We start from the raw sequence: 233805 nt of genomic DNA, 5'->3' as shown, positions 1-233805 counted from the left end.
ATGTAGAGTTAATTTTAATTTTTTAAATACGATAACAGTGATTCCTTTTATATAACGAATATTCTTTTGAAATGTGAACTTTCAAATGATGCATTCAATTCCGAGTTGACTGTAAAAATATCCTCATAACCAAAAATCCAAAATTAAATGATATTAATGTAATTTAATTAGGAAACAACGAAAGATACTTCGTTTTTTATTATTAAGTAATTATATTTAGTACATTTATTATTATTTTTTTTAAATTATAAATGAATTTGATGTTTCGTGTCTAGGAAATTTAATACCAAAATACTGACTAGCACTCAAATCCCAGAACTATCATGGTCTAATAGACTTTTTCTTTAAACAAGACTATCTATTCAGCTAGTTTCGATATTTGGTTTGTAGTGGTTCTGTGAAGATTAAACAGTCAATCAGAATGATTGTTTGCGTTTTTATTGCGCGCAACGTGCGAGAGTATATTGCAATACGGTGACATCCCTTAAATAAAAATGATAACTGTATTTTTATACGCTAACCTCGATCAAGCAGCTAGTATTCCAATTTAGATAATTATACAGATAATAAAAAAACATATATAGATTTTTTTTTATAAAAACACTGGATTGTCAACCCAGTGTTTTGTGTGTAGCGCAGGTTTTATAGTTAATACTATTGTTTGTTTTTTTATAAGCAAAAGTGATTGGTGACTCGGCACCGCTTGCCACTAAGATTTCAGTCGTTACGCCTGATTATTTATCAAAAAAAAAATAACTTTAAGTAATTACCGAACAAACAGTACATATAATAATTCATCCATGTATATAAAAGTAATAATAATATCTCAGTAAACGCGTAAAAGTTAGTTATTAGTCAGCTTTTACCATTGTACGAGTAGAAATCATGATTTACGTGAGAGAATTATGAAAAGTCGTTAATTCTTTGTTTACGTTTTACGATCTTCAATCACTTTCTGTTTTATGAATATAAGGGAGTGTTTCCACTAGAATAGTTTAAAATTTCACGATTTTGCAAACAAGTGTACGCAATTCTTTAAAAACTCACCAAATATTACACGTTATCGGTGGTAGGTTTTTGTGCAAACGACCCAACATTCAGTCTACCAACAAATAGCAATACGTAATTTGTTGTGAGTAGCTTTGAGGGGTGAGGGAACTTGTTTAATTACAAGAGATATCATTTTTTATGGCATTGGTTGACGGAGAAGCTTATGAGCCACCACCACCACCCGCAAACCGCTACAGACAATGGCGCTGTAAGAAATATTAAGCATTCCTTGGGAACTAAGATATTATGTCCCTTGTGCCTGTAGTTACACTACCTCACTCACCCTTCAAACCGGAACACAACAATACTGAGTACTGTTATTTGGCGGTAGAATACCTGATGAGTGGGTGGTACCTACCCAAAGGGGATTGCACAAAGCGCTACCACCAAGTTATATATACATCAGATGGTTGGTAGTTTGACACAGAAGTGGTTTTTATATCTATATATAACTCACTGGCACGATTGCCAGAATGAAGAGAAACATTTAAATGATTCATGGTTAGTCCTCCATAATAAATTATATTAAAAAATGACATTGACGAATAAATAGGGTTGAAGACGTATCGTGTAAATCTGACCTATTATTAAATAGTGTGGAAACAACAGCAGCATCCTACGAATGACAGTAAGAAATTCATACAGAATAATATTACGCAGTAATTTTTGTTTAATACCAGTTAATGGACCACGTGGTCAATTTTTTAAATTAAATAAAAAAGTTAACTTGATTATAATTTTTTTGTTTGCAGTGGAAACACAGATGTAATAAAATTTTCCTTTTGTGGAGACACAACTTTATACATGAGATATTGTTATAGATGACATTACGTAAACACACAAAGAAAAGTTCAGTTAGCACACATACGCAAATAAGTAATGTTTGTCTCTATATCACAAGTAAACTCGATACCAAATCGTTTTAAAAAGAAATGACTATATATATCGAATTACATAAAATGTCATAAATAAAGACTTCGGCTATATTCAATCCACAAGTCTGTAACTATTTTGTTGTAAGAACTTACTCGAAACTCACCACAGAAACCGATCATGAAAAGTCATAAGTGATGAGATCTATAACATTAAAAAGAGACACGTATCAAAATACCGTACCAATATAAATTACTTTTGAACATTTCCCAAGTGATATATAAAGTGAGTTCTTACATAATTGAACTGTTAATTCAAACAAAAATTAAAAATCCAATATAGTTTACGAAGTCTTGAAGTACACACTTGTCACGTGAATGGTCTTAATTAAAGCGGAGTCTTATATAACAATATTATATAATAAAACCTTCTTCGACACGCATATATTGGTTTAATTCTATTGTCAGCATTTTATTTACAATAAAATTTAACATAATTTTATTCGTGTAAATATATTGTTCATATGTTATCAGAGTATAAGATATTGATAACATTATCAAATTATATTAAGTTACATATATTATGGATAAGATATATATTATCTTTTTCTATCTATTTTATCTTTTGTTGTTCTATTATTAGAACTTACTCGAGGTGGTACACGTGCTCGTTAATTGTATTTTTTTTATTTAATGTGTGTGTACACATGTTTTTAAACAGAAAACATTAATTTTAAACCTCGCGGTAATAATAAATTTAATTTAATTTAACAATTATGTCGCTTCTAACCGTACGAAATGCATCAGATCTCATCAAATTAAACAAAAACAGACCGAAGAATAACGTTAAACAAAGTATATTTGCGAATAGTTATTTCTGAGAACGCCACAAGGTGTTCAAAGCGCCTACAGGTTATTATGAAGCTTTCAGTAACGCGGAAACGAGGCGCCGGTGAACATATGTGGACCACTACCATTGGAATAACATCTATCGAGTTCACTTCGAGATGTAAACGATATTAAAAACGAACCTCCTACAATTATCTGAAAATTATCTGAAGTTGGAACTTTATTTGACTCAGTACCGCTTGCTGCGCATTAAATAATCACAGTGACGTAATGTATGTCTTCATCTAACAGGATTATTTAATAATAAGTCCTGACAAACATTTTTGAATCTTCGTTATACGATATCAAATAAATGTAAAATGAAAATTGAATCGAAAATGACTTGCACGAAACTTCTACTGATTTAATATTTTCCGCCAATTAAATTACAAAGATATATTAATTAAATACAATGAGATCATTTAATATCTAGCATTAAAATCCACGAATCCTCCTCCGCGCTTTTTATCTTCCATATAACGTTTTATTGACATAAACCATATCATTATGTTTTTAAAATAAACATAAAAAAGTACAAATACTCACAATCGCTTAGTAACTATACCAAAAGATTTCTTAAAAATATTTATAATGGACCAACTGAGTTACAAGAGATAACCTAACTCACACACACACACACACACACCCACAAAGAAATCACTTACAGTCGCCATTTACAATCTAATAAAATAAGAAGAGACTTATTTTGTAATACAAAACTGAAAATACTAATAAATTCTTCGTGAAACTTAAAAGAATATGCAGCGCAATTCGGAGAAGGTGTTAGTGTATAATATTATAATATATTATATATCTATAATATAATAAGTAGCTGCGCTTCGCAATTTCATCCGCTTTTAAATTAGACTATTCAAGTGTGAATATTATGTACATAATCATAATACATAATCAGCCTGTAAATTTTCCACTGCTGGGCTAAGGCCTCCTCTCCCGTTGAGGAGAAGGTATGGAGCATATTCCACCACGCTGCTCCAATGCGGGTTGGTGGAATACCCATGTGGCAGAATTTCGTTGAAATTAGACACACGCAGGTTTCCTCACGATGTTTTCCTTCATCGCCGAGCACGAGATGAATTATAAACAAATTAAGCACATGTAAATTCAGTGGTGCCTGCCTGGGTTTGAACCCGAAATCATCGGTGAAGATGCACGCGTTCTAACCACTGGGCCATCTCGGCGGAATATTATGTACTCGTAATAAATAGTATTTCCAATAGTAGGGGCGAAATCGCATGAATGTCTGACATAGTGTGTCATGTGAGCGCTACTCATCGGTTATTACATTTAGCTCGGTGAAAATTTTCACCGGCATGCCGTTGTGAAACGTTGCAATATATAGCGCAGTAGTCGTCGGTTTGATTTCCGCTAGAGAAAAATATTTGTGCATTCGATTTGTCTCTGTCTGTTAATGGCTCCTGTATTTTGGGAAAAGGCTTAAATAATATCAATAATAATATGAAGTTTGAACTGTTTATGTGATGCAGTTAATTATTTTTTTAAATCTCAAGCTGTATAAATCTTCCAATTATACTTAAGCAACACCCTGTTTGCTAATCATTTCCGGTGTAGCTCATTCCCCTATTTAAATTAGCTATATTTGGCAAAGATCCAGCTAACATAGTTTACGCTTGCGCCGGCGCCGCTCAGGACGCAATGAAAGGTCAATGCCCTGAAGTTATGTAATTAAAACCACATTTAGAATAAGGGATCAAATTTCTGGCGCTAGTTCCTTCAAGCTTACTTTGTATACATGAAACGAAATATTTATTGATTTATTTTTGTTAAGTCGATAACTAATTTAATTTATGGTAGTAAATATTAGAATATGAGCTTGTAAATGTCCCATAGCTAGATTAAGGTCCCTTTCCTTTCGTTTTTGATAGGAAGGGTTTAGAGCTTACTCCACCACTCTAAACTAATGTGTATGAAAACTTATGTCATAGATTTTTCTATGACAAATTTCCTAGAGATGATTTCTTCGACGCCAAGAATTTTAAACACATGAAAATTCAGTCGAAATGTTTGTTAATCAGTTTAAATGCGCGTCTTCGGCTCTCACATTTTCACACCACTGTCTAATATACAAATACTTAAAAACATGGTATTTACTTAACTTTTAGTTGGGATACGTTAATTTTTTTTTCTAATGGGTTGTTTAGTTTAGCTGTGAAATCACTTCGCATTTTTATTTTTGTGGTTTAAGTCTACACCGCACCGCGTCAAATTTGTATCAAACCACACACGTTTTTACGGCGAGTGCTTGTAAATTCATACGATGACAAGTATTACAGAAATGACAAAATTAAATCACGCTATTTTTATTGGCTGTGTGGGTTATCCCTTACAGATGAAAATATAATGGCACATTTGTCAGTCTGTCTACCTAAAATACACGTATATTAAATAAGAACAGCATTATTTATTTCGTTAAAATATAATTAACGAACAATTATATCTAGAGAAATAATAATTACTTTATTTATGCATTTATTACACAGATATAATTACGTAATGTTTATTAAAACAAATCGTAATGATAAGTCATATCTTAGGTCAAGTTACAACTTGTAACTTAAAATAGTGAAAAGTCAATATCAAAGTTCAAAATCCAGAACGTTAAAAATATATAATAGAAGTTGTTGGTTAGATTCCGTCCTAAAACTGATAATAGATCGTAAAAAGTATCGCCGTGTGGGTCTTGAACTTGCGACCCATTTCCGAACTGACTGCCAAGAAACAATTCAATCGTAAAATAATTTAATTTTGTCTTTTTTGGATGAACAGCATGGATTCTTTAAACAAGAAATTTGAAGCGTTGTGTATTTAAAAAAAAAAACTTAATTATATTCATTGACATAAAACCCAACTGAAGGAAAATTTTGTTGAACACATCGATTAAAACTCATAAGTGCTTATGTGTTTTAAATGTTTTAAGTGCCCCAGTCATAGTCCTATCCTTAAGTTATTTTCTAAAAAAAGGTAGACTAACGCACTTAAAGTGTCCCACTGCTTGATTCAAACCTCTATTCCTCTTGAAGAAAGTCCAATGCGAGTTTATGGATACAAAATGAGGTACACTTTTATCAAAAAAATGCAGGTTTTCTCGCAATGTTGTCTTTCACCGCCCAGAACGAGCTGAATTATTAACACAAACTAAGCTTTTTTAGGTCATTTAGATAGGTGGTCTGGCTAATGAACCACCTGCACTGTACTGCAAGATATATTAATCATTCCTCATAAAGCCAACGCGCCACCAACTTTGGGAACCAAGACAATATAATATCTCGGTTCCCAAAGTTTTGTTTGTAGTTGCAATGTATGGTGATCAATACCAAGGTAAGAACCCTCAAATTTCGGATACGATTTAGGAGTACTAACCACTCGACTTATTAAATTTATTTAATACTAGCTGTGCCCGCGACTTCGTGCGCGTTGTTTGAATTTAAGTTATTTGGATATTGTGACGTGACTTTATTTTTATTCTATATATAATTCTAAAATAAAAGTAGCCTAAGCTACTCCTCATTACATCCGCTATCTGCCAGTGAAAGTCCCGTCGAAATCGGTTAAGCAGTTCCAGAGATTAGCCAGAACAAACAGACAGACAGACAAAAATTGTAAAAAATATTATTTTGGTATATGTACCGTGTGTACATACATATGCATTTAGTAAAAATGGGTTATTTTAATATTACAAACAGATATTCCAATTTTATTATATGAATAGATAAGTTCATTTTTAGAGAAACATTTCTGACACATACGTTTATTTCTCAGCCATTTCGCCTGTAGATATTTTCATATCTGTAAACCATGTCGGACGATTTATCTGTCCACAAGTCGATTTGTTTGTCAACAGTTTGTATATTACATGGATTATCTAGACTCATTCATTGATAACACGCGGACAACTCGGGCAACACGCTGTGACATCATGCTCGTGTGATATCTATAAAATGTCATCATCATAATTTGTTGCAGTCGTTATTTTATAGCAAGTGTATAGCTACTGTAATTGCATGTGACAATACTTCAACACCAGCTTATTCAACGATGGAAGAATTGTTAAATGGCTCAATAAAATTGCTATTCGATAATATTTGCTTGCCCGTCTGGGTAGGTACCACCCACTCATCATATATTCTACCGCCAAACATTAACACTTATTGTTGTGTTCCGGTTTGAAGGGTGAGTGAGCCAGTGTAACTACAGGCACAAGGGATATGACATCTTAGCTCCCAAGGTTGGTGGCGCATTAGTGTAATATAGGGAATGGTTATTATTTCTTATAGCGTCAATGTGTATGGACAGTGGTGACCACTTACCATCAGGTGGCCCATTTGCCCGCCTGCCTACATATTACATTAAAAAAAACAATTAATATTTGTCGTTCGCGGCTTTGCTTCTGTTAGGGGTTAGTCGTCAGATGTTATGTATAAAAAATAGTCAAATTTGGTTCAGAAGTTTGACTGTAAAAGCGTAACAGAGAGACAGACAGAATAAATTTCGTATTCATAGTATTAATATAGATAAACATTAAACACACCATATACATGACTTACACATCGTCGTAATTGGTAACACACAGTTACACAGAGTCATGATATTTTTACAGCAACAAGTTCCGCAGGCAGCTTAACCGCATGTGAGTGGGGTTTTTAGTTAGTCTTTGTCAACTTTGGAACCCTGACAAAGTTTATGCAAATTTCATAATGATGAATGATGATGATGATGATAGGATTATTTGTACATTTTGTTACTATTCAATACGTATAAAACACTAATTGTTTCTCTCACGTTTTAAGAGTTAGTCGTAAAAAGTAAAAATGTATTAAAAGTAAACTTTGTCCCCTTCCTTGAGGTTTAAACTTGCTTCGTCGATTATTTCATAATAGTACAGATTCTGATTTTTTTGTAACTCATTTATTTGAATGAAATATGCACGTGTAATACACTGTAGGTAAAAGCACGAACACGGCTACTTTTAATATAATTAAAAAATAATTTTTATTATTTATGAACTAATATTATATTTAAAATGTACCCTATACAATACCCCAGTAAAGTGGGACTCACCGGAGCCCAGGACTGCGCTAAGTAGGTAGTAAGATCTCAACAAGAATCTGAGCCCTCTAGTAACATAAACATTATCGATGAATCCGTTCCCAATGTACCTGATCAAGACGAAATAAATGAGAATAATGCTATAAGTGAAGCTGATTTAAACCAAAGTACGACAAGTCAAACAAGTCAATGTTCATCAGTACCGCTTAGTGATATAATAAAGGTCCCAACTCTACAAATTCACCATAGCAAACGGTCAGTAAACAAAAAGCATTCCATCATTTTTACCAGCACACCAGAAAAAAAGAATCTAGAAGAAAAGGAACAAAAGAAATTAGACAAGAAAAGAAAAGCTCAAGAAAAAGAAAATAAAACTACATCTAATAAGCTAAAAAAGTCAAAACTTTCTACAGGAAAAGGATCAAAGGGCTTAAAAAATCTAAATAATTTTGAAAGTGAAGGAAATGTTGATTACTTTTGCATTTATTGTCAGGAAAAGTACAGAGATCCACCCGCCGAAGACTGGATTATGTGTTCAAAGTGTAACAAGTGGGCTCATGAGAACTGTACTGCAGGAAGTTCTTCTAAAGGCTTTACTTGTGATTTTTGTGTATGATTTGGACCTAGTCCGTAAATACCCCATGCTGTCCGTAATTAACCCAGGGTCAGTCCGAATTTACCCCGAGCGTTACGGGTAATTACGGACAGACAAGGTTTTGTTTTTGCTAAAAATATTCTATTTGTTGATTGATCTCGTTTAATAAGTATAATTGTTTTTGTAGATGTATAACTAAAGATTAATAATTAATAAAGACAGACTGATTATTACTAATAGTACGAATGTTGTGCGTTATTTCCCTTCAGCGTCCGCAATTCCCCCATCCTCCCCTACACCGGAATACCCACTAAAAAACCAGCGGTACCTTCTCATTCTTCAGCGGGCGCCACAGGATCGCTTTCGGATGCTACTGTGACGATACAAATAATCGTAGTTTTTGAGGTCGATTTATTTTTATTTTATAGATATTAATTTTATCGTTACAACTCGAATAAACTTTCCGTTAAGTATCAAGATTCAAATTTCTCACCTCTAACTGACTGTCAATAAATGTAGTATTTACATATAATTAAACTGGGTCACTTCTACAAATTCTATAACCCTTACCAAATATAGGGAGTGAGTACGTTCACATTCATCCATTGAACTACATTTCGCTTAAAAAACACAAAAAAATATCCTACACATGGCATAGTAATTCAATAACACGACCACATGTCCAGTAAACAAACGACGATAACCAAACGGTGGTACCACTTGACCCAATAAATCCGGGATCGACAATAAAAAATAGAACTTCCTTATAAACGTTCCTTTGTATACATGGCCCGTTATCCGGCGCGATTCACACTACCTGATTTTAAATGTCATTTTTCGACTGGATTTTAAATTAAGGATAGAACACTCACTATTTAGTGTAAAATATTATAACTGTTATACATGGTAAGTGTTTATTATCATTACTAAAAAAATATCAGGCATGCAATGAAGCCAGGTAGACAAAGTTACATATCTACCTAGGCAGATACCATCTACAGTTATTAACTATTCACTATGCGGCTTCGTGTAGACGAATAAATTCTTTTTCTAAAATAAAACCAAATAACTCTGAGTATAACGTAAGGTGAGTTGTAAAACATATAGTGTGGACCGAGGCTAAGACGGTAATTTGAAGCCACATCCGGGACAAGCCTAATACATTTAAACCGTTCTGTACAATGAAAGACAAACGATCAAATTACTTTAATTGAACATTTTATAGCAATATCGGGAGACAATTTTGCATGAAAATTCAAACTTCATTTATCTTGACCAAAATATTGATGAGCTCGTTCACTATTCGAAGACGAGGCGACGATATTTTATTTACTAAATATAATAGGATTTATTTTTAAATTAATTAACAAATATTATATTTCTACATTACAGCAGAACAATGGCAATCATTCTAGAAACAATGAATTATAAATACATTGTATTTTGCACTTAAAAAGTACTTAGTTATTAAAAAAAAAAAAAACGCATATTTTTTTTTTATTTTGTACATCATATTCAACCTATGTTACAGTCAAAGACTAGCGAGCCAAAAGCATGAAATAATTTAATCCTGACCAAAGTTGCGAGTAGTACGAGTAGAGAGATCAGACGCAGTACCGAAGGTTTACTCCTCGTGGCTGTATAGCATCACCAACTTCCTAAATCCTGGGACCCAAAAACTCCTCGTTTATTTTGAATTCACATTAAATGTACTTACATATTATGATCATGCAATGTTAGTCTACTTTATCGGGGGCCACGGAAGTGGGTCACGACTCGCACCATTATCTGATTACTGAAGAGGTGTCAACGACCCCGGTATATTAACAAACATGATTTCAGGGACTATTTATGTTACATAATTTATATAATAATTTATCTTATATAGTTATATTATAATACGTAAGAATACAATGCAGTATATAGTGCCGGATTCAACCATAGCGCCACTCCTGGGCACTGAAAAAAAATGATTTGCACATCACCTATGTTTTTGTGGGAATTCTTGTACTAGCACTAAGAAAGGATTTTTTTCACAATTCATCTACTAAGGGTGTCAAATGGAAGGTGATAATTGGTATATTAGAAATGTGGAAATTGCTGTTTAGTTTTCTATTTGAGAATAAAAGACAACTTATACAAGACTTAGAAAATTCATCACCAAGAGGACGAAATTGGGGAAGATAATTTGTAATAAAGTTTACCTTTTATGACTGTTTAAAATTGGAAGTCGGTTTATGAGCAAAAGACTGTTCTTACAGCGTTTTGATTTTTTTTGAATTCATCACCTGAGATAAACCGAGTATTGTTGAGTATTGAGAGTCTCATGGGATATTCCATCAGCTACTTGGATAGTTTCTAGAAAAAAAAACCACGGGAATACAGCTGTTTACGATATTTCATTCTTTTAACCAAAATCTTTATAATTATAGTAGAAATATTATTTTCGTACGTATTGTACGTTCACGATGCACCCTGTATTAATGTATTATTCTTATATTTATATTCCAGTTTTTAGCCAAGGTCATGACCGCGACAGGTGGCGTCTCGGTCGAAACGCCGAGCAAAATAAATAAGATACGATCGCGAATAAAGCTCGAACATTATATCATATAATATTAAAATATTGTTATTTTCATGTTTAAGAGAGATGTAAAAAGTACTAAGACGTAACTAAATTTCATATCGACTTTGATGAACTGATTGTCACTAACACATCGGTGTCTTGCTTCGATATTTCTTTTAAAGCTGCTAGTAGATTCGTTTCCGTGACCTAATCGCTTGTCCGAACGCCGACGCCATAAAAACATAATCAGCCTGTAAATTTCCCACTGCTGGGCTAAGGCCTCCTCTCCCGTTGAGGAGAAGGTATGGAGCATATTCCACCACGCTGCTCCAATGCGGGTTGGTGGAATACACATGTGGCAGAATTTCGTTGAAATTAGACACATGTAGGTTTCCTCACGATGTTTTCCTTCACCGCCGAGCGCGAGATGAATTATAAACACAAATTAAGCACATGAAAACTCAGTGGTGGCTGCCTGGGTTTGAACCCGAAATCATCGGTTAAGGTGTACGCGTTCTAACCACTGGGCCATCTCGCCGACGCCATATTAAATCCTTTTAAATGAAACATAATATAAGATATATCTGAAATGTGAGTTATATTATAAATGCGGAAATGAGTTTATTTATTTGTTTGTTTGTTAAGCTTTCGCGACTCAACTACTCAACTGATCAACATAAAATGATTCTTCCACTTTGACTAATTCTACCTACTAACCTAACCTAACCAAACACAAGCCACGGGCAAATATACTATATATATATATATATATCTGAAAACACTGCTTTTCGAATCTGTAATAATCCTTGACGATTCAAAAGTACTTTAAAAAGACTTTTTTATTTGGTATGATTTTAGTAGTCTTAATTAGTATATATTTATTAACAAACAAATCACTCAAAACTACTTAACATTATTATGACATATACTTTAATTTGCCTTCGTATTGTGTACAAGAAACTCATATACAGTCAATACTAATCCAAAACACCCGTAATCGTATCAACATTTGATTTTATTTCATTCATAAGGAAGTACAGATTAATGTTAAACGCTCTCAAAAGCATGAATACATTACACGACTTTCTTTAAAGAACAATAAAACTTTAACTGCCTTAAATAAGAAAACGGCCGACTTTCTTATTTGAACCCTATTACATGTAAATAGAGTGTATATTTAAATAAAATAACATATTCCTGAACAAGTACACGTGCACACATGTTCGAGCTCCCCCAGCTTGCTCTATTTAGGGCTACCAACTTGTCATCCAGAAAGTCTTAAGCAACATTTTTCAAGAGGTCATCACCCCTACTTACTTGCCAAAATACCTCTTAATTCACTCGTTTAACACTCAATACAAGAAATAGTCGAATTCTGGAAACTGGAGTATCATTTTTGGCCGAGTTCGTATAGAACAAGATTATATAATGATACGTTAATGTTTATTTTTGTACTGAATTTCATATATTAAGAAGTAAGACTCTAGAATAGGTTATATTTGAGTTCGAACGAATACTTAAAGAACTTGACAAATTACGTTTAACTTAGTAAATAAAAAAATTACCCAATGGATGAAAAAACAGAGACACAGAGAAATAACAAAAAGTCGACGAGTCCAAGCCGCGGGTAGAAGCTAGTTGATTAAAAATGATATGTGCAAATATCAGGGCTGGCTCGTCCTTATATGCATATTAGGCGACGGTCTAGCGCGCTTGAATTTAGAAGAGATATTCAAAAATTTTACCAATATAAAATTTTAGTACATGAATCTTGTAAAGAACAATCATATATGAAATGTGAAAATGATGCGATACTATAAACCTCAAGAAAACTGACGCAAGCGCGCCAAGCTCCGTCGCCAAACTCAGTATCTACTGAGTTTCTTGCCGGGTCTTCTCGGTAGAATCTACTTTCCGAAGCAATGGAAGCTTTAAATTTATTTCAACACTGTGATATGACGATTCAAAAGATGCTTTCGAGTCTACTTGAATAAAGAATATTTCGATTTAGAATTTGCCAATTGTAAATGTCATTATGTCTTCACGGTAAAATAATATTTCCAATGCATGTAAAGTGCATGAAAATCCTAGTTTGATTAAACTTTTTGTTAATTATATGTTGAGAGATATAAATATTACTCATACATGTACCTGAGTAGCAACCCTTGGAGGATGTGTCACCAATCGTGTCAGTTTAGTGACCGTCTGTGTCTGCGATCCTCGTTAAACTTAAACCTATTAAAACTAAGAGAACGTGTGAAATGGATATTAACAATTACTGTGTTTACATTTGAACAAACAATCATTCGCATAGAGCTGAAAATCTAATAAATATAAATAAATAAATAAATAAATATTGAACAACATCACATACATTACTCTGATCCCAATGTGAGTAGCTAAAGCACTTGTGTTATGGAAAATCAGAAGTAATGACGTTACCACAAACACCCAGACCCAAGACAACATAGAAAACCAATGAACTTTTTCTACATCGACTCGGCCAGGGAATCGAATCCGGGATCTCGGAGTGGCGTACCCATAAAAACCAGTGTACACACTACTCGACCACGGAGGTCGTCATAATGCTCTAAACTCCACTGACAAATCTGCTAAAAACATTTTCGAAATCAAAGGTCAAAATTAACGATTTGTTGCGATATCATAAAAATCGGTAACAACAATCGTAGATTGTGTCATTAAAAAAATACCATCAAAACATAAATGTGAAATGAGAGCCAAGTTCAATAATATGATATAGGCCTTGGTTGTTGACTTCAACGACAAAAGAATATATTGTAGCCTAATGGTCTGACTTCTAGATTATCTACCATTATTCCTAAGAACTATCATCCGATGATGTGTATGGGTGGCCCTATATACAGGCCGAACCATAGATAATGAGTAGTCTTGGACGACCTTGCAGGGAGGAGCTGCAAGTATCTCGTGTTAGTAAAAGGAATCTCCAACAAAAATCGCCCACCTGTATATCCATCAAGTTGCATTGGAGCAGCGCTGTGGAATAATCTCATTTATTAATGATCAAAACAACATAGTTTCTCATCGTATGCTGTTACGATTATCTCTTTAAGCACAGAGCTTATTAAAGTTAAAATTCTAATGTAATAGTCCTATGTATATATATCATAAAGCCTTGTGTACAAATAAAATAATCTTTAGCAGAATATTGTTTATTAGTAAAATATCATAATGGATATGAGCATATAGAGGTAGGGGACGACCAAAGAAACGATGGATGGATTGTGTGAAAGACGATATGGCTAGAAAGAATGTTACTAGTGAGATGACGTCATCAGAGAAGTATGGAAGAAGACATGCTGCGCCGACCTCTAAATAAAATTGGAATAAGGGCAGGAGGAGGTCGCCCATCGGTAGAAACTGATTGCTAAAAAAAATATAAAATACATTAATTCGAAAGATAAAAACGTGTTATCCATTTTTAAGTTTGTTATGACGTGACGTGACTATTAATGGTTTATTTTATTTTATTTAATATAATATATTGTAAAACATATTGCAAATATTTCGAAGATAATTTCTTATATTATTTTGGTCAGGAACATCGCTGGATTACGTAGAACACGTTATCAAAATTTAATCACGATCGGTTTATTCATTATTCACCCCATTAGTTTAGGAACGAATAGAGATCAAACATACAAACATTAATTTTATATATTAAGAATAACAATTATATTGAACTCGATGCAATCCATTGTGTAGAACACTTTTATCCTTGGAAATAAAAGGGTGTAAGTACTTGAAAATCTTGTGATACTGTATAAAATTAGATATTTTCTTCATTTTTTTTTTACTGTGGTGAAAAAACATCTAACAATATATCATCTCAAAATTATATACCTCGTGTGTATAAATAACATAAACAATATTTAAAAAAATATCTATGTACTCGTACATATAAATAATCAACCATGTGTGGGCGATATTAAAACGTTTGTTTGTGTGTGTTTGAAACACCATAAACGGAGCATTGTTATTGCAACAATTGCTTGGGGATAAAGTTTATAAATAGGTTCGTAGCTTTACAATGTTTACATGGTGGACGTTTTAGGGTTGGACCACTGCAACATATGAACAAACATATTACCCTCCTGTCTTGAGATTGTTATTTTATGAAAATCTGTATTAATTTACGGAGCGAAACCGAAGATTGTAGAATCAAATCTAGGTAACCAGTACTGAATTTCGAAGTGTTTAATTTGTGTGCACCGGTTTTCATGGGTACACCACTACGAGGGCCCGGGTTCGATTCCAGGCCAAGTCGATTTAGAAAAAGTTCATTAGTTTTCTATGTCGTCTTGGGTCTGGGTGTTTGTGGTACCGTCGTTACTTCTTATTTCCATAACACAAGTGCTTTAGCTACTTACATTGGGATCAGAGTAATGTATGTTATGTACTCCAATATTTATTTATTATTTATTATAGCCTTCTGACAACGTTCGTTTGGAGCTCTACTAATATTAATATATAAAGTTGTATAAAAATATTTAAGGTATCGTAAAAACGTCTATCTACCTACACGATGTAATGTTACCAGCGTGTGTCTAGTATTTAACTAAATAAGACTTAGTGTCATCAACAGTTGTAGGTTATGTTTTATTTAATTAGACTTAATTCAATTTAAGGAGTTAGTCATATATTATTAAAGCTTGCTTTGTTCAAATTATATCGCTCTATAATTATTTCTTCTAGTCTATAAATATAATTATCTTTCACAAAATGGCGTCGGTGACTGCGCGCGAATTTAAATACGAATAATTTCATCTGTGTGGGATAATCTAATAAAAACTTAACAGAGTCTTGTCCAAATATATAAAATAATTGTGTCAAATTGCAATTTGACATGTCCTAAGCGTATATACAAAGTGATAAACTTTTATTCCGTCACATCAGAGGCCTTACTGAAAATGAGTAAAAATCATCGCGTCGAAACTGTGTGATTTATTGAGTGATTTACTTGGTGGTCATCACATATTCTTCTGATGACAGACTAATAAACACGGTTTTTCCGATTTTCTGAAAACTACACATGCCTCATAACTTGAATCATCGAAATCAATCTAGTTTTTGTCTGTCAAACATATTCATAATATATATAAATCATTTAATAAAAGAGGTCACATTTAAATAGTTTTTATATATAATAAATTATTTGCACATAATCGTCTGTTTGTTAGCGACGAAGTAAATTGCGGAAATCGTGTGAATAATTTAATACAATAATAATATTAAGCATGTATTAAGTTTACATGCCATTTAATTATGTAATAAAGTATGATTCATTCTTTTAGATCCTGGTATTTTAATGTCACAAAATTATAGATTATTTTAAAGAAACAACTCTTTTTAATAGTTGGCAGCTCTGCTAATGTCAAATAATACTGTGTTCTAGTTGAAGGGTGCCAATGTAGCTAGAGGCAATCCAAATCCAGTCTCGCAGTTAACAACGCGTTTGCAATATTATGGACTACTTACAGTATACAACAATAATATGTATATTCACAGTAGCATTGATCACTTTGATAAAATCAGTGATAATCATTGTATGTGCACAAGAAGTAAGGATAAGCTTATAACGCCACTTTTCCGAATCCGCAAAGTCAATAAATCATTCTTGAGGCAAGTTATCCATTTCTATAATAAAATTCCGCAGATGTTTTAAACTTTGCCGTTTCATAAATTCAAATAATTTGTAAAAAATACATTGGGAAAGAAGTCATATTACTTGATACAAGATTATACAGATGATAAAAAACCGTGGAGTTAATGCTGGTTGACTTCCAGGCAGGAGACATAACATACATATATAATTGTATTTAACTAACATGGCTGTATTTTTAGATGTTGAAAAGGACTAACTATTGATTTTCTTGCCGGTTTTTCTCGGTAGAATCTACATTCCGAACCGGTGGTACCTTTACTTAAAATAGTTTGTTAAATGACGATTCAATAGTGCTTGTAAATGCCTACTTGAATAAAGAATATTTTGATTTGAATTGATGTAACTACATACACAAGAGACATAACATCTTAGTTCCAAGGTTGGTGGGGCATTGGTAATACGAGGAACGATTAATATTTCTTTCAGCGTATATGTCTACGGACAGTGGTGATCACCAAGTGACCCATTTGTCAGTCCTACCTACCTATGTAACATTAAAAAGAAACTAAAATACAAAGGTCATTATTTAGAAGCATTTTCCCACAATTTTTTAACTTTAAAGAAACGGGCTCTAAAATGTTGCCAGAAATTCAATTAAAAGATTTAAAAAAAAAATTTATTAAGCTTCTCTAAGTATTTACTTTATCTATACAGAAAATTGAATTGCATATATAATTATGATAATTTACATGTAAATAGAACTGACTAACTACTGAGTTTCTTGTCGATCCTCTAGAATCTACATAGAACAAGCAGCTTTTAATTTATCTCGTAACATAATGATTCATAAGTATTAATAAGAGACTATTAGAATAAAGTACATATGTATATTCTTATATAGTATATACCGTCTTCAATCACACACAAGTATAGGGTAGAATTGTTTTACTATTATTCAAAACATGAAAACTAGTAATGACGTATATATGTTCCTAATCACTGTCAGTCATTGTTAACTCATAAAGAAAAAGAAAAAATAATAAAAATCGTTAGAAATCTATTAGCGGATTCACTGTCCTTGCTCCTGTATTGTATTGCTACCGGTTTGAACTACTCTAGGTTACCTAAACCTAGCGTAGAGCTAAGTTCATCAGCTCCGGTCAAGGTTTGACCTTAGTGTTAGACCTTAGAGAACGAGTCGCATTCCGGGATTGCGATAATGATAAATAATTACTTTATAATTACACTTATTAAAAACTGAATATGGAATCTTGAATGTATAACATTTTTTTTATTAGAATTAATCGCTGCGTATGTTATAAAATATACATAAGAGACTTAACAGCACAGTACGCAGGTCTAGTTCCAAATAGATATATTTGATATAATGGGCATAATAATGATGATCTTGAAACTGCAGGACAGATTTTAAACCTTTAAATAAAGAAAAACTGACAGCAACTGCAGCAGACAGAGACAAAGAATAAACTTACAACAAATCCCTTTTTAAATCGGTGGTTCAAAAGAAAATAGTAACATTACAAATCTGTATCATGAAAACTGTTTTAAAAGTCAACAAAAACTAAGGTTAATTCCTGCGTTATCTGTAGAAAGAAAGCCGAGCAAATTACGATCGGATACACGAACAAACTGCGCGGGAGCCGCATGATACGCACGACGAGGTACCTTTATGCAGTACTGAAAAAACCAATATCCAATGAAACGTCTCAGATATGATAATCGATTAAACTTCTTCATACAAAATAAAATTTGTATCTTTAGATGAAAGTTAGAAAAAGGTTCGTGTTATAATCAAGCGAGCGAGCGATGCAAATTTGAGGCCGCCTGTGCAATACTGATAATGCGTTGACACTCTTTACATAAGAATGTCGGTACAAGAGAGTTGTTTCTGGGTCGAAATACGAGGCGACCCATCCGACAGTAAGTTCTTATCAGTTATGAATAAACGGATAGCAACCTATGGAAAAATATGGTAAAATGATTAATGAGCCTACTTCCATCTACTGGTGGTTTGGACTTCTGGAAACCTAATAAAAATTACAATCAGTTCTTGTAACTCCACACATAAATACTTTGCGTAATAACAGTGAGCCAGTATAATGAAACAAATAAATAAATTAGACATTAAATTCCGTGGCAACATTAAGCCCTAAGAACACAGTGGTGCTATTAGGGTTATAGCGTAGCAACTGTTGCTATTAAATATTTGTTGCGGATTGTTAAATGTTGCAGTCGATAAATTATGTATTATGGAGTATTGTGCTACTGCATAGGTCCATAATAATGATTTATATTTTCTTGATTTGATATCAATCCGCAACAAATATTTGACAGCAACAGTTGCTATGCTATAACCGTAATTTCCCTGCTGGTATAAAATAAACTAAGTAAATTGCATTGCTGCCCATCGGGGTCTTAAGTAAAAAATCCGTGTTAACAATAATATATTTCAATGCAAATTTATAAAGGCAAAACCTGCAGACTATTGTTAAAGTTTCGTCCTGAGACTGTTTCTTGAATGAATGAAAATGAATGGGTATTTGAAATATCAATGAAATGGCAAAAACATGCACAAGAACAAACCATTGTCTCAACTTTAACAAGCTATCATTTCGCAAGCCATTCACAAAGAAAATTCCTTTTGTCCTTCTTTGACAAAGCACAAATTATTGAAAAAAAACATACGTATCATAATCATGCTAAATTGTTCCCAAATTCTTAGGCCATAGATCGCATTATTGCTTGTACTATTTTCAATTAATCTACAAAGCTGACCTTTGGGAACTTCTCAGATAGTGCAGGGTAATGCTTGACATGCAGCTAAGCGATAAAATAGAAAGCGAGTCGATCATTTTTTCTTTCAAACGATTAATACATTTAATGAATATATAATAATATTATAAATTCAAAAATAATTCTGCCTGTCTGTCTGTTACGCTTTCACGGTCAAGCCACTGAACCGAATTTGATGGAATTTGGCATGAAGCAAGCATGAATCCGTTACCGAATAGGTTACAATTATTAAGCTTGCTTCATACTATCATAGACTATTTTATACCTAACGTAGATGCGAACGAAGAACGAACGACTTTGAATAAACAAATAATGTTTCTTTTGGCTGATTGATTGACACGCTGTGGTTAGTTGTACCGCTAATAAAGAGCGTTAACTTCTTCATAAGTTTACGCTCAGAATATTTCTTTTATGTATAAATTACTCAATACTATTATATAGATGATCAAAAAGCGTGGATTTAGTATTCGTTGTCTTTCTGCTTGATACGAGTGTATACCGTATTTGATTGAAATACATTTGTAATTGAAATAGTAGAAAAGCATTTGTATTTTAGATCAATCAAAATAAAAATCATTATAATATGCATAAGGATCGAAAATTATACAACCTTCAATACTTTTATACAAATACTTATTCTTGAGGTTCTTGAGGTGAGGAATTTACGAAATATGTTCAATAAACAGTAGTATCATAGTCCCGTTAAGATAGTTTAGAAACTTGCAACTAATTTTTAAATTAGTTTTACACAACCAATTCAATCTTAAATTATGCCTTAACTTTTAACAAAAAACAATCTACAAACTTTAAAAATTTTAACAAATTGAGATATTTATACGAAATGAATTGTAACAAAAATACTATAAAATTGATAGATGTTTGTTTACATGTATTATATATAAAAGGTTCCAAAATGAGTAAGGGTTGCGGTTTAACATTTTAAGGAATTTAGATCTTGAAGAGGGTTATTTGACACGTTCTTTTGTTCATCCCTCTTAGTTTGCCCTCGAGGAAAGAAGGGGTTCATATATAAATTCTTAGCCCCTGGGATTACAGCTTAAATCTGAATGTTGACAGCTTAGTTGTTAATCTTTTTGATATCTGACTAGAAATGTACTTAAATATATTCGACGTATAGAATAACTGCGGTATTTTATTTTAGAAACGAATACCTCGCCCTCGCGATGAAAAATGAGTCGAAATATTTTTGTTACAAGTTAATCTCTAATTCTCATTTTAAATAATGGTAACACCACAGCTCTCGAGAATAGAATAAATATAAAATAGTACGTTACGTACCTTTTTTAAATATAAAATAGTATGATAACCCCCCACCTATAATAAAAACTATTTGATACAAAAAGAATCATTAAAATCCTTTCACATTAATTGAAATTATCGATGAACAAAAAACAAACAAAAACAATCTGTTACATTGATAAGTTCCCTTTTTTTAAGTCGGCTAAAAGTGATAAATTTCCACCAAATTAGTAATAATATTAGTTTGTTTTAATTATTTCAAAATTTAAATTATTTCTTTCTTGTTTAATAAAGTTTAAATTTAAGTATCAATATAGCTCGCAATCAGACACCACCCTAACCTCGACTCATAAAACTACCGTAGTTTTAGATATAGATAACGTTTTTGGACACGCACGTACAAACATACAGACGGCCACACCTGTATAACTAACGTATTTGGCGTCTCTCAATTACAGACTTGAATACAATTTCTTAACAACAAATTAGTATTATGACCGTCAGAACTTATCTTATCATCGCGATTTCGCAAAAATGGTACCACGACCATATTTCATACACCTGTCTATATGGTTTTGTTGCAAAATTTGGCTATTACCTCTGGGCTATTTCACACATTTTATAGAAGCAAAACACCCACTATTAAGAAGAAACGTATAATTTAAATGATTTGTTATATCTTCTATGTAATTAGTTGTTATATTTAAAGTTGAAAAAAAAATTACGTCCAGATATACATATTCATGCAAATTGTATGACCATATAAGGCGAGGCTATCACGCACCCGTCATAAGAGGCAGCTGTTGAGATAAGAGGCACTTAAAAAAAGGCCCTCAATCTGTTTCCTAGTTTTTTTTTTGGAACAATAAACGAGTAACTTCTATATAATCATTGTGAGGTTTTGGTAGAATAGAACCTTATATTGGTTATAAGAGGAAATTCAGGTAAAATAATATGCACATCTATCCATTGAGTGGATTTGTAAGCAACGCTACAATTCACAAAGTAGCAAGACATACAAATCCTGGGCATCCTTGGGTACCTTAAGAATGACGTAAATATCAGACAATTTTTTTCGCTTGAAACTGTATTCAACATACACATTCCGTCGACCCTAAATTGTTGGGATAAGCGCATGCGCGATATGATTAGCGATAAACATAGCTCATATAAATATATAGAATTATATATTGAAAGCTGTAGTGCGATGTGTGTGGCAGTTTAATAATATCTTAGATCTAATGGTTGGTGGCACTAGGTCAGTATAAGGAGTGGCTTATACTTGAATTACCAGTGTCTACGAGCGAAGGCCTATCGAGTGACCATCTTCACCGAATTGCTGGGCTGCCGTCATATACGTCGTATAGGTAAATATATATATATTTACCTAAATGTAAGGTTTGTTAAGCTTTTTTCCAACTACCATTGGAATAGGCTATAAATGTTTTCAGGAATTTAAAAGTATTCGTGGAATTAACTCACATACATAATCCTGAAAACATCACACTCCTTTTTTGGGCAGTCGTGTAAAAATAGTGGCGTAGACTTCAAATTCTTATAATTTATTTAGAACAAGGTCTATAGTAATTCATAATAATAGGCAATGAAATAATTCTACCCACAAGTAAAGTTTTAAGAATTGTGTGAAATTCTTGTTACGCTTACATTACTAATACGCTTAAAATATAATATTAATAAAATATGTATGGAAACGTATGCAGACATGCTCCAGAAAATTACGAGAGAAGTGGCATGAAAGAGCCAAGTTTTGAAAGAGCTACTTGCATTATTTTAGTAGTTTATCAACGGATATGGTTGGTGATTTAATTTTTAAGTGACAATACTGATTTCCCGTCACCCACAAACATTTCAAAGTCCGCCGAAACCAACGAACGGCAGCATATCGAGTCAAAGTTTTTAGTACTAAAAAGTAAGTATCTTACTTACTTCATTTAACTTATTTTTTGGTATTTAATTGTAAACAATGATAGGAAAATGGATTAAAGATTGAGTTTGTGCATATATTTGGCCTTGCACCTGCGTAAAAACTAAGCCTCAAATGTTTTGATATTGTTGTTATTTTAAGGGTTATTTTTTTTTAAAGCATAAGTTATGAAAGAGCCGGGTGATTCGGCCTTGAAAGAGCTGGCTGTGGCTGACACTCCCAAAAAGAAAAAAATAGAAGAAAAAGATGCTAATGGAAAGAAACAAAATTATAATTAAAAAAATGACCACAAGACAGTAAAAAAATTACAAATCAAGTCATATGAAAACAGTGATAACATTGGTTCCTATACAGAAAAAATCTGATTTTGCTCGTGAAATCCTGTGGCTTAAAAAAATTTTTGTTTATTGCTAGACATGTTTCTTATATTAAAAAAAATACATTATGTATTCCTAAGTTCCTTACATTTATGATATGACTAAATAATGTATTGAAATTAAAGCGTTAGCTAGAATTTAATTAAAAATATCTGGTAGAATTAAAAAAACTTTAAAAAATAATTTAGTTAAAAATGAGTTTTTAAAAAATATGTTTCTGAGTTTTATTTGTAATAGTGTACTTATTATTAATTTGCATTATTATCACAATTATACTTTATAAAACAGACTGGCTCTTTCATAACTTCTAGTGGCTCTTTCTATACCGATATGTTATGAAAGAGCCAGAAGACATATTTTTTTAAAATTAATATTTCAGTGATTTTTCAATAGTAGTTAAGGTTTTTTCGTATTAAATTATCTTCTTTAATAAATGAATAATAATAATTTAAGAAAAAAATATCATCACTTTCTTTATGTATTATGTCTTTATATATGTCTTTATGTATTACTACTGTATTTATAGAAAATATTTAATTTTAGTCTATTTAATCTCTTGTATTATATGTTTATATTTTTTATGATATAATTTAATACCTGTCATATTGGGTTTACGAATATTTACAAAAATCTTACATAACATAACATAATCAGCCTGTAAATTTCCCACTGCTGGGCTAAGGCCTCCTCTCCCGTTGAGGAGAAGGTATGGAGCATATTCCACCACGCTGCTCCAAGGCGGGTTGGTGGAATACACATGTGGCAGAATTTCGTTGAAATTAGACACATGCAGGTTTCCTCACGATGTTTTCCTTCACCGCCGAGCACGAGATGAATTATAAACACAAATTAAGCACATGAAAATTCAGTGGTGCCTGCCTGGGTTTGAACCCGAAATCATCGGTTAAGATGCACGCGTTCTAACCACTGGGCCATCTCGGCTCTTAAAAATCTTGATTCTTTTTTTTTTTTTTCTTAGAATATCCCTCCCTCATTACTCAACTCCAAATAAGGAGAAACGTACTCCATGACATCACTCACAGGAAAAATATATAAACAATTACCTAATAACTTTTGCGAATTGTGACCTTAAAGTACTAAGGTCAAATAAAGGGCCGAACAAACAAGTAAATTATGTAATTTTATATACCATTATTATTGTCGAATATGGCGGTAGCGCCCACGCGCGCTTGAGACGCAAAAACTGTTTATTTAATACGATATAGTTGCTTGCTATAAAAACTAAACTTATTTAAGATTCCTCGTTTATTTTTATGATTATTTTTAGATTTGAATTTATTATTAAAGACGTTACAAATAAACACACATTTAGAGCGTTAACTTTTTTTCTATAAATGAGTTTAGTGAAACAGTTTTAAGTAAGTAATATTAATTACATAGTATAAAACAAAGCCGCTTACCGCTGTCTGTCTCTGTGTATGCTTAGATCTTTAAAATTACACAACGGATTTTGATGCGGTTTTTTTTAATAGATAGATTGATTCAAGAGGAAAGTTTATATGTATAATACATGCACAATATAGTAGAAAAACACTGATAATTTTAGAGGTTTCAAAGGTGATGTCGTAAATAATCACATTTTTTTGCACTTACATTGCAAACGCTGGCAGAACCCGACGTGATATATCAAAATAATATACTACAGTATTGTACACCTTATAAATTTCTTCAAAAAAGTACCGCGATGGTATGTCTATCTCATAGGGATAACTCACTATAGCAATATACCCATATAACTCATGTTTTATCCTTTACATTTTACGAGAAATAATGGCTTATTTTCGAAACGATTTTAAGCAATACAGCATTAATCCTTATCCAATTAAGTACCTTAAATACATTGTGCATTTAATATAGATCAATATGGCCCTGCTTTACAGCATGTAATTTAAATGAATATTTTCAAAGTAATAATTAATATTAAATGAGCATTCTTCAATAAGTTTGTATTTAGATAAGAAATTAATAGAAATTTTGCTTTTTACGTTTATCTATATTTGTTTGTCTAGTTTGAAAAATCTTAACAAGTCACAAAAAATTAAATAGCTAATAATTCATCTGAATAGTTTTATTTTAACGGACTAATCTCTGGATTTAGCTGTCGGATTTGAAAAATACTTTTCGCATTTAATATCCCAATTTGTGTGGAAACAGAGCAGGAAGGTTTAACTAGAGCTAAACCACGCAAACAACTATTGAATGGCATTTAAATTATAAATAACAATATCGTTTTCAGTTTTATAAATATTTACATTTAAATGTTGATTACTCAATTTGAAAACCACTAATTCTTTAAATACCCATAGACAACGATAACTAGATATCGTTTGTTGACGAATGTCAGCGTTCGGGTTATGCAATAAAATAATAATAAAATAAAAAATAAAAAACATATAAAGTCTATTCCAATCGAGGAAAGAGCACAGCTAAACAAATCTTATATTTACATATTGCATGCAATTTGCTTATAATTCTGCTATATTGCACTCTACAAATGGTTCTTGATTAAATATCTTTATTTACCTTACCTTACTTTTATTTACTAAAACTCCTATGACAACTTTATAATAATTGTGAGAAATTCGTTACATTACAGTATTAGATTATTATATTTATAATTAATACTGATATATGATTGTATTCAATGTCTCGACCAATGATATTGTGTCAATTTAATGTTGTTAAGAACAAACTTATTTATTTATTCCTCCTGTGATTGGTATAGGCTCTATGTAATGTCAGATACATCTAAAAACAAACTACGTATTAACGACACTTATCTGCGTGTTCTAGTTGGTCAACATTTGAGTTATTTCAATCAATTACTGTTTTGTGAAAACCGGGAACATCGTGGGTACGCAAGATTGTATGAAAAAGAAATTCGAATTCGTGTACATTCAAAAATTTCCGATGTCTAGGTAAATTGTAATTAATTAAAAAAATTATATGTTTGATTCTGCTTCATATATTATATATTGTAATATTTCATGGATTTGTATTTAAACCTTCGAGTAGTCTTGTACGGTAGGTACAGTGTGAGCATATTGGGTTACAATTAATAATTCACAGAATATATAGAATATAGATTAAACAATGGAATACGACCTTTTTTTTTTTAAATTATGAATAAAAGAATTCGACGCATACAGCCAGAAATATAGTCAGATCATAATGAGACACTATAAGCACAGGGCATTGACTTGTGGCTTTTTTAATTGGTAATTGAACGCAACTTTCTTTGTGCAACTGTTAATGTGTCACATACTTAAGTCACGTGGCAATTTAAAGGACTATTTAGTGTTATTTAGATTCTTAGGGTTCTCATACTTTATTAACCTACTAATAAAATACATACCATAATTTACAAACTACACTTTGACTTGACTTATCTTAGTTTTTTTTTTGGATTAGGTAGCCTGATTGTTAAATAGGCCACCCAATAAGTAGTGACCATAACCCAAAGACATTGGCACCGTAAAAAAAAAACCTTACATTGTCATTGCGCCAACAACCTTGGGAACTATAAAATCTACAACAATTTCTGAATATATAATATCGAGAAGAAACTGTGATATTCGAATAATTATATCACAATTGTAAGTATATCTTACAATTAAGAACAATTCCATATTTGGGCACACACAATCAAACCCACATATTGCATTATTTAGATGTAATGCACGAACTTCAAAAGTTATTCACTTGCGCAGTTTAATATTACGCACTACTTTATAGAGTAGTGACAGCCCTACGAAACTCCATCAAGTTGCAAAATGGTTGAGAATGCCGCATCGCCCACCGGCACCCGCCCGGCGAAATGTGACCAGTGTGGTGGGCGGACTCGTGACGACTTTGCGAGGCGACAGATCCTATTTCTTCGGTACCGGAAAGAATTATATTTTATTTAATCATAATATCACTACACATTTTTTTTTAGTAACTATTTAACAGTAACTTTATAGCATAAACATATCTTCATCCCCAATTTCATACCCTCGATGGTTAAATGCAAGTCTTCTTGAGGTTTCATCGAAGTGTAACACACGTCAAGTTAGAGTATGTACGTATTTATAATAATATGAGTATTGATAACTCTAACATTCCTAAAATGTTTAAATATTTTATAATGTGGTGGATTATATAGGTCACTTACTGTATATCTTGTTAATTTCATGTATTGGTGGCATTTTAAAGACAACATTTCGTTTTGGCTGTTTCTGATATGCTCATTTAAAGCTGTACAGCTATCACGCACACCAGCTGCAAAATTATTATTGATTGACTTTTATAAAAAAAATAAAATAACAAAACTCTTACGATCTTTCTTAATAACTAAAATTACTACGAATTATAATATTTCCTTACATTTTAAGAAGTGTGGCTGTTGTAAATATCTTCTTAAAAAAAATGTAAATAATGCTAAATGTGCTATTAATCTAATATTATGTTGACATTTAATTTATAAACTATGATCAATAAATTAAAAAAAAAAACTTATACATAGGTATTCTTTAGTACTGTTGACGTGAATCACAGAATTAGATTCCATTACATGTACATACATGTACATGGAAGCCATTAATGTAATGTAATTGGCTCGTTTATAATCGAGCATAATTCATTATAATAGTTCGGTTTCTTTGTGTGTAAAATACAATTATGGCGGCGTGGTTGTTAAATAATGTCATGTAGGTATAAGACATATCTTGGCATATATAGAAATGACACGTCTCATAAACGAGGTAAAATATATGGGTCGATTTTTATTATTTTTTTATCTGTGTACATAATGTTGCTCCACACTTAGGGACATAAAATGGAACTAATTAAGACATATATAATTTTAGAATACAAAAATACAATCGGCGATTTAATTTAATTTAAAATATGTTAATCAAATCGAATTATTATTTATTCAAGTAAACACGTAAAAGCACTTTTAAATCATGTTACAGAACAGAATTTAATATAAAACTAGCATCAGCACCAGTTACGAATATCAACTCTACTGAGAAACGGCATATAAACTCAAAATCATCTTTTCGTAAATCATATACAATTACACATTTTCTTTGTATGAAAATCAACGAATACTTCAAGATCTTTTCGCAAATAGTAAGCATTATTTAATAAAATGTTCTTTGATAGGCCCGTAGTTCACATATGTCAGAATTAAAAGTGGCAACAATAACTAAATAAAATAAATTTACTATAATAAATATACCCACACGACATACTTCGATACAATGTGCTAGCATTAGTAGTACAAACAAACCTTAGATCCACATATTTCATACGATTTGCTAATAACTCAGCGACTCGTATATTGCGGATAGGAGTTACTGATTTATATATCTTTATTTATAATACAACACTATTACACTAAATACTTAACTACTTATTTCCACTTTAATTTTACTTCCAAAATTCCGATAACAGTTTTGTTGACGTTCAAAACGCCATTTTTTCGCAAATCTATGGTAAATCAAGCTCTCGACCAATGACATCGCGTCAATTATATAGAATAGATTATAGTAATTATAGTTTTAATTCCACAAATAATAAAATATACGTAAACGCATATCACTTCCATGTGCCTCTCTAGTCAAAGTATCGTCTAAATTAAAAATTGTAATGGTGACTAATCAAAACACTTAAGAATATTCGATATAATGAGTTGATTAAAGATTTAATGTAATGATTTTAATCTATATTCATATGTGAATATATCGTTAAATACAAAATCACTTAACGTTACTGACGTTTACGTTAGTGATATTTAATGAGTTCCAAAAATAGTTTTTTTTTTTTTAAAACGAGTTTAAGTCAGGTAAAAGTGCTAATATAAGCAGCCTATAATTATAACTAGTTGTTTCACGGGGTTTCACTTGTATTTAAAGTTACTAATCCACCCCCTCCCCTAGATAGTCTTTGGTCGGATAGTATTTATTTCTTCTCTATGAGACATCTAACGCAATTTCAATTTCTAAAATCTCATTATCAAATATTTATCATATTGGACTGCTTTTATATATACTATTTTCTAAATATTCCATACACTCCAAGTAACGAAATCGAAGCGACTGCATTTAATGTACTTACTACACAATTCAAACCAATCAAAACATAGATAATAATTTTTCAGAAGACCTTGCAATCAAAATTTAATTGATAGTTTGAAAGGTTATCTTTCTACATTGCATACAAAAATGAAAATCATTATCCACTTTGGACGTGTAGTCGGGCGCATGCATTCTTGCCTACTTGACCCCTAAGATGTGACGCGAGGTGCGCTTAACGAATGTTAAATGTAAATAAATGAATGCAACTGAATAAATCAATGTAACTCATTACGATCCTTAAAAGCTTATAAAGCAGTCAGTCAGTCAGTTCTCGATTACAGCGTAAGTGATTGCAGTGGGGGTCAATTACTTTGTAATGTTTATTGCGGACATCGTTTTACATACATATTTAAACGCAATCATTTTTCTTTGATTATTTATTTATTTGCATGTACCTACATTGTAGTATTATTTAAATTCTGTGACCATGTATTCTTTTCTGTTGAATTATTATAATTTGACTTGTTTCAATTAATTTCTTGCGTGATATATTAAACTAGCTTAACCTGCGGCTGTACCCGGGCGAAATTTATAAAACTTCACCTATACCAAACAAGCCGTCACCCCTATTAAAGCCCTCGAAGGATGAATTATAAAAAGTAGCCTAATATCCAACTCCGGGACTCGAAACTATCTCTATAACAAATGTTATCTATATCTGTTCAGCGGTTTAGACGTGAAGAGATCACAGACAGTTACATTAACATTTATAATTTAAGTATAGATTAACGGTCGCAATTGACAAATGTCATAAATTTACCAAACTACAGATTATCTGTCAATCCTTTTTGTCTCAAGCGTTCCTGTGACATCACAGAGGAAAGCGAAAATAAACGGCCCAGTGGTTAGAACGCGTGCATCTTAACCGATGATTTCGGGTTCAAACCCAGGCAAGCACCACTGAATTTTCATTTGCTTAATCTGTGTTTATAATTCATCTCGTGCTGGGCGGTGAAGGAAAACATCGTGAGGAAACCTGCATGTGTCTAATTTCAACGAAATTCTGCCACATGTGTATTCCACCAACCCGGGTTGGAGCAGCGTGGTGGAACATTCTCCTCAGAGGGAGAGGAGGCCAGGGATATAAGTGATATGTGAACGACCTGATGAAAAATAATATAAGAGAATGGAAAGAAAAGACATGTTGCATCGGACTGACACTAGGCCACCTGATGGTATGAAGTCACCACCGTCCATAGACATTGGTGCTGTAAATGCGCCACCAACCTTGCGAACTAAGGAGCTATATCATCTCTTAATTCTAACAATTTTAAATTAGATTGATTTTAATTATTTCATCCGAAAATTTACGAGATCTATTATATATATTTTTAAGTAAAGCGAACAGAACATTTAGTGTTGCTTCTCATTGCAAAGAGGTCGTATTTAAAAACTTAGTTCAAATTTAAAATTACAAATAAACATAGGCATGTTACAGAACCATTATGGAATTTTGTTTTTAATGTTACACACACTAAAACAAACAGGCCAACGTTATTATCTTGGTGTGCGTGATAGCTACGCTTGATACTCGCCAAACTAGTGTGCGTGAAATTAGTATCCAACTGTTGCCCACTATATTTCGACTTATCGACTTAACGACTTTCCTTCTTATGTACGTTCTCCGCTTTGATAGTCTATTTAGACATATCAATAATAGCATCATAAGGATATATTTTTATAAGCCAAGTACTTATTTTGGGACAATTTTTTATTATTTCACAACTAACGCTGTTTATTAAAGATATAAAAGGATTTAAGATTAAAGACGGAATATTTTCTTTAGTGTGACAAAAACGACGCTATGGACATAAAGTATTGATGTACACCATTACACTTACGACCTTATGTATCGACAGTAACGATATATCATAATTGTGCATTGACTCTGAGCGCTTAATGAACAGAAACTTTATACCTATTACTCATCATATAATACTAAATATATATACACATATACACGAGTTAAATAAAATTTATAGTATATTTCAATTCCATAACATAAACAACACGTACATACATATAGAGAGTTAATCAAAGAAGCGCATTTTCGTGTAATACAAAAAACATATTAACTGTCTCGGTCCCAGTGACAAAGAAAAATACTTTAAACGAGTCGAATGGATCTAGTTGAAGATTATTTGAAGAAGCTCAGCTCCACCTTTTAAATGTTACTTCATTATTTTCAATGCATCTGTCAACTGTAAAACAAAAGGTCTTATATTTGAGTTTCGTTTCCTTAACATTTAATTAAAGTTTAAATTGTACTCCGACCGTATTCAGCTAGTACATTTCTGTATGGACTATTTTTGCACTATGGATTTTCGGACTATGGATTGGATAAATGAAACAATTTACAATAATTTCAATAAATAAATTCTTGTAAGCATGCCGTTGATTCAGTCCATTCTAATTGATACAACGACGTGCGCACGCGCAAACATGATGATCTAGCGCATTCCATTGAGATGTATTGAGACAAACTTCTCGATGTTATGACAGGTATAATGTATCTTTATTAAAATGTTCTCCTTTTGATAAGATATATTGACTACGTGCAGTGTAATGGTGCGGCTACACGCAATTACAAAATATTTAACGAAACCTACTACACAAATAACGTCGGTCACATTTGTTGATCTAGTTAACTTGACATAGTAAAAAGTAACAGCTACTCAATATGTCACTGCTAGGCCAAGGCGTCCACCTCATGGATAATGGGGCACATTCCGTCACGCTGGTCCAAATAAAGGTTGGTGGTATACAAACAGGTGACATCCGAAAGAAATATCTTGAGGAACGGGACATTTTACGCCGCACAAAAATAATTATTCACAGAAGAAATTAGAATGGCCGGGTTTGACGAAAAAAATTGGCAATTTGCAATGACAAATTGCATTACATTAAATGCCCCGTGCATTATAATATAGTATACGTTGTACAATTTATACACTTATACAAAGCCCTGCAAAATTACTCGTCATGTCATATTACAGCATGTCAGAGCTTTGATTCCCCAAATTTACTTTCCGTCAGCTATACATTCGATAGCTACGGTTTGGTTGTCCAACCACTAAAAGCGCTTAAAGCGTACTATTTTTATTGATTTCAAAGAAGTAGATGTGGAAATGAACCACGTGCCGGTAAGTTATCTCTGCCCGTAAACAAATTTGAAGACCATTTACTATTTCGTAATTAAAAATTTAAATGCGGAATTTCAATTTTTTTTTGTATTTGTATCAATATTTGCTCATCCATAATTTACCCTAGAAGTCAACGCTAACAATAAAGTTCATTCTTCCATGGCATAATAACTAGTGACTGTAGCCCAACCATCAGAAAACAAATGAATAAACAAAGTAGTTCATAACCTATTGACATAAGTTAACCTAATCAAATTAATAATAATTTAAATTTGATGGATATAAAAAATTAAAGGAAAATTTAATTTAACGTTTAGTTCATACCAGCGTGACTGTTACAGCCACCCGCATAATAAAACAAATTTAATGCATCCCAATTCCCATAACAATACAAGCTCGTCCCCCGGTCGTGTCTAGCCCCAAAATATCCGCGCCATCTGCAGTCCATGACATTGCGTAATCCGATATATGTGCTAGGGTTGCCGCAACTTAATGTAAATTTAAAATTGGAACCGAGATATCTAATTGGATTTAACACGTAGACGTCCACTCAAGATGGCGATTGTAAATCCATATAAACCCCACACCGTTTGTTTTACGTCAACGCCTTTTTGAGTTTCCCCTTTTGTATTAGATATTTATCTTTATTCTCCGTTACATTTATTATTCGTGCAAATATTATTATTGTTGTTTAAATAATTAGTGTAAATGATATAATAATAATCAGTATTATAATTAACTTCACCTTAGCCCTTAGATGAAGAACCTTGCGTAACAATAATACATTATCGGGTTTTCAGTGTGGCCAGATAGAAATATAAAATGTTATTAATTTACTTGTATCAGTGTTTATATTAATATAAAACCTTCTTGACATAAAATATATTTATCAAATAGTAATCTATAATATTGAATTTCTTTACCAATCAAACTTTGGTCTTTATATTTTATAAATTTTAGTTTAAATGTAAGACCAACTGCTGTCAGCCCTATCACCCGCATGTGTTTGAAAAATAGATGAACGCACGTAAGATGCAGCTACGTACATCTACATGGACGTTATAATTCATTTGTCGCATCCGCTGTGCAAATGTTGACTTTAGAAGATAAAGATTTGCCTACTTGAATAAAGTACATTTATTTTTTAATTTTAATTGATCATACAAAAAAATCACTAATAATAAAGGAATACTTATTTCAAATATGACTCTTTTCAACGAAAAAAATATCCCTCTCTTTTTTTAACTACGTCTACACATATATAAATAGCTTACTCTAAAATATAAATAATCCGTATGCCATATTATTATTAATTCCCTAACGTTATTTATCAAATAAAAAAGACGTCGAAATGACTTCACCGGCGTAATATAATAAACATTAACGTAAATAAAACCAGCAGAGTGAGTGAGTGAGTGTTTGAGATGGTAGTTCGGATTGAACCCAAAAATAGATTGACTCAAAAATATATTTTTTTTACCCGTAAATTATCGAGTTAGTAATATTACGAACACAGCGCTTGTTTCGTAGTATTACCATACATATATGTATGTGGTATATAAGAATACAGACGTTCCAATCGCTTTACGGATTTTTTATATTGTTCTAAATTTAAACGCCTCTTACTTTCTGTCGTCACAGATATTAGAATTATGGACAATTTTAATGCATTCGCCTGAAGTGCTACATTAAAGAAGTTGAATGCACTTGCTTAAGCTGAAGTACTTGCATATATTTTTTAATTATAGTTACTACTACCATATCTATTCGTAGAATACTTTTCTTTAATGACGATTACTAAGTTTCATTGTTATAGAAATAGAATATTTATTTTTTTTGTCTTCGTTTGTAAGTACATTGAAACCATACATTTCAGCAATATCGATCTAATTAAACACTAAGCATAGAAATGCCTGTATACTCATCTACATTATACTATAACAAAAAAATAATTATTATTTTATATTCAACTAAAATAAATTAAAATATTTTTTTTAAATAATATCAGATACAAGAACGCTAAGAACAAAAAAAATGACCCAGGAACTATTCCAGGCGTACTCATAATAACTCAACAAATTTTAAACATAATCGGATTAATGGTTTAGGAACGCATAGAGAACTTATATAAGTAGAAACATTCATTTTTATTTATATAAGTTTAATTTCGTTTCCAAAACGATATTGAGAAAGACATAACTTCCAAAAAATATTATTTGGAACACTTTTATTTTTAAAAACGGCCACTACAAATATACCTAGAATATTTTATTATTTATTTAATATAGTGTATAGTTAACTCAATTAAAATCTTACGATAAATATAAATTTAAATTCCAACGTCGTGTCAATGAACTGTTAAGGATGTCTGCCTTTAAACGGATTTACGATGTTTTCAAGAAAGGGTTTTGTGTACGATAAAATTTAATGCAGGGCGTAAATTTTTTAATGCCATAAATAAACGTTACAAGGCAAATTTGGGTTGCCTATTACGAAATACATTTTCTAGCATAATAAAAAAAAGAATACGAACGTAATATTAACCGTTATTTTTTACACTTAATGAAATAGAATGAAATCAAGAATACTTCGTACGAGTTTTATTTTACAATATTATTATGAGGTAAAATAAAAAGTATACATCACTGAGAAAACCCCTAAAAACAGCAGTTCATCTCAATTTTACAGCATATAACAGTTTATATGTATTAAAAACTATACAAAATTAAACACAACAATCCTTATGTTTTTCTTTTATTGATTCGGATATTATACTATTCCGAATAGCTTTCTGATTAGATTAGATTTAGATTGGATCCATAAATTCCATATTACAACGCATATAGTGTTCGCTACGCTCTGGCATATAAAACTATTTGCTTCTAATCTAATCCGAGTTTAAAAACTTAGTAAAATCCCTCAATCGAAGATAACTGCAAGTTGCAAACAAACACACCCTCTAAGCTAATAAAGCGAGATGCACACATGACTCAGGACCGCCGCGACGACGCGACGCCGCGACGTGTAAACATAGATCACTAGTGATGCTCCATGCATTTTTATTATATCGACAAATTTAAATAAATCAAGATAGCCCTTAATTATCGGCTAAATTGATTTGACGTGCAATATCTTTTTTCATATAAACAAAAGTTAAAATCAAACGGTACTTTATCCTAATATATATTTAAATAGAATATGATTTATTCTACTCATTTAGAAATTTACAAGCAAGAAAAAATCACAAGTTACATAAAATTATACCGATACGAATAATCATTAAATCGTTACAAAATATCTCAGAATAAATTTCAGTCCAGTGTACACGGCAACATTACTTTGCAGTGAAATTCAAGTTTTATATAATAAATAATATATAGCAATAACCCTAATACAAATTTTTTTAACTATGAAACCCCACAAATTTCTTAACAAAGAACTCCAATATATTTTAAAATTCAGGAATTATCAAAGCGAGCACTTATGATTAACAGCCGCATAAGATAGCCACTAAACCAGCGAGTCAGTTATATGTCAAGATAAAAATGAATGTCCGTCGAATTAAAATTACTCACGTGCTTTATTAATATTAAACAATATTTTCTTTCTAGAATACAATAAAACACAAATGACAAGTTCAAGTAAATATTTGATCCGAACTCTTCATGAAGAAAACTTGTAGTCGATATCAGTAGGATTAAAGAACGTACAGTGTTTCCTTGTACATGTGTGCTCACTGCGTGTTGTAAATATAGACTTAAGTTACAAGTGATGTTGCATCTATCGATATCTATGTGCTAAATTATATTTATATTTATTTTGTATTGATGTACTTGAAATGTTTCTTACGAGATATTTCGATGTTCTGTAGGTGTTTTTCACTGCTATTATAATACAAAATCGTGGTGTTATAATCTTCTTCGGGGATCTAGTTAAGAACACATATTTCATAATTGGCAATACTTATACTAGAAACAATTTGATGAGATACAACACTTTTTCAAAATAAAATATTTTGATAGTAATGAGTTCTTCTACCGGCTGTTAAATAAGTATTTGTATAAACGTTTTTTTAAAACTATAATTTATTATATCGATGTAAGATTTAGATATTGTAGAACCGAGCATTTGCGGCTGAAACTAAAAACTATTCGAAATAAATTTACTACATATATCAGGCAAATTTACAATTTTTATTTTTAATATGAAAGAAAATAATAAATGATATATTGCTTAACACTTTTTATTTGCAAAATAATTTGAACAAAGACCTTAAAAATGCTACGAAAATTATAATTTAGACCAGCGGTACAATTACACGCCAAGATATTTGAATAAAAGTCATGGCGCCCGCGAAAAGATCAATGGAATAGTTTGCTTTACGCCTAATTATTACTGATATTTATATTTATAATTCACGCATCAATCAAGATTAAAAATAGCTCCTGTATAAACTTATATTACTGATTTTCGAAGAAAAAATGAAACCGGCCTCCTGCCACCTCGAAAGGTAATAATTGTTTTTAAAAAAAATACATTTTTACTCTCAGGTTTAACTATTACTATTAACCGAAGGTGCTTAAGACAAAGATAAAATAGTATATTGAAGTTAAACCCTAATTCTACCAGTTGAATAACGGGATGGATAGATAGATAGATAGATGTTATACTGATCAGCCCCGACGTCCGGGCTTAAAATATAAAACGTGACCCTGGGGCCGTGGACACATGATGAGGTCTCTAATTTTCTATTTCAGATAGCTCAGAGGATAATAGCATCCGGGATGGCCTCATAATGCTATATATATAATGGCCACACTAGCGAGGTATGCAGGGAGGCAAGATCATCGCTGCCCCCTAAAGAGAGCTCTGATGAGCCTCGAGCATGCACTGCACTGCCCGAAGCCTCTCCAATTCATGCCGAGGACGGCCATCACATTGGTTTTAGCAGGTAGGAATCAAACATCACCCATTTTCCATCCCCAGGTGTCCCGGTATCTTTTTAAAAGTATCCTCTGCTTGAAAAAAAAAGAAAAGGAATTATACCGATACTAGACCAAAGGGTAAAATTCTATCCTGTAATATTATACTAATCACATCGTGCACAGCACATCATACAAATGGCGCAATACATATTCTGGATATTTATGAGAAATATACAAGCGAGAAGCATTCGACAATTTGTGTAATAAGTAATAGATACTTGTAATAAAATAATTTAATTATAATATTAAAGATGTAAATTAGCAGAATAGAAAGGAACGAGACTAAAATCTAACACCTATTCACTTCAATAACATGAGTGCAAATTAATATTGATATTTAGTTTGGCAACCACAGGTGTGTCTAGGCTGTTATTTCCTAACAGCACTGGTGCACCTGTCATCATAGTCATTCAATCATTCGTTCAATTATCTCGATACGAATTTTAAATGACTGGAACGATACGAACGATGATCGATCGTTGCGAACTATAAGATTTCGGCAAAATTTTATAAAATGTTTACTTCAGTGTCCGCTGTGATCGACGAAAGAATGTTTCTTTGTAGCAATTTTTATCTTAAATTCTATTTTATATATATTTGCTGCCCATGACGAAATATTCATTTGCATAATGAATGTCTCTCCAGTCTCTGAATTTATTATTATACCTATAATTTAGTTTAATAATCAGAAATCAGTGATGTACAATTTTCTTTAGAGTTTATCCATCTATAAATTTGTCATGCAATACAAAAAAGAGTAAGTATAATTATACTTCACTAAACAGAATAATGATGATTACATTAGCAAACGCAAATATCATAGACAAAAAAGATCAACCAACCCGTCGTCCTTTTAATTTTTAATTTTAATTAAATAACAACTTCTTTTTGTTATATCTTTAATTTAAAAACTATATTACTAATATAAATGCGAAAGGAACTCTGTCTGACTGTTGCTATTTCACGTATAAACTGCCGAACCGAATTTAATGAAATTCGGTATAAAGCAAGTTGAAGCTCCAAGGAAGGACTCAGGGCATTATCCCTAATATCTAATGACCAATGAGATCGAAGACGCGGCGACAAGTAATTATTTATAAATTAATAACGCAACAGCAATTGACAACTCAACTTCAAAGCGGTAATTGACGTCTACATTCCGAAACCACCGCGCCGCGTCGAAACTTTCAATATGGTTTTTCAATTTCAATTCTGCATAACTTTTTGTTTTTTTTTTATGAATATTAATCAATCATGTAAAACTTCACACATTAAATATTTAAGCCGGACACTTTATGTAATGATGCAACCTTTTAAAGTCTCAATAAATAAACCAACAGCTCTATTTGTTTATCGATTGCGTGTCACGTTATCGATGGATTCTATCAAGTTATGGCAACACTTATTGCTTCATAATTTATCTCAACTTGTACTCTATTACCAAGGTAATAAAAGTCACGTGCACGTGTGAGGTCTACGCACTTGACCGGGCTCCCACACGGCTGTTTGCTAGACATTCGCGTGCCTCTCGTAATGTCAACCACGCCCCGAGTGGGCCTTTAAATACACATGTAAACATTTTGAATATGCCGTCATGGGAACTCGTACGGAAGGACTTTCTATATTTAAATTTTCTTTTGGTTGCCGAAAAAAAATACATTTCTGTATCGAGAAATTTATTTAATGGCCTTTGCTCTTAATTCTGGTAAGATTCTCTAGCAAAACTTACCAGTTACCATCAAATTACCCGTCAAACGATCTTCCACTTTTATAAAAAGTACCCAAAGATTATTGATTGCATAAAACGTGCAATTCAATAATATCAAACCTTGACTTTCACAATTACAACCAAAAGATCTTAACGTATTTAGGATCATTCGATAATGACCATGTCCTGCTGACAGATTTCAGCCACGGCATCCATTCCCAAAGAGAATAGTCTATTTCACATTAGATATTAAAGTGCTAAAGTGAATAGGCAAATACAGATGCACTATCTATTCTCTCAGACTTATAATTCGATAGGACAGCAATCCGACACGACTGGGGGGAGTTCGGTCGCATAACCAACGGCTTTACGAGATTTCCATGATACTACCAAATTCAAAACGTCAGGTAGCTACTGAGAATCTCATTAGAGGTTTAAACCAGGAACGCAGGATAATTATTAGATAGACATTATGTAAATAGCTAATCACACTTTACATCAACGAGGTAGTCATATAATAAAAAATAATATTTAGAATGATCGTAGAGGAAAACCACGTATACTGATAGAGAACCATTAATACATCATAGCTAACCTTGCTAATTACCTACGTCTAAAAAGTTACAAAGCGAAGTAAACAACAAAATTCTTGGTTAAAACTCGCTGAGTGTCAGTTTTTTTAACTATACCAATTGTACCATTAAAACAAACACAAGTAATCTCACGTATATATTAAACGACATAAACTCCTAATGGTATTCCCACGCTAATGTGGGAATTCTTTTATGAAAATGTAACACGTTTTTTCCATTTGTCTGTATCAGTTACTGTTTCTCTATTTAATCTATTAAAATTGAATTAATGTCAACTTTTGCTATAATTCTAGTGAGATATTAGATATATTGATAATAAAAGGGTAACTGTATGGTTATTCCGATGGCAGAAGGAGTAAATATAAACAAACCTTAGATTTACATATTCCAGACGATTTGTGATTAAATCTGCTAAATTCTAAATTGAGATATCTTTATGACGAGCTTTTAATAAACTTGCAATGTTTGTTTGTTGAAAGATAGTTGTATTAGGAACACTTCCTCTGGTCCCTCAGTGTTGGAATTTTACAGGTCGGTTCTGTTCCCAAGACAACGCACTTTTATGTTAAGCATGACTTAATTGTATACTCTGAATTGGCTCTAGATGAAGTAACTCATCAACACTCAACAATATTGTTACGAAACATTAAATACTATACAAGCCTTTTTTTACTTTTACAATTTTTCTTCCAAAGTTCTGATAGCAACTTCTTCAAAAATCAAAACACCATTAATACTAAAGTTTAAACATGTTTAAAACCACAATGATTAGAAACCAGAATGATTAGCGAGCATCAAGCTTAACTGTCATGCAAACCAAGATAATAAACTTGGTTCGTTTGTTTTAGTTTCTTTGGTATTGTATTGGTATTTCTCTACCTATTTAAGAGTAGATATCATCCAATGATGTCAATTCAAGGTCAAAGAGTTTCTTCACTTCTGCCTTTGGAATCAATTATAATAGTCTTCAGGACACGATCGTCATATGTCAGAAAATGATTTGACAAAAATGATTTATAAACATTAAAGGACACATTGAAATAGCATTTCAGTCGATTTTTAACATTTCACGAGTGAAATGTGAAATGAATTCTTATAGAATAGCTCTGCTTATTCAATGGTGATATATATGTAGACATGGAAAGAAGAATTATAATTCTTGGAACCATCCTATATTTCTGAACTTCTAATAAACATATATATACAGCAAATTATACTAAACGATATATTGTACGAGAAGAGCGTGGTATCACCTAAATGACTACGAAAAAACTCTCCATAAAAAACCCCAAAAAATCACACTAATAATATTTGTCACAACCATATATGTAAAAGTCTTTTATATAAAGCTATATATAATAACTAATATATAATAACTTAATCAACACTCTTGTCGGCTGTCAGTCAAATGGTGAATATAATTAACATTGATTGAACCATTTGTCAGTTATTTTCTTCCTGCACACGTTTCCGGATCCGGTTTTAATATAGCAAAGGACAGCAATGACATAATATTTTGTACTCTTACCATGCTAAGTGAAATGTAATTATTTTTTAAATGTATATTGGACAATTACAGTGTTTCTTTAGAATACGTTACAATTCTCGTAGCTGTAATGTATATAGTCAGGTGATCATTTTAGATATTAAACTTTCAGTAGTTTTCAGCGGATTTTTATGCGATTTTTGGACTGGATAAAGAGATCAAGAGAAAGGTTTATATGTATAATACATTCATAATATACTCTAGTTACTATATAAATTATTAGTGTTTCTCTAGAAACACTAATCATTTAAGAGGTTTCTAAAGTGATGGCGTAAATAAACACGTTTTTGCGCTTCCATTGCTAACACTGGCTAAACCCTACGAGATAGATCAAAATAATGTATTTACTACAGTATTGTACACCTACTAAGTAATAAAGCCATAAAATTTTCAATAAAATCTGATATACATAACTCATACCAAATTTATAATAAATTTAAACATGTTTAAAATAAGTTTTATTTATTTTATACAGAATATGATTTCATTCTGAGGATAAATTCATTTTTAAATTCATCTCCGAGCGTTCAGTGTCAATGTGCACATAAATAGAGTGATATTTGAGATAAAGACAATACAACATTTACAATAAGTGGTCCATGACAAACTAGTTTTACGTGACGCCTCCATTAAGTTTATCGATACAAAACTTCACTAGCGATATGAGCATCGGTAATGAACTTGCCATGTCTAACGAAATGACACACACGCATATTATTTCAAATACTATTTTTAATAAATATTTTTAATGATTAGATCATTTTTGCTATCAGTTGTAGTATAACAGCGATTAAAATAATAATGGATCATTATTTTGGGTTATCAAAAAAACGTATATTGAAAACAATATTGTTTACAACGAAATTAATAAGATAAATTATACCATCATTAACTAAAAAAAAATCAAAAACACTTAGTAATTCTGATACACTTACTTACGTTATTGTTGCCGCCTTAATGTCGACCTGAAAAAAGGGAAATTAAAAATTTTAATTTTATTTATTATATCCGACATACGTCGTTTGGTAAGTGACAAATTCTATTCCACTCATTGTGGTGTTTGTTTTAAAAAAAATAAAAAACAGAATCATGAGAAAGAATCTAATCCATAATGCCTTAATATTATTCTTAGAATAGAAAAATTACATTGCCCTTTACAAATCTATTTGTAATAAGGTATAATACCTTAACTAATACAAGTATGTATCATTAATAATAATTTGATATTAATACCTGTTTAAAAATAAATTAGGGTTGTACAGTACGTATACAAATTATTATCGATGCTGGAGATTCTAATACACATCTCTATCGTAATAAAAGCGATAATGAACTTGCTTTGAAAATAGATTTGGAGCGCACGCGTCGACAGGACGCTGTTTATAGTAATTATTCTTTTTTTGTTTAGACTTATATCCGTCTGCAGAAACAACCAATTAATGGAAAAACAATAATAAATATGTTAATTTAAAAACGCTTCGTAACTTCAATTTACTTAGCCTATATACTTAAGCTTTATAAAAAAAATAAGTAAACTAAGGATCCAAAACCTGCGGCTTAATCCCACTGTGTCTTTGATCTTTTTGAATTTAGAATTGGAATTACGTTATATTACATAGATGAAGATAAAAAATAAGAAAACTGTCTGTCTTTCTGAATGAATAATGAAATTGATGAATTGATATTACTAACGAATTAAGTCATCATTCGACGCGACTTTATTAATGATAGCCTCACTGCCATCTGCAGTGCGATTCTGTAACAATTCACTTCGTACCTCACTCGTGAAATGTAGGATACATTTCACGAGTGAGGTATTTTATAATAATTATAGTCAATGTCGCATATTACATTCTGTCAATTCAAGTCTATTTCGATTTTGTTCATAGAGAAAACCTCTACCTACACTTTGAAAACTCGATATTGTATTACATCACAATATTACTGTTGCTAGCTTATAGGTCTCCAGATTAAAAGTAGTAGCAAGAAGTTTGGATTATCAGAGTTGACACTCCTGTGCCTCAGAAACCAAGTATAGCTGTTGATCCCAAACCTGAACTCTACCCAGTCGTATCGAATTGCCGTCCTGTTCGTTTATGATATTGAGAAAATAGTGAGCACCTTGTAAAGCACAATGTCTCTTAATAAGCTGTTGAGTAGACCGAAATCGCCCAGACCATAATAGTTTTAGATCAGACATTAAAACGTATATAAATATAAGTTATTGTTAGTTTGACAGTAATTGTGGTAAGTGCACACTATTCCCATCGAAAAATAATTAACTTTTAATTATTAAAAAATATATATTTTAAAATAAGTAAATGTTTTATAAATACACGGCATATGACGCCACATATACTTAGATGCAACATATAAATAATTTCGTCACATTGATCGTCAGGAGGCGTGAGTTAATTGACACAGAACCTCGGGCGAAATGCTCGAGTAGCAATTTCAATACATAGACGTTTTATTTCATATGAGTTTCAAATTAAATGTTAATTGCATTTTATCGATAGCATTTTTCACATATGTATTTCAAAAGCACCAATAAAAGTCCAATCGTTTTTTTACTTTTGATCCAAGTAGTGTGTTATAGAGAATCTTGCGAAAACACTTCGAAAACATTTTCGTATGTTAGTATGGTACTGATTTGAAGAGTTAGTTAGCCAGTGTAACTACAGGCACAAGGGACAAAACATCGTAGTACCTAAGATTGATGACGCTTACGTAATATAATATGAGGAATGATTAATATTTCTTAAAGTACTATTTCGTCGTCAGATGGACCATTGGAATTCAACAAATCGATACGGTAAAAAGATCACCAAAATAAGATTTATGATTTTCTCTAAGATTATGATTATCTTTTTATGACTTGAAACTAAAAGCAGTAAATATTTGTGATTTAGCACCTTTTTCGTGTAGGAAACCTCATTCTAGTACCCAAATAAGACTGCAGATCTTTAGGACAAGGATTCAAACCTGGCAAAGCGATGGTAACACTCTCCTGTCTTAAAAAACACGTAAACGCTTTGGTGCGACGCCTGAATTCTGTCCAGTCGTATAATCCCATCGGATTATGAAAGTGAGGAAACCGAGAGTGCACTTGAACACTGAGAATGTGAGTAGTACCCAGACAGTCGCACCAAGACCTACCACCAAGTATATCACGGAATATCAGGTTATGTGGGTGGTACAGGTATCATTCCAGATAGCCACGGAGCCCGTATTAAGTAATTTAATTAATGTAGACTTACATATGGCTGTCGGTTCGTAGAATTGTATATAATCAACAGAACAGTTTATTGTACTTTTTATAAGGAAATATTTGTTTATTATTAACTAAGCCTTATTTGGTAAGTTCTGTCGACAAGATGGCCGACCTTGAGGATTCATTTATCTTTAATAAGCTTATTATATTACTTATTTATAGTAATAAAAAAAACATATATTTTGAATATGTAACGCTATAAAATATAAAATCTATATGTATAGTAGAATATTTTTGGGTTCTGGACTGTTTAAAAAGAACAATTGGTCTACTTTAATGAAAAAGGTAAAACCTCTTCAGTTTACAAAAGTCAAAATAACAAAGAATCTTCTAGCGATTGCAACAAGTTGAGCAAAACAAATCATAAATGAAATATTTTCATAAATTTTGACACGGAGGTGCATTTGTATTCGGTCAATATCTAACCGACAAACTTTAAAGTGCAGGTACACAGACCAAGTCAGGTCTCTATTTACAGCTGGAATCTCATTAAAATTGTCTTTAAAAACACAGACACCGACCTCCACAAAACCGATTCTATAAAACACAATTTATCTACTGCAAAAGTATTTTTTAATAACAATTCGAGTATTGAGCACTTAATAACATATATCGCTTTTCAGTTAATTGTGACATTAAAATAATCTAAATAATTTGTACGCAATTAAAAAAACTTGTATCGTAAATGGTAAGACAATATTTCCTGATCGTTCCAACGTGCTATCATTTTTTATTATTAAATGTATCTCTTTATTGCTTCTTTATAGATGTCATTTTTTTTTTTTATTTAATTGCATGTTTTTGTACATACAGAAAACGATTTCTTGTTTTCAATAACAATTATAATAATATGTCAATATTTTGTTAAAAGTTGAGTTATCACTGAGGTAAAAAAATGATATCGATAATTAAGAAATATCATATATTTTTTAAAATTTAATCTTAGCCTTTAATAGCATAACTTTATGTTACATACACAGAGATATACCAAAAAAATTATTTGTATTCGTATTCCGAAAAAAAACCTATTATATTAATGAAATATTTTTTTAATAAAAATAACAGATCTGTATGTAAATACTTTACAGCCACTAAAAATTAAAAAAAAAGTATTTATGTGTCGCCAGCATTCATATGTTTATGTCAAATCTTTTTCTGTGCACGGTTAATATAGCTATGTGATTAGAAGCACGTAGCCCATCGGAATATGAGAATAAAATAACCGATAACAGCAATCGTAAAAAATTATCCAATTCGACGATTACCAATTATCAAATGATAACATATTAGGTACATTAAATATTTCTTTTTAGCGTATAAAAAGGCGGGAAAAGAAAAGTTACCTACTATGTAGATTATATTTTTACAGTTCATATTTTTTTATCAATATCTATATTTTGGTATCGGTTAACCGTTTTTAGGAAGCTTCGACTTAATTATTATCAATTAAAAAATACATATTGTCATTTTAAACCAACAATTGATTCAAAGATCACTTGCCTTCTTAACTTGAAGCTAGTTACAACCATCATGGTAAAAAATAATTAAATTATCAGAAGGTGATATGCGCCATTGACTATAACATTTAAAGGGCACATGCAGAAATAAAAAAGCGTACGTCAGTTATTCGCGAGTGAAAAATGAAGTGTGGTTTTTATAGAATATGACTGCAGTACTTATTAAAGCTAATAATATCGAAGAAAATAAAGTTAACAGTTGATTATAAATTCTTTATTACTCTTACACATAAATGTAATTATGAATGAATGATAATACGCATAATATATAATATATACATTTTATTGCGTGATTATCGATAATATTTGGCATCATGAGACATCCCACATCTTATCCTATTAAGACAAGCTTAATAAGACTGTCATACAGTATTTACGACCATATTTTATAATAATAACAATAAATTAATAACCATTTTATATCACTTGTAATAAGCTTAAAAAACGAAAACCGTAAAGAAATATATTTGATAGCGTGTTAACTAAAAGTATATTTAATTTTAGCAAACCCAACCTTTTTTGTAAGTCAAAATTAAAAATCAAAATACTCTTTATTGTACAACAATAAACACATACATAAGTCACATTCAAGAAAAATTCTCAAAAGGCGACCTTATTGTTAACACGGCGATCTCTTCCAGGCAACTTTAAGGAAATAAACAAACCGATATTAATAAAATAATTCATTATTTACACTTAAACTATTTCGAGAGCTATATCAGACTGATAATGTTAATTAATAGGAACAATTAAAATTATTATTATCAACGTTATTAAGGTAAAATGGTATTAGAAAATCGCCATCGCAACTACTCAAACATATTTTAATTGCATTTTAAAAATAGTTTAAACATTTATCTGACATAGTAAAATATTCACTGGGATTCTTGAAATTTTGTATAAGCTTTTTGAAAGAAATCGATACACGATTCAAGAAAATTTGTACGATAAAAAATATTGCATACTTTTATGAAAACCATCAGATCTTCAGACTTTAACCACTCTAGAACTCATTCTTTATTGCTTTAGAACAGCACGACCATATATTTTTCAATGAATATTTTTATTTTATTTTTCTATTAAAAAAAATCTAATAATATGCGCTCAAATTAAGCTGTTCCGGAGATCCCATATTCCGGTCAGTTGGTCACGACGCCTTATCGACGACGGACCTCGCCTTAAGGCACGATAACATCAAAATTTACAGTTTATTTGATTAGGCCCGTATAACAAAAATGCTGAAAAAATAATTCACACATACCTCGTATGTACATAGGAACCTAGTCTATAATCAAACATAGTTTCAGGTAGCTACGGTAATTAATATTCAGGTCGTTGCCACGGTGACTGATGCAAACAACCTGAAACCCATAGCGTGTGTAACGCAAACCTTATTTTTTTATAGTATGTAGCCTTTTCTGAGTAAATATTTTTTAATATTACACAAACTTAATTGATCAAACGTATAAATTGTGCATTTTTCATATAACTCCTGTTACTTTCGACACACAAGTATAACATAAAATACAATACACAGAAAAAGAATTAAGTAAATGGAAAAAAAAACATTCCTTTTTCGAATTTATTTATAATTTATATGAAATAATTTTTAATTTACTATTAAAATAGCAAAATCTAATTGAATCATAATGTTGTTAACAAACGTAGTGCTAACGTGGTATTAACTAATAAAAGACTCTTTTACTGACATAAAAGTACCCTTCAATACATTGATTGTTCTCAATTGAACACACTCAAGTGTACTCTCCAACTCTATATTATTACGCTAATGACTAAAAATAGAGAGGGAAATGAGACAGAGACAAGTAAGGTCATACGGGTCACACTGGTCACACACATCATCGGTCAGTCAAAGTCATATTTACAATTTACTAGTAATAGACTCATCGCCAACCAACTCATCTCAATAATTTTATTATAATCCACTATAAGTTTTATCACTGCTTATTAAATAAATAAAAAGTAGTAATTGTCTATGGGATCATCCTAAATAAATTTTGAGAGGCACATATCTAGCATGTTTTTTTCTTACATTCGATCAAACCAACCATTAAGTCGCGGCTTTTTTAAATTTCTTACCACAGATTTAAAAAACGTTATACGAAGTGAATTCTTACAGAATTCTAGCTTGAAAGAAATCTAACTTGTCAGATATTGTCAACCGAATTTCGGTGATATACCATTTTGATACGTGTATCCTAAACATTTTATAATTTTTATGGTCAATTATCGCATATCATTGTAACGTTACACATTCGAGTTCCGCGGTGGTTCGGTGATTTCAAGTTTCTTCTTACAGAATACGACTACAGATCTATCTTTTTAAATTGCAAATCGTATAACAATAAAGAAATGCTAACATATAGTAACATTTGTAAAATTTTAGATTAGAAATTTATATAAAAAATGTATAACCTTACTTTATTTATATTGTAGTTTTTATTCTCTTTTCTAGTATATTAAACATAACATGTTGATTTCAAATCTTACAAACAGTTTTCACTCACATAAACAAGGAAATACAAGAGTGTAAGTGCTTCAATTGATATAAGTAAATCCACTACAAATTCTGAATGAGTTGTTTATTGAAAGGCGAGTGGTAATTGTCGATATTGTCGGTATAGAGACAATGTAGTGCACTCGCCCTATCTGACCCCAGCATCAGAGTCAATCGGCCGTTTCCTATAGAGATGGGATGTTGTAATTTCGATAATTTTTCATTTATAATTTTGTTTCAATTATTGAAATTAAAAAGGTACCTGGTTCAATTAAATATAAATTTATGAGTCAGATTTTTTTATGTTATTTTTCGTTAGAAGAGGTACACAGTTACTTAAAAGTTTTAAATGTCTTTTATAGCTCAGTTAAATACTTATATTAACTAAAATCATAAAAAATCACTTTGCTCTATAAACTATGATATATGACGAAAATCATATATCATTTATTATATAGATTTTAATCATATATCATTAAAAAATAGGTTACATATAAAATCATCGCTTAAAGACGCTCATATTACGTACAAAATCGTCATAGAAAAACCATTATCTGTAACAATTCAAAGTTAGACGTTTATTTGATTACATTCATTCTTGATAAAAAGAATATTTAGATTCGTTAATAAGTTGAACAGAACGATAATATAACACTAAAACTATTCTTGACCCTTGTATTATGAGTAAAATAGGGAGTATGATGACTTTTAGTCAACAGTTTCGACTTTGTATGACCTCTACGCATACTTCGATTTATCGATCTGTGTGTGACTTAAACGATCTTATTCTATTGAAACGGTTAGTGTTTTATTGAATTCCTATTAATAAACGCGAATGTTACTGATAAGTTTTTAATTATATATCTATTTTGAAAAACGAATTACATAGATTCTTGCCGGTTCTTCTTAAATTTAATTTTATTTTGTAAAATATGATCGGAATGTTCTCGTAAGCATCTACTTGAATAAAGTATAGTTATCATATTTTTATTTCGATTGATTTACTATAAATTTACAATTTAGTTTAACCGATAAACTGCTAAAACAATTTGAAAGTTTCCATTGTCCTGCAAATTCTGGTTATTATATCAACTACATGTAATGATATTGATTATAATAACAATGAACATGTTTAATTCCACTCAAGTGAAGCCCCATGAACAGTTCGCCGTAACATTATTCATGTGTCGGCGTTTCAATATAAGCTACTAATCTCATAATGCGATAATGACGTCATACCCGTGTCATTGTCAAGGTCTACGAGTCATTAAAAGTCTCAATCGATAAGTGTTTCTTAGTTGAATGTTTGTAGTATTTACAATTATCTGTGTTTATTGGCCATCTTTATAACAAAATTGAAATTTTACAGTTTGACTATCGAGATATAATATATAGTCTGTTAATAAAGTTTTGACGGCAAAACTTATAAACTAATTCGGTATACGAGTAGCTACTAGATACCACAAGTAACCTTGAACAGATAATTTCAAGTAAAAAGTTTACAATCTAAAACAAACTAAATGGCATACACCTTTAAATAAACCAGTACTATAAATCAAAATTAACATATAATTAAACAGCTGCATATAGCAAGCCACCTTCGTATGGGTAAAATGAATCCAATGTTGCCCCTTAATTTCCCCATTTTCCTTAAAGTTTAATTATTGTAATCATTTGATCAACTTTCTAAACTTAGTTGTTGTGGCTGTATGCTTAGAGTCGGACAAAATAAATAATTTTATAAGTTTTACGAATTAAAAAACCTAAATAATTAAATGCTAATATCCTAGTTCTATTAAACTTTGCTTTATGAGTCACCGTTTTATATGACACAAAAAGGTAAAATATTACCTACTTATGAAACAAGTAATTATCTTGTTTATCGTAAAACTAGGTGTGGTTGAATTGCATTGATAATGGCAGATTTGGGTGTAAAACATGTCTCATAATATTGAATAGATGTTTATAATTTGTTATTATTATTATAATATATAAATAACAAAACAACCGACAATCCCTTCCACCTCTCGTTCTCTATAGCCAACAGTGCTATACTCTGTTAACCTAAGAATTTATTATTTGTTATGTCCCTAAGTCTGTTAAAACTAACTCACAAACAATAAATAATAATCGGGCACTTAACAGGACACACTATTGTTAATAAAATAACTACCACTTACGTATACCCTTAGGCGCTTACAATCTAAAACCTATACATTATTCAAATGTAATCCTATTAGCTATTTTTCCTTTCTTCCTACTTTAATAAGAAGTCGAGATGAAAAGGGCTCGGTAATGAAAGTCACTGATTCTAACCGAAGAATATGACCTCTAAACTCAGCAAGCAACTCGTACTGGGCAGGGAAGAAAGACATCGTGAGATAACCTGCATGTCTCCGGTCAAATTCTGCCAGATGTATGTCCACGCGCATAGATGCATAGTAATGGAATAAGTTCTGACCCTACTCCTACTCCAGAGATTGAATGAGTTTTGTACTTCAATAAACATATATGCTAAGAGTGTCATATTTAATCTATTTTTTTAGAAAACAAAAGAAAGCCAGCACAAATGACTAAATTGGCAACAAATTCATGATTTATCGCTTATAATTAAGCTAATTATACCACCTAAAAATTATAGTATTTAATTATTGTACATTTTTATATTTGTATTTAAATGAAATTGAATATAAACTAATAAAAAATAACTACTATTATTTGAAAAATTAAAATCCAATTTAAAAAATTGATAATAACTTTATCGATATTTCGACTACGTCACTGGTCTCTGGGCGCGGCGGAAACGCGTTTATGAATGCAGTGTAGGGCTTACAGTCGCCGGGCGGATGTGTGGAACCAATTAAATGCCCTTTGAAGACGCTTAGATGGGGTTAGGTCTTAAAGCTTTTATAATTAATTGCTTTTTTCAAATAATTCTTATTTATGAAAACATAACATCATATTATTGATAAATTCTCGATACAAGCTTTCGAACATAATTTATCTTATAGTTTAAGTTACATTATGATTAATAATATTTTTTAAATATTTAGTAGGCCATTATATTAACCAGTTATTCCGTACAGTTCAATAAATCCTTGATTTATCGTCGTGTGTAACAATTAATTTACCTAGTCACTATTATAATAAATAAAGAGATTTTGACTAATCAGACAAAATCAATATATTACGTATTACATAACATTTTCTGCCTCGCACAACCACTCTGTGGAACTAGCTTTCGCCGGCGATTTTTCCGAACCGATACGACTTGGGAACCTTCAAGAAAAGAGCGTACTCTTTCCTGAAAGGCCGGCAACGCACCTGCAACCCCCCGGTGTTGCAGATGTCCATGGGCGGTGGTAGTCACTTTCCATCAGGTGAGCCTCCTGCTCGTTTGCCACCTCTAACATAAAAAAAAAAATGTATGTGTAACAGGAAGTCATTTCGTTAACAAATTTAAGTTTAATAAAAATATAAAGAGCCAGGATAAAAATGACAGATATATAGTATTATACAAATTTTATTCCCTTTTTTAATATAATGTCAAGAGTCATACAGAAAAAAAAATCAGAAGAATTATAAATAAAATAAAATTGTAAAGTGTTAATTAAAAATATTCCCGACCACGTTTAAATTGAAATAACTCCGTCATATTCGTATTGAATAAGCAGAAATCGTTACTGCCAGACAGACGGTCGCGTGACTGGGGTGACCAGGCTAGACTCGTACGAGTATACACGATAGAGCAGTTAGTTAATTAATGATTTGTCTGGTATCTTCGGGAAAAACCCTTGACTAATGCTAAGATATTGGGAAATTATATAATTTAAAATGAAACGGAAGCACTACAACTGGATCGCTCTTTCCTCTATAACTGTTCGTTTTATAGATATTATATTGACTATTATATTATAGATTAGCAATTTTCAGCCGTACGAGGCAGTTTATAAGCCAATCAAATTATTAATTATTTTATTTTATTTTTATTTCTGCATGTTAATTTATTCTTCGGTAAACAATAAAACATTATTGTTACTTGTAACTAGTATTTGTTGTCGAATATTATTATTTCTACATAATATTCTTATTCGATTTTTAAAAACTTTCTATATACCTGTATATAATACAGATATTATAGGTACATAACCAATTAATTGTGAGATTTATTTTTGTATTCCTTAACTGAAGAACTACTTTAATTAAATAGATTTGTAATTTATTTTTGGCAACAAAAGAGGTAAGTTGTAACGTATAGTGGAAGTCATTAATCCAACATATATTATTATTAATTATATTATATGATTACCATTTATTGCAGAATAACACGCAAATTGATGGTGCCCCTAAAGCTCCCTCGAGTCTCCCTTTGCAATTATTTCTTACTTTGCACGCATTATAAAATAGAAATAAAATTATACACCGTTATAAAAGAACTGTACGATATTATTACGAGTTTATTTCGCAAAAAAATATTCAAACTAATGTCAATTCAATAAGCAATTTTTTTTATAACGAATCACGCAATAACTACTGATTCTATTGATATGGAGAATTAGTACCAAACTATGAAGAGTAGACAATATATTCGTATGATATATTTATTGAGATAATTACGTCATTAAATGATATCAGATATAAACTGACAAATAATTTAATGAATTATTGAGTTTGTTAAAGTAAAATAAAAAATCCTTTCATTTTTCAAATATAAATTATCAATTTGTAATTAACACCTAGACCCCGAAATACACTTGACTTGGAACTCAGTATCTGTGTAATTGTACAATGAACATGTACAATATATAAAATACCTAATGATTATGTATCATACATCCTCTAAAGATAAAGCCCATTATATCAATATAATCGGAGAGAAAATTGTCGGTTCAATGATTTTCCAAACGAACGCTACCGAGACTAACAGATACGCGAAAATTATCAACGTTTTTGTACATATTCAGAACGTAATCATATAATTCAATTAACACAATTTATTTGTAAACGATACGTTATCGTAAGTCGTCGTGTCGTTAAGTGGTAAACATAACATATTATTTTTTGGAATACAGTAAAATGGAAAAATAATTGTTAAATTGTAAAACAATAATTATTACCCCCGAATAAATAAAAGATGGTTGTAAATAAAATTATTTTATTTTAGTACGACATTTCATATACTGGGCCGATTTTCCGCTTTGTGATGTATGAAATTAAAATATAAAAATAAAATTAAACCAAATGGTTCTAGAACTCTAGACTAATGTTGCCATATCTCAAAATAAATTATAATTAAGAAAAGTAGGCGAAACGCACCCCATGTCAATTTAATTTAGCGATAAAAATAGTATCAAAACACATAAAGAGATTTTAAGCTAATTTCAAAAGTTTGAAATTATTTTTTATTAAAGTCTTACGTAACACATATAGTAATAAAGTATTCTTAGAGGAATTCTAAAAATACTTTATTACTATTTTTATAACCTTCGGTCGACTCGATGTTTGAGATTATAATCTCTTTAACAAATTCACACGTTACATCATCGGCCCTGTGGCGCAACGGATAACGCGTCTGACTACGGATCAGAAGATTCCAGGTTCGAATCCTGGCAGGGTCGCGTTAATATTTTTTTCTTTTTATGTACATATATTTTTAATAAGGGTTATTTATTTTATTCGAAATCTTAATAACAATTAATTATAAACAAATTATTATTACTTATCTTATAAAAAAATATGACACACTTATTAAATCCCAATAGTTATAAGGAATTAATTGTTGCTTTTCTAAAAAAGAAACTTACTTTTTAACACTAACAACATGTTCTCATGTGTCATATAAATACTATAATATTATATTAATATGAAAATATTCGAAATCGTAAACACGTAAATGCCTGTAACATTTCTCATGAGTTTTAATTATAACAGTCGACAAAATTAAATTACTTAGTCGATTACTGAAATCTCAAATATAAAAAGCTAGTTTATAATATAACCTTACTAATGTCATTGCTTTTAATTGTCATTGTCAATAATACAACAATGTTAACAATTGTCAATGATCTGCGAATGAAGTGCGTATTAGGACAGGTCCTTTAATTATCTGTTGTCAAACTATCACCACAGATAAAATCTGTAAACATATACGACACAACTGCTTACGTTATTTGTCATTAATAAAATAAGGTCTACTCTTTGCTCACAAATACTTTATAATCGGGTTCACTTAACCAAATTCGAAACTTTTATTTTATATATACTATTTAAAAAACTGACCCTTATACTTTATATCATAAAGACCAGTTATCTCTTTAAACACTAAAATGACCCTTATCAAATCGCCCCTTATCTTAGAGTTGGGGAATATCTACAATTATTTCGCTTAGAATCATTAAAAGGGGACTTAGACTGTCCCCTACTGTTACCCACTTTTTATTTTCTTTAAATTAAGAACCTACGTATAAAAGTAAAAATATCCCACATGATACAATTTTGAATTTAATATTTTCAATATAATGTTCTAGAGCTCATATTTCCAAGTTAAAAAAATAAATAAACAGTGGCTAATATATAATTTAAATTATAAAAAATACGCGACAGTTTGGAGCATTTGTTTCTCACAGAATAACAATTGAATGAATCATCAATGACTCATGTAATTAAAAAAAGTCAGTCGTTGGCCAGCAGGCTAGCTTATAGCAGATTCGTAAAATCAGGATACTTCTGGTTTTTAAGTACAAATCGGCCAAGAATAAGTATAAATAACACTCAATAGCAGCAGCAACTTCTGTCTTGAATTACAGGTAAAAGCTTTAACTCTCTCTATCGTATGACATAAGATTGTCTATCTGATTATTAGAATAAGGGAAACAGGAGTGCACCTGTATTTGCAATAACTTGAGCACTATAATAATGACAAAAAATCAAATGAACAATTGAATAAATAGTTAATATTTTCATAGAGCTGAAAAAGCAAAAGTAATATAAAAGTCATTACTATATTTTGCTGTGTTTCGGTTCCGGTGTCGGTCAAACAGTTGTCTGTTTGGCTGTGTAAGGTACTACCTTGTGCCTACTTGAATAAAGTTTATTTTGATTTAGATTACGGTGCTATCTACCCAGACGAAATTGTAAAATAAATTCACTGCCCTCATAATATTGATATGACAAAGTTTATTTACTTCTATTTTTCGATACATTATCATGTACTACTTATCGCCCTTTTTTATGTCCATCTCTCGGCTTTAAAATTTCATAACAATCGTTTGAGAAGTGAAGACGTGAAAGAGTAACAAACAAATTCATAATAAGAAACACGCACTCATTATATTAAATACAATATTTTAAATTTCGATTTCTTTCGGTTTCATCGTATATTGCGTTTAGAGATAAGGTAATACAACACGTAAAGATTTTTGTTTTTTTTTTTTTGCCTTATTTACAAACGCAAAATTTAACCGAAAAAGACATTTATCACATTTTTGCCTTGAATTATCTCTTTTTAAATCAAGAACTAAAAGTCGTCGAATATCGTTCTTCGGTATTGCTATGCTGTTATCATGTTTACGGTATATAATTATATCAATCTATATTATTTATTTATTTGATTAACCAATTAATATTTCCCAAGAAATTGATTAATTTGTAAATATGAAATTTTATTTATGTGTAAACATTTTTAGTACATGGGCTGACTTACCTATTTTCAAAATCCAATTGTATCGTAGCGCCAATTCACATATAGATAAACAAAACACTATCTATATGTAATTGATACAAGATATAATATAAGCGCACCGTGGTCTGAATCAGTATTGATTGTATCTACACTTCATTAGTTACAAGTTACAACCCAAACATATATTGTGACATATTGCAATTTAATATAAAACCTTTCTGGGTTTATTGAGAAAAAAATAAAGATTGGAAATATTCACGCGTCAGACCACCCTCGACGTTTGACAGCTGACTGTTGAAAAAAAATGCAGAGGTTCCCGCGCATGCGCTCTGATACGTCGCGGTAGGTCTATCGCTGCTCGTAGGAATAGGGGCTGAAAATAAGATATACTCAAATTCTTCTAATGCGGGTAAGATTAATGACCGATTACGTTAAGTATTATGAAATTTAATGTGCTTAGATTAAAAGTTAAAAAATGTTTACTTGATATAATTTATAATAAATATGTATTTAAAAAGTGTTTTTTTTTAATAAAGAGTTCATTTCAAAATTGAAGTAATAGCCACAGTTGGACCAAGGTTTCCTCCCCTTTTGAGAAGAAGGTTAGCTTACTCCACCACACTTTATCAATATGGGTTGATGAAACATTATTGTTTATTTCTAATTTCCACAACATTTAAAAGTGGTTCTACGAGTACAATTACCTCAATGTCTTATATTGTATAACATATTGTTTCTGTATTATTTGTAATTTATTTTATATAACATATTAATTATTTTATTAATTTGTAAACTGTCAAGTACATGTGCATTTTAATCCGTTGTATGTATAAAATGTATGTGTTCATATCTATGTCACATGTATTATGTAATAGATTTATTAAACATATCGTTAATATAATAATAATGTTAGTCATCATTCGCATGCCTTAACCCATTTTCCTTTCTTCTTCTCTATCTCTACTCGCATCTACACTCCCTTCGTAAGCCTGTTATTCCTCAGACAGTCCATCCATATGTTCGTTTGTCATGTATCACCTTGAATCCCAAAAACTTAACGACTTTATTAGTCAAACAGAATAATTTGTTTTAGATCGGGGAAGTAAAATGTATATCGCCTCTTATCACAACACAAATTATTTTTGAGTTTTAATTTAGACTCTTGTATTAGATACTTAAGGCAGTCGTTGCCTGCCAGCCAACCAGGAAGGAACAATTGAATACTTGTATATTTATTTACTTCATTACTTTACATAATACAGTAAAACCTCTTTTCTGGTCAAAACTATTTTACTATTTGTAAGAGTGACAAAGAACTACGTACACACATTGATAACTGTTATATGTAAACTAATTCATTTTTTAACAAGGATACTATTAGGATAGCAATTTTCAGATATGGATACGGATATATGAATAATATTTTACCGATTACGGGTACGAAATTATTTCAGATTATCCGATTGTTTCGGATAGTTTCGGTTACGGATATTAGATTATTTAGAAATTAAAAAAGAAAAAGATATTCATATGACTTTATTTTTAGGCTATTATTTAGTATTAGGTATAATCACAGAAAAAACTAATAGTTTTAAAATACAATTAACTCTCTTTAAGTATGAAAAAACAAAATTATTCATCCTTACATAAAATCGAATATATTACCTTAGATATATTAACGTATTAGGTTATTACCATGTTATGTCAAACCTAAAACAACTTAAAACGTTAATAAAAACAAAAGCACTACATACAACTTCCGGCGCCACACACGATTACGCTATAATTTTCACCACACAACTTTATTCCTTATATGTGGGTCATAAAGATTAATTTAGGTTGATATGATAACCTCGTGACACTACCGTCACGACGGTAACATGTCAGCCGTTCAAGCATAGACAATAGTAGGTAGTTTTGTATTGTCTCTAGTCCTTTGTTTCGTGTCTATTTATAAAGCTGTTAAAAACAATCATATGACAATAGCAACTGTAAAAAAAACAATACATACAACCGCCTAATAAAACTCATGTTTTCTTAATACAGTTAAAACTTTTTATATCACTCACAAAGTAAAAATACAAAAATTAATAACCGTTGCTGAGCATTTCCGTCAAAGAAGCTTTTGATTTATTCCAACACGTTGCTCCTTTGCGAGTTGGTGAACATACAAGTGGCAGAATTTCATCCAACACGAGCACGGTTCGTAATATGCACATGATAAATTATTAACACAAATACCTGTCTGCCGCTAAAAGAACATTATGCTTTATCATACAAACAATCCATTATGTCTCAGAATAAAACACGTGGGTCTAAAACTAACAAGTATCCATTTTAATAAGAACCTTTTAATTCAAAAGAACAACAATAACAATAACAGTGTGAGCCCACTACTCATTAGTGATAATTGACGTACCACTAAATAGAGCTTTATAAATAAAAAATAAGTTACTATTACGATACATTTTAAACTATTGTGTTTGCTTGACATATTTTTTTATGATTAAATTATGTTAAATTTGGTGATAGGGAACTTTACACTCTACATATCAATACACCAATCCGCATAGTAGAGCTGTGCTTAAACCTTCAAGAGAAGAGATGGCATATGATCAACTGTGGGACACTTACAGGCTGTAACTTAAAATACTTAGGTACTTTATAATGTCAGTCAATTAGAATTCATTATTTAGATACTCGTATATCACCTAAATATCTAGCAGATCCGTGAATGCAACTTAAACTAGGACAATTATATATTATAATAATTAATAATGTGGGTAGATCATAATAAAAACTTAAAAGACGCGGTTGCGTTTGCGTCTTTAAAATATCATAATGTATTATTTTATACGTCCTTAATTGTCCTAGAATCAGGCAAAGGAATGTGAGAAACAGCTGGCATAAAAAAATATCTTTTGATTTTTTATTTAAGATTTTATATGTATGTACAAAACTTCCTATAAAATTTGCAATATAATATGGTATGTCTAACTATCGTCCGTTCGTACATTCTGGAATAGAAAAATGTCCTAAATCAGCTTTTTTCGTTACTAACCTTTATTAAAAAATTACATTACATACTACTTACTTCATATTTGAAGCTAGCCTAATTAAAGTATGGTTTTGATATATTTTTATAACAAAACTAAAATATATTCTAATATGTTAGTACTTTTACTACATTCTAGTAATTATTTAATAGGACTGCTGTCCTAGTCCTGTCCTGTCAACACTGGTGTCTTAAATGAGGTGCTATTCTAATTCTGATGATGAGAAATTAACAAACATAGTTTGTTTAAAAACATACATAATTCGATTATTAATTTAAGTAATTATCTTAAAGCATAAATAATATTTAATTCATCTTTAACAAAAAAAAGATAATTTAACAAAAATTAAAGTACAAAAATATTTTCGAAATTAAGTAAACTTTTGGTACTGACTTCTCAAATATAGGTTACGAGTCGAAACAAAAAATGTACATTACATAGTTCGCCGTGAGCGCGTCCAAGCAATACAGCCCGATCTAATTAAAAGTAACGATCGTTAATGAACAATTGTATGTAATTAATCTTTAAAAAGCCGCCTGCCTTCTCGCCTTATCGCCTGCATCTCGCGATTACATCTCCGATGGTAACATTACAACAGTTGACACACACTTCACTAGTTTTCCGGGACAAACATTTATATAACATATAAAAATAATTATTGACAAAAAGAATATATAATAAAAGTTTATATTATAAATGCGAAAGTAATTCTGTTGTCAGTCGGTCCGTAAATTTGGTATGAAACTCCAAAAAAGGACATACGCTTTATTATGCCTAACACCTAACGACCAACCCCAGAGCGAAGTCGGTAATAATTGTTTGTAAATTCGTCCAAAATTTGAATTTGAATGTGTATGGATCGAAATTGGCTAAGTATTATTTGAAACCGAAGTCATCATCATCATCCTCTTGCCCTTATCCTAATTTTATTTGGGGTCGGTGCAGCATGTCTTCATCCATACTTCTCTGTCTGACGTCATCTCACAAGTAACATTTTTTCCAGCCATATCGTCTTTCACACAATCCTTCCATCGTTTCTTTAGTAGTCCCCCACGTCGTCTTTAAAACCGAAGTATTTTTACAACAAACAAATGCAGGAAAGTAGACGAATACTGCACATTATCTTTATGTGGCGTGCCTTAATTTATAAAGGATATAAATATTCTTAATTCCAGATTTATCCTGTATTTTCCAAATTTCTAGTCACCTTAAAACCATCAATTAATATTATTTGAGTTCAGTAAGTTGCCGATGGCCGTTTGTTATAAGTGTAAGATATACACTTTTTGCTCGTTAAGTTTGATTGGATCATTGTTTAATTACGGCGATCGGTCGATTAATGAAGGTGACAGTCAACGTGACACGTGTACTCCGACCTTAAAGTATTTAATTATTTATTAACTTTGTAGCTCCTCATACTAAATACAAATATATTACTTATCTATGAACATGAATAAATGATTTTTGCAATTGTTAGAGTTGCGTATCCAAAGGTTAAAACGGGACGCCATTACTAAGACTGCTGCCCGTCCGTCTGTCAGCAGGGTGTATTTCATGAATTGTGAGTTAGGCTGTTAAAATTTTCATAGATGATGTATTTCTGTTGTCGATATAATAACAAATACTAAAAACAGAATAAAATACCTACATATTCAATGGGGCTCCCATATAACAGACATTTTTTGCCGTTTTTATATATAATGATACGGAACCCTTCTCAAAATTCGCACTTAGCCGGTTTTATATTTAAACATACACCATAAGCTTAATTGATTTATAATATTGTAGAATGATGTTAAATTGTAAGTAAAATGGGGAAATGAGAAAGACTTATTCATTTCAAATGTTTATTTATTAACAACTTACAAATTAATATACATATATATTTATAACGTTTCTTTTATTTATAGTTTATACAATAAATACTATTTATGTTATATTTTTTGTAACATTCAGATATCAAAAGAATATTTATAATGTATAATAAAGCTGAAGAGTGCTGTTTATTTTAACGTGCCAACGTCAGCTTCTATCAACACAAACTTTTCGCGTTATTGACCACATATTGAGCAATTATGTATATATATAACATTTAACTTATCATGGCGACGGTACAGTCACGTCGAACGGGTGATACTGCGACTAGTCAGTAAATTCATAATAGCGCAAAACCTTTACTACGTGTTGGACAAAAAAGTACGCGTTCAAGAAAAATTTATCATAAAAACTTTTTTTTTTTATTTCTCTCATAAATGGCACCAACTGCAGGCTATTCTACTTAAAACTTTGGTTTGTAACGCTTTTCTTTTATATTTTTAATTAAAAATAACAGTCAAATTTCTATTTAAAAAACTAATGATATAAAAAGCTGCTAAAGATACTTGAATTGCTTTTAGTTACTTGATTCATATAGAATATAACCTAACTGTCGGAATTTAACCTACGGCCTCCGAGCATTATACATCGCGTCCAAGGTGCTCTACCAATAACAGCCTGTGAGTCTTATTCACTACAGGCCTATCGTTAACTTTTAATAATTTTAATAGATTATAAATAATAAATAATTTCGCACTGAAAAAGAGTGAAAGAATAGACTCTAAGCCATTTCTGTAAGAAGACCTAGTACAATAGGTTTCTTTTAATTTTAAAAGATTAACTAGTAAATAGATCACCTTATCGTAAGTTGTCATAGGCGCCGTAAGAAATTTTAACCATTCCTTACATCGCCAATGCACCACCAACCATCGGAACTAAGATGTTATGTCCCTTATGCCTATTGTTACACTGGCTCACTCACCAAACTATTGCTGTTTGGCTGTAGGATATGTGATGAGTGGGGCCTACTCGGCCTTGCACAATGCCTAACATATAAACGAACTTTTTAATCTCAATCAATATCAATAATATATCACCTAATTTATTTACCTGGAATATTTTAGTTGCGTATTGCCTCCTCTATGCCAGAGACAATAAATTACTTATTCATAGATAGTAATAGCTGACGGATCGTTACTTTATGACATATTGTAGTCGAAGTAAAACGTATTGGATATTAAACGACAGCTCAACATATTCTTTGTAATGATTACATTTATCAGTCGAGACTGACCGGTTTGACAAAAAAGTTTACTCTGAATGTCGGACCAATAAGATTGAAAAGTGAATATTGAAAATCGCGATAGAGGTTAATAAATAAAAATTACAGAAGTCGAAAGTATCCAACAAAAAAAAAATTCGTGAAAAAAAAGTGACAAGTTACCACTAAAAGCTATACTAGTTATAATAATATAGCTTTACAAAAGCAGTTACATTTTTAAAAACGAGCTTATTTAATATCGAATTTACAATCGTAACGATCCATTTCTAACAGTCAAAAGATCTCGGTTCATATAATATATCATAAAACCAAATTAACAGTTTGGTGAGAATGGCTGGCAATTTGATCACACATAGCCACTGATATACATATACAAGAATTAACATACTCTAATAAGTTAGATCCGTTTTAAAACTTGGATGGGTGTTCAAGACTACCGCTGATGCGAGTCGAACAAGTATCGCTCGCAGCAGTGCAGCAGCTCGAAGCAGACCTCCGCCAGGATGAGAGCGATGACCATCCACTCGAGGCGCACGTGGTGTCGGTCCGCCGCCCACGACGACAGCAGCTCCAGCAGCTCCACGCAGTGCGACAGGCGCTCGTTCAGCACCTGGCGGGCGACAGAAACGCGATACATACACTGATCATGTAATTTCTTTATTATAAATTGTAAAATAAGTAACTGAACAAGACACAAAGGTAATCTCATCAACGCGCCGAATCAGTCAGTCAGTCCTTCAGTGTATTATATGGTAAAGGAAAGCGTCTACACAATATTTAGTTTGTATTTGAATATAGGAATACAGTCGGCTATGGCGCCACCGCTCTTTTACAAATATTTCATTTTCCACATTATAACCAATTCATTCTCCATTCGTTTAGTGAACATCCTTAGTGAGGCCTCCGCTTTAATTGTTCGTTCATCGAAAAATGAAGTTTAATAATTAATAAAATTTGAATAAAGTTTGAATGAAATTAAAGTGGATTTACGTAGTTAAGTGAAATATTGTTGTTTTAAAAATTAAGATATATTAATCAAGAACTGTTTGTAGTAAATCATATAGCGGACTTATCAATAAAACACTTGTGATATTGAAAAGTACGATTTGTTTTGGTTTCCTATTCTCATTGGAATAGATATTCGCGTTCCATGCAATTATGGACTTTAAAATTGTATAGACAGTTTAATTTCCGTTGAAGCGGGATTCGTACAGAAGAGTAAACCTATCTTACAATTTTAAAGAGGAAATTCTATTGGTTTTGGTATTTAGAATGAATTCCCTGAGGGTTCCATCACGGTTAAACGTAACACGACTAACCCTGGTGCGCCTCGGTATGGTGAAGTATGCCACCGTGTTGGAGTACAGTCGCTCCAGTCTCTCCTCCTCCCAGTAGAAGTCGGGTGTGTCGAGAAGATCGGACTCAACATTCAGTCGATGCCGGAGGGAGAACAGCTCACCCAGCTTGCGCACCACCTGGAATTAAATAACTATTCTAATAAATCATGCAAAAACTAACGTGTCTGGTTCTAATTTTTGAAACAATATAAAATATGTCAGTGAACGTAAGATAAAAGCATCATTTGAAAACCCTAAAATTAAAAGTTCAATCGTTTAAGTTCGAAGTCAACTGCGTTAAGTATCCGTTTTTTCTCCTTGTACTTTCCCAAAGAGTATTACATTACTAACGCATTCGATATGCCCATGCTTTTAAATTTCATAGTAGAGATAAACAAAATAGTACTCAAATAAAAAAGTAAAGTCAGCCTGTAAATGTCACTGCACTGCTGGGCTAAGGCCTCCTCTACCTTTTAAGGTGAAGGTTTGGAGCTTATTCCACGACGCTATTCCAATGCGGGTTAGTGGATATACATGTGGCAGAATTTCATTGAAATTAGACAAATACAGGTTTCCTCACGATGTTTACCTTCAACGCCGAGCACGAGATAAATTATAAACACAAATTAAGCACATGGAAATCGGTGAAGATGCACGCGCTCTAACCACTGGACCATCTCGGCTCTTATCCATATTCAAATCCGAAATTACATACCCTCTAACATCCCTGATAAAAACCACATCGTTTATTTATAAATAAAATGATTAAGTCTCTTATCGGACAGACGAAGAGCAAGAGAACCTAAATAAAATATTTAAAAAACATGTACATATAAAATATGACATAAATGCGGGTAGCGACCTCCTTTTTCTCGACGTGTGCGGCGCCGTCGCGCTGCATGACGGCGGCGTGCGCGCGCACGTCGGCCGCCAGCGCCGCCAGCCGCGCCTCCCACGCGCCCAGCCGCGCCGACTGCGCCATAGCGTGGCTGCGGACTCGCACAATGAGCAAACGGGGAACTGCTACTCGGATCGGAGGGTTCAGCAATTTTTTAAATATTTACACTCAATCAAACACATTGTTTTTTCCAGTAATAATTAACTTAAGCGAATACTCTTTGTTAATAAAACTTTAAAGTAAACAAAGACCATAATAAAGTAAGAAAAAGTAACTTAGGATATTGTTACAATAAAATATTTTTGAGAAAGTATTACCTGAAAGAATATCTCTCCAGCGAATTGTCATTATTTGGCACCAAAACGAAACATGATTCTTGAAGATAACATCTCTTTCTGTAAAATATATAAACAATTGAAATTAACTAGGCCTTAATAAATCAACAGCATATAGACCACTCAGTGAAGTCAACAACACCTGTTTTGATTAAATCCTTAAGACTTTTATCGCAAACAATCTACAGTAATATTTCTTACAAATTCGAATTTGGAGCTTAGTCAAAAAAGTAAAATATGTTGGTAGTAGTAATTACGTGCACTGTCTGAAAAGGTGCATGGCAACACTATCCTTTAAAAAAAAAAGTAATAATAACTTACGCTGTAGGCTGGTATTGATATGACATCACCTCTCTTTCCTTCTTAACCACATCAGTTGGATAGCTTTCTTCTTCATAACTACAATAAGAAGGGATATTGAGCATTTTTCATATTTATTATTATTTACTAAGTAGTACTAAATAATAGTAAAACTGAGGTAAGTAAATAATAAATCTATTTATTATTATGCTGAACTATTACAAAAATATCATTCATTTATTAACATCTGAAATGATTGGTTTGCTTATTTTGTATAATAAGTTAAAGCTAATATATGTTTCAGATTATCATCATTTATTATTTATATATCTATATTTATATTTAAATACAATATCATAAACACTTTTCCACTATTACAGTATAACGCACCTATAACAAAAAATAAAAAAATACCTACAAATTATCCCTATGGCACCCTCATTTTTAGCAGAGTATTATAACAAGGCACAAGAGCTATTTCCTCTTATACACCAATGGTGTGGCACTCCTTGAAAAGAATGAAGAAAGAATGGACAGGTAAAGATCCATTTTAATTTAACTATTTTTTTTTATTTTCAAATATAGAATACTTACGGTTTCACAAACTCCAGTACATTATTCGCTTCCAATTCTGTGCAATTCCAAAAAACGACTGCTCCTTCTCGGAAAAATATGATCTCACGTGGTTCATCACCAATTGCATAAACTGCATTAGCTACCACTACATCACCTATTTCTTGAGCTTTTAACCTTTAAGAAACAAATTGATAAATAAATAATTTGAATTTAACAACTGAAGTCTGTACTTGATTGAATACAAACATCGACTTCTTCTAATACCCTAAATTTGTACAAAAAATTATGTGAGTATGTATGCATTTTCATTGCTCGTCTCATTTATTACCCCACCAATTTTTTCTTAAATAATGGAGGTATTTCTCTATTAATGGATTTTATTTCAGTCTACAATAATTCCACCAAGGTCAATGTTAATGATGTTATAGATTGACATGTAGATAATATATGATATGTTTCATAAGGTTACATCATATTATACAAATGAAGTATTAAATATAAAGGCTCACGTTCCCGGCTCGTAGAGCTTCTGCTGCAACAAACCCTCCCTTAAGGCCTTAAGATCATACGAATATGCTGTGGCATAAGCTAAAGTTAAGAAATGGCCCTCTTTCTTAGTTAAATCATCGAGTTCGAGTTTTTTGTGAACTGTTTTCTTTTTTAATGGTAAGCATGTGTTGTCCATCGCCATTGTCGTTGGTATAATATTATCATTTGAGTATTTCCTAAAAAAGGGCTGTCCATTGCGAAATAAAACATTTTTTTTCTGAAATGAATAAGTTCTTGCCGGTAAACAATCTGATATACATGGTACAATTGTTTTAGACACTTGACGCAAAGACCTTGACACTATTTTTGATATAAATACAGTCATACTGGTTCCAATGATTTAATTCACTGTATTATTTAATATATTTTTGCAGAAAATAGTCACATTTAAGGTTACGCTTAGATAATATCAAATCAAATATTTTTATTTTGACTCCAAATGACAGTATTTTTTTTTAAATAATTTATCGGTCTTAGATTCGAGTCTTTTACAATCCAGCTGTTTGTATAATTATATAATTACAATAATTAGTCACACCACGGTATTCTAATATTATTTTAAGGCTGAATTATTATAACTGAAATAAAATAATTAAATGCATATAATAAAATATATGCGGTTTAATGTTCTGCATCTCATACAAATTATAAGTTTACTTCCTTGTGTGTTAGTACTAATCTAATTAATTTAAATTTAAAAAAAAAAGTTTTTTAATCCAATATGTCGAGCCAATTCTAATTAAAGAAGGAATTAAGATAAATAAACCTTAGATATACTTATATGTATGTACTTACCATCGGTTTTATAATACGATAATTGGATTCATTGTTTTTTGGTACGAGTAAAAGCGAAGTGTAATGTATTGTTAATGAAATGAAATAAAATGAATCATTAAACTCTTTTCATTCCATCCATTATTACGCATCCCATGATGAGACGGGAGATTGTGCCGATTTTAGTGCCCTTGTGAGGCACATGTAATCATGGGAATATTTCGGACAAAAAACAGGTGAATAACGTACATTTCGTGCCCTATTGTGATTTAGAGTCGACAAAGGAGATCAAACACTGAAGTTGCCTTTGAAAAGTGGCAGCAAAAAAGTTCATTACACCAGCGCTTCTGAACAAAATAAAATTGTAAATATTTACGAGGATATCTTCAAGATATCCAGTGTGTGGAACGTCAGTTTTGGTCAGTACTGATTGATGAAACAATAGATATTTCTAGAACTGAACATTTCAGATACATATATCCTGATAAAAAGTTTTTGCTTGAGGACTTTTTATAATTTTTTCGCTTTTTCTGATCTTACTGGACAAGACATCACATCATGCCGTATTAACCGGTTGGGAATCAATGGAATAGATCCTACAAGTTATTTTAGTCAAGGCTATGATGGTGCATCAGCGATGAGTGCAAAATTCAGCTGAAATAAGAAGAAAATTTCTTCCTTTCCTAATACTTAATTTGGAAATTGCAGACACTTGCCAAATTCGGAGCATATTTAATGGTTTAAGTACTATAAGTTGTATCGGGATTTATTTTTCACGCATTGGCACTACGTTCTACTGTACCGACAGAATCAATAAAAAGTCTTATTCCAGATTCTAGACACAAGGTAATTGCCCTGTGCGAAAGTCGATGGGTCCAAAGACACGACAGTATGATGCTATTTGATTAAATTATTTGGCGTGTAGCGCAAAAATCAGTCATAACTAATTGGTTTGGCCTTGATGACAATTCATCATGACGAACTCATCTACGTCAACGTATGTACCATTTTAATAAATTTATGCTTATTTTAAAATAAAATGATTACTTATTGTCTCTGGTCCAAAGCTCGAATCAAACAAAAACAAAAAATACATATATTAATATTAATTCTCAAATAATATTCGTTAATAAAATGCGGGAATTTTAATGAACATAAGTTTATTCGGTCATGTAACTAAAAATCAGTCTAACAAAATGTTTCCGTCTTCAGCAGTAAACAAAGTATGCAATTTTCGGGCAAACTCAGGACCGATACGTCGTGCCTTAGAACCAGGGACGGCTGCTCTTGAAACTCCAACATTGGCTAAATCTGTTACTCCAGTTGGTGTTTGGAGACTCTGAAAAACATTATTTTTTTTCAAACAGGAACAAAATAATACTGAGTATTGCTGTTTTGTGGTGGAATATAATACGATGAGTGGGAGTGGGTGGTACCTTTCTCTACTCTAAAAGGCTCGAATAAAGCTTGATAACCAAGTGAATAAATAAATACACTAAAACGATAGACTTAAACTTAAGAATTAGCTAATGACAAATGAATATAACAGAGTTGAACAAAGATAAAATGAATAGAGCACAAATATAAATAAATAATGTAGTACATAGTTGCCAGATTAAATAATACCTCATATAATTCTAATGGTGTTTTATACTGTGCACATAACGCTCTAGATGTTTCCAGGCTGGACAATGGTAAAATAGCAATCATCTGTTGCCATAATCTGCTGAGACCATTGCCTGAAATTTAAGAGTAGATGTGTAACTTTTATCAAGTTTTGTCATACATATATACAACAATAATAAGTCACCAAATAGGTAACAAACAAAGAGAATTATTTTCGTGTTTTTAATATTAGCATTGATTTGATTTATAATTAAAATTTTTAATCTTAGTAGGTCGAGGAATTTTCTAATTTGCTAAGCAACAGTCTCCTCCCGATGTTTTACTTCATTGCTGATATTGTTGTTTTTATTTAAAAATTACATATTTAACAACATATATACTTGTCATAGATAATAGTAGAGCTTCTACTTTTACTGTTATAATTTAGACATGACAAATACCAGTACTGATAAAAATAAAAATCATGAAAATATCTTGACATACTACACATAGCAACTATATTTACCATCTTTATCTACCGCCACACATTTCTTATTGTCACCTCTCATGTAAAAATCTGCCTGTTCGTCTAAGGCTCGTTTCGATTTTCTGAAAAACAAAAAACTTTATATAACGAAGTGTAGATATTATTTGCAGATTATAAATACGAAAACTGCTATGCTATTATAGCATAAATATATATTACAGATATACCAACATGCAAATAGACTTTCTCGTAAGCAAGTTTCAGGCAGACAGGGGATAATCTGGCTCTGTACCAAATTTAATTTAGATTCATTCACCCAATCTTTCGCATTTATAATATTAGGAAGATGGTACTCATTCCTTATATTTTAAAGGCACCGGTAATATAAAAATCATGATTATTATATTATACCTATAATTACACTCGCTCACTCAATCTTTTCAGCGAAACAAAGCAATATAGTTTATATTATTGTTATACAATATAAAAGAAAATGTAACATTGGCGCCTTATCAAGCAAGTCATTTATTCAGGCCTACCAATAACCACTAATAAACAAAATGCCATTCCAATTTTTTATAAAAGACCAAACAAAAAATATGAGATGGCCCAATGAGAGTGATTAGAGCAACTAAACTAAATAATATATTAATATATGAAATTTTATATCTCTAAGTTATGTTACTTTAAATGTTTATTAAAATTAATAAAACTGTTTCAAAAGTATATATTTACTTATAGGGTTCCTCAGCAATAGCCTTTGTGAACTGAACGATGGTAAGAGCCAGTTCATTTGGAGTGTTCACTATTATTGTGTCGCAATTCGCACTCACTAACAGATCTGAAATTGAATAATTATATTGTAAGTTTTTTGTCCGGTTATGCGTAGGCGGCTGGAGCAAGCACAATACACGCAGAGCCGTCTCAAGCTATGCTGGGTCCCTTGAGCACCCATGAATTTGAGGCCTTTTTAGTAGATATTTACTACCATGTACAAATAATTTGCTTATAGCCAGGCCTTAAGTATAATTTCAAATAAACGGCGCGGTAATTTTCTTAAATTCGTAGGAATCTGATTGGTTGTACAATATTATGGCTATAGTATAGCTATTTCTATCATGAAGAGCACGTCTATAGCTTTCTACTTTTAATATCGGCTATCGTCACTAGCCTTTTGATAAATATCTTAGTTATTTCTTACAAATATGACAGTTTCGAAAATATAATGTATAGCAGTCAACGCGAGCATAAACGTGTGAAACAAATTATTGGTTCTTCGGGGACCTCTAAGAATGGGGTCCCTGGCCACGTGCCCCGTGTGCCCTATGGTAAAGACGGTAATGAGTACACGAGCACATATATACCTTTAGTAAATCATATAAATCAAGATATTTATTAAATGAATACCATTCTTATTTTGATAATTCATACCAGAGATATTCATGACACTTATGCCATTATTATAACAAACGTTTCCACTTGTTTTAAGAAAGTTATAATTCGACAATGTACTACAATCGATTTAAAGTCTTTAAAATAGAATGTACTCATTTTCTGTCTTTTTAGTTACAGTACAAAGCAAAATAATCGTACCTGTTATTGCTTTCTCCAGATCAATTTCGGTTATAAGTTTTTGCCTGCTGTTAGTTGTCTTACGACCGGACGTTCTGCAAAAATGTTATCATTTTAACGAAATAACAATAACTCCGATAATAAAGTGTTTAATTTTGCAACAAAGTCGAATTGACTTATTTAAGTAAGCTTTTATAAGCTGATAAGATTCTTATACAAGTTTTTTGGTAATTATTATGAGAAAAATCGAAGCAAATTGAAGAAACACAGTTGTAATAAATGTGTAATCAGTGAAAGACATATCTAACTTCGTAAAATGAAGGTAGTCTTTAATTTATCATTCACACATTTGTGAAACACAGTTTTTCTTATTTTTAACTATAATGACGATGTCGATATATAAAATGAGAAAATGTTGACAGTCAAAATTCATATTTGAATAATTTTAATATATATTATATCAACAGAAAATTGATGATTGATGAACTTCAGATGGTTGTTAAGTGACTTAAGTTTTTCTATGCCCATAAGACATTAGTCAAGGTAGCAGTACTGATAATACTGTAATAGCAAGTGCGTTGTAAAGAGCTGGATATATGTCGTTGACTTAGCTCGATTAGGCATTATCGTTAAATACGCCATGCAAAAATCACACATGTGCCCTATGATTAAAGTAAAGTGTCACAGGTTCATTCAGCACGTCTCTTTTCGCACAAGCTGACAGCAGAGCTGCATTGCGATCGATTACATAAACAAATCGTTAAATAAAATATTTAAAAAAGATCATCATCATCCTCCTGCCCTTATCCCAATTTTACTTGGGGTCGGCGCAACATGTCTTCTTCTTCCATACTTCTCTGTCAGACGTCATCTCACAAGTAACATTCTTTCTAACCATATCGTCTTTCACACAATCCATCCATCGTTTTTTGGGTCGTCCCCTACCTCTATATCCATCCACATCCATTCTCAAAACCTTTCTCACAACATGGTCCTCATTCCTCCGCATAACATGCCCATACCAAGACAGCCGGTTTCCAGATAGCTTCTCGGTTACCGGTGCCACTTTCAAACTTCCTCTTATGTACTCATTCCTTACTCTATCCATTCGCGTAACACCACACATTCCTCTCAGCATTCTCATCTCCGCCACATGCAATTGTCTTTCAGTCATCCCTTTTATAGCCCAACACTCTGATCCATATAGAACAGCTGGTCTGACCATGATCTTATAGATCTTGCCCTTAAGTCTAAGGGGAATATGGGGGTCACAAATTGTTCCCGTAACCTGCCGCCATTTCATCTACCCTGCGTTAATCCTGTGCTTCACCGTTCGATCTATTTCGCCATCGCCTTGAATGAGTGAACCGAGATACCGGAAGTCGGAGCAGACTGGAAGGGCCACGCCATCAAGCGCTATGGCTTCAGGACCGGAGAGACCGCCGAAATCGCAGAACATGTATTCAGTCTTCGTTCTACTGATTTTCAAGCCAACATTCTCCAGTTTTTGTTGCCAATCTTCCAATCTGCTCTGGATCTCACGTCCATCTTCACCAACCAGTACAATGTCATCGGCAAAAAACATGCACCAGGGTGCCTCCTCCTGAATGTCCGCCGTTAGAGCGTCCATAATCAGCAGGAAGAGGTAAGGACTTAGAGCCGACCCTTGGTGCAACCCTACAGCCACACTGAACTGGTCGGTGTTGCCGGCAGACGATTGGACGTAGGTACAGGATACACAATACATAGCACGGACTAACACCACATTCTTCCCAGGCAAACCTTTCTCTTTCAATGCCCACCATAACACTTCACGAGGCACCCTATCATAGGCTTTAAAAAAGATATTTTACAAAAATAAGCAGAAGGTTCCCATAGTATTGTGGTACTTAATATTACATTGAAAATAAAAAAATCTTATAATAAATAGTTTAGGACAAAAGCTCATTATAACAAATTCAGAGGATACTTGCTGCTTATTTATATACATTAAATCTAATTGGTTTTAATTATTTTCAGGAAGAGGATCATACTATATATGATGTAGGTTAATATAAAATATTTTAAGTTTTCAAGCAACCATTACTGTAAAAAAAAACAAAATAACTCAAAGAAAACCATTTCAACATATATCCATACCATAACTATACAAATTAAATAACAGTATAGCCTTGTAACTGAACTACTAGTATAAAAATATCTGCACATAGTTGTAACATTTCGGAACTAATTACTTGAAATATTCCTTAACACCGAACAGTACTAGGGTTAGTTCGCAACCCGCCAACTCCTTTACTCTACGCACATTATCTGCGAGAGTGTGTGAAGCGACCAGGCTTTCCACATCCACTGCCGTTTGTATGTACAGACCGTGTGAACATCTCTGCTTAGAGGGTGTCAGTTGTACCTAGAAATACAAAAGAGAACATTGTTAAATGATAAATACAACTTGTGATATGAGTAGTACAGCTCTGGGCTAGGTGAGTGTCCATTTTTTTGTATCTATGTTATTACAATGAGATAAATCTATTAAATTTAGTCACTCCTAAATCATTTCACAAGGTTAAATAAAATTCGTTGCACATACACTATCAAGAAGGACCGGGAAAAAACGGCTACTCTTTTCCAATGATTAAATTACAAATCATAGAAATCTATTTTTGTAACCAGCTGATACAAACAATCTGGGTAAGTGATGCAAAACAAATACTTCGAACATATTCAAATCATTGTCAAGCATAGAACACCGAAATTTGCGTTTCCACTTAAGTAACCAGTATCTAAGTCCGAAACACACAGTCAAGAGAAAAGGTAAACTGTGTTGTATTGGAATTTTACAACTGGAACTTAGTTGTCATTGCCTTTGTACAATTGTACTTCATATCATAACTTACCAATCCATTGTTGCTCGTCAATGTTGGCAGTACTGTTCTGTTCCACAGCACAAGTGCAGTATCACATAGTGTAGAGGAAGTCTTCAGACGTGCTCCGCATGCACTCACTTCTCGCTGTATATCTGCACAAAACCATGTTTCCAGCAGTACTGGGTGAATTTCTACAGTCATGTGCTGTAAAGTTGAAGTTAATACTAGAATTAATTGTTATACTGCAATGAGACTAATTTTGTTTGTTTATTTGTTTTATTCCGTTTCATAGAAAAGTACTAATTGAAAAGTGTTTTTATATTACTTTAAACCATAGTTCTAGTTTAAGTTGTGTAATAAATAAATATAAATATGTTCATATGTTCCAGACTTTTTCAAATAGCAATAGAGAAAATTGACCGGTCAGAATATTCTGAACCCAATGCTAAACTATTACTGATTCACAAAAGCTATGTATCAAAGATTTGTAAATCACTAAAATATCTACAGGAATGTTTAAGATATTAATTATTAAATATTAAACAATAACATTGACAGATAATATCTGCCATGTATTATATGCTAAACCCTTTTCCAAAGTCATGACATCATCTGGTATAAGTTTTATGAATATTGGTTTAGTATTTTTTTTCCATTGAAGAAAACAATAAAATGTCTCCTCATATATAAATATACATTAACATTATCTGCTTAACAAGGAAAATTGCTCAATGTTACCCATTGATGAGATGCTATAAGATGAGTTCACTTTTTTATTTCATGGCCTTAAATCTCATTAAATGCTATAGTATAATTATTACTTTATATATAAAATGGATATAATACGTAACATATCAAAATGAATAATATTTAATTATCTAACCTTAATGCACTCTCCGGGTTTAAATATTTTGTTAGCATTTTGAGCTGCTTTTCTTTCTTCTGCCAACTGTTTCTTTAAAGCTTGTCGATCTTTAGCTGTTGTTTTCTTACCTTCGCTGTCAACACAGTCTGTAAAAATATAAAAAGAAAATATTCTTGCATCTTAATTAAATTTGGCACATAGATAGAAGTCTGGAATTATATAATTTTGGCACATAGGATAGTTTTTGTCCCAGAACAATATACCTAACAATTACAGCTACAATATTACAGCTACATGCCTACAGCCAAAGCCCATTAAGAGTTTGTTGTAGCACCAACTAGATATCAAAGCACAAAGGGTTGATGGTATTGACTGACATTTAACATGGTAAAGATCCTAAATCAGATCTTACAATAAATCTTACATTTAATAAATACACCAGTACACAGAATATTTATATATTATTTGTTTAATTTTATAAATATTATAGTCCTGAAGTTAAACAAATTATGAGTTTATTAAATATTTAATTATAATATAAACATAACTACATAAATAAATATTTCAAACACATTAAAATAGACGGCTCTGTATGACTGACCAGAAACCATGCAGATAAATAATAAAATGAATATATATTCTTATATCATTAGTATAGAATAAGTTCCAAAATATATTGCTTACCATTTTTTCTTCCTCTCTTTTTTTTAGATCCACAACTAACGCCACTTGATGATACAGATTGTTCAACTTCCACCCCTACAATAAGATTAAATAATAAATATTAGCAATAAGATATAATCATGAAATTGAGAGTATTATTTAAAAAAATAAAAATATCATCACAAAATATAAAAATATACTCATATCTTTTAATGTGATTTACTTATATTTTAACTTTTTTATTTTGTAACACAAACAGTAAAATAGATAATAAATTATCAATCGTAGGTTACAGTTCTTACCTGATTTTTTACTAATTTTCTCGGAGTCATCGCTAATTCCACTTGCAGAAAAATATGGTTCTACCTCCTCTGTAAAGTATTGGTAAAATTCATAAATAAAACCATATAATTAGGTCTTATGTATATTATTAGATTGGTTTTTTAAACAGGTTTCTAGTAATAGTATTAATAAACATTAATGTCTTAATTTTACCTTCTAAATCTATTACCGTTGAAGGCATTGTCGACAACCAATACGGCACTGAATCATTCTGATTACTGTCTTCACAAGATAAATCAATAGTATCTACATTCATTATATACTAAGTATAGACTTGTTGATTTTGTAATTATTATTATTTAGTGTTATAATTATAAACATTAAATATTAACGATATAAAACGGTTATTCATTTTATTTATGTTGACTTTTGAGTTTTGTTTTCAATTTTCCATGAATGACAGTGACAAATGACAAATGAAAAAAAGTGTGGCTATCTCCTGAAATAATTTACACAAATAAACAATATTTATAATATTTAATCGTATAGTATATTCCAAGCACAAAGGAGTTTAAACAAAATAAAAAAATGACATTGATTTGCCGCAATGAGTTTTATACTTTTCGAGATATTGAAAAATCGAAAAATATGGATTCGCGAAAAAATTGCGTCCTGAATGTCCCCAAAGTTGATTTAGGAACTTCGGAAATAAAATAATTGTGGATCTTAAAATATTATAAGCAAATTGCATGAATTCTAAGGTTTGTTTATCATTGGAATATAGTATATAATGTACATATATATTAATTGTCAATATATTATATTTTTTATTCAAACAAATTAACACAAAAGGTAATTGTGACATTGCAAAAGTTAACATTTACTTATACGCAAGAAATCAAATCATTATAGCGAAATATGTTTTGTATAAAAAGTTAAATAACAATTACATACATGATAAATTGATTATAGTCATAATGTAATATTTATTTTAAATAAATATCTAAATACACATTGATTAATACATTTGTGATTTTTTTAAATCTTTATTCTATAAAACAAATAGCTATGCAAAAAGATCAAACTTATTGGTACGGCCGCGGCCTGTATATTATTATATAAAACACCTTTTCGAAATATATAACAAAAATATTTCAACGTTCGTTTATGTCGTGTCAAGGTTATTAAAATCAATTAAATATGATATGAGAAAGGTTTGTTTTTGAAATAATAATAGCAAACAAAAAACATATTTTTTACGTGTTTAGTTTAAGAACTAAGAAGTCTAAATTAAAGGACGGATAAAAATAATTAAATTACTCAAAAATAGTTATAGCAATACCCGACGAAACAACTCCAAAAATATCATAAAAAGTTTTACTTAACAATTATTAATTTAACAGATTTAATTAAAATAAAGATATATATTAATAACACAAAGGATTGTGAACAGGCTACAAAACCCGCACGCTACTATTGATTTTACATAAATCCGTCACATAAATCATATCCACATTTCAGGCACGTCTCCAGTCTCCTTGGCAGAACAGTAACCGTTGACCTCTTACAAGTACTTTCGTTTCTAAAAGTAAAACATAGGTACATGTAAAAGAAAGCATATATTTTTTTTTAATTTATTGGTTCAGTCGAATCCTATGTTTATTATCCCTCTGTTAGTTATTTAATATCCATGCAAAATTTTAAATTTATTTTTGATAATACATTTTTATGTAAATACTATGTCATTAAAAGTAAATAAATAACAAAACATGTACGGGGTAGAACTTTAATTATGTACATTTAAAAACGTATCAATACGTTCGATTGGTTAGCATTTAAAATTAAAATTTAGTTTCTTATTATTATAATCAAAGTTATAGCAACATACCGGGCTATGAAAAAGAAACATAAGGCTTTTTGCCCTTGCATTGCCCTTAACCAGGGATTGTTTCAAACCTGGCTGAATTAATTCAAACCATTTGCAATCTGAACTCTACGTGAGATATGAGAGACGGTCAAAGAATAAACATATGTCTTTAATTAAGTTAATACCTACACGGGATAGAACGTACAGTGGTAGTAAAGAATCTAAACAAAAATAAAAACTTTTTAAAATTATATTAGAAAGAAAGTAAATTTATAATTTAATATTTACTTACAAGAGCTGATCACATAGTAAAAAGTTAGGTTAATAGAAATAGAATAACAGTGTTAATACTGAATTATATTTTTTATAAATAAATTAAAATGGTGCTTCTATTAATAATCACTCATATTAAATTAACAAAATATAATAATTATTTATTTCTTTCGCAAAGCAAAAGGTAAATACATGTCGTTATTCTATGACGGAGGGTTCCCTCATTTTCCCTCCACCTCCAGTTCGTCTTTGTTTACGAGGGCGTTCGGCCGTTGCTCCGCGTGCATGTGCCGGGCACGCTTCTCGAATTTTAAAAATAAAACTTATTTAACGCGTACACGTATCCTGTTCCTTTACATAACATTCCGTGATACTTAAAAAATCGATGATTCATAGTATTATTTCATCATTTTACGCTTGAGTTTTTACAAATTGTATTATTATTAGACATGTTTTAAATAAATACTTAGCATCGAAACCAGTCGCGTCGAGATATTCGAACGCATACCCAGAAAAATAAACAATCAGGAATCGTACGTTAAAAATGTGAGACGCGTTAGCAATTAAAAAAAAAATAATATAAAAAATTACAGAGATGGATTGGCGCGAAAAACTTTTTGGTCGCTTCCTCGTCAAATGCGATTCGCCGGGCACAAAAAACGGCAAATTTGAAAATGTGGCCACATTAGAAGCATTATCCGACTGTGTGGAGGATGGGGAAGGTGCTGTGTGCGGTATTTATTTTTCATTTGCAAACATTAGTGACACTAGTGACGATTTCGGGGTTCGCCTGGAAGAGGTGTACAAAAGAGTGTTTCCTAGATTGAAGGTCGTAGAAGTAGTGCTGTGGGCTCATGTCGGTACTCCCGAAGGTCCAGTTGAAAGAGAAGCGGGCTTTCGACGAAGCTTAACTGGGAAACCATGGTTCGCTGTGCCTTTTCATGATGTTGATACAAAGGTAAGAATTGGTTCAATGGAAGTCTGAATAATCATATTAAAATTTTACCATTTTTTAACTAAATATAGTTTTTGGGTTTGTCGTTTGAATATATTTAATTTTTAACAAAAAAACAAAGTTTGAAAATTATCGTTCTTAATATTTATTATATAGTAAATAGGGGATGAAACTTAGATCGTATGAAAATAAATATCTTTATCTTTACATAGTATAAAACAAAGTCGCTTTCTCTGTCCCTATGTCCCTTTGTATACTTAAATCTTTAAAACTACGCAACGGATTTTGATGCGGTTTTTTTAATAGATAGAGTGATTCGAGAGGAAGGTTTTAGTATATAATACATAGACAATGTAGTTAAGTAACACTGATAATTTTAAAAGTTTCTAATGTGATATCGTAAATTTATACATTTTTTGCGCTTACATTGTAAACGCTGGCTGAACCCTACTAGATAGATCAAAATAATGTACTACAGAATTGTACACCTCAAAAATGTCTACAAAAAGTCCGCGATGGTATATGTCTATCCCTTAAAGATAACCCACAATAAACATTTTTTTATCGGTCACTTTTTACGAGAAATAATGGCTTATTTTCGAAGCGATTTTAAGCAATACAGCATTAATCTTTATCCAATGAAATACCTTAAATACATTGTTGATTTAATATTGATCTATATGGCCCTTTACAGCATATGATTTAAATGAATGTTTTCGAATATATTACATGTTTAAAAATTGCGGAACGTAGCGTTTGCGGTGGTACCGGCCGGCCGGGGCGGCGGGAGCGTGCTATAGGGCGTCAGAGGCCGCGGTTCTCCCTGTAGCACTTTGAATTTAGCAGCGATCTGACGCGATTATTATCGGAGCTCTCTAGCGAGGCAAATAATGATCCATACTTGCATACTAATATTATAAATGCGAAAGTAACTCTGTCTGTCTGTCTCGCTTTCACGCCAAAACTAATGGACCGATTTAAATGAAATTTAGTACACATATAGTCTAGAGCCTGAGAAAGGACATCTTTGGGATACCGATTAAAAATGAGTTGATTCGCAGTTAAGCGTTTCTGGATATTCTACCCTAAGGGCTGAAATACACACCAATGTGGTATACAAAGAGGTATTACATTAACGTAACATTTTAAGTTAATTTGTAAATATATTCATATTCTACGCGGGCAAAGCCGCGGGTAACTGCTAGTATTATATATAATAGATGTGCATACTAGAAATTGCCCCTACGTAAGTACTTAAAAATCTAAATTACATATTCGTTTTGTTTATAAGTTTCTTAACATGGCCCTAACTTTTTAAAATTAGCTAATACTAATGTAAAAATCGTGAAAAGAAACTTTAAAAAAAAATTACTTAACACCTGGCTGGCTGCCTATAAAAGTAAATACCACTTAATCTAAGCATTAGATATAAAATTATATGAATACAATAAATCAATTAGATTAATAAGAAATTATATTACCATTATACGCTGTTTCTCCCCCTTACCGAGTCGCTACCCTTATACTATTCGTACCCTCGTATTTTGCATTAAACTAATTTTAGCCCACGCAACGCAAAGATTTGTAGCAAAACGTACACTACAAAAACTTGATTAATTTTATTAAATAATCTATATATAAAAGCGAAATACCACTCACTGTTTAATCACGAAATCTCACAAGCTTGAAATTTCGCAGGTTTTTTATAGGATGTCCGTTAAGAGCGGATTTTACGAAACTCCACACCTAAGCGGTTAAACGGGGGTTGGAAGTTTATGTTTTCTAAATTTCGCGCGGGCAAAGCCGCAGGTTCAGCTAGTATATATTATTATATACCTCAGATTATAAAATAAAAGGCAGATGGAACGCGCGAAACTTTATTTAATGAACATTCCCGGTGGCGTGTGTAGTAACAAATAATTTGTTCATACGCCTGTAATCATTATTAATTAAAGTTACAACACCTTTGACGTTTTAACAAAAAGACGTGTCGATTCGCATTACTGGGTCGTTCGTTTTTATTGTTCTGCCTATTTTTCTATAATCTGAGTTATACAGGTATCTATATTGTAAGTATATATATTTTTTGCAACTTTATTATAAATGGTTTGTATCAATTTCTATAATTTAAATCGTCTCATAGCATACACAAAAACATATTTACCAAATTTCGTCCAAAAAAGCAGAACAATAACCCATCGACGACCTCCGTGGTCGAGTAGTGTGTACACCTGTTTTCATGGGTACGCTACTTTGAGGTCCCGGGTTCGATTCCCGGCCGAGTCGATGTAGAAAAAGTTCATTAGTTTTCTATGTTGTCTTGGGTCTGGGTGTTTGTGGTACCGTCATTGCTTCTGATTTTCCATAACACAAGTGCTTTAGCTACTTACATTGGGATCAGAGTAATGTATGTGATGTTGTCGAATATTTATTTATTTATTTATTATCTTCTTTGAAGTCGGCTAAGAATGTGATCGCTCTTAACATACTTGAGAATGAGAGATGATAATCACCCGGTAATATAGAATACTTCATTACTTATGACTTTTATGTATAAACAAGTTCACAAAAGGCACATTGTATAATTTTATATTATGTATAATAAATAAAATAGTAAAACTAAAATTTATAAGTTTTAACCGTTACAGAAATCTAAGGTAAGGATATAGGCATTTTTAATTGATCTTTCTAGTGATAATATACAAATGGGAGTACCTATAGTCTACAAGAAAAAAAGACACATAATCCTATTATAAGTAGTAATAAGTAATGAAATATATTTGACCCCATATGATGTTACCGTATTTGTCAAAATAGAAAATTAAACACTAATATGGATGCTTTTCGGTAAAACTAACAAGCAGTAAGGGTCATTAAATAGGGAGGGGATGAAACTAGCTGAATTAAGTAATCTTAATTTTTAAAGTGCAAAATTAATTTATATAAGAAGGAATTTTGAAAACATTACGTCATTTTAAAGCTTTCTGTTGTCAGCTTTACCTCTGAAATAATTTAAATAATTAATAATAGAATAAAAATAATGGATGTAAGTTACTTGGTATGTTTTCCTTCTTTTTTATAGACAGAATGTATAAAGTATGATAAGTTTTTAAATTATTCACTATAACAAATTATAATATTTAAATATATCAATTAGCAAGGCTGGGCACGGACCTTCTTAGTATGTTACGGGCTTCTTAGAATTGGTAAAGTGAGGCCGTAGTCAGCCACGTTGGACAAGTGCTGGTTGGCAAAACAGTCTCTACACTAGATAAACGTTAAATACATTTTCATTTTTTAATATGCATCAATATTAGAAAAAAAAAATATATATATATATAGGTAGGCGGACGAGCAAATGGCCACCTGATAAGTGGTCACCACCGCCCATAGACAATAGCGCTGTAAGAAATATTAATCATTCCTTACATCGCCAATGTGTCACTAACCATGGGAACTAACATGTTATGTCCCCTGTGCCTGTGGTTACACTGACTCACCCATCCTTCGAACTGGAACACAGCAACACTAAGTACTGCTGTTTGACGGTATAATATCTGATGATAGGGTGGTACCTACCCAGACGGGCTTGCGTAAAGACCTACCACCAAGTAAACTAATCTAAACGTTAAAATATGACGATGGCAATAGATTTCTATGACAAGCTGAATTCTACGAGGTGAAGCCGCGGGTTCAGCTAGTGATTATAAAGCAAATCGTGACATTACATATTAAATCTTTAATATTCCATAATAAATGCACAAAGTCTTGCTGCCTTCGGTTTAATGAAGCACTTATGCAATAATTGCGTAAATAACGTCAACAAAACCATCAACCCCTCGGCCATAATTCAATTGAAAGCATTATGATATTCATTAGGGTATTTTGTATGACTTTTTTCACTTCTTTAACAACTTCATAACAATAATTTATTTTGTTACGTAACTATAGTCTACATATTTATTCAATTTAAGTTTTTGTTTTGGTGCAGATTCTGTACATAATAGCGTGTTGCATTCCTTATTAAGCCTGCATGTGTGATATGCTGATAGCGCTATAATTTATGTGACTCGTTGAACTACTTTGCAAGAAAATGTTTTAGAAATACTGCTTAAAATTGCTTAGGATTACTTTTTAGTTAGATTATGTATATTTTATGCTTTAATAAAATATTTAATTTAAAGTAAATATACAAGACTTATGAAAAAAATATATATTTAAAGGCAAGTGTTATTCTATGAATATAATTTGACAATACTTCGTTAATTATGTAAGAATGCATTTTGTATTATCATGTCTCGCTAACTTCGAGTTATTTTATTTGGTTCAACTTTTCAGCTGACCTCTCCTGTAATTACTAACGGGCTGTTCTTTGCTTGGACTGCCTCGGCCATTGAAACTTAACTAACGTTTTGACAATGCTTGGTTATTGAATTTTCTACATTTCCGATTCAGTATATACAGTCGTTAGTAAATCATTAATCCCTTTGTTAAAAAAACATGACTGCACGACCAAAAATATTAAAAAAAAGTCAAAAGTATATTTTTTTAATGTAAGGATTCTAACTATACATCCAAATCTGTTTAGGTATTTAAAAGTTATCGTGGAACTCACACACATATATAAACACTGAAAACATTAATCTTTTTTGTGCATAATTAATTAGGGATGCGCTTTTAAGGCACTTCTAGGCAATGTCAAATGTAAACAAATATGTATGTTATCTTCATATTAATTTTTTTATAATATATGTTTTTCCAATATAGAATTATGGGCAATGCATAACAACAATCTTCAATCGAATTAAACCACAAGTAAAAATGTACTTCGTCGCATTTTGTTAATTAAAAATACAATTTGCACGTGGTTAAGTTCCTTTGTTCTCTCTGCTCATTATGTATTGAAATTCTCATAAATTTTTTGCAATATTTGTTTTTATAATTATATAGAATCAACCGGTCATTGCTCTTAATACATATTACAAATAAATTTCGAAAGCGTGTCTGGGCAAAATATTAGTATTAGATTTATTTGGATATCTCCAACAGTTTTGTTTATACCTAATATTGGTAGGTGGGCGTGCAAATAGGCTACCTGATGTTAAGTGATCACCACCGCCCATAGACAAAATATTTAAAAAAAAACAAGTAAACACTAACCGTTATTAATTTTCTAAAGTAAGCACCTCATTACGATTTTTTACAAACGATGAACACATATATACATAGTTGTTATATAACCGTAATATACGTGATATTGAAGCATTCTGTCCAAGTTTCGTTTTATTAGATTGACAAAAAAAAAGACCCGCTGAGTTTCTTTCACCGGTTCTTCTCAGGTCAGGGTGTTTCCTTTTACGAACCTGTGGTAGTGTTTAATTCGACTAAGTAAGTATAATGCTTCTATATTAAATAAAGGAATTTGAGTTTGAGTTTGAGTTTCCTTTACAGGATATGAAAAGATTGTAGGGGTTAAAACCATAAGATTCATTTTGTACATACATACTGTAATAGGAATTATATGTGTGTAATATATTCTGGGTAGATACGACCCCCTCATCACCACCAAACAGCAATAGTTTAGTATTATTGTATTCCGGTTTGTAGGTTGAGTGAGCCAATATAACAGGCACAAGGGACATCTTAGTTCCCAGGGTAATGACGTATTGGCAATGTAAGAAATTGTGAATATTTTTACAGCGGCACTAACTCAGCATGCAAAATTGGTAGTCCGCTTAACTATTAAAACATATATATATACTTACGATATAAGTCAAAATCAAAATGTTTCTTTAAATTGTTGAAGACTCCGCGAAATTTCGCGGGTCTCTCTAAAAGAGTTTTTAGGATGTTTGGCGCCAAAATGATGAAACCTCTTTTAAATGAAATTTTTAATATTAGAACTCTACAAAATGAGACAATAACTGATTTTTTGTTTGCAGCCATCGTCCCATAATCACTGGGACAAAAATCGGCTTACGCTATTAATACATAAGATTTACATTTCTTTATTTAACTGGTTGAGCTTTAAAGCTTCAGCAAGTCTCGTCTATGTAGATACCATCCCCTACTCATCAGTTATTCTACCGCAAACAGTGATAGTTTGTATTGCTACGTTTCGGTTTCAAGGGTGACTAAGCCAGTGTAATTACAAGCTTATGGGATTTAACATTTAATTCATGGTTAGCGGCACAAGACGGTGTAACAAATCCTCGTAACTAAATATTATGTTTTTAGAAAAAAAAAATTATGTTCATATTGCATATACCAAAACAACCATTCTTTTTACTTTTGTCTCCCTGACTGATTGCCTGGAGTAACCCTAAGAACGGATAAAAAAAAATACGAATAACGTTATTTACTACTAATTGTCGAACGCAGCTTCGCTCACGTATTAGGGGTTGGCCGTCAGATGTTAGATATAAAAAGGTACCAAATTTGGTTCAATGGTTTAGCCATGTAAGTGTAGAGACAGATAATTTCGTATTTATAATATTAGTATCGATTTGGATTGTTATGGGAAATAATTCAAATAGTAAAAATAATCAAGGTACCGACGATTTTTTTTTATATCGGTCATGGTTTGTTAGTAATTAGATTTAATACTAAATAAATGGTTTTCTATTCTACCTTCGAAGGTTGTAATCAGATGAAACATTAAAAAAAACTATAAATAAAAGTAAACTTTTCATTCACTAATATCGCGATCGGCCTCATGAAAAGCGTGAACAAAATTAATTACATTACTTGCCAACGTAACGAATAATAATATTAATGCGGAGAGAGAGACGTCAGCTGCAAAATACGTGTTTTGGATTAATTAAATTGTTCTAGGTTACGCAACACTGAACTATAAAATCGCTATTTCGTTTAAAACCTCTATACATAACGCACGTGTACGACGTACGTTGCTAATGTGAGCTTAACACGAAAATTGGGTTAGGCTGAAGTATTTTTACCTAGTACTGAAAAGCTTACATTTTCGAAAATATATATCTATACGACGAATAGACAATTCGGAGGATATGTATTATGAATTATAAATCCTTAGTACCTATTCCAATCGAAGAAGAAACAAAGATATACAGACTTCAGATTTAGAGGCTATATTATGCACTACGAACAGTTCTAAAAATATGATTTACACTAACAATAATTACATTAAGGCCTTAATTATATACAAATAAAAACAGTTACTGTAGAAATTATGAGCCCGTGGAATGGTGGCGAGAATGCTAGCAGCATTTCCGCGTTGAGTCGCAATTTCGATCCTAAATAACAGTTCTTAGTTATTATAATATATCTTTTATAAATACTATACTATTCAACGTCTTTCTGAAAATTTTGCTCTATAAATTTTTCATTTTGGTCAATTTTACACGCTGTTACAGTCGACCAGGTTCATCAATGCTCATGATAACTTAGCCAAAACATCATGTTTACTTTACTTTTATGATCTCTAGTTTTCTCAAAAAATCATCTGAAGGTGGATAGTTATTCGTTTCATAGCGCCGTGAGCGTATATCTTCCAAAATAATAGCAACAGCATCTCAACAGATATACGAAAGACATGTTCTATAAATTTGTTCTGATCTAACTTTGTGCTAAAATGTACAGAGAAAAAGTTATTAAGCAAAAAAGAAAATTTTTGAGCAAATTTTCTCACTTTTTTGCTTATAACTTTTTAAATTTTAAGTTTATGCTAAAAAGTCACATAAACATAATTGTAGACTCGACGATTTGCTACAAATTATGTCTTCACAAATTTTCCGTACAATTAATAGTTTCGGAGATATAGTTAAAAATTTGTTTCCAACACTTTTTTTCAAGATGGCGGGCGGGGGACAAGGGCGGCCTCCCCACAAACTTGGGGTTAAGGTTGTATTGACACCCCCTACTTGTCCCACAAATAAAATTGCATCCTCTAGAAAATGTTCAGTCAATGTAACATTACAATGGACTATACATCTAACTCTGTGAAAGAAACCAGGAGTCTTCTTAAGATAACTTTAATAAATATAAAAACTGTCCTTTGTTATGTCTCTCCATTAATTTAAAATACTGAATAGGTCTCGGATTTTTTAAACATTTATGTTTGAAATAAAACATTATTTTTACTTTTAATTAAATCCTGTTACAGCAAAGACTTTGGACTAGAGAACGTTTTAAAATAATCCTTGATTTGAATTCATATGAAAGACGAGGCAAGCAATCCTTTGCAATTTTTATATATATAAAATTGTTCTGTACGTGTGTATGTCACTGAGTTTAGTGAGAATACTGGACCAATTTTGATGAATATCGTTTTCAATAAATAAATTATATAGGTAACATTCACTAATCGTAACGGGCAGAAAGTATGTAAAAATACTTAATCTCTTAAGTAATAATTTTTGAAGATATTAATTTTGATAAAAGATTATTCATATTTTATTTACAATTTACCTTGGCGTTGTTGCGTCCTTATATCAATATTTTTGGTAAAAAATAAATAATCATTTTAATTATAAATACAACGCATTATCTTAATCGCGCATGCCGCAAATGTGCCGAGCTTATGACATTTTTATGGCTGCGCTCTAAAGTAGCCGTAAAATACCACCCCTACGGGGAGGGAGTGATTTAGGACGATATGCTCCAACCCCACCTTAGACGGTATTATAGGGGGTACTTTGCAAAAGAAAACGTAGAAAAGTACATCTTACTGCTGCAGACTTGTCTTAGCATATTTTAATACTTTTTATACACATATTTATTTGTAAAAAATATGTATATACATACGTATATTGAACAATGTTTTTTTTGCAAAAGTAATACCCGAAGTAATAACTAAATTAATAACAACAATTCTTTAATTTTAAAATAGTAATAGTATTTAATATTTTATTATATAAGTACAATATGATTTTATCATATAAACCTTTTACTTACAGTTGTCCAACAAAATATTATATTTACTTTTTATTCATGAGAATGATTCAAATGAGAAAATAAATTCGGAATAAATATTCCGTGAACAAAGTAGATTACGATTTAAGTAGAGGTTTTGCATGAATTATAATAATGGCAACATTATTAATGTGCCTTATATATCATTATAAAAAGTATTATTAGGCAATGTGCATTGATTGGTTTCGTTGTAAACATTATTCAAAGTCTAAAACAATGTTATTCCCTTTTTTAATTATTTAACAAGATAAAGGCATAATAAATTAATTTCCTATAACACTGCCGCTGATTGTAGAGTCGAAAATAATTGGAATGAGACTAGTATTTTTTTATTTGAATGCATATAATTAAGAGTGAAGATATAATTCATACATTGGATAAACAAGACAAATAGAGTACTTTCAACAAAATAACCGAGAAACTATAATATATAAGATGTATTGACACAATTTTTAATATTTAATTTTAAACAAAACGTAAACAAACAAACCCTGAGTAAGTTTTACTACACGAATACCTTCCTTTAGACTTGATTTCCGGTTACTTAATTGAGTGACACTTGGCGCTTTGCTTGGAATCTAACGACACCTCTAGACTAGTCTAGACACAGGTTCTTGTTTAAGTGCGTTACCCTTCGCTGTGTCGTATTTTGTTGTCGCTAAGTTAGCTTTTATTAAATATGTGAAAAGTGCTTGCACAAATGTAAATGTTTTCAGTTAAACAAAAGAAAATGGAAATCTATTATAACACAAGTGATTTAATAAACGACGCAACATATTTAAAAAAAGTATTATTGTCTTCGAACCTATTCAAACGGTTGTATATTTAACGACATTTTATGAATTTAATGAATATTGAAAAGTGTAATCCTTATTAACAATATATTTAAATTGTCTTCAATTTGAATCCAAAAAGTAAAGGCTTCTCAAGTTTTAGGGCTTATCAACAAAACGGTACATTTATTTCTAATGTTTGTACCAAATGCTTAACGCAGGCTTTAGGCCAGATTCCCTACAGATAACCCATGTAGTGAAAATGATCTCATGCATTGTACTTCGCTACTGTAATTGTTTACGTTTATCACGATATCAAAGGACAGAAGTAACTACTCACTTCACCAATCAGCTGACCTATTTGCGCATTAGCTTAACTAACAATAATAAATAAAAACCAACGAGAGACGAACGAAACTGCTGTTGCTGCATTGAAGATAAATACCTCAAACAAAATAAAGAACCATGACTCTACTATAGATACATATAAAGTGGGGCTGACCAACGCACATGCCAATAACGATTAAAATTTTACACGCCGCTGGCTGGGGCGATGCCTCGCTGCGCGCGTGCAAAATATGCAACGATGGAAATAAGTCCGAAAAGACTTATTTAGCTAATAAAGCAAGTTGGTATCATGAATAATTTGCATGTACATTGAAACAAGAGTGCAAAGACAACAACAATATGCCAACATTAATTTTGATTCTTATAGGTTTAAGTGTGATGAGCTATTAATTACTTGATTTGTATTAAACATTACACAAATTAAATAATTAAGCTAAAATGACTTACATCTTAAATTCTGTAGTTGGTGTCGCGTTATATTTATAGTGTATATCAGCGAAGGTGATTAATGTAAAAACATACAAAAATAAGTCATTTGATAATACCTGAGGACGGCAGTAATATCTGCTTAAAACACCGCTACAGAATCAGGTACAAATTTATTGATAAAATTCTTTAAACGTCATCCGAAACACTGCAATTAAAAGACAACTGCCACAGAACATTCTCGCTCAATGATAAAAACATAAATATAAAAAAACCACAAGAACACATGCTTACATACACAAACAACAACAACAACAACAAACATGTTTAAGAGAATATCAATAGTCCATTTGAAATCAGTTAAATTAAAGAAAATTGTAATTCTAACTTTTATTAAATTGCTGCCTGAAAATAAAAACATTATGGCACATTGTAAATCGAAACAAAGTTACATCAAATGTACTTTAATTTATTATTTATGCTCCTGAGTAAAATTGATTATTATTATAAATGAAAAGTTCGTCACTCAGATGCATATTTACTTCAGACCGACTTATAAAATTCTTTATTTGAATTAATACGACCCAAAAAATCTTTCTCATAATTTATATATATAATAATTGTTTAGTACAAGTAAATTTTCTGAAAAAGTTGTGTTAAAATTTTGCAAGTTTAAATATTGATAAATATTACGAAGTTTCTCAGTGCGAGACGGGTGGGTTGTGTTTCATTTAAAAGCTATTTCAATGAATGTACGTTCAGTTTGTTTTCTCTTGTTAGTTAGCTGTATATTATGCATAGAATTTCAAATGTTAACCGCTATTAAACATAAGCAAATAGCTAAAATAAACAGACCGAGATAGCATGTTTGAAATACTAAAATAATTAAGTGGATACATTCGTTATATTTGATTAATGTCTAAAATTCATACAAACTGTTCCACCCTTTGTTTCTGTTATATTTGAAAAAACGTTTAAAATTTTACATAACTAAATTGTCAAACGCATTTTCGAAATACAAATGATCTTATATAATACTAGTGACCCGTCCCGACTTCGCACAGATGCAATTTATAAATAAAAAAATGATATGATATAAATATAACTTAACCTATAGCACTCAGGAATAACGTAGCTTTCTATCAGTGAAAAACCAAATAGAATTGGGTCAGTAGTTCCGGAGATTACCCCTGTACAGACAACAAACAAGTTTTACCTCTTCATAATATTATAGATAGCATAGTAGTAAGAAAAATATTGGATTAACATAGATTTAAAATAAACCCAACCGCAAAACGAGTTCCATAAAATTCCAGCCAATGCGTAACATAATTATAAAGAATTCAGACACAGAATTTAAAAAAAAATGTTACGTTCATGATTAATATTTTTATCAAATATTTTATCAAATGAACATTCTTCAATAGTAACCGTGCACAAAGATATTTAGGGAACATAAGTAAATTCAAGACTAAAGAGAAACGAGAATAAATCTTAAAAAATACCATATTGTTATCACACTATCGAAGTCCTTAATTACTTTATGTTTCATATTTTATTGTATTCTATGTCAAGTGAAATTAGCTCATATGATAACTTACATACAAACAACAAAGCAAGGATATCACGTATAAATAAATGTAATCTTGACGTAATAAAACTCTATCACCGACCCTTTGCGTCGTGTTCAGTGAACAGCGAAGTCATTTAAAATCACCCGACCGATAGCTTACCTTTACACAGTACAATATTTTCTGCTTCCGCTTGCATTGTACTTTAGCCATTGTTTCTGAACATCAACAGCTATCAATCTCAGTCTGATCCTCCACTGAAAATACCGTAAAGCAAGGTTGCGATTTTCGAAATAAAACCTCTTTGGGCGCAGTGGAAATATCGTTTCCAACGAAAAGTTAATTTTCTTTCTATTTTCGAGTGTTGTAGGCGGTATTTATTTTAGTTTAATGATTTGGTAGAAGGTTTTGAATGTGTAAATTATTTTGTAACTGCGGGCATATAACCTTTATACATAAACATATCCAATGTAATGCAAATTAATCTGCAAATAAAAGCTATTCAAGCAAGTCAACTTTGTTGCACCGTATGAGATGATAGGTATTTCCTAAAGGCCTTTACATATCATAATTCATCCCTCATTTATACTGATTAAGTCAAATTTTGTACGGACACTTCACACACATACACACGTACACACAGCGAAATCGGAAGCTACTAATAAAGACATGTGAATTTACATCTATGTAGATATACTACACTATTATATAAAGCTCAAGATCTCAAGATCTACGACTGCGATTTTAAATAATCTTTTAGCATTAGATACCCCATTTATTGAGAAATATCTTAAATACACAGAATCACGCTACCCAGGGGAAGGAGCAGTAATGTTTGAAGCGGGTGAATTCGCCGGGAGGAGCTAGTGTTTTTATATACATATATACTTTAAATTTACGCCATGCATACTTTTTGAGACATTACGTTTTCTTTGTAGTAAATAGACATCAATTCATAGTATTTAAACAGGGTATTTTATATAACACTAAAAGTTAACTTCTTACTTAATATATAATTAAAAATAACGCTTAAATTAAATCACACGTTTGCATTTGGATATTAATTCATATAAGACTTGAAAGTAATATAGAAATATTTAATTGCGGTAGTTCAGCATTAGCGCTTATTATCCATTGGACAGGCATCCTTATCCAGAGGCTACACTCGCAATACTGCCAGTTCATTCTTTTCCCACTCTTTGTTAGTGATCTCAGGTCATTCCCTTAATGCACTAGATGAATGAGAATGATGGCTCGCTAGGTATGAAACTAGAGCATTGTTAGTATGTTTGCTAACTGCGCATTTGAAATATCCGAGATCTTGCAGATCTGTGTATTATGCAAGGTCTGTAAGCCTGAGGCTTCGTATTATGATTTGAATGTCCTATCGACATTGTCGGCTTTTCATAACAAAACGCCATTCGTAAGAGGTTTGAGATTTCATTCATAGTGATTTGATTGTATTGTCATATCTTTTTGCATAGTTTGTACTTAACAAATTTTAAATAAGACCGATAAAGTAATATTTACTGGTATTTTCTGGTAATACATTTGAAACAATTGTAACATAACCTTGAATATACACTTAAATAGTTAATTTAAAGCTTCTTTCTGCCATTATTCGTTACGATCAGATGTATCTTTTTCTTAGCGGAAGACTTTAGACAATCAATAAGTGTAATGCATTAATAATGATTTGTCTTCAATTTTGATTTCGAGAAGCGATGAGTATTCACATATGCATGTAACTTGTCAATGTCTTACTTGTGGGCCTTCCCTTCGTTTGTGAAGAAGGTTTGGAGGTTATTCCATAACTGAAAGCCATAGCAAATAAAAATTCAGTGTAACGGTCTGGGTTTGAGCCCACAATCTTCAGTTAAGATTCACACACCGCTGAGCTACTCATGTGATATATTTCATCTATTATCATGTTATATCTACCAAAGAGGTACCTGATTCTTAAAAACTTATTCTTAAAAATATGATTTGATAATTTAATTCGTTTTAAAAAAGAATATTGTTAAAGCCATATATTAAAACGTAATTATTCAAGTTAAAATTTCACAGTCGTTTTAAAACAAGTACATTGTCCGTTAGTCAATAGAGTGCACTCGGTAGAACAATAACTTCCTGTGCGCGCCAGACATGAACCGATGACTGACGCATTTTTGACTACCCTCCAAAACGTTACATCGAAATAACTTTACGGAATTTTCAACCTTATAACTTACATATTGGAATCAATTTCGTATGCTAACAATTATCATGAACGGTCGAAATCACGATGGCTCCAGGATTAGGGTATGTTTTTACTAAAATATTCTAGGTATTCATAACAGCAGTGTGGGAAAATGCTGTTTGGAATTATTTGTGCTTACATGAAATCGTTGAAAAATTATAAAAATAAATATTGTTTATTCAGAATAGTCGTATTTTTATATATTATAATCTTTAATACAATTATTTGACACTTTTATTTTAATTATTATCTTGAAGTTTGGAATTTCAGTGATTATGTTTTTTTATAAATATTGCATAAACAAATACAAAATACACTAGTGATTCTATATGACTCATATAAGAATGTTTAAACAAATAATACTCAAATCATATAAATCTGAAATGAATATATTGTACGCTTACATAAAGAACATATTTTTATTACTCGTTGATATTTTTATGCTCGCATTTAGACCTAGCGTAAGAAATTAATAACAGCACTACCGGCTAGCAGTCAAGGATCCGTTCATTATTCTAAACGCTTTCATTAGAGGTCTTTGCCCTCCACTCGGTACATTTATCCTTGCATTAAATTTAAGGTGGAGAAAATTATTTTTACTTATTACTGAACTTAAAATAACTAACGAAAGGACGACGGTTCAGCTTGAGGATCACAGATGTTTGTATCTTTTTATTTTTTATATACGTCTGCCGTCGGAAGCAAAGTTGAATAATTTGTTCTGTAGCCAACTATTCGATTTATATGATTTTCTTTTTCAATTCAATTAATATCTACACATTCTACAGATCGAAAGAAATATAAACTTCTAATGTTGTTTTGTGAAGAGCAACTCGTGGAGTTACATACGAAGAAATGGAGATACCTGGCCGTGATTGTATTTGTGAAGTAATGTTCTAAATAGCAGTGCTCTTGGTTGTTATACTAAATTCTTATTTAGTTGGAAAATTACTATCAAGATCAATAATATTATGTTGAGACAACATAATCTGTCTTTGGTTGAACGCGCTAATCTTAGTAACTACAAATAGACCAAATAGTACTTTTTTTTTTTTTGTGACTATGAAAAATTATATATATAATATAGTTGTGTATATTTAGTATGTATACAGTTGTTACCATTATATATTGAGATATTTTTTTATATACACGGTCAACACCTTGTTACAGTTTCATTATAATGTGTGAATGTTAAAGTGAGTTTGTTTATTTATTCACGCCTCGACTCCGCAATCGATCTCAGTTTTACTGAACGTATGGTTTAAAACTAAGACCGGCGTAACATATACAAAGGATATCTTGATTAAAATAGGTAAGATAAAGTTCATGGTACTGTAAAAACCAGCACTATCAAAAAATAAGATACTATCCAACCGCTACTTGACCTCACGCGAATATAATAAAATTCTCAGACATTTATATTTAATAATTTTGCCTATAATGTTGGCGAGTTCCCATGGTAATTTAAGAAATAAACCGTTTTCTTTGGAGTCACTATATTGATTTAATTATATTTATTAATTTTCATACAATAAAATATGTATAATGCTGCGTAATATGAACATACTTTATAATATTACTATCAAAATTAAAATATTCTTTATTCAAGTAGGCTCATAATAGCACTTTTGAATCGTTATGTTACATTGTCGAATTAAATTTAAAGCTACAACCGGTTCGGAAAGTAGATTCTACCGATAAGAACCGGAAAGAAACTCAGTAGTTACTCTTTTTCAGTATAAATAATATACATATAATACTAACTATAAATGGTCTAAAAATATCCTAATTGATATCTATTATCATCATAATTATTCATTAATTATACACTAAATCTATAATATAAAAATGTTTGTTTCGTATCCTGATTCTCATCCTGACCCCCAGATTAATCTTCGCTTCCATGACAACAATAAACTCATCACAGGCTATTTACCGTACTCAATGATATAGAGCGAATTGTACCTGCTGTCGAGCTTCTGAAGTAAATACAGTACCTTAAGAAGAAATAAATACCTTTGAAAAATATTTATTAATTAGAAGTATTTTATATCAACATCTCATTTTACATTTACGTTTTGTCAGTTGATTTTTATTAAATCTTTTAAGTCACTTTATTTACTCTTTTATTTCAATTCTTATTAATACATAAGTTTGCATCGCAAAGGTTGCCTGGAAGAGATCGCCATAGCGATAAGATTGCCTTAGCTCGCTTATAAATTATTATTTATCCAGTACCATAACGATGTGTTTGTCTGTAATGAACATTATCAATATATATATATAATATCCATAGGCTATGTATACCCATCGTGTAATTATTGTAACTGCAAGGTATCATGCTGTGAAGCTTGAAACAAAAAAATAAGTAAAAGCAAGTATGACACTTCCATTGTACAATTTTATATATTTAAGTTGATAAGTATATTTCCTAAATAGAAATATTCCTTCCATTTATAAATTGCTAAATATGTTTTGGTGATTGTTCTACTAAATTATATAGATACTAAATGTCTCCCTCTTGGCTGAAACCCCAAATAAGTCGGGCCAATCGGCGTCCTTTCATCTCTTTTCGATCTAACAAAATTGTCTTTTTATAGAGCAATTACTTTAAGTAGATACTCCTTGTCTGCAAACGTTAAATCAGAACTAATTACAATTCTTTCGGTTTTATCTTTTAATTTAAAAGAAACTATATTAAATTATTTAACTAATAACTCGGCGACTCTGGAAGTAGTACATTACTTACATCCAATTTTATTCCGAAAGTACTCGAATAAATATGTAAATATTATATATAATATGTTATCGGAATCGAAAAAATCTTTAATCAAATAGGCTCATAAAATAACTTTTGAATCGTCTTGAAGATTTTTTAAGCAATTTCTTTTCTAAAACATCAATAAACATTATGAAAAATATAACCTATTTTATGTACTGAAATGGGTAGTATAGTAGTAGCAAAATGAGATGTTATATTCCCTTTGCCTGTAATTACACTGGCTCACTCACTCCTGAAACCGGAACAACAATACTAAGTAGATTACTGTTTGACGGTAGTCTATGTGATGTAGGTGGAACATACCTAGACGGCTTGCATTAAGCTTGTAAAATATAAGTTATAAATTTTCTGTTTCAGTCAATAACTGTAATATTGTAAATATTCCTAAAAGAAAAACAGAGACGATCGTTTCAAACGCGATATCATATTTTGCTTAATCTTATCCCATTTATTTTTCGTTATGTGTCTCTATTCATCCGAATCTCTAGTCGTATAAACTTATACCAGAGATAAAATCCAACAACATAACATAAACGAAGTATTCTTTGTTTAGAAACGACTTGACCCGTTGGATAGAACACGTAGACTTTAAACCGGACGTCGCGGGTTAACATTCGTATAAGTACCATTGAGTTTTTATGTTTTTAAAATTTATATTTAATTATTGGCCTGGTGATAAGGAAAAACAACGTGAGGAGACTTGCTTGTGTCAGGTGAAATCCACATCACATCTGCATTCACAAAGCCAAGCGCAGTATATTGAAGTAAACTTCAAAAATCCTCCTTAAGATGAGAGCAAGCATTTATGGTGTAGCTACCATCGGCTACCAACATTTACTATGGTAAATGGTGTTAGCTATGGCCTTCACTATCTTATTTTCAACACCACCTTACATTTGAAATGTATTATAAAGATGGGATATCTAAAATAAGAAAAACTACTATTTACAACAGTCTTTAACTTTGACAAAATACATATTAAGTACAGCGAATCAGGAACTTATTTCAGTATAGTAATGACAAGCATATTTTTTATAAAAAAAACTGTTAATTAAACTTATGACATTTTGTACATAAATGGGTTAATAAGCCTTATATGGTTGTCAAAGATTAATTTATCGAAAAAAAAAAACTTTCATTACGCATATGTTTTGATATTTACTTGTAACGTAGCTCGAGATTTTAAAAAATAGCCATATAATTTATATTATATGTTAAGGAACATGGTTAAGAAACGAATAAATTCTGACATAACATTAGTAACGAACTAAATATAGCTTTTAAAGAACCACTATTATGACTCAGAGCATCTTATCATAATATACGAGTCAGATCCGAGATGTTCACACAATGGGCTGACGTCACAGGAACAATGCAAGGAGGCTGCCTCGAACTCCGCAACGAAGAGATAAGTTATGATGAATGTTGCATATTAAAGCTTCTTTCACGAACACCAGATGAATATCGTGCTATAATCAAAGAAACTACTCCCTCGATTTATACATTTGATAGTTTAAAATATAATGTTTACGCATTGCAAAAACCTTGGCTTTATAACGTTGAATTCTTCAAAATGACGATTTAGTATACGCGAATAAATTATGTTTTAATTTTATTTACTTATAAAAGTACACAGCAGATACCAATAATTTAAATTATAAAAATGTGCCTAAAGTATTGTTTTTGACGATTATAATAAATAGTTTACTAATATCCCATAAGATTAAAGTATTCTCAATAGTGCTCATTATGTATGTATTAGTTTAGCTATATAGAGGTTGTGATTTAAATTGAACTGCAGCGCCATTTAGCGAGTTATAATATTGTATATACAGCTACTACCACTACTACTCCAACTCATTCATGAATGATAATTATATGTGCAAACGTTCATCGTCATCGGTCAAACATTAATATATTTTGTATAAATGAAAGAAACCAAAATAAAACATGAACAACTTCGGCTATTTTTTTTTCTATTTGCACTTTTTCCAAACCTATGGTAAACTTCTAACAATAGGAAAATCCAAGTTTTCGCTGTTCTTTTTAAAAATACTAAATTATAATTTTAGGAAGAATACTTCAAAATTACGTTTATTTCACACAAATGCTGACATAATATTCATAACTAAAATTCCAAATGTTTTAATCTCCTGTTTTCGATAGCAACTCCGTTTTAAATTAAAACGAACACTGTCGAAATATAAAAAAACCGATTTTTATTTATTAAAAATATACCGTTATTGAAAACGTAATACTAATTGCGAAAAGCTATCACACGCGTCGTAACATACACGTATAGCCATCCATGTGTGATGCCGATACATTCAGATTAATTGACACACACTCTCGTTGTCGCAGTGACGAGTAATTTTCAAGATACAACACTAACTACTACCTGTGATAGTGTGGTGCAATGACAAAATGTAAAGTATGTAACGTAGCTACGGTCCCCTGACACAGCAGTGCCGATATGTACACTATATAAATATTTTTAGTAGTAAGTTTCAGTAAGCTTTAATCATTAATTGTCAATACCACAATGGTTCAATGGCCGCCTAGCAATTTAAAAAGTTGCAGGTACGATCCTGATCCCTAATGCTATTGTCGTCACAAGTAACCACTAACTCACTACTAGCACAAGCCTTAAGCTTTATTGGAGGACATAGGAATATTAGTAATTCCTTAAAAAGAGGAATTGCTACTATTCGATATCAATATTACTATATTTGCTTTCAAAATAATATAAATAAAATAAATAAACAAATAAAACTATGTTCTTGAATACCTCGATCACAAACTTTAGGCTCAGAATCATTAATCGAATATAATATTTAAATATATTCTTGACTAGTCTTTACTATTAATAGTTAATAGGTACCTAAGCCCGAAGTGAAATACGTACAACGCATAATGCCTGCAAATGTTCTTATAAATAATTACAAATGGGATTACCTGGTTACTATTAACTCGACGTTAGTTTACGATGTGAGTAGTAATCATTGAGGTATAAAATATCTACGAATTATAAAGATTCATATAAATTCGTTATAAAACGGTTATTAAATCGAATATTATTCAAAATAAACGTAATAAACAGCACTTTTTGCAATCCCTCTGTTTTAAAAATTAATATTACAATTTTTACTTTACTACAAGCAGTGCACTGAACTTCAAGATCTGAAAGACGTGGAGGCATTCTACAAAAAAGATCGTCTATCTTGAAGACATTTAGTGAGTGATAATTTAGAGGGTGATCTGTTCCGAATGAATTAAGAATAATAATAAGGTATAACTAGTGAGTCTGATTTTTGTAACCTACCAGAGCAACATAGTCGCCCAAGTGACTCAGCTCTTAAAACTGAGAATAAAAAAAAAAAACTAGTGAGTCTCATGCGAAACATTGGGTTAATCCAAAAAAAAAATAGGAGCTTCGAAACATATGCGAAGTTTTGTTTTGATTGGTTTTTATTATAAACTGCAAGTCATTCATCTACATTTGGTGCCAAAATTATGAAACCTCTTTTAAATATTTTTTTTAATATCAAATAGTATACATTCGTTCAGTTAGAATTGGAGTTTGTCGAAAACAATTTACTTTAATTTGGTTTATGATTTTTTTTTTCTTATACAGCCTTAATACCGCTCTCTAACCGGCCAGTAACTTTTTTCCGCTCTCTAAAATTAATTATTTGTTAAATGGTAACAATTTTTAAATGGTATCAATTTTTTAAATTGCAATCAAGAATGCTTTTAATTTTTCGTTTTTATTGTTCGTTCGTTCGATAATTAGTATTTAGAGGTGCACACCTGTAAATACTAATTATCAAAATATGAAACATAAGAACAACGTGAATAAAACATTATTTCTTCTCTGGAGTAAATCTATGTAAGCTATTTTCATAAGAGGGTTAGGTAAAGCGGTTTACAAGCTTAAATGTAATCTAATATTAATGAAAATTAATAGCCATACAGAGATAGAACGATCCAAAATGACGCACTAAATGGATGAAGTTAGAAAACACAAATGCAACTACACGCAACCAACGGACCAACATAATGCATTAACTAATGTGAATAATGAAACTAAGTCTAAGATCCGCCAAAATGGCTACAAAACTACGAAAATTTTAAAATAAAATTTCACTCGTCAATGTTTTATGCAAAAATACTTAAAACCCGCTAGGTTGACGTCTTCACGAGCACCCTTCAACCTCGACCTCTCGAGGCAGCTCGTTTACACCGCTTTCATGCTAAACATGCTTTTTATACGCCATATAATTAAACCTCGAATGCAACCCGCTAAATGAGGTTCACCTCTTTAAAGGACGTATTTTCTGCAGTTAGTGCTTCTAAAAGTTATAAGACGTAAAGGAAACGGCCTAATAACCTCTCAAAATTTCTTTCTTTATATTTTGGTTTTAAATCTAGCGGTCCTGTAATTTTGATATTCTGCATTATATGGCTCATTATAAATATTTCATGGTTTGTTTTTTAAAATCCACATAACACCACAATCCACCACACCGCAGATTTGCAAATAAACGTAAATAACAAGATTGTCCGAAATATAATACGAAGTTTATATCGCTAAGGACTTGGGATGATTTACAGTAATCCAGTAAGCGGAGATAGGGTTGTTGCAATAGTAATTCAGTGGGGTGAGCAAGCAAGTGGAACGGGGACAATAAAAGGGAAACGGTCGCTTCCACTCCGATCGCCACTTAGCCTGGCTCTTAATCTTGATTGCTTGAAATACAACTAGTATTATTACACATTAATCATTTTATATACATATAATATATGGATATATTATGTCTGTGGAACTCTTAATATTTACTTATAAAATCAAAACAATAATTATTCCGATACCGGCCTCGGTGCCATTTTCAATGAAGACAAACCATCTTCTTAGAAGACTTAAAGCACAAGTATGTGCGCAAACGAATTTTTGGAGTTAATTCCTTTGGTCTAATATAAGATGGGTTGGCAATCTGACCAACGAAATCGCGTTTTCTGCGACTCGACAATCCACACATTGCGAAGTTCCATACTCCGAGCTTCTACAGATATTTATGAACCCGCATTATATTAAGTGAAGCTACCACCGGTTCGGAATGTAGATTCTACCGAGAAGAACCGGCAAGAAACTCAGTAGTTGCTCTTTTTCAACATTTAAAAATACAGTCATGTTAGTTAAATACAATTATACATGTATGTAGTATATCCTGCCTGGAAGTGTCAACAAGTATTAACTCCATGCTGTTTTATCATCTATATAAACTTGTATCGAATAATAAACCTTATTTACCAATGCATTTTTTACAAATGATTTGAATTTAGGAAACGGCAAAGTTAAAAATGTCTGCGGATTTTTTTTATAGAAAGTGATACCTTGCCCCAAGAAGGATTTATTGACTTTGCGGAAATCGGAAACTTGGCGTTATAAGCTTATCCTTACTTCTTATGCACATACAATGATTATCACTGATTTTATCAAAGTCATCAATGTTACTGTGAATATACATAATATTGTTGTATATATATTGTGACGCAACAGTGGGTATTCCTACTTTTTAAAAACATCCTGAAGAGAGTCTCTAGCTCCAAGATTATAAATAGAACGGATTGCTCTCTTACCCTAAAGTAAAATCCCATATAACATAATACGTAGTAAAATATGTAGCATTTTCTAATATAGGTAAATGGTAATCTATATGATTATCTCACATTGACGTTAAAATCCAACAAGTAACTTTTCCTGTTAAATAAATTTTCAATTTTACAACAAAGAAAAAAATGTTATGTATATTCCGTAATTAATTATCTCTAAAACAAAACAAAAGTATTATTTAAAATTAGTAACTGGTAAGAATTTGAAATAAAACACAGAATAAGGTAATTCTTGACAGAAAATTAATAGCTCAGCAAAAATAATTGGATTGTTTAAGTATCAAATACTTCCAATTTAGCAACGAAGTAAAGAAAGACTCTTAATTTGTGTTTAAAATTCGTCCTTGTTTGAATTAGCGGAGTGAATTTTTTATATCACCCCTCGAAGCGTCAGCGTCACCCCTTATGTGGGCCTTGTCTGGCGCCGCACTTTCTCTTCTCGGAAATGAGGTGGGTAATACAGCAAACCTTTGCAAGATACAAGCAATAAATTGAACGAATACAACTAAACAATATTAAAAATTTTAAAAAAGGTTTTTTATTTGTACAGACTTGCCTTGAGAGAAATATATGTACTTATGCATTTATTGTTATTGAATCGTGTGATTGAGACCGTAAATCTTGTTTTATTATTCTCTAAATAGAAGAGGGGTAACTTTAATTATGCTTCATAAGTAAATAGATGTAATAGACTCGAAAAAATGACGCTACAAGTTACTCTTATGACATTAAAAAATGCCATTCTCAGTCGTTTGCTACGAATATTGCAAAGATAAATGATAGTACATTAAATTAAGACAAGATTACTTCTCGAAGTAATAATTTTATGTAAAGGTCTCCAAAGTAGATTTTTCTAGCTAAACTGCTAGAAAAATCTCTTTCTAACCGTCGGTGGAAGGACTTTCAATGTTTCACACAAATAATTTGTCATTTCTTTTTTTAATGTCTGACAGGTTAGTCAAATTGACGATTGTATTATTTAAGTAAGCTCCATAAATATATTTCATTTAAAGCAATATAACACCGCAGATATCATAAATTGTTTTGAGAGTAATCAGTATCAGCGTGTTAGTTGCAAATACAAGTGCAATGCCTAAAACCGATCCGTTTGTTTCGTTTACACATAATCGCTTTGAATTTAATTTAGATATTTTCATATTAGTTTCAATGTTTTATTATTATTAATTTAACGAACATCCAGTTTAATACAAAAATAAATCATATAAGCACAAGTTAATTTCACTCGAAGTGCAAGATAAATTTGCTTGGAGTCGATATCATCTTTGGTTTACGAGATAATTGAAACAAAAGATACACCTACGACGTACTACTACACGTAAATCCATATATATATACATAAACAAGCACACGCCCCTAAATAACTCTTTCTTATCCTTTTTAAAATCACAGAATCTATTCAGAATTTTGCGGATCTTATATCATCTCATATATTTACTTCAAAATTAGGACTTTTTTAATGCAGTCTTTAATATTCGTAAGTAAGGGGTTTGGTATTACATATAAATATTATATTAACAATGTTACTCAAAAGATTCAATTTCGATATTAATATTAAAAATAAAGTATATGACGTAGCTTTTTAATTTTAGGAGCACTCTCGTTTGTGGGTCGCAGTAAAATACTGGAGTAATCAGCTAAAAGCCCGATGTCGCAACTCATCTTCAACACAGCAAGCGCGATTATGTGCAGATATTATAATGCAGATATTATATTTCACGTTGTAAAATGTTTTAGTTAAAATACTGCGTAACATTTCCCATTTTAAAAATAATATTGTAGATGTACTTAAGTGTTATGTGCTGTATTATGCTCTGGTAAATATGATTACAGTTTTATGGAGCTTCAGCTTCTGTTTCAATATGTTTTAGCATGTCTCATTTTAAAGTATTTTTTAGAAAACATTCGAGGATCGACATAACATAGGTTTATTGTTCATTTTAATATATTCAAGGTAATTTACATGAGAGACTAAAACAAAATAGATTCTAGGGCACCACCTTAAAACCGTAAAATATTACGTAACACGTTTTACGGTTTGACTGCGTTAAAATTATATCTCGTCTTGCTTACTTTTAGGTTATTAGGTATCTATCTAGAATAAAATTAAACTTAAAAATTAATTGTGTAGTTTATTTATAGTGAAGTATGTTACACATATGTATAGTATAGTAGCATTTACGAGAATACGCAATACCAATAACCTGAGTACGCGCAATCTTACACGAGTATATAAAAAATAATTATTTGCTTTTGTTGTTTTATAAACGCTGAAAAATTTCACAGTTAGCACATAAATAATAACTTCTGATAAAAAGTATTATCATGATGCAATTATTCGGGGTGCGTGAGTCGTATTGGATAAAATTTTATGCCAGCCATTTGTTTATTATATATATAATAATTTGTACATGGAATTCAGATATTAAAAACAAGTATGCACCATACAAACAATCGAACAATCTTGTGCGAACATGTTTGTGTTATGAAAATCCTTAGTGTTTTGAGTTGTAGTAGGGCAGTTTATGTTGACTGGTTGAGATCAAACGTTGGGACAATTCCAAATATATCTCTCGTTTCCGGTACCACCCGTGTACCAGGCGGTTATTTATGCCGGTAAATAATTATTAAGCTGTTAGTCATTTTGCTATCGGTAAAAATAATTTAAAATCGATACTTGATTTATCACTTTTAACTAGGGATAAAAAAGAAAATTAAATATTTTTTTGTTTCACATTTATTTGCATGACTTAATGAAATTATAGGTTTTATATATATGTATAATTCAATGAACGGATGGAGATTTAGATGAAAGTGCCAAAAAGAAAAATGATTTTGAATTTTCTATTAAAATGTCGATACCGTGTACCTATCTTAATTAAATTTACTTATATCTCTAAACTGGTAAAAAAATAACTACATATATTTTATACTGTTAACAATGTGTCACTGGATATAATATCCAGAAAATATTTTTATAGGTCCTATATATTTAAACATATAATTATTACTTTAAAATACTGTTAAACTTACGGTCAATTAACTCTTAAGACACAAAACAACTCAAATTGTCTACGAATACAAGGAAAGTTAAATAAATAGAATGCCATTGTTATTAATGCCCATTCCATTCTCATATTGCAAAAAACGAATCGAATTACAACTTAGTATACCGTATTGATTTAGCCATGTCTGCGACTGTAATAACGTGCAGTAGCCGGTACTCTTTCGGATTTGAGCAGGATCGTTTTACTTTGATCGTTGAACACGACTGTTGCGAGTGATACAATATTCCGAAATGAGTTTTATATTCTTTGGAAATATCAAGAAGGCAGACTGTGAAATGGGCCACCTAATGTTACTTGGTCACTTCTGGCTCGCTCACCAGATATTATACGTGACTAACATAGCTAATACTTTTTCAATTGTAAAAACTCTACTGGAGATCTGCCTTTGTTTGTATTTATTTCAAATATTTGTAACTTTTTTACAAATATACGTATATGGTTATAATTTTAGTATGTTATTGTTAATAAAGAATGTGCCTCCAAAATGATTTACTAAAATTATCTAATCTGACACTGTAATTCAGTTTTGTAACTCCTCACAAGTTCAATAACGTCTTGATTTAGTATAACCTTCATGAATAGTGTACATATTAAAGTTAACGAACAAAAAATGTCATATAGAAAATTCTAGACTTTATCTAATAAACAAAAAATTTGAATAATGGTTACGCATGACAAACTTAGCAAAACCGAACCGAAGATTATTGTAACAATAATTTATTTGACTACAATATCTAAACATAAGCATTAGTCATTAGCACATTGTATAGATTATGTAATGATTCGTAAACTGACCATCCAACCTAAAATCAACACTGTCTACTATATCCGTTTATTATGCGAGATTGAGTTATGTATGTAGCTGTATATCTGCAACGAGACAGTAACGTGCGGCAGATTTGTGGATGCTGCGGCATTGTACGTATTGTATGAAACATCATTATGTCAGCTACGATTTATGTCTTGTTTATCATTTCAGATAAGCTAACAGTAAGTGAAAAGGAATGATTAGGTTATCTATATCTACGCTTCTATACATATATTATAAAGAGGAAAGATTTGATTGTTTGTAACGGATAAACTCAAAAAAAACTTAACCGATTTTAATAATTCTTTCACCTATGGAAAGCTACATTATTTAGGTACATGAGGTATATTTTATTTATAATATTGCACAAAAAATTACTGATAAGAATTTTTAATAAATTATTTATTCTTTTTTTTCGGAAGTTGCGGTATTTTCATTTTTCACACTTAATTTAAGGGAAACGTTTTTGGATCGTTTCGTAGTTTTTGGATAGTTTTATCATAAAGCACTCCGATGCTTCGCATCCTGAGCCGTGCAATTGTCTTTTTTTGTCTTTTATTATTGTTTATTATTATTACATTCAAATGAATACTTTAGAAGATATCATCGTGTCCAAATTGTGTGCAACGAAAAGGATCGTACGATGCGAAACGAGAGGTTGGATTTTGAACTTTGCAGTTAAAATTATCCAATTTTTTAATCTTTAAGCCGTGGACAACTTTTGATCTATAACATTTTCTTTTTATTATTGACTCAAAACAATTTTTAAATTATTCATATTTCTCATTTACGAAAGTCTTATAAAGTAATAATTAAAATAAATAAACCATTAACTTGGTCTATTAATTTTATTGCATTTCTCATTTTCTTTATTCAGAATTTTCCCCGCGCGAAGCTGATTCGGGTAACTAGTGTATGATTACTTATAGAAAATATAATACTCGTGTCAATATTTCATTATTTAATTAATTGTTATCATTTTTATTGTTTTATTTTTATAGTTAATTCTCGAGAGACAATGAGTTCGTGCCGAGCCGCAGTTGACGTAATTGAGTTGAAAAATAAAAATATAAAAGTATACAAATTTACGTCCTACCAAATAATATATAATAACCAAAGCAAATAATTTTCTTATCATTAAAATAAAAAAGACAAAGCTATTAATAATACGTTTGCGCGTGCATATGTGTGTGTGAGTAATGATTATATCATCTGTAATATAATTTTGATATACCAAGTCTACGAGCCGAGAGTGCCTCACTAATGGATAAAACATATCAAGTCATGTCAAGTCACGGCTTTCAATTCCATAATTTGTGTTTATAATTTAATCTCGTGCTAAACCGTAGATGGAAACATCGCGTTCAAACTTACCTTAACTTAATACCTTTTACCTTTCTTCGTACGTAGAAAACGTAACGTAATGTTTTATTTTGATTTGATTGTTGCCTGTCTCGCTTGGATGACGATATCACCTATTATTAAAATACCACTTGGTTTTTTACTGGATGTGTATCAGATTGTATTTGTGAGTATTTTGTTGATGATCTAATAAATAAATCAAATAAAATAAAATACATGTCTCGGTTATATTTTTACTACATTTGTATCCAACAAACCGCAGTCCAGTAACGGTGACGTCATTAACCACACCTTCTCCCCTATGTAGCACACAGTGGGACAATTACAGACTGTCACTTTACTTTTTTATATCAATCCAGTATTTATCTTTTCAGCGACGTCTCACGCAAAAATACAGTATAGCAGTAGGCATCCCTACCCTCGTGATCAGAGGTCGCGCGGTCAGAGACGCTTTGCTCAGTGATCCTTCTGGGGAACGATTTCCGTGGCCTGCACCACCTCTAGATGAGGTCCTCAGAGGAGTAGAGCTGGATGGAGAAAATAAGAAACTCTACGAGCAGTTGCCCCTTGATGCTGTTAGGGTCTTCTACTTCGCTGCACACTGGGTAAGATACGTACGAATTAATTAATCATATTTGTTTAGTAAAGTGGTTGTTCATGTACGAAACGAGTAATGATATTACAAGAGTATAAATGACCGAAATAATGTGCTAAGTGCTATAGATATAAAAGCTAGCGTGACCCTGTAATATACCTATATAAAGCTGCTACCACGCATGTGCCATTAAGCGGCTGTCAATTTTGTTCGCAGTTTAAGTATATTACCTCACATCAGTCTAGACAAAGCTTTAGGGAAAATTCCGCAACATGCTTGCTATCGCTTCACAACATATTATGTTCAGAATATGTAATAATATAACAATAATTATATTATAAGAAAAATTCTTATAGTATTTCGCAGAGCTCTATTCAAGAAGTGGCATCGGCATGTCGAATTACATTACATGTTTTTATTTTAAATAAAATAACTTATGATAACAATGATGTCTTCAATTCGTAGGTACATAATATTATGTCAAAAGCGTAAAACACAAATACATAAGTATATTTCTTCCACCAGTGCCCACCGTGCCGGTCGTTTGCCCCGAGTCTTTGCGCAGCTCTATCAGCAGTGCGCAAGCGACGATCAAAATATGCCAACACGCAGCTCATACTGGTTTCCAGTGACAGGTTTGTTAATGAACACAATATTATTTATGAAATAATAAAATCACTCTTTTGTCTATATGTGAGGTGATAGTTTCTTTCAGGACTGGCATTATGAATATGTTTTCAAGTTAATTATGAGTTTTTAGGTTTCCATTTTCCGCTTCAATGTTACGTTGTAATGTTACCATTATTCTACCGTTAAACATATAGTGTTTTGTTTTTAGATTATTATTGTGTGCAAATGGCGATGTAAGGCATGGTTAAATAAATCTTAAACCGCTAATGTCTATGGGCGGTGGTGACCACTTACCATCACGTTATCAATTTCCAGTTACTAATTTCGAATAAAAATGCGAATATGTAAACTTTCTTAAAATATTTTAACGTGTTTCGTCAGCTGTTACTTAAACAATAAGCAATGAAAATTAAATTTGCCGAAACTTTATTCATCGAAAATTCAATTCGGCGGATAAAAGACGAAATAAATCGTTCATTTCTTTCGTTCACTTCGCTCCGCATTGTGATTTTATGCGAGTTGAATATGAATGAGTATTTTGAATAGTGTAATAATTTTTATAGAATCAGGACAAAAAATATTTTATCATTTTATGACAAAAGGTTTTGTTTTCAACAGAAAACGTTCCGGTTAAAATTATTCAACTTATTAGTTAAATAATCCCAAATTTAATTGTTATCACCGCTTCGTGCAGAAACGTATTTTGTTTAAATTCAACACAGCTCTGAGAATCTTTTACGTCGAATCTCACTTGTGAAATTTTGACAACCGACTTACGATTGATACGGCATTTTAATGCGTGTATTTTTTATGATAAAGATATGCGGACGAGCAAATAGTAAGAAATATTAACCATTATTTACATCGTCATTATGCAACCAACCTTGGGTACTAAGATGCTATGTGCCTTGTGCATGTAGTTACACTGGCTCACCCACCCTTTAAACCGGAACACAACAATACTCGGTACTGCTGTTTAGCTGTAGAATATCTAATGAGTGGATGGTACCAGACGAGCTAGCATAAAGCCCTACTACCAAGTGTTTATATTTATTCAAAGAATCCTTAGAATTATTATATCACAATTCTGACATTTCACGCTCGTGTTCTGCAGTGAGTTTCGAGTTTCTTCTCACAGAATACTTTTATCTCAGTGAAATATCAGGGCCCGGTGAGATAGTAACTTATCGTAATTGTATTATAAAATAAACGGGTAAATGTTTATGATAAAATTGAATATAAAGGAATCCTAATTTGCAGTACCACACAGTGTTATTTCTGTTATTTTTTTTCATTATTTTATAAATATATTTATTTAGGATATCTCTGTAATTCCTCTTTTACATTAAAACGACTGAACGGTTTGGGATTATATCTGTTGGAGGGCTTAACCAAATGTTAATCAAATTCCCTGTTTCAATTATGTAGCTTGTATATTTGAGCATATAGTTATATCTAGAGTTAGGTATGTAGAATAATATAAAATCATACGTGCTAAACATCGAGCTCCTTAACTGTTATACGATTTTAATAATATTCAGTATGATATAAATTGGTTTTAACATATATCAGAGGTGAAACTCATCCAATATCAAATCTCATTCCGATAAGACATGTTTCCATTGTACTTGAGCACTGATTATTATTTATTCTTACTTATTAGTAACTAACTTAACTAGCTTCGCAGGGTTTAAAAATAAAAAACTAAATAATTATTATCTTTGCGCTCTAGCAGTTAATTACTATAAAATGTATACGGTAATTTTTCTTATGAAGATATATTTTACCAACACTCAGCAAAGCGGATGAGCTAGCTAATATTATATAGAGATGTATATTTTTAACATTGTACCGAAATACCAAGATCTGATTACGTATGAATTTATTAATATTTAAACAAATTAAAAAAAAACATCAATAAATAAAGTTTATTGCACAACAAAAGATAGATGATCGTTGATTTTAACGCAGCACCATTGAATTTTCATGTACTGAATTTGTCTTTATAATTCATCTGGTTGTACTAAAACGTAAGTAAAGGAAAACATCGTGGTGGAATAAGTTCCTAACCTTCTCTTCAAATGGAGAGGAAGTCTTAGCCTAACTATTGGACATTTACTGATTGTTAATTTTTACATTAAATAACTTTTCTCCGCTCTCTAAAATTAATTCTATGTTAAATCGTAACAATTTAGTAAAGCGCAATAAAGAATCCTCTTTAATTTTCTGCCCATCTACGGCTGGAGCTCTTCAAAATAACCGATTTACTTATTATGTGCAGCTATCGTGCTCTAATCACTGGGACAAAAATCAGCTTACGCTATTAACATATAATGTAATATAAATTTTATTTACTTAAAAAAAAAAAATTAAAAGAAAAATAAAATTCCCATTCACTAACAATAAAATATACTTTTCTATTCTCTTGATGAACACATTGTTATATTAGCATTGTGCTATCACCATTGTTTCTAAGTTCTCGGAATTATTCACGTGAAAATATATAAAAGAGGTTTTCTATTGAAATACATTTTCACTATTATTCATATTATAATGATTTATTTCCTGGCCACTTTCGAACCATTCAAATAAATCATCAATTAATTTGTGTCTTATTATACACATTAAAATAAAGGCTTATTCGTTTGTGTGGTATTAATCCATTTCGATCCATAATTCATCGTAATCTAATCTCCGATTGAATGGAACAACAGTAATATCATCGTTCAATAGAAGTTCAATAAACAGCTGTTTACAAAAAAATACGTTACATACGCATCCGTCCCTAATCAAATAAATGTTTTGTATGCATTTTTTGTAACATCTATTACTATTATTTGCATAAACAAAATTTTATTATAAAGCTAAAAATATGTGATTAAAAAATAATAAAACCTCCATATCAATAAAACTGTGTAACAATGCTTTTATATGATTGTGCGAAGTTTATTGAGTATTACGTAACAGTTATTTAATGTTTATATAAATGTGCATATATGCTATGTGCTAGTTTTAATATGAAACATTTATTTTGATTTTTAAACATTTAGCTATATATATATATAGGCTTCAGTAGCTTCATACTTTAGGGCTGTCGCTATTGAATTCAATTTCGTGACAATATGTCGCCTTGAGAGAAATTACAAAGCAAACGCGACACGGAGCGAAAACGCCAGCTCATCATCATCCTTGCAAAAAAATCGGTTCTGTGTTTTTATCGCTGTATGAAGTAGATTTTTGCAGATTCGAATGACCTGCGACTTGCCTGCTGTGGTGGTTTTTTTTCTCGCTCTAAATTTTCAATGGATTTAATAGATGCGCTTGACAAAAATATCCCTGTCTCTCATGACACCGATTGTTACGAAGTGGTGTTATTATACTCCGACGAAATCACACACCAGACTCTATTTAACAAAATATTTGTCAGAAATGAAATATCTTACACCGTTTTCGTACCAAATCCATTTCTGTACCGTACGTTCCCTTCGAAAATAATTACAGGCTACCCTCGCAAAACACAATACTAGGGTTGAGAGGTAATCTGAAACGCTTGGGGATAAAGTGGTACGGATTGTACACACCTAGAAACTCGTAGCAAAGTAGCTTCTATACCTTTGGAATAAGTATTATAATGGGTTATCGGTCGTGGTTGTCATGCTTTCAAAGACTAGCGTCAAGTGTTGATACGAACCGACCGCGTGAAGTGCCGCCATGAAAGGAGAGACACTCTGAAAAATTTCGCTTTCCTGCTTTCTATTTAAAATACTTCTTATTTTAAATAGGAAAATAAGTAAATAAAAAACAGTTTTACGGTCTGAAAGATAACGGAGGAGATATACAATTTCAGTTTTAGAATATATATCTTTTTTAAGCCGAGTTTACAACAAAGATTATGAATTGTTTCTTAATTTTGAGTGGACTGCGTAAATATTACTTTACATTTCAACAAAGTCGCTGAATTTAACTTTCACGAGCTATATAGTTATTGTCCTTTCAATAATATATAGGTGACATAATAACACAACAATGTAATCATACAACAGGTATAATTCCCGATATAATTATTCTGCATAAATATATAATAACAGTCTTTTTATACTGGAGAATGAGAGAAATGTCAAGAGGCTGAAAATTTTATCCTAATGATAAGAATCTATGAATCCGTAATTGGAGACAGCTTGTGTATAAATGTCGTGTGATATAAGAGAATTATGTTCGATTTTCAAAAGTTAAGGACATCGTTATAGCAGGACTTTACGAGTACATATTAGGTTTATATATGTATGTATTATATTTAAATAATAGAGCGTTTTAATAATGATTAAGATGTAATACAGCTTACGTATTAGTATGATTGTATTGGGTTGTATTCAAAGACGACAACAGCCCCAGGGGTCAGGAGTGTCCTTGCAACTTTCGATATACCAGTATAGACGACGAAGGCTGACTGTTCAAAGTGTAAGATTACAATAAAGTAAACGAGTTCTTTTATTCAACATATCTTCATATTGTACATAAGTTTTGTTTATTAACATAAAAACGATTAAAGATATGTTCACTCACGAATGAGCGCCCTGCCACGTTCAATTAATGCATTAGTATGAGTAACGCTCGTACTTACAAGATGCCTTAGTGTGCGTGAGGTGACTTACATAAGAAAACAGATAGCAATAAAATAAAAATGTTATTATATAATTAATATTAATATTATAATTGAACGTGGAGGGCTCGTCCTGTGAGTGAACTATACTATAATCCAATTGTTATCCAATATTATGATAGTTAACAGTGTCAGAACGGATATAGGGTAAATACTATGATTGTATGTGACGTATGTGTTGCAAAATTTTGGGGTTATATTTTTGTTTTAATATGTTAGTCGTGATTCAAGATCTTGTAGAGATACCATGCGATGTCTTCGGAAAAGACATTTTTAGTCATTAAGCGATGATGATTAAACGCATGAGGAAAAAAAAACACATGAGAAATGAGACGAATGGGGGCGTAAGAGCAAGCAAAACAAAAAAAAAGAAATGTAATTTATTTAATCATTTTATCAATATTATACTAGAAAAATCAAAAATAAATTTACATATATTTATATCATATAAGTTTAAAAAAATGGTATTTTACTTTCTTAATTAAATTAAATTATAAATTACTTCTATTAGGCTTAAAAATTCAAAAGGGTTTAATTGTATTTCCGTTTGAGTGATAGTGAAAAGTGAAAAGTGCGCGGCGCGATGGCGGAAAATATCGCCGTAGCAGCAACACTACATAGTTTACCCCACGTCCTTACGCTTGTAATTTAGTTACACTCTCCACGAATTAAAGTCATTTCTAGATATTCTTTGTTTGTAACATTACTTGTAACTACAATTTTTTAAGTACACGCGTTTCGTTTAATGTATTATTATAAAATCAATATATTTTATTTTATAATATACTGATGCAAATTTCAAATACATTTTAATTAAAACACTTTCTCATTCCAAAATTATATTTAATTTAAATATTACCATTACCTTACTATTAAATTTTAAAAAATGCGAAGCAGACGAAATTTAACCTAGAACTAAGACGCCCGAGGGGCTTTTACGTTTCTATAACTCAGAATAATTTTATTTAAAAATTCAGATCTACTTGTAAATGTTTTTAGTAAAACACAGTTGTTTAACTAATCTTCCCTTAAACAAAGTTTATAGATAAAACCGTTTATTATTCATTTTAAAAGCTTAAATTATTAAAACAGTTAAAATTTTGCAAACGATTTAAATGAGGGGAGACAAATTTGAAAAATTCATTGTAATGCCGAGGACGTCGTTAAGAAATATTGTAACAGCTTGCTTTTCATTCGGAATTGAGCAGACGGTCGGAAAAATCGATATACCACAGCTATACGAGTTTACATAAAGTTTAGAAGTTTGTTTGTCCTTCTGCCTGTGACCAATATTTTCGTTAACGATGGAAATGGTTTCGAAGTGTATTTTTTTCATTTCCGACTCTCTATAGTCGGTATCTCCCTCGTACGTACTCCTATGCCCTATGTTGTGTATTTTGCGTGACAAAACAAATTCGGTAATTCCTTCCTATTCTTGTTATTTTTGGGACAAGTATATTTCAAAAATATTTCAAAATCTGACCTCCACATAAAACACTAGTATAAAAAGACAATAAAACGAATGAAACTAATAAACAGCTACTGACACAGGGACTAATTCCAAAATGATTGCAAGAGAAAATACATTATTAAAATTAAAATAAAATACTAAAATGCAAAACAAACCATTCATAGACTAAGCATTCTCCGCTAAATAGCAGATAAGGGAAGCCAACCAGAACAGTTTTTCCTGTACCGAAAACAAACAATACGTCTATGTCCATTGTTTCAGTTTCAAGCTCAGTGGAGCGTAAAACATCTAAAGTCTTACCTGAAACATTCAACAGCATTTCACTCGAGTTCATATTCTACATTGTTTAAACTAATTGCCACTTATATGGTGAAGACACAAACACATGACTGCAGTTTTTTTATGCTTATGTCTAGATTTTATATTTTATTACTCTTTTAATATTTTTATTATTATAAAGGCATCTGATATAGTATATACTCACAAATTAAGTACTGTGGGCGTGTTGGCGTACATAGCCAATTGATATGTCTATTAATTAATTGCGGTTTTCGTGTTCAAGTATAACATTTGTCTATAGAAATAAATATCTTTGTTCCAAATTGAACGTGATGATTACAATAGATTAGAAAATGAATTTTCTATTACCTTCAGTAGTGGAGGTGATTATAGAACCTAACGTTCTATTGCATGTTGATTGAACATTAAATCGAAACGTCCGAAGCATAAAGTCGTAAGCTTACATTTAGTTTAGTTTCTTTCAATTTCATTTACATTTGTAATTCTCCAGTGAAATAGAATGTAGCCGTAATATATGTATATGACGTCAGGTGTCGGAGTTACCGATAATTCTTAATTTTCTTTTTTTAATTACCACTTACGTGGTAATAAACAGACACATAACTGCAGTTTCTTCAAACTTATTTTTATTCTCAGATTTTTTTCTTGCTTAAAATATTTGTCTCTGTAAAATATATACCAAGGTATTTATTTAAAATAAAAAAATCTTGATTAAGATTAACAAGTATCGGACATGTTCAATCGACTTTACCATTAAAGTTTCAAGTAAAATCTAGGAACACAATACATTCCATTCCAATTAGTAAATGTATATCAAACCAAAACTAAACTAGACACAAACCATAAAGACAATTAAACATATTTCCAATCCAAAGTTCTGATATAAAAGGTTCATATCATCCCGCTGTATAATGCATTGGAATATTTATACTTGGTTGAGTTGATATGGGTTATTTACTTTGGATAGTGGTATGCACCCCTGCGAGTACCTGTCGCGACTGTCTACTGACGTCACGCGACTGCTGTATCGAGCACGACTATATAGTAGCTATCTATTTTGTTGACTATATTTAATTGAATAGCGACTCTCTATAGAACCTTTTGATTTCGAAGTTCAATATGTTTGAATCAGACTCACATTAACATTTTAATGGGAAAGTTTGTGTTTGTGAGTGTAATTTGCTATTCGGTCAAGTTCGAACGAATCGTAATAATAATTATATAATCACTTAGAAGTGGATTATATCACGGAATATGACATTGGGTACCTATTTTTAAATTACCCTTCAAAATGCTTATGAAATTTTATTGACGTCAATCGAAGGATATAATCGAGAACAATACAGCTGGTTCTTTTTTCTACTACAGAATTATTTATAGAATATATTAAATAAATCTGTTCGACAATCATATTGCTACATGTATAGGGACTTTCTTTCTTGTTCATCATCAAGACTCTTTCGTTCGCTAAGTCATATGTATGTATAGTGGTTTTTATATATTATAATTTTTCCGCAGATGTACTATCCGTACCGTTCTCATATCATATTATTGTGGTATGTGCCCGCACTTTATTGTCAGCAGCACGATCTGAATTTTTGTATTGCAATTGCATTTTTCTGTAAGAATAGTTAAAAGAAATTCGTAAAGAACAAAAACCATGTCACGTTTTGCCAATATACTCTAAAAAGCGTGGTATTCTAGGCGTTGCTTTTGATACGTTAAGTAATCACCTATTTCGACATAGGCTCACTTTTTTCGCACAAAGTTGGGCTGTAGCCGAAAAAAAAGAAATGCACAAAGCATAGGAGCAGAGAAAGGATCTCGTCTGCGGCGCCGCTCTGCCGTTTGGCAGTGAACTGTGAACGCGAAGCTTTGTAAACTTTCTCTCGGAATTAGAAGCGAGTTTGATATTGGAGCTACATATTATGTCTGTTTAACGTGAAATTTTACACAGAATGGGCTTGTAGTCTGGTTTATCGCAGAATTCACGTTTGTTACGAATATACCTACTACATCTAACATAACATTTTAATTGTTAATTAAATATTTTCCTTGTTATTTTTACGTAAAACGCGAAATTACGGTCAAGATATAATTCGCAATAATGTTTAAATAGTAATAAGTTATACGGCGTCCCGACTAATCCTATGTACCGTTGTTGCAATAATATAAATAATTAATTTATAGTTCTAGGAAATTGATTAATGATTCCGGCAAACTTGTCCTGCATCGTCCTGTGCATTTGTAGCAATCGTCATGTCGATCGATCAAACGGTATCGAAGGCCATTCATCTCAAACAGATAACATCCATTTTTATATGTATAAATAGTATGTATAAATATATATAAGTGTCACTTAATTTTCGTGTCATTGTATTTATTGAACAAAGCCAACTATAATAATTTACCAAACGCCTGTAATAAAAGTACAGTAAATCGTAAATCGTCACCCCTCAAGCCAAGTCTACAAGATGCCCATTGAAACTTGCAAATAAAGCCCCCCTACACGGGTTGCAATTAATAGACATCAAAGTCCAAAGCGTGTTGACGCCGTCGTCTGCAATCAGGATCATGAACCTTTCATTACAAAAAATATGCCAAGCTCGAGTCTAGTTGATATAAATAGCACAAAATCATATAGTCTCTTCGATGTCCGAGTTCTTCTTACATTTTTTGTCGAGTTCAAACAGAAAACAATTCCAACAGAGCCGGCTCAGTTAGATTATACGAAATTGAAATGAAATTTTATAACAACGAAAACCTTATTTGATACAATCAGTATAGATACAGATTCAATACAATTTATACATATCTTAGTAAAAGTACTTACTCTGAATAGTCTTATAATAAATTAACGACACAAAACTGGTCGATACTAATTTAAATGCATTTCAAGAAACATTGCCAGTCGCGATGAATCTTTTTCGTATTAAATAAAACGCGGGATCAATGGGACGGAATTTCTTCCGCTGGAACAATCCTTAGTTAAAATTGCAAAGGTAATTAAGTGCATACAATCCCTGTCTTAATTAACTGCTAATATTAGATAGTATACTTTGTTGGATTTTATAACAATCTTGTTCTCTCAAACATAATAAGTAAGTATAGTTGATATGGCTAGTGTTCGCATTGTGGTCGAAATTCGATTATAATCATTATAGAAAACTGGAGGAAAATCTTATTATATGTATTTGCATGTTTCAATAGCAAAATCCACTCTTTTATTCAAATACAAACACGAGAAACTGAATATAACAATAATAACATTAAGTGCTTAAATATATATACAAATATGAATTAAAAATAGTTACTGTATAAATCTTGACCGCGTGGAATGGTGGCAAGAATGCTAGCAGCATTTCCCCGTTGAATCGCAATTCCGATCCTCTGGGCTAAAAACGAACCAGCCCTCCTGTCACCAGTGGAGGTAATAAGCCGAGGTGTTATAGTTTTGATGAAGCTTTTTGCACCATTACTCCAAGGGCCAAGTATTTCGACAGCAAATGGGACAAAAAAGTAATTTGACATAAGACACGAATATTTAGATCTTTTTTTTGCTTTAGCTTTTTCCGCAGCAGCACCGGCTCTTAACATTGTTTCTTGGATATGAGACGGGGCCAACGTGTCAACGCATGTAGCGTCCCACACAAAGGCCCGTCGTCGTTCCCATGGAACCAATGTTAATCCATCAGGTCTCTTACCATCATCACGACTAATTCTACGAAGCTCTGTGAGAGCAGGAACGTCGATGGTGGCAAGAGCCCTTTTTATTGTATCATTAAGAGAACCGTGGCGGAAAAGCCTGCCTGAACTCCTTGGGCAAGAGAGACCATTTAAACCGAAAGAGTCCACCTCCTTTCCACACGGGCATTTGTGCTCAGTGCACTGCGGTGTTCCCAGTCGGAGACCAATTGTTATACAGAAACATTCATTATCTAAAAGTGTCCCAAGATTTTTAGAGGGTAATGAATTCAACCAGTGACTTGGCTCTTTAGTTGATAACGCTAGAAGCCTGGCACGGTTTTGGGCACTTGTTAAATTTTGTGTCAAACTGTGTAGTGTAACGTGGCCCAATGGCGAATCCCAAAGTTTTTGTTTTGTAACTTCCTTAGGGATATCATCATTAGGGCACTTTACCTTCCAGGTCTCTATCGCCTCAGTAACATTTGTGATTTTGTCTGATTTTAATTTTAAAATTTGTGAACAAAGGCCTGAAATGCTATGTACAGAAGAAAGAAAGGCCGGAAGGGCAACACTTGAAATTTTCCTCACGCCGATGCCACCAAATTGAATGGGAACTGTAGCTTGAGTCCAAGAATATTCATCAAGAGATATATTTAGAATTTTTTCGAAAGTTTTTTTAAGGATGGCGTCGATTTGATTGGTAAGACTAGGATATTTCCAGATTGGGCTCGCGCGTAGAATGTACATTAATTTTCGAACAAAAAGGCAATGTTTTAAGATGGTATAAGCTATATGAGAATTTAAAATGCCCAATCTGTCGACATTGTCCGAAAATATTTTAATTTTATCATTAAGAATAGGCTCTATGCCTTCATCAAATAGTGGTGCAACAAGGAGGCAAAGTGTATCTTTATGAAGAATTTTTATGTTAGGTGCAATTTTATTAAATATATCCGTTGCCGAACTAATATTTTTGGGACTTAAATTGTCTTAATTAATTAATTATTAATTAACTTAATATATAACTTCATTCTGTTTCGCTTTACCTCTTAGGTGTTTGTTTGCACGCTATTAAGTTTGTACACTTACTGTTTTATATTTTGTTAAAACATTCTAGCAAATTATATATAAGACCTCTTTGTTATATAGAACAAGTAAGGGTTCTCATTATTAACTGACCACAGACCATTACGCTACTCAGCAATGAATAAATCGATATCCGAATATAGGAACCGTCGTAAGGCTATAATATAATTTTCTGGCGCCTAACCCTACGGGATTTCCGTCTTCGAATATTGATATTTATCTCATATACTTGAATATAATAATGAATTGCAGAAGCTTATTATGTGTTTGTACTTAGTTTTAGATATTTAAAAGTATTTTTTTCTTATTCTAATAACGGTTCGTTTTATAATATCCTTTAACTGGTCAATTCATTAAACAAATACTTATTACCTAAGGATTTTAACGTGATAATTTCTATAAGTAGATACATAATAAAACACGCAATATATATATATAAGTAAATAACGCATACTTAATTTAAATAACAAACATCCTCAAAATCAACACAGCTTTAATCAAAATAAGCAAACAGCAGAATTCAAAAGATTTATCGTTTCAATAAACCGCCTACGTTCCGTTTATTATACAACCTTACCCGGATTACTGGGATGCCTATCACCCTTCCAGGTTTTATGACCTTATTTGCCCGGCGCCCTGCACCCGGGAGAGCTAAACTATGCGATAACATCATGGTATAAATTAAGTAACACTTGGCTTCGTTCGCTGTATTCTCTGTTTTCGTTTCTTTGGTAACAATATAACCATTATTTATTCACATACACACAGACATGTTACAACTTCGTTTATTTGTAGACAGTTTTTGAAAGTTAATTTTTTAACATATATTTTTTTCAAATTATTAAACATGATTATAAATAAAAAGTCTTTATACTACGATTGATGCAATAAAGAGTGAATAAATTTTATGTTTTCCTTAAAGATATTCTGTTTATATTTTATTGTCTCTTAATACAAGCAATTTAAGCAAATCTTAAGCAACATGCAGGCAAGCTCTAATATTTTTTCTAATTTGTTGTGTTCCTTGTAAATTGGACACTTTTAAATTTTATTTTTATAATTAACAAATCCTCCTAACAGACTCGAATATTTTTCGTTTTTGCCGAATTATGGATTACAAACGATACGAAACTCATAGTATATTCCAACCACAAGATTACAATAGTCAAATAAACAACATTTAACATCGAATTAACGTGATGACATCGTTTGAGAGCTTACGTAATTTATTATATACATCATGGAATTTTGGTAAAAATGGCGACCTGAACGTCAACAAAATAACAACTTAGGGAGTAAAATTAAAGTAGACAGAAGTATTTAAGTGGAATATTGCTGTATTATAAATAAAGGCATATTAATCAAGAACCGCTAGTAGCACGTTTTTTGCGTTGTTCTTCGACTGGATTAGTCTGCCTATGCCTGTTTCCTGGTATAGGAGCTAAATCGTACTATTGTACGATCACAGTGAAACCAATTTATACAGTGAAAGATTTAACGCCTAAATTTATATTTACATAATAAATATTCATTCCATATTGTGTTACGTCACAATAAATGTTTATGAATGTATGATTAATTTAACCTCCAACAACAGAAACATTTAATTAAATAACTTGATGAAATAGGAACAAAAAATTGTTATTTCGAATTTTTTTATTGCTCTTTACGATTTCAAGTCTTTAGGGTAAAATATTTTAAACAAAACAACCCTTATCATAAAAAGTTTTCGCTATAAGCCTATTTCAACAACTTCGCCCGCACTCCGTAAATAAACGGACTTTCGTTTTCCTTTTACGACGCTTACTTATTTACTTAACATTTGACTAATTTTAACAACCACTTAACTTCAAGTAAAAAAACTGACTACAAAAGGTTTTGTATCGGTATAATTATATTTTTATCTGTTTAGAGATCAAGCCAGTTTCAGCTTCAAATGATTAAAAAAAAAGATTAATTTTTTATCTAATAACGAACAAAATTGTAACTTCTAATGGTTACAAAATGCTTATATCTCATGATTAAACTACCCGCTAAACTATTGTCTAATGAGTAATTGGAAATGTAATCGTATTTTCCTACAACCTAATTTTTTAAACAGAAATTTATAAAATGAACTGTAATATACCTGTTATGATCAAATGATGCTTGCTCCACCTTAATTTTATAACTAATATAATCTTTAATTATAAATATCCTAATATTATAAGGATATTTATAATGCAAAGATGAAAGTTAAAAATGCCTCTCCTGAACAATTTCATCGGTACTCAAAAATAAATTATACTCTACAATAATTTTACTTGGATATAAGGAGAGTCATAAAATATAACCCTGGTATTATCGCCACGGAGCACACATTAATTGTCGATGTTAATATAATTTATCATTTGATTCTATGCAAGGATGGGCATCTATTTTAGATCAAAACGGAATACAGCAAAACGAAGTATTATAAAATAAGAAAGCGGAACCCACGCAGGCGGCCACTGTTCACTATATAAATCATTTATGCATCCTTTCCAACGCAGACAGAGGATATGAAATCTTCACCAAGTACGAGAAAACACACTATAAACCAACGTTATTGTCATCGTCATGGTGAGACATCACGGGATCGCTTGCTCATACTGCCATGACGAATAAGAGCATAAGCGAATTGACTTCTAATCCGCAAACATAATTACATACAGTCGATAATTAAAAGATAACGCTAATAAAAACTTGTGATGTAAGCCAAGTTAGCATCCGCACAAAAAGGATCATTGGAAAATTCAATTTAAGGAGGTAATGGAAGAGTTTAGATATTACCTCTACGATTTACGAAGTCGGCATTAGCAGCTAGTTTACCGGCATGGGCAGCTAGTTACTATTAAACAATTTTTCTTAAAATCAAACTATGAAAAAAACATGTAATATACATTATCTAAGTGGTGGTAGCGATTCATACATAACCTGGGTCAAAGGTCTGGGTAGGTACCATCTACTCATCAAATATTCTGCAGCAATACTTCGTATTGTTGTGTTCCGGTATGAAGGGCAAATGAGCCTGTGTAACTACAGGGACAAGGGACATGACATATTTGTTCCCAAAGTTAGTTGCTCATTGGCGATAGAATATGGCGATATTCTTACAGCGACAATGTCTACTGTAAAAAAATATATATACGTACGGCCCATTATGTTATTCTTAATGTTAATTCTTATGATACGCAATTTGGAGAGTCTTGTTGTTGGCTTCTCTGCTCTACTTATATAATTAATGCTAAAATATAGATTCTAAAAAATCTCTGTAACATTTTATATATGGTACTTAAACAGAAAATAATATAATAAATTTAAAAATTGTCTTTTTATTCATCAGATCCGAGCAGTCATACGCACGTACTCTGGCCTCTCTATCCTCCGGAAACGCGCTGGCTATACCATGGTCGGCCAGCGAAGCTCGACTTGCTCTGCCAGCGGCCCTCGGTGTAGCGGGCATCCCGGCACTAGTTATCACGGATGGCACTGGCAAAGTGCTTACATCAAATGGAAGGCAAAACCTAGCAGCTGATCCTATGGGATTGGTAAATTTCAAGTTATATTTTACACTGACTAAGACATTTATAGCATTTGTTCTGCCTTGTTGGTCTAGAGGGATAACTAAAATCAAATCCTGAAGGGTTCAATCCAATCAATTAATCAAGTGCAATCAATTGGGCTATTGATTTCTTTTTGTCAAGAAATTTTCAGTAGCAAACGGAAGGTGGAAAACACAAGTATGTCCCTTGGTAAGAACGTAAAGCCGTTGACTCTCCAACCAAATTTTCTCCGAATGTTTTGAATTGGCATTATTGCCATGGGACAGCCATAATTATAAAATTATTTTATATAGAAGTATGATAAATTATGACCTTATTTACAGAACTTCCCATGGGCTCCGCGCCCCGTGTCCGTGTTGACTGAACAGGCATTGCTAAAGATGGCGCGTCATCCCGCAGTCGTACTCTTTATAGGTATATTTTTAAATCTATATATATTCTATGAATTTGGATCTCTGATATCAAATTTAATTATTCTTGCTATCAAAATGACTCAGAAACAGGGATTGTTTACATTACTAATATTTTACTTTCTTGTTTTTTTTTTCATATATAATGAAAATAAGATGTCGTTTTATTATCAACAATATATTTATTACATATATTATTTTTTATTCAATGATAGTTCCAATTTTCAGTAGTGATAAACTATTTTTTTTTTGTCTTCCAGACGATGAAGATTCTGAAATAGAATTTTCGGAGTCGGTCCTAACACCATCCGCCGAATCCTACTACGAGGAATGCAGCATCCAGTACCCTGGATTTTGCCCCTATCAAAACTCATCGGACGATGAGACAATGGACTTCGACTACAGCACCACCAAATCATCCACCAGAAAGAAGAAATCATTCAAGCACGTCATGTTCTACATCGGCATTGATGGAACGGATAGCGCTGACATGATCAGAGAACACATAGGCCTGGATGACGCGGTACCTCTCCTCACTGCTATAGATTTCCCAAAACAACGTATGGTCACTATGAGAAATGGGGATGAAATTACAACAGATTCCGTACAGAATTTCGTCGACGCTTTTCTGAGTGGTAATGCCGATTTTAAACCTTTAAAGCCTTATAGTGAAAAGTGTTAAACGAACTCGTTTACATCCTATTGACATTTACAACCAGCAACAATCTTATTCAAATGAAATTTAAATTTAATCCACACTGCTTTCAAAATTCACAGCAGTATATAAAACAATGGTCTGGAAAAAATTATAATTATTAGACATGTTGAAACTGAATTCGAACCAGTAAGAGTCATGAGCAATTCACGAGTCGCTATAGCCTGTTCTATCAAAAAACAAACCTTAGATTTATGTATTCCATGCGATTTGCTAAACGCCCTGCTTTATTATGCACGGTTCTTGATTACGTATCTTTTTACATATAATTTTACTTCCAAAGTTCCCATAACAACTTCGTCGATATTAAAAATGGCACTTTTTTCGCGAATCCAAAATAAATACCAGAGATCATTCAAGATCTCGACCAATTATATCATGACAATATACTGTCAATATTGTTTCTTTAAAGAAAATCCTGCCCTGTGATATGTGATTGGAATAGGCGAAAGGTAACTTGACCACCTTAATAAGGTTGCATTACCAATTTGTTACAAATTAGTAATAGCAAAGATAGTTTACAAAATGTAACCAGTTTTGTAAAACATACAATTCTCAATTAATGACATTAAATTTCAGTTAATAATTGTAAAAAAATATATGACTGTAATGATTTCTTTATTGATCAAATACCTAATTTCAGTCTTATATGTACTTCCGGATGAAAAGGGGGACAGGAGAGTTAGGTCTTTTTCTGTTTTAGATTGTTCAATATTTCTTACAAGCAATGTAGGAACATTGACATCTTTTGAATCTAAAGAAAACAAAAATATAGGTTTTTTATTTTGAATTACACGATTTTCTACAAAAATCTTTATTATCTATTACTAGTTTGATTGAATTCGAAATTTAAACATTAATGTCAAAGTTAATGTAGTGAGGGCGATTATTTAATCAATAATGCGTTTTTATCAACATTACGCAACAATAAATTGAATATCTCAATTTCTTATTAATTTTTAAGACATTTAATTTTTTTAGAGGAATATTTTTTACCACTAGCTTTTTTCTTTCGATAATTTAATGAATTCCATACTATTTGATACTATTTATTAACAAAAAATTACCTATATTACCTAACTTAAAAAGAACAGAAAATTCATCGATACTGTTTTTTAATATATTTAATGTAGTGTTAAAAAATCGTAGATATAGAATTATTTATTAGATTACTTGATTGAAGTCAGAAACTCAGTAGTTATAGGACCTTAATGGCCTTAGGGAGTATTCTATAGTAAATCATTAAATGTCAGTCAATTCTTCACACAAAGCTTGTAACCCGTGTCAATAAAGAAAATTTATAAATGACAAAGAGTAATATTATTAACATAACAAACAAAAATAGTTTAATATTAATATTCTGTCGAATAAATCAATTAAACTACCTATGTGCCGTAACTATACTAATTTGTAATGTTTACTTCGTATAAATATTTAAATTCAAACCTGTTAATGTTCGTGATCGCGAACTTTGTTTCTAACTGTAAAGTGTGCAAGAGATATGCAAATAGAGTGCTACAGAGATGCGAACAGTATGCGATAATTGCACGAGATCCGCACAATTTATAAATATTCTATTGACACGGGTTATGTTAGTATTCAAATTACATATATTATTTAATTATTTTTAGAACTAGTACAACTATTTATAACCTGTACTCCAGTTAACATAATTATGTAATGCGACTGCCACATTTTTGCCTGAAAGGAAACGCTAAGTTCAATCATACATAAGTGTGGCTAAAGCATAGTATTATAATTATAACTTTATAGTCATTAGTGATTACGAGAGTACGATCGATTTTATTACAAGTTGTGCAAATAAAACTAATTACTTTCAAAATTAAATAAATTTATAGAAAAGATTTAGATTGTGTAATTATTATTTTTTATTATTTTGATATTTATACATTTTATTTAATTTTTCAACAAGTTGTAATGAAATTGATTTTAGCAAAGACGATCGATTATTATAATAGATCATGTATGAGGTTAGAGTTCTACATCGGTTAGCTAGTAGTTTTCTTACAAATGAGTAGACGTTTTACATTTTTACTTTTGTATCTGTGATCAGTTTGTTTAATAAAAAAAATACATTTGATGCATTTTAATAAAGTATTGTAATAAATTATTTGCGTATTATTTAATTTATCCATATCCTATTTACATTTATAAATAATCATTTACGAGATGGAGTGTGTGGTCTTGTACAAATACAATTCATCTGTGTTTACTAATATAGTTCATGGGCTTATTCTATGTTACAATATATTTTTGATAGAGCTGGCTAGCGAAAGTTAAACCTTCAACAGCGACTACGGACTGCAGTTACGGGCCGTATGCATATGTAACCTGAACACTTTGAATAACCTACTCTAAAAGAGTGTTTACGTACGGTCACGATAGGATTTTTGTATGAAATCTATCTTTATGCCGAAATAAAAAAAAAACAAATATTTTGAGACTCATCGATATCACAAACTAAAACATCAATAAATTGTGATTCTAAATCAAGTTCTTAATATCGCGCTGGTTATCACGCGAGTAACGTCTGATAAAAGAAGTAAATATGTAAAGTTGTAAGTATCTACCATAAACATTTTAATATTTGACCTTGTTGAAAATAACTTTTGGGGCCTATTTTAAATAGATACTAAAAATCATAAATATATGAAATAATAAACGCTGGTCTTATATTATATAACGTTCCGAACAATAACTCTGTTCGACTGTACTGAAGACTCACTTTCATGTTCACCTGACATTTATGTGGCTTACTCATTCATTCTGTATGGGCGCGTACGGAGCGACGCTTATTATTGGAAAACCTGAATCAAATTATGAACCTGGACCCAAATAACAATTCAGTATTCAAAGTACGCTAAACTACTTGTAGTTCAAGTGATTAAATACCTAGCTAATTTAATATTGTAATGCAACAATAGTCCATTGAAATGTTACATTTTTTATAACCCTATGTAAGAGAGTCAATAACTAATAATAAATAGTATAGGTATGTTGCAAACAATATGAAAAAGTATGTTTAAAAAATATATAAAAACCGCAAAAATTGATAAAATAAAAAAAAAAAGTTGAGGAAAATCTTCGTCAAGAGATCCTCCATGTTAATTTAATGTATTTTTTTGTAAAATTAAAAAAAAGAAGTTATAAGAAATTTTTGCACCTTATTGCTTCTCTATTTTTGATTTTACGGTGAAAAGTAATATAAACGTAATTGTGGACAAAGCAAATTGTTACAAAATATAAAGTGATAATTTGTAACAAATTGTTTGTAGGATCAGTAGTTACCGAGATATAGTAAAAAGGCGTTTGCACCTCTTTTTCTGAGATGGAGGCCGCGGGACAAGGGTTGCAACCCCACAAACTTAGTGTTCAGCTTCTACTGACCTTACATCCGTAAAATAAAATTGCGTCTTCTGAGAAATGCAAGGTATAACGATTTCAATGAACTACAAGAGATGAAGAGAATACGAAGCCATCTACAATCTGTCAAATCTATGAGGACGACATGACATATTGTTATTTGTTTCACTCTGTTGAACGAAAAGCATAATCGCCGAAATTTCCAACGTTTAGAACGGTCGCAAAAAAACTATTCTTTAGAAGCGCTGTATGTTTTAATAGTTCGATTATTTGACATAATGAAAACTTATTGCTCCATCGAACTTTACTTCTAAGTAAAGCTGTAGTAAGCCGTATGTATTCGTTACTGAGTAACGGGTACGCCATCTAGTACCGAGTAACGAAACGTTACTCACGAATACATTTCGTTACTCGCATGTTTCGTATGATACGAAACATGCCAGTGTTTGTTGAATACTTACTGAGTAACGAACGGGTGCGCCATCTAGTACCGAGTAACGAAACGTTTTACGTTACACACGAATGCGTTTCATTACTTGCATTTTTCGTATCTTTGGTACCTACACTGTTTAATAATCGATATAATAATCGATTGTGATGTTATTGAGATATAAAATAAGTTCACGGTGAAAAAAATCAAAATAGTAAATCCAATATCCATTGCAAATTTGGTAGATTCAACTAGATTCCATCAACAGTTCACTTGTAGTTCTACCCTTTACCTATTAAATCAAACTAAATTTAGATTAACTTAAACATAAGTATGTAATGTAAACAATAAACATCATATACAGTATTCGAATTGCATACGCAATACGAATCGATTCGTTGCTCTAACATAGCATGATATGAGAGATCAGAAGTAACGAGTAACGATACGATAGTAACGAGTACTGATTGCTATAGTAACGAATACATACGGGTACGTTTTTTTCCGTTACTTTTACACCTCTACTTCTAAGGCCTACTAGTACTTAAACAAATTGTTTAGTTTAACGTTTTGGTCCATGTAAAATATAATTATATTAATGCTAAAAATATAATTTTATATTCAATGGACGTCAAATTAATAATATTAATAGAATCAATGAAATAATACAAAAAAAATATTTTGACATATTGGTGCGCGAACATTTTAAAATTAACATAGCAAGACCTTTAATAATAATTTATATTTTTCTACGACTTCGACTTTAAATAAGTTAAATAATTATAAAAAAAAATTGCAACTGTACATGTATTAAATCTGTATCTTTATATATATTAAGTCTGTATTTAGAAAATCACAATCTGTGCTATTCATGCTTACCCATAAACAAACAACAATCAACATTTCTTATCTGTGGTAATTTTGTCGTTTAGGTTTTAAGCCAACCGACGCCATTATTGGGAAATATAATTTTAAAGAAATATTTCACGTGCTTAAACCTATTGTAACTATTTTCCAATAGATTTTAATATATCCAACTTACAAAACATGGCAGATAACGACGATCTTCTCGACTACGAAGATGAAGAGCAGGCGGATCAGCAGATCGCTGATGGAGCGACCGAAGCGGCGCCAAAAAAAGAGGTTAAGGGATCCTATGTATCGATTCACAGTTCAGGCTTCAGAGATTTTCTTCTCAAACCTGAAATTTTGAGAGCCATTGTTGATTGTGGTTTTGAGCATCCTTCGGAGGTACAACATGAGTGCATCCCGCAAGCTGTACTTGGTATGGACATATTATGTCAAGCCAAATCCGGTATGGGAAAAACCGCGGTCTTTGTATTAGCAACGCTGCAACAACTGGAGCCTTCCGATAATCATGTCTACGTACTCGTTATGTGCCACACAAGAGAATTGGCGTTCCAGATCAGCAAAGAATATGAGCGCTTCTCGAAGTATATGTCCGGTGTCAGAGTGTCAGTATTCTTCGGAGGGATGCCGATTCAGAAAGATGAAGATGTGTTAAAAACAGCATGTCCTCACATCGTCGTCGGAACTCCAGGTCGAATTTTAGCATTAGTTAACAGTAAGAAATTAAATCTGAAACACTTGAAGCATTTTATCCTGGATGAGTGTGACAAGATGCTGGAATCCCTTGACATGCGACGTGACGTCCAAGAGATATTCCGCAACACCCCTCACGGAAAACAAGTTATGATGTTTTCGGCCACATTAAGTAAGGAAATCAGGCCAGTTTGTAAGAAGTTTATGCAGGATCCTATGGAAGTATATGTTGACGATGAAGCAAAACTAACATTGCACGGTCTGCAACAACATTATGTTAAGCTTAAAGAAAATGAGAAAAACAAAAAGCTGTTTGAGCTCTTGGATGTATTAGAATTTAATCAAGTGGTTATATTTGTTAAGTCTGTTCAAAGATGCATAGCACTCGCTCAACTTCTGACTGACCAGAATTTCCCGGCTATTGGAATTCACCGAAACATGACACAAGATGAACGTCTTTCCCGTTATCAGCAATTTAAGGACTTCCAAAAGAGGATATTAGTCGCCACAAATTTGTTTGGAAGAGGAATGGACATTGAAAGAGTTAACATCGTCTTCAACTATGATATGCCTGAAGATTCTGATACATACCTGCACAGAGTTGCCAGAGCTGGTAGATTCGGTACCAAAGGATTAGCCATAACCATGGTGTCAGATGAAAATGATGCAAAGATACTTAACGAAGTTCAAGATCGTTTTGATGTCAACATAACAGAGCTACCCGAGGAAATTGAACTGTCCACTTACATTGAAGGACGATAAAATAATAAAGAATATTTTTCATTCCTAATTTTACTAACTTGTATTGGTTATCATAAAATAAGCACTTAGTTTGATATAATTGATGTTTGAATTGTCACCATTTGAAGTTCATATTTGAATTATTCTACAACCTCTTGTAGATTTTTTGTTTGTAACTAAGTGAAAGTAAAGATGTAAAACTGTGGCAAAAAAAATTAATTACTAGAGTTAAGATGTGATTAAAGTGACATTTGATATTGTGAATATACTGTTTTCTTTGCCCATCCCATAAATTTAATGTAGTTATAAAGATAATACGATGAAATGAAAGAAATATTTATTCACATTTTATTTATTTAAACATAATAATGAATCAAACTTTTACATATTTAACATTGATAAGTAAAAATGTTCCCAAAATTAAAACATAAATCCCTCTGAGCATAATTCGAAATTTATTCTTGAGTGAAAGTTTTTTCATGGGTTAGTCTTGTGATCATATCTAGAGCCCACTTTGGCTGATCTCCTGGAACCATATGTCCAGCATTCCTTACCATAATTTCTACTAACTTCCCACCCTGCTTCACATATCCTGCCAATTCTTCATCCACATACCATTGATATCTCTTAGCAGATTTATATTCATCTGACCCAGTGAAATTTAGGTTTCTCAAGTAATTTAGAGTTAACGGGTATGCAACAATTATGTCTAGTTGACCGCTGTAAACAACAATATAGTAATGGTCTAACAATTCACTTATCCATGGGGCTACAGATTTCATTACATCCTGTTTAAGGTGTTGCTCTACATCTTTCCCATCATTGAAAGTCAAATTTCCAACATGGATAGATTTTCTTACAAAGCTACTCTGTAGCATGGGACCAAAGTCTTCAAATTTCTTGTAGTCTTTTGTATGCAAATAATTAAAATAAAATTCAAAGCCTGTCATGTTATAAAATGTACTCTTTCCATTTATTAAATCACCATTCAATAAGCTATCGAAAGCTTCAAAAGCCTTGTCCCACTCTTTTTCTTTGATCAATTCAACAGCTTTACTCTCAGCATCAGCAAAATCAGTGGCTTGATTCCAGTCAATTAAACCAATTTGATACAAATACTTGCTATAAATTAATTGATGTTCAGGATCACTGAGACCATTACCAATAGCCAATGCCTTCAGATTGATTTTTATTTTTGCTGTAGGGTTATTCTTGTAAATTGTATAAGCCAATGCAGGTACATATTTACCAGCATAAGATTCTCCAGTGATAAAGAATTTATTTTCCTGCAATTCAGGGAACAATTGGAAGAATTGTATAAGGGTAGAATACAATTGTTCTCCTACTTGTGTTTGATTGACGCAGTAACCTTTTGGATCTTTAGTAAAGCTGAAGCCAGTTCCAACAGGGTTATCAATATAAATAATATGATGGCTTAAAGCCCAGTTATACTTGCGTCTTTCAAATCTCTTATTACGAACTCTGAGAGGCCCATTTTCAGTAAATAGTCCGTAAAGCGATGTGGCACCCGGTCCACCTTGCAACCATACGATCACAGGAGCATCTTTCTTGTTGCTAATCATAGCCGGAAAGTACCAAAAGAATTGGTTGGAGTCATATTGTTTGTTAACAGTAAAAAACCCGGAGTAACTTTTGATTCGTAGACTTTCAGTAAATGGAACTCGAGCTAGACGCCTACCTTCCGTTATATTCCCACTCTCGATAAACGGTGTGAGGAAGAGAGCAGTTCCTGGATCGCCATCGTCACGTTCTCCGAGATTTATTTTCGGGTACCGGTGAAAAAAGCAGTTGACTGATAATATTTGAAATATTATTAAACTCCATACCAGTAATACAGACATGTTTTCCTATCGAAATTCTAATAAAAGTAAATTAGGAATGCGTTAACTATACAGTTAAATTCGTTATCAATAAATAATTTGCGTACGTAGGTATACAAAGCAGTGAGCACATTGTTATCGTTTTACATTTGACCCCGTAAGTAAAGGTCAAGTCAACTTTATTTACCTATAATATACAGATAAATTGATAATTTAATCATCTGTTGTCGTAGTCAGTTATTAAGCCAATTTATCTTTTATAATTTTTAAATTTAAACAGAACATCATGAGAAAAGATTTAAAATTACTACTAAGTACTTATTTAACTATACATTAATAATAACTTAGGATATTATTTTGTTGTTTCTAAATGGAAAATGAAACGAAATCATATATTTTAACAAAAAATCTCCGTTATTGTAATTAGTACCAAAATCCAGACCAATTGTGTAAAGAGTAAATTTAGAACGTCCCACTACCCAAATACTCAGTGAAGTGTACTACAAACATTCGCGAAAAATCGACATTTCAAATTTCGGCATTACATAGTTAAGTTACCTGCCTAGGCGCAAGTTCTATGGTCTTGGCAACAATAGGTATATCGATAGTAATATTACACCTGGTGATTTGAATAAACGATCATCTTTACAAAATTCGATATTTGAACTATCGTCAGCTAACGTGACAACTCTCACTACTTTTTAGACATAAATAATAATTAACAATTAAATATTCTTTAGCGTTCGAATCGTTCAATTGGTCAGCGGCCCGTAGGATAAAGAAACGGAATCCTCTAAAACTAAATTAGTCAACGTCAATAAAATCAACTATAATGATAATTAAGTTTTATGAGTTTTAATCTACAAAGGTTGAAAAATGAAAGCTACAACGGAATGAGAGCACAAAATAAATAATGTTATTCAACCAAAACTAAATTTAACAATATTACAAAAACGGTAACACTGGCTGTCAGATATTTTAATTTTCTATGCATAACGAAATTTTATGCGCAAAGACTCAAAAGTTTTTATTTAAGCCATTAGTTTTTATACTACACAATGAGATTTTTTTATCATTTATGTTTAACCTTTTACTTCTCATTTATTTGTTGTCCTCTAGTGTATTCTTTAAGTTTTCCTTATGTCTATCCACGGGTAAAGTTACAAGCCAAAACAAGGAGTCAAGGAGATCCTGGCGATCCCCTTATTTTAACCCCTTTTATTGATGAAGGCAATATTGAATTGGCTCAAAACTTGTCTCGTGTACCATTCACTGAAAAAATAGGCTTTATTAGCCATTCGGGTTTTATTACAGTGGACAAGGAATATAATTCTAATTTATATTTTTGGTACTTTCCGGCATTTAATAAGAATAAAAACGCGCCAGTTGTCTTGTGGTTACAAGGGGGTCCTGGTGGAAGCTCTTTATTTGGATTGTTTACAGAAAATGGTCCAATAATAGCTACAAAAGAAGGATTTTCTGCACGAAAATATCATTGGGCCTTAAAAAACCATCTCATATTTATTGATAACCCTGTCGGCACTGGCTTTAGCTTTACTGATGAAGATGGTTATTGTTCAGATGAGCAGTGCATCGCAAAAGGCCTGTACTCTTGTTTGCAGCAATTTTTCAAGTTGTTTCCAAGTTTGAGCAATAATGAATTTTACATTACTGGTGAATCTTATGCAGGAAAATATATTCCATCATTGGCCATGGAAATACATAACCGAAATTTAAAAAGTGAAACAAAAATTAATCTTAAAGGTTTAGCTCTTGGTAATGCATATTGTGATCCTATTAATCAAATGGACTATGGAAATTATCTCTATCAACATGGCTTAATAGATAATGGACAGAGGAATTTTTTCAATAAAATGCAAGCTGAAATAGTAAAAAACATACAAAAAGAAAACTGGATGGAGGCCGGTATTCTCATGGACACTTTAATGGATGGAGATCTCACAAATTTTTCTTATTTCAAAAATTATACTGGTTTTAACAACTACTACAACTTTCTTGTACCAGCAAATATGTCAGATATGGCAAAATATATTATTTTGTTAAATAACGATGAAATAAGACGTATGGCTCATGTTGGTGGACTGCCATTCCATTCTGGAGAAAAGGTTCAAATGCATTTAGCTATTGATATATTAAAATCTGTTGCACCTTTAGTTTCAGAACTGCTTTCTCATTACCGAGTATTGTTTTACAATGGCCAGCTAGATATTATTGTGGCATATCCATTAACTGAAAATTTCCTACGTAAATTGAATTTTTCTTCTTCGGATGAGTACAGAAAAGCACCCAGAACTATTTGGAAAGTTGATAATGAAATAGCAGGGTATATGAAAAGAGCTGGTAATATCACAGAAGTGTTAGTAAGAAATGCTGGTCATATGGTACCTTATGATCAACCTAAGTGGGCCCTAGACCTCATTACACGTTTTATAAGGAATACATTTTAAATATACTGTTTAATATAGATATAAAGAGCTTTTATAGCAATTTAAATGATTTGAATATACCTTTCCTTTTAATAATTTTATAGGATAATTTATTATCATACATTGTTATTTGAATAGTAGTTTTATAAGATAGTTCTAGAAAAAAAAATACTATTATTATTTATATAGATATTTTCAATGATTGTTAAAGTATATGATTGTTGTTAATATTTGTAAATTAAATAAAATAAAAAATTAGAACTGTTTATTTCATAATTCTATAAAATTAAAAATAAATAATGACATATATTTAAACTTAAGGTCAATTCAATTAATAATTAAATTAGATTACAATTATGATTATCTAACTTAACTAACTAAAACTTAAAAATTCTACTATAGACATTAGATTTCATTGATTAATAATAGTAATATTATAACCTTGGTATTGTGAATTTACAATTATCATTTATTATTAAGGTTTTACAACAATCATACAAGTTCAACTCAAAATCTGCTAATATATATTCATATTTTTTTCATTCAACACATTTCATTGTCTGTATATAAATGAGTAATTTAGGGAGTATTATTTTAGGGAAAAATTGGTGTAATATTACTATTCAAATTAATTATCCTAATCCCAATATTAAGCCTTTAAAAAAGTAGTTTGTATTATTAGAATATTAATATATTTCTTAGGGATATGTGGTTTGTTTTAGGTAGAATGGTGTAACTGTATATAATGCTATATAGGCGGTATTTAGTTCAAAACCATGACTTGTTTCATTTAAATTTATATAGTTAGTTGGTAGCCATTGTCAAGCGAGTAGTGCCGTGAGGGCGTCGAGGAATTGTGCTCGTTGAGTTACAGGCAGCGTGATGATGGACGAGTCCACGTGGTCTAGCGAAACTGATGCTCCGCTCTTAGTGGCCGCTTGTTCGAACGCCGCACCAAATAAACTTTATAAATCATAAAAATTAGGTAATTTTAAATTTTGTAAGTATATTCTCAACGTCTTAAATTTATTCTTAAGTTATTATTGTTTTTTTTTTTCAATATTGATCAATATTTATTCACGTCACGGTCATGGCGGCCGATCTCATGCGAGACCAACTAATTATGCACAACATATTATAGTGAACAATTGTGTGCGCAAACACAGGTGCATTCTCTATTCCATCACTCTCATAATCCAATGAAACGGCTAATCTGACACGACCGAAAGAGTTCAGGATCAACGGCTTTTCGAGGCACGGTAGTGTACACACTTCCAACTTCTAAACTTTGGGCTCTTCTGAGAATTTTTCGACAGTAAAAACCAATAACATTTTATCGGCCGGACTAGGGGAGGGGGGGGGGGTGGGGGGATAACCTAGAACCTCGAGATCTGTGGCCTTACTTCAAGCCACTGGACTAACGAGGCAGTCAGTCTTATAATAGTATCGTATATATTAAGAGAAGACACTTACTTGCGCGGTTCGTGGTCGAAGCGCGGTGGCAAGCCGAGCAACAGACAGTTGGTGGCTGCGTGCGGCGCTGAGGCGAGCAGTGCGCGGGGGGCGCCCGGCGCCGCGCGCGACACCCAGCGCGCCGCCTCTCGCAGCCACAGCGGCCCGCGAAGCGACCCCGCCTCGGGACTGCCCTGCGATGCAACTTCAATAGTTTATCGGGGTTGATGAAGAGTGGTTAGAAACCAAGCCACGACAGCACTTGATTTTGTATATGATTAATTTGTGAGAAAATAAGGTAAGGAAACCTGCATTAGTCGAATGAAATACTGGAGCACATGTATACCAATGAAACTGGAATAAGAGATAAGTTATTTTTAAAAGAGACCTTTACCTCTCTGTGAAAAATTTATATCCCGTTGTTTTAACTAGTATTCATATCCATCAGCAGCAAATGATCAAATTATTTTTAAATAAAAATTCAAGCTAAATTTTATAATCACTTTTTAATGACCATTTTCACGAAACTATCATGCGAAATAAACATTAAGCTGCTTATAGATATATATTTAGTGAGGATGCTTTTAAACTAGAGGAACCAGAAGGCAAATTAACCAAAAATTATATAATTCGGTAGAAAATACAAGAATACTATTTTGGTTAAAATTAAGTTAATGTATATTTAGTTTTCTTTTTAGGTTACTGTGTGCAAAATAAAAACTTTTTCTTTTAATTCTATAATATATATATACTCCGTCCGAAGCTTGCCTGTAACTGAATTTTCAGTTGCATCCTGTACTTTTCTGTACCCATGACCGTGTATATGCATAGTTTCATGATGACTGAATAGTTAAGACATGAGAGCGTAACTTTCGCATTCATAATATTACAGACTATACCTCTTGCACAATAAAATAGTTGAAAGGTCCAGCCAACATCAGCCCTCTAGAAGACAGTATACTGTTAGCTAGTCTGGCTACGGCTTCCAATGCTCGCCGAGCTGCTGCCATTCCTTGCTTTAAGGCTTCATTTTCTCCAGTTACTTGAAGGGCTGCAAGAGCATGTTGAAAACCTTCTGCACTAGGGATAGTCTCCTAGAAAAAGCAAAAGTTTAATTTGACTTCACTGCGAATTACACAATATCTTATCAGATTATTACAGACTTAACAAATAAAAGTATATATTTTTCAAATAAATATTTAAATTTAAGAAAACTACTCAGCACAGATTGGTTTGATGATTATACAATATTTTAAAACTACTATAACGAATATCTTAAATAAAAGTTAGAATAAGAAAAAGCTCTTATAAAGGTACAAACATGTTCAATGAGTGCCATAATCGCGTAGACCGTGTCCAAAGCGGCGACGGGCAGCGCGTGGGGGCGCTGTAGCAGGAACGTGGCGCGCGTCGGTACCGGCAGCTTGTGCTTGGGAGCCGCCGACTCTAGCGCTGTGAGGAGAGATCTCCGGAGCTCTACATCCATAGATCGGTATGCCTGACGAGCCTGTTGCAATGGAAATCTGCAAAATTAGAAACAATTGTAATTATGTAATTTTTGTATGTAATAATATTTCATATTCGATTGAAAGAAGTGACTAATAGATGAGAACGGTATATGTAATAGTTTCTACACAAACACTGACCCCATGTCGGCCAGAAGCTGGCGCAAACGCACGGCTCCCGAACGTGCGTGCAGGCGCAGGTGCGGCGCCAGCGCGCCTGCGTGACTCAGCGCGGCCTCCAACGACCACCAGCGGTATAGCGGCAACCACGCATCCTTCTCCACTATCACACGTGCCACCTACACCATAACCGACATTTTTATCTCAGGCACACTTTTAATGGTACTATTTTTTCTTTTTATGCGCAACTACAACTTCCGTAGAAACTTACACGATGTGCGTCGTCGTCAGCGGCGTGTCTCTGAGCGGCCGCCACGTAGCGATGCAGCGGCTCCGCGTCCAGCAGACAGCGAGCGGGCGAGCGGTAGTGCAACGCCTCGTGCGCCGCCGCAGCCACGGCTGCGCTCCACAGCGTCGCCGCTGTGCAGCGTGACGCACGCGCCGCTATCTCTAGGGCTACGCATGCGCTCTGAAAAAATCTCATAAGTATTAGGTATATTCATAAATAATGTGGTTATCTTCCTAAGCACAGCAAAACTCAGGTTTTTCAGACATGGTTTAGGTTGCTTTATTTATAGTCTGTATTTGTAATCTAATGTTCTAAAATTCTAAATATAAAATTGTTCTGCAAATTAATGATTTCATTTATTTCTAATCATCAAGAAATAAATATTTTTATTTTATTTTAAAATAAACAAGCTGACCATCCAGAATTTGGGTGGGTGAAATTTTTATTTATTCTTATTATTTTTTTTTCAAACAAAAATCCTGGAACTCATGTCTCAATAAACTCACTCAAGTTAGTCAGTTAACACACAAAAAAAGTCATTGAAATTGGTCCTACCATTAATAGGAATTAACTGAATTTTTGTAAAAATACAGAATAATTATATATAAAATGGACCGCATGCAATTTATTAATAAAGAAAATCTCACACTCAGCAAGAAAATACATGTTATTTATTTATTAGCTTAAGTATGACATAAATGAGATATTTATACAATATAAAAATTGTATGCAGGTTTATAGATTCAAATATAGGTAATTTAAGCTGCTTAGGTAAATATTTTATTGTTATGGTTTCCAACCACGACCAAGTTATAAGTGACTCTTAGAAGATAGCTAAAGCTAACATATCTATAGGTATTTTTACGAACTAGAAGTTTATGTTACATTTAAATAATATATATTAAGGTTTAGCCAGATTTGCTTATTTCATACTGTAATATGAAAAAAGAAAGCTTATCTCCATTACAGATTTCTTCCAACTGCATTAGGCTGTAAGTAAAATTAGTTTGTAGTTGGTATATTTAACATAAAGATAGATAACATTTATATAGATTGTAAGCATAAACTAAAAAATATAACATAATTTCTCTTATCTAACAGTCAATAAATACCTGGATAAATGATAAACATTTTGTTGCTATTAAAGTGAGAGATAATGATTTTTAACCTTTTTTAGGTAATAATGATATTATACATACTGGTTTGCCATAATAAGAGAATTGTGTGTAGTTAAACATGAGTGTATGTCGCCTCTCTTCCCAAGCCTTCCGAGTGCGACGCCGCTCTACCACAGCTTCAATACCCTCTCGACCTTCTGATTCAAATTCAGCCTGTGAAAAAAATGTAGTATTATCACTGTGCAAATCCTTTGATTTTAATAAAATTAAACATATACTATTATACATTAAGAGTTTTAATAGTTAGATCACTCTATAGGTAGTATTCTGCAATATTAAATGATTGTTATAATAATATGCTTGTTACTCACTTCATCCTCTTCATCATCTCTAAATATATCATCAAAGTTTGGAATGTTTTCTTCATCATCCTTATAGATGAGTCTCACCTGAAATCAATAATGTCAACAACAACGATTCTTTTCAATTATAAAATTCAAAAGAATCGTTAAAGAGTGTTTGTGTGCTAAAGGATATTACAACACTAATGACTTTTTAGTTGACTGCACACCTTGGGAATGAAATGATCGCCTCCAGGCTGTTTCAAATAACTAAAATATAATTATTATTGTACATGCAAAATGGAAAAAAAAAAAATATCCCGCTGAGTTTCTTTCGCCGGTTCTTCTCAGGTCCGAGGTGCTAAATTCCGAACCGGTGGTAGATTTTTGACAATCAATAAGCAAGTGTAAACACTTCTATATTGAATAAAGATTTTTGATTTGATTTGATTTAGTTTACTTATTTAAAAATAATAATCTTATATTTAAAATAGGTAAATGTAACAATTTAAATAAATAGTATACCTGTCCGTCACTATAAACATTGCAAATATCTGTTGGTTTATGAGAATCAAGAACAAAGAAAACGACATCTTCTTCTGGCTGAAGTATATCTACCAAGTCTACGGTTCCACCACAGTTCACCAGCACTACATATTTAATTTCCTCATTGTTTTCGTCATAGGCAGTCTTTAGATCCGATATACCCCCCACGGGGACTAATGTATAGGAAATATTATCGCACTTGAACAAATCTTGCAATATCTTACAGGCGCAAACTGCGTCAACATCGTAATGAACTAGCAGAAGCACTCTCTGAAATTAATTTAGTTTATAAACACATTAACCCATCCAAAATTGATTATTGTTTAAAAAGTTTTTATTATTACGTTTCCCAGAAGAACGTTATAAAAATCATTTCTAATATCTTCTATAAACATTTTAGGTAGACTTGGCGTTTAACCATAAGAATATTCTAAGAAATCATAATTTCATGTATGTAATGTAAGAGAACACCTGCACAAAACACAATAGAAAATTGTCAAACTTCGCCTTTCACAGTTTAAACTGTCATAATTTTGCTTCTTATCACTTTCCCGCCAAAAGTATTGAATGCATTCGTTTTTAATGTAGTTAAGTAATAATTAATATTATTCTTGTGGTATTAGGTGACTACCAAAAATTGTATCATGCGATTGTCAATCTCCATAAAGCATAAGTATAAACATAAAACATTTTACATATATTGTAAATAAGCTTGTACAGATTAACCAAATTTAATATTATGTTAATTATTCTTAAAATGAGAAACATAGAATAAATCCAAATTTCCTAGTACCTATTGAAAATTGGAGTTATTCAATATAAGGTAACTTAATTTAAAATCGGAGATTAAATATTTAATATGGGGTAAAATAAAAACAAGTTTAAACTGAAAAGTAAACAGGATACCTTTCTGTGTAAAAGACAGATTCGATTTCAATTAGTAATAAAGAAGAACAATGAAGAATTCAACGAATACTTTATCAGTTTTTTTTGGTTTCTAGTAATTCGAGAAATTAAGTCTAAAAATTAGTAAGGTAGTGGTCAAGATTATTTTGACTTAATTTAAAATTAAATCAAATTAATAATTTTAGTTATATTTGACGTCGATATCAAGTAAGTTGTTAATTATTAAGAGTTTAAATGTGTTAATGTTTCTCTATTTATATAAAAAAACTTTATTATTTTCATTTTATGTAATTCAATGTAATACATTAATGGTATTATTTTAAATTAATCAAATTCTTCTTTTTTTAATTATATTTAAATCATACCATATAGTCATTAGTCAATATAAATAATAACATGTGTAAAAAAATACACATTATTGTTTATTGCTAGAGGCTATATTTATTTTTAATTATAGGATTATTTTGGTGACAATGTGGTTAACAAAAACTTGTTAACAATTTCTTACAATATTTATTATTTAATCACTATTTTTTCTTAAAATTATCAACATGATGTTGGGCTATTTTATAAGCAATTGTCCCAGGTCTTAATAAATTGCTGGATAGTGCTCTGAAATAAGACTTTATAAGTGATTCATCTGTTTCTTCTGGATACAGGTAGTCATTTAATTCGTAGCATAAATAACTTGCTGGGCAATCGAGAGCTCTTAAGCATCCTGCATACTCTGACCATAAAAGTTTTCGCCATTTAACATTATGTCTCTGAGCAAGCGGAACCAAAACACATGCAGCAAATATAGAATCTCCATAACTAACTGACTGGAATTGTTCCAAAAACTGAGTATAGAGATCTTGGAAATTATTAAGACCTATCAATTGTTTGTCAAAATTAAAGTCATTGCTTTTCTTAAAAATAATTTGTACACATTTCTTTAAAAGAACACTGATTGTTTCTTCTAAAAATAGTGAGTTATCACTAAGATAAACACACATTATTCTACAAAATCTATCTGTGACATCTATATCATCCAACAAATCTGGAAAACAAATTTCATTAAACAAAATCCATTCTAAGCAGCATCTTAAAATAAGTTCCTTTTCTATTGCTTGTTGTTCCTTCAATTTATTTGCATGATCTCCAACAACTTCAGGAGTGGTCCTTATTTCTTGACTTTTACTATATAGAGATAGTATAGGTAAATAAATCCAGTCTCTAGGTAACACTGGCTCTTGCCACTGTTTCAAAACAATATTCCCTCCTGTGTTTAGTTGCATTGTGTTCACAACTTTACTGTAACAAATTCTGATATCTTCCACAGTAGTAAGAGCTCTACTTAAACTATCAACTTCTGAAAATGATACAAGATTCAATAATCTCTCAGCTGTAAACCATTGTTTGTTGAATATAATGTGATGAAACAAATATTCTAGCTCAATTTTTTTATCAACTCTTAGTATGTAACAAAGTTTACTAGCTACAGAGTAAATAAGATCTTTGCAAGATTCAGTTACATTACTCTGTATAGCTAATTTAATAATGTTAAACATCAATTCTATTTCCATTCTGGTAAACCAGTTGCTTTTTAAGTTTGGAATTTTCTTGGAAAATTTATCCAAATAATTCAAAGCTTTATTCACATACAATTTACCAATATCTCCATCATTAACAACATTCAAAAGTTGAAATAGTGAAACCAAGAGTGGTATTGGTGACGCAATACTCAAAACAGGCAGTACTTTTTGAGTTGAATCAATTATTGATCCTCCAAGGCTTACAAGATTCTTGGATTTATTGAAATCTTTTTCTGTAATATTTGATAAAAGGTTTGAGCTGGAATTCAAATTATCTATAATAATTTGAAATCCTTTTGATTCAGACAAAATCTTTAAAGTATCGTTCAAGAATTTGAGGGTAATCTTTTCATTTATTTTGATTGTTTTACAGCAGTCCAAGGCTGAGCAGAGCAATCGCAAATGTCCACATGTATAGTTATCAAAATGAGCAGCTTGCATCAACCATTTTTGGACTCCATCCTTAAGAAGGAGATATATTTGATGTTTATAGTTATCATCATTCAACATATTACACTTTAAGAACATATTTACATACTGTAAAACAACAGCTGCATGAGTTGCTGATAAAACAGAGGAACTAAAGAAAACATCAGTTCCTTGAACATGTTTGTATAATGTATTAACAATGAGTGGATATAAGGATTGAGTATTTTCAACACCCAATCCATAATAAAGTAAATTTGATGCAATGTTGTAGGCTTCAATTTGTAATCTCAAACCATAAGTCCCATCAACCCCAGAATTTATATATTCTGATATTGGCTTTAGAAGATCATATTTTGATATGAGAATTTCTCCAATTTCTTTAGATTGCAATGAGAGAATTCTCATTAACTTAAGAGCAGCCAAAATTGGTTTACCATTGTATATTATGTTAGGATCAAATGTAAAATTAATGCTTGTGTTAGGTATAAAATTTGTTACAATGCTCTTCATTAGGTGGTCACTTTCAATAATTTTAGTTGCTGTTTCTATGGAGTCCCTGGCTAGTCTAATTAAAATCTGTATTGAATACTGCACACAATTGAAACTTGGTCTGACATTTTCTAGAATGTAATATAACCTTTGTATAATGTCAGATCTTAGAACTGCAGCTATGAGATCTATTTCTGCTAAGTGAAAATCTTTTAATTCGGATTCTGTTGATTCCATTTCCTCAATTTCTGATTTGTCATTTTCAAGACATGGCTGATAATTGCCTTCCTCAAACCCTATCAATGCATCAAGACAGGCTTCATCTATTCGATTGAATAATAAGTTTCTCATAGCTTTAAGTGCAGGTTCTAGAAGAATTAATTTGTTTTCATCAATCGCAATTCTTATTATGAAAAACATTTTGCTTAATGGTATACCTATGATATCTTTGTATATTCCTATGCTGTGGTACTCGAGGATACCTGCTATTGTATTTAAAGCTGTGGCTCTCTGCTGTATGATTGTGGATCTGGATAGTTCAAAGAGTTCCATAAGTGTATATCCTGGTCTATGGGGTTCTTCACCATGATGAAAGAGAGTTTTAGTTTTATCTGTGTATTCCATGCTGTAAGGGAGAAGATAGCCTGTAAAATCAAATCTTGCTTCATATGGATGATCAGGATCAGCTTTTTTATTCTCATGTATTCCTTTCATCCATTCTAACTTGTCTTTTTCTAACTTTTCAAAATTAACCCATTTATTAACTTGAGGGTGTGACAAAACATCATTTTCCCAGAGGGAATCTCTTTCAAATGAAGATTCAATATCCATTTTCTCTTCGTGTTCAACTTCGGTTTTAACAGATTCATGTTCTTTAGTAGGCCTTCGTTTGCTTTTAATAAAGTCTACTAATTTAGAGTCTAGACTAGAGAGTAATTTTTGCTGTTCCTTTAATATCTCATCCTCAGACATTTCTTTCAAAACTTTAACATTTTCATTGTGAATAACTGGTGCATCATTACTTGAGATAATGTAACTCTTTAATGGAACATTTATTGGTTTTGAATTTTCTGTATTAAATTTAGAGCACAATGGATCTATATCCATACTCTCGAGCATATCCTTGTTCTTATTTTGTATTGCAGTTAAAAATTCACTACATTTTAAATTTGGATCTCGTTTTGTAACTAAAGGGAAGCCGGTAGGAGGCATTGGCTTAAAATCTAAGTTAAAAAGATCATCACAATTCTTTTCCACTATAGAACCTAGAACGGACGGTATAATTTTCGGATAGTAGACTTGATCATCATCTTGTTCGGGCTGTGTTTGCGATTCTAAAACATTCTTTTCTAATATTTCTCCTACAATAGATCCACTGCTAGTGTCGGTACGTGGACGTTTGCTCACCAATGCCGGAGCATTGGTGAGTCCCTTAGATTGAGCATATTTTGATGGTTTTCGTGTTGATGTGCTTTGAATCGGTCGTTTTACGGTCTGCTGTTCTGTTTTTCTTATATTCACAACTTGAGCTGATGGTAATGCTTTTTTATCTTTAAGAAACTCTTCCTGCATACGTAATATGTCTTCTTCATCCTCACCTGGTTTAGGTCGCCTAATCATAGTTCTCCTGTTAAGAAACAATAATTAATATCACTTATAAAAACAAGAAATGTACTTGTTTTTGTTGGTTATTTTGAATGTGTCATATTTGACTAATGTCAGATATCCAACTGCGTTTGTAAAGTTAATTATAGGACGTCATTTCTTGTCGATAAATTACATAGACAATGTAGAAATACATAAAAATAAATTAAATTATAAAATATATTTAATTTTCAGTTGTTCAAAAGTTAAGTTTTGGAGCAGGAAAACAAATCGTATATAATAGATATTTGAAAAAACGTTTCGCTACTCGAGGACATTCGAAAAATATAGTTATCGTTTATTGTTACAAGTTGTAATAGAAATAATTAATAAAGCACGCTATTAGTGCGAAAGTTCACTCGTGAATACACGAATGTTCGACGACTTTTCATCGAGTTGAGGACTGAGGAAACTGGTGAATCGCGATATATATATTTTTTTATTTGGCTTTTATTTGTGCCGATCGCGATATGTATAAATGACAATTGTACAAGTTATGGTTGTCAACTGTCAAGGCAATTTGACATATTTTTGTCATTTAGACGTTTGTGTCGGCAAGTACTAGTGCACACGTGTTTTCAAAAAGAAATTGTTTCCATTATTATTACAAAAATGCCTAAAATAAAAAATTTAGAGAAACTGAAACACCCCAACAGTAGGAAAACAATATCACTCGCCAAAAAAATGTTGAAAAACGAAAAGAAAAATAATAACAAAATTGGCACTCATGTTAAACAGAATTTAATCGGCGAGAAAATTTTGTGGTTCAAGGAAAGAATACCTGAAGGTTGTGTTATTTTAGACAAGGAACACACATTAAAATTGATTGAGACCTATTTGGCGCGCTTTGACGAGGAACTTGAGCAGATAGCTTTGAAAAACTCAATTGGCCAAAGAAAAAGTCGACAACATGCAAGCCGGGAAGACATTATCAACATAACGAAGAAAAGAGACATTGAGGAGTTTGAAACTTGTGGTCTTGAAATGCCAGACTTGATGAATGCCCAGCAAATGGAAGTGTTAAAAAATTGGAATGGTGAATTGAGATTTTTGCAAAATTTTAAATTAAAAAGGATAGCTAGAAAACATCTTGTATAGTATAATTTATTATATTATAAAAATTGGCATATTATATATTTTTATATAATTCTGTAAGCTAATAAAATATTTTGTATAAAGTTAGGGCTTTTAATTTAATTGCTATGAGGTATGCTGATGGTAGCTTCAAAATTTTTGATACAGTAATTAAAAAATGATTATGTCGTATTTAACTAGCATTTCTAATTTGAAACCCCAGAATTGAAAGAAAAAAATATTTAAAAGTATTTTACCAATATATTATCCATCATTCTTGAGAGATACCTAACTATTTAGAGATACAAAACATATAAATCCATGACATGACCACTCAAATATTATTATTGAAACAAGATACTTTTAAGGTTTTACTATTTTATTATATTAATATTTACAATTTTAACTAATCAATACAAACATAATCCTAGTATCAAACTAGACATGAAAGATCAAGGAACAAAATATTAACAATTGAGAAATATAATAGGGATATTCTATACTAAATCAGTCACAAAAACAGATCAGCTTGGGTAACTGGGTACTATAACTGTTATAGATACAAACAAATCTTATTTAATGACTTAGGAAAACTACTGTTACAAATAAGTTTCACATAAAATTCATTTAAATACCAATTGTACAAAATGAAAACCAAGATCAAAATGTAATAATTCTTAGTTTAGAATATTTAATAATAAATTATAAATGTATCTGCATAGTTGACAAAGGGCAGCAGATTTAAGATCTAATACACAACAAATTTAAACATTATTTTAACATATTTAGATTACATTTAAAATTGAATTCATTCTTTCAGTTATTTGACAGATTTTTATGGTTTAATCTGTTTGTCTTTTGTATAAATTTTACTAATATGAATGAATTTTTTTTTACAATCAATATGCAGCTTACAATATGAATTAAAATTATATGAATAAAAATAATTATTTTATGCATTTATACACAAATAGAAATGAGTGATGGTGGTAGCACACATTTTAAATTACATACATAATGTTTTAATAAAATTTATACAAAAGCATAGGAATAATTATTTTGTTTCTTAATCAACAAATTCAATTCAATAGTTCTGTTAGTGCAAAAGGTTGTAAAAAATAAATTTCAAATGACAGGAGGGCAAAGTACTTTTTTATTAATAAATTAATACCTATCACATATACAGCAATGGGAAAGATATTAATATTATATTTATAAAACTTTATTATTCCCTACTGTAAATTAACATAAAACCTCTTGTACCAATAGTAAAAGCATTTGTACATAAATACAAACCATAGTGAATACTTTAGTTACTCTGATTTCAATTTTCTTATTTGAATCCAATCTCTTTTTTTCCTACTTTTATATAATATATTTTTTTTATTATTTGTTATATTGTTTGTTGATGATCTCTACCTAAAGACATTGGTAATGTGAGAAGTCGAATGTAATCTATCCTTATATTGTCAATATCCAGATCTAATTAATTATGGCTGTTTTGCCTGTAATTGCAGTGGCCCACAGACTTCAAATTGATACAATGTATATTTGAAAGTAGAATGAAATTGTACATATTTTTACAATCAGTGTAACCCTTTATTTTGTCTGATTATAATTTGTTTTTAAAATTTCATTCATATGTACATCATTTTTATTCCATTTATTTCAGGTTTTTCCATGTTTCGTCATACAATCGAAAATTAGGACATTAATAAAGTAATATTTTATATATTGACATTAATTACAAAATTAATTTAACATTATAATTATTTAAAAATAATATTCATTGTAATTTAAAGATTAGTTCATTTAATAATAAGTAGATAAAAAAAAATATAAATCACACTAGGTTTGTCTATGAATTAAAGTAATTACTCTGATAAATGCCGCAATTTTAAATTTTAGTTGAAGTAAGGTCAATTATTTAATTTACTATTTGTAAATATAAAAAAAATGATTGTTTGAAATGTCGGCAAATATACCTTAAACTTACTTAAAAATTAAAATAATAATAGAAGAGATCAATAAACTATTTTTATGTTTTTAACGGACATCTCATAAAACTTTCAATAAATAAAAAAGCTATTGTAAAATATTGGACGATTTGCACAGATAATAAATGTGCCTAATGTTTTATAAGTTATTATGCCAGTTGCCTAAAATAATATTATTTAAATACTAGCTACACATTCAAATTTCCCATGAATTAATTAAGTATTAACCCCATGATTTTGTTTTAAAAACCAGATTCGACCAAGTATTATATTACAATTGTAATATTATAAAAAATACCGATTTTAATTGCAAAAGTGTAAAATAGCATTATGGCAGAAAATAAAATATGAATAAATTCTCCCACACAAATTATCAGATTATCCGATTCAGGTTTTGTACCATTAACATGAAAAATGGTATATAGATAAATTTCTCTCAGACTATGCTGTCATATTAAGTTATGTCTTAAAATATATTTAACAAAAAAATCAGAGAGAAGTTTTTGCATGATTCCAGAAGAAAAAAACATTCCAAAAAATGCCTTTTGCCTCTTTTTAAGATTAGTATCATTATTTTTATTTTATCTACTAATACAACTAGGCACTTGATAGTTTTGAAACATAATTAATATATATATATATTTTTTAATGAATATCAACATTTTCCAAAATGGCATTTATTGATGAAATTTCCTAGTTTAAATCACTATATCAAATATTTTTATGTAATTGAAAAAATATTGTAATTGTGATACTATTTGTATCCTGAATTTAGAGTTTTTATGTTTCAAATATATTCAATAGTTTTTTTGAGTTATATTACCTACCATTTATCAAGATCATTTTGTTATGAAATATATTTTTAATTTTTTTAATTTTAGATTATGCCTTTCACATGAACGGCTGTAGTGGTAAAGTGTGGAAGTAGGAATAATTTTTAATTTACAACTTTCAGGCAGCTATAATTTAGAGAGCAAATAATTCCATTAATTTATCAATTCATTTTTCCTAAGCATAATTTTTAACTTAAGACAAAGGATCCTTATGCACATAAAATGAATCAAGTAAACAGAGGTAAGTGATAAAAGTCGTAACCTCTTTGTCCTCGAGCAGCAAGCCATATGTAGACAACATGATATGCTCCAGGCACAAAGCATATCAAACCAGCTACAAAGAAGACTGCACCCTGTAGGCCATTCTCGGGTTCGGCAACAGCAAATGCGCCCATGCCAAGGAGTCCAACTCCAACGAGCAGGAGTATGACAGCTGCACAGACGGTTTTCCAGTTTTCTCTCACTTTTGGATGATTCCAGCAGTAAAGAGATTGTGTGGCTTCTACATATTCGTGAATAAGTGAATCTGAGTCCCTTGATGTTGTATCTTCAGTACATTTATAAGTTTTACTGGAATAAAAATAACAATGATGAAATTAGATGATGTTGAGTAAGCCACACAAAACATTCGAATTTAATCAAACAGATATAAATACAGTTACACTAGGTAAACAGTTTATGGTCCATTCAATAGTGAAAACATAGCATGTGTAATTAATATTTTGTTTCACCTACTGATACTAAGGCCTCCTCATCTCTCAAATTTCATTTAAGACCTATTGGGAATGGATCATCAATTTCTATGCATTTTCTATCTATTATATCTACTTGTTTTTAATACGAAAATAATAATTTAAATATTGTATATATACAAAGCAATGGGTGGCAAATAGTAAGCAAATAAATATTTTTGTTTCTGTATGATAATTATTTTATACTATTTTATATATTGTATAAAATTGTAAATAAAACAGAATAATGTTTGTAGCTTCCATTTATTTATGTATTTACATTTTTAAAAAATCACATAGCCGAGTATGTATTCATAGATAAGTTAATTTTTAGTCTGTTGAAATTTCTCTTTTTTAAGATGATTACTTGTTTATTCTTTCTAAATAACATTTATATAAGAATACTCTTAACAAACTAATGTGTCAATATAAATAAAATAATTGATGATGTTGCATGCACATCTCTCACCTTATTATTCTATTTATATAACAAACATTCTCTGCATATTAAGAGGCTTCCTTATATGCGTCACATTGTATTTAATTATCAAGGTTAAAAAGAAATACTTGTATATTTATATTCTTTACTTTTACATTAAGTATCTACTTAAGATTATCAGATAAAATAAGATAAATATTATAGTAACGTCGTACAAGCCAATGTACTGTTTCAAATTAGTGATTATTTAGCGCTATTAGTATAATTATTAAGCGAACCAGTTCTATGGGGCGCTAATAACGGCTCGCTATAGTTCAAAAGCCTTTGCCCCACTAAGAATATGACTCACAAAGGTCACGAACATCATGTTTATTTCAGGCACATTTTACATGTTTTTCAAATTATATTTAAAATGTAATCCACTTAGAAAATTATAATATGAATAAATATATACTTACCTAGACAGAAAATCGCCTCCATTCTTAAATTTATTCTGTAAAGGAGACCTATCGCCCGTTGCACCGTATACTTTTATTGCTTCATCAGTCTCCTCTTCGAAGGCATCGTCGATTGAGAAACGTTTATCACTGTTGCCGAATGGTCTAGTCATTTTTAAATTTATCTTTTAACGAGCTGGAGATATCAAAAACATAACAATGTTGTACATTAAGTACAAAGACAAAACACAGCTGTCAATTTATCATATCAACATGCGCCATATTGATTATTGATTATTTATGTTCGAAAAGATTCATTTTAATTGAATTGTTTTGTGTTTTGATTTTATAAAAAAAAATCCATATATGCAAATATTTCTTAAGTACAAACCGATATTCAGTATTTATTACTAACGTAAATAACTTTATTTTTTTTTGTTGTTATAATGCTTTTCCAACACTCTTGGTAATATAAGATTTTAAATTAATATGGTTATTTTTATTACTACAAGTATTTAAAACGGGATATTTACCATGTTTTTATTTTTATTTGATGGAGCTCGATATTTCGCCATTATCTACGAAAAGTGAAGAAGACATTCGTAGATAATGTCTAAATATCGAGCTCCACTAAAAGTTGAAATAAAAAAAATGTTCTTATTGTTTAATATTACACTATGTTTATTTTATAATCCAGGATAATAGTATAAGGTCAGGTACAGTCGAAGAAACATATTTCTATTTCTATTTGGGGTCACATGAAATCCCTAGTTTATGACGTCTTGCCTGTGTCATCCGAAGAAATCAAAATAAGAATTATGAACGCTTCAAATACAATGCGGAATAATTTGACTAGTTCGGTCGTTAAATCACAACTTAGAAAAAGAATGCGACTTTGCGTTCGCAATAGGGGAAGTCACTTCGAGCAAAAACTAGGCTAAATTACAAAATATCTTAATTGTAACTTAGCTACTGAACTGTTTATGTATCTAAATTTTATTTTAAATTTGTATTAAGTAAGTAAGTTAAGTAAATAAGTAAGATTTTTTTACATTGGTTATTATTTTAAATCAATTTTGTGGGAATTTTAAAGAGGGACCTTTTGTACGAATTCGGTCATGTTCAAATACGAATTTCCACCAGCTTCCTTTCTGATCATTTTGTTTCGGTTGCTTTGAAATAAATTCCTAGTTTTTTTACATTTTCGGAAAGCTAAGTATACGATTATGTTTTTAAAATAATCTGCAGAACAAGTTTCATAATGTTTTTTTTTGTTTTTCAGGCATATTTGATGGAAAAAAATAAAAAAATAATTGAAATAATATCGTTTTCCGACTCGCATTTTTAAATTTGGACTGATAATTATTGTTTAAATATTGAAAAATATCCAGTGTTTAATCGTTTTTATAAATCAGAAGAAAAAAGTAGATTTTAATTGATACTTTTTTTTAAATAAATTTTTGAAGTTGTATTTTTGACTTATTTTAAAAAAATCTAAAAAACGCGATAATTCAAAAATGGTTCACTTTTGCATCATGCTTATGGGAGTTAAAATTATCGCAAATAGTCACCCCTATCACCTCCTAACGGGAATTCGTCGAATTACCAATAATCCTGTATATAATATAATTAAGTAAAACTATGAAAAGTAGATGTGGCCGCTGCACATATTTTTTTACCGCTAAGACAATAATTTGATAGAGCTTCCGAACATATGAGCTGGTGTCAAAATGAAGTTGAAGTTAAATGTCAACGAACACATGACCACATGTCTAAAATGATTGAATGTCACTCATGTGGACTATAAGCGGAAATTAGTGTTATTATTTTTACATGGTAAATCTTGAAAAATCAAAATGGTTATTAAGGAATGGTTTAAAGTTACACCTGCTTTATCGCCACCAGTGTTAAATTGCATTAATAAGCAGGGATTTAAGACAATGACACCCATACAAGCGGCAGTTATTCCTCTTATTTTGTCATGCAAAGATGTAGTCGCAGAAGCTGTAACTGGTTCCGGTAAAACGCTAGCATTCGTTGTTCCTATGCTGGAGATGTTACTTAAACGAGAAAAAGAAGCACCTCTCCGTAAAGATTTTGTTTACGCTGTTGTAATATCACCTACAAGAGAATTAGCTACACAAATCTTTAGGGTAACATTAATCATATTGTTTCTTTTTAATATAATTCTTCCTACTTGTGTTTATGATACTGGTGCATTTTTCAAACTCCCGCAATAACTGTTACTTTTGTTTTAAATTAAAATAACCATTCAAGCACTGTTATCTAAAACAAATCTAACTAAATTTAGTTTTCTAAAATCGTTTTTGTTGAATTTATTGCCATTATGTAATATAATATTTATTTTACATCCAGGTGATAGAAGAGTTTCAAAAAGAACCAGAATTAGAGCACTTTACATTATCTCTGCTTGTCGGAGGTAGACCCATAGAAGTAGATGCGGAGAGTATGCAGAAAGGTGCCCAGATAGTAGTTTGCACTCCTGGGCGATTCCAAGATTTATTAGCGGAGAGAAAATATCTTAATTTACCTGGACGACTTAAAGACCTGGTACATACATTCTATCAAATAAAAATAATACTAAATATATGTTAATCTTTTCTTACACCTGTTCTGAAGGTATTGTGTGTCTTAAATTTAATAATTTTAAGATTTTATTCTTTCCCTTATCTATTTTTATATTACAAATTATTATGAAAGTATATTATTTAAAAATTAAATTACTTGAATGCTAAAAGTATACCATGAATATCCCATGCATACAGTACACAATCAAAATCACATTTTACTTTACTATGATTTACTACATCTACTATATCTACTTCTTAATAGTGTTGACTACAAATATTGATTAGGAAAAGTAAACAAAAACTAGATTATACAGTGTATTGACTTTTTTCTTTAAAGTTGATTGTTATTTACAATCATCAACATATGCTATACTACATATACTATACATATAAAATATTATATTACAATTCCTCATGTGTTGTAATCAACAAAGGATGTACTTTGGTCGTCTATTGTGAAACTATAAATACTGCATCATGCTAGATTACTACATTAGGATAACCTTTCACTCTTGTATGGTGGTTAATGTTTGGACTTGCACTTACTATAAAATATAATTTAATGATTTTGAATAATATAACATTTACATTCACCATAGTGAAGATAAGTCATAGATTGTGCTTCATATGTTATTTTTTTAATTATGAAACATTTAGCTATGCTTGTCTATTAGTTATAGTAAATTAACTATTTTTTTTGCTAAAAGTGAAGTTCTTCTTCTAAATGAACCATACATTTTATGATATGATTGATAAAAATTGTGTAAACGAACCCAGACATTTTGCTGTATTTGTTGTAAAGGGAAAATTTACATTATTGTAGATGTTATAAACAGTGTTCTTTGGATTTTAATGGAGAAGCTAATTTTATTTTAATTTTTAGGATTTTCTCGTTCTCGATGAAGCAGATCGTCTTCTAGACTTAGGCTTCAGCGCTACGCTCACAACTATATTGCAATACTTGCCCCGTCAACGACGTACCGGTCTTTTTTCCGCAACACAGACAAAAGAACTCCAAGATCTAGTCAGAGCTGGTCTAAGAAACCCCGTTTTAATTAGCGTCAAGGAAAAATCTTCGATCAGTACTCCCATTGCATTAGAAAACTATTATATAATAGTGCAGCCGGAAGATAAATTTTTATTTCTTCTTAATTTTATTAGAAACCGAGAGATTTCAAAAGGACTTTTCTTTCTACCAACTTGCGCGTGTGTCGATTACTGGGCGGATGTACTTCCGGCACTCCTACCCGACTTGAAGATATTCTTCATACATGGGAAAATGAAATTAAAACGAAATAAGATACTGGAAAAATTTAGGGCTGCTGAGAAAACAATCTTACTATGTACGGACTTAATGGCAAGGTAATTTTGCGCAAAACACTCACGTCATAATTTTCCAGTCAAGACATCAATTACAAATCTTTGTTTGTTAGGTATAACATGCATTTAATTAATTCATGTTAATTTTAGTTACAATTTAATTGAACCTTCACGTACTTATATCTGGAAAAATATTTATGGGATGATTATTATTGTTTTAATTGAGTCTTGATCGGAATACTCGTTTTAATATCTATGTATGATTTCGCAAACAAGACAGTATTATGAGAATTTTTACGAAGTAACGATCGTATGTTTAATTTCCGATCATAGCAATTATTCAACATTCGGATAGCGCGTTTGTGTTTCCAAAGATCGGTAAGTTTACTGACACAAAATTGGCTCAATAGTCCGATAGCGCAGTAAGTGTAGGGGAATGCTTGCAGGGGGCTTGACATCCCCGAGGTGCAGTGGGTGTTGCAATGGGAGCCGCCCAGCAGCCCGGCGGCGCTCGTGCACCGCGCGGGGCGCACGGCACGCGGGGGCGCGAGCGGTTGCTCGCTGTTGCCGCTGCTGCCGGCGGAGGACGCCTACGTGCCTTTTATCCGCGCCAACCAGCGCGTGGAGCTCGTGGATTGGAGGAGCTCCACCGACGAGATCAAGATCACACAGAAGCTAAGAGATAAAGTAGCTATTTCTCTCACTGAAATGTGTTTTTGACTTTTCTTACAACATACTTATGTGAAAAATAACTTGCTAACGTGGTGTCGGAGACAGAAATTTGCAACAGGTAGGCTGGCAACTGCAACCTGTAAGCTCAGCGCGCGTTTCGATTGCCTCAAACTGACTATATTATGATTTGTTTTAAAAAAAATCGCGTAGCGTTTGAAAGCGAAGGTCTTCGTTACGAGATATTTTAATTAATTCTAAGTTTATTAAATTATTTTAGGTCCTGTCCATACTACACGAACAACAGATGCGTGACAGAGCGGTTCTGGACAAAGGACAACGCGCGTTTGTTTCCCACATAAGAGCGTATTCGAAGCACGAATGTAATCTTCTTCTACGATTAAAAGAACTACCCCTAGGCCACATAGCCACCAGCTATGGTCTATTGAAACTGCCAATAATGCCGGAGATAAAGGAAGAGCATAAGAAACAATTCGTTGGGCCAAAGGATAAGATAGATTACAATAGCATACCATACAAAGATAAACAGAAAGAAGCAAGTCGATTGCAGAAGTTAGAAGAATATAAAAATACGGGCACGTGGCCGTCTAAGAAGAAAAAGAAAATGGTAAGCAGTTTTTTGTTTCACGTGACAGAGTGTAAGTATTCGTAATTAAAAACAATGGCAGTTTTGTTTACTATATTCTTTGAATGTTTTATTTCGAAGCGTTTATAACCGCTCCTCTTGTCTAGGCTTATAAAGTCTATGTGCGCTTGTGTAAGCTTCCTAGAACCTCCAGATTGAATCGGGTTAACCGCCACAAAATATCTTAATCCTTTTATTTAGATATGTTTTTGGTGAATGCATTTTGCATGGGTTATAATATGTATTTTTATTTTACAACTTTAATTGCATAAGAAATTATTTTTATACCTAGTATACACAGCATCGTTTTAACGTACATAAATGATTAAAAAAGTTTAAAAAATAAATTGTCATGAGCAGATTAATAGTTTACAATAACTTAATTCCAGTTAAAAACGCAGCCATGGGAATTAGCAAAACAAAATAAACTCGAGAATAAAGAGAAAAGAATGAAGCGGAAAGAGTTGAAAAAGAAACACAAAGAGGAAGGTAAAAATGTTAAGAAGAGAAAGGCAGTAACGCAAGAAGAATTGAGCGAACTAGCGGCCGATGTGGCATTGATCAAGAAACTCAAAAAGAGGAAAATTACTAAAGAACAGTTTGATCAAGCTTTCGATGTAGATAAATAAATATATTCTGATATTAATATTTGTTTTTCTTTATTGTGAAATGAAATAGAGGATTTGCTTCACATTACTCTGCCTCCAACCTCTAAAATTACTTCTTTGATCATCTTATGTTTAGTAGCGACCGGCGCCCGCCTCCTCACGGGGGCAATTTATTAATATAAAAATGATTTTATATAATTTTAATTACCAGTGTTTTTTTTAGAATTGAACCATTAGTTTGTACATATTATACAATATTTTATTTAATAAAGAGACTAAACTCTGTGATAGTAGCGTATGCAGATTTACTTTGATATTTTATCTATATATTACATATATGTAATAAAATTGGAGTGTCTGTTTGTAATATTAAAATAACCGCTTTTCACTAATTGCATTTGTATGTTTACACGGTACATATACCAAAATAACTATTTTTCAATCTTTGTCTGTCTGTCTGTTCCGGCTAATCTCTGGAACGGCTAGGCCGATTTTGACGGGACTTTCACTGGCAGAAAGTCGATGTAATAAGGAGTAACTAAAAGTACAACAAAAACTTTTTTGTTAAATTTAAACGCTCACGAAGTTGCGGGTACAGCTAGTCTATATTAATATTATATATGCAAAAGTAACTCTGTCTGCCTGTCAAGTGTTCTTTTACGGCTAAACCACTGAATTGAACTTAATGATATTTGTTATAAAGCAAGCTTGAACTTCAAAGAAGGGCTAAGACTGTTGTTTATACCACACACCTGATTAACCCCTAAAAAGCGATAATCATGCAATAGGAAGGAATTTAAATTTCATAGCTATTGAGATGGATCGAGTCACAGACGTTCAGGGTATATTATTTCAAGCAGTGTGACCAATTCCAGTTCACCACTGGGTTCCCATCTTGGTCTCAAAGTATTCTTATATACCTATCATTTTATTTTGTTACTACTTACTAATAGGCTATCTACCTTGGTGTCCTAAGATGTGTTTCCCAATACAAAATATATCTATGCAACAACCAATATGAATGAAATATTGCTAAATAAATAATATTATCGCCCTTAATTCGTTCATCCGAAAAGGTCATCGACATATATAGATTAACCCTCATTATTTCTTTGAGATTTCTGCGATTTTATTTTATATGGTCTTTTCGTTCTTATATTTTGAATGCCTGTTCGTCTGTCGTGTATCAAATTGTACTAGCCATATATAGACAGCATTAGGCTAGTCATTGCATTTATTTATAATTATGTTAAAAAACAGTGACTCAGATATTAAGGGAAAAGGAAATAATACGAGCAATGAAAATAGTAAAATAGACATTTATTTCTGTTCAACTTTCATAATTGCAACATTTGATCTGAGTATTTATCTAACACAACAAGGCACTTAACACCTACATATGAATTACAATCGTATAGTCCATTATGAAGCATTAATATCGGCAATGATTCACTTCATTGACAGAATATAAAATAAACTTTTTTTTATACCATTTCAAAATTTCCTTTTTTACAAATATGTCATTTTTAATAAAAAAAAATAGTTTAGATTTTTTTACTCTGTCAACGAAGTCAGGATTTATAACTCATGCAAATATTTAGCACGTTTCATTTAGCACCAGTTCGTAAAAACTTTAAGCTTATTAAACAAGTCAAATAACAACAAATGATTATCGATAGATTTTATTACACAACGAGACAAACTTCTGATAAATTGAGAAGTAAGAAGTTCCAGTATACAATTGCTTATTGAGTTGAGAGAAAGAGGAATCTTTTATTGTTTTATATTATTTGTGATGTTTTAAATGTCAACAACATATTCATTACATAATTGTTTCAATCGAATTATTATTTTTTTTCAATCCTACACACTTAATCTGTTTAATTTTTTTCAAATAATTTTTCGATATTGTGCGCTAATATTTTACTATTTTCAATTATGACCACATTTTTTTTAAAACGGCTTATATTTACACGACATTTCGTCTGTATGTACGTAAATAATGGTCATTTTCATTTAGTATAAAAGCGACAGGCCTCGTTCGATTATATTTCAAAATCATTTTGTTAACTGGCAATATTTAAAACTATCAGCTTTTAAAATAATTTGAATATTTTACCAATTTGAGCATTGATTAAATGTAATTTGGCACTTATTTATAATCATTTACCATAAACGTTTTATATATTGCCATTCGTGAACAAAATACGTTAACTCAACGGCATAATACAGTATTGTCGCGAATAACATTTACAATAAGTACACAATAGCTCGTTATTCCTGCGTTTAAATACACGGTTAGACATAAGAAAAAAAAACATAATAGTAATATAAAACGAAGCTTCACATACAAAATACAAGAAATAATTTACACGAAGTCCTCGAAGGTAAAGCATTTCATACAAACTAATACCATACACTGCCTTGTCATGATCTTAAATATAGAACATCTAAAATTACGCCATCTTAAAATTAGAAAAAAGAATCGTCATAATAATAATACTATTTATTTAAACTATAATACTTGCTGTCCAGAGTGAGACAGCATAACTTAACCTGTCAAATGTCAATTTAATGTGACGTGACTAGCTGTCAAATACACCGAGTTACGATCGCAAGGGTCACAACGTTCGACGGGATTTTGTGGTATTAATGTTGGACGTTCGGGGCCACTTCGCTTCATCATAACAATGTGTTTTCGTAAAATCTAATGTGAAATATGAATGGCTAAATTGTCGAGAATATAAAAGTTACAAGCTACATTTCAGCCAATGTTGGCCTAATACGCAAGCAGTATAGATAATTAAATAAAATTAAATGTGAGCGGGGGATAGCACTATATAAATATTTTAAAGGTTAGTATAGAGTAAATAACTAGCACTAAAACGATAAATAATGCACTGAGTCAGTAATTATTTTAAAAGCGATTTTCGCATTTATAAGCACCGTTACTGGACTCCTAACCTAAAGCAGGGACACCGCGTGAGATCTTCACATATAATTTGATAAAATAATCAAGTTTTTACTCTTTAATTGAGTGATATTAAATTTGTTTCAAGTATGTGAAAATGTCATATATAACTCTCGCAGTGCTTCGCGATGGGTGGATTCGTACTATAATTCCGTATTTTACTCAAATACGACACAAGATGTCGTGAAAATTAACTAAAAAGAGGTTTTTTCAAAGTTTCACTGTCGATTATTGGCGCCATCTTGTTTCATATTTGTAAATGATGTTAAACTACATTTTCATTAAAAAAACACAAATAAATAATTATAACATATTGCTTCATCATTAAAAGCTAGATGAAAAGTTGATAGGATTCTCAATTTTTTGGAATTTATTGTCATAAATATTATCTGAGGGATAAGACACACTTTTTAACAATAAAAACAATTTATTAAGAATATTTTAAAGTGTGCACGCATCTTGAAAAACACTAACATTAGATCACTCTTTTATACTGAGTAAATCTCTTAGAAAATGACTAAATGCAATAATTGTACATCACCAATAATTATAAATCCGATTTTGTGACGAAAACTGCGTCGATATAAGGCACAATGTTGATATCACTATTCACTTAATATTTACAATGTAATAAATAAATATTTTGTAAAGACAAGGGTTTCTTAAAAGATTTTCAAAGATAAGCTGTAATTATTAGTAAATAAATATTATTAAATGATTTTATATATTTAAGTGATTATATTGACATCACAAAATCTAGTCTTATCAATATTTATATATATTTTATTGTCGTTGTGCGTAGCATTGCCACATGCCATAATTAACAGTAGTTCTAATTTTGTTCGGATAGTCTGTGATACCAAAGACAAAGGCTTAGATTGGATGCTAATAATATTATTTAATAAATATTTTGTATAATTAGGTATTATGCTGTTATTTTTTGCATGTGGCATGCACTTTTTACCAATATAATAGTGTAGTTATATTATAGATTCTTGTTTTGAAAAGAAAACCGTCTTCCCTTCTCCAGTCATGTAAAAGTTCGTTTGTTTAATTTCTTTATAACGAAAGTTATTTTTTGGCCAAAAAATAGATAATCTCCAAACATAATATCAGCGAATTGTGTAAGATATATTTTTTAAAGCGAGATAACTAATTTATAATTAATCTCACTTATTCATCTCTGAGTTACATCACAACGTTCGTCATACATTATTATGGTTGTCACTTCTTCATTTAAAAATTTTCTTCGTAAACAATGTCCTCAATTCCAAAAATGAAAATAATAAATAGAAAAGCCAATAAATAAAAAAAAACATTCACATCGATTCTATTATCTATACACAATTCGACTCAAAATAAAAAAAATAATAATCAGAAGTTGTAGAAAATTGGTCTATATCGCACACATTTCACATTCCGCTGGCAATCATCTGTTCGATGCGGGCTCAAACCTCGTCGGGCGCCATGGCGTCGTCGTGGTTGTTGGGGGGAGAGGGCGGGGAGGGGGCGGGCGGCGAGGGCGCGGGGGGCGCCAGGCCCGCCTTCACCGTCGCCTCCAGCGCACGGATACGGTTCTCCTGCTTCACGATCACGGACTTCAGCTTGCGGATCTCCTCGACTAGGTCGGACAACTGCTTCTCCTATAAAATGATCATGACTTTCGGTAACATTTCAATTTTACTCAAAATATTTTTTTTTTCTATTAAATTTATTTTATTACTTTGTCATATCACTTTTTATATATACTTTATGCGAGTAGGTTATTAGTAGTTTCGAATCGTCATTTAACAGGACCGCAGGCGTTAGACACAGTCAGCGGGCGGCACTCACCACCATGGCGGTGAAGGCGGGCGGCGGCGTGGCGGCGGCGGGCGGCGCGTCGCGCGCGGCGGGCGTGGGCGAGCGCTCGGGCTCCTTGTCGCGCTCGCGGTCGCGCGGCGTGGCCAGCGCGTTGCGCTTGGTGACGGTGAGCGTGGTGGAGCGGCCGGCCACGTACCCGCCCTGCACAAGCAGCGCGCGCTCCTGCAGTTTGGTTAGGTATCACCTAGCCTTTAGCATCTGTCTTTTTGGTTCCTGTTGGCTTTCGTGGGGGGGAGGGCATTCCTATTTGTACTGCGTGAGGTTTGTGCGTCCTCGAAAGTTTATGTTTAATTTACGCTCCGAGAATATTTTCTTTAAATAACGATTTTTACGTTTAGTACGAGTAGTTTCAAGAGTGATTTGCAATCGGGCAAAGAGAAATTTGTAAATTAAATAATTTATTGAGAGAGGTATAAATGTACTTTAATGAGGATATGTTATTTAATAAAGACAAGTTATCTAAGTTAGTAACGAAGAAGAATATTAAATTCACAAATCACAACACACCATTCATGTATTGTTAGAGACAAGCCAACAGAAACATTCATCACGACAAATGCTAAAATTTCATCAACTGGTATTCGCATTTTAAGGCCAAATATAATTTTAATTTATCATTATCACGTCAATAATTATTAATAAATTAATCTTGAAAAATTTTTTTTCACTTTTAGCTGTTTTTAATTTATTTATTGTAACATTTTTTCTGATAAAAAAAATTCATAAAATTATATTCGCCTTGTAAATTGATTATATAAAAGTCGATCAGTCTTTTATAAAGCCCAACATACCGCTCTTCGTATGTTAAACACTATTACTGATGAAGCGATACTTACCTGAATTGATGTTATCATCTATAGACGATTGCAATGGCAGGAGTAAAATTAATAAAAAAAATTGACCTTGAATTGACATGACACCATTGATTAGGAACTAAAATAATAATCTGTGGTATTTTATCATTATGGATTCGTGAAAAAACTGCGAAGTCAAATTGGAATAATATTGAAATAAAGATACATTAATTAAATTTACTTTTTTATAAATGGTTTAGGTTCGCGGATAAGCATATGGTCCACCTGATGGTAAGTGGTCACCACTGCCGATAGACAATGGCGCTGTAAGAAATATTAACCATTTTTTACATAGCCAATACGCCACCAACTTTCGGAGCTAAGATGTTATGTCCCTTGTGCCTGTATTTAGTGTAACTACAGGCACAAGGCTCACTCACCCTTCAAACCGGAACACAACATTACTGAGTACTGTTGTTTGGCGGTAGAATATCTAATGAAAGGGTACCCAGGCGGGCTTGCACAAAGCCTTAGTGACCATCAAGTGAATTTGTATGGAATCCATAAAAAACAAAAATGTCACAGCATAATGCAAACCTAAGGTTTGTTTATCTTTACTCCCCCTGCCATTGGAATACATTACAAGTGGAATAGAAAGACATGCAAACAACATCAAAAAATCATAGCAAGATAAACATTAATTTGAATCACAATAGTTTCATTGTTTTAAATCCATTTGTGCAATTTTACTTGAGGTTTTGTTTCAGGAACAAGTTAAGACCGAAATATTAAAAATGCACAAATAATTTTAAGTTCAAATTAACCATATAAATTAAACAATAAAAATCCCACAATTGTTTTTCTATATATAAAATACAAACCTTTGGATTAATATAAGGGAATACATAGGAAAGTAATTAGGAGAGCTCATTCTTTTTATTTTTAATTCATCGTGTGTAAGGAAAACATCGTGAAGAAATGCGCGTGTCTGATCCGTCTCATTTGTATCCATCAAACCACATTGTATCTCGTGGAATAAGCTCCAAACCTTATTAAGAGGTGAAACCTTAATCCACCGATGGTATATTTACCGGGTGTTACTTTATTGTAATTAATAAAATGTGACTCATTTAAAATAACATTTTATTTGGCCGTATATGTCACTTAAGATATAAGTATCTCAAGCATAAGCTCAGCAAAAGTATAATTATATGTATTCGAGAACAACGTCACGACAATCAGATACAAAAATATTCCGATGTAAATAATCTTCTTTACATATATCACAGTTGTATGAGATCACCTTTAGCAAAAATAAAATTTGATTATACAAGTTTTCCCAGATTAAAAAAATATCTAAAGAAAAATTTAAAATAAAAGTTTCTAGGTCTAATGGTACGCAATGCTTTGACTGATAGCTCTTAGGAGAGTTGGTAGAAGTAGAGGGTCAGGTAGTGGGGAAAGGGAGGGGGTACCTTTAGCGACATAGTGCAGGGCTCCGCGTCCTCGCCCGCGAGCCACTCGTCGGCGGTGAGGCTGGCCTCATCGCTGAGCGTGTCGGGGTACAGGTCCTCCTGGAACAGCTCCGACTTGCGCGGAACCGTCATCGAGATCACCTAGAGGAATTAGGAGGAAACAGAAAGGTGTTGATTCCATGATTTTGCTATGCTCCCTAACCTTTAAAATCAGATTTATAGCAGATTTGATAAAATACTACATCATGATACCTGGCACAAGCCGGAGTTGTTAAGGCGATAGAACTTTGCGATCTCACACGTAGCGACATCGCAGCCTCGCTTCGGCATCATGCCAATACCTGGAAATGAAACGTTTTTTATTACATATATTATACTATGGAATATTAGGAATTACACCGACTATGACTCCACTAAGGCAGCAAAGTCATACATTTTGTATTGTACAAATTGGAATTAATGCATACATTGTACCGTTTTACGCCCTAATGTGATTTTAACAAAGGATGAACGTCTTTTGCATTGCAGCAACGTGTGCCGCGCTAAAATTTAGCATATTATATTGGACATTAATTCCAGCCCTTAGTTATTTGTTTTTGTGGTTTATTTAACCACTTGAGATATTTTAAATTATGACATAAATTAGATGAAAGAGTAGAAAAAATCAAAATCAAAGAAAACATTACCTCTCTGTGGATCAGGCGTCTGGAAAGTGTTGATGTAGTGCACGAAAGGCGGCTCCGGAGTCACCTACGACAAAAACTCTCAGAAATACACTCAAATATTTTTAAGAAGTATATAGCACTACAAGAAAAGAAGACAAGCTTTAATAGCCGACCACTTGGGTGGCACCAACCTTATGAAGGAATTATTTTAGTGGTCGGTTGATTATCTGCCTCTGTAAGGGTTCACATTTCCAATATACAATGTTTACATTTGACTCACTGATGCGAGCAATGATATTTAAGACTTATTTTAATTATTGGCAATTGACAAACAAATCTATGACGGCAAATCGCGCGACATCTCTTGTCACTGTACAGGAACCGACTTAAATGTGCGCGAATATACCTTTAATTACAGTTGCAATCCCCCTTCAAATGGAATCCTCTATAATTAACAATATTGGAAAATACATTCTTAACGCTCATTAAAAGAAAAGTCTGACGACACCCATATCTCCAGATGGGATAGCTCAGTTTTACTCAGTTCGTACTCATAATAACAATATTATTTCAAGAAAATAATCGAATTAATTTCACAAAGTAAATATACAGATTAGGGTGTTTTTCGTCGGTACTAACCTCGAAGTACCTGATGACCGAGTCACCTTTCCCGCAGAGGTAGATGAGGTTGGTGTCGGGGTCGTAGAGCGGGAACATGACCCCGTTGCTGGTGTCGATCTCCACGGTGACGATGGGCTCGTTGAGCGCGTCCGGCGTGCGCAGCGAGTACTGGCGCTCCGACATGCGGCTGAACCTGCGAGCGCACTCAGTTCAATTGGTGGCCCGTTTTATTATAGCCGTACGTAATCTCCTGAAGCTACTTTCGATACCAATTTGAAATTGACATCTACCAATGATAGACTTATAGTTGAAGAGCTGTAGTATTTCAAATTAACAATAGAATTTTAAATTGACTATGAAAAAAGCACCAAAGCTTTGTTTATAACAACTGAATCTAAAGCTACTAACCAAATAAAATAAAAAGTAACAACGATTTTAAGCAAAGTCCTTACCCAGTGGTGAAAACAAGACCATGTTTAAGGAATATCGCGCGGGACGCCTTACTGCCTTCATGTGCAATCGCTTCCGATTCGACTTCACCTTTGCGAGGATCGATTATTCTGAAATGTAAGTTACCTAATATTATTAACGTTAGTTATATTATTAAATTGTTCAATAACCTATCACATTACTAGTAGAATGTATGCATGCGGCGTCTCTCGCGTTTTAGATGTTGGTCGTCAAGTATTGCGCAAAAAAGTAGCCTTTCTTTCCTTGGAGTTCAAGCTTGCTTCACACTAAATTTCATCAAATTCGGTTCAGTGGATTATCCCGGAAAAAGCAACAGACAGACAGACAGAGTTACTTTCTCATTTATAATATTAGTTTAGATTATAGGAAACACGAGTTTATTCTTTGCACTATTTAATATTGATTATTGTGAATCACCTGATCTTCTTGTCTCGGCAGGTTGTAAGGAGCTTGGAACCGGTCCAATTCCAGCAGGCGGAGTATATGAGGTCCGGATGACAGTCCAGGCTTATCAGCACTTCCCCCGTACCCACGTTCCATATCGCTATCTATTTATAGATATTATACGACAATTTGTGTATTTTCATTAGCATTAATATTGATTTAAGAAATAACATACATAGTCAGACAACGCAATGGCTAAGCGGATATGATAGCATAGAATGCAATAGAACTCAGCTTGATCATTGGTGAATAAGGAAAAACAACAAAAAAAAACCTGTTAATTTCGGAAAGTCAAGCAGAAGCATCAATTTAACCAGCACTTACTGAATACTGATTCTATCTTTGCTTATGGCTATGTTTTGTCAACAAAACTTTTCTCTGTTATTCTTATTGTCTATCTTACTTACCTGGTTATCAGAGCCCGCTGTGAGTAGTACGTTCTGTGCTGTTGGATGCCACAGAACGAGGCCAACGCGCCGTTGATGGTACACAAGATCCACCACTGGTTCAGTCAGAGTGCGAGAAAGCCCACCATCGGGGATCTGCCACACCTATGGACCATGCATGACAACATTTTTATTATTTTCGTGAAAGCGTTGAAGCAACATCTGAAGTTGACATATATGAAGATTTAGATTAAAATAAAATGTCGAGTAAGAAAATAAAACTATACTAAAACGTATCAAGTATAATAAATGACATTTTTAAACGAACCAAAGTTAAATCGCTCAACCACATTCAGTTGAAAAATTTGACCCACTAAAGACGCATGTTTTATATATCATATAATATAATATAATATATAAAGCGGAAGAGTTTGTTTGTTTGTTTGTTTAAACGCGCTAATCTCAGGAACTACTGGTCCGATTTGAAAAATTCTTTTTTTGTTGAATAGTCCATTTATAGAGGAAGGCTTTAGGCTATATAACATTACGCTGCGACCAATAGGAGCGCAGCGACAGTGAGAAATGTTGCAAAAACGGGGAAAATTATTCACATTTATGGATTTTCGATGCGTGCGCAACATAAACGTTTTAAGTTACTCAAAAAATGTGTATGAAAGATATATTCCTCTTTTAATAATAAAAAAAAAGTCCGTGACACTATATGTCTATTTGTTAAGAGTGTGCTAGCAGGCGGGGCGCGGCGGCGGCTGAGGGGGAGGCGGGTCAGCCCCGCCGCCGCGCTCGCCACTCTCACCCGCGGGTGTAGTTCTGCGAAGTAGCAATGCACATAACGACTTAAAAAAATTAACATTCTTAATAGTTAAATTATTTATCAAAATTAGGTTTTGTTATCAGCTTATTTGCTCATTATTTTTTATCGTTTAAAATCGATTACATTTAAATCATAATCTGCTGTAGTTTTAACTTACGATATAAGATAAAATTTCAATGAACATTCCTTCGTACTTTGCAAGTAAACAATTCAAACGTTTCACGGTATAAATAAGGTATAAAAATTACATTACACACGTAAAAAAGTTCAAAATGGCGAGCGATACTTTCACCGATGCAGATTAATCATCACTGAGAAAATAAATTATGCAAATAAGCAAATAGGTGAATATCGATTAAAATGACTACACAAATAAATTAGTAGTTCAATATTTCAAGTAAATTCTATTACGTTCAAGCATATTCAACACGGTTGTACTATAATCACCTTATGGAATAATAACACCAAAGGAGAAACAATCTAAACTTCTTATTGTTCGGTTTGTTTATCTTATTACGTTTAAGTTAATATTGTTTGTTTTCAACCGACTTCAAAAAGGAGGAGGTTATCAATTCGTCTGTATTTTTTTGTTTTTTATATGTTTGTTACCTCATAACTTTTCACTGGATTTTGATAATTTTTTTTTGTTTGAAAGGTAGTGCTTCCCGTGGGGTCCCATTTTAATTTTATCCTGTTACGATGATGGTATCCCTATGAAAACGATATAAGTCTTAAATGTGCATTATGTATGTGCGCGATAAATAGGTGAATAACTCAAAATTGTGCCAACCAATTTTAATGATCCTTTTTTTATTATAAAGGACAATAATTTTATCTATAATATATTATCGTAATAACTTTGCTGACTTTTAAATAGTCTAAATATTTTTAATTTCATTTTACATAGTTTAAATCTAAAAAATATTGTAATCATTGTTTGTTATTCATAGGTTTGTGTTAAGTTAGATTTAAAGTGGGTAGGTACATACTTATCTCCCTGCGTGGAAACACAGAACGTACCTACATATTGGTAAGTAGAATAAGTTACTTGATTATTAAGTTGTAGAATAATAAGCAATTATTTTTTACTTTTTAGAGCATATTATTTTTTTTCTCTTTTGAAGTCGGTTTTTTTTTTTGTCAAAATTTTTGTTTATTAGAAGTGGTTGTCATCTGCATAATTATTCTGATTTGGTTAGGTTTTTGTTTATTAAAACATATATGGTTTTTTTATTACGATAAAATATCGAAATAAAAAAAAAAATTAAATAACCTTTATAATACTTTTTTTTTTCAATACAGATTTCATTATATTATCGGGTACTTAATTATTTACCATATGTTTGTTTTTATTGATTACAAGATACGTTTTGGTTTAAATTTAATACCTACATTTTTTTTATCTTTTTCGTCACTATAATGCCTAGAAAAAGAACTAACCTTTCTCGGCAGACTGCTAATGCAAAGCGTCTGCGGCTTTTGCGTAGCAATGAAACAACTGAAGACAATACGCAGAGGTTAGCTAATCAAAGAACGGTCAGTGAACAACATCGTGCTAGGGAATCGAGCGTTGAACGTTCACAGAGGTTAGCCTTACAAAATTTCCGAACTTCGGTGAATCGACAACGGGAATCAAATCATCCTTATATTTTGCCAGCCATCTTACCCCTTATAGTTATGGAATAAATTTCGCAATGATTTATGTGAAGATATATTAAACAGAATGCGTAATGAAAATCAGGATATAACATTAACCTATACTGATAACGTATACAATGATAGACTTATCTTAATTGAAGATAAAATTCATGAAATTTCAGATAAATCATTGACTGATTTTGGGCTTCCTGCATCAAAAAGGAATAATTCACATAATAATTTAGATCCTTTAGAAGTAGCACTACGGAAGCCGTATGATGTAAATGAATTAAATGAGTATATTACTGAAAATGAACCAAAATTAGTTAATGACCAGGTGACGGCGTACAATCGTGTTATGTGCAGTATTCGTTTTAACGAAGGAAAAATATTTTTTTTGGATGCTCCAGGTGGAACTGGAAAGCCTTTTATTACTAATTTCATATTAGCAAAAGTAAGGTCTCAGGGAAAAATAGCCTTGGCAGTTGCGTCGTCAGGAATTGCGGCAACTTTATTAGCAGGTGGACGCACAGCTCATTCCACTTTTAAACTGCCTCTAACTGTTTCTTTACAAAAAGATAGCGTGTGCTCTATTCGCAAAAATGGCCCTCTGGGTAAAGTTTTACAAGACGTTTCTTTAATTATCTGGGACGAATGTACCATGATCCATAGAGCTCATGTAGAGGCTCTAGATAGAACTCTCAGAGATATTAGAAGTTGTGATAAAATTATGGGTGGGATTACCATTATGTTTTCTGGGGATTTTCGACAAACTTTACCGGTAATTTTAAGAGGAACTAGAGCAGACATTGTAAGGTCTTGCCTTAAAAGTTCACCGTTATGGAAATTTGTCCATACCTTAAAACTATCTACGAATATGAGAGCACATTTGGGGGGAGGAAGTACAAATTTTCCTTCAAAGTTACTTTTAATAGGAGATGGAAAAGTACCTCATTCTGAAAATAAAATTGAAATTGATCGCGATTTAGGAGAAAAAGTGACTAGCATAGAGGATTTAATATCAAAAGTTTACCCTAATATCGTCGAAATAGAAAATAAAGATTACCAATGGATGTGTCAAAGGGCAATATTGGCGGCGAGAAATAGTAGCGTTGACGAAATTAACGACCTAATTTTAACCAAACTTCCAGGCGATATAACTACCTACACATCTATTGATAATGTAATGGATCAAGAAGATGCAGCCATTACCCACAAGAGTTTCTCAATTCTTTAAACCCGAGCGGCCTTCCACCACATTCCCTGAAGTTAAAAATAGGTGCTGCGATAATTTTCCCGCCTTCAAGTAAAATTCCTTCGCAATAACGTGATCGTTGCAACAGTTTTGAATGGTCCGGCAGTTGGTCAAACAGTGCTTATACCTCGCATCCCAATGATTCCGAATGATTTACCTTTTAATTTTAAAAGAATTCAATTTCCCATTAAGTTATCTTTTGCCGTAACCATTAATAAATCACAGGGCCAAACATTTAAACACGTAGGAATCTATTTACGTCAAGACTGCTTTTCACACGGCCAACTATATGTCGCGTTGTCAAGATCGGGTTGCGGGCAAAATCAGTATGTTCTTCTACCACAAGAAAAAAAAACTAAAAATATAATCTACGCTGAAGTACTGTAAAACATATTATTAAATCTTATTGACGATTATAATAACAAAAACCAACGTGAGCAATCAAACGATAATCATGATAGTGTTTCCGACAACTACGCGAACGAAGTCGCGGGCACAGCTAGTATATCATATAATTTGTTCTGGTGTAAAACCTTACACTCACTCAACTTTATTTTCTACGGATATTTATCTAGAAAATAAGAGTTCCGTTATATTATATATATTATAGGTTCAAGCTATTTTTATGAATAAAGTTTCGATCAGAAAGTTTTATATACCCGATGCTAATATGTATTAGAGAAATTAAATTAAAGTACTTTTATATCTACTAAAAAAAAAAATTATGACAAAACCTGATAATTATAAAATGAAACTAAATTCTACAAAATAGATAGTGACTAACGTGTGAGTCCCAAGTCGGGCGCCCATTTAATAATCGGGAGTTGATTCTTCAGTATCATAATCAGTCCTATAAGTACGACGATGTTTATTTAATATCTTACAATGTGACAAAGATGTCGTAAGCTTATGATGTTGCAGATTCTGAAATAATTCTTGGTTTAAAACCTAGGTCGAGTGCTAGTTATATTAATGTTCCTGTAAATTATATGGACACTGCCCAAAATTTAGGGACTGACATTTTTGACACTTTTCTTTGCAACTTGGAAAACATATAAGCCTTATATACTGCACGTCAGCTCTTTCCGGTCCTACTGGATAACCATCCCTTCGGATTAGGAGAGTGAGAGACTAACTGTTGTATCTTTGTTTGAACATACACTTAATTATTATTTTTTTCTGCGAAGCTGGCTGGTATCAGGAGGTTGTCACTTTATTGGTTTCGTGTGTGTTTGACTTATTCGTTTTTGTTGGACAATTAGTATCTCCACCTTACACCAACATACCTTAACAACGCAGTCTTCGGAACCGCTAGCGATGACATTGTCATTGTGTGGACACCACGCTATGTCAAGTACGGGGCCTTTGTGTCCACCCACAAGCGGGTGATCGGCGGGGATGCGTCCGACCTGTAAGAAGAAAAACAATTAACAGGAGGTATTATAATTATTAAAGGTTAGCTACTGAAGATGGCATAATATACTTGGCATGATATCATGTTATATTTGTTATATTACATCCATAATACTACATCTTAGAACCCCTAAAAGTGCGTGATGCATGTTTGGTATTGTCAAGTTTCATCCCTATTATGATTAAGTACTTATTTTTAGAGACTATTCCGGATAGAAAAAGAAATTTAAATAATTCATGTATTCGACTTTCGTAGTAAAAAATAATACTTTTTTAATAATTAAACATTATTTTTGATAGTTGTTAAAGCTATAACATGCTCATCAAAAAAGTAATCATAGGTGTCCATATTTAAAGTATTATTATATTTTTAAGGAAATATATCTTCGCATTATATTTTAGAGATTATTTAGTCAAGTAGCATTGACCTAACAGAACTTAATACACTTAATTTCACGCCTGCGGAACAAAAATAAATATCTAGAATTGATTAAGATACATTTAAGTAAAAATATACGTAAAAGTAATGTTTTAAAAAGAAGATTAATTTAATTTGTTTGAAAAAAAAATAGTACTTAATTTGTAGAATGTTCGACAATACCGTATTATTAGCCAAAAATCAGCCAACCAAGACGCTATGAGTTCGTGAAACTTTTATACACAGGAGCAGGTCATTGCTCTCTTCTTCGCCAACATTTAGAATTTTCAATGCACTATTTGTAACAATATAATATTATATACGTTAGCCAGAGAATTAAATAAAAAAATACGTATGAAAACGCAAAGAAAACCCAATAACTATAGCTCTCTGAGACGTGGTTTATCAATTGCGCCACTGATTGTCTTATGCTGTAATTCAGTGTTTTTTTTTTTTAATTTAACACGCTCATAGACGCTAATAGCTCGTAGACGTAGGCACTGTAAGAACTCTTAACCAACCCTTGCACCTTTAATGTGCTACCAATTTTGATAACTACAATTTGATGTCCCTTGTTAATGTATCTACACTGCGTTTCTCAACCTCCACAACGGAACATATTTATTTGTGACGGTAGAATATATATTGAGTGCGTGTGGTACCGAAATGGGTTTCAACAAAACCCTACCACCAAACCAAGTAAGGAGGTGGATCAGTAAGACGCATTTACACACCACATTACATACAAGAATAAATTATATCTGTTTGTATACGCAACTGAAAACAACAAAATTGTCGAAAGTAATTACTATTTGACGTAGCAATAAAAAGGATGTAATGTCATAGCTTCCTCATTTTTTCTTAGCGTTAACTTTTAGTCTTATATGTAATTTTTTTTATAAATACCATATATAGTATTTTCCTTCCATCCAACACCTACACCACTCACTCATCAGTTATTTTAACACCAAATCTAAATATTATGTATAGCTATAAAATAGTATACATAGGTTATATAGACTACAGGATTTCGGTTTGTGAGTTATAATCATCACTTCTTAGATCCCATGGTTGGCGTCACATTGACGATATAAGGAGTGTTTTATAATGACCCTTATTTTTTCATGTGCCCAACCGGAACAAGTTATCTTGCATAATTAAATTTAAAAAATATATATTAATGTTTTCGCTAAGAATCCTTTTTTCCCTCTTAAATGTTTATCTGACTTATATTTTTTTTTATTCGACTCTTTGAATAAAAACCATTTTAGAGCTTGACGTTTTGAGCTGCCTTCTATTGGCGAATGACGTTACTCAGAATGCAATTATTATTAATTGGAAACGATACGTACGACGTAAAATAAAAAAGTATTTAAAAATAGGGCAGGTTTTTTACCGAACAAAAACAAGTAGCGTCTAAAATTCTATGTGTTAGTTCGTGGTCTTTTAACGGCACTAGTGCGTTATTTTAGCCATCTTTGAACTATTGCTTGTATATTTTATTCATTTGATAGCCTAAACGGAAAGGTTAAATATTTAACATTTAACGTTAAATTAAAACAAAATAGAAGTAGTTGAACTTTGTTTATGTTTGTTACTTCAGAACTCCGAAACTCATGTACCGATTTGGAAAAATCTGAAATCTAATTTTAAAGAAAAACTTTAACATGTTTTTTTTTTTGTTAAAAGGAGAATGAAAATTTCTGTATTTCATTTAATTCGATTATATATCTTCATAAAAGTTATGTTATAATTTTTGATTTGACATAATTTACGTGCATATTTATTAAATGTACATATCATGCTAAAGTAACGCAGGTAAAATTGCCAGTCAGAGCATGTACATAATATATCCATTTTATTAATTATTCAGAACAATTAATAAAATTCATAGTCGATTGACGTTCACTTGATTGTTGTTTAACTTTTTAATGCGATTCATTCAGCGCATGACCCAAATAAATGGTACAATTCTTGGCAGGAGCCCGGGTGTGGTGAAGGCACATACGCGATGGTAATGACCACTTTCACTGAATTATTTGCTGCGCGATTTTGAAAGTCACTTTCTTATCAACGAATTTAAGAAATTTTGTTTTGTTTTTTATTTATTTTTATTCAACAATAAAAACGGAAAATCCTTGTGAAATATTTACGTTCGCTGTTCATCGTTTTATACAGTGCCAAATTGTTGATTTGATAATTAAGTATTAAAAAAAACAAGCGGCAAATGAAATTGTTTTATATTGTGTAATGGCATTTTTTATTTAAGCCGCTTGGCTTGTGATTGAAATAGTTTTCAAATATCGAGGATCGTTTTTTTTTTTAAATCTTTCAAAAGTGATAAATACGTATATGATATATTTTTGTAAATATTAATTGGTGTTCCTATATGACTATCATCTGAAGACTACTGCGCCCTGAAGAAATATTGTTACGAAATTTTTCGAAGAATCCTAGAAGCTGTCATTAATTTAAAAAATCAAAACGTGATGCATTTTGGGTATGTATTTTTTTTTTCATATACTCGTAACTTAGTTTAAATAACAATAACAGAAAAAAATAATATAATAATTATTCTTTCAACAAAGTAACAAAGATTTCCAAATTTATTTTAAATGACAATTATATTAATCCATAACAGTTCACTGTATTATGGTGAATCATTTATGACTAAAAGGGTACGTCTAAAGACGAAAATTAAGAGTAGGAAATTATATTTTCCAAGAATTTGGCCAAGACTACATGACTTCTTTGGATATATGTAGACATTTATTAGGAAATGTGCATTTAATTAAAATAGTATAAGTTCTCTATCTTACTTTGGTGCTATCATTCTTAGATCCTTTATTAAAGACCATTGGCAGAGATACTTTCTTAAATTCTATATGTTGATGAATGCTTAAAAAGCCATAAGCAGTTTAGATGTACAGGGAAAATCCAATTTTATTGTAAATCGTTTTTTAGAATGTTTTCAGTCAATTGTACTTAATGATTAAACAAAAGATTCAATTGAAAAGAATGTCGTGTTAGTGTCTATACAGACTACCGACTATCGAGTACCGAGAAGCAAGATTAGTTTCATTTGATCTGACGCGTCAAGACACACGCTCGTTCCCACGCTGCGCCGCCAATCTGTCTGTCGTCTGTGTTATATTTATCGAACTGTGGCGCGGTGCAGCCTCCTATCTAACACGTGTGCTAGAAAAAACCTTACTTTTCCTACGTATAAGAGAAATATTATTTCCAGTGACGCATCTCATTCCATCTTAAAGAATATTACGTAAGATCCTTTATAATGTGTTTGCATTTTATTTAGACTTCTGAATTCTTTCATTAAGCTTCTCTATATCAATATTAACCCACATTATTAAGAAAATGTTTAAATTTTACAATTTTAAAATTAATATTTTGCAAGTTATAATATAATTATATCGTATTACTCGTCTAACTTTACCCGCCTTGTCTGAAGATACTTTTAATCCGTATTATGTGCACACGCACGGCGTAATGGCGCGTCGCCAAATAAAACTTTACTGCATAGCGCACCGTTATGTCAACTAGTTTAATATAGTCTATGACTCACGGCATTCACACATTTTTAAATATTAATCGATCGAATTAAATAGTCAATTAAATCTATCCAAGGAATTAGTAATTTAATTATAAAGTTTGTTCTACCAATTTTAAAACCAATTCAGCTGTGTCACATCTAAATTTAGAAGTGTAATAAATTAGTTCCTTAAATAGAACGACAAATGCATGATGCGAATTTCATCATTTGATGACACTATCATGAAGCATTCGACTATGATTAGAAACGAGCGTCAAGTATATTATAACATCAAACTATTCATAATCGGATATACCTATAAATGCTGTTTATGGGGGCGATTGGTAAAACGATTCTACGGTACGAGGGAGTGTAGAGTCAAGGAAAAGTATCTTTGTATAAAACCTATAATAAGAATAATTTATAAAACCTAAAATTTAGATGGTCCTACTGATATTGTGAAATTTGAAATTTAAGTAGAATTAGAAAGAGAAAGTTACCGATTTTCAATCAAAAGGAGCTATTTCCAAATTATTCTCTCAGACTCCGATTGAACGGCTAATCCGACTCGAACGGAAAGAGTTAATGCATACGATCAAACGCTTTATTTACCTTCCAAGGCGTGAAAGAGTACACAATTCCAGACTCCGAGCTGTTACTGAAAGTTTGACGAAAGAAAAACTCAATAGAATTTTATCTGCCTGACCTGGGATTTGAACCCGTGATCTCGGGATTTACAGCTTTATATCTAGCCACCTGACCAACGAGGCAATATAACTAAACATTACTTAGCTAAACACCCGCTAGACAACGTTTTCAAATAAGGCCGTATAAATGGCAGGTGACAATGAGTAGGGCGCCAATAATGCTTTTATTATTGTGTGTATGATATATTAAATCTACATCATTAATTAGTTACTGTAAATAATCGAAAGGTACCAAAAATATCACGAACACTAGAGAATAAACAAATTCGAAACGCACCGAACATGAACGACGAAAGAACATGATCGTGAAATGTCAGCATGTGATATACTTTCTGACTGACTATAATAATTAACATTTAAAGGACACGTATCAAAGTATCACCCAATTTATCGCCTTTCGCCTGTTCTTTTCGAGTCCGAGGTGTTTGTTTCACATATGTATATTCCGAACTATTTGGAAGGTTTTTATAATATAACTTCCCTGTCCATACAAGAGATAATAACAGAACAGTAACCAGAAACATATGTGAGAAGAACTAGGTAATGGTTAAGGTATTTTTATTGCAATTCAAGCAATTCTTTACATTCGAATGTCAAATCAATGATGACATTTCTGCGACCGAGATATTAATGCCTAAACAAACTCCCGCTAAAAAACTTTTATAAGAAAGTTATTTAGATTAGTTACGGAATATTTTTTACCTTCTCGAATAAACAGTTTTCACGTTTTAGAAACGTTGTTGCACACGCGCGCCGCACGCTTTTCTTGTCGCGCGTGGGCGGGCCCTCAATTTCCGTCCGTTGCCGAATTATTACCTCACATTTTTATAAATAACTGTATAAACCGTTTTGTAAATAATAATGTTTATTTTAATAACAGTAAAATTCCTACACTAGTGTCGTTTGACTTTATTCAATATGTAGTTGATTGAAGATCTACGAAAGATGGACACTATAAATCACTTCAATTCGGATGGAATGGATTTGTCAAAGCCTGAACGGTATTGTCAAGTATTAACGAAATGAAATACGAACAACACTATTGAAAATAATCATAAATCCAACGTATGTATCTATATTCTATATATATATAAAAGCGAAATACCACTCACTGATTATTCACGAAATCTCAGAAACTATAACGCCTACAAACTTGAAATTTGGCAGGTTCCTTATGGGGTGTAGACGTTTGCTAAGAACGGATTTTACGAAACTCCACTCCTAAGGGGATAAAACGGGGGTTGAAAATTTGTATTTTATAAATTTCGCCCGTGTAAAGCCGCAGGTATATAACATCAAGTTTTAGATTAAACACGTATCCCCTAATTCTTATTACATATATTGTAATCTATGAATGTATTATAAAATATTATTAGGTAGCAAAGTAGCAATAAAATTGCGCACTTTTCTAAATATAGTTAGCATACCGACCATAAAGATAGTGCTTTAAATATATATTTAAATTTGGAATGAATCATTACATCTTGTGCTGTTTCATACTTTTTAAATATCCTTTAAACTTGGATGATAATCATTCGAGTTGCGGTCAGTCTCAAATGACAAACAATGTGTGAAGTAAAAGATACTGTTAATTATTTATAGTGTCGGTTTTGTTATAATCGATAATATTCAGCTTACGTTCTAAGCGATATATTGTTTTATATAATGTTATTATACAATCAGTGGTTTCATGGATGATTATGCGTGGGTAAGACTGGAAATCGAACAATCGCCTCTAGGCTATTTCTTTATCAAACTGAAAATACATTTAAAATTATACAAAAAAGTTGCCATGAGTTTCATTCTTGGATATAAAGTATTTTCTTTTTCGAAATGGCAGTTTTTGCTTTGACTTCTTCATTGATTAAATGAATTAGAATGAACTTCTAGCTTATACGTATAGCTCTATTGTGGTTTTTAAGGGTATAAATGTAATAGCTGTAATTATCAATATAATTACAGTCATAAGGTACTAAACATCTTACACGCTATGAATGGCGCATTGCGCAACGTATAAGTAAGGAATGGTTCATAAATGTATATATATATAAATCGCTTAGTAAATACGCTTAGTACGTAACTGAACACCTAACCGTTGGACCTAGATCCAATCCCTAAGATACGGGATTCCACTATTGGATTTATGATCTTAATACTGCAAGCTTTGGGGATCTCGATCTTGATACGGGATTGGATTCGAGGATTCGATTTGAATGGATCTCTGGATAGTTCAGATTGGACCTGGGTTCCTTGTTTCATCCGTACGGAGTCGGGAATGGCAGCTCATTTATAACAGTACCAATGTTTATGACGTATGATACACTTACCCATGTGGTAGCATGCCTTACGTGCGTGGTAGGAAATAAAAAAAACACATTCCTAAATTACTTAGGTTTGAAACTAAATCTTTCTTAGTATTCGAAAGCACTTAGAAAGGTTTTCTAAAAAACCTAGACAATTCAGTCATCAGTGATACATATGTATTATTGCTTAATTTTTTTTTCATTATAAACAAATTACTTTCGTTCAACAAACCACAGGAAGAGAATATGATATAATCTATATACATGAGTCAATCAGTTTCAATTAAGAATCAAGCAACTCATAAGGCGAACGGCTGAAAACGACATGTCTTTACATCAACACTTTATTCTAGGGAGTTTTATATTTTAAAATTAGATATATATTCTTTAAATCTAAACTAAAAGTAAAGCTAAATTCTGGAACTACCAGATGCATTAGAAAAAAACCTTTTTGTATTTGATAGCCTAGTTCTTAAAGGTCATCGGTGGCGGAGCAGAAACATACATATAACGCGGGGAAAACCATACGAAGTAATTAGTATTCTTATAAACAGTCACGCACCAAAACTGTAAACGGGCCTTTGTATAAAAAATGTTTTTTTAAATATTATCTTTGCACACGTTTGCAGTAACGATTGTGTTTAATTGAAAACAATACTGATTGCCTGACCACGTTACATACATTAACATATTTATATTGAAACATTTTTACACCGAGCTGACTGTAATTGCGAATTAGGCTGATCTATTTAACTCGCATATAAACACTGAATTCTGCTAAGTATGTGGGCCGCGTTATTTGCTTTTATTGTTATTTATTGGTTAGCTTGGACTTGACATACATAAGTGGCGATGATTGCACATTCAAGGATGTTCGTGAAGACATCATATTATTTCTAGTTAACCGTTTCTTTATGAAATACACAACAAATATTCAGGAACTATACGTTTATAATCATAATATTCATAAAGTTAAAATAATTTATAATAGACTCAGATATTCATTGTATATGTCCATCTCAGAAGGTACCACCTACATATTACTAGTTTTCGGTTTTTAGGGTGAGTAGAGTCACGAGTAAGCGAAAGCACAAGAGATAACATATTCAATTCCAAGGTTGATGGCGCATTAACGATGTAAGGTATGGTTAATAGTTTTTTTTTTTATCTGGATTTGTGTATTGCTGTTGGCCCTACTGGCCTTTACAGCGTCACCGAACGTTGGAGCGAGTGCTAAGACTCTGCCTTAAGGTGAACCCTTTTGGCCTCGAGAGTGACGTTCGTCCTGAGGGTGTCTCCTATGAGATCGCACCTCGGCTCAGAACGTAGTCGTTCTTACAGTGGCAATTTATATGGGCGATGGTGACCACTCACAATAAGGTGGCAGATCTTGCCGGTTTTACTACACATATTATACAAAAAAAATAATTACAGATATACTTTTAAGATTCACCTTGGACCGTGTTCAGTCCTTCGAAGAAACAATTATAGTACTATTTGTGTGTGTACGTGTTTGTAATTACAGGTACGTGACGACTCCCATGTTGCGTTTAATAAAGTATTAACAAAGTAATTACTTTGTCTAGATAATATGAATACTCTCTTATTAATAAGTTAAGGTCTTTGGGTAGTGATGTCACTTAACATCTGAGTTCCTTTGTCTTTAATTCTACTATAAATTAAAAAGAAAATTAAATTGTTAATGTATACCCTATGTCATATTCGTCATTTATGTATAACTGGAAACGAAATTGTGACCAAATATTAATAATAAAAATTAACTAACATAGACTGTAAACTTTTAAATATTTTTACTAACCCACCATGGATGCTACTTATCTGAAATAAAGTTTATTTTATTTATTTGAAATTCTAGTTACGTAAAAATAAATCATTATTATTATCATCTGAATATGAATGAAGCTGTTGATAAGTAATATGATTTTAAATTATATATTATATAAAGCACAATATTTAATGAAGTATATAAAAGAATGATGGTAATAAATAGTTATCAGGTAGAAATACAATAATAGTACGTTCTACTATAAATTAGTATTTTTTTTCTTTTAAAACATCAAGTAAATAAAACCCCTTAACTTATATAGAAGACGACCGACGATTCATTACATTACAGCCAACCGTTAAAATGTTTTGTTAATTTGATAACAATTTATATTTCAAATGAATGTTTCATCGAATGCTGCCATTTTTGTCGTAATTATCTGTGTATATCGACTTGTTAGGTGTGTCATATTATAAATATTTACACAGTGTAGTCATCACTCTAATAATCTTCCGTAATTAACGTCATACAATTATATCATAATATTGTTTTTAGAAAATTGAGAACTTATTTACTTTTTATATTATAGACCAATGAATAAAAACGTTTATACTTTACTAAAAAATACAAAGACAACATCGTAATTTACATTAAAATAATCATTAAGTACGGTAACAATAGATACTCGCGAGAAAATTATAGAATATAAATTTTCATGATCGTTACATTAGCCCGTTGACAACGAGTTACGAGCGATTATGACACATTCTTAGGAATCCACACAAAAAGTTAGTAAACATTCCCAGAATCGATATCTTTCCCTATTGTTGAACATCCATTGTCCCATATCTGTTGCACAATGTAACGTTCAAAAGATAAAGGTTATAATCGATCCACGCTAAAGTATACCTTAAATATTTAATTATAACTTGTAAAATCGAACGACATAATTGTCAAATTATTGTATATAGATATTTGTCGTTGACTGTACCGCATTGTTCGTTTGATAAATGCATTTCGGTGTTTCCTGTAAGATAAAGCGTGATTACGTTTTCCTTACTTTTATTATAGAAAAATACATTTCGATGTGAGTATTTTTTAATAATGGGTCATGAGTCATAACTCATAATATAAATAATGTAGTAAACAGCTAAGAGCCACCAAGGTAAGAGTTAAATTGATTGAATTTTGTAAATTACAAAATAGAATTGGTAAAATAGAGTCACTGTACTCTTATTATTATTACAAAGTCTGTTTAGAATATTTAACTCAGTTATGTCTAAAAGGCTAAATGGATTTAGATGAACATGGTTTCTTAGAACAAAAACATTACATGAGAATATTTTACATAATTGCAGTCGACTGTAAAACTAATAAATCAGAAATGACAAATTTATTACAACTTTTGTTCTTAAATTATCTTTTGTTATGAAAATTTCTATATTGAATGTGGATTGTTACTAATTTAATTGCACCGAAAATAATTTTATTCCTAATGAAATATATTCTTAATTATTAAAATTTTATATTTCGAGATGAACAATATGATTCATAAGTGAGAATAATGATATACAGTTCAGAGACTGCAAAATTTATCCAGTATAAAAATAAAACTGTTACAATTTCAGCTACATTTATAAGGTAGAATATTTTCTCATTTTATTTGTTACTAATTAGTACAGATAAGATTACAATATTTACATAATAATAATTAGTGCGAATACTTGGACCATGTCCTATTTATCTAAACTCAGATTATAAAACAATATTTTATAATTACCTATTATAAAATATTGTTTATATTGTATCAATAAACTGGTACATGAAATTTATTGCACCAGATGCCTACATGGAACTTTCTATATGAAATTCTTGTTTTAACACTAAAAAAGACTAAAATAGTGAATAACAAATAACTGTGTACCCAGTACATAAAATATTTTGCAAGTTAATTAGTGTATAAAATTAAATATTATATTTATTTATATCCTCATTTAATTGGTCACACAAAACCAATAGATTTGTTGGTAAATATATGTCATAATATATTTATCAAACAGAGCAAGTGATTAGATAACAGAACATATATTTAAATTATTTGAGATTATGTAATTTGGTTATTTTTATAAATATTATATTGTAAACTTCATGTACACTTTATATATTGTTATTATTGAAATCTACGTTAATAAGTTAATGGATGGTATTTATGTGGTGTACTTTATTTTTAATTAAATATTTATTAGTAGGATAATTATCGAATTTCATCATAACAAAGACACATATTCTGAACGAATAGCACTTCAATTATTGTTTTATAACGAGTCATAATGCTTTTAAATCATCAATAACATCAAATTTACCTATTAGATTGGTTGCAAGTTGAAAACCAAACCAAAACAAAGATACCTACAGAATAACTTTAGTTACAATAGAAAACAAACTGTAAATATATTCTAAACAGATGTAAGGTTATTTACTGTTATTTACTGTAATAAAATTAATGTTTCATAAAAGTTATTCTAAATATAAATGATTAAAATTTATTTTCTCTAAGCATTATACAGACTCGGTTCTGATAGTTAAAATTGAAATGAATACTTGGATCATTTTATTTTAAGAGAAAGTTTAAGACACTCTGATAGTGTTAATTTATATTTACATATAGCAACTGTTTTAGCTATATGTAATTTGCTGTCATGTTTTGATTTAAGATGTATACTTGTATGTAAATCACATTTATGTCCACATCTAATTAATCTTGGCGATATTTTGGACACAATCCACAACAAGATTTACGGCAGGATGATACATAAATATTTTACAAATGTAATAAGAATATAAATCTAAAAATATTATCATTTTAAATCTTCAGTTTTATTTTAAAATAATTTATAAAGGTTTGTCTGGAAGGGATTGATGTAAACAATAAAAATAATAACTAATAAGTATCTAAAGGAGTTTAGACACTAGTTATTAGTTTAGTTTACCTTAATTGAAAATCTGGATAATATTCAAAACTTATTTGAAATAAAGCTTATCTACTTCTACATCTAAATAGTAGAATCTACTTACCAAGAAACATTTTATGAACTTATTGTACTGGTGTATAAGTGTTTGAAAATTGATAAGCATATTTCTTTAAATTGTTTTAAAATTTAATAATTGTACATCTTGTCTATTGGAAAAAACTTGTTAGCTTTTTTTTAAATTTACTTTCCATAGTTTTGTTTAATTTAACTATATTTTTTCTTTAAAATAATTTCTGTATTACTGATAGATTTTGTAATTAGTCTTTAATAAATATTGTGTGTAATCTTATAATTAAAATCTAAATGTTACGATTAAAGTTTTATATACCTGTAGTTTAGTTTGTATATTAAAAATTGAGGTAATTGATGTTTAAATTTAAAAAAAGAATACTTTTATCACTCACCATTTATACAAACCATTCTCATTATTTGAAGATGAAAAATATGTATATTAAACAGTGATGTTTCTTAAACATATTTTTTGAATATAGTACCCCAACCCACTTAGTAAATTTGAATTTATTGGTTTCTTTATAGAATCTTACCTTATTGTGAGGTAGAACTATGAAGGCGCCTCCACCAGCAGATTCAACGATGATAGCCAGAAATTTGGGGTTCACTGCACAAAACGTAGAGTCCCACGAACTCTTGGATACTCTGATGTTATCATAACACTGTTCCCTTTTCAGGGCTTGCCCATAAACGTGGCGGAATTTTGAACTACGAACCACTCTAAACGACATCTGTAAACGAAAATACGCGCATTTACAAACAGAACTAAACACACTGTGATTTATCCGAATAATTTCACTTAAAACATAACCTATACGCCAGTTCTTGTCTGACCTATATTGACATTAGCAATAACGATTAACAAATTTAAACTCACATTTAAATATAAGAAGAAATTATATTATTTACACTAAATATTGCAATGAAATCATTTGAATATAACTCAAAGAATTATAGAAAATAAAATTGAGAGCTGCTAAGGTTCGAAGGGAGGACGGTTGGGAAAACGAGCGAACTCCATATTTGGTAATGCCTACAGCGACTGCATTTACTGATTATAAATTACTAAAGATAAGGTGGATCTGTCAATATGGATTAGACAAGTACTTTTACAAATTAATAAATAGATTTATGGCGGAGTTTTATATATAAATATTATAATTTAAACATTTAGTTTGTAATAATGTTTAAAAAAAATCCTTATTTCTGAACGCAAGAGAAAAATGTCAAGCTTATACAAATTAAGATTGCGTTCGTTTTAAATTTTGAAAATATAAATGTGTACATGCTAAAAATAATAGTAAAATTTTAAAACAATGTTTATTTCTAAGTAGTTTTTACTTACTTTTGTTGGTTGTAAACGAGAACCGGGTTTCTTACTATCTTGTGCATTATAACTGTGACAACGTTCCCTTCCTACCCTCTTTGATATTGGTGCTCTTCTTATATTCGGGCTTGTAAAACTGTTATGTCTTTTTATATCCTATTTTATAAAATAATAAAAATATTAAGTGCTTTATTGTAATTTTTAATTATCTTCTTTACAATATATTTCATTTTAAAATATCTGTATAGTATCTAAATAGTTACTATTATTTTGTATTTCATTTTCTTATTTCTAAAATTATTCGTTGTTTTAAAATATTACTTAGATTTCTTACCGCTACATCAACTTCCATTTTAATAATTTAATCTCGACACTTATTCAAAACGTCCACTAAGTCTCTAGAACAATCAGAAAAAAGTTCAACTAAAAATTCAACATTTAATTTTTGAACACAAATCAGAGGGTAGACTAATTTTTTTTTGGCAAACTGTATTTATGGTATCATTACTTAAACATGTGATAGAGTAGCTTAAAATAATAGTCTAATATATTATTAAATTTTATAAATTAAAGAAATAAAGATAACAAATTAAGAATCATTAAAAATAAAATCGTTTACAAAGAAAAAAATATCATACGATATATTATTTTTGTAAAAATAACAAAGTATAAATTGCATAAATAAATTACTTATTTACTCGGTCTGATTAGATAATAATTACTATCTTTCGAAAATATTTAGGTGATAGTGTAGTCTTTAAAGGTGAAGTTTTCTATTATGTAGTCTGTGTATTATGTCAGAAATTGTTTTTGACAATTAACATTTACTACCTTCAACTTGTCAATTTTTTTCACTGCAGTGATATTTGTCTTGTGAAACATTTTCCGGCAATAATATTTATTTATGACCTATTAAAACGTCTTTGCTTAATTTTACTATTATTTATGATGTTTTAAATAATATATATTACAGTGAGACAACTTTTAGTATGGAGCTTACATTCACAAAGGTAATTTGATCCGCTGTTCTAAGTTTATTTAATCCAAAATTATTATTTGCTTAATAAATGTATTATATTACGGACGGGGTTTGGTTAATATTGAATTATATTTTATGCTTTGATTAGTTTCGCCTTATATATATCCTTTGTATAAGACAATGTCTGCATATTTTCTAAATCTTTTTAATTATTTTATATTAGCATCATATTTTTAATGTAATCAAACTTCAATAATCAATCTTAAATAAAACTTACTAAAATTTCTTCGAAATTTATGATAACTAATAACAAAGAAAGATACAGAAATTAATTCTTATTTGGAAATTTACTATAATAATTAATATTAGTTTAAGAATTAAAAATAGAATATGTTATTCAATTGTGAATATTTGTTTGCAGAAGAAGGAGAATTTACTTACTAAAAAAATCATCAAAAAGAGATTAGTATGCTTGTATGATTCACATAAATTGCATAATTAACTAAGATGGCATTTGATGATGAAACTAGTAAAAAAAAATCTAAGAATGTTCATTGAAACATGTTAAGTTGTTGTCAAGGATATTGTTCTTTAGCTGTAATATATTTGGTATGCTTGTTTGTGTGGTTTCAATTTTTAAATTGTCTATAACTTTACATAAATGTATTATAATTGTTTGATTACATTTTTGTAAATTTTTGCAAATTTTATAATTATCAGTTTAGGTTTCAATCTATTTAAAGCGGGTTATATTAACATACTTTCACTTGTATAATGATAGTATTATTTGTGTTATATTTAATGCTAGTTCATACTTAGGTAAAATACCGAGAGGTAATTATCATCAAAGGCATTACCTCTCTATCAGGGTGTTTATTCTACATAAAATTAAAATAGTAAATTAATGTTATATATGATATCAATATTTGTTGTTGTGACTCATGCAATTAGAAGATGCATACAGATACAAAAATACAAAATAAAAGATACAAAATAAATTTTGTATTCAAATACAAGATGTCTTGTGTGATTAATTAATATGATGATGACACATTAATATTTTTAAATCAACTATTATTTGCCATACTAAGATAATTTGTAGGAAGAAATAAATTAGCTAGTCAAACTGACTAATAAGTACTGAAAAACTTTTTATTAAGTTAAATAACTTATACATTAGATAGAAATTATATTAATTAAATGATTTTAGTCTTTATAAAATTTGAACACTGTGTGGGTTTTTGATTTAGATTTGTTTTATAGTATTTTTTTTTTAATGTAAACTGTAGGCAGATGGCTAAATGAGCCACCTGATGGTAAGTTGTCAACACTGCCCATAGTCATTGGTATTGTAAGAAATATTAACCATTCCTTACATACCTATGCACCATCAATCTTGGGAACTAATATGTTAAGTCCCTTGTGCCTGCAGTTACACTAGCTCACTCACCCATCAAACCAGAATACAACACTACCAAGAACTGCCGTTTAGCCGTAAAATATGTGATGAGTGGGTGGTATCTACCCAGACCAGGCTTGCACAAAGTCCTAGCACCAAGTATGTTACATGACTTATGAGATAAGTCTAAATTTTAAATGCATTGTTTTGATTATATCATTCATATTGTTTTTATCACAGTTTTTTCCTGAAATATCATTTTTTGATACTAACATTAAGTTGTCTTGTGGGTGACGAGAGTTCTTTTTAATTTCAATAAATAATCCTGTCTCACTTAAAGCAAGCCAGGTTTTCGTTACTACCTTGTTTTAGGAGAATTACAAATCAATTGTCAAATCAAAAAATTTACACAGTTGGCTTCACTTATGATGAATAATTCTCTTATCTTGGCACAGATAAAAGCCAGAAAAAATATCTCTTTATGACAAGAAATCTCTGTTATAAGTGTTTTGTTGTTGTTGTTGAATAATTTTTTTTTTTATAATTTTATTTGTAGGTAAAAAAATTATGCTTTTTTTAATTTAGTTCTATTTATAAAGCTGGTATTGTTGTCTATACTGCAAGGTATTATCTTGACCTGTTGATACATTTTGCACGAGTATTCGATACAAGGTCGGTAATTAATACTAGTACAACTGACTGTTTTTATAAAGGCGTTTTCAGAATAAATTTCAAGCATCAAGTTATATTTGTGCTTTTGATTCGCATTCATTAAAAAAACACACTATCTAGCAATTATTTCCTGCGTAAGTTGCAAGAAACTGAGCTTTATAACAACGGAGCCAATATATGTATGTTTACACGGAGTAATTAAAATTCTACTAGTTGTCGCCCACGGCCTTGCTTGCACTCCAGGGCTTGGACACCAGATTTATGCATAAAAAGTATATCCTACGTCCTCTCTCGTTCAAATATAAGTTGTTTTTCCAGGCGCGGCACCACCGCACGTTGATGTGCGCTTTGGTTGCGTGCAACGTGGGCGCTCTCGTCATCGCTATAAACCTCGTCATAGGACTTAATCCGGAGGATAGGTAAGTGATAATAATAATTAAACTGTAACTGAAATACTTACCCAAGCTAGTTGCTACCGTAACTAATATTCGCTCAACCTAACGAATTTGTAGAATACCAAACATAAAACGAATATTCGACCCATCCCTGGTATTGGTAACACCTCCAGTTAAAGTAGTATATGATCGATATTATTTTATAATTATTACATAATTTCTATCGAAGATATTTTATTATATATTAGCTATCATAGCTAGCTTGTACCAGCTTATATAGCACGGGTTATAATAAGAGTCAATATGAAATGTGACGCGGCAAATCCTGGTCTGTGAGGTCGAACACATATCGTAAGGAATCGACGTTGAAGGTCTCATCGTCTTGCTTAAAAGTTAAGACGTAACCCGTGCATAACCATTGTGTAACCGTGGATGCGTGCAGTAGGAGCTTCGCGTGTCCTATATGAGACGCCCCTGAAATGAACGGCTGTCGTAGGCACTGGCGAGGAATGCGGGGAGGTTGAGAAGGTTTACATTAAACTACAAATATACAGAGAAAAATACTTTTCTCTTTTGGGGTTCGACAGTCTTCGCTAACATGTCTAGAACACCTCCACAAAAGTTTGATCATAATCGGATGTATGTTTTGGAACACATTGAGAACAAACAAAATTATTTTTTATCAATTGAGAAGATAATCTCATCTATTTATTACGTATATAATTTATACATAGATATTGATATAAGATTGTTTGCTATATCTGTATCATTTTTTTAAATACTAAAACAGTCTGTGTATGGGTTTTTGTGATGACTAGGTTGATAAAATTATTTTTAAGATGATTTGTGTAAGGAATATATAACTAACTTATCTGGACGTCGCAGTATTTTCTGTATATTTCTTCGATATATTGTAAATAAAACTGCTAGTGTTGATAGATATAGTTATTAGTTGGTGCGGCTGGACTGATAAAGACCCCGTAAATTATTCAACATATAAACATATTTCATATACTATCCCTCTACCCATTAAGTAATAAACACTGTAGCGGTTGTATACATATAGCTTTGCCTTCTTCTTTCGAATTACAAATTACTAGTGTGTGTGTGAGAGAGAGAAATAAATAGGTATATAAATAAAAATATCCGTTAAAAATACTTTTTATTTTAATTTTTTGGTAATTAAAAAACATTAATGAATAAGGCTTGTTATACAATACAAATATAAAGACGACAAAACACCATTAATTTCGTATATATACGTTGATTTCCATTCTTGGACTTTTTATTTAATTTGCTGGTTCTTTTCAGTAGAATATATATTCCGAGTCGGCGACCCTATAAATACTTACAACAGCCTCCTTGAATAAAGAATATTTGGATTTTGATTGGCGGGTATGGCCGTTATCTTATAGCCCATTACAATCTTTAAGCCATGCGCTACGGATAATATGAAGCAGTTAAATAATAATCAGATAAGAAGTTATTGACATGTGTCAGGAAAAGAATTTTCTTTAATATAATATTGTGTCTATGGCTCTAAAGCAGATCGAGGCCATCTTATCTTAGTTTCGTGAAAAATAATAACTCAATATTGCAATAAGATACTAATTTCCTTTGTACCGTGTAGAAGTTAAAATTTAGCATTTTCAGATAATTAAGTAATACTATGGTGACTATTCAATGATCGATTGTATGCCTTAACCCGAGTGTCTCGATTGACTACCTCGTATATAATAGCACTAGATGCTTCACGCGAAATGGTCCGCGTTAAAGTTACTGCTCCGTTCCAGTAGGTCCAATGTTATATTCCATAACATGTTTTGAAAACAGGGTTTACTATTTTTTAGCAAAATGCTCATTTACGGTTAATATTACTTTCAGCTATTAAATAGCTGGAATTTTTATTTCTTGTCTTGCAGAACATTGTAAAGTTTAAGAATGACTCACAACCGCCACCTACGAATACTCGCTACGTCATTGCATTATTACCATATTTGTTGAGACAATACATATTATTAATTTAAAAAATATATATGCATTATTTAGGTTTTTCATATTTACACAACATATAGCCTCGTACTTGATACGGTAGTCAAACTGGCTGCCAGCTTCCCTGTTGTATAAATAATCCGAATAAATAACAAGACTCCTTGAACGATGATATTAGTCATCAAATTTACTCGAGAAAATGGTGCAGACAAAACATCTTTGATACAAATATTGTGGTCGTGAACGATGTACCATTGTGGCCTGGTGCTAAAACAGCCCGAGTACAATGTTGTTACTGCAGATTTTACAACAAACGATGTTGTTATCAGACTATTATTACATTGTTTCATTGCCCTTATAAACAAATGTAGTGGAGCCCGAATTGTTAATGCTTGGCGATAGATAAAGGAACTCGAGGCTAACATTATTCCTCGTGTAGGTATGCAACGTCGCACTCACACCGGCTGCGACAGACTGCATAGTATATACTACTGAGTTTCTTGTCTGTTCTTGGTAGAATCTACACTCGAAACCGGTGGTAGCTTTTAATTGAATATAAATTGCAATGGTTTACGGGCCGCCTAGCGATTTAAAAAGTGGCTGGATCGATCCTGACCCCTTGGGTTATTGCTGTCTCCGCTCCTATCACAAGTGATAAGCTTAAAAGGAGGGGTAAATAGGACTATAAACATTGCTACTGTTCCTTTAAACATAAGGTAAAATAATGATTCAAAAGTGCATGAGAGACTTGAATAGAATATATTTTGATTGTGATTTTTGACTACGGGCCCAATAAACACATTGGAACTGACTGGAGCATCGCTACGCTCCATTACAACCGTACGCGACAAAGGGCCTTGCGTACCGGCACCGAGTCGTTGATACGACTGTAGTTATTTAATCTACATCATGGAGGGAATAAAGTAACAAATGAAAATGATTACAGCAGCCGTGTTAAGGCGAAATGTAATCATCGAATAATGTATACAAAATTGCGTTGCGACGCGTATGCTGTGTTTATTCAAATTACATAAAACGTGCAGCTGCGTCATATACACGGAATCTGAAGATAAATATATATGCACTACTGATTATATTATATTAAACATTTTGTATGTCATTGGTTTTTCGGAGCGGCGGAGATATCACATTGGGTCAAACTATATATTCATTATGCAATTATGTATCAGATTGACATTTCAAATCGTTTGTAAGTTGACCCCAATGATACTATGAATTGTGACGGGCAAAACATTACGTAATTAATATTTAAATATAGTTAATATTTTTAGATGTATTAAATACAGATCTTACTGATATTATGAATGCTTAATTTTGAATGGTTGTTTGGATTTTTTTGCACAGAGATAGATTATAGTCGGTAATAGTAAGTAGCACCGATAATCGAAAAGCTATCTGGACACCGGCTGTCATGGTATGGGCATGTTATGCGGAGGAATGAGGACCGTGTTGTGAGGAAGTTCTGGAGCATGGTTCGTGGTTATAGAGGTAGAGGACGACCAAAGAAACGATGGATGGATTGTGTGAAGACGAGATGGCAAGAAAGAATGTTACTTGTGAGATGACGTCAGACAAAGAAGTATGGAAGAGGCAGACATGCTGCATCGACTCCAAATAAAATTAGGATCAGGGCAGGAGGATGGAATAGCATATTGGTTACTCTTTAGCCCCGAGAAATGTACATGCAATTGTGATATATAAATATAATACATTATACTAATATGGGATATGTGTAATATATAATTACATAAATGAATAAAGTACATAAATCTGAAATACAAATATTAAATACCTGTGTTAAATTTCCCACCGAAAAGCATTATTAGGATTGTAGACTATAAAATACTTTTATTAAAAATAGAAAACTTTTATATATTTTAAATAGGGTAATCATTATATAACTTTTAAATGTATAGACAGCTTCGTGTTAGGCATATAAATAGGTGTATTTCAAAATTTAATTGAATCTGTTACCTCAACCGTACCGATCAATCTCTTTCGTGTCTTCTCCATCCTACGTGACATTGGCGAAATAATCTGAGCTCTGTCGGCACAACTAAAAGCCATTAAACTAAGAATTGAATTGAATTAAATAGGTGTATTGGCCACCTTTTGGTAATTGGTCACCACTGCCCCTTGACAAAAGCGCCGTAATTTTATTAACCATTCCTTACATCTCCAATGTGCCGCTAACCTAACTACGTTATTATATAATTTTTAATATATATAGAGACTATATTAAATTTTGAAAAATTGAGGTGCCCGAAAATGTTGAGAGGGCGCTATACGTAACAATCTTCCTATTCATCCAAATAGCCATTGTATTAAGAACGCCAAGTCTATAAATACGTTTATATACGTTTATGAGATAAGATAAACATGTCGTGCTAAAAACGCGCATCTGTGCGAAATATATATTTGTTCATTAATATATTATGTTTTAATAACTGGGTGCCTCGCGTAGTTTCATCCGCGTTATCGCCAGTGATATGTATGTTATTAAGTTTACGACCTTCCTCAATAATTGGGCACAATGTGATCGAGATTATTTAAAGCTTTTAACTAAACACTCTTTTATATTTATAACCTTTGTATATTAATAAATATAATATATTTCATTAATTTTCTACCAACGGGACTCCCTCGAAAACTTAACTCTGTCTGTCTATTTTTCTTTCACGGCCAAACCACCGAACCGATATTGATGACATTTGGTATTAAGCAAGCTTAAATTCTAAGAAAGGACATAGTACTCCTGATCAACATCTAAAAGGCGAGCGTAGTCGTGTGCGGCAACTAGTTGTCTGTATATTAAGAATTATCTTACAAGTAGCAGCTTATTTCAAATAAGTATATCAAAATATAATACCAAATAACACGATCCATCCAAGTACTTTTGAATGTGATCCCGCCCTTCCCTAATACATAAATATTAGAAATAGACCATTATATATTATATTAACTACATAATACATAGAGTATGAGATTTAGATTGAGGATGTTATTTTGTGTTGTTACCGCGCGTGTCGACATGTACGTAACCGTTTGTTCGCTTGTGTACAAAGTAATTATAATTGAGATCGTTATGTACTCACTGGCCAAATTTTTGCATTTGTTATACACATAAATTGCATCAGTCAAGGTATCATCCTCACGGTGCTCTCATCCGACATTGGCTTAGACAATCTGTTATTTTGGATGAAATTCTAACTATTAGGTCCTTACACATGAAATTGGCGTTTTTAAGCAGCAGCGACGCATGTTTGCAAGTTCGATTCACTAAATTCAAGTTTTTTTTATTTTGCCGATTTGCTTTAAGTGGACTAATAGTAATAGAATAATAATAATAAGAGAGCCGAGATGGCCCAGTGGTTAGAACGCGTGCATCTTAACCGATGATTTCGGGTTCAAACCCAGGCAGGCACCACTGAATTTTCATGTGCTTAATTTGTGTTTATAATTCATCTCGTGCTCGGCGGTGAAGGAAAACATCGTGAGGAAACCTGCATGTGTCTAATTTCAAAGAAATTCTGCCACATGTGTATTCCACCAACCCGCATTGGAGCAGCGTGATGGAATATGCTCCATACCTTCTCCTCAACGGGAGAGGAGGCCTTAGCCCAGCAGTGGGCAATTTACAGGCTGATTATGTTATGTTTATTTATGGACTAATACAGTTTTATCACTTACCCCGAAACCTGTAGCTACAAAATACTGGAATAGTAAATTCGATAGATAAAAAAGTTAATTATAATACTTACATCTGTCGTAGAAACTTTTGGGTAACTTGTGTTTATTCAGTTTTGTCTGGTTTGGAATTCTATTGCGAAGAAAAGGGTGAAGAACATATATGTATAATAATATTAAATATGTTAAGTTTTTTTTTTAAATAGAGGGACTCGCCTTCGAGAGTGAATAGGTCTATAACAAGAATTAAGAATAATAATAGAAATAAGTGAATGAAGAAGCACAGGCAATCATGCCCACACGATTTTTTATTACCTACAATTTATATATTTTCCGTTAAAGAATCTCGGTGAAGCGTGGTGCAGTGCTAACTGCTCTGGGATTAGTGTACTTCGTGACACTCTTCGAACTCTTCAACGTGGCCGCGCTGTTCACCGGCGCCGGAGCTCGATTCCGACACAAGTACCGACTCAGCTGCGGAGAAGTACTCGATATATCCAACAAGTGAGCATATTATTATACAAACTATACTTAACTATTCTTGTATAATTCATATCACAAACTTTTCTTCTTTCATCAAATGTATTGGTGATTTTTTATTGAACATTATTATTTATAATTTTATGAAAAATAGAAAAATAATTCTTTGTTTATAATCTACGACACGGTATCATTCAGTTGGTTGAGTCAGACATCATTGATTAATTATGATTAATTCCAGATTAGTATCAGCGGTACAGGCTGCATTCTCATGCGCGACTGGCGCAATAGTGTGCGCGTGGTCATGCACGCGGGACTTCATGCGTTCCTCGCACTTTATGTCTGAGGCATATGCATGGTTTGGAGCAGCCTATTTTTTCTACGATATTTGGTCCATGTACATGGTGAGTTTAGAGGGCTGTTGCCATAATATGAATGCTAAAGAAGTAGTCACATTGTTAATTACATTAGCTCACATTCGATACTTGAGAAATATTAACATGTCTGGTTTGGGATATGATGGATTTACTGAGTTGCTAGTTATACTAGTGCCGGCAGCCAGTGAGGTCAACTGTTTTTTGATATCATCTATCCCATGGCAGGACCAAAAATAAATAAACCTTTAATATAAAAGCTCCATGCGATCTGCAGCTAACTTTAATATATAATTTTATAAAATAATTCTTCAAGTAGTACATATTTTATTTGGTTAATTAATTAATAAATCCGCTTCCTTTTTACTTTCAAATTTTACTGTAAATCAAGACGCCATTTTACGAAAAAAAAATGCATAATACACCCCTACCAAGTCTGTCAAAATCTTATTTGAATCTTATATAACTGATATATTTAAATACAATTACTTATTATTTCTTCCAAAATTAAGTAAATATAACAAATAGTGACTTTATACAGGCTTTCCTACGTACAAGAGTAGGACTGAAAATATCAAATGTAAATTTTTAATATTATTTTCAATAAATATCATTTTTACGTGTTTAAAAGAACTGTATTATTCGTTACAGGATTATTAAGTGATCAAACGCTTTATTATATATAAGGTTCTCATGTCTCTCTTCCAAAGTAATATTACATACTTAATACTTTTTAAATTTAAAAACCGCTAGACTTAAATTAATTATATCGTGATGGAATATCGCGCTATTAAAGAACTAAAACAGACAAGCCAACTTTATTATATTAGTGTGCGTGACAGCTACGTTTCACATTCGCCAAATGCCGTCTACTTTACTGGTGTGTGTGTGTGTGCTTAGTTGCTAACTGTTGCCCACTAAATTTATCTACGCGTTCTCAGCTTTGACAGTTTATATAAATAATCAAAGTTGCTAAGGTTATTCTTTATCTTTACCGTCCTCTGAAACCAGTATTTCTATTTTTCTAGGTTTACGTGCATATGACAACGAATATTGACTATTTCAAGACTAAGTTAAGACGTCCTTCCAAGTCGGAAGCCTCGCTCTCCTCAGGGGACGCGGTGGTCACGAAACGTCCCTCGTTTTTCACCTACTGCCGTCACGAGCCCGTCATTCTGATGCACCACCTGTTTATCGGAGGATTCGGATTCCTTTTCATAATCGTAAGCAGACGTTTACTGACTATAAAAAAATCCGTAAAATACTATTTGTATAAAGTCTGCTAATTGGATTGGTCGGGTGGTCCGCTCCGCAGTACCTGCGCGGCGGGCTGGGCGACTGCGCGTTCGGCTTCGTGTACCTGATGGAGCTGTCGACGCCGCTGGTGTCGCTGCGCGGCGTGCTGTCGCGGCTGGGCCTCAAGCGCTCGCGCGCCTACGTCGTCAACGGGCTCGCCATGCTGCTGGCCTTCCTCGCGTGCCGCGTGCTGGCGCTGCCCTACGCCTGCCTGCTCTACAGCCGCGCCGTGGGGCTGCCCTATTTCGACGTGAGCTATACACCACACCCCACCGGCTATTCAGATTCGGCGACTCGGTCGGCGATACCCTTTATGTTCCGCTTCGTGTGATTTAAGGCAGTGTAATTGTGTAATTTTGCGGTATCATGGTGCCTTAGTAGCTTACGTGCTTGTATAAGCGCAGAGATGATTGACTTACAGTATTAGCTCAGCATTTATTCGTCTAAAAATGAGGAAATAAACGATATACTGTCATCTCATATCGTTTCGTGCAGAGCACTGAATTTAATGTAGTAATGGGTCGCTTTTTTCCAGGCGTTAAAATCATTACCGACCGGTTGCAAGATCTCCATCGGCATCCTTCTGCTGCCGCAGCTGTACTGGTTCTACCTCATGTCGGTCGGCGCCGTCAAGGTGTTCCTCCGCAAGTCGGACAAGCCGCCGGCCGGCGACCGGACGTCCGACAAGTCGGCGGCGCAGTTCTCGGAGCTGTCGGCCGGCGACGCCGACAAGCGCAGTTGATGTAAGCGCCGGCGGCACCGGAAGAGCGCCCAGCTCTGTCACTCCCAGTAGCCTTGCATTCTGATTGTCCATTTGATACTGTTATTGTGACTTTGACACTTGACGAATTGTCGGTCGATAGTTTCTCGCCTGAACTCTCGACCGATTGAGTCGCAACGTGCGCTATCTTTAATGGCTGTTATAGGATATATGAATACATTTTAATTTAAATTCCGGATAGGTGAATAACGGGCATAAGTTTTAAAGGATACGGCAAATGCTTTTTATACTTTTCTGTTACTGAAATGAACGTCATACCAAAGACAAGGGCTTCGAGCTTTACGAGAACCGTCGCACAATTTTCGACTACAAGATGACGCACAATAATACTTTTTTACCGTTATAGTTAAAATTATTTCTTTGCATTCAAACAATCTCGTATTATTTCGAATAACTTATAATAAAGCTACCCAATTGGACTGTTTCGTGCAGAAATGTTTCAACACAGAGAGTTTATAAACGATATTAAGATTTAAAAAAAAAAAAAATTATAGCGACATAATGCTTTGCATATTATTTTATAGACTTTTCATAACGTTATTTTTTCATATAAATGGTCGACTCTCTTAAATCTTAAACAACGACAATTAATAATTCTATGGATTAGAACATCTCTACTCGACACGGTCCATTTTATGTACTATTTTCTCAAAGACGAAAAATTTCTTTAAGATAATATTATTATATATTTTTGACGTTGAAAAAACGGTGGATTCTATTTGTTTATTCTGTTCAATTTTAAATCTAAAGGTGATATTTTTTCATTTCGATATTGTTTCTACTTAAATTTTAAGATCGATACGAATAGATGTCGTTTTGTTTGGTTATCGTATATATTCTGACATAACATATAGTCTATTACAATGGCAGGAGGAGGAGGATAAACAAACCTTAGATTGAAATAATATCGAGTTTCTATTAGCTCTGCTATATTATGGACTACAAACAATTATTTACACTAATATTTATTTATTTTTAATACAACACTATCCTTATCTACTTTTATCCACTTTAATTCCGATCAAAGTTCCGTTAACATTTTCGTCGACATTCAAAATGAGAATTTTTCAAGAATCCACAATTAGTACATTAGATTATTGTAAATCTCGACAAATCATGTCGTTTAAATTGAAGGTCAAAGTTGTTTTTACTCCTAGTGCCATTTGGATAGACTAGTTAACTATAACATTACACTACAAGGTTTATAATTTATATTAATAATATTTATTTTAATTTTAACTATGTATAAATTAGTGTTTACCTAAATGTTTCGGTGGTTTGATGTTGTACTGTATCTGCATGTCTTTGTATAATCTGTACTATTCCTAAAACTTACTTTATTACAATATAATTTGTACAAAATAAACAATGAAATATAGTATTTATATTAAAATTATTTAAATGTTATGACTAACGGTTTTAATATTTTGTACAAGTTGTATTGATAATGACTAAGGCTCAGTGCACATGGCGCCGCGACCGTGACCCAATAGGAATAAACACTACATACGGTCCGCAATGCATCCACGCCGCTATTTTGTGTATTACGTACATGTAAAGCATGACGATCAGCAACGTGACGCATGAACAGCTGTTTTTGACATTTTGATACTCCTATACATTTAATAAATTAAAAAGAGTATTAATTTCAACCTTTTCTTCCCAGAGGATTAAACTAAGACGTACACGTTTTCGACGTATGTTTGTGTTTTCGTAATTGTGAAATAGCTATTTTTTTTTTCAAATAAATATATGTAATTAAAAACCATGTCGGCTGGTTACGATAACATTATCCCGCATTATCTGTGGTTTATCTAATCACGGAATCTGCGAGTGTTCCGCGATATGGATGCTGCTGTGACGAGGATGTCTCTACACGGTCGTCACGGTATTGCGATCCAACGATGCATACGCGGCGCCATACACACTAAGCCTAAACAGGATGTCAGTATTTGTATTGCATTTATATGTGCATTCTGTTGATTTTTCACTTCATTTAAAACGGCCAATGACATTTTGTCTCTAAAAAGGTTACTCTTTGTTACAATTACATATTAATCTGGTGTCATTACAGGTCTAATCATTGACAAAGGCGCGCCCCCCACGTTAATTTAAAAAAAATAAATCTAATTTGTATTTTTTTTGCTTTCTACTCTTAGTCGTCTAACGCACACTAAGACGTACTGTAAGCATGAGCGTCACTCACCCATACTAAAGCACATCGATGCTAGCCTAACGTGGAACAGCGCGCATTCATGAGAGTATAGATCTATGTATAATATTTATTTATTACGTTATACATAGAGGTATGAGAACATTGTTTTAAAATATCTATGTAATGAAAAAAGAAAAAACATCGCAATTTAAGTTGGCTGGTCTAAAGTTAGGCTCTCTGAGACATGTACATGCGTGAACGTCTCGGAAAGCCCCGTCAATCAGCATCCGATTTCACGCAACAATCAGTAGGAAATAGGGAAAAAAAAACGAACATCGACCGCGTTAACGTTATTGTATCGTCGTAATATTCCCGTCGCAGGATCCTGATCGCTTACGACATTTTCTTTCCTCCCACTCTTAGCAACCTAAACGCTTAATGGGCGTCAGGTTGATTATTTCTATTAATATTTTAATAACAAGCAAATTTATAGGCTTACTTAATAAACTTTGTTAAGCGTGTGTTTAGTTAAACACTGAAATCTCTCTTTATCTCATCACTGATTGAACATTTGAAAGAATGTGACATAACATTGTTAAACTAATCACCTCAATCACCGAACATTTATTGGTAAGGCCGTATATGTTTGCAGTCACTTTAGACCGGACAACTTAGATCGCGTGTATTTCACTTCATTGCGAATAAAAGGGAGGTACTCTACTTCCACTGGGTGTAGTTCTTTTTTTGAATTTTTACAATTAACGAACTTTACGTAAAGATAAACGTCACAGGAATGGCTTCGCATTTATTTCTTCGTTTAATTTTAAGCTATTTTAAATGTCTTTATCTTCCAAAAAAATCATCTCATTATATCGAATCTTACTTTAAAAAAAATATCTCTTTTTTTTTGTCAAAAATATGTATTCTTTAAAAGAATTAATATATTTTGTTTGTATTATTTATAATATGTTATATATATATAAATTATTTTCCTTTAGAAATGGTGAATTGGTGTAGAAGGATAGGAGGTTAGGGAGCACTGGTATAGTTGGTATCGACACTATAGTTGATGTTAGTATAGTTAATGAATGTTTTGAATGGTGCTTACACATTGACACTTATAAAGGTAGTCGTCTAGTTATTAGAATTTAACGTTGCGATATTCGACCTTGCGTGGTTCGCGTAAGGTTCGATATCAATTGGGTGTAACCTCATTGTTGATAATGAGAATAAAAGTAATGACTTAATATTGATGAACTATTACAATTCGACACTCGGCATTAAATAAAATTGTCACACAGACAAAAAATCAAATAAATTATTAAATACGTATAATTATGATAGACAATTTACAAAACAAATAAAAAACAGACTGGTGACATCATATATTTACAATAAATATGTTTTTGTGGATTTCATGACTTACATGACATTAATAACAACTGATTACACAGTAAATTACATTGCTGAGTCTATTTAACTGTCACGGGAAGGGCTGTTTGACTGAGGACCGTTTTGTCAACATTTTTGACATAACGGCACGCCATGTTTTTTTTAAAACGCTATCTTATGATGAACTTGACATTTGTAACCTTAAATATTTCCGGCGTTATTACAATCAATATGTTATCTAAACTCGGCAATCTCGATTAAAACTAAAGACTTTTAAGTACATGTATTTTAATCAATTCTGGCAGAATAACAATTATTTTGACTAAGATTACGACTAAGTTTAGGGGGCGATCAGTTGATTAATGCTTTGTCTGCTTCTTTCGAAGGTCAAATAATGATGATAGAAAAGGATAAATCATTTTTCAACGTAACCCCTAAAACACCACGATCGGTCCTTCTTGTTTTCTCCAATGAGGTTTCGATATTATTTGCACTGTTTATTTGGTAACTTTAACTTTTCATATTACTGTTTTATTCTCTCTTATTTCCTCATTTGATTTCTTTGAATAGTAACTACGTATCACATATTAGTTTGAATCAACAATGTAATCAACCATTTTCTAAAATCTTTAAATCAGGATAGATTGTGCGTAGTATACATAAAGATAATAACGCTGAAGATAAGGATTCACTTAATAATGACTAAATTGAATAATAATGACTACTAGTGTATTCATAATTAATACTTACGTGTGGACGATCAATATTTTAATCGCCTTACGTGTCGGTCTTGTAATCCATGTAAATCTATTTTAACCAATTAGATATACATCATTTTACGCCGAGCACTGCAACATACAATTTGTCCCCCTTAATATGCCTTCAACTAACTTACCAATTACCATCTGCCATTTGCTGCACTGACTAGGGCTTCGGCTAACGCGGTTGCGATTACATCGAAAAAAAGAAAACTGTAAAAATGATTTTGTCGTTAATGAAGAAAAGTCTAATTCAAATTTCACAAACACGTTATACAGACGTTGTCAGCTCTTGATGTTCGACGTTTTGTAGCTTCTTTTGATGATAGTTATTTTTTCAAAAGTTTAATTATATCGAAGGCTAAATAAAGTTGAGCGATATACAAATAAAAATACTTTACATGCAACATTAAAAAGTTCTCAGGCTTATAAACTTAAAATAGTTACACATTAATGGATATTTTTTACGCTTATGATCTCTTTTCGCAATCGATTAAAATGGATCTTAATGATAAGGATTTAATCATAATATAATAAATAATATAAAAATTACGACAATTTTCATTGTCATGCAAGTTGACTGACCAGAGAAGGACTCAAACTAAAATCCAACCACAATTCTTATGATCACAGCTAAAAATTTAGTTCCAGTAACTGCAAACCAGTCAACGACAGTTATTTTCAAGTGTCGGATTGTAATAGATATTATTAATTTTTGTGATAGAAAAACATTTAAAATGTAAAAAAAAATATGTATGTTGTAATAACTAATAATCTGGAATGGCTTTCGAAATAAAATTATATGCTTTGAAATGCGCTACTAATCGTGATTCTAGCGAGAATAATACAAAATAATTAAATTAATGTTATAAATAAATTCCATTTGCATTTATTGCATTTTATATTTAATCTTTTTATTAAACAGTATCGTTAGTTATTTAATCTGTGTTCTTCCAAACTATAAATCACAACAAAGGCCATAAATATGAAACAATATGTACAAATTTTTGTATAGGAATAAAATTGTAATTAACTTCAGGTTTTATTGAAATGCAACTTTATAATTTGATTTATAACATTCATGAAACCGTTGCAACGTTATTCCAACAGAATATTGTCAATTTTTCGTTCTAAACTTTAGTGATATAAATAAAGGTTGATTAACTCGAGTTCTTCCTATTTCTTAATATATTCTATGGCGTAGGATAATCGAAAAAATCGTATTATTGTAAGACAATTTCAAAGAACCGTATTTGCAAAAATCCAGTTCGCTTATGGCAATGATTCGATTTGTCCGAATATCTACGACATTAATATTGTATCCGTTGTTCCATTGGTAGTCATCCAATAATCTTCAATAATATCCATTTAAAATGCTGTAAATAATAAAAATATCCAAACACATACCAATAGTATACCAAACCACTATAAGTTATTTGACTGTCAATGCTAGTTTAATTCCTAAATTAGATGATATTGCAATGAAAATCTATTTAAAATTTAATAAAATATCGAATTAAGAAAAATTTCGAGATTAAGTCATTTTCTCTTTCCTCTTGACAGAATCTTCCAATTTCCTGTATGTATGGAGTTAAAACTGCTGTCAATGAATTTATTTTAATTTAGCTCATTTTTTTGCAAGCATAAAAAACTTATTCCTCGATTTTAATTGTTTTTTTTATATCTATTCGATACAAAAAAACAATTAAAATAGCTTATAAAAAAATCGCTGATTTCGCCAATGAAAAAAAAAACTTATTGAAAATTGCTTACAAAACGACATTTAGGTTATAATAACAAACAAAACGAGCTTATATTATACACCAGTTAAAACGTTTTTATTTAAAATAATGATTGAAATAAATATAATTAATAATGCATGGTTAGTTACTGTACACATATATAAGTAACTGTTAAGATTAAGCTATCAAAAATTTGTTATTCTTCCATAGCAGTAAAAACAAATGAATCGAAATTTAATCAGGGCTATATTTTATATAGAACATTTATTTTATTCATACATTTCGTAGTACATAGATGATATTTGTTAATTATTTCTTATGATTATCGTAACGTGCTAGAGATATTTGTATTGGTGTTATAAAATGTTTATTGGAATTGCCTGTGGAGTGTGGTCTGCGATATCAATGTTAACATATTTGCTCCGTAACATTAAGCATCACTGATAACGAATAACGTTCGTTTTAGGCAGCGAATATTGTGTTGAACCGCGAATATCTCGGCGTGCTGTTTTTAGCTGGTGTTGAATATATTATAGCTTGTCTGCTATGCATTTCACAATTTATATTCACATTTTTTTGTTATTTATAAAGTAGTCCTTAAAGTCTTACTAAGTAATCTGTGTCAATGGCAAATATCACTTATATCTTTAAGGTGTTAAATATTTAATTTCCTGACACAGTCTATTCAGTTGATTACGAAGATCGTTATTGCAACAAATAAGGATGTTTTAGTAAATATCAGAAATTCGTGTAAGAATATTTGGTTGCTACCAATTTAATTTCTTATTAGGAAGATATTTATAATTAAATTGATGTCATCGTAAATATATAACTGCAACCACTTAAGTATGTAGCAAAAGAAAAATTTATAATAATAAAGAAAATTAAAATAAATATTGTTTTTTTTTTTGTAAATATCATTCCCAATATTAAATTTTCCGCTGAAAGTATACAATAATTGGCTTATCATAATCTACATCGACTACGATTTCGACCGGTAGTCCACAATGTGTGCCTCGCACTAACTTCATTCATATTCTTTGGTACCTAAACGTTTGTATGCTCCACTAATACCTGCAGTCGTGCATGGTTATTATTAGCAGTTTAAAATTAAAACTATTTGCAACAATAATAATAATTTCCAGAAATATGTTTTAATTAAACTGTTATTGGAATAAGCTTTGTATATATCTATTGTAGTAAAGTACTAGTTATTATAATTGTTAGAAATATAACAATTAGTAAAAAGTTTATGTCTAATAGGCTATTTGACTGATTTTTAAAATCCATTTTATATTATTTAGTAGAGGTTAAGGAACCCAGTAAAAGTTGTTTTTTTTAATTCTAGTATATATTTGCTGAAAAATATCAAATTAAAAATTCCATATTTAAATAGCGCGCAAAAACGCTACTTTGATAATATGGCGCTGCACTGGGGTCGGTGACGTCACTTGCCTGTATTGTAATCTGTGGCACATATAATCCACATACAGTAGGCAAACGAGGTTAACAAGCAAGTGACGTCGTCATAAACCCGACCAATCAGGAGCGTTTTGTGTCACGTGACAAACGTCTAAAGAAATGCATTTTTATGTATGGATTTTTGAATAAATTGATTATTATTTTCAACTTTCATTAATAAATAACCATTTTTAAACTCATAATATATACGGCTTACAATAATTGACACTTTATTTTTCGCATTGTCAAATAGCCTATTCTCACATTGTCTTTGATTAGTACTATAATATTGACGATCTCAGTGATCGAGTAGTGTGTACACCTTTTTTCATGGGTACGCCACTCCGAGGTCCCGGGTTCGATTCCCGGCCGAGTCGATGTAGGAAAAGTTTATTAGTTTTCTATGTTGTCTTGGGCACGTTTACTTCTCAATTTTTTTACAATTTTCAATAACACAAGTGCTTTAGCTACTTATATTGGGATCAGAGTAATGTATGTGATGTTGTCCAATATATATATATAATATAAATATAAACATTTTGTTCTCCCTTCCACCTCTCATTTTCCAGTAAATTGTTGTCAATCGAGATCGGACCTATCTCGAAATTCTCTGAAAAGAGATATCCACTTGGGTTATAAATTAAGATATTATGTATTTTTTTCATATTTATTTTAGGAAGGCATACCAGCCATCATAAGAGATGTGGTCAACGGAAGCCATAGTCTTAGTCTGAATCTCAGTGTCTTTGATCAGTTGAGACTTGAGTGTATATGTGTAATGTTTAACAGTACGCCAGAAGGCTATGGTAGTGTATAGGGTCTGTGCCCGGAGATTTTGTAATACTAATTAGTATATAGTGTAAATAATAAGTAAATAACACTAAGAACTCTAAAGATTAATTACACACAGAATTTCAACAGATTCTATTGATACTACTACTTTTACTGGTCGATGCTATATATTTTGACTATTATTTTAGTATATAATAGATATATAATAATAATCAGTATATAAAGTAAATAGTAACTAAAAACACTAAAAACTCAATAGCGATTATTTTACCGTTTCAAACTGAGTTAAACTATATTTGTTAGTTGATTTTCATCTAATCTGATAATTTCCGTGTCTTTTCGATCTAGGTGTTAGGTATTTGTACATAAAAAGCATTTTACTGTATACATATGTATTACATTAACATTTATGATAACCTTATCATATTCCATTGTTTTTTCGACACATTAAGACCGTAAGTTACACAAAACTATTAATACTAAAAAGAGGGAAGTGCCGTACTTTCATTAACAATAAATATTAATGTTATATGAATAAGAAGATCTTATTCATAGACAATTATTAATAATATAAATGCCCAACAATAGCTTTTAAAAATGACATATATTTAGTAAGATTATTTACGGAGGAAATCAAAGCTTACAAACAATTGCCCTCTATGATTCATGATTCCAAATCTGTTTGTTCTTTCTAGTTTTCTAATTTAGGGACGACCTCTCCGGATACATTAATAATAATGAAAATTGGAGATGAAATGTACTGCTTTAGTTATACTTTATTAAAGCATACACTTCACCATTGGAGTGTGTCGAAGTTTAAAAAGGTAGTGGATTCGTTTAACGACTTTTTCTAGGCTCCCATGTCAGTTACAAGATGCTGGTGATGTCTTCGAGCGAATTGTCGATTCTCGTTTTTGGAAGGATCAGCTCGATGTCGGGCCCAACTTGACCGATCTTAAGTTAGATCTACTAGACTACTACTACTATTAGACTCTAGATTAGATGAATTGTTTTTTTCTTAAGAATCGAACGACTGCTGAATGTTTTGATTTGTTAACTACTTTTGCTAATATTGTATTCGTATCAAATGATATTGTAATAATCTCTATATACAAGTAGTAGTTCTCCAGTAGGTACTCGTCTATGTCACTGAATTCCTCATAAGCTTCTGTATCGATTTTGAGGACTTTTGTGTGTGATTGGACACGGTCGGTTGCTAAGATTGTGTTCTAGGATTATATTTTTTACCAAAAATATATTATTTTACTTCATCTGTCCGAAGTCGGGGCGACTCTCATGATTGGAACATAATCAACTATCAATTATCGGTAAATATGAATTTAACACGCGGCTAAGATTAAAGATAATTTCGATGAAATTCATGCAATACTGGATAATATAGCTACTATTATTTGAGATTTTAATCGTTGTTAGATTTCGAGATAACATTGTAATTAATGAGATTTATTTTTTGAACGGTGTCTTTCATCTTATCTTTAAGTATTTTATTAGTACAAAAGGGTTTTCACGGTTAGTAAGTGTAAGGATGTGGCTAACAACGTTCTTCCTACTTGCTTTAGCAGCCCAACGGGTAAGATAAAAGTTAATATTTAAAAGTTAAATTTCATTTTATTAAATTTTATAATTTATCCAAATAACCCTAGAAAAAGCTTGAGTTAAGCATACAGTAACTAATCGTGTATGCCTTCACAGGGCGTAGCCCGAATTTTTATTTAATGGGAACTCTCCTTAGAGAAAACTAGAATGTTCTTAGCGACGCCCATGTCCTGGTTACACTAATGACTATTTTTAATATTTCTCAAAATATATTTTACGCATTCCAAAATGATGCCACATAAATTAATCTTACTTATCGATAAACATTTTTTTATTATTTTTAAACAAACAAAAACACTAAAAAGCTTCATCAAAGGGGATTTACATTATCTGGATAGTCTTATTATTTTATTTATTTATTATAATTTTATTCTTTAAAATGCTTTAAGTGGTGTGTTCTTCAATTTAATGAAACTAAATATTTTTTTATAATCAAATTTACTCCAAGAAGAAATATGTACTAAAGCAAATATATATTTTATTTAATAGCACACTTCACGGACTAAATCTTTCCAAAAAGTTCGGAAATCTTAATACATCTTACTTATATCCTTTTAATTTACAGTTTTTACTTGTCAACGAAAATATTTGCCACATTTACTCTTTATGTTTTATTTTTTTAAACTAGAGCATTAGTTTTAAAAGTTTAGGCAGATGTATTTCAGTTCTGTAAATAGCTGAGTTTTCTCCTACAACAGCTGTAATAATTGTAATAGATTAATTTAACTATTGTGAAATTTATAGGCATATACAGCACAGTATATCCCAGTGGACTATGCAGAGAACGTAGGCGACAAAGGTAAATGAATTGCACACATAGTTATCTTTTTTTTTCAATTATTCTCTCTGTGTTTAATTAGTCTTTAGCATTCTTAGACTTATTCTATTATTTACACTTTTTAAAATAGTTTTCTGGTGTAAAATCTTAATTAACCAAAGTCAACGATACACATTCAGATACACACGATTTTACTACTTTAAATATGATTTACTTATACGCTTTGACTAAGGAATAAATTAATATTTAAGGCAATTGATCAATCTTCCGCTTACAAATCTTACTCGTAGGTACCACAAAATCTAATTGAGTTGAAATAATATACTGTTTTGCCAACTTTTGACAATAGCATTTGTATAAATCCTAAAATGGCACTGATCCTTTTTTCACGGCACTGTAGTCTGTACCTAAATATTCAATAAAAATACGAATCAAAACTTCAAATAAAATGGATAGTCAGAAAAACTAAAATTCTAAATTGCAATACATATTTGCTAAAATAAAATTTCCGAAACAATGTTTCAACGCCAAATCTTACAGTTAAAAAAAAAATCATATCGCTCACGTCATTGATCCTATCTAATATCTAGCAATTTTTTTATCTGATTTTCGTATCGCTTTATCAGATTTGGTTAATTTCCCTACAATTTTAAATTTACTATTCACAAAAATATTATAAAAATTTGAACAAATATGTTTAAATTCAAATAACATTAATGTGAGTTATTAATAAGTTTATTATTTTCAAATTTGACATATATTATAGGATTTGTAGGAATATATGCAAAAAAAAAAATTATAATTGAAATAATGCAGTTTGTGTTTAATTAATTCGTTTTTATAAAATAAACTAATATTAGGCAAACATATTTAATGTAGTGCTTTTGACAACTTGCTTACTAATATTATAGATAAATTGTAATAATATTAACTTTCTCAAAACAGAGGCATGGCAGTCACGTATTGTTTCTGGTTGGGAGGCACGACCAGGCCAACACCCTCACCAAGTATCTCTACGAATGGTTAATATTTTGGGAATTGTGGCAGGCTGCGGTGGCAGTGTCGTACATAAAGAATGGTTGATTACATCTGCTCATTGTACAGCGACGTGAGTATTCATTTAACTTTAACTTCATATGGAGAAGAATTTAAAGCGTAAATGTGTAATCACAGGCACAAGGGACATAACATTTTAGTAGGTTGGTGGCGCATAGGTGATGTAAGGAATGGTAATATTTCTTACATCGCCTTTGTCTATGGGCGGACCACTTACCATCAGGTGGCCCATATGCTCGTCCGCCAACCATTGCCGCAATCAAAATATCTTCCAGCTGGTACAATATTATACAATATTTTAAATGTTTTACACAGTCGATCACAAAACATAAATTTAAGACCTTCAGTTAGTAATGGGCTATCTGGGTTTAATAAAATTAATTAATTTTAATATGAATTCATAGAATTGTAAACAATAAACTGGGTTTCGATGGGAGTAAGGAAACTATTTTCTTCTTCATTTTTTTCTTGAAATAATAGGAAATCCATCAGTGAAATTGGGGGGCTGTAGTGCGAAGGGGCTTTCAATAAAAAATGAAATCCCATGGTCCAACGGCCCATTTTATAATAAATGTGATAATTTATGATATTTTTTATAATTACCGCTCCCTGATGATGGTACATTGTTTATTATAATGTAATTTTAATTAGATAGATCTTTTAAACAAATCGATGGAAAATTGTTATCTTATAGCTTATTTAATAACTATTTTTAGCCAAATTACAATTGTGGTGCGGGCTGGCTTGAGTCACTTGACTCAGCCAGAAATGATATTGGAGACCACGGAATACTACAACTATCCTACATTTGATTCATTGAGGCCAAACGTGGTACAGCCGAATGACATCTCGCTGGTCAAGCTTCAGCGACCATTGCAATACAGCAGTATGTATAAATTAATTCCAATTATACGGTCGAATCTAGAACGACAATAATTGTCAATTCTTTAATACAAAAATTATCTCCATAATATCGGTTTAGTGATATGGCTTTGAGCAAGTCCGTCTGGGAAGGAACCACACTCTTATCAAACATTTATCTCCAAACAACAATACTGAGTATTGTTGCTACTTACACTTGCTTACCTTACCTTTGAAACGAAACACCGTTTAAAGGGAGAGCAAGTCAGTGTTAATATATATAAAAGGAGTCTTCTTAGCTCCCAAAACGATGTTAAAATTTATACGTACCTATATGTGCTCCGAGCAGGATTTGTTATGATGTTTTCCTTCATCTCTGCGCATTAAATCAAGTATAAAAAAAAACGAATTAGGCACCTGAAAATCAGCGATTTTTCCAGGATTTTCCCTTTGTGTAAATATTACGCAAAGGTCGCTTATTACAGTTTACTAACAAATTTATTGTTTTGTAGGAAATTTGCGTCCAATACGGATCCAACCGCTATCAGACGCTCACAGGAACTATGGCGACGAGATCGTTGTCGCGAGTGGATTTGGTCGTACTTGGACAAATGGTAAATACCAGTAGTGTTGGATTTGCGGTTCCATCGGATGTTGAGCGTTAGGGAATAAAGAGTGCATTTGTTTTGCGCCAACACTTGGACATATATATCCTGCGGAGTTGGCTGGTCTCTCTTTAGATTGGCAATCGTGGCTGAAATCGGTGAGGTCATCATCATATAGACTTAAAATTTTGCGATGCAACCGATCTAACAATAGCTCTAAGATAACATGATATTTCATGAAGTTGATGGAATCCTAAAAGTAATCTAAAAAACTACTTAATTTGTTTTACAAAACAAGTATGGTGCTTGTCTATTCTTTTACAAAACCTATTATATATTTCGTATTAAAAAAAAACCTTTTTAACATTGGATTAATCATTTTTTTTAACACCTCCCAGGTTTCCAATCTCAAGAGCTCCGGTGGGTATATCTTCGTGCTGTCAGTAACCCGGCTTGTGTATCCATCTTTGGTAGCAATGTTGTGACAGAAAACACCATTTGTGCGAGTTTCTTCAACGTAACTTCGCAGTCTATTTGCCAGGTAATATTGTTGGATAAGTTTTGTATTAATAAAAAAAATCCGTCCATGACATTAATATTACAAGCAGTATTATATATTCTGGCGCTATTTTTTTTTATTTTAATTGCCAAACATTAAGATTATAATATTATGTAGGGTGACAGCGGGGGCCCGTTAGTGCACGTGTCCCCTGAGGGTGTACCCTTCCTTGTCGGCGTGAGTTCATTCGTGGCTAGTGAGCCTTACGGATGTCACTCCGGCTTGCCTGGTGGTAAGTAAAACAATACAGATCCCAAAACCATAATCATCAATATATTATCTTCTTACGAGCATTTGTGAAAATAATACAGTATGAATTTAAGTACAATTTTATAGTATGTATTTACTTTACCATCATGTTAAGGGTAAATTCTCGAAACAAGAGATTTGGTTGAGGATGGGTTAAATCAATGAGATATCTATTATTAGTAGAAGTGGCCGCTACAAATGCTTGGTCCTATAAATTTACAAATATTTTGTTAAAATAACATTAATTTTGTTAAAATAATCTTATTAAACCTTAAATTAACACCTTTCTTTCAGCTTTTGTACGGCCCGGACCTTTCCACTCATGGTTTACGCAGATTACTGGAATAGATTTCAATAACCTCGAGGAGGACGAGGATGAAGTCACCACTGTTGTTCCTAGCACCTATCCCGATACTACTCCTACTGACACACCTTCCACTATCCTTTCCACCACAACTACCGCCATACCTACAGATTTCCCTACGACTGAGTCCCCTCAGACTCCTCCCCAAACTTCAACATCTCCTCCAACTCAAACTACTACAACAGAAGGGCCAACTACAACAGAAATGCTAACTACTACAGAAGAGCCAACTACTACGGAAGAACCTGAATCAGAAGAAGATGATTCGGAAGAAATCGATGATCCAGAACTTGCGGACCTGCTCAAGAGATTGGAAGTTAAAGTTAAAGTGAAGGTCAAGTTGAGCAAATACTTAAAAAAGAAACAAAAACATAAGATTGAATAATTAAAGATACATATTTTGATTACTTATTTAAAGGATTACATTTTTTATTTACGCTACCTATACAATTTCATGACTTACAACTTTTGTTCTGAATTTGCGGTCATCATCTGACAAAAAAGATGAAAGTTTATTACGTAACTCTGAGCATACAATATTTAATACAAGGTAAATTTAATAATAATATATAAATTAAATAATTTTAATCTTTTTTGTCTGATGATGGTCGAAAATCCAGAAAAATATTTTTTTACTTTTAATAATTACAAAATCTTTTAAATTAATAATTACTTTATATTTAGATTTTAAATATGTAAATTAAAAAAAAAATCGTTAAAGTTATTTATAATTAAAATAATATACTTGTTCTCGCCTTGTTTTTAATATTTTACTTTTATAATATTCATGCAAATCTGAAAATATTATATTTCGCGTGGAGAAAATATTATTGTAGCACTGCTAAAAATGACATTAATTGAGCAATAGCAATATTATGAAACGTCAATTTATGTTTTTGCTTTTCTATCTGTGTACAGTTTTGAGTTTATTAGTCATTCATGTCAAAGGGATTATGTCTATCGAGGACTACATTCCAATAATTTTTATTATATTTTGATAGTAAAAAGGCATTTTTGCAATGAAATGGAGGGACCGAATACAAGAGGTAAGTTATATTTAAAATTTAATAAATTAACTTATATGAATAATTGTGTCTAACATTTATTATTGTGTTCTTGTCATTGAATATTGTGAGTGGGCGAAACAAGATCTACTAAGTGTAAATTATCTTTTGTTTGCAACTAATATCGTTCACTATGATCATTGTATTAAAATATACTAATGATAATTATTGGTATAGCAAATTTGAATATACTTGGGACAAATAAATAAAAGTGTACAGCCACTTCACAATTTAAATAACGAAGAAAAACTTCATGAACTTCCGCATTATTTGAATAGCAAAAGATTCCAATTCGATTATTCCAGATGATATAAAGTTAATACGCAAACAATAAAATAGACTTATATTTAAAAAAATATATTATTCATTTGTTTTTAAAAGTTACTTATTGTTATTAACAGATTAAATCATGTTATGCATTGCATATACTTCAGTAAAATTATCATATAACCTTAAGTGTCTATAGAAATAAAAAAAAAATTAAGAAATAATAAATCGATCAATCTTCTATTATAACCTTGATGAATAAAATATGTTATAATAATGAATAAATAATTATCATCCTCCACCCTCCTGCCCTTATCCCAATTTTATTTGGGGATGGCGCAGAATGTTTTCTTCTTCCATACTACTCTGTCGGACGTCATATCACAAGTAACATACTTTCTAACCATATCATTTTTCACACAATCCATCCATCGTTTCTTTGGTCATCTACCTATATATCCATCCACATCCATGTTCAAGACCTTCCTCACAAAATAGTCTCTAAACAAAATTATAATAATTTAAAGATTACACATTAATGGTGTTTAATGAAACACTAAATTCAATAATTTTCACATTTTATAATTTGAAAGAAGACAGACTATTGCTTAAGTAATCTCTCCCTAAATAATTTTCATAATTAAAGCCGTAAAAATTTTATGAACTAACAATGATTCAAAATTAATGACACAAAATATTGCTAGCTTATTTGCTAAATATGTAACTTTGTTGTGTATTTTTTGTAAGCTTCAAACTTTATTTGAAAAATTATATTTTTCTGTAATCTAATGAAATATATAGAGCATTTCTCGTTATAAAAAGTAGAGGGATAGGTGAATAGTTTTGTATAGGTGAATAGTAATGTTTTATACTATTAAACTTTTCAACAGTGCGTAATAATTATTTCTTTATGTTTCATCTAATTTAATATAATTGAGTTAATATTAAGGCAATATGTCCACTGAAAAATTCTAGCAATTATCTCTAAAATAGAATTACTTCTCTATGACGTTACTTGTTTCTATTATATAGTATTATTGATTTTAATTTTTAAATGAGCGACCCTCAAATGGAATTTAAGTAAATTTGCTAATGTCATGGTAACATTACTACTTATGTTCAGCATTATGTATAACAGAGAGAAGCAAATAATTATTATTATTAAAGATAGTTATTCATTTCTTCTGCTGCTTTTGCTTATGTTTTTAATCCGACGACATTATATTGGAGCTAAAATATATGTATATCGTAGGACACATCGTACTAAGTTACGTCACCAGAAACTAATATGACGCCTCTCGCATTAATAAACTTATTATTTTGTGATCGACAATAATTTTCATAAGAATCATTTACATTGAGATCTTGAAGCAGTGTCTCGGTATTGTTATATACTAGTTAAAATAGATACAGTACGTATCAGGATCGCGCGTATTGGTGGCAAGAATGGTAGCAGTATTTCTCGTCGAATCGCCGATCCTTTGGTCGTAAATGTACCACTCCTTACGCCAGTGGTGGCATTATTATTTTGTATATAATTATATGACGAAATAACCTTAATTTTAAGGATTTTTAAGTGCTACGTGCTAGGTCGCGCATAATATTACTCAACAAGATTCGTAAGAAGACGTAATATTCTAAACCCATGTGACTCGTGTCGCGTATTTTCCTCACGAATCAGATAAAAGATATAGGTACACATTTTTCCTCTTACTGCAAAATTGTTAAAACTAATTAATATAATAATGATCATTTTAAAACTTAGTTTATAATACAAGACACCATAGTGTTACGTATTATATAATTTATATATAGCTTTATCCGTTTTTCCGCGATGCGTTATATTTTCCGCTTCGATTGAACGCACTAGTGTGTTATACCCCCTTATACCCTCATAACGCAATATAAACAAAAGTGGGTTAGAAACTACCTATTATAATATAGTCATTATTGAACGAAAATGTCTATAAACTTGTGTATAATGTTCAAATATAGTTTATATACTATAATATACCACTACCACATACATGGCGATAAACCCCGCAGCCCCTGCAGACCCACCTGGAGAAACAAAGCACTTTGAAGCTGTTTTTTTCAGGTGAAACTAATGTATAGCTTGTTTCCATAGTAGAAGGGATAGAAATAAACAAACCTTAGATAACAAATTTCCATATCCCATGCAATTTGCTAATAGCTTCGCTATATTATTCAGAACGAACATTTCTTTTTTATTTATAATACAACACATTCCACGTAACCACTTCGATCCACTTTAATTTTACTTCAAAAGTTTCAATAACAGTTTCGTTGACGTACAAAACACAATTTCTTACGAATATATTATAATGATCACTATGGATTTAATTTAAGAACATGACTATGCTCTAAATGAACTCTAATATGTCCTCTTTACGCGTCCTGCAATTGAAATACTATACGATAGACTATTGCTATTTAATTCATATGGAGCATTAAACATAGCATTATAATTTATGTATAATAATATTGTCAGTATTTTTACAAAATAAAAATGATCAGAATTTGTACTTGAAGATTGGTTTTCATCAATAAACAGAGTGATTCAAAACAAAGGTTGCTATGTATAATAGTGTATGCTTATTATAGTAGTAGTAACGAGAACTTTAACTTTCCTTGTTGGAAAATGTCCTCAATTTAAAAGTCGAAATTACACTTACAGAACCCGTGTGATGTTTATAATAGATATACAAAAACATCGTAAGACAATTCTGTAGATCTAAATAGACACATAATCCAGTTTTCGTCTTTCAGCAAATGAAGCATCGCAAAGTTATCTGACCATTACAATTGAATTCACATACATCTCTACCTTAAATGTTATTTAAAGAGTAATTAGTTCAACTATTCTGTGTCTGCTCTTACGTCATATATCATCAATATCAATCGATGTTTATCTTAAATCCGCTTAACAAATTTATAAGTAAGGCCGTTAATAATTAATATTAATAAAAAAATATTTTGCACTATTATCGATTTTGATAATACAATGAAAACAAACAGTCACGTATTCATTTTGATTTCATATCAACCGAAAAATATTGTACAGTTAATTTATTTTATTATCAAACATAAATTATAAAACCTCATTTCCGTCATAAAATGTACGTTCTGTTTTATTTCAGAAATCATTAGTTGTGCATGTTGTCTGAACGATATCGGAGATGAAGATTACGTATCGGCACTCGGCCAGGAGTGGCACAGAGACTGTTTTCGGTAAGAATACGCCAGCTTAATGTGCCCCATATATCGTGTCTCGACCGAAATGGGCTGTCTGTTGTGCAAAAAAGATGAAATAAGGTCGCTAGACACTATGGATTTTTATCCTCGTTTCAATAATGGGGCGTACTGTAATGAATAAGTTTATATTAAAATATTGAAACGAGATAGTCCAGTATTTAGGACACTACGAAGATTATGGGTTCGAATCCGGGGAAACACTAATGAATGTGCTTAATTTATGTTTATAATTGGTAATCGATGATGAAAGAAAAAATAGTTAGGAAACCTACACGGGCCAAATAATACCACATGTACCATGTGTAATCACCATCAATTTCAGCGGCATTTGAGGGGGTTTGAACCCGCAATCATCGATTAAAATTCTAGTATTCCAACCAGTAGGTCATTTTATCACACTAGAGCAAACTGGTGAGTGAGATAATATACTCCTAACATGTGTAATTATCACGATTGAGTTATAAGTGTTGCTTAGTTACGATTTACACTATAAATTGATTAATACTTAGGAGTCCTCCGTCATAGAACCTACTTTAACATGACTGTACACATTGCTAGCGCACTACGAGATTATGACATACAAAATTACTAGGTTTTACTAATATGATATTCCTAACATATTAGAAATAAATATAACAAAAACCGTATATACACTTGTCGGCGCTTCAAACAAGACATGTCAGTCCCTACATTCCACTTAAACTCGCCAAACTAAGCGCCTCCTCGAATGAACTTGCTATAGGCCTTTATCGTTATTTTTTAATCCAATTAATTTATTTTGTGTGGTTCTATTATTTGTTTATGTTCCCGTAACGAACGGTAGCGTGGTACCGTCCGCATATTAATAATTTTGGTTAAGTCTAAACTTGTACATTTCTGTTTGTAATGTGCGTCCTTGTGTACTTATGTAGCTATATGTATAAAATTAATCATTCAACGCGCTCGTAGATGCTCAGAATGTGACGCCCAGTTGACGACATGGTACTTCGAGAAGAGCGGAATGCTGTTCTGCCAGGCGGATTATTGGTCGAGATACGGAGACAATTGTCAACAATGCAGCCAGGTAAATAATTGATTGAATCGTAAAAAATATTTTCGTAACTTAATTACATTAATTAATTATAGAAATTGCGATATTCGGAATCGTAATACTAATAAGCGTGGGATACTTAATTTAATCTCTACATTGTATAAAACAAAATCTCTTCTCGCCGTTTGTACGCTTTGAGCTTTTAAGCTACCTAACGGATTTTAATGCGGTTTTCGTTAATAAAGATGGTGATTCAAGAACAAGGTTTATATTGTGTATAATACTTGCATATTTAACTCCTCTCGTCGAGAGAAGAGACTGTCTTTTTATGTTTTTTAAGTTTTATACCCTTACTGTATCCGAATGAAGCCCAGCCGGGTAGCCAGTATTATCTATATTAAATTTGGTAGTAAGTGGTCACCATCGTTGGTTTTGTTATCATAGGTATCCTTCGCTGTTTAAGACGCTTGTTGACGTTCGAAGCTTGCTTACATCTCGCTAAATATACAGTATACACCGAAAATCGTATGTTTTGAATTCTATATTAATTCTACATTAAAAAAAAAATCTTATTTATTTATTTTTATTATTTTATTCCATATAAAATATACATTGAGATAAATTTGTGTACAGATTTTAATTTATAAACTTCCAAGAGTACTGGGATATCTGATAACAGAAGTTCCTTATTTAAAGGTGATAACCGGACCGGTGATGGCGGCGGGCGAGCACCGCTTCCACCCAGAATGTTTCGCATGCGCTTCCTGCGGGGCTCATCTCGAGGACACGGAACCCTACGCGCTACTCGACCGTTCCGAACTCTACTGGTAAGTGTCCAAACGCAACTTTATATAGAAGAGGAACCGACTTCTTTTGTTTCATTTAATGATTCAAATACATTTTAAAACTACTTTAGAAGCATCAAGCCACCGGTTACCGGTAATAGTATATATTTATATTTAGCTTAGTATTAGTTATTATGTTGTATGTATTAGTTGTATGACCTATTGGTCATTTCTAAACTGCGATCACTCAACGAGGCGTGCAGCTTTAAGTAACTTGCAAGTTGTAATATTAGAATTAAATTATTTAGATTTAAAAAAAATACACACTTAAATAATGTAATTTATAAAAAAATTAATAGAATACAAACTTTAAATTATTATAAGAATATGTTCTGCTAATACATTACATACGGGTGAGCTTTAATTTAAATTAAAGCGACGTGAGCGTCGAAGGCCTTCAGACGTTGTGTTCACCTAATCGCATCCAGTTCGCGAGCTAACGTAGCCTTATCGCCCTCGGCAGCGGCGCGTGCTACGCGGAGTGGCTGCGGCGCGGGCGGCACGACGCGCACACCATCCGCGTGCTGCGCGCGCCCGCGCACGCGCTGCGCCTCGCGCCCGACGCCTGCGGGGCCTTCCTCGTTGCGCAGTGAGTGCCCCTGTCCGCCCACCTCGACGGATCCTTGTCGTTACTAAAAATAATAATATGACATGTTAACGATATCTTCGGTAAATCGTACGCGACTAACATAATTCCATTCGTTTCTTAAAATCACTTAACCTGAGGTGGCTCGTATTCTAATTGAATAATTACGCTAGAATACGATGATTCCGAAGAACCGAGCGGATATTAGATAGTTCTATAGTAGCACATTACCAGTCGGGACTCGAGGTATCGGATGTGACGTGTTGTGTGTGTGGGCAGCTCGCGGTGCGCGGACAAGGTGCGCGCCGCGGCGCGTGCGTTGCTGCGTGCGGCGCTGCGCGTGTGCCTGCACCTCGCCTGTCGTAGGTGCGCCCGCTACCCTCCCCCCGATACCCTGCCCCTTCTGCACGGTTTTACCTCCCTCTAACCCCCTTAGTACACTTTTCCTCTTAATATTTTATCCTTCTAGTTCCTTTTGGAAAATCTATGTATGTATGTTCACATAGATGGTGACCCCTTAAGATTTGTTGCACTTTATTTGCTGTTTTTTGTTATTTTTAAATTTTACTATAAATATTTTCCAAAAAAATAGCCCTCAATTCCAAACAATATTTAGTGTATACGCAACGCCAGTAGTTTCGTTTCATAAATGAGCATGGATCTCTTTCGTTGGACGAAGCACGTATCTAGCAGTTTTTATTTTACTCACTAACCCCAATGTCTAACAACTCACATCATCAATAATGTAACACTTTGTACACGCGGTTGCATTTTCATTTCAGTTTAGTAGTTGTTGCTACGCCTAATAATAATGTTATCATTATTGCGTTCGTATATTTATTAGATTCGTTTTGTATTCGATACATGTTTCGTATTAACTGGATTGTTAATTTTGCTTTAGTATAAGCTTAAAATATAATTTTAACAGCTTAGCTTCGCATTCTATGAGATGTTTGTAATGTTATGCTGAAAGTTTTTTTTTAAAGTTATTATAAATAATTCAATGATTTTATGTTTTATTTTCAAACGTGTTATGTTTAGTTTGAATTATGTAAGTATTTTTTTATTAAAATGAAGGATCGATTCAAGCTGCAACATGTTGACTCTACACATCGGGGACAAAGTTTTGGAGGTGAATGGAACGCCGCTGCGGAACAGACCTTTATCTGAAATTGAAAGGGTTCTAGCCAGGCCTGAAATTATACAGGTCAGTTGGACTGTGGACTGTATGTCATTATAAAACTTGATTATACCTTGAGTCGCGTCAAAAACCATAATTGCTATTTTTCAAATAATTATAGTATCTGGAATACATATCATGATCAATTGCCAGTATTGTAGCTTTCAATTATTTTATGGAACATCAATGAGCTTGCTCGTCTTAGTCGATCAAGCAGAGAGCGACTGTTTATTTCCTGTAACAATTTTTAGCAAAAATATTATCAAAAAACAAAGAAATATAAAAACAAATGACAGTCCTCTACTTTTGGTCTTTAAATGTTTTCAGCTGACGATCGAGCACAATCCAGACACAATAAATGCCAAACGCGGCTCCATAGACGTCAAAAAACAATCAGAAGAACTTAAGTTAACGCACGAAAAAAAAACGCCTGTCGAAAAGAATATATTTAAAGAAGACTTAAAGAAAAACATTCCCAATAAGCATTCCAATGACGAAAAGAGTAAAGAAGAGATCAGAGTGCGGAGAGAGAGATTATTTAAAAGGAAGGGAGAGGATGGCGGTAAAGTTAGAGTGATAAAGAAGAGACAGGTCCCGTCCTCTCCGCTACTAGGAGATAAGGAGAGAAGCAGTAGTATGTCGAAATTGTTGGATGTGTAAGTAAAATATTTGTTCGATACAAAAGGGCATATATTATTTAAACCTTATACAAACAAAATATATAAATAAAGGGTAAATATATTTATATAAAATAAGTTACAAAAGAGAAGTATAAAAGATTTAGTAAATAATTAAATCTTACTAACTAAATAGAAAAAAATAAGTAGAATTTAGGTTAGACGTATGATTCATACAAGCCCTTAGTTTTCATTTTTTAAACATTTGTATTTTAATTTATATAAAACAACTTGTATTTAAATTGACCTTTCGACTTTCACCAAATATTATAATCGGTGACAATATTAGTTTATCGTTATTTAACGATATCATTTGTGTCGTTAATAAATATCCGTGCGGTGTATATAACATAACATCACCGCCAGCAACGTGGAGGGCGACGAGGTGGACGGCGTGCTGGGAGACCTCAGCCGAGCACGTTCGTTCCGCACGCAGGCCGCGCCCGGACAGGTCTTCCGCGCCTCCGACCTGCTGCAGGTGAGTAGTCACATAGTACCTGCTACTGTCTTGTCTACTATTTCACTTAGCCAATTTATAAATTTAATAAGTCTTTCCTTGCAAAAAAAAAACTATTTAAAAAAAAAACCTTAATCAATAAAAGTTTAAATACTAGTTGTTGCCCGCGGTTTCGCTCGTTATTTAGAGGTTGGTCGTCAGACGTAAGTCTACGTCTTTCCTTGAACTTCGCGACGGTTCTTCTCGGTAGAAACACATTCCGAACGCGTAGTAGATTTACATTTAACAAGTATTTTACATTTTCTTGGAGACGATTCAAAAGTGACTCTAAAAGTATAATCACCTCTGAATCGTCTCGAATGACTTAACAGGGCGAGCTCCTCGGTATGGGGTTCTTCGGGCAAGTGTACAAGGTGACGCACCGCGCCACCGGCGAGGTGATGGTGCTGAAGCAGCTATACCGGGTGGACGAGGAGGCGCAGCGGAACTTCCTCAAGGAGGTGGCCGTGCTGCGCTCGCTGCGGCACCGCAACGTGCTGCGCTTCGTGGGCGTGCTGTACCGCGACCGGCGCCTGCACCTGGTGACGGAGTACGTGGCGGGCGGCACGCTGCACGCGCTGCTGCAGGACGGCGCGCGCGCGCTGAGCTGGGGCGCGCGCGGCCGCCTGGCGCGCGACGTGGCGGCCGGCGTGGGCTACCTGCACCGCCGGAACGTCATCCACCGCGACCTCAACTCGCACAACTGCCTCGTCCGCCCGGGGGAGGTGCGTGCCGCTGCGGACCCTCCGAGCCCTCCGAACCCTCCGAGCCGCTCGCGCAGGTACTCGTGCCGTGCCGAGTGTAACGAGTACTCATTTGCTCAAGGAGCTGACAGTGGTGGTGGCGGACTTCGGGCTGGCGCGGATCGTGCAGCGCACCGCGAGCAGCGCCCTGCCGAATGCGTCCCTTCGCCGCAAGCGGTACACGGTGAGCTATCGAATGCGTGCAGGCACACGTACAATGAACAAACGCGGAAACCTTGTTACATTTATGTTCTTTCGTATTGTCGGTAGGTGGTCGGCAACCCGTACTGGATGGCTCCGGAGATGATGAACGGTAACGTTTACGATGAGAAAGTCGATGTCTTCTCCTTCGGCATCATACTGTGTGAGGTAATTACGAATTATCAAATGTTACGAATGGAATTTACGTAACAGACGACGCATAGATTATAAAACTGAAGGTTTTTTAACTTAAAAACACCGGCTTTTTTTTTTGATTTGTCAGTCATTGGCCGCCAAAGAGCAATGCTTTGCTTTCCAGTTGTAGGTTAGGAAGCCAGAAGAAGAAGTACGGCTTCCTCACCTACCTAACATTCGAAGAACATTTTAAAAAGTGTCCCATATTTCTTACAGTGAGAGTTTGTAAGAGTTAACTTTATTATAAGATATTTATAAAAGTAGAATTTACATGAATATATTTTATTTGTGCGAGTTTCATCTTAGCAAAGATAAACAAATGCCAACAATCTTTCAATGAGTCTCTTTCGATTGTTCAATTTTATTATTATAAAATAAAGTCTACATCTAAACTGGCGTGGTTCCCGCAGATCATAGGTCGAGTGTCGGCGGATCCGGACTTCCTTCCGCGACGTGGGGACTTCGGCCTAAACGAGCGTGCCTTCCAGGAGGCCTTTTGCGCCGCCTGCCCGGAGCCCTTCTACCGTCTCGCCTTCCTCGCCTGCCATCTTGACCCTGACGCCAGGTACGACCAACAACGCCTCGTGTTTCATCTCTTCTTGACATATTTCTTCCTAATCAAATATTAGTCAGTTTGCAAGTTAAATAATCATTGCTACCAAGTAGTCTTTGAAACAAGCTCATCGTTCTATCAGCTAAGTTGGGCGCAATACGATAGACACTGTTACAGATCTAACAACGGTACGATCTCCATTAATTTCAGACCACCATTTGAAGTAATCGAGATATGGCTGGAGTCCCTAGTGATGCACCTGCAGCGGCCGAGCCCGCTGCCGCCCACCCTGCTGGCCGACATCCTGCAGTACGCGCACGGCGCCAACGAGCACGGCCACACCACGCCGGAGTGCTGCCAGCAAGAGGACAACGGCATCTTCTATGTCAACGAGGAGCAGTGTGGCCACTGCGGCGGCCTCCGGCGCAACACGAGCAAAGCTAGCGGCGACTGGTCGCAGGGAGTCATCAAGGTCAGTCTGACATTACATGTAAACTGTTTCGTAGATATCAACTTAGGAACAGTAATAACGACGATGCTTTGTGTTTAAGCTTTAACAAAAGGCATCCTAAATTCTGTCTGTAATGTCTGTAATGCATTGAAAAAAAAATATAAATTTTATGACGTGTGTTTGCAAACCTATCGATACTCTTGGCAAATAACTTCAATGGGTTCGATCCCCAACGAAAGAAATACCTATCGACATTGGTCAGCGTGCCTAACGTGCGCGCGCCGCTTGCAGTCGGCGTCGCACGCGGCGCTGGCGCGCGCGGGCGGGCAGGCGCTGGGCAAGTGCGTGTCGGCGAGCCACCTGCCGCCCGCGCGCGCGCCCGCCCCGCGCCTGTCGCGCAGCGCGCACGCGCTGGCGCCCGGGTACATCCTGCGCGCGCACGGGACCTCCATCAACATCACCAAGGTATGGCCCGCTGCTTATGTTTGTCATATAATGCCGGTTGTAGTGGATACGGAGAAGTGTATTCGACACTCTGAGCACAAAGCTATGCTTTTAGTGAAAAATTTATATGCGTGGGTCCAGACCGCCTGATCGCTCGATTTTTTTAATTTCTTACATCTCTGTCGACATTTAGCCCTCGTTGAACTGTTTCAGGTGGACGACATCTCGGAGTGGCTGGAGCCCCCGCCGCCGCTGAAGCGCAGCAGTCCCGACGGTCATCTCAACGACCTGCTGGGCGACAATAAGACCAGAAAATTGCACGAGGACGGTCATCTGCCGTGCTTCCTCCGCAATCAATCCGTCGAAGGTCTCGAGACGTCGTCCAAGCACGAGGTCGACTCCGCCTTTCCGTTCTGCCGGCATCAGAGCATACCCGGTCACTGTGAAGATCGAGATGACTCCGATTCATCCGAAGACGATTTCTTCGTCGACTCGACGGAATCTAAGATAAACCTCGCTGATATCGTCAAAAAAGGAGGAAACTTTCTGTCAAAAAAGGCCAGCTACGATGTTACAGATGTCACGTTGAGACACGAAGGAGAAAGGAATATCGACCGAGACGATTGCCGGAGGTTCAACATAGACTACTTGACGAACTCGCCGGTCATGATGAAAGCTGTCGAAAATATTTCAAAAGCTTCAGATGTACCCAAACCCGTCGAAAAGACGACATTCTTTGCAAAGAAAATATTGTCCCCCAAACTTAGTAGGTTGTTCAAACCAAATACAGCCGAAGTGGTCAGGAAGCAGGAGTGCGATGAATCTAAAGATGAGAGGTCCAGGAGTAAATTTTTCATTCAGCGACCGATTTCTCCTAGTATAGGGAGGACGAACCACAGGGTCCGACCTGCAGAGGAGGAAAAGAATCCAAATCTGAGCCAAGAAGTCTTAAAGAGTGATCTGAAGTTGGCCAGTTTGGGCAAACCTATGACGCCAATATTTCGACGTCATTTGCAGTCTGAAAGACAAGACTTTACCGGTAGGTTCAGCTATCGAGACCGCAGATACGAACCAAAAACGCAAGATAAATATAATGAAACCGGTCGAAGTAGGCTTAAAGCAAATCCGGTTGAAAAAAAATTGACTCAATTAAACCGTAACGCTCAAAACAACGTGCCGCTGCTGGCCCCCGTGATTGAAAAAGATAAGTTAAGTATTGAAAAAGATAAAGATAAAATTGTTCCGAAACGTCGCGAGATCGGGATATCTCGTAGTAACTACGTTAAGTTAGCTAATTTAAGGATTAGCAAGGAACTAGGGCAGGTGGTTAAAGAGTAGTCTAAGGATACAGGCGATATTTCGCCTTTCGAAAGAATTATTTAGTAAATAGTTTTATTTAGAACGAAACATATTGCAATGTGGCGTGAATCGAATGGGTGGAATGCAAGAGCTTAATAAAATATAAATGAAAAGAAAAGTTTGATATTGATGTTGACTAAAATATGAAAGCAATAATTACTTTGATGTAATTTCGTTCGAAATCCGTCTCTTGCACGAATGAAGCTTTATTGCAATGTGTATCGGTTTCGGTGCTATTCCGGTGGCTAACTTGATGTTATTCAATAATATATTCTTTATCCATAATCCCAGTTTTATCTATTAATTGATAATCTCTTAATAATGTCCATCTTGCCTCTGAACTATTAACACATTACAACAACCTTAAGTTGATCACCGGTAATCGTAGCATTAAAATTAACGATGGAGTCCTATACATGCATTTTAAATTTCGATAAAATATTAACAACGCAAAACATAGCTATCTAATTGTAAGGAAACTATTTCATTTAAAGAAAAACTATGTTATAAGGGAGCGTTAGAATATAATATTTGAAATATTCATGTATAGACTCGATCATTACGTAAAATCTTGCCAATTTGTATAAACACTAGATATACAAACGTTGAATTGTTGTACTTATACAATTGCTTCGGTTCGCTCGTTAACCAAAAACATGCCGAGCCACTTTGTTAAAAATTTAGTGAAATTAGCGCTTCTATACCGTGTAACCGGCTTTAGACTAATCTAAATAATTATCATCTCGAATCCGCCATCTTTGATTTTGTAATTTCAAATCACGTATTTAATAGTAACTTCAATTTTATACAAAATTATTATATCGTGCTTAATATTTTATATTATTTATACAAAAATACCGATGCCAAAATAGAATAATTAATTGAATCTCATATTAAATATTTTCTCGCATTTCGTAGTACTATAGATTTAGAGAAGTATCGTAGTTATGTATTCGGACATTATTTACCATTGTTTTCATAAAGTTTCAAAATACTTTACCATTTTCATATACGATTTTTTGTAGTCAAAAATGTAGTATAATATACTAAAATGAGTTAAGATACTCAGCGTGAATAAAAATATAAACAAAAGGTTATAAGTCACAATGATGACAGTGGTACGATATAATGGAATGTGTTCGTATTAGTTGTGCAAAATGATAAAAATATTTTCATACTCAGCTAATTCAGTCCATAAGTCGATCGCTAGAAGTTTGAACTGTAATTCCTCAATATTATATTTAGCGCCAGATATGTAAGAACATACGATCTTGCGGAGTTTATTTTGTATTCGATTCACTGTAATTTGGAATAAATTAAAAATGTTTTAGAAATTTAGTGCAAATCACGAGAGTTAATTGTAGATAGTAGTTTTGGGTCTGGTAAATATATTTTTTATTTAGAATGTCCATTACTTTATATCGCTGAAAGTAGTCCAGTTGTAACGGACGTGATGGTAGTGCGTACCCACGTGTAGGCGGTGCCTTTCCACAAGACTGCGTACTGGTCTGCTTATGTCAACTTTCTTAATAACCAAACCAGGGTCGGATCTAAATTGAAGCCGTAAACCCAAGAACTGGGAACCTGTAACATTTTTTTTAATCAGCTTTTTTTTTATTAAATCAAAGTACTAGGACCTCGAGACTAGAGCCTATGTTGCCGTTTCCGAAGTCCGACCTTGACCAGATGCTTAATGTCAGACTTACGTATGTCTAATTTGTGCTACAATTGGTATGTTTTTTTGTAGAGCAGAACTTGTTTATTTAATTTAAATATTACTAGTAAATAAAATTCTCTTAGATAATATTTTGTACCGATGAAGTTTCAAAGTAAATGATATGATTTTACAAACATACAAAGTGTACTTAAAATAATAAATAGCCTTTTAAACAAAAAATTTCACACCAACTCAAATGTTTTTACGTTGATTTTGATACCGACTTAGGGTAAATTTTTATACCTATATACAATTGTTATATTATGATCCAAGTGGCTATACATAAGGTTTTTGTAAAAATAATAATCATTTAAAAAGTTTAATAGTATAGATTTTATACTACAAGACTACTTTCTATAAACAAATGTTTTATAAAAAATTCCTAAAAAAATTGCATTTAAGTAAAATCGTGAAATTCCGAACCAGATTTGTTTGCTTATTTGAGTGAGTTTATGACATCGTGGTGTCTTACGAAGTGAAATATTCATATATTTCAAAATAATTTATCAATTGTTTTGTTTATAACAATTTATCAATTATTTTGTTATAAAAATACATTATGCAATTTAAGTTGATTGGGACTGATAGGATTTACACTGAAGATGCGATCTCGTTATTTTTAAATACACGACAGGCATCTCGGAGAATGTTATCTTAATGCCAGTCAAGTTAGAATGCGTGTATTGTATATTCCTATAATCGGTAGAGCATTACCGATTTCTGTAATACAAAGTCTATCAACTACAGGTCGCATAGGTAGCTAGATTTCTTTTGTAAATTATATTTAAAAATATATATATTTGTTATTCTGAAGAAGCGGTACGTCGATTGATATACAAAATTAAGAACAACATTTTAAGAAAATTGAATCTGAAATATTAATATTTGAATTAAATTATTATTAGTATTCAAATGTTACTTTTAAATTAACAAAATTAATTTATTAACATTCAGAATATTCGTTTTAAGTTTTTTATACGTATTTTTAAGGCTGATATTATTCTGTGACACAGGGTGCCATTTTTATTTTATAATTTGTATAAGTTCTCAAAATAAACATTAAATGTTGTTTAAGTGCACTCGGAAAATTTATGTTATTTAATAACTATTTGATCTTGATATTATTGCTTATAATGAGCAGGTGACTCTTTTTTGCATTTTAAATAGATTTTGTATGCGATAATTTGAGAGATATTATTTTGTAACAAGCTAATTACAATACAATATGTTATTATTACGAAATTTTACACCAATCTCACCGTTTATTGACATGGATCTGATTTGATCTACAATGAGAAGACAAGAACACAACGTTTCAAGCTTTATGTAACGTTTAGCGGGTATTCCATTTTTAAATTAACAAGAATCTCTGAAAATGTAATAAACGGAAGAAGGCGCTTAACGCATCTCAATTATCTCGACAAAAGCTCGTGCTCATGTTTACTTTATCTGTGATACATTTTGTTTGTAAAACGTCGCAATAACAAGTATTATAGGTGTCTCATAGTTTATAAAGGGATTAATTAATTTTAATTGAGATAACATTAACATATTAACCGCAGTAACATCGTCGTCTCCGTCTCCCTGCATTCCAGACGCCTTTAGTTGTTTGTAAGTACAAAGAATAAAGGAATATATTCAATACTTTGTTGGTTTCATTGTTTTCCTACGGCCCGATGTTATAACATTACATATTGGACACGAATTGTTGGTGCGAATCGTGCACAGAATTGAATATAGGTTAAACAGATAATCGTTTCGATTGGTACGTATTTACGCTGAACGCTTAATGCGCACAAAATTTATATCGATATACAAGAAAATTTGTACTCCATCTCAATACACAGGAATGCTAAAGATAATGCTGATAACATATATCTAAGCTTGATTGACCCAAGTAAAATAATGTATGCTATGGAGTAAGCCTTAAATACCTGCCCTTCTTCATTTTGTTGCACTGATTGTATATAAATAAAACGCATTTAACCATAAAATATCATTTATTCAAAAAAAAAAAAGGGTATAAACAATATATTAACGCACGTATCTCGCGCTGGATTACGACGGGTAATATACATAATAAACACAAATACAAAATATCTGATATCCCCACAACAGTAGAAAGAGACTACTTATAAATAGGAATAGTGCATATTGTCAAATTTGGACATTCAGTGTAGGGTCGAAGTGATCAAATTCACAGTAGATGAAAATTATCCATCTACAAAAAAATATTGCAAAAGAATGTATATTTTACCACAAAAAATATATTATTAATGAGGTCAGAGTTTAGTATATTCGTGCTATTATTAAAAATACTAAATAGCATAGTAACAGTGGATTCAAGTTGAATAAGTCACTGCACTTATTATTATATAAAGGTATATATTATATAAGACATATGTGCGTCAGTTGACCGCGAACGGACACGTTGAAACATTACAGATACTCTTTATATTTTTTTACAACGTATAGTGTAATTATTATTGTGAATCGGTGTTTCAAGTGTACGCAGCTTTGTAGTGTCCGTACTTTTCGTGGTTGACTATCGATCTGTCTATAAGTATATACGTATAAATCTTTCGTGTCATTTAATTGAAGTACATTTTTTTAAACATCTTTCTAATAAGTGCAGCGATTTTTTAAATATAAATGTAAATATGTGTTATCTGTGCTATAGAAATGGACGTGCTGTAAGTTTAAATATGCATCAAGCACAATTATTCAAAATCTACGGACATTAACGGACCGGATATTCTTTAGCAAATTAAGTAACCTTAATTCAATTTATTTGTAGAGGCAAGCAATATAAATAGGTTAAAAAATTATCTCCGCAATAAAAAATAGGTACCTAACTAATTTTAATACGGTAATTATTTTTAAGAAATTGTTCTTTTTTTGCGAAAATCTTTCAAGTAATTGTCAAGAGATATATTTTAATTTTACACGATATGTACACATAGGTACCAACAATCATTATTATATTTCAATATCCACAAGATTTTTTTTCACTTTAGTTTTTTAGCCTCTGAAATAAAATACGTATAATACGTAATAATCGTTACAATAGAATGTGAACAAAAGTACGAAAAAATGTAAATTTTATGATACTTTGTGAACATATTTTACTGAAATTAATGTATCGTAGCATGCCCGAATAGGTATGGAACACGCTTCGTGGACAATTGTAATGCTTTTTCCACAAATAAAAAGTAGAAATATAATTTATTACAAAATGGGTCTGCTGACCGTACTCATGGTCACGTGTGTCCGATCCTATCAACTGATTTACGAGTACTTTTAAAGACACATTCATTCTAGTTCGTTTGATTCTTGCTAAATATAAAATGTATAAGAATCAAACGAATCTCATTGTAAAATCACATCAAAAATCATAGAATGTATTCTAATATAATAAGTAAAATAGTTATAAGTGTTACCTAGTGTAGTAAATCAGGTATACGTGGTAATTTAGATATACGACTTAGACATAGTTCAGACATGTATTTTTCTTAAAACTACAATGAATTAAGATGTGAAGTGAGCCGCATGTGACATTCGAATTATTAAAAAGTATTTTCATAATTTTATTATAATTTATAGATTCTCTATTATTAAAACAAAATTGTAAAAACAAAAAAAAAAAGGAAAAGTTTATGGTCTTTTTATATTTAAACTTTATTAAGTACTAAATACGAATTTATAAAAAAAAGTTCTACGCTAAGGTCTTGTTGTGGTTGGTTATAGGTTGTTTGGTTTCCTCTGCGACTCACTTCAATAAACCACTATAAATGAGATACGCATGCAAAATACGATATGTGCGAATAGTGAATTATACATTTCTAAAAACTGTGTACCATACAAACAATAATAAATGCGATGAAGTAATATAGAATATTATTATAAATACTCTAGAAAAAATTGTCTAATTTGTTATTATCATTTAACTACATATTTTGAGAAAATTTCTAAAAAGCTTCATACGAATAAATTTATTTATCATTATTTAGAATATTTATCTTTCGTCACGCGCTGTCTTATCGTCGTGATAAAGAGAAAAAGGTCAATACCTTTTTGTTTTAAATTCTAATAAATAATTCTAAAATCGAACTCAAAAGTATCTACTATTCCATTTACTCGTTTCATTTAGCACATATTTAAATTCGATCAGATTTTGCTAACAAAAATAAAAGTTTAATTTATAACGATTTTTTAATATCGTTTATTTTTTTTTTATTTCTCTATAAAAATCAAAATTATTGATTTAGTTTAGAGGATTTGCCTCTGTAACAATATAATAAAAAAAAATCTAAACGATTTTTATTAAATTCTCTTTTTACTCTATTAAATTTTATAAAAAAAATATATTGCTTTAGACCTTCTAACAAAACACGTAATTTGAATGTTATTAATTTTCCATACTAACCTCAAAACTGTAGTAACAAATAACAATATTATTACTCACATTTTATGTATCCATGCATTCTCCACATGCGTAGCACCAACTTACAATACTATATTCGAAAATCACTAAGAAACTACAACAAACTAAACAAATAAGTCACATTAAACGCAGACTAGTCGAGGCTACTTATTAAGGAGTTACACATGACTGATTTTCCAAAAAGGTCAGTCGCATATAATACTTCAAAAAAAAGTAGATACTGAAAATTTTCACAACTAACTACGAGATCATGTTTACCTTAACTCGAGGGATATTTGATAACGGTGCTATAATAACTATTATAACTATTTATTGGCACGTGTTCGATTATTCGTATTTTAAGAGATAATAGTATTGACATGAGGATAGTGACTAATTACGGTGTGTTTACATAAAATCGCATTACAAAAGTAAACTAAAAAGCCTTTAAAATAACATTAAGTATATCATGAGTAATTAAAAAAAATACTATTGAAAATATTTATAACAACGTCGGACTAACTTATTAAGAATTTTTTTGCAACGCAGGCATTATACACAACCGATAAATAACATATATTTTTTCATAAATAGTATGAAAATCGTTGAGTTTTTGGTTTCCGAGCTATCAACGTGGAGGCGAAGCAGCGGCAATGCGCTGTCGCAGACGTGCGAACTTCCCGTGCACGAGGCGCAGCTGCGTGCGAAGCCGTGTAGATAGTTCTCTTTGCAGCGCCTGCACTTCGACCAACTCGCGTCGTAGCTGCTGGTAATCGGAGCGCACCTGTGTGTACGCGACTCTGTATTTACGCTCGATACTAATTTTTTTTTTATCCAAAAGCCGATATTCCCCTTTTGATATTTTGATGTAAAATATAACATAATTTCGCTTTATTATTAATGGTAAAATTTTATTTTAAGAAATATACGCGATTAATATTTTTACTGATATATCGGCTTTCGGATTAAGAGGAAAAAAAAAATATTTTTGAAGCGACATTTGTTGCACTCTATTCGCACACAAGCGGATATAGAGAAAGAGGCGTAGAAATATAATTTTTGTTTCATATCGAACATAATAATTATATTCTTCAGGAAAGAAAGAAACATTTAAAATGAAATGAACGTGATCGTTCATTTGAAGTAACGTGTGAGTGAAGTTGCGAAAAATGTTATGATAGGGAACAACCTAAGATGTAAAGCTAAAAAAATTGATAAATCATGCTAGCTGAAATATGTAATATTAATGACATGTTCATTTTCCCAGAATCTATGTGAGTATAAGATATATTCTGACGGACTCGAAAACTGCATCAAAATTCATTATTACTTCGGAATTAATATTTTTGATAAGTATGCAAACTTTTTAGATTAAACTTAATAAAAATGTCGAGACTTTCCATTAATCTTATTAAAATAATGATTTAAAAGTAGAACTGCAGTAAAAGATAAAATTATAGCTGGGAAAATTTATACATAGTCTGAATTTCGTGTGTTCTTAGAGTAGAGTTTGAAATTAATTATTTCAAATTGTTGTTACCAATGCTAAATTACGCGTAGATAATTTATTTTATAGCTTGTAGGATTTATTTTTTCAATAATCCACAATCAATATTTGTTATTTGTCGTTCTTTTTAAAAAAAAGTAAATGGCCCTTTCCAATATACAAGTATACACATACACTTAAGGATATTATACTATGCTGTTATGAAATTAACAAACCAAACTATAGATATCAATTTAAATTTGTATAAAAAGTTTGAATTCTAAGTTAAAATATTTGTATCAAAGGCGTCTCGAACATTGATAAATCCATCAGTGTATATTGTTAACTTTCCTGGTCTCTTTTTGGATCAGTTTCCAGTTAAAATTACGCAAGTACAATTGGCGCTGCTACTAGAACAATGAGTCAGAATGTCAACAAACACAAGTCATATACATTAATATTTTAGTAAACAATATTATATTATATAATATTAAGTACTAAATAGGTGATTGTTTACTATTAACTCAGCTAGCATAGTTTATTTACATCCACACATTGTAACAACAAATTACATACAATAAACATATCCACAAGAATAGTCAACAATTTCTCAATTAGGCAATTCTGGCAACAAATCATTAAAGCCCTAGTTGATGAAGCTGGCCCAGTTCAGAAGGCTTTGTTGGCTTAAATTTGTACCACATTTAAGCCTGTCTTTTAACTAAATCAACAAGCATGATGGCTGCAGCCTGCACTTTCTAAATTGTATAATAAAGATACCAAATCAGTCTTTAATTTACTGTAAAATGTAATATGATTAAAAAATATATATTAAATGTTAATTATTTAATCTTTATTTGTAATACAGAAACCACAAGCTGTTAGCAACATGACAACTTAGGTACACTAAATAATCTCTGACCTTTTTCAACACTAATATGCAAGGGGCTGAAAAATAAACATTGCATTCCTTTTATATTTTTAAATACAGTGTAGTCATTTTATTGCATTAGTTATATAGCATTTGTATTATTGAATAAATTAGTAAGCATGTCTGTTATCAATTTGTGTGAACTTGACAACACATTGTATCAATATTAGTCACTAATTGAGGTTGAGTAACTGGGTAGGAATTATAAAACATATTTAGGAGTCATACATATTTTATATTACATGTGGGAAGGAAATATTTATACCAATTATATTATTTTGAGTAGCTTTATAAATTACATAAACTGGCATTTTTACATAAATTTGTTTTTTAAAACAAATATAAATACTTTTTGTTTAGGTTTATGTTAACCACAGTAATCTTTAAGCATATTATTTTTATCACATAAAACTACTAAATAGTTTTGTGTTGGATTTTTGCTAATGTATGGTGTATATTATCAATGATATACATTTACTGTTGATATAACAGTTAACAAAAGTGTATATACACTTTTGTTAAATACTGCTTTTACAAGTAGCAGTATTGATGCAGTTGCAAGCCTGTTCAAGACTCATCTTCAAATATATTAATACAGATTTTAAATGATCAAATAATTGTCATTATAAAAATATAAGGCATACCTCTGAGACTGACTTGAGCAAATTTACAATGCAGACATCTTGGTCGATTGGCTCTGCCATCTGTTTTTCCACATTGTCCATTTTCCACTCCATAATATCTAACTGTTCGTCTGTGCGTTGTACCTGCATAACAAACTTGAACTAACGACTTCGGCGTAACGTTTCGGCTACGAAATGTATAATATATTTGGTAAGTAATATTTTATATTCAATTTACATATTATGTGATATAAGAAAAGACCCAGGCTATATATAGCTTGCTGGAGTAAAGGCGCACCCATTAAATAAACAAAATACTATAATATATGTATGAAGTTGTCTTTCTTGCTGTTTGCAATTATTATACAGAACGAAGAAATGGTAATTGGTAGCAGTAATTAATTACTGGTCGGCGCTCAGTAATACTGTAATAATCAAATATACAAAAAAGCGGCCGCTTGACCTAAATACAATCCCGTTAAAATGTAATTACAAATAAGATAAAATATATGCTCTCCACTTACTGTTTCTTCAAGTTGCTCCATCGTAATTTGTTTTTCAGTCATGTCTGTTATACACTAGAATTTTTTTCAGTTACAATTAATAAGAAATAAAATATAAAAAGAACGCTTATCAGCGACCATTTTTCAAGACGAAAGATGTCAGATGACAAATGACAACTAATTTTTGACATTACTGATTGATTTCAAGTTAAGACAGTTCCGTTCATTGAAATATAGGTTTACAATTTTTAAAGATCAGCAATAATAAAAATGTCAGCTACGGTCTAATTCAGTACGTTTGAATAAAAAATATTCCAAATAATCATAATTCACCACGCCACTCGAATAATAGGCTATTTGACAATGCGAAAAATAAAGTGTTAATTATTGTAATCAGTGTATATTATGAGTTTAAAAATGGTTATTTATTGACGAAAGTTGAAAATAAT

General features: G+C 31.9%; 16 protein-coding genes and 1 non-coding gene across 19 annotated transcripts; 9 read left to right on the top strand and 8 right to left on the bottom strand.

Annotated features, from left to right (window-relative positions):
• The first annotated feature begins 54068 nt into the window (after positions 1 to 54068).
• Trnar-acg (transfer RNA arginine (anticodon ACG)) lies at positions 54069 to 54141 on the top strand. Its single transcript has one exon. It is a non-coding gene; the product is annotated as a tRNA-Arg (tRNA).
• An 8361-nt stretch (positions 54142 to 62502) lies between these two features.
• Positions 62503 to 66785, bottom strand: LOC113404647 (required for meiotic nuclear division protein 1 homolog). Its single transcript, XM_026645597.2, has 7 exons — positions 66313 to 66785; positions 65822 to 65977; positions 65249 to 65326; positions 64910 to 64987; positions 64557 to 64683; positions 63677 to 63832; positions 62503 to 62967 (listed from the first exon to the last, which is right to left on the bottom strand). The coding sequence occupies exons 1-7, from the start codon at positions 66675 to 66677 to the stop codon at positions 62791 to 62793; spliced, it is 1137 nt and encodes a 378-aa protein (XP_026501382.1). The 5' UTR covers positions 66678 to 66785; the 3' UTR covers positions 62503 to 62790.
• Positions 66786 to 68256: 1471 nt separating this feature from the next.
• Positions 68257 to 75910, bottom strand: LOC113404646 (crossover junction endonuclease EME1). Its single transcript, XM_026645596.2, has 11 exons — positions 75678 to 75910; positions 75485 to 75553; positions 75204 to 75278; positions 74538 to 74665; positions 73685 to 73858; positions 73025 to 73197; positions 70812 to 70885; positions 69954 to 70059; positions 69258 to 69340; positions 68753 to 68865; positions 68257 to 68465 (listed from the first exon to the last, which is right to left on the bottom strand). The coding sequence occupies exons 1-11, from the start codon at positions 75778 to 75780 to the stop codon at positions 68310 to 68312; spliced, it is 1254 nt and encodes a 417-aa protein (XP_026501381.2). The 5' UTR covers positions 75781 to 75910; the 3' UTR covers positions 68257 to 68309.
• Positions 75911 to 77861: 1951 nt separating this feature from the next.
• Positions 77862 to 123898, top strand: LOC113404641 (nucleoredoxin-like). The gene is made up of 6 exons (XM_026645592.2): positions 77862 to 78562; positions 106951 to 107181; positions 107697 to 107806; positions 122370 to 122574; positions 122913 to 123003; positions 123260 to 123898. The coding sequence occupies exons 1-6, from the start codon at positions 78200 to 78202 to the stop codon at positions 123679 to 123681; spliced, it is 1422 nt and encodes a 473-aa protein (XP_026501377.1). The 5' UTR covers positions 77862 to 78199; the 3' UTR covers positions 123682 to 123898.
• Positions 123899 to 128428: 4530 nt separating this feature from the next.
• LOC113404644 (ATP-dependent RNA helicase WM6) lies at positions 128429 to 130096 on the top strand. The gene has a single exon (XM_026645595.2). The coding sequence runs from the start codon at positions 128576 to 128578 to the stop codon at positions 129851 to 129853; it is 1278 nt and encodes a 425-aa protein (XP_026501380.1). The 5' UTR covers positions 128429 to 128575; the 3' UTR covers positions 129854 to 130096.
• Positions 130097 to 130168: 72 nt separating this feature from the next.
• Positions 130169 to 131810, bottom strand: LOC113404643 (venom serine carboxypeptidase). Its single transcript, XM_026645594.2, has one exon. The coding sequence runs from the start codon at positions 131692 to 131694 to the stop codon at positions 130288 to 130290; it is 1407 nt and encodes a 468-aa protein (XP_026501379.1). The 5' UTR covers positions 131695 to 131810; the 3' UTR covers positions 130169 to 130287.
• Positions 131811 to 132665: 855 nt separating this feature from the next.
• Positions 132666 to 134226, top strand: LOC113404642 (venom serine carboxypeptidase-like). The gene has a single exon (XM_026645593.2). It carries the CDS (start codon positions 132732 to 132734, stop codon positions 134139 to 134141), a length of 1410 nt encoding a protein of 469 aa, XP_026501378.2. The 5' UTR covers positions 132666 to 132731; the 3' UTR covers positions 134142 to 134226.
• Positions 134227 to 134372: 146 nt separating this feature from the next.
• On the bottom strand, positions 134373 to 140020 carry LOC113404640 (cell division control protein 45 homolog). The gene is made up of 10 exons (XM_026645591.2): positions 139836 to 140020; positions 139471 to 139761; positions 138976 to 139053; positions 138686 to 138817; positions 137469 to 137666; positions 137219 to 137376; positions 136894 to 137095; positions 136472 to 136666; positions 135594 to 135766; positions 134373 to 135083 (listed from the first exon to the last, which is right to left on the bottom strand). Exons 1-10 carry the CDS (start codon positions 139884 to 139886, stop codon positions 134942 to 134944), a joined length of 1620 nt encoding a protein of 539 aa, XP_026501376.1. The 5' UTR covers positions 139887 to 140020; the 3' UTR covers positions 134373 to 134941.
• An 875-nt stretch (positions 140021 to 140895) lies between these two features.
• Positions 140896 to 144604, bottom strand: LOC113404606 (RNA polymerase II-associated protein 1). Its single transcript, XM_026645536.2, has one exon. It carries the CDS (start codon positions 144507 to 144509, stop codon positions 140925 to 140927), a length of 3585 nt encoding a protein of 1194 aa, XP_026501321.2. The 5' UTR covers positions 144510 to 144604; the 3' UTR covers positions 140896 to 140924.
• A 486-nt stretch (positions 144605 to 145090) lies between these two features.
• On the top strand, positions 145091 to 145707 carry LOC113404593 (translation machinery-associated protein 16 homolog). Its single transcript, XM_026645522.2, has one exon. It carries the CDS (start codon positions 145146 to 145148, stop codon positions 145629 to 145631), a length of 486 nt encoding a protein of 161 aa, XP_026501307.1. The 5' UTR covers positions 145091 to 145145; the 3' UTR covers positions 145632 to 145707.
• A 261-nt stretch (positions 145708 to 145968) lies between these two features.
• Positions 145969 to 150337, bottom strand: LOC113404591 (transmembrane protein 134). The gene is made up of 2 exons (XM_026645521.2): positions 150066 to 150337; positions 145969 to 149007 (listed from the first exon to the last, which is right to left on the bottom strand). The coding sequence occupies exons 1-2, from the start codon at positions 150215 to 150217 to the stop codon at positions 148665 to 148667; spliced, it is 495 nt and encodes a 164-aa protein (XP_026501306.1). The 5' UTR covers positions 150218 to 150337; the 3' UTR covers positions 145969 to 148664.
• A 1515-nt stretch (positions 150338 to 151852) lies between these two features.
• LOC113404590 (probable ATP-dependent RNA helicase DDX55 homolog) lies at positions 151853 to 155916 on the top strand. The gene is made up of 6 exons (XM_026645520.2): positions 151853 to 152197; positions 152421 to 152615; positions 153519 to 153997; positions 154402 to 154642; positions 154905 to 155252; positions 155660 to 155916. The coding sequence occupies exons 1-6, from the start codon at positions 151901 to 151903 to the stop codon at positions 155897 to 155899; spliced, it is 1800 nt and encodes a 599-aa protein (XP_026501305.2). The 5' UTR covers positions 151853 to 151900; the 3' UTR covers positions 155900 to 155916.
• A 1261-nt stretch (positions 155917 to 157177) lies between these two features.
• Positions 157178 to 184294, bottom strand: Coro (Coronin). Of its 3 annotated transcripts, none has more exons than XM_064218387.1 (13): positions 184176 to 184294; positions 183860 to 183997; positions 183048 to 183245; positions 170580 to 170702; positions 165590 to 165733; positions 165156 to 165286; positions 164720 to 164827; positions 164286 to 164460; positions 163668 to 163731; positions 163234 to 163322; positions 162982 to 163122; positions 160683 to 160874; positions 157178 to 160492 (listed from the first exon to the last, which is right to left on the bottom strand). In XM_064218387.1, the coding sequence occupies exons 1-13, from the start codon at positions 184191 to 184193 to the stop codon at positions 160298 to 160300; spliced, it is 1716 nt and encodes a 571-aa protein (XP_064074457.1). In that variant the 5' UTR covers positions 184194 to 184294; the 3' UTR covers positions 157178 to 160297. The 3 variants fall into 3 exon arrangements, with proteins under 3 accessions (XP_064074457.1, XP_064074458.1, XP_026501408.1); XM_064218388.1 differs by having other exon boundaries at positions 160683 to 160853; XM_026645623.2 differs by lacking the exons at positions 183860 to 183997; positions 184176 to 184294 and adding an exon at positions 183392 to 183673.
• A 368-nt stretch (positions 184295 to 184662) lies between these two features.
• LOC113404668 (ceramide synthase) lies at positions 184663 to 199323 on the top strand. Its single transcript, XM_026645625.2, has 7 exons — positions 184663 to 184851; positions 187210 to 187310; positions 193329 to 193490; positions 193708 to 193870; positions 194869 to 195063; positions 195156 to 195386; positions 195672 to 199323. The coding sequence occupies exons 1-7, from the start codon at positions 184831 to 184833 to the stop codon at positions 195876 to 195878; spliced, it is 1080 nt and encodes a 359-aa protein (XP_026501410.1). The 5' UTR covers positions 184663 to 184830; the 3' UTR covers positions 195879 to 199323.
• Positions 199324 to 205727: 6404 nt separating this feature from the next.
• LOC113404635 (collagenase-like) lies at positions 205728 to 210726 on the top strand. The gene is made up of 8 exons (XM_064218325.1): positions 205728 to 205808; positions 206579 to 206633; positions 207558 to 207720; positions 208385 to 208554; positions 209042 to 209143; positions 209533 to 209675; positions 209811 to 209925; positions 210237 to 210726. Exons 1-8 carry the CDS (start codon positions 205764 to 205766, stop codon positions 210689 to 210691), a joined length of 1248 nt encoding a protein of 415 aa, XP_064074395.1. The 5' UTR covers positions 205728 to 205763; the 3' UTR covers positions 210692 to 210726.
• A 456-nt stretch (positions 210727 to 211182) lies between these two features.
• On the top strand, positions 211183 to 225910 carry Limk1 (LIM domain kinase 1). The gene is made up of 16 exons (XM_026645527.2): positions 211183 to 211352; positions 214799 to 214889; positions 215862 to 215976; positions 216640 to 216770; positions 217252 to 217377; positions 217654 to 217740; positions 218452 to 218581; positions 218882 to 219210; positions 219598 to 219709; positions 220060 to 220452; positions 220553 to 220654; positions 220741 to 220839; positions 221277 to 221431; positions 221630 to 221891; positions 222162 to 222335; positions 222528 to 225910. Exons 1-16 carry the CDS (start codon positions 211331 to 211333, stop codon positions 223650 to 223652), a joined length of 3453 nt encoding a protein of 1150 aa, XP_026501312.2. The 5' UTR covers positions 211183 to 211330; the 3' UTR covers positions 223653 to 225910.
• A 3236-nt stretch (positions 225911 to 229146) lies between these two features.
• LOC113404585 (uncharacterized) lies at positions 229147 to 233525 on the bottom strand. Its single transcript, XM_026645515.2, has 3 exons — positions 233378 to 233525; positions 232875 to 232997; positions 229147 to 230597 (listed from the first exon to the last, which is right to left on the bottom strand). The coding sequence occupies exons 1-3, from the start codon at positions 233417 to 233419 to the stop codon at positions 230442 to 230444; spliced, it is 321 nt and encodes a 106-aa protein (XP_026501300.1). The 5' UTR covers positions 233420 to 233525; the 3' UTR covers positions 229147 to 230441.
• Between the last annotated feature and the right edge of the window lie 280 nt (positions 233526 to 233805).

This window comes from Vanessa tameamea, chromosome 21, assembly GCF_037043105.1.
Source record: "Vanessa tameamea isolate UH-Manoa-2023 chromosome 21, ilVanTame1 primary haplotype, whole genome shotgun sequence".
Lineage (NCBI taxonomy): Eukaryota > Metazoa > Arthropoda > Insecta > Lepidoptera > Nymphalidae > Vanessa > Vanessa tameamea.
The sequence above is the reverse complement of the archived record's forward strand: the minus strand, read 5'-3'. Positions and strand labels throughout refer to the sequence as shown.

Bases quoted from the DNA above. Each gene is read 5' to 3' on its own strand.
- LOC113404643 (XM_026645594.2), bottom strand. From the start codon at position 131,694: ATGTCTGTATTACTGGTATGGAGTTTAATAATATTTCAAATATTATCA.
- LOC113404647 (XM_026645597.2), bottom strand. From the start codon at position 66,677: ATGACTGTATTTATATCAAAAATAGTGTCAAGGTCTTTGCGTCAAGTG. The intron at 64,988-65,248 runs GTAAGTTATTAT...TATATTTTACAG, and splicing joins TATCAATACCAGCCTACAGC to AAAGAGATGTTATCTTCAAG. The intron at 63,833-64,556 runs GTCGCTACCCGC...ATTTAATTCCAG, and splicing joins CACACGTCGAGAAAAAGGAG to GTGGTGCGCAAGCTGGGTGA.
- Limk1 (XM_026645527.2), top strand. From the start codon at position 211,331: ATGGAGGGACCGAATACAAGAG. The intron at 217,378-217,653 runs GTGAGTGCCCCT...GTGTGTGGGCAG, and splicing joins GGGGCCTTCCTCGTTGCGCA to CTCGCGGTGCGCGGACAAGG. The intron at 217,741-218,451 runs GTGCGCCCGCTA...ATTAAAATGAAG, and splicing joins CTGCACCTCGCCTGTCGTAG to GATCGATTCAAGCTGCAACA.
- LOC113404593 (XM_026645522.2), top strand. From the start codon at position 145,146: ATGCCTAAAATAAAAAATTTAGAGAAACTGAAACACCCCAACAGTAGG.
- LOC113404585 (XM_026645515.2), bottom strand. From the start codon at position 233,419: ATGACTGAAAAACAAATTACGATGGAGCAACTTGAAGAAACA. The intron at 232,998-233,377 runs GTAAGTGGAGAG...TTTGTTATGCAG, and splicing joins TGGAGCAACTTGAAGAAACA to GTACAACGCACAGACGAACA. The intron at 230,598-232,874 runs GTATGCCTTATA...GCGTACACACAG, and splicing joins TGCTCAAGTCAGTCTCAGAG to GTGCGCTCCGATTACCAGCA.
- LOC113404668 (XM_026645625.2), top strand. From the start codon at position 184,831: ATGGAGCTTACATTCACAAAG. The intron at 193,491-193,707 runs GTGAGCATATTA...GATTAATTCCAG, and splicing joins GTACTCGATATATCCAACAA to ATTAGTATCAGCGGTACAGG. The intron at 193,871-194,868 runs GTGAGTTTAGAG...CTATTTTTCTAG, and splicing joins ATATTTGGTCCATGTACATG to GTTTACGTGCATATGACAAC.
- Coro (XM_064218387.1), bottom strand. The intron at 165,287-165,589 runs GTAAGTAAGATA...ATCTATAAATAG, and splicing joins CAGCGGGCTCTGATAACCAG to ATAGCGATATGGAACGTGGG. The intron at 164,461-164,719 runs GTAAGGACTTTG...GTGCGCTCGCAG, and splicing joins GGTCTTGTTTTCACCACTGG to GTTCAGCCGCATGTCGGAGC.
- LOC113404641 (XM_026645592.2), top strand. From the start codon at position 78,200: ATGGATTGGCGCGAAAAACTTTTTGGTCGCTTCCTCGTCAAATGCGAT. The intron at 78,563-106,950 runs GTAAGAATTGGT...TTATCTTTTCAG, and splicing joins TTCATGATGTTGATACAAAG to CGACGTCTCACGCAAAAATA. The intron at 107,182-107,696 runs GTAAGATACGTA...TTCTTCCACCAG, and splicing joins TCTACTTCGCTGCACACTGG to TGCCCACCGTGCCGGTCGTT.
- LOC113404642 (XM_026645593.2), top strand. From the start codon at position 132,732: ATGAGATTTTTTTATCATTTATGTTTAACCTTTTACTTCTCATTTATT.
- LOC113404606 (XM_026645536.2), bottom strand. From the start codon at position 144,509: ATGATTAGGCGACCTAAACCAGGTGAGGATGAAGAAGACATATTACGT.
- LOC113404590 (XM_026645520.2), top strand. From the start codon at position 151,901: ATGGTTATTAAGGAATGGTTTAAAGTTACACCTGCTTTATCGCCACCA. The intron at 152,198-152,420 runs GTAACATTAATC...TTTTACATCCAG, and splicing joins TAGCTACACAAATCTTTAGG to GTGATAGAAGAGTTTCAAAA. The intron at 155,253-155,659 runs GTAAGCAGTTTT...ACTTAATTCCAG, and splicing joins CTAAGAAGAAAAAGAAAATG to TTAAAAACGCAGCCATGGGA.
- LOC113404646 (XM_026645596.2), bottom strand. From the start codon at position 75,780: ATGAATGTAGATACTATTGATTTATCTTGTGAAGACAGTAATCAGAAT. The intron at 70,060-70,811 runs GTACGATTATTT...ATTCAATTTCAG, and splicing joins TCTGGAGAAAGCAATAACAG to ATCTGTTAGTGAGTGCGAAT. The intron at 69,341-69,953 runs GTAAATATATAC...TTTGTTTTTCAG, and splicing joins ATTGCTGAGGAACCCTATAA to AAAATCGAAACGAGCCTTAG.
- LOC113404635 (XM_064218325.1), top strand. From the start codon at position 205,764: ATGTGGCTAACAACGTTCTTCCTACTTGCTTTAGCAGCCCAACGG. The intron at 207,721-208,384 runs GTGAGTATTCAT...AACTATTTTTAG, and splicing joins TCTGCTCATTGTACAGCGAC to CCAAATTACAATTGTGGTGC. The intron at 208,555-209,041 runs GTATGTATAAAT...ATTGTTTTGTAG, and splicing joins GCGACCATTGCAATACAGCA to GAAATTTGCGTCCAATACGG.
- LOC113404591 (XM_026645521.2), bottom strand. From the start codon at position 150,217: ATGACTAGACCATTCGGCAACAGTGATAAACGTTTCTCAATCGACGAT. The intron at 149,008-150,065 runs GTAAGTATATAT...TTTTTATTCCAG, and splicing joins GGAGGCGATTTTCTGTCTAG to TAAAACTTATAAATGTACTG.
- LOC113404644 (XM_026645595.2), top strand. From the start codon at position 128,576: ATGGCAGATAACGACGATCTTCTCGACTACGAAGATGAAGAGCAGGCG.
- LOC113404640 (XM_026645591.2), bottom strand. From the start codon at position 139,886: ATGTTTATAGAAGATATTAGAAATGATTTTTATAACGTTCTTCTGGGA. The intron at 139,762-139,835 runs GTAATAATAAAA...AATTAATTTCAG, and splicing joins ATAACGTTCTTCTGGGAAAC to AGAGTGCTTCTGCTAGTTCA. The intron at 137,096-137,218 runs GTCAGTGTTTGT...CTAATTTTGCAG, and splicing joins CAGCTTCTGGCCGACATGGG to ATTTCCATTGCAACAGGCTC.